General features: G+C 42.2%; 6 protein-coding genes and 1 long non-coding RNA gene across 18 annotated transcripts; 1 reads left to right on the top strand and 6 right to left on the bottom strand.

The window, feature by feature from the left end:
- Nucleotides 1–45700: 45700 nt before the first annotated feature.
- On the bottom strand, nt 45701–127253 carry TAFA4 (TAFA chemokine like family member 4). 6 transcript variants are annotated; one of them, XM_032699493.1, is made up of 9 exons: nt 127003–127253; nt 125811–126772; nt 125564–125627; nt 124857–125046; nt 93117–93252; nt 90041–90156; nt 55623–55778; nt 51456–51539; nt 45701–47584 (listed from the first exon to the last, which is right to left on the bottom strand). In XM_032699493.1, the coding sequence occupies exons 5-9, from the start codon at nt 93194–93196 to the stop codon at nt 47487–47489; spliced, it is 534 nt and encodes a 177-aa protein (XP_032555384.1). In that variant the 5' UTR covers nt 93197–93252; nt 124857–125046; nt 125564–125627; nt 125811–126772; nt 127003–127253; the 3' UTR covers nt 45701–47486. The 6 variants fall into 6 exon arrangements, with proteins under 6 accessions (XP_032555384.1, XP_032555383.1, XP_032555386.1 ...); XM_032699492.1 differs by having other exon boundaries at nt 125811–127253; XM_032699496.1 differs by having other exon boundaries at nt 47420–47584; nt 51415–51539; nt 125811–127253.
- Nucleotides 127254–132082: 4829 nt separating this feature from the next.
- On the bottom strand, nt 132083–133421 carry LOC116792353. 3 transcript variants are annotated; one of them, XR_004359091.1, is made up of 4 exons: nt 133348–133421; nt 133053–133242; nt 132408–132597; nt 132083–132323 (listed from the first exon to the last, which is right to left on the bottom strand). It is a non-coding gene; the product is annotated as an uncharacterized LOC116792353 (long non-coding RNA). The 3 variants fall into 3 exon arrangements; XR_004359092.1 differs by lacking the exon at nt 133053–133242 and adding an exon at nt 132975–133027 and having other exon boundaries at nt 133348–133416; XR_004359093.1 differs by lacking the exon at nt 133053–133242 and adding an exon at nt 132975–133027 and having other exon boundaries at nt 133277–133381.
- Nucleotides 133422–142597: 9176 nt separating this feature from the next.
- Nucleotides 142598–158874, bottom strand: EOGT (EGF domain specific O-linked N-acetylglucosamine transferase). Of its 2 annotated transcripts, XM_032699459.1 has the most exons (17): nt 158643–158874; nt 157976–158022; nt 156883–157107; nt 156423–156523; nt 155746–155854; nt 155560–155654; nt 154367–154471; nt 153128–153234; nt 151707–151810; nt 149120–149212; nt 148363–148434; nt 147762–147848; nt 146599–146667; nt 145492–145553; nt 144292–144411; nt 143241–143343; nt 142598–142858 (listed from the first exon to the last, which is right to left on the bottom strand). In XM_032699459.1, the coding sequence occupies exons 3-17, from the start codon at nt 157090–157092 to the stop codon at nt 142712–142714; spliced, it is 1584 nt and encodes a 527-aa protein (XP_032555350.1). In that variant the 5' UTR covers nt 157093–157107; nt 157976–158022; nt 158643–158874; the 3' UTR covers nt 142598–142711. The 2 variants fall into 2 exon arrangements, with proteins under 2 accessions (XP_032555350.1, XP_032555351.1); XM_032699460.1 differs by lacking the exons at nt 157976–158022; nt 158643–158874 and adding an exon at nt 157215–157266.
- A 1386-nt stretch (nt 158875–160260) lies between these two features.
- Nucleotides 160261–178172, bottom strand: TMF1 (TATA element modulatory factor 1). The gene is made up of 17 exons (XM_032699503.1): nt 177878–178172; nt 174279–175516; nt 172678–172781; nt 171676–171802; nt 170657–170762; nt 169881–170023; nt 169007–169173; nt 168692–168848; nt 168125–168217; nt 167351–167507; nt 166466–166658; nt 166153–166222; nt 165977–166069; nt 164815–164925; nt 164232–164378; nt 163724–163849; nt 160261–162920 (listed from the first exon to the last, which is right to left on the bottom strand). The coding sequence occupies exons 1-17, from the start codon at nt 178017–178019 to the stop codon at nt 162777–162779; spliced, it is 3318 nt and encodes a 1105-aa protein (XP_032555394.1). The 5' UTR covers nt 178020–178172; the 3' UTR covers nt 160261–162776.
- Nucleotides 178173–178878: 706 nt separating this feature from the next.
- UBA3 (ubiquitin like modifier activating enzyme 3) lies at nt 178879–190799 on the bottom strand. 4 transcript variants are annotated; one of them, XM_032699504.1, is made up of 18 exons: nt 190506–190799; nt 190347–190388; nt 187516–187636; nt 186518–186598; nt 185670–185752; nt 185028–185108; nt 184350–184393; nt 183996–184060; nt 183035–183190; nt 182811–182913; nt 182213–182326; nt 181684–181737; nt 181211–181247; nt 181050–181131; nt 180450–180550; nt 180266–180329; nt 180106–180160; nt 178879–179659 (listed from the first exon to the last, which is right to left on the bottom strand). In XM_032699504.1, exons 1-18 carry the CDS (start codon nt 190523–190525, stop codon nt 179571–179573), a joined length of 1392 nt encoding a protein of 463 aa, XP_032555395.1. In that variant the 5' UTR covers nt 190526–190799; the 3' UTR covers nt 178879–179570. The 4 variants fall into 4 exon arrangements, with proteins under 4 accessions (XP_032555395.1, XP_032555397.1, XP_032555396.1 ...); XM_032699506.1 differs by having other exon boundaries at nt 190495–190543; XM_032699505.1 differs by lacking the exon at nt 190347–190388 and having other exon boundaries at nt 190506–190540.
- A 1274-nt stretch (nt 190800–192073) lies between these two features.
- Nucleotides 192074–201100, top strand: ARL6IP5 (ADP ribosylation factor like GTPase 6 interacting protein 5). The gene is made up of 3 exons (XM_032699509.1): nt 192074–192595; nt 200178–200395; nt 200689–201100. The coding sequence occupies exons 1-3, from the start codon at nt 192420–192422 to the stop codon at nt 200859–200861; spliced, it is 567 nt and encodes a 188-aa protein (XP_032555400.1). The 5' UTR covers nt 192074–192419; the 3' UTR covers nt 200862–201100.
- Nucleotides 201101–204167: 3067 nt separating this feature from the next.
- Nucleotides 204168–209962, bottom strand: LMOD3 (leiomodin 3). Its single transcript, XM_032699473.1, has 3 exons — nt 209480–209962; nt 206318–207706; nt 204168–204690 (listed from the first exon to the last, which is right to left on the bottom strand). The coding sequence occupies exons 1-3, from the start codon at nt 209774–209776 to the stop codon at nt 204664–204666; spliced, it is 1713 nt and encodes a 570-aa protein (XP_032555364.1). The 5' UTR covers nt 209777–209962; the 3' UTR covers nt 204168–204663.
- Between the last annotated feature and the right edge of the window lie 9134 nt (nt 209963–219096).

Raw genomic sequence — 219096 nt, 5'->3', positions numbered from 1 at the left:
ATGAGGATCTCACAGCCACCCTCACTGATCCCCTGCCACCACTTAATTGAATTATAACACCATAAATAATCTGGAGGCTATCTCAGAGGCACCCCATACAATTTTCAGGGATGCTGCCTGGTGGGTGACCTATTTGGAGAGGTGCAGACAGATTTCTCAGGATTTTCTTCAAGCTGATTATCTCCATATTCCCTGATGAGCCTTTGTTGCAAAAGCATTACCAAAAAAAAAAAAAAAAGGTGCTATTTAATTTATTAACAGCTAGTCCCAAACCAAATTCCCAAGGGGGAGAAATACAGAGCAGATAAAGCTAAACTTCTGGAACTGAGAATGCCGGGACAGCAAATTGTTTTAAGATGGGGATCTGAATTTTGCAGCTAAAGACCATCTTGAGGCAGTGAGTGGATTATGGAGGCTGTGCAGGGATACAAATGCATGAGGCACTTATTGCCAAGTACCTTCTGGCATCCACAGACATAATCTCCCCAAAAAGAAGATTTTCACCACAAAGAGATATTTCACATATAAAGCCAGAAACAAGGTTGCTTATTTAATTAAAACTTCCAAGGGCACTAATGCTTAATCTATTGGCAGCAGTAGGTCTGCACTTCAGGTAGATGGAGTGCTTGTGCTGTGTTGTAGCCCTGCATCCTCTCAGCAGAAGGCATTCAGAGAACTGTTCTTCTCTTTGCTGGTCCAGCTGCTGTGCGGGTGCTGCCACACTTATCAGACAATGGATGTGGCGCCAGAGCCATGTGCAGCCTGGCCCCACACCCACGAGAGCTGCTGTACTGAACAGAGCTCTGCAGAGCAGAGCTACACAACACACAACCCCTTTTGTTATCAGCCTGTGCCAGTCTGCACAGGTGACACCAGGTGAGTGGTGCAGCCGACACACCCGAGGGATGGGACACCATCCACAGGGACCTGGACAACCTCAGAAAGTGGGCCCATGGGAACCTCATGAGGTTCAACAAGGCCAAGAGCAAAGTCCTGCATCTAGGTTGGGGCAACCTCCAGTATCAACACAGGCTGAGGGACAAAGGGATTGGGAGCAACCCTAAGGATAGCCTCCAATAATTTGACTCTTTCCCAGCGTGACCTAAAATAAGACACTCTGTAACCTGAGTGCATTCACGCTAATTCAGATTAACACATCTACTGAGACCTTACACATTTGATATGGTTACACACCATGAGTGGTTACAGGGCAGGTTAGAACAGTTCCAGGATTAGTGCTGCCTCTCAGGGAGACTGTCTAGCACCGCCACAGGGTGCCAGGAATCTGCTTAACCACACAAACTGCTGGGGCAGGTCTGTCACAAACCACCTTCCACTGTGTCCTCCCGCTGCTCCCACTTGCATTACTCCTACCTGTCCTCCACGTCCATGGCTCCAGCAGGAAGGGATTCTCCTTGGCTTGCAGCGACGTGGTGGCTCTTGCTGCCACGATATGTAGCTGAGGGTTTTGGTTTCCTCTCTTCTTTCTCCCTGGCCCTGTGTCTACCTCTCTCAGTGCCCCACATGTGGAAGCAGGAACATGCTGTGTGTGCTTCCAGGGGATCACAGAGGTGTTGAGACTCCATGTTTTTCCCAGCCCCTCTGCTGCTCTGTGTGTGTTTTTGTGTAACCAAAAGCTGTTGAAGCCTGATGTATTAATATATAATCCCTACACTGGGAAGCAGCTAGGTCTCCCTCCCACTGCTCACAAAGTATCTTTACATTTTCCCTGCTTCCTAGGGAGGGGCTGGGGGGAAAAAAGCCAAACCCCAGGCAGGGGTCTACTCTTTCTGCCTTCTCATCAAGCACAACTCCCTGCATGTGTGAGGTCTCACAAGGGGTGTGAGCCAAGCCTTATCCTCTTCCCAACTTTCAATTAAGGAAAGAGTGAGCAGAGAGCCTCAGCAAGCACCAGCACCACACCAAAGCCCAGAGCTGTCAGTGTGGCTGTCTGCAGCAAGTTCCCAGGAGCTCACTACTAATACTAAGAAAACAAGGGCAAAGAAACCCAAAACAAACCCCTGAGCCCGAATTTCTGATTAAATAACACTGAAGTGCCTAATGTAAACTGCTGCATGCCAAGGCACCTGGAAGGTGGGCAGAGTATCTGTGCTGGGAAGCCCCATATGGAAAAGCATCCTCTGCTCTTGGCCAGGAGACAGGAAGAGGACTTCCTGCATCACCAAATTCCCAACAGCAACAGGGTCAGATGCATCTGTCTCATAAAGGAGAATTAAACTAGGTTACCAATTTAAAAAATACAGTCGCCCTGTTAAAGAAAGTAAGTAAACACCCTCCACTGAGTGATTGATGTTCTGGAAGTTACACAGCCTAATGAAGAGCACTATGAGCTGCTGGCATTATTACATTTGCTGTGACCTTAAAAAAGAATAGCTCCAGCTGTCTCCAGAGTACACAGTTGTATGTTCTTGGATTTCTAATACTAACGGGAGCACGAAATCCGGCACTGATTAAAATCATAGAAGCTTTTGCTTCTACACCAAGGAAAGAGTGAGAATGGGTTGTATTACAGACATTTTGACAGAAAAAATATTTGCTTTCTCGGGGGGGAGATATAATGTGTCAGTCATCTAGTCAGAGAGGAGACAGGCTGGCTTCCACTCCAGCTCAGTCTCAGTGAAGTCTGGTTTGATTCTATTACACATCTCACAGTGCATGAGCCCAGGCTCTGGGCAAACACCTCCAAGAGCCCCTTTGGAGACTGGACAGGGGAGAGTGGGCAGGATTGCAATAAGAAAGGGTCTCTGGTAGCAGAGTGGCCCAGGAAGGCCCCATCCATGAGGAGCAGCTCATGAACCATCCACGAGGCTTCCGTGGTGAGGCTGTGGCACTTGTGGAGCTGTGGAACAGCAAAGGCTTCAAAGAATGTCCCTGCAGGTTTTCTCTCCACCTTGGTGCCATCTCCATGCCGTCCCACATGGAAGAAGGAGATTGCCAAGAGCCTCCTGTACCACCAGCCCCTCAAGCATCCCCATATCACAGCCCTCATATCATAAGTAACAACAATTGTTGGGTTTGTGCCTCAGATTACCAGAAACCTGCCTGTGCAGCCGTGCCTGTGTGAACGTGGGTTACACTTGAATCAGGTTATTTAATCTTCCTGGTCTAAGAACATTTAGCAACAGGGTTGCTGTGAAAACAGAACAGATTCAACAAAAACAGCTTCAGAGACAGCAGCAAATTTCAATTGCATTTCCATTTCTGTAAAGAGACTGAGGCTGGGTATTGTGCCTCTAACATCAGTATTCAACAATAAGTGACTAATTATACCAGAAATGAAACATGGTCAATACATTTCCAACTTCATTGGCTTCCAGTTGGGGATTTATTAAACAAAAAAAATTAAAAATAAAGATGAGGTCTGTCTGTTTGAGACTGAACTAGAAGATTTAAATGCACATTTTCAGAATTTATACTATTCTTTCATATTTAATCTTTCTTTTACAAGTGTGGCTATAAGCCTCCAAGTGATCACAATGCCTAACTTTTAAAATACTCATTTGTTTTAGAAGGTATCTGGGAAGATTTCAGGAAAGAGAAAGTTAGGGTTCACCTGCTTGCTCCTAGAGAAGACGAATACAATGTTATAATTAAATGTATTTATAGAATGGTGTCTGGCAAAGCGTATTTCTCCTGTTGTTGAGAAAACAATGGTGGTTTTTCCTCTTTTGTTATATTATCTAGAAAATTAATTATTTCCTTTATCCATTGTTTTTAACAAAATGTTTGTGCTTCTATCAATATGAAATGTCAGACTGAACCACACAGCTATTTGCTTTGAAGTAAGCATAATATTACCCACAGCTCTATTCAGAGCACCAAAGAACATAATAGTGTTAACTATAATTACATTATTTTCCAGAGAGTTAGAAAGATTCATTGTAGAGCAGGGGGTTTCATAAGGAAACAGAAAGACTTACTTTACTGAAACTATCAAATAACTCCACACAAAATAGTTTTGGAGAATTAACTCCCTTTTGTGTCTGGGCTTTAATTATTGTCTTTTTTTCCTTGGTAATGCATGGATTCTAATTATCACATTTTAACAACATAATAGATGACTCAACGGACAAATGTGGTTTCAGACTGCAGTAATAGCTTATCCCCTTGCTGCTCCAAACCTCCTGGGCCCATAGCACATATTACAACTACTCTTGAGGACCACCCGTTACCTTCTGCATGGCCCAGTAGCACTGGAGAAACACTCCCTTCCCATGCCACACACGGCATCCTTGCCAGCACCACTCAGGGGTCAGCATTTCACTCCTCCCCTGGACACAGAGGGTACAACATTCCTGCTAAAACAGTTCTCTCTTAGCTCACTGCTACAGGCTTAAAAACACTTAGTGAGACATTACAAGGCTGCATCTTCCTGATACGAAACAGGCCATCGCAAGAAATCACGTCACCCCTTTTACCACTTATTTCTGAGCAAGCAGGGAATTACGGCTTAAATTCCTTTATTCCAGAAAGTCTCTGTAATTTTTTGTTGTCTTTTCCACACCTGAGGTCTGTCTCCTAATGGAGGTTTCGTGGATGACTCATCTGGGATCTGAATCAGAGACTGAAGTCTCTATTGACCTGTTTGGTAGGAAGTCAGTGCTGATCATCTTTGTATCTGACAAGTTTTAAGAAATCCCAGATAAACAGAAGCTGGTAAACTACTTGCTGTTTTACACCTGGCACTTTTGGATTTACAGGATTTATAGTGGCTGTTTCATCTCCAGTTTCCTGGAAAACAAAAGAAACTCAGGAAATCTTGAAGCACGAGCTTAAACACAATTTCAACACAAACTTGAAGGACTCTGCATGGCTCAGTGGCCATTTTGCTATGGAAGCAATACTGGTTTTTGTGAATTAAAATGATTTCCAGTCATAAAGACCTTTTCATTTCCAAGAATCCCTAAACTAAGGGATAGGCAAGTGCCACCTATGGGAAACCTCATCACTGTGGTTCTGCATAGCTCATTTGGAAAGCAAGAAAATAAGCACATTTCACATCCAGCTGGACATTGTAACTGAATGAAATTCCCCAGTATTGGCCTGGGTCTCCAAATAAATTTCTTTTCAGCTCTGCTGAGCCCCCATATGTTTTAACTCTCCATGAACACTGAAAGGATCAAGCTCACACCTTAAAGGCTTGCAGAAAAGGAATTTTAAGTGAGAAAACACTAGTTATTGAGCCACAGATTTATGCTCCAGCTAGGTGATTCTTGAGGGTAATCATAGTCAAAAAAAAGGGAGAGGAAATTTCAAATTGTTTCATCAAACCAGCAAATAAAACTGTGTCTAAACCAGGAATTAATTTGCGAAACTCATCAATGTGCCATACACTCCTGGCCTCCAGCACAGGTAAGTGTAGTCTTGTAAGGTCTCTGGGGGAAAGGCTGTATCTTCCCATGGGTTAATAAAACATCCCTACTAGGCTGTGAAGTGCTACACCATCAACTACTGAAAGACCTTTGAGTTCTCTCTGTTCAAAGAGCTGCAGAAATTGATAACTAACATGGTTAGCAACGGCCCTTGTTGTGGAAAAGGTGTTCAGAGGTCTCCACTGATGTATTTCATGACATTGCTCAAAGCAGAGGAACCTGCCCTGAGACTTTGGACCAGCACTGAGAGCCACTTTATTGAATTATATGGTTGATTTTACCCATATCACAAGCTATTCTTGGAGGTCTTCCATTCACAGTGGACAAGACCCAAATTAGCTTACCTTGCAGGACTTCTGTCCAAGCTTCTGTGGCTGCAGATACGTGAACATATTTGCCTCAGAGAGAGCTGAGACCAGCAGGAACTGTAATGTTGCTACTGCTGGCAGCAAGCTAAATTTCATGTATCAGCACTGGGACTTCACAGTAGCACTGGCATGGAAATTGGATTAGTAGCTCCAACTAAACAGAGCTTAAGCCATTATAAAGTCAGTGGGAGGTTCTGATTGACCTCGGTGGGCTTTGGATCAACTCCCAGGAAGAATATGACTGAACTAGCCAGTGTTACTGTAAAGTGTTGCTCCTGGAAGACTCCTTTGTCCAAGGCAGCAGTGTTTTTAATGAACAACTTTCTAAGGGAGAGCGTGGGATACTGGGGGGATTGGCTGGCTGGTTTTTGAGGACAGCTTCTTGAGTTGCTGGCTCTTGAAGACAAGTGCCAGACAGGGAGCAGACTGTCTGGTCTAGTCCAATCTTCCCTTTACTATGATCTAGTCAACCCTAGGAGTTATTAACCGCATTTTCTCAGAATTGTTTTCCCACTCTTGAAGTCTCTGGATGGGGCCTCAGGAGAGTGGAGAGCTGGAGGGTATTTCTAAGTACTAGGTAAGTTCTCCTCACTGTTCCTTCTACTCTCTCTGTAAAAGCAGAATCTGATGCACAAATGGAAACTGCCACCTAAACCTTGGGACAGTTACTTCTTTTTGGAAAAAAAGAATAAATATAGTGAACACATTAACTTGGACCTTGACTCTCTTTTTCCAAACCTGTTATTAAACTGGGGTTAAAAAGTGATTTAGGGGCACCAGAAACCCTCACTCCTTGTACTATAAAGAAAAGAAAGAAAGACATGGTCCAAAGCCTGCCATTAAATGTTTCTCATGATTGCTTGTTATTAAAAGGGAGCTGCAGATATGCTAATACAGTGTGCTCACTACAAAAAACCCTGTAATTGGGACAAGGCAGCCACAAAGCTTCCCGCAGCTGGCAGGAATTGTGACTGTTCTCTTTGGCTTTAATCATGGCTTTTAAAGCAGATCAGTAACAGCAACAATTAGCCTTTTAGATTGGTCTCAGAAATTACCATTTTTAAAATATGGTGACTCTGCAGGCACAAACCAAAAAGCTCTGAGCTCTGCATAAAATGAGCAGCCGTACACTCCGACTTGTTTGCCACTTGTTTTGTCACTTGTTTTACCCCTCCTTTGTTTCTGCTGAATTGTAGTTCTGAAAGGCAGACAGGAAACTTGCACAGATTCTCAAAAGGAAATATCCTTAGTCGCCTCCTTTTCCTCAAGCAACCCACCCTTCGAGACAGCTTCTGCTGGGAAGGACTGCCTGGCACTCCAGCTGTGTGCGGGGGAAAGGGAGGCACAGCCACGTGGTGATGCAGACAGATCTCCAATAAGATTGCTGGTTCTTACTTGGCAGAATTACTTTGGTTTCTACCTAGTAGGAAAGGATTGAAGCAAAGCCATTCTGAATGGAGACATGAAAGCACAGTGAAGAGAAAGAAATGGAAAAATTTTTCATCCAACGAAGGACCCAGAAGATCCACATCCCTGGGGAAGACTTCAAAAGCAGTGTAGGAATAATAACAAGCACCCCATAAGAGCAGATGGTGTGTGTAGTTGCTGTTGAGAGGGTCCTTCACTGCATCTCCATGAACAGCAGCAGGGTCTCAGCCTGCCTGCAAGGCTGGCAGGAGCTCATTTTGCTCATACCTATCTTTGCTAAGCCACTCAGAAGTTTTTGCCTGCACAGCAAGGTTACTCAGTGACCCCAACATCTTTTGTGAACTCTCTGTGTTATCTGCACAAGTCCTGGCATACAAAGCTGGGTATCCCTATCTAAAATCTCTCTCCCTGCTCTGTGTGGGATTACAAATGCCTCATACCTTCTAGGAGGGTTTGCTAGCACAGCAACACAAAGGAGCTTTTTCAAGTACAGATCTGGCCTTTGTGCCTCAGGGCTTAATTCTCTGATGCTTGGACTGCTTTGTACCACTCTGGCTTACAGAGTCTTTAAAGTACAAGTGTAAGTGCACTTCGATGTATCTGCGTGTCAGGTGGTAACAGGATGTTTCTTGCCTACCTCAAAGAGCAATGGAGCAGTGTTATCAACCAACACTTCCACGGGGCTTTGATTTCCCTCAAAAAAGCACTGCAACGTTGGCACTCAAGGCTCGGTCTTACTGAAGCCTGCTGCAAATCCCACACGTGATCTTCACAGCATTGCATCCATGTCAGACCAGCGTGCCAGCTGCTGGCCAACTTCTTTAGTCCCAAAACTTCTTTACCTTTCTCAAGCTGCACATGCCCCAGGCAGCAGAGGGCTGGGAAATGAAACACAGCAATGGAGATTCTGTGGCAGAGGTAAATAGAACACAGCCTGGTTATGATATCTTCTTTCTATGAAAACAACAGAAAGGTGATGTTCCCTGAACCAAGTTTTCCAAGCAATACAATTATAAAATGGCCAAATAATAAAATACATGTATGTAAGAAATACTGACAGACCCCAGCCCGCATCCAGCTGATGTAACCGTAAACGATTCTGACATTTCCTTGCTTCATTTCTGTCACAAAATTGTTGGGAAATCTAGAAAAGCATCATTTTTCAACATCATAATTTGCCTTTCTCTATACTCACTATAGGCCTGGGAAGAAAAGAGTACAAGCCTCAATTACAGGAGACTTTCAAAGAAGCAAGGGAAAATCAGCTTTATGGAGCAATCCTGCATGATTAATAACAGGTGGAGCTTAGGCTGAGCCTTTCTTCCCAGTGGGCTCCACGTACATGTGGACAGCAGTGCAAAGTACCTATTTTTTACTTCAAGCCTGTCATTCACCACATACGCTCAATCAAACGGCATTGAAAGGTGGAAGTGCTGATTTTGTCCATGATGGCTGATAATGGGTTTAACACCTCCCTGGGGAAGTGCAGCAGGAATTGGCAGGAATATAAACCTTATATTTCCTGAGGTCATATTTTGCTTTTAAAATGGGATTTTTTTGCTGCTGTAAATAGGGTGAGTGCCGAGCCAGAGCCATCATTAAGGTTTGCATGTTCCACATTTCACATTACTACACTTGTCTACATCAAAATCTGCACATAACAGGCACAGCAGGAATCTGATAAACCAAATGCTTCTGAAGGCAGTTTAACACTGGGCTTTCATTTGTTCCCACCTTATGAAGTTATTCATTGAGGCAACGTGCATTAACAGCAAACCAAAACCTACCTTCACCAATGAGAATGTGGCGAGGAGAAATGCTATTGTAGTAACTGTGAATGATTCCTATTACAAATAGCAAATTTCAAATGCTAAAATTGGAAGTATTTCCACTCCATAGGGGGCCAGGAAGCATCTTCTTTTTTATGTATTTGCAATAATTGACACTAGTATGGAGCACAGGCAAACTACTTGGACCTGGCCCTGCCTCCTCCCTACTCACCACATTTGAGGTAAACATCCTCTTCAATGCTTTGTCTTCACATCTTTCTCCTCTTCCAGTAGCATCTCCTAGAAATGCAAGCACCAAACACAAATGGAAGCGTTTTAACAGCAAATTCAGGAACACTCTCGTGTGACAAGAGCAGAGCCTCATTCAGAGCTGGATGACGCTGATGGATGTGCCGTTGCTGAAAATGTATCAAGTGGTTGCTGCAGCCTTGATGTTCTCCTTTTATGCCATTCAACAAAATGCACTTGTTTTAAATCAGAATTTCTGTCCTTGGGAAAATAACGAGCTTTTCCGCCCTTTCCCATCCCGAAATGGGATGGAAGACATCTCGAAAAGCTGAATTTTTGAGCGTAAAGTTTCAACCTGTTTTCAGGAACATCGTACTGTAGGTTGTACAACTGCCCTTGCTGGCTCAGGAAGGTGAAGTTTTGTGTCTAGTTTAGCCCGTTAGTTCTGTTTCTCTGTGTTGCACACAGGATGTGTGGCTCTCAGAGCACACAGGCTGCAGTTTTTGGTGGGAAATTATCTGTTTTATTGGGAGGTTCTGTAACACCCACACTGTTTTTCCCATGGCTCACCCAGCAAGTCCAACAGGCTGGAGGCTGAGCTGCCACAAATCCAGCTGTTGCACCTGTAGCTCACCTGGGTTTGGATGCACATTTTCTCTTTCAAGAAGTAGCTCTCCAGAAACCACACGTGTCCTAAGATGAAACAGGCATCAAAACATTAAATTAGCAGTTTATATTACACCATCAACTCCTCACTCTTCAAGAAAAAAGAAATAGAGATAGAAATGTTCTTTACACAGAAAAAAGAACGCCAGTACAAAGACATGTAGCTTTGTGGATGTCCTTTAGATCATCGAGATCTCATAAACATGTTTTCTTTATCATGATTCAGGTTCTATAAGCAGTTCCTGTCTAAACTTTGCCAAGTTATTTCCCAGAAAACCTTTTTTCCCCCCCAGAAATAACTGATTAAAAATTTACCATCTTGTAAAAAATTCAAGAAAAACTGTTCCTTGTAATTAAAACTTTAATTGATATCTGCTTGAATACGTTATCCGATTCATTATTGAAATTCTATTCTTGCTAATCTTTTTTATTAAAAAAATCAGGGGTTTCATTAAAAGAAATGTGACAGATCTGAATGTCTTCAAATGAAAATTATTTTGCTTAATGAATTGTGTGGCATTCAAGCCAATCTCATTGTCTGCCCTTGTATCTGATAATGCCATGTGGTACAGACAGCCTCTCACATGTATTCTAATGTAATATTTGGCACACTATTTTTACAATTGCTGTAAGGTGACAGAGTTTCCCAAGGTTTTGGGATGAGGCTTATGGATTTGCCCGGGGCAGTAGTATATATGATACCAACAAATCAATCAACCAACCATGACTAATCTTTGCAGGGAACAATACTTCTTGATAATATCAAGTCTGAAGAAAAATCTAGCAAAATTTTCCTAGTTGGAATGTGGAAGCCACTTAATTAATGGAGAATATTTAACTTGTTGATTGAATGAAAGAAAATGTTTTAGAAAAATAACTTGGAAAAAAAAAAAAAAGACAATTGCCTATTTCTGCTTAAGATGCTCTATAATTTCCAGACAGTGTCCTGCTAATTGCAGAAAACACATCGTATTCAAGTAATAAATCAGCATTTCTCGAGTCAGCCAAAATAGCCTTTAAAATTCATTGGGGCAAGGCTGCTTCACTGCAGTGCTGAAACCACAGTTTCTCAACAGCAGCTCCCTATTCAATGCAAATATCTCTGCCAAGATTTGGTAAGACAAATAGGAAAGCCGGGCCAGAAAAGAAGGAAATGATGAAAGAAAACTTTGCTGCAAATTAGTTACAAAATGTTTTTAAGACACTTCATTTCAAGTGTCTTCTGCCTCTACCACATCTCGCAGTAACTCTTCCAGGCGGGCTGGATTATGCTAATGGATGATCAGCCTGGACACACACACACACCCCCCTTGAAGGAGGAAGCAGGACCTGACCACGGAGCAGTTTGCAGATGATAGCTCCTCCCAGGGATCTGTCTTCCTCCTTACTACGTTTCGCCTCATTCTTTCTGTCCCATCTCTGATTTATGTCCCTTTCTCTTTCCTTAGTCAGTCTCTCCCTCCTGCACGTCATCTCCCCGCAATGTCTTCCCAACTGGGAGGAAAAAGTGATTATTCTGTAGCTGCTGCTGATCCTCACGCTGACACACACGCTCCATCACTTGAAGGGTTTTTCAGGGTGATGATTTCCAGCCCTCCTGAAATTGAGTAAAAATTAACACGTAAAAACCCCAGGATTTGTGGTCGGCTGATCTGACCCCAGGCAAAACATGGCTCTGGCTGAGGCTGTTTTACATCTAATCACAGCAGAAGAGCAGCTCCCACCTGGTCTTATTTGTAGTTTTTTATCTCACTGTCCAGTTGAGTCAATCAATTGCTGCAAACTGTGTTGTGCTGCAGGGGAAAGAATAATACAGAAATATTCAGCCAAACTGTACAAAAAATTCTTCCTACTGCTGTGTATATATGTTGGAACAACAGTCTGGCCAGGTAATGTCACTGGTCCTTGATAAGACTGTCACAGCTCTTCCACTTTTGGAAAAAAAAAAAAAAGTAATAAGAGCCATCACTCACGTCACAAATCATCCATGGAATAATTAACCCCTCCAAAACAATTATATCTGTAAAAAGCTCCTTTTCCTCAGAGGGAAAATCCTTATGGAGACTGTTCCCAATTAAAGTTTAATATATGCCTCTATTTCTTCAGGAAAAGGGTTGTTCTAGTCCCCATTGGAACCGCTCAGAAACTTTAATGGTCTTTGAACCAAGCCCAGTGACAATGTGTCTTCATTAGTGGTAGGAGTGCTCCCTTGTTTCAGGTTTGTTTGAGGTTTGGATGCTTATCCATCACACTGTGGCATGCTGGGGACAAGAAATTGGGCATAAACTTGCACGAAGAACTGAGATTTCCTACGACTTGGCCACTCCTCATGTCTGCTTCAAGGGCTGTGTGGAGGATGGTATGTTTGGAAATGTTTGCTCTGGTGACACTCTTGGGACCAGTCCCTGCCTCCAATTTCAGCAAGTCTGAGAATAGTTTGGGTTGGAAGGGACCTTAAAGTTCCTCCGGTTCCAACCCCTCTGCCATGGGCAGGGGCACCTCCCACTCTGGTCACTCCAAAATGGGCCTGGGCAGCTCAGCACCAGTTCTGGATGTACTCCAGTGTCCCCAGATGCCAGCTGGTATCCTCTGGACCATCAGTGGAGGAGCAGGACATATTCTCCTGAGCCACATGCCCATTCCAGCTCTGCAGTAGTCTCTATTGAGGGGCTGGAAGTGCCAAGGGAGGAGAAGGAAATGAATAATTCTGCAGCCATCTCCCTTGATTTGTACCTCTGCAAAACAGCTTCAGAGTGACTTCCGTGTCAACTGCCCCACAATGACATCTGAGGTTCCTGGGAGGAGTATGGAATTTTTTTTTTAATAGAAATATTGTTTAATTTCTGTGCCATCTTAAGCAAACTACTGCCAAACTGCTATCCTGGGAGCTCTTTGCAGGATCCCTCTTACCAAATGCCTGGAAAAGTTGAAGAGAAATTCCTGCTGATTTCCATGGGCTCTTATATCAGCTCTTCCATGCTTCTGTCATCCCTGCTTACATTTTCCTGTATATCCCTTTATTTTTCTCAACAAACAGGGTGCAGTTGTTGATCACCATTTTTCTTTCTCTCACACACAAACTCACTTCTCTCCCTCTCCCTTTCATCATACAATCTTAAATCTTTTCTCTTATTCTCTTTTAGGTATTATATAAGCTTTTCTTTGTATTATCCCGCTGCTGTTCAGTAAATGACTCTTCTCAATTGCATGTGTGCTACAAAATCTCTGCAATGTGCTGCTTACCTGAAGCTCCCTCTAATTCTTCCAGTGTTGTGCTTTCCAAAGCTTTGTTTTCTTGCCATGGTTGTGTGTGCAGCATTTCACACTGTTCCCTTACAGGATTTCTTTTCTCAGCTCCTCCAGCACTGTAGGGTTTCCTTCCCAAATATCCATGGTTCTTCTTAGCACCCATGTGCCTGTAGCACCTTGAAATGATGAGGGAAACTAAGTCAGTTGTGAGCTGCAGATACATCCAGAATAAAAGGGTTGTGCCAGCTTTTAAATCACCAGAGCATCTAAATGTTTGTTAAAAACAACAATAAACACTCATCAAATGTAGTACTCGAAAAACTATTGGATTTTAATCAAATATGAACAAATGCAGAATGAAATGGCTCCCATTCATCTTGAGGCATGCTAATTCTGGTCCCAAATATTGCTGAAACAGAGATGAATGGGAGCTACTGGCACCACTGGCAGAGGCAGCTCTTGGCAACTGATCACTTTTAAAAGAAGCTCAGACTCTAATGCCCACCCATCAAGGATTTTTAAGGGGAAACCTGTGCCTTGGTGTAATAGAGACATTAACTTCTTAGTATAAATATGCAGAATTGAGCCCCCATCTTCCTCCAATTTTAAAAACTGTCTTGGCCTGTGCTTCTATTCAATATCCCACAATACCTACCTGGCAGGGGAGACACCATAATCAGTCAAGGTTGTTTTACCAGGGCAAGGCTCATCCTCTGCTCTCCAGGTGTACTGGGTTTTGTGCTGGGTTTTCTTGCAGCTGGACTAGATGAATATTGTAGGACCCTTCCAACTGAACTATTTCTATTCCATTCCATTCTATTCCATACTGATAAATAAGGAGAGACATCCATCTCAATGCAAAACATTGCAGCTGACCCTGAACACCCAACCCAGACCTGTCATACACTTCAAGGACATTCTTACCTCCAGATCCACATCTGCTAATTTTATTCCTAACAGCTTTGAGCTTTGGGTCTGCAGCCTGCTCTGAAATATATTTTGGAGATGGAGAGACAGTGGAACACTTGCAGTTTGGGATCCAGCTGAAATAATTTGAAGAGTAATCTGGCAAAAATAACACTGAAGCTGCTTGGACCACACTGTGCAGCAGCACAAGAGGCCCAATCTGAGGGATCCTACTCAGCATCCCACTTGGCTCTACCAGGATGGAATCCCACCCAGCTCTACCAGCTTACACACAGAGGGCTGCAGTCTGAGGAGTCATTTCCAAAGCCACTGTGTTTCTCTTTGCTCAAAGGAAGCAATACTTGTGGACTACAAACCAGCAGTTGGATTTTACGATATCTAAATTGCTTATCAAATTTCTGAACTCTGTGAAAAATATGAGAAACACATGTGAGAGTTCCTTGTGAATATACAATGGAATTGTTCCGTTCTGGGCAGCAGAGCTGCTTATCAAATAAATGAATAAAAAAAGCATTCCTTCTTAACATGGAGCTTACATCTTTAATAAACATTAGTTTCATGTTCTCATGAGAATCCTATTACACAACTTCCTTCACTGATTCATGTATTAATACCATTTTGTATTAAGCTGGTACATAATTGATGATATGGAAGTGTTTTCATATAACAACTCCTTCACTGCATAATATAACCCACTTATCATATTTTCAGCTCAAAATTCAGAAAGTTCATGGATGCATTATACCCTGGAATGAACACATTAACTATATAAAAGTACAGTATATCATTTGCAAATTGCATGAAACCAAAGTAAATATACAGTGCTAAATGCTGACTTTGATACAGATCAGGTTGAAAGGCATAAATCAGCTAATAGAAAAAAAATTTACGTGCTCAGTAGAATGGAAAAAATCCCCTGCAGGAAACAAGACCCAATCTAGTAATTTGGGTGCAATGTGTAGCCTATATGGCTGTGATTAGCACATACATTACCCATTCAGGGACAAAACTCTCCTCCAAAAACACAGCTCTCTCTCACAGTACCACTCAGGAGAAGCAGGTGGATTCCCTGAAGAGATTTATTTGCCTTTTAGGTTTAGGGTGCGTTTTTTGTTTTCTTTTGCCTGCAATTGCATAACAGGATTCAGCAATACTTCAATATCTAATATGGTGAGATTACAAAAGGCTCAGGAGGCTGCTCTGTTTCATAAAATCTATTTAAAACTAAGCCCAGGAAGCCAGAGAAGGAAACCTTCTACCTGGCAAACAGTGCACCAGGGCATGACAACACAAACCAACATTCCCTGTGTTGACTTACAAGGTTTTGTTTTCATCCTTTAGAGCTCATCTTGCAGATGCTCAAGCAAAATGTTCACCGACGAAAAAGGTGATGGTTTGCAAGAGAGACATTTGTGCAACTTCAGCCCTGTGCAAACAGAGGGAGAGTTCATTTCTGTGCTGTTGCTGTAGTCCAGGTGTCTCCCTCAGCCTAGCAAAGGGACCATGTGAGGTGCCACTGCCTGTCATGGACTTGTGCCAGCACAGAATTGGCTCCAAGTTTTCAGATTCTGTTCAATTCCAAGTTTTCTCCACAAGGAGAAATGGCTTTACAATGAAAGAGGGTAGATTTAGATCAGATATAAGGAAGAAATTCTACACTGTGAGGGTGGTGAGGTCCTGGCACAGGTTGCCCAGAAAATCTGTGGATGTCTCATCCCTGGAAGTGTTAAAGATCAGGTGGATGTGGCTTGGAGCAATCCAGTCTAGTGGAAAGTGTTCCTGTCCATGGCAGGGGAGTTGGAACAAGATGATCTTTCGGGTCCCTTCCAACCCAAACCTCTCTGTAACTCTATGTCGAACCATTAAAAATGTATCACTATTGAATCTCCTGGCTTCCCCCTCCACCACAATACTGACTCATCACTTCTGTGCTGTTAGAAATGGTCCTCAAGACTCTGGGTCACCCTCCAGCACCCTTGGGCAAGTGACAAGCCACATACCTGACCTTTTAGCTCCCTGCCCTCAAAATGACCTGTCACTTCCCAACCCCATGGTTCCTCTGGGCAGTAAACAAGCCTTGCTCCAGGGACAGTGTGATCCATTATTAATTCGGCATCACTAATGTCTGGGACTTTCAGTCCAAGGCAGAAATAAAAAGACTGCAGCACAGGCAGACCAGAAGTGCAATCAGAACAACGTTTGTAATTTAATAGAGCTACCTGGAGTAATGCTATAATCTCAAACAGCCTTCATAAGTTGTTCAGAGAGAGATTCCCTAAATCCTCAAATCAGCTACAAATATACAGTTGCATTACTACCATGGATTTAAGTGCCTTTGAAGTCAATAGAGAGATTCTTTTGGATTTTTTACAGGCTTATGTGGTTTTTACATACATATACACACACATATAAATATATATGTATTTAAATCTCCCTAGGGGTTTAATCTGGATTGAGAGTCCCTGAAGCACTCATAGCTGAGACCCTAAGGAAAAGCACCATCTGAAAGCTCTCTGTCTGTAGGATTTTATTATAATGTTTTTTGAACAGAGTTTTTATTCCAACCACCATTTTATTCAACCACCCTTTTTCTTTTCTTCTCCTTTTTGGCAAAACTACAGTTGTCTCTTTTCTGTAATGTAGACATCACTATCTCAGAGCATGTTCCCAAGGAGGCCAATTTAAAGACTGACAAGAAAATCACCCATTCCATCTGGACAGAGAGAAAATTATATTTTTCCAGCTGAAAAGGAAAAAAAAGAATTAAAAAAAGGGAAATCCTGTTGTGTAATCCTAATCAGGTTTGCTGGACAAGTCAGGGAAAGATTAAGGTTTGTCAGCATGAGGATCATGAGTATGGGAAAAGCTTACTGAGCTTTATTTTCTTGTAGAATTGCACTAATTTCCCCAAAACTCTGTTTTTCCCTTGGTACAGAAGCAGGGCCTGACCAAGGCCAGTTGGATGCTTGCAGTGACCTGCACAGATTCACCCACACCCTCACTGCTACCAGTGCCACTGAAGCTGGGTTGGGTCACTCATTTCTGTTTTTATCTTGGCCATCTTGCCCCCTTTCTGCCTTCCTTCTCACAGTCTCCCATCACACAGTCACCTCCTCTTCCACCCTGTGCTGAGCAATGTTCCTCCTCCTGCCTTTTCTCAGCTTCTGCTGCAGGGGGCTCAGGGATGACACCAGGTCAGCACCTCTCCAGCATCACCAATAGCTTTGAAAATGTGGGCTGTGAGGTAACAACAAGCAACAGTCCTGACAGTCAAAAACACCATCAAGCAAGATCAGACCAGATACCAAAAGACAGAGTTTTCAACCCGTTTCTGCTGGAGGGCTCGACAGAGCAGCTCCAAGAAGACAAAGAGAAACGAGGCGAGAGACAGGTTAAAAATAAATAGAGGTATCCTTCAGAGGGCACAGATCAGATCAAAAGCCTCTGACATTTAACTCGACCGACATCTGCGAAAGCATTTCCAAACCAGAGAGCAACTTGCTGTGGGAGGGGGAAGTGCTTCGATGAGGAAAAATCCGTATTTTTTTTGATTCAGTAAATACAAAGGTATTATTCTATATTTTTGTTTCATACTGACTTGGGGATGGGGGATAAAAAATAAATTAATCTGTTTGACAGGCTAAGGGCTGATTCTCACCTCAGTGGTCCTGCCAGTACCTGGCAGCAAACCTTTTCATACAGGTCCAGGATGGGCTTAGCACACCAAGTCCTGCTGCCCGCACTCGGCAATGGCCAAAAATCCCATGGAAAGCCATGGCATCAGCATGGATTTGGCCTGCTCTCAATGAGCTCTGCCTGGGAATCAGACAAGGTTTAGCTCCCAGAACTAGGTGCTGCTTCTGTACAAACACAGGGAAAGGTTAATAGAAAAATTAGCTGAAAACTCAAGCGCGTTTCTGCAACCAAATAATTTACAATTTTGCTCTACGTTTCTTTGTTTCAAAGCAGAAGCAAGAAAAAAAAACAACAGAAACTGCAAATGTAGACCAAAAATGAAAGGCTAACTTAGAGGTGTGTAGTGGATGAGTAAGAAGTAAGGAACCTCAAGCTTCTTTAAATGCCTTTCTGTTGCTAATTAAAATGCTGGGCAGAATTTCCCATGGGAGGAATCATAGAAATTGAGCCTTGTGGCATGATTCTGATAGAGGGGTAGGATGCAAACCCTTCCCTCTGAGATTAAATCCTCTCCCACACTTCCCTGCACCATCCTGCCTCACCTCAGCTTCCCACACCCCTCACTACACTGCTGCCCATCCCAGAGCTGAAACCCAAACAGGGGTTGTCCTGGAACCCCCAGGCTGCACCAAACCAGGGCTGTGAGCTCATGGAGTCCATTAATTCAGGATAAGGCAATTTGGGGACACGTAATGGATCAAATGTGGGTTATTTACTTCTCTCCATGGTGAATTCACCTTGTAGAACCATAGCATCATTAGGGGTGTAAAAGACCTCTAAGATCATTGAGTCAGTGAGCATTAACCCAGCACTGCCACAGTCACGATTAAACCACATGCCCAGGTGCCACACCCAGATGTTTTTTGAACACTTCCAGGCATAGTGATTCCACTCCTGCTCTTGGGCAGCCTGTTCCAATGCCTGCCCCTTTTAGTGACAAAATATTTCCTAATATCCAGTCTAAATCTCTCTGGCACAACTTGAGACCATTTCCTCCTGTCCTATCACTTGTTACCTGGGAGAAGAACCAACACTCACCTTGCTACAGCCTCCTTTCGGAGAGAGAGAAGGTTCCTCCTGCGTCTCCTCTTGTCCAGGCTGAACACACCAAGCTCACTGAGCTGTTTCTCATCAGACTTTGCAGGGCAGTTTGTCCCAGGGGTATGTCATGTGCTGGTTTCTCCAGCTTTGCCACTTCAGCTCAGGTCCAGAGCAGGGGACACCTTTGGGAACACCTTTGCAACCTTCTCTCGGTTCACAAAACCCTGACCCAGTGCAGTCCCTGCCACCACAGCCCCTCTCCCAGCCCAGCTCACCACCAGTTGCAATGCACAAATCCCAACCCCTGCACTTGCTGGAATAATCTTGTGTCATGTTCACAGGGATCAGACAGGATTTATTTCTAGATGAAACCCGGCTGATAATATAAAGCAAGTTATTAATCCACTCAGACCGGCCACCTAACACCCAAAGCCTGTTACTCTTGCTGGCTGGAAGGAGGTATTTGATTGAATCAAGAGGGATTTTGTTTAGCTCTGTCTTCTTGTTTAAGTCAGAAGCTACTTGAAATGTGTAGCTGGGTTGGTGTCCCTGCATCCACCACCTGACTGTTGGCTCTTTGTTAACAGTGACTGAACCTGTGAACTGAGACTTTGAAGTAAGAACAGGAAAAAAAATCAGGATTCATGTTCCCTGTGTTACACTTTCATTTAGTGTCAAGATGCCAGCACTAGAAATAAGGCCAGCCCTGATTATTCGTGTAATTTTTTTGTCTTGAATATTCATTAAATATCTTTTCCTTTCAGGCTTTAAGCTCAGTTTCCCTGCCCCTTCCCTGGTTGTGGTTCACCAGCTCTCAGTCTTCCCCTGTCCCATTGTTAGACTCAAGCTGATACCCACCAGTACCTCTTTCTGTTGCCCCATCTTTCAGCCTCCCCCTCACTGACAGCCGCATTCCTGGGAACAGGACACATCCCCACACCCCTGCCACAAACCCCAGGGAGAGCCCCATGCCCACAGGATGCTCTCTGGCACCCTGCTGGGGATGGGGAGGATGCAAGGCAACAAACTTAAGCGTTTACTGCTGCTCCTGGTCATGAAAAGTCCTGCACATTAAGAAATTCAGAGTGTGCAGGGTGCTTTGAAGATTGGAGGAGTTTTCAGCAGTTGTGTTTTTGTAACTCTGTGCTGAAAAACTCTTGATTTCTCCATAGAAGTGGTTTAGATCTGTCAAAACTCTGTGTTTAGCTGCTGTTTTAACCAGCAGGGACTGGATTTTCTCTCTTTTTCTGTCAGAGGGTTTTGATGAGAGAACTGGTATCAAGAGGATCAGCCAGAGAGTGATGATAATGCTTTTAGCATCTGAGCCAAAGCCCACTGCCTTTAGCAAAAGCCTTTCCATTGACTTCAGCAGGGTTTGATCAGCCCTGTGCCTTACCCAGGACAGGGCAGGCTTTGCTTTGAACACAGCTTCAGTGTTAGACACCAAAGTGTCCAAGGGCCACTGTGTGGTCCAGTCATAGAAGTCTGAGAACAGGCAGAGCAACAAGGGAGAATAAAAGAATTTTTTTTCCCCCCAACACTTCCAGTTGCTCAAACACCTTTCTCACTCTGTTTCCCGTTATATTTCTTTTTCAAGTATTCCTCAACATCCCCTAAAGGATTCAAAAAGAAAAAGACATCAACTCATTTTTAACTGAGAGATGTAAAACCCAAAAGATCTTGTACAAATAAACAAATCAAAATGAGAGGAGCGACGAAAGTAAACACAAAAAGATGATTAAATGTTTTGAGAGGTTGACAGGAAAGCATTAGTTTAACTCCTCTCTCACACAACCTAAAATTGGCTAAATGCAAGGAACACAATTCTCCCTGTCTCTATTTATTGCATTATGCATAAACTCTGCTACCCGGGGAGACGAGCAGATCTTGACATGCTGTGACAAGCTGCCAAAGTTTCTGCAAACAGGAGGTTCCTGAGCAGCCACACCAAATGAGGGCAGCCCACACGTGCTCCTAATGAGGCGAGCGCGGAGCTGTGCAGAGCACCCGCAATCTGCCTCCCTCGGCTCCCCGTGCGAGGCACTCCAGAAATACGGGAACAAATGGTGTATGGAAATGCCTGGCAGTGGGAGCAGCACTGGGGTAACCGATGTGAACTTCCACATCTCCCAACAGCCTTTGTTGCTGCCTTAAATCAGAATTAAATGAGCAGTCGTGAGCCTGCGCCTGTGGCCGTCCAAGGGTTTAAACAAACATACTCATTAAGATGCTGTTTTACTCCGTGTATTTTTTTTGGAGACCATTGTCTCTCATTTCCTTCTTAGATTTTCTGCCTTGTTACATGTTAAACACTGAAAGCTAATTAGCTACTTGCATAAAACGCAGGAGGGATGAGGGAAGGTGTGACAGAGACAGGTGGCTGTCACGGGGGGGATGTCTCTTCCCATAAATGCTGGTGTCCATTCACAGGCTCCAGAAAACCTCGTCCCTGAGAAAATGTATGCCAGCTGCAAAGCACGTGATACACACTCTGCTCCTCTGCAGAGGCTTCCCCTTTGCACCCCCAGTTAATTATAACTTTGAGGAATAGAAGCCTGCAATCACGTACGTGGAAACTCATTTCTCTTTAAATGAAACCTGGCTAACGCTTGCTTTTTACTGGAACAATTTTCAAATAAACAAGCTCTGAAACTTAAAAGGAATCCTAAACTCCATTAAATAATACAGTTCCTTCACAGGAATTTCTCCTGGGAAGGGATGTCTTCAATTCAAGTGCCATGTTATGACAAGCATGACAGACTTGATAGCGATCTGTTCCAACTCATGACATTGCTTAAATTAGGTTGGATAGAATCTGTACAGGCTTTCGAAGGAAAGCTCCTCTGGGTGAAAGCACTATTATTTTTGTTAATGGCTGTGAATTATGATTTTCTTCTCCTAGGAGTCATAAACTATGTTGCTACACAGTAGTACATCATGTAATGTATGTAATACATGATTCCTTAGTAGGGGAGGAAACTATTATATTTGCATACATTAGAGCCAGAGTTGTAATCAAAATGTGTTTTCCCACTTCCTTCATTGAATATTTATGGGTTTCTTTCCCACTTCCCCTTCTGCTGCACGTCTCCTCCTTGACCTGGTGTCTTGCTCTATCTTATTCACACTGTGGAAGGGCACATGCTCGTGGCATGCTCCTGTTGCTCTGCAAACACTCAATGACTGGCTTGCTTTCAGGCTGCTCTCTAAGCCTCATACGTGCTCCCATGCATATGCAATCACAGTCTCAGCCGTGTGAAAAGACAGATGGAGGCAGAAAGCAGCTCCACTGCAGTGCTGTGGGCTCAGGAGCACATCAGGGCACTAGGCAGCTGCTGACAGCACCAAAGACACTTGGAGGCAAATGAGGGGATTTTAAGGTTGTAGCAACACCTGAGCAAGCTTGAAAACACCACAGCCAGTGAGTGACACTTTATACCTTCAAGGGCTGCCAGACCAGGGCTATGAGAGAGGGCAAACCAGCCCATCCTCCTGTTCCAGTCCTCTCATAGCATCATATCTCAGTACTGCCATCAGAGCAAGGTAGAAAGGCAAAGCTTTCAGTGCCGTGCTTCTGTTTCCAGTACATTCCATAGAGTTGTTTCCAAGGGCTCAGATCTTCAAAGGTGCTCTTGGGCTCCTAAGTCACTAAAGTTTTACTCAGAAATTCTGTTCAGTAGCCCACCAAGCAAACCCATGCTTATGTCCTTCCACACCTTTGATAATTCATGTCTTGAATTTAAAAAGAGTCATTCAAGTGCAAAAGCAGATCATTAAATGGTAGACTTAAAGGATTTGTTCTGAGCTGACATGAACATACTTGTTTTCCCAACAGTACAAAGCAAACCGAGAGAAGACTGACACCCATATGCAATTTGCAGAGAGGGGTTGGAGGTGTCCTGAGCAACTTGGACAAAGAGAAGCAGCAAGTGCACTGGTTTTGATGCCACACATGAGCACAGAAACAAAGCAGCAAAGCTGGAAGACTCTCAAAGGGATCAAGAGGCAGAAGAAATTCAAATTGCTTTTGATGCTACAAAGCAACAAGAAGCAGATAAAGTTCTAAAAAACACACTCAGATCTCAAGCACACAAACCCACACTTGGCCCATTTTGCTATATACAGTACCTGCAACCTGTGTAACAGCACATCTCCAGTTTTCCCTCCAGATAACATTTGTACAAGTGTCTGAGGTTAGAGACAAAAAGAGAGGTTGGGTGAGACATCCCCCACCAGCTCCTGAAGCCTTGCTGAAACACTCAGACACCGACAAAAGCAACCGATTAGGGGTGAGCTCCCAAGCACATCAGTGCTGATCAAAACAGAGCAGACCTTCTGGATGTCCATCATGCTGGCAAGGCTCAGCCAGGTTAAGAGAAGGTTTCACATCCATGTGTCAAAGGCTCACAGTAATAACAGGCTGCACATTCAGAACTGAGTTATTGCTAGTGCAGGGAGGTTAGAGAGAAACCAAGAGCATTTCTTACCGACTCAAACCCAATTTAAGCTCAGGTTTCCAGAGTGACACGTTGTTATTTCTTAGCTGAGAGATCATTCAAGGCAAACTTCAACCCCTCAGGCAGCCTGTGGGCAGCCCAGCATCGCAGTGAGGGGCAGGGGCTCATGTTTGCAGGCTGCAGGAGCTGAGCTGCAGGAGCAGGGTTATAGGCCACTGTCACTGAAAGGACACAAAGATCTTTGTGCTGCCTTATAGAAATATTCTCTGTCTCAGAGCAGATTTATTGCTGGGCAGCCAGGGAAGAGCTGCCTTTAATGAAAAGGAGCAGAGAGAGGGTCGTTACAGTGTGAGATTCCCTAGTGTGTGTGGAGGAGGAGAGGGCATTACATGGTACTCCAAGGGTTTTAATACATGACCAAAGATGCAGTTACAGCTAAAAATGTTCAGGTGCCTAAAAATGCAGAGAAACACATGGGCTCAGACCCCTGAGGAAGAAAGCTTTTTCTGGGTAGGACTTAGTGGAATTTCCAAGTCCTCCCAGTCAAGGGAAATGCAATGACAGGAGCACAGCACTTCTCTGCTTCAGTGCTCTCTGCATATTAAGGATGCAGAAATGCCTTTGCAGAACTGGTTTTTGTGCTAAAGAACACTTACAAAACTAAAAGAAAAAAAAAAATTAAATGGGATGTTGCAATTCCTGAGCCACTGGGACAGGTACAAAGCAAAGGGTATCAGGTGGTTTTACTTTCTGCATTCGAATTTGTGACAAGTTCACAGTAACAAAAATATGGAAAGCATCTTGAAATAACTTTGGCCTCTCTCTTCCCACGTGGGACACTAGTCACAATTATCTAATAATTATGTTACAGTCATTTGCAACCTTGAGATGGACAGACACCATCACTTTGTTCCTGCATTCATCCTGGAAAAATCACTGTAATGCAAACAAGGAAGGAACATACTTTAAAACACTATTCAAACTCACAGTCCCTAAAGAAGGAGGAATCACATACTATTGAACAGACATGAGTCCTGGCTTCCCACTCAGTTCAGGCCAGATGCCATTACAATCCCAATGTGTGGGAAAGTTTGTAATTGTTTTGTATCATGATTTTTCAGCTGTTGAACAGCAGACTTCAGCCTGCAGTGCTGTTAATCTTGCATCTTTATGAAGACAATATTCTTTTGAAAGAGAAGTGTATATTTATGGCTGATAAGTGTTATTTGATCATTTTCGTGAAATTAAATATAAGTTCATGCTGCATGCTCTCCAAACTACTCTATAAAATTACACTTAAAGCTAAAATTATATAAATCATAGACAAACTGATACAGTCCTCACTCCTTAAAAGCACTGCATGGGTATTATTTAACCATGATGTATGCAAATAAAATGCAAATTAAACAGCAGTGGGTGTGGTGTGTATGCAAATTAAAACCCCTTCCAGGTCCCAATTTCCCCTTCGTGAACTGCCTACAGCTATAACTCAGAATTTATGAGTTTCACAGCTTCTAATGCAGTCTCTGTCATTGGAATGAGGCAAAAAGAATGGAAAATGATACAAAGACAACTTACTGCCATAGGCCCCATTCCTGTTCAGGGGTTTGGCCTCCCAAGGAGGTGTTTCTTGAAGATGGGCAAGCAAAGCTTAGCAGGGGAAGGTGTGAGACTTGTGAAAAACACCATCTACAGGGGGCACCTGAAGCTTTCTGTGTTCCCAGGCGAGAGAGCTGAGACACTGAGGGCTGGAATTCATGCATGGAAGGCAGCATGAACAAACAGCTGCCCCACTGTTCCTTCCAGCAGCTCATGGGTAGAGCTGACCAAGAAAAAACCCTTCAGCTGCTGTGTACCTTGTACGCACTGCTCCAGCCTACATCTCTCGTTTCCATCACATGTAGCCCACTCTCCTGCAGCACAAATTGCTTTCATCAGCATCTCCCCATGGTTTCAATGCAATCTGTCTCCTTGTTTTCCAGCAATAATGTGAAATGACAAATTCCATGAAGAACTCTATCACACCTCTACCTAGAGGGGATATTTTTATGTTGCCAAGGCCTAAATGCCTAGATTTAATTTTTATAAAAACAGAGCCCAGGTTTTTGGACAGAAAATACTCCCTATTTCAAACTAAATTATCATTTTGGAGAGTCTTCACCGCTAGGGTGAGAATGGCTGTAGAAATGACCTGTGCTTGGGGCACAAGGGTCAGTATTTTTCTGGAGGAAACATGAAAGCCATCTTCCTGACTGACCTACCTGCTACTGACACAAGACATCCAACACGGAAAGAGAAATGCTCACAGCTTGAGCTGAACCCTACAGATGGGTGTTCTTCAAATCCAGCCTCTCCCACACTGCTCCCAGTGGGAACCTTTCCATACACTAGACTGACTAAGCATTACAAGCATTCTTCTCCATCTTCTCCTGACATTTGAAGCCCGCCCCACCTTTGAATCCCTTTAAAATTTTCTTTTGAACCATTTCTTTGAGCCTTCTCTCAAAGGCTGTGGGGACTTCCACCCTATGACAGCCCCACTCTGTTTTTCTCAAGAGCTTTCCAGCGGCTTCATTTCCCTCCAGGGCCCTCACCAGGGAACCAAGGCATCAGATTTAGTTTCAAGAGACTTGATAATAGAGCAACTGTCTCCCAGATCTGGCAGACTCAGACTTAACAGAGGAGGTTTCCTTCATAGGTTCAAAAGCAATAGGATAAAGCAACCCCAGAGTCCCTCCTTCACTTTCCTCCTTTCTAGCTCACATACTATAAAAGAAATTTGGTTATTTTTCACTCCTTCATCGGATTTCTTGTGTTTGTCATCAAGATCTTTCCCTGAGGACAAACCTACAGACACTCTTTTCTGAAAACTCTTCCCATCACCACCACAGCAAATCTGAAGACCAAACACTGGTGGGTACTGAGTAGGAAAAGGAGGGCACCAGACACAAACTCAAAACTCACTTCAGAAACAGCCTTTGGAGAGCAGCCACCCCATGAAGAACAGAGATGACCCCACACAGAGCAGGAGGAGGGGAAAGCACAGAAATGGAGATTTTCCTGATCCTACTGACTGAGGACTTGGGAGATGAAAACACACCAAACAGGTCAGTAAGTCTGTCCAGCTCAGAGGTCTGCCAGGACTCCCAGCTGTAGCTCCCCATCCACAGCCCTGGCAACTGAGTGTATTTGCTGAATGTTACTACATTTTCTACTTCTATTAGGCACTCACAAGCCACACAGCCCATCACAGCCATGTAGAAGGGAAACTTAATATATAGAACAGAGACAGGCTTCAACAAACAGAGGATTAAATAATTAATTTTGGTTCTGAGAAAGCAGCTCCAAGAGGCACAAAGGAGAGCCTGCTTTTTTCTTCAAACCAGAAGAAGGTAAACTTTGTGCTCCTGGAGACTGGGAAAGTTGCCTTTCCCTCTGTGAACACCTTTTGGAGATAGCAGTTTCTCTGAGTCCAGAGTAGCACTAGAAAAAGGTATTTGAAGAGGAAATCAAGGAAAAATGCAGCTTTGAGCACAATGTGTGTGAAGCCCCATCCACTGCAAATAGAACACCCTAATTTGTGACTGCAGACCTTGGAGTAACGGGATGATCAAAGGCAGTGTCTGATAACACAGTACTTGTGACTTGTTCCTGTCTGTTCTGTTCCCACCTAATTATCCCTTCCTGAAGTGAATGGGAAATAGTTTAATCTGTTTTTACAAAGCTCATTCCATCAAATTAGTCAGTGAAGTACACAGCATTTTCACTGCTGGCAAAACCCACACCTAGGAACTACTGAAGTAAAACCATCTCTCAGTGTCTTGTTTTTCTGTTTGACAATCGCAACCAGTTCCTCCCAGGGGAGAGAACAAAATGTGCAGGAAAATGTTCAGCAGACACCACACTCACCTGGCACATGAACCCCTTGGCTTCCACTTTCAGGTGCAAAGGATGGTGGTGAGCATACAGCACAACTCCTTCTTTTTTTCCTACAGATGGCAAGAAACAAACCAAAAAACCCCCTGCACCTTTTCCTCTCCCTAGTCTGCTCTCTGCCCAGGGGAGCACAGGATTTCCAGCACTGATGGTTACAGCTCACCAAGGCTGCTGTTGCACAGGATGCCATCTCTCAGCCTTCCCAACGTTTCATAACAAATGCTCGCTCATACCAGGGATTATTTAGCTCCAGTGAAAAATCACACAGCTTCCCAAGGATGGAGAGAGAATGCAACATTTGGATTAGCAGGGTTATCCACCATTTAGGAATGCCTCAGCCTTGGAGGGTAGCAAAAAGGAACAGCTCCTACCCAAGGAGTGGTCTCCTTGGAGCATTAGCTGTTGTGCACTTTGGGAGCCCTCGTTAGCAGTCAGCACTTAGTTTGTCAGCTGCTGTTAGGCTGCACCTGTGCTTTGGTCTCCTGAGTCTGTCAAAGTAATAATCCACTTGACATCTCCTCAGTCTGCTGTACATTTCATGGTTTTATAGCTTTTTCCTCTATAACATCACTATATACATCCACTTCAGGTGGGCTGACCTGGAGAGGCAAAAGCTGCTGCTGGGTAACTACATCCATAAATTCAGCTGAGTCTTTGTGTCCTGCTGATCCCTTTCCACACTGAGCCTAACCCAGGTCCAGCTGAAACTCCTGGGAAACCTCTGGCACGAGACATATCTCTCTTTATCCTGTCTTCATGCTTCTCTGACCAAGTAAGCTGTAGTGCTACTAAGCTTTTCTTATAAAAACAATCTTTCCTTATTTGGAAATAAATGTGAAGCGATAAATTAGAGAATTACAGAAGACAGACACACAAGGGAGCTGAAAAAGGTTACCCAGTCTGTTCCCCCGGTCCCAACAGAGGACCATATCTACTTAAACTATTCATGAAATGTCTTCTTTAAGCTCTTCTGAGAATTTCCAGTAGTGAATCCTGCTGAACTTTTCTTTAGACATGATTTTTTAATTATTCCCTCAGCTTAGTCCTTGCACACGTTTTCATATAAATCCTAGCTCCATGAAGTGAATCAAATCAGAGATCATTATTATTGGGGGTGGGGAGGGTGTCGAGGGGTGTTGTTTGATTTAAACTAGTGTGTAAAATCCACAAGACCCTGTCAAAACAAGTTGGAGGTCTCTTTGTCTGCACTTCCCAGTCTGAAAAGATTCCAAACTATACAACGCAAAACACATGAAGTTGGAAAGTATCCTACAGGGAGAAATAATGAATAAAACAATTTGATGCCTTTCCAATCTGACAAAACAAAGAAACATTCTGAGCAGTGGTTCTAAGGGATAAAAATCATTGAGCTTTTCACTCTATGTGTTAATTTATGCTTTACATATTTTAAGAAACAGTAAATTTTTAACTTGAAAAGCTGGTATTACATCTCACTACAAGTGACACTCAGGCAATACACAGAGAAGCACTGGTAGACCTAAGCACTGAGTGTGGTGCATTTGCAGTTACTACCAACACTTGATGGTTTAGCAAGGGATGGTGCTTTGCTGAACAGGTTTTTTCCTAACCACAGATAGCCATCTCCTTCCCATCCACAGCTCTGGCCTTGGTGACATCACTGGGAGGAAGGCCTTTGGGCACTTGACTCTGTCACCTTACAAGAACACCCAACTCTTTGAACTATACTTTTGTTTGTTAAACCAGTTGTACCTAATTAAGGAAAAAATGCAAATCTCCTTATATAGAGTCCAAGCCAGACACTCCAGGGCTCAGGAAAGGGAAGAAGTTTCTGAAATAACATTGCCCTAAACCTTCTTATCTCTCACAAGATATTTCTTTCAACTGCACCATTTGTTGAATCAATTCTGAAGGCATTTGCTCATTCTGCAACACCACTAAACAGAAGAGAAGGGGGTAAAAAAAAGCCTAACACTAGCAGCTGACTGAAAGATCAGATCCAATAAAACGAGGCAGACTAGGCAGAATTTCAATTTGGTTGCTGTATTTAGTCCTGATTGCATCACTGAGATGTTACTCAATGATGCTTTTGACTCTTGAAAAGACAGCTCTTTCACCTTTGCTTCCTCTCAGCAGAAAGTCTTAATTCATACTCTAGGATATGTTCTAGTGTGTACCAGACAAATTAAGAGGAGGGGTTAGCAGTTCTTCAGTTTCAGATATAGAAAGCATTCTTACATTGAATAATCGGAAGTAAAAATAAATAAATTTTATAAAACCATACAGCAATCTGGAAAATAAGATGATCGACAGCATGTTCTCCTCCAAATAGAAAGACTTCTGACTCTTTTAAAGAGCTGACAGATTAATTGCCTACCACCATGTGTGAACTTCACACAGAGACATTCAACTTAGAAAACTGCATAAACTTAGTCCTATTTTGAAAATCATGTTATTATTTGGATTTTCTTATGGGGCATCATATTTTCAATAAAATATCAGAAATCTTATATTCTGGAAGCACTAGAAATCCCATACACTGTTAGAATTATTACCAGCTCATGAGAGCAGAGACCAGAGGTTAAACTACACACCAGCATGCTTGAGAACAACTGAAACCAGTTTGCCTCATCCTAGGTGAGCAAACCAGTCAGGAAAAAAATTCATTACCTATTCTCTAGTATTGTTTAGGTACCTTCACCCTATCTGTTCCCTTTATTTCTACTAAGAAGGTGAATTCCTACTACTCCATGAATCTGTAAGCCAGCAAAACAAAAAGTTGTGGAGAAGTGTCAGTTTATTAATCATGTACATATGGCTCTTCCTGGAAAAGAAACTTCCACCTGCAACCGAACTGACGGCTGTGTTTCTCTGCCCATCACAGATGCCAGATCATTACAAGTTCTGAGAAAAAAAGGAAAATAAAAAATCAGAGTCATTATATGTGAAAGAGATTGATGTCTTTCCTGCCTGATAAAAGTCAGAGAAGAATAAAAATCCCTAACATAAAAAGAAGTAAACAATACCCTTTTCAAAAAAAAGGCAGCATTCAAAAAAAACATCCAAAAAAGCAAGCCTTCAAAGCCCTTCTTTCAATGATAAATAATTTCTTCGACCTTTTCAAAAGCTGATCCTCGACCTTGAAGATTCTTGCATGCTTTCTCCTCTTACCATCTCCCTGCTGCCTGCCAGCAGTATCACATTGGCCAACATCCACAGAGCAGAGGGATACAGCCCATGAAACAGGACAGACAGCTCTGCTGACACCCAGGGATGTTCTCGTGGTCACCACCATCCTTACACCCCTGGGTCAGTCTGCAGCCTTTGTATCAAAGACTGAAGAAACCACAAATAACAATGTGCTCCAGAAGTGGACAGTTAATCCTCAACATGCTTGCTGTCACTGTTGTCCAGCAAACCTAAAAGTGGAGGCAGGTTCCGTTCTCCCATCGTTGAACAGCCCATAGACATCCACATAATCCTTCCTTGTCTCCATTAATTAGGCAGGATGACTGGGAGAGAAGGAGAAGGTGCTGCAGGCCTGGTTACCAACAGTCAGTGTCCTCATTCTCCACAGATACAACCACTGACACCAACAGCCGCCAGGACACCTCCAGTGAAACAGCTCTTGGAGAGGAGCAGATGGCTTGAACTGCATCCAAGCAAGGCTGAAGTGAATGAATCCAAGCACAGCCAAAATGCAGGATGAGGAGAAGGATTTCTTTAAACGGCTCATGGAATCATCGCCTCCCCCTCCGTGGAAAAGCACTCTGTTCACGTTTGTCAAAGCTGTGCCTTGGGTCTGACACCTTGCAAAGTCTGGCTGCTTAGGTGGCATCAGTAATCCATGAATTTGTCACCTCTGGGCTGGATTATAATAACTCAGCATGTATTGAAACTCAGTGTGGAAACTGTACACCAGCTCCAGCTGGTTGGGAATGGGGAACAACTGCTTATTCTATGGTTTGCGTTGCCAAGGGCATATCTGGTTTGTGAGTCTTTCCCACAGCTCCCAGCCAGTATCTGATGCCAACTTAAGGCCCTGCTCCTATTTTCAAAGCAATTAGTGTCTCAACTTCCAACCACATCAAAGTCTGAATTTTCATCCATGAACCCCCATGGTAACTGTGTGCCTTTGAGAGGTCTTAAAGCTCAGAACAAAGCACCTAGGAGGGCTGTGACAAAAACAGGCATTTTTTATCAATAGCTGTGGAATATTTTTCTAGTGGAGACCAAGCCAATCCACATTCTGGTACACTTCAGGCATATTTCCTTGAGGTGGATTAACTTCCTAACTTGAATGCACAACTCAGATAACGGTTTCATTCCAAAACTCATTCCAACTTCCACATCACATCAAATGTCATGAGTTTCTACTCCCTTTGTGAAGAATTGGAAGAGGGTCTACAAAGTCCATTAGACATTTAAGGCTGCCACTGGCCTTGCCCACAATATACAGATGTTCCAGCAGTTTAATACCCTTAGAGAAAGAACAGAAAATCAAGAGCAAGAAGAATGTGCTTAATGCAATTTAGTCTGTGTTTTAATCCATCCTTGAGGGTTCTTTTGATGACAGCTTTATCTGAAAGAAAGTTTAAAACTACTTTCATTTGTGACACACCTACCTTCTCATATCTGAAGGTTTTGCAGCTTCCTCAGATGAATTCTTTTGTTCATTCCTCTTAAGAATTGCAATTGGGAAGCCTGTTATTTACTCCTCCTCCAGCTCAAGCACCTGAACAAGCATCCAGGGTGATGTTATCCTACCTAGCACACCAGCATTTAGGAAGACTGCTTTCTCTCCAGTATTGACTAGTGGAATTACCAGATTTATTGTCTTTGAAAGCTCGGGTTTCCAGCTCTTCATAATTTTAAGAATTACAAAGGGGCAGTCTTTTGCACATGGACACAATCTTATACACAGTATGTGCATTAAGCAGACTTCAAAATGCAGTTTCTTCAGGAAGTATATTTTTTCAAAAGGCTGCTTACACCAGCCTCAACCATTCTCCTCCTGTTTTTCCTCCTTCCCAGTACATCCCTCTCCCATTGAACTTTCTCAGCATCAAGGCCTGCTGGTGGTAAATGTGATTGTCTCGCTGTTCCCACCAGTGTCCATGACATCTCTTGTAGAAAACAAACTCAGAGTAGCACAGGCAATCCCTCACATTCATCATGTTCTGCCCTTACACAGACAAGATTAAAGGCCTTTCACTAATTAAAGATGGAAGGATGTCATTGAAAGGCACGAGACAGCTGGGGAAGGTGAGTTATCCAAGTGACATATCTATGATTCTCTTGTCTCTTCTGACCCCTTCTTCCGAAGGCTACTGTTTGTAAATCAAGATTAATGAGAAGAACAGAACTTAAGTGCACCTGATCATAAATCTGGGAGAGTTAGTACACTCTCCGACAAGATTAATATATTTTATATCTGACACTGTCTGTGAAATGCTCTGTCTTCAATTTATTACCATCTCAGACCTGAAAGTGGAGCATGGATTTCCTTGCAGGGCAAATTCCACTTTTTGCAGAGTGCTACATTTGCAACTCTATATCCATTTTCATTCCTCTTGAGGTTATTTTCATTATGAAATAAACTTTTAATATAATTCCAGTATAATTATACATAAACCAACATATTGGCAAAAAGCCACGGAAGAGTGCTGTTGGTTAGATTGTTAAGACAAGTTGGGAAGTTTTTGAGTAAACATCAGAAAATGCCACTTTGCCTCATTCAAAACATATTGTAAATGACATATTGTTCATAAATTTGTTACTTAAGAAAAAAAAATTGTAACCTAAACTACTTTTTAATATGCTTTTTTTTTACTTGAAACAGACTGCATTTCATTTAGACCTGCTTGCTTTCTTTGAAATTTATAACGATCAGCAAATACTTCATTTACATTTTAAAAAGTCTGAACTCAAACTGCAGTAATTGCAATTAACTGAAACAGGTTTTTTCAACTGAGCAAGTTCCTTCCTCTGAAATTCCCCCAGCTGATGAATAAAAATTGTTGAGGTTTTGGTTTCCTGTCTTAACTTGAAACTAAAACATTTTTTGAATCTTGAATTTCTCAGAGATAGGGAAAACAAATTCCACTGAGCCATAACAGTCACAAGAACTCTATGAGAAATTGTAGCAGATCTTCAGATGTCCATAAATTCTTGAACGTGGTCAGTGAGCATGCTAATGAACAGTTCCTCAAGTTGTCTCCTTGGTGGGCTGAGCACCCCTGGGATCAGCATCAGACAGAGAAAATTACTTTGTCCAACAGTTTCACCAGTGACAATGACATTATGGTATAACACACAACTAGCAAAGGTAGTGCCACCCAGCTCATCCCATGTCACTGAAGCACCATGGAGCAAGGAGAAATGGGATTCAGTCCTGCTGAAGGAACTCCCTACCGGTTGCTTCCTGCCCATTTGTTTCCCCTGGAGCTGCTCCTGTCTTGCTCCAGTGAGTGACCCCAGGCGTGATGGGCTGGTGGCACATCTCTTCCTATGACCTGTCTCAGGAGAGGCAGGGCTGCACTTACCCAATCATGTATGCCAGACAAGTAACTCCTGTCCCCTCCTGAATCAAAACCAGAGGTAGAGAGTAATCAGTAGAGACCTCAAGCTTTATTCCTCTGGAGAGCAACATATGGACGTAGATCATCCATCTCTCAAGATTCTCCTCTAGTTCACGTCACAGCTCCAGTGGCCTCCAGGCCAACATATGCCACGAGAAGCACACACATGACAGAAGGCAGTTTCCCTCCCAAGGCTCATCTCTGTTCACAGCTCCTGTCTTTACACTATTTGACCCTCCTTTGCACACACAGCCACACTCTCACCTGTTCCTGCCCTCTGCCACTGAATTTCCTGAAGTTGGCACCCCACCAAAAGTTCACTTCTCATTTTATTTCTTGCTCTTTGGTGCCACTGTCACCTCTTCCCACCACACCATATGTTGCTCATCTCTTCCCCGCTGAGCAGTCTCTGGTCTCTGAAATATGACAGCTGAAATGACCTCCCCTTCCTGGCCCCCAGCTCTGCCTCAGCAGAAGTCAGTGACTGCAGTATGCACCCTGTGCTCTCCTCAGGAATCTGATCCACACCTGAAAATGAGGGGAAAAGCACATCCTCATTCCACCCTTGGTGTACTCCATCTCCTCATGCTGTGGGATTTGGGGGACACAGAAGTCTCCTGTTATTTGGCTGTGGAGCACTTAAGCAGTTCCTCACACCTGACTGAGGTCACTGTGTGCTTCACAACACACAGAGCTGAACCTGCTCCCCATATTACTACAGACTAGCCATTTCTAAGGCCTTTTTGTTGCCTTTTTGTCAACAAAACCACAGAAAAACTTCTGACATAGTATGAACTCTCAAAGAGATTCTCAAGACCCAAGATCAGAATCTCACCCATAAACAAACCAGTTACTCCTGTTCGTGCTCCAGCTCTGCAGCCAGGACTAATATACAGCAAAGTTCTCTAATCTTCCACGGTATAAAACACCCAGCAAAATCAGAAGCTTATTAGCAGATAATGATTTACTTTCTACCCACCAGCTATTTGCAAAGATCATCCACTCTCCCTGTCTGAAGTATCATCAGAGTTTCTCCATAAGTCTACTCCATTTATCATTAGGGGGATTTACACTGTAAACAGGACAGCTGTATTACTAAGTCTAATTATACCCTGAGAAGACAAAGCACCGTGTGCCTACACATTGCACTGGAATTAGAAGTCCAGGTAGAACAGAAGAGAGAGTTTTAATTAAACAAAATCAGTTACCTTTCACAGAAAGCCTATGATTTAATTTAAGCGCACACACAGGAAGAACAGGAGGTCAAGCACCTTCCCCATCTTGTGAACTTCAGGCCTAGTGATTGTCAAACACAACGCAATAATTCCTGTACACCTGCCTCACATTTCAATTTAGGAGTACTTCATTCTTTTCTTGGCTTTCTTTCCTTTAATTAGGAGTAAGGAAAAGGTTGTGGTGACTTCATAGCATGTCACATTTAATCTGCATAAGGCCCCACCACATGTTGGGGGGATGTGTGGCAGGAGTTTTTAATAAAGGATTACAGAATGCACCTGCTGTGGCTGAAATATTGCAAGCTTTTTCTAAGCTCTGGGAGGCCTGCATTAGGTCAGCTTTGACTTGAACATTTATTACTTATCAACCTTTGGCATTGGGATGGAGCACAGCAATGATGCCAGCTGATTTAAATTGCCAAAAAAGCGATCAGGTTGTTTGCACAAAACCAGAGAAGTGTTTGTCTTAATGGCTCTTGCAAAGATGGGCAGAATTCCTCTGCCCCAGACAATATTGGGTTTTTTTGTTCCCAAATGCCATCAGATAATGACTTTGTTGCCAACAAGTTAATTGCAAAAGCAAAGCAATGAAAATATATACTGAACCATAGTCATGCATTTTTTACATTTGCTTCAATTTAATGTACTGAACAGAGAGTTTTGTGAAGGAAGATTGCAGATGCCATGGAAAACAAATGCTGTTTCTGAGCGTAACCATCATCCAGTCAAATGATCTGCCAACTATCCCCTTTGCTTGCACCACTTGCACTGCTCGTTGCTCCCATCTTTCACAGGGTGTGGGACATGAGGGTCAATCGCTTTCTCCCTCTGACAGATTTCAGCTCAGAGCTCACCAGGATACACCACTGCATTTGCTGAAGGTCTGGGACAGACATCCTCACTCCAATCAGCTGAAGCAGCTCCACGTTGCACAGGCAGGTCCAGGATTGCTGGGGCAGATGGAAGCAGCACCTGCACACTCTCCTACGTGTTTGAGGAGCCTCCTGCTCGCACTTCCATTCCATTTCCTGGCTTTGAGGTGATTTTAACTAAGAAAAGCGCACCATAGACCACTGCTGGCATGTGCAGCCACACAGCCTGGCTGAGCAGCTCTGACAAACACGGAGCAGCAGCCAAAAAACGAGCAGTTACACAGACCACTTCACCTGAGTGTGCTCAGCAGCAGGGCTGCGGGGCTGGACCAAGCATGTCGAGGAAACAACCACCTTTGGAGTGTTAGATGTCTCCTTTTGAATAAATCACTTGTCAGTTCACTGCTCACAGCTGCCAGCGTACACCAGACTATTTACTGCATCCAAACCCTTTCTATTCTGATGGTTCACAATAGAAGAGAGAGACCTACTGAAAATACACAGAGCAGTGACAAGTGTTAATGGGGCTGCTCTCCTGCTTTAGAGCAATTCTATTAACACATTATACTGCAGCTGAGGGTAATTATTTCCAAGGGAAATGGTTGACCATGACCCATGGCAGCCTCTCATAATGGCAATTAAACTCGCATGTGACTAATATATATAAGACATTAGCTGAAGTTTGAGGATTTATTAAGATTTGCAGAGGCCACACAAGATAGTCTCTTTGGGCTGCAGAAGCAAAGTAAGAAAAGTTCTCGTTGGCTTATAAATCTGAATAAATTAATGTCAGATTTTTAGCAATACTTTACTTTCAGTTGTAAAGTAGTACCTCTGCAAATCTAACATTTTATTTAGTAAACAAATGAAAATAGAAGGGTCATCACTCTTAATATGTAATTAAATATTACATTTTGCCTTCAGTTAACACTACCTCAGTCTAAAAGACTGAAGAAGATTCAAGAAGTGCACACTCTCAGGCACATTCTTGGAGCTGTCCTGTGTAAGACAAGGAGTTGGACTTTGATGATCCTTGTGAGTCCCTTCCAATACAGGTTATCCTATGATTCTGCCACTGAAGATCAAGCTAATTTAGAAACATGAGAGAGTGGTATAAAAAATGTATTTAAATTCCACTGCTTCTCATCTGGCATTGTCTGTCTCTCCCTTACTGCAACCTGATGGCAGCACAACATTGTTAGTTCAGTCCTTCCCTGCTACGCAAATAAGAAAAGTATTGGTAAATGGGATACTCCTTGTTCCTTTGCAGTTTCCAACTGGCTAAGCCAGTGCTGGAGACTGATGAAAGCCAGCAGCTGATTACTCTGCTGTTGGAAAATCTCCACCCATCTCCCTCCTGACACTGGGCTCTCCGTTATATGCCAGTCATGCATTCATTTCCCACAGATCCAAATCCATCCCAGCAGGGGCTAAAAACAGGGCTAACAGCAAAAGTGACAATGCAGGTTCTGCTGTGCCACACACGCTGCAGCATTAGAATGTAACAGCCTTTCCAGCTGCACGAAAGGATGAGTTTCCACAGGTTTTCACAGTGGCTTGATGTGATCTCTACCATCACAGAGAACTGATACAAGTACCAGAGACCTACCAGGCTCCCAGACCTCTCAGGATGGCTCTGCTGTGTCAGGATGGCAGCTGGTTGCAGCTGCAGAGCAGTTGTAAAGCCTTTAGCCCTTTGTGGAAAACCATTCTGCAGCACCTGTCTGTAAGAACCGAACACTGTTATGAAGAGTTTCCCCCGCTGCATAATACTGCAAATGTTCCTGAAGAACAAAATATGCTGTTTTGAAGGGAAAAACTGCTCTCATCTATTCCTGTCCATGCAACAGCAGTGCCGGAGGCTTTAATGAATATCTCTCCACTGCCTTTTGAACGTGTGTTTACACACAGTTTGGGTAAAAGGAGGGGAAGGGAGAGGAGAACAGAAGTGAGGAAAATTTAGATCTACATCTTGGGTTGAATGAGTGTAAATGTAGCTTTTACCATGCAGCCAAATTTTCCACTGCCTGTGAAGCCTCACAGTAGCTGCACACAGTCAATATTTGATAGACAAGTTGGCAAAGCCTCTTACATCTTCCATTACCTGCTTACAACACAGCAGACTGAGTTGTAGGCAGGCAGGCTACAGGAATCCACAGCAGGGAAACACTGCTGTCTGGCTTCTCCCTTGGACCTGTGCCTTGGGGACAGAACGGGAACAGCCTCGGCTCTTTAGCTCTCACTGTCAGAAGCAATAAAGAAGAAAGAGATACAATTGCTTTCAAACATTGATGGAAAACCTTTGGGCTCCATCATTCATGCAGAATTTCTATTGATAAAGATGCACAGTAGGATATCCACTGCATTTAAAAGCCTACCTGCATTTATTCAACCAGCTTGGCATCGTTTGTGTGTCACGGCCTGCAACTGGATCTCAAATACAATTTCCACAGCAAGACTCTGATCAACAGCAGAACCAAATCCAGCATTCCTCTCAAACAGAGGACCCTCTCTCCTAGTCTCCTGCTTGGCCACTTCCAGAAATCAACTGAAAGCTGAATCCCATAGATGCAGAATAGGACATTTATAAACTTGACAGAGAAAAAAAATTGTACTGACTTTGTTATTCATCAAATAGTAATTTGTCCTAGATTTGTGGATATAAGGAATCACACCCCAGAACACACTGTGTGGTGATAGAAAGCATTAAGAAAGGCAATAATTTAGTTTATAATTTCAGAGGCTACTTATTTATATATATATATCAGCTATAAATATAACTACATATAGAGTAGGGAGAACACCTTTGGCAGGCTATGTAATGTCATTCCTTCATTTAAAGCATCTCTAGAGTCTTGAAAGCAATCCTGAACTGAGACACTTGTAAGGAAATAAAAACTATTATTGAAGAGTACAGGAAACATTCCTGCTTCTTTCAGTTTGTCTGACAGAATGTAATTCTACTTACCTATGGATCAGCAGATCAATGACCCAGGAACATAACTCTGTTGAAATATTCTTGACATGGTGAACATTAATGGATCAGAATAGGCCTATAGGGTCTCACCCATCAGTGCACCTGCAGCAATTCAGCAGACTGTAGCATCTCTAAAATTGCCATCAGTCCATTTAACCACAGGTCTACCAATGTACCTCTCTCTAAAGGAGGAGCACAGTCTGATTTGATTTGGCAGACTGAAATAGCCTCATCAGATCTATTAACTAAAACATCATCAAAAGGTGCTTGTGGGGGCTTTAGATGATATTGAAAATCCCACACCTTTCACACGCCATGAATGGAGAACTCCAATGGGATGCCTGAATGGATAGAACAAGATTTCAGTCATTACTTAATTTCAACACAACACAAACTCCCCACACAGCCCAGCCAGCCTTCCCAATCCAAGACTTGTGCCCTGCTGATCCACAGATCTTTGTTCCTCCTCACTGCTTGTCAGGAAAGGAACACAGGGTGAAGAGCTTCATGGATGTCTTCATGACCTTCACGGTGAGGAATTTAACCTGGTGGGTGAATAAGTGGAGCAAGAGCAAGGGCACAAGGGGGAAAAGGCAACAATCAAAGCTCTACACAACTCACACTTTGAGGGTTTCTCTGCAAAAAATATTTACAGATTTTGGATAAAACCTTGCTAAATTAGAAACGAAAATATTGACACATTAATCATAGATAAACCTGTTGTACCACAAATGCAGCTCTGTGAGCTAAGTCATGAAAGATATTATAAACAGCTCAAAAAATTTCTTTTTGTGTATTTCAGCACTCCAGATCTGTTTTGTTGCTAGGCTTAACTTTCAATCATGAAGAAAAAGAAAAGCTTTTGCTAAAAGAATGCAAATGTCCCCGTTATTCATAAAAGAAAGTCCTTTTTCTGACATTATTACCCTAATCTAATTAAAAACTGTGCTTGTCACATCTTGGAAAATTAACTGTCTTCACACAAGGCAAATGCTATCATTTGGAGAGGTCACAATAAATTACTTATAAACAAGAAAAAAAAAATTAGTTCCTTCTCTAAGTACCCAACTCTTTACAGACCTAATTAAAGAACAAAAATCAGCATCCTGAAGTGATTCTGAAATGCCTCCCATTTGCAGAATAGAAGTCTGTGTGTTTAAGGGAGCAACACAACACATTTGGGAAAGAAATGGAAATCATCAAATGAATAATATAAAAGATGGGAGATGGGATTTTATGCAAATGCATTATTAATATCAATGCACCCCAACACTAGAACAGAGAGTGCATCATTATTGTGGAAACTGGGGGATTGGCTTTGTTGTCATTCAATGCCAAAAATCAATGCTCAGTATCCTTTTCTCCTGACACTGTTACAATTCATAAATTATTAACCTGAGTCTTTTGTAAAAAGTTCCTGTTTACAAGGTTACTCTGTAAGTTAAAATGTTTGTTTGCCCTCAGATCTCTACTGTAAAGCATCTGTGGGTAGATTTACATGATGAAGTTGATAGATTTGTATTTTGACAGTACATCTGTCATCTTCGCTTCATGTGTCAAGAGGTCAGGTGTGCACTTGGTGTTATCAGGTGGCTCATTAGTGTCCTGTGGGATATGCTACCTTGTCTGCTTTACTTTAAGTGACAAAAAGTGTTCTTTTTAGCCCTTGCTGCAGGAATTCACATCCCCTTTGCAGTTGTTTGTGTTTTCCTACTGTCGGAAGATTGGACAGGATTCATGGCACATGTAAAGAGAGAATGTCTGGAGACACAGAACCATGTGGAGAGAAAGATCAGTCCTTTCACACACACCCCGATCAATCTGGGCTGCTAAGGGTGCACCCCCATGGCCTCTTCTTTACAGGACCAAAAATACATATTTAGACACTCAGCACAGTCACGTTACAACTTGCATGGTCCCTGTCAAAAAACATGCATTAACCAGAGCCAACAAGCCCTCAGTTCACTGCTAACCACTGACAGACACCCGTGCTCTCTGTGGGGCAGGGCCTAATCCTTAGGCTGTGAAAGCCGCAGGATACTGTAGAATGAAGTAGTTTTCCTATTACTTTCCAAAGACTCTGTAAAAGTTGTTGAAAGTACGATTCCTCTACTTTCCCGCAATATTCCTCACGGATTTGCTAATGCCTCCTGCTGACTGCAGGCACATCTTCAAAAGACAGAGAGAGAACATCATTGTGCATTCATCTGGGCCCGTGTGAACTCACCAGCTCCAGGAGTTTCATAGGAATCCAAAACAGTGACAGCACAGTTTAGTCCTGTGAATACCAGAGCTGTTTTACAAAGCACCGATGCTATTTTGTTGGGAGTTAGAGTAATGCATTTTACATTGATTTTACCACTGTAGTAGATTACTTGGTGAGCTACTTAATTTAAAGAGTAAGCAAACACCTGACAATTTTGCTTTCAAATCACTTGTTGTAGTAAATCTTAAGCAATGGGCATATTTGTCAAAAAACGTGGTAAATAAAAAAATTGTCGTGTTCCTGTAACCTGGAAAATAATTCAGTGCATGATCTTGGGTGGATCTGCATAGTACTGGGCTGCAAACAGGTTATGTATCTAATTTTGTGTTACCTTTTGGCTACTTTCCCACTGCTGCAATGTTCATCTCTTTCTCACAGTGGCTGATGGATGGCACTATAGATGTTCCATTAAGGTGTATGAAAATTATTTTTCAATTTATTGTGGCTCTCTGAGGTCTCAGCTGTATGAAGGCCACAGGTCAATTGTCCTTGAAATGCCTCTTGAGTATCCCTTTGTATCAATAACATGAAGTATCCTGAGGTAAAGTTATCCTACCTACATTACCTTGTCACTCTTCTGGGTCACTGTAGAGACCATTTGTGGGATTGGATGAACCTTGTCCCTCTTATGTTTCTTTTTATGTCTGAACCAAACATTCCCTCTGCTCAGAAGACCCAGCAAGAAGTTTCCTGGCTGAAAGGCATTTCTGTGAGAAACTTTCCTGATGCAAATCAGGGGGAAAAAAAAAAAGAAAGTGCATCCACCCACAGCCTTGAATTGCAGAGAACACAAACGAGGATTCTATAGCCAAGACCTAGAATCCCCAAACCTTCACCCAGTGCAAACATTAAAGAGAAGAAAGGACACTGGATTTCTACAACTTATACATTTTTGTGTAAATTCCCTTACCAACCTCTGGAACCTCATGCCAGCAGATTGTCATCAAGCGAAACGCAACTTCAGTGAGTGAACAAAACATTTTTGATCCTATTTCTCTTCTGGGAAGTCTTCAATGCCTAAGTACCAAGGGTGGAAGTTGAGTCAGTTTGCAAAATTTCACATACGAACATAAAAACCTTTTATACCCCAAAATGAAGAAGTCGCTGCTAGTGCTGGATTATCCATTGTCCCTAAATAACCACTGTGTGGCAGATACAATGCAGGTTGTGGCTGAGACAGACAATATATGACAGACTATACATGAGAGAGTTAAGAGAGCTTTAAAAGCTGCAACTTTCATAGTAGTTTGAGCTACCCCACTTTACTCCATGTATCCACAGACCACAAGGAATGATGGTTCCTTCATTTCAGCTAAAGACCAGCATTTTGTTAAGATTACTGCTTAATCACTTGTGATCTGACCATGCCCTTAAATACCTCCCCAAAATGGAAAATATTGGCCAGAAGACATTTATAAGTCTCTGAACTTAAGTCCCAGAAAGGTGTCCAAAGACTGAAGGTACAATCATTTTCTTCACAATATGGAATGGGTGAGAAGAGTGAAGCCAGAGCTGATTTCCCATTTAACTCTCCCTCCTGTCTGCACCTTTTACAAGTCATTACACCTCAAAGGGACCTGAAATACATATTCATTTCCAGACCCATCCTGGGCTGGTAAAATGCAACACTGGCTTTTCACAGGCTTAAGCCTCTGCATTCAGTGTAACCTGAAGTGATTTTTCTGGCAAAATTTCATCCACTATCATTTTGTATAAATGATTGTAATAACACTATGCTGCCAATAAAATATGCTACCAAAACTGTTCTTAAACTTTTGAGTTCATGTAGTTTCTATGTATTAATGAGAATGTTACACACACACACACAGCAGGGTAGAGTAGCCCCTGAAGTGTTCTAACTCAATATTAATTTCTCCTGGTGGGTGACTTTGTCCTCATAACAATAATAAAGCTGTGGTACTTTATAAAATGCAAAAGGTCTCTTGAAGGTTGGTACAGGCTGTTGTTCTAACCCAGTACCTTTGTGAAATTCCATCCAAATTAGAAAGATCTGGTAATTGAGACGTACTCATAAAAGGTTCTAGACTTTAAAGTACAAACTGTAAACTCTGCCCAGGCACTTTTTTGTCTGGTTGGTTTTTTAAGTAGCTTTCTGCTGCTAATTCATCAAGGCAAAGGCATCATTTGGAATAAAACCTCCAGTTGTTATCATTGTTTAGTTAATTCTGTTCTTGCACCTTGCATTCTAGTTTCTCAGCTAAACACTAAGGGGAAAACAGGTACATACTTCATGTTTTCATGCAGTGAGAATTCCTGCAGCCATAACCTTCCAAAAACTGTCCTCCTGAACTGAACATAACCAATATATTCCAAATTCCAAGGTGGGCAGATCCATTCTGAATCTGCCCAGAATTATTACCACAACACGTTGCTGGGGGACACTGGGCTGCAAAAAGCAGTCCTTTAAATGACATTACTACAGTTTAGAGGCATTAATTTATCCTAAATAGCTAAAAGTTTGTTACAGGATCATCTCTATTTCAATAGATACAGAAGTGCCTGTTGTTATGACAGAACTCTTAACTTCTACCTCAGGGTCTTTTCCGTCTGCCAGCAAATTGTGAGTCTTCAAAGGCATTTTCTGTTGTTGTAGTTTTGTTATAAACTAACCCTTGAGAAAATTTACAGCAAATGTAAGAAATTTATTCACTCTCTTTAGATCCAAATTCCAACAAAAATCCTTGAAGATAATGGACTTGGAGGTAAATGGCAAATGGAATAAAATCTGTCATGGGTTTTACAGAGTTGCAGGATACAAGAGAAACCTTGCAGGGATTTCTATTAAGATAATTTAATTTCTAGATAAATAAAATTCCACGTATCTAGTTTAATCTGTATATCAAAGCATTTATTTTGATACCACAGATATTTCCTTACCTAATTGGAGAAGATAAGGATGGTGGTCTGGAAATGGCTGAAGAGGGAACAGTGGCACTTTCTGCTCAAAGCGAGACAGGATAGAGATCCTCACCAGTCAGTCCTGGAAAAGTTCAACCACAGCCTTGCAAAGAGGCATATGGAAAACCTCAGCACAGGGAACAGGCTGCACCTCATGCCCTCAGCCTGGGAGTGTAACAGCGGTTGACATTCAGCAGCACGAACTTCAAGGCCACTTTTGAGTTGGGATCAGTAGGAACATGCGTTATCAGCAAGGAGCATGAGCTGAGAAAAGCCAGCCCAGGATATAAGTCAAACCCTCGCTGACTGAGAATTGCTGGCATGATGCAGCTATGAAAGGCAAAAACTACATAGGCTGTGGAAAGTGAAGTATTTGCAGGAGAGACAGGGAAGTGATGATGACACTCTAGAAAACCAGCAATGGCAGATATCAAAGTGCATAATTCTGGCAATCCGTGCTCAAAAAAAATATTCACTTAAATTGCAAGGATGCAAAGAGGGCTACAAAGACAGGCAGAGGGGGAGGAAAAAAGTGATGAAGAATCTGTGGTTATGTTATGCCTGCTGAAAAGTCATCTGGGTAAAAGGAAATACGTCAGGGTCATCCTAATGAGGGATGAAAAGAACACAGTTAAGAAGACAGAAGTATAATCAGGATATGAATCAGTTCAGCTTGGTTATTAAGATTATATATCATCAGAGAAGTGAGTGTCTGCAATAATCTCTGTTTGAAATTGTATGGCAAAACCTTGTCACTTTTGGAACAAGAGGATTACTCTGAACCAGAATAGGACAGTGTCTGTCCAAACAAAAGCCTGGACATGATGACCCACAGGATTTAGCCCCATAGAAGCTTAACAGTGAGATGCAAACTGAGGCTTCTGAGAGATGGCAAATATGCTGCTTACAAAAAACTGCTCTTCTAGAACGAGTAGGTAAACATAAAGTAGGTAAACATAAACCAAGTCATTTCCAGAGAGAACACACCAAGAATCTGGGACACTGATCTCTTCCACCAATAGAGCTGCTGGCAAAGACTTTGATTTTGCTGTCGCTCAGCAGAAGGGCAGTGATGGTGTCAGATACCAGACAACAGCATCAGAAGCAGCAGCAATCCTCCAAAAAGAGACAGGCACACGTTACGGCATTTGTGCAATGAGTCAGAAAAAGCTGTAAATCAAGCCAAGATCCTCTGGAACAAAGCTGCTTTAGGAATATAAAATCTCCGTCACGGACTGAGGATCTAGGAAGGCAAGTCATTCATTTGGGCTGAATTTCCCATGCTACCAAATTTATGTTGTAATTTCCCCCCTTCCTCAGTGGCAGCTAAAGCACCTTCCAGGTGGCTATTACAAGGCACGTAACATACTGTACCCCTTTGGGGTAAGACTTAATTACACATAAGTAGTTTTGGTTCTACTCTCAGTTCTGCCACAAATTCAGTGTATGACCACTGGAAAGTAACTTATTTTATTTGTATTTACCTTTAAAAAGAAAAAAAAAGACAATTTTTCTCTAAAACTCTTGTTTGTCCAATTAGAACATCTCAGCAATGGTTTTTTAGAGGCTTTGTAGAGCACATACGGAAATAAATAAATAAATGGCAGTTATGGGTCAACATTGTACAAATGGCAAATGAAAATGATCTTCTCTAATGACACCATGAATATATATGCACAGAAACTATAGGAATAGTAAAGGTAACTCTAAAATTTAATCAGAAAATCAAAACAATAAAAAAATATTAGGAATGTAGAGCTCATCAGGGCAAGCAGAGTCAATTAACTGTTCAGCTGTCCAAGCATAGAGCAGAAAATCTCTTCTTCGCTTATCACCGAGTACAATGACCACTACAATCCTAGCTGTAATCAAATACATAACTGAAAGAGAACTAAACCAGAGAAATCAAAACCAAAAAATACAGGGCCAGATCTGACTGACACACCACTGACTCCAGTGGAATTAACTGGTTGGATGCTCCCACTCACTCCAGCAATCAGAAGTTAACAATTATTACCCTGAACAGCTTCCCACTGCTGATGGGACCTTTCCCATACACTAGAAAACTTACACACAATGACTTACGTTAGTACAACACACCTTTTTTTTTTTTGCTTTTATGTCTATATAAAAATTAGATGTGTATTGTTACCCTAATATTTACATAAAGCATAACAATGAATTCAGTTGCTGGGTCACCAGCAGTTCATCTGCACAAGAGCCATCTGCATCACTGCATTTCAGGCTGTTGCAATGCACAAAATGATGTCACAGGGAACAGACTGGCTACAGCTTCACCTCTACTCACTGTTCTATTTATGAAGACTCATGACAAAAAACTGTAACAGGCAAATAAGGAAAACAGCATGAAATGCATCTACAATAATAGGGAACAATTATCTGTCTTGAAATGTAACCACTTGGAAATTCAGTCTGTCAAGGAACTGGACATTTAATTATTATAATCATTCTAAACAAGAACTAATTGAAACCGAAGATTCACTTTTATCTAGACTTCTGCTTATGAATTTTAAGTATGTTACCTATTAGGATATAACCAAATCTATGAAAATCCAAACAAATTACTCCCCTTACAGTAAGCCTTCCTTATGCAGTACAAGCCTGCTTTCCTTTTTTTTTTGAGGCATCTGAATGAATATTTCTAGCTAATGGCTAAATTCTTTTCCATATCTAGATTCAAAGAGGCAAGGAATATGTATACTTTGCTATTCCCCTAGAGAACAGATTTATTTTAGGACAAGAAAAACTATGCCTGCTTTCAAATTTTATCTCTTCCTCATGCTTTCCTGCCACCACTTATGAATGTAAAAGTTAAACTACCTAGAACTATCTAAGGAAATAAATCTAATTTCACAGCTATAACCGAAGTATACCCTACAATAATTGCTACTGATTCTGTAAGTTCCATCTTTTCACCTTCATACAACCTTGACAGTTACTAAATTACAGTTGAAAATACACTGACATAATTCATTAACATGGTCCCATCAACTGACTTAGCATTGGGATCAGATTTGTATTTTTATGTTTTACTGTATGTGAGAAATGCCTCAGACAAATCCATAGAATCATTTAGGTTGAAAAGACCTTTAAGATCATCTGTACCAGTTCTAACATCAGCATCTTCTTTCTATGGTCCCCTAGGTTACATTCATGACCTAAACTCATTTGGAACAATTTTACATATCTTAGTGTCATTAAGAAGTGTCCTTGATGCACCACAGAAGTTCAAGTGTGTGCTTCCATTAATTCCAGTAGGTCTCAGATCTTTGGGAATTCAAGATGCATGTCAGGTAGAACCAAATATCCTTGATTTTCTTCTTGTGAAATTATAATGTACCACTGTATAGTAAAATCCAGGTTTAGGAACTACTGTGGCTTTAGCCACAGTTGCAGGGAGAAGCACTGTCCTTTTTGCTGACTCATTTTGCAAGTTCAAAGAATAAAGTCAGGAACATCATGACAAAAAGGGTCTCTGTGCAACAGCCAAGGAACAGTTCCATGTGCCGTAGTTCTGGTAGTGACCCACAGGTTTAGCCTTTGCTACCGTGTTACCTGTGAAAGAAGATGAAAGAGTTACCTACACAAAATGGACCAAACAAGGACGACAGCACGTGCTTTGTTGCTGCAAAGGAACTGTGCACATGAACACATCATGAATGAATGTGACCCAGCCAACATTTACACCGTGTAGAGAAGCAGAATATCCACACAAATGTTAATTACACCGATATTCAATAGCACAAGGGAGATCTATAGATAAAAAAGTGGCCATTCACTATTAAATTTGGCACTGGCATCTCATGGAAATCTCCTGTTTTCCTTTGCTTCATGTCATTTTCAACACCAATGCCTACAGCACGAGTGTACATCCCAAAAGACCATTCATGCAAACCACTACCCATTCCCAGTGGTCCACCTTGTGGATGGGAGGGAGCCAGGGAACAGGCAGCACATGGTCTGCAGAGGGGAAAAATTGTTCTTGCAGAAGAAATCTCTCCCAGACAGCACTTCTCCCATGGGACCCCACAGCCTTTCCCCCTTCAAACCAAATGCCAGGGGCTGCAGGGACCTGTGTTTAAGCCTTAATGCACACACAGGCAGAAACCCAGCGGGGTTTGGGTACAGAGTGAGGAGGGTTCCTGTTGGATTTCCCACCCTGGAAATGGATGAGGACAGGCAGCCTGCAAGGAGGAAAGCTTTGTCAGCTCTGTTCTGTAGTGTCTAGACGTGTCACAAAACTGAAGAGACACTCAGCGTAGAGAAGTTTTTATTTCCTTCCCTGAGGGAACTGATGGAAGATACGAGCTCCTCAGCTTTTCACATTTTAACTGTCCCACTCAGCCAGTAACTATTCATCCAAATACTGAGCAGCATCAGCAGTCTCCCATGCTTCAAATGCTTCAAGTTCCACAATTTTTACTTATTTTCATGGAACGAAAAGATAGAGGACTTAAAATTGATTAAATGGCATTTCCTCTTTCAGCGTATAATTAACCTGTGGAAGCCATTGTCCCAAATAGCACTGATCCCAGGGTCTTAGAAAGCTTTAAAAATTGATTACAAATTTAAATGGTAATGAGATCATCTCTGGTGCTTAACAGAAAAAAAAATAGCATGGAATGGATCTCAACTCTTTTGTTTTAGACATAAGGCAACTATTACACTGGAAGAACTTCGTGTACGTGTACATTTTCTGTAATTGTCCCAGAGGGTTTTGCTGTGTCTGATTTAAGCATCCCAGTTCTGAGACTCACAGGTGTCTGCAGGGTTTGGGCTACTGGTCTGACAGTTCATATAGTCCTCTTTGCATAAAATTTTAATAATACACTTAATAAATATTTCGTTGGTTGATCTGAGACAAATCTTTGGTTCATTTTCAAAATAAAAAACTAAGTTATATCATACTTTCCTTTTCTCTGTTAATAAGGGAAATTTTCTTTCCATTCTATTTCCCTTCCAATTGAAAAATAGTGAACTTGAGTGCCACAAGCTTCTGTTCTGAATCTGAGGTTACCATTGCTCATTTTATTCGTGCAACAACTATATCTTGGTTGACAGAGAAAACCACCTACAAGACAGGCAAAATACCTGCAGGGGAAATATGGGTGCCAGGACAGATTCTGTAGCACAGCTTTTGCTGTCTAGCAAGCAGATATCTACAAGTGAGCTTGTCATCCAGGGTTTCCTTGGTACAGGAGACAGAAAGAAATACTCATGGGAACATTCTTGTGGATGGGCACAGCCATGCTGTGAGATCACCCATTTCTCCCCATGTGACTCGGGAGAATCCTAAAAACTCAGCTTGGCTGGAAATATTCCTGCAGCTGGGAACAACGAATCCCAATGAATCCCCTTAGATTCACACCTCAGCTCAAGTGCCAGTTGTTTACTCACCCTTGTCCTCAGAGAAATCTCCTGTGGTGATAAAAACCAAAGCAAAATGTAGCCCACATCCCAGCAAAATAGAGGAAGAGTTTAGTGAAACAACATTTGCCCTCATATTGCTACACCCTGCCCTCTCTTAGCCCCACACAAACTCACTGGAGTTGATGAATTTGCACAGGCCTAATTGCAGGCAGGATGATTTGTCCCACTCCAGCTTTATAAAGACATCCCTAAGCTCATCAGAATGCAATGCCACAGTCTGTACTTCACTGGTTGCAGTCCTTGTCATGGGTAATAAAATAAACGATCCATGCCAAATTCACCCTTCTATCAGTAAACTCCCACTGACTCAGGCTGCCTCTTTTCCCTGAGTAAGAGCAAAAGTCATGAACACATTGTGTGACTCATGTGGTCAGTTGATCTCAGTGAACTAAAAGGCAAATTTTCCCAGGAAGGAAGAGGCAGCTGCATGAATGAAGACTTGACACCTCAGGCCTTCAGTCATCAGTGACAACATAAAGCTCCTTGTTCTGCCCCTCATCCTTCTGGTATCTACTGAGGGTGTTAAGGATATTTAACACTGGCTCACTCTTATCCAGTAAGGTCCTTTAGGTATAAGTTGCCAGGTCTCTTCTGGTATGTCCAGAGATTTTCTTATTCAATATCTAAAACTCCTACTCTGCCAGCCTGACCCTTCAGTGTGATGCTACAACACTACCCCTTATTTATACATGAGTAGTTAAAAGTCAGTGCCTGAGAAAAACTTTAAAGGCTGAGGGTAATCTTTATCTTGCAATAACTGACTGCCAGTTACCCACACTGATTCTAGAGCATGCAGGCCAACTCTCAGGTGTATTATCCACCACAGGAGAACACCAGGCACACTATGGACTACACCTTTGGTACCTGATAAATAAAATTGATCACAGAGCGGTTTGGGTTCAAAGGGACCTCAGAGACCACCTAATTCCAACCCCTCTGTCATGGGCAGGAATACCACTCCCTCTGATCTTCAAAACAGAAACAGGTTTTTTCAGACTGGTTGGCTTGGTCAGATTTTTCCAGCAAGCCTGACACTGTGCAATGTCAGTAACTGGGCTTCAGATCGCTGGTATCACACCACCGCTGCCCAAACCTTCTAACGTTCCCTCTTTCATCCAGAAATTAGTGCAGTTTACATTCCTTAGAACAACCATTATTAAACAACATTTGGTGACAGTATTTGCTTATTAACTCAGACTGTAACCTGATCAACAACATTCATTCCCAGCTAGAAGAGGCTGTAAAGGGAAAAACTGAGCATATGTCTCTCCTTGATATTGCCTGCTAAAGACTCCTGGTTTATGATATATTTAGACATGCAGTTTGTGACTTGTAGAACTTCGATGCACTGAACTCATTTTAAATTGTTAAGCAGACAGAGGAACATGGTATTTACTCTCTGCTAGTCATTAATTAAGAAATAAGATAGCATAGCAAAGGGTTGTTTGGGGTTTTGTTAAAAAACAGGCCATCTACAGGATGGTCTGTAATTAGAAATGGTCTGAACCAACCTGATTTCCAGTAGTGCTCAGCGTCACACAGTTCCTACTGCTATCAGTGCAGGTTCTCAACAACTCCCAAGCCATGCTGGTACTTTCAAAAGCCAAAAGGGCTTTCCAGTAGCACAGGAATGTACCAGTGTCACCTAAACTTCAAGACCGTGGAGCCATGTACTCCATCTGCAAACTGAAGGATTGATCCTGGAATGTGATCATCCCTCTAGCACTGGTCACAACGGAATAGTTTCTCTGCCCACTAGAGACTGAAGCAGGGCCTTTTCCAGTTTGATTCCAGGAGTAAAGAGGCTGTTCTGACGCAGTGTTTCCCTCTCTGAGAGCAATTACATTAATCATTGCTTTCCAAAACACTGTAGAGGCCAGTACCGGTGCTCACACCCACAGATGCAATGCCATAAGCAAGAGCCACCTTTAAATATAGGCAATCTCTGTACTTGCCTTTGTGGTTTTGACTTTATTTCCACTGCTGCAAGACCAACCTGAATAGTCTGGTAGTACTTTACAGTCTTCTCCATCCAAACAGGGGTTCATATGACACCACCACTTCTGTAGGACAATGGAAGCTGGAAACAGCAAAGAGAAACAGGATAGAATATCTTTTATTACTATGGGGTTTAGCAGGGAGGTTTGTCTGTGCCATCTTCAACTGCTTGGTTTCAAAAGGTAGCACCAACAATTACTGTTCTAATAGTGTATCATACAGAGTGCTTTTGAGCTAAAAACCTCCTCCGGCCCTCAGAAGGGTAAATGCCATATGCAAGTGGTGAAGACAGGCAAGCACCACCAGAAACTGACTCCAGCATTTGAACTGACCTCTGGAAATGCCTTTCCATCTCCACTGACTACAAAAATGACTTGCCTCCTTCATTTACATGCTTCAGTCAAGTAGCTGCTGCAAGGTGGAATGAAGCTGAGGTTTCTTATTTAATCCAGATATGCATATGCAAGACTGGACGTAGAAATGCCAGTTTCTCCCTTCACTAGGTGAGAAAATAGAATTGCACAGAGATATAACCACATGAGGTCTGTCAGCAAACAGTGCAGGTAAGAATGTGGAAACCACTGGCAAGCATTAGATTATCAACTAAAAATCTACCTGCAGTTACACTGCCAGTTTTCAATATGTTTTGGAAGACTACAGTAGCAGACGTTAACTGTGCAAATTTATTAATTTTCTACCCTTAAGCCAATTTTTATTAATAAGACCATGTTTATTATTTTTACAAATGTAGTCATGACTTTATGAAACTGCTAGTAAAAAGATATATACTTTCCCACAAACAGTTGCAAGCATCTGCATGCACTTCTCAGTTTTACATTGTTCATGGGACTTACCAAATCCCTGAAAATTATCATGAAATATGTCAGTTAACCATCCTACATAATCTAGATTGAATTTCAAAATAAAATATGGCTTAAAACGCTGATTTAGCTAGTCTGCATTATTCTATTATGTGCACAAACTGCTGAAATGCCTGCTTGAAAGGACAACACACTCAAAAGAGATGAACAAAAATAACAGTCTAGTTCAAGTAAAGCACTTCTTTCCTTTTAATTTTAAGGCATATTTGTACTTCTGCAACCTTTAAATTAGGGCGACAAGCAGGCAAGCTGACATCAGGACATTGCTGAAATGTTCATTCAATTACTTTTGTTTTGCACTTTCACTCAAAGCCTATGTGAAAAGCACTGTGAAAAAATATTCTTTTGGAACAGTAGTTTGGCTTTCATAAACTAATTTTTCAGTCTTATAACATTATAAAATAAGTGTGAATTTTCACCAGACATTTGGGTCTCAGATCATTTGCATTAGTGCTGATTGATGTTGACAAAGGGGGTGAAACTTGACTGTGCTTCCAAGGAGGTGAGGGATCATTCCCACTCCAGGAGTATGGTCCACTCATCTATTTTATCCATTTTATCTCTGCTACTTTCTAAATTTATTCCAATTTCTATACCACGTTTATTTTAGGTAAATGCAGAAGCCTGAGGGCACATGCAGAGGCCTCTGAGGAGGCAGGAGATCCTGGCAGCAAACCAGCTGTGATTTCAGAGCTCTGCCTCAAAGCCAGCGAGTCCCAGAGGGCCTGGCTCCATCACCACAGCTCTGCACAGGAATGCTGGGAGAAGGGATGCAGTGACACACTGAGGCTTTGCCTGCACTCTGACATGGGAATGTGCTTTCATATACCTGAAAACATAAGTTAAAATTCAGATCTGGAAGCCACCTGTTCCCTGTAGGTATCTAGAATCCCTTGTGCCTCAGTTACTCCAACAGCTCCTTTAGTTCCATGGATTCTCATTGGATTCCTGAGGATCAGGCTGGCAAAACTCTAGTTACTGGCTGTCCAAAGGTGTTTTTCGGAGAATGATTTCTCCTTGGAATGCCCACCAGCCCCACAGAGCCAAGAACATGCTATCACTGCCCCACTGGGCAGCAGCACGATTTTTGTCAGCTTGTTTGGCAGTTTTTGTGGGGCTCTGTTTTTTAAAGAAAAAACAAACAAACAAAAAAACCCCCCACACACAAACAACAAACCAAAATAAACACCTGTGACACAATCCAAAATAAAAGCCGGGAAATTTTCCTCCCTTTCTGCTTTCCTTCCTCTCACAAGCAGCCAAACTGGTGCAGCTCAGAGGCAGGTAACCTTCACTGGAGGAACAAGGGGGGTGAGATGGGGCAGAGAGGCTGAAGGAAAACTTCCTCAGAGAGCCCTGCTTTTGGCATCTTAGGATTTTCTTTCCCAGGCAGAAAGAGGGGTGAGGACAAGGTCACAAAGAATGGAGTGAAAAAAGCTGGTGTGCTGGGGTAGGCAGGGCTGGGTGATTCAAGGTAGGAACTACACATACCAACCCCCATGTGTGTGATCAGCAGCAGAGGGACAGTTGCTGACCTGGTGTAAATCATCAATACTACTGGATAACACCTGAAGTTCAAAGAAAATAAAATACTACCACGAGCCAATTGCTCTATAAAATCTTTTCTTTTGGTTAGAAAAGTAACACTACGCTTTGGGTATATCCTTCCCTTTAAACTCAGGGCAAAATATAGGCAAATTCAGCAGGCCTGCATTCAGGAAAAATGTGCTGAAAAAGAAAACTGAGTGTCTGTATCAGACTGTAATATGCAAATTCAAGACACAAACTGTTTCTGGCTTTCACAGTGTAGAAGCCTACTGAAGGATACGTATAGAGTGGGAGAAAACACATCTAATCCTGGGGCTAAGGAAAGATGGTGAGTTCTGTAGCTCAGAAACTATAACTGTAGTCCCACATGCCTGTAAAAATAAGCGAAGTCTGCTAAAACATTACCCTAAGGGGTGAGGGGGCAATCAAAGGCTTCTACTGGAAAAATCAAAATCTTACATTCGTAATATTTTGTTGCATTTAATTTCAACTATATTTTAAGAAAAAACAGCTACCAAATTCCTTCAGCAATTATTGATCGAATCAAGCTTCTACAATATTTATAGATTTCTGCCACAGAATGAGTGTCACCTTTGCCATCCTTAAATTAGTTTAAAATAATGCCTGACTTCTATTACCTGTTACATGTAAAAGCATTTCTGCTATTTGATGTGTCACCTAAAAAATACGGAAGATATTTCTGATGTAACAAGAAAACCCCCTAACAAATTGCACAGTTAAAGTTGATTGTATTCCTGAATTACAAGGCATGAAAAGACTAAGCATCTAAAAAATAGAAAATAAAAATCTACTTTCTTTAGTATCTGTTTTGAGAACCTCATAACAAGTTTAAAAAAAAAAGAACAGATTCACATGTACTTAGAGTTTTATGTTTGAAGTCAAATATTTCTGAATGCTAGATTAAAATTGGACTTTGAAGCTTTTGTTTTATACCTAACTGAAATGGTTGCAATTTTATGTGCAAGAGAATGAAAATAGAAAGGTCTTGCTTACAAAATGGAGGATTCTGGTAACTTTGAGATTAAAAAAGAAAATAAATCTGTCTTGGAGTAGCTTTACCATGTTAAAAAAAGAGCAGCATTCTGTCCTTGGAATAGACTAAGGCAACTGGGCCCCATTTTTCATTGCCCAGGGAGGTGTCCTACCTCAGACAGTGTCCTGTGCAGCCCTGTGCTTGCTTCACTCTCCAAACTCTGAAATATTCAGGATCGCCACACATGGAACTGAATTAACTCGGGGCATCGTTGTAGCACTGGTGTCCAGTGTAAGAGCCCATTAGGCACATTAAATGGTGAAAAGAGCACAGCTCTCAATATCAGCTGTCCAAGCACTATCTGCATGCCCAGCCTTAGGGTTGCATTTATTATCTGTTGAGTTTTAACCAAGCTACTCTCTCTTAAGACACCTGGAAGAGTTAATACCATAAGCTCGAATTTCTGGGCTTATGCAGTTTTCAGACTAGTTTTAAAGGAGAATTCTTGTGTGAAAAAATTAAGGAGCTTTATTGGCACACACACAGAATGGACTAGTACATATATTAAGAGGATTAATTACACCAAGATTTATGCACAGACTCATTATCATCAATGCACAGAGATGTTTCCAAAATTAACAAAAGGAAGGATTACGCTTTAGAGGCAATGGGGGGGAAGTCAAACATCAAGGAGACTAAACTCCTCAAACAATGAACCACGAGTGAGCAGGAGGCTGCTTACCTTCCACACACGAGGGCTGGGCCCGTGTTGTCCCAGCCACCTGCCCCGGGAAGCAGGAACACTTCACTGTCTGGGATCGCTCCTCGATCCGGTTCTTATTGCAGCAACGGTGCACGGCCACAACCTCACATGTCCCTTGCTTGACCTGGTGCTGGCCTAATAAATGCAGAGACAAGTGATGGAGAGCAAAACAAAACATCAGCACGTAAAGGAAGAGACACTTCATACAGTCCTGCGAGGTACTCAATCTCCCCAGTGTCAGCTTAAAGCCCAGAAAGACAAAGAGGCAAAGCACCTTGTAGGATCTGGCTTGTTCCCTGAGTTTATCCTATTCTTACTAACAAAGATTAGTTCATCATAATCTTCCCTGGCCTTTACAGAGCCACAGGGAGAAAAGGAAGTTGGAGTAGTCAATTAGATAGGAATAAAAGACACGCAGACAGAAGGAACTCTTCCTTCCTTTGGCTTCCTGTCTTCCATTAGGTTTGATACTCAATTCTTTCACTTCATAAATGGACACAATGGACAGGATAATGTTTAATGCAGGAGAGAGTTATCTTAAATAGTAGGGAAACTTTCCAACACAACATGTGAGTCCTGCCTGTTGCTTGCAGACAACAAGAACGAGGTAGGCTGAAAAGCTGCCATGAGCAGTCAAGTTTTGTCAAAAAAGAAAAGAAAAAAACCACACCCAAACTATATGGATTTCCCAAATTCCCTCCTAGATCATTCTGAATAAACCTGTGATAAATGTTCTATAAATATTCTAAATATTCTATGCTCTTGAGTGCATTTCCTCACAATTCACTGTCCTTTGTTTCTCTGAGGTTATTTTCCCCTTCCTCTCTTTTCCTTGCTCTTGCCTTCACATCTGACCTCACTGCTCCTTGCACCTGACCCTTTTCCTCCACTGCCAAACTTACTCTCTGTCCTGCCTAAAACCCTTCCTCAGAAACTCCACAAACCCTTCTCCTCTTTGCATAAGTCATTTCCACATCCTCAGTTCCCTGAACAGCCTTCAAGTGCTTCATCTTGCATTTGTCTTGTCTTATTTAGAGCAGAGCCTTGGAAGGCTCTTATCTGTGTTTGTAAAGCACCTTGTAAATTAACAGCACTACAGAACAGGGGGAGTTATTTCATAAGTGAGCTAGACAGAGAGACAAGGCTGAGAATAATAAAAATAGTCACCATCAAAGCAGTACAGGCTCCTGATATGAGAAGAGACAACAGCACAGTTATTGGTGTAGGTGTGGCTGATATCAAAGGCACAGAGTCTGAGGAAAGGCAAGGGAAAGGGAGAGCACTCTTCAGGAACAGACAATCCTCCAAGTGGCAAATAGGGGATTATCCTGTTTCCTATACACTCCAGGCTTGCTCTGTTTTGGGTTTGTTGCTTGGGGTGGGGCGTTTTTTTGGTTTCTGGATTTTTTTTTTTCTTTTTTACAAAATCTGTTACTAACTAATATCAGACGCAGTTTATTGGCAGACTGAATTTTCATGCAGGTACCCAATATCAATATCATAATAAACATGGAAAAAAATGAAAAAAAGCTACTAGTCCCTTGGAGAGCAGCTTCTCTGTAAGTCAATATGGAAAACAAACACACAGAAGGCAGGGTAAATTGGCCACTTCATTCCAAATTATGGTTCCACAAAACACCTCACATGACAATGCTTGGAGTTAATAAGGTGGTATGGGGTTCTGATAGAAAAGATTTTGTAAAATGAGGTTGTTAATTTAAGAGAGTATATTTATTTAATTATCTGTGTATTAGATCTACAGCCTGAGTCAAAACTCTTTGGAGTAAACAGAAAAAACTTCCATTGGTTTCCTACAGTGGTGGTCCCTGCATGCACTGGAGTCAACAACAAAATTTCTATTGACTTCAGGAGAGCAAGGTCATTTTGGACTGTCTCTTGAGAACCAGATTTTATAAGAGAGGGGAAAAAAAGCAAACATTTTTAAGTGCCCAGGCCACATATTTGCATTTGCCATGTATCTCATCTGAAAGACCAAGTGGTCAGGTCTTCATTTTAACTGAAGTCATTAGTCACCAGATATCAGATGCCAAGATAAAAGCCTTTTTTCCAGAAGGTACATCATAAGGATGGACTAGATCCAGCTCCAACACTCAGCATGTAGCTCCAAGAATGTCTATTTTCAAGCTCAAATCCTGCTTCCCACAGGTGAAGAGTCCTGTTAAGCCAATACCAAAAGAAATCAAACAGGTTGGCCCTGAGCATACAGCCCCAAAAACCTGGGGCTCTCTTTCAATCATGTTGTTTGAATTTTAAAGCAGTGACAGCTCTGCCCTGAAGTAACAGGAGCCAACAGACACACTGCTGTTTGCAGAAGGCAAGATTAAGTTCCCTCATGAATGCACCCTTTGGTTTAGTAGCTGTTTTGCTGTCACTTATTCACGCTTTGCAGCTACACAGGCAGGTGAGGGGAGGTGTCCCCTCTTCATCTGCTGGCAGAGGTGGGGTGCTAAGGTTTGAAAGCACCCACAGGAAGACAGAGCTCTCCTCCCTTGTCCCTAGTGCACAGCTCTTAAGGAGTAGAACACTAAAGGAACTAAAAAGCCACAGACATCTGCATGCATCATTTGCATTAATTGGATTGCCCTTGTAATAGTCTTTCCCCTCCTACATGTTCTCATCAATATTTCCTCCTGCTTGTTCACACATATCTTAACACTTTTTATTCTGCTGAACACCACACACATTTCTTAATATTCAGACACATCTGTGAACAGGTGCTGAACAAGTGCTGAGGGTTAATGTGGTGGCTTCTGGTCCTGTTTTTGTCAGTGTTCAGCAACCTTGAGGATAAGCACTCCCATTTGCAGAGTGGCTTCTACATTTAAGAAAACTCACAGAATATCTTAACCAACCATCAGCTCAGTTCTATTCCTGCCCACATCCACTGAAACCTGTTGTATCTGCATTCAGGTGCCCAAAGGCAGCAAAAAGAAGGTATATAAGAATAGTCTCCTGCATGTTTTAATATTCATCTTGCACTAAATAAACCTTCATCTCAGGTTTAAAGTACATTTAATGTACAGCTGAGAGTGTATTGACAGAAACACTCAAGAACAGCCTTACAGTGTGTTATAACTCAGGGAGTCCCTGGAAGCCAAGTCATTTGAGGAGCAGGGACTGAAGAGTTTTTAAAATATGATGATCACAGTAAGTGAATTCTACACCAGACACATCAAGAAAGCCATTTCAGGGAGAACTGCAGTGAGAGAACAGGACAAAGCCAGGCTGTGGAGAGCAAAGCCCGTAAATTCATAGCTCATCACCTGTAAACTTATTCAGATCTGCAACTTTAGGGCTGTCAATATTTGCAGTTGAAATTCAGTTACACCATCATATTTAAATAAGAAAACTCTCCAAAGAGAGCTACATTCTATCAGCAACACTACCAGAGAAAGGTTCCTGTCATGAAACGCCTCCCAGATATCAAGGACAGAACATCTGCCAGCTGAGCACTGCAGAGGATGGAGAATGTGTTGGAAACTGTGGGGCTCTGGGTTACCTCTGACCAGGAGTTTGGCACATGTGTTGTTATCCATATCCCAATTTCTGTACAGCTCAGTTTCCCTAGAAATACCAGTGTTATTCAAGTTCACTAAGGACACTTTCCTTCTCTCTCCATAAAGGGCACAGACATAATGGAACAGGACTTCCTAATGGAAGCAACCTCCAGGACACTCCCTGCTATGGATTTTCCTGCCTTCCATCATGAGATATCTACAGATAACAACAGGCCTCAGGTGCCCAAGTCCAGAATGCCTCTTAGTGACCTCAAGGAGTGGCCAAATGAAGGTTCTGTGACCAATTCTTTGTTATCTGTAGGGTTTTCAGCCCAGAAGGATGTACCATGCAGAGCTGTGAGACAACCCCCAGAGTGCTCAGAGCACACAGCCATCATCTCTGAAGAATAAGAGAGTAGAAGCCGGGAGGTTATTAGGCTTTCACATTACAAGCCAGCACAAGTGTTGTGAGTAGAGTTGACTCAATAATCACCACTGAACTGTTTATTCTCAGTTTAATACTTTTTTTCAACTAACATACTAGACAAGACAGTATTTTCACTTTCTTCCTACAAGTCAGAGGGTAGACACTCAATTAAAGGTTCTAAAACTCTTTGAAACGCTCAAATGAAAAGAGGGAAATACAATTATTGTTAATAAAATATCAAACATCATAGTGTCGTGCTTCAAAACTACAAGGAACTTATCAAAGAAAGAGGAAGGCTTTCAGAAGGTTGTTAACTAGTTCTGTCCACATCCATTTCATCTCTGTGACTAACCCTAATCACTCCCAAGGAGTGCTGCTTCAATGCAATATACATGCAGGCAGCATGCCTCAATCAGAAATTCTGAACAACCTCCTCTTTTTCTACTTTCTTGGTTAAGAAACATAAGGAAAAGACAGATTTAAAGGGAATTTTTATCTCTGTTTCATAAGCTGCCACCTCTGATGAAGATGGCAACTGTACTGTGGAGAGCAGCACATCTAGGGAGTAGGACCATACTAGCCCAGCTCAGCACATTCCTCAGAAAGCCTCAAAACCAACAAGATTGGTCTGCACAAAATCAACTGCATCATTTATTTAAAGGCTAAGAGGATGGCTGTCAATAGGAAGATGAACAGCTTTGGAACCAAACATTGCAGACAACATTAAGAGAAACACTGATGCTGTTTGGAAGAGGAAGGCACTCTGAAATGTTGGTGCCAGTTCATCATCTGTTCTGCCTTCATTTCATGCTGGCTTTTGCTTACAAATACGTGAACTTGCAGAAGCACACATCAAAAGGCAAATATTGTTAGAAAAACACATATATTAACGGAAATAACATTTGCTTTTTTTCATATTATTTACCAAACATATTTACAAGACCCTCTCCAGCTCACGGGGTGCTTTGGGGTTTTTTTTTTGGGGGGGGGGAACAGAGAAGGGGTGTTTCTAAAAACAAAAACTCTTCTCAAGAGAAGAAGCTAGAAGTTACTGAGAGGTAAAATTAACAAACCATCTCTAGGCTGAGGATTTCAGTAGAGCTTTTCTCTACTACCATTCCATCAGGCACTGGATTTTTTTCACAGTTTCACATTCATGTCACAAGGTTCTGACTTAGATAGTCTTCCTCCTCCAGGACATAGAGTAGATTTAGATAGATATATATATATACATACACTTTCTCATAAATTGCCTCTGCATATAGAAATCAGTCCAGTGTCACTTTTAAAGTTTAACCTTTCAACTTGTTGGCACTAAGAGACTGCTCATAGCCCAGAACTGCCATGAAAGCCCAGTTCAACTGCTCTAGAAATAAACAGACAAGAAATATCTTCCCATAACCACCTGCCCATGATTGAAGGCAAAGTCAGATGTAACACACACACCAAAATAAAAGAAAAAAAGGGGAGCAAGGAATCCAGTTCACTATTCATTACTCTCACAATCACCAAATACACAGCAGTATTGTGATTTGTAGAGCCAGTATCTGTAGCAAAAAAAGCAAGCAAAGATACAACGATCTTCCAGATGAAGGAACAGAGGTTGATGCTTCCACAACATGCAGGTTTTAAACCAGATTTTCTTTCTCATAGCCCATAAAGTTGCAGCTTTTGTTCCAGTCAAGACAGTTGGGCTTCATCTCTTGCAGAAAGCAGGAGTGTGGTATGTGCAAAATCACAGTCAGCATTTGAACTGAGGAACCTGGGAACCAGTCTGAACCACTTTAACTTGTGCAGGGTGAGAAGTGACACCCAAGGTAAACAACACCTCTCAAAACAAGCAACTAATTAGGGAGGAACCCTGGGGGTACAGTAGATATAGCTGTATATTTGAAAAAAGGTGAATGACCCCAAACACTGATAATGAGACCCGAAGAGTTAATAAAATCAAAAGCATAACCCTTCAGAGCAGGTGGAAGAACCTGCTGACACAGCTGCAGAGAACCATGTAACAGTGAATTCTTTGGTGAGTGTCAGAGGTCACATCCATATGGAGATTAAAATCCCCTGGAATAAGTAGCATAGGTGACCTTAGATCAGGCACAAGCACTGAGACTTCTCCAAGGGATGAAGCATTAAATCTAAGCAGTCAATAAATCAAAACAGCTGAGAAGGTGCTGTAAATAGGAAAGGGAGGAGGAAAAAGCTGCTGCAAATGGAAAGGTGGATGAAGGGTGACCTGGAAGCAAAAACAAATTAAAACATGAGAGTCTCTACCCGCCAGAGTGCTACACTGAAGTCAATCAATAAGGACTGCCTTTCAGCTGGGCAGCAATATTCATCCTGCTTCAAGCACACATATCACTTGTACAAATGAAATCTGAGAGCCTGAAACTTCATAACACACCTCAGACTAAAGCAGAGCTAATCATTTTCGGGGGGGAACTTTCCACTGTGTGGCTGTTTTAGGTGAGGCAGAGAAGAAAATACCAAGGAAAGATTTGGTTTTCAATCATAACTTGTAGCAAATGAGCCACACTGTGCTCTGTAATATAGAAGTATTTCCCATGTGTCCCATTAACATTCACTCTCGCTATTACATGCGGACCACTCTTTTTCTCTCATTTATTCCTTCCTCCACAAATTTATCATGAGAGAAAGGGAAAAAGAATGAAACTATTCTCTAGAGAGATTTCTGCTTGCCTGAAGAAAGCAGGTACACACACATCTGTACAGGCCAGGCTTACAGCTACTCACCAGTTTGTAAGCAAAAATTAAATTTTCTGCCTCAATTGTGAGAGCTGTTGGCCTCTAAAAACAGGGCTGTTCTTGCCATAGGAAAGCAAAAATAGCATACTTGGGACCACAAACTGGGAAAGACTGTCCCATCCACATCAGTAATGAAGCCATCCTGACCAAAATGTCACTAATGCAGCCCTTGAAGGCACCAGGATTTCACTGTCCCTGGAGCCTGCTGCCACTGGCAGCTGCTCTCTACACCCAAGATCAGAACTGTGCTTGTACAGCTTATTACTGCTCGTCTAAGGCATGTCAGAAGTTCATTTAATAGTACAATAATCTTCAGAAAATTAAAGAAAAAAAAAAAGGAGACATAAAAACTTTTAAGTCTGTCTCTGGCATGCAACAAAATATATTTTGAAGATTAGGAGTGCCTTTCCAAGCATTCCTCCATCACCTGAAATACCTAATGATCATTCTGGGCTTAATTGTGTAAAACAAACATTTGTAATCTACTAAATACCAGAGGTACTTTTAACCCACTTCAAGGTCATTCATCAGACTAGAATGGTATTTGTTTAGAGAATATGAAACACTAATTGTCATCTAAGCCATTAGGCTCTGCAGATTAAGTAAATGGAAGATGCCAGAAAACAAAGTAGATGTTTGAGAAAGAAGCATTCTCTTAATTTCAAGTGAAAATTGAATCTGTATTCTCATGTCCAAGTAGAATCAGTAAAACTGGGGAGTGCAACCAAGGAAATGTTCCATTTCAGTGCTCAAAACAGCTCACATTTACAAGGTACAAAGAACTTCTGCTTTTCTGGGTTTGATTTTTTAATACAAAGGTGTTGCCCTCCTTAAATTAAATTAATGTTGTTGGACTGTAAAGTAATAGGACTGCACCTGAATTTGGCAGTTGGAGGTAGGCAAATAAATTCATTAGTTAACCCTCATTTGAGAATCTGCTCCAGAAAGATATAGACATAACCACTGTCATTAAATGCTGTGGTTTATGAAAGTTCTTCTGGTTGTCCTGTTTGAGCCTTAATTTAAAAGATTGACTTTGGCAGTCAATCTCTTTACACTAATTGCTCTGTGTTTATTAAAATCATGCAGCACCATTTGCTGCTACTGGTCTTTTGCAAAAACCAGAACCAGCAGATAAGGCTGTGAATTTGGATTTTAGATTTCACTGCCAAAGTGAGATGAAATTTTCATGCAATAGGCAAATCAGGCAAAGGAAATTTTGAAGACCATTATATGCAATCAGATCAGCTGATGCACTTGGCACCAGGCCATCAGCTCCTCTGCTGGTCTTTAATCCCTGGAAAAAGCCCTATGTCTTGATCACCACTGATTAATTGTTTTCAAACTTTGTCTCATTTTACATCAGGTTTTATGCACCTATAATGATTATCTTGGGTTTATCTAATGGAAAACTCAAGGAAAGCATCACAGCAGTGCAAGCATAAGATCCAGCTGCCAGTTAAGCAATAACAGGTCATAAAACTAAATTGCACAAATGCATTTTTAATTTTGAGTGGCATGAGGACTTTTAAGTGGTTTCAGCATGTGCAGACTGTATCCAACCTGGCTGAACAGTTAACTGAACTTAAGATATTTTAACTACTGTAGCCATAAGTGCAAAACATAAGTGAGGTTTCCAGAATGTCAGATATTTTTTTAGTCAGCATTGTTGAATGATGATGATATACAGAAAAAAAGAACACTGCAGAGTGCCACCACTTTATGTTACGCTGGAACAGTAAAAGAGACCATAAATATATATAAAATATAGTCACAATGAAATAAAGTGAGAATCAGAACCTACTAACAGTTTCCCATAGGCCCACATTTAGACTCATGACCCTGACTTACACTGGTAATGACAGAATAATGATTTAAAAGGTCAGAATTAAGAAGTTGGGAGGGTCTGCATGTTTCCTGTTTCATACTGATGGCTCTCTGTCAAAGCTTCACCATTAGTACTTCTTTTTCTCTTCAAGATTCTGCAGATCTCTTGAGCCTCTCAACTTTCGATTTTTAATCTTCTTTACCTAAGAATAAAGGTTCAAGTCTAAAATTTTAACATTTCAGTTGCAAAGAAAAATCCCAGAGAGGTGCAGTTCAAAGAGCCAAATCTGGACATCTGTGCTCAATAACTGGGTGCAAGCATAGTGGGTGCTGCCAGAACACACATACTACACTGGTCCTTCATCATATTTCCTCCATGTTATGTGTATTATTAACCATATGGTCCTATGAGCAAAAGCTGTTTTTATGATCAGTATATGGCTTGTTCTACCCAAATTTACCTTTTTTCATTTGGTGACTAGCAACAGTAAAGATATTTCACCCAAGCTTACAATGTGAGTTGCTATGAAAAAGCTGTATGAAGCAGTAAAAGCAGAGTGGTAACAGGCCCTTCTCAGAAAGGGAAGAACTATATGTTAAAACATTCCTTTCCTGTTCCACACATCCCCTTCCAAGCATGCAGGAACCCAACTCTTCTTCCATTCTTATTAAAATTTGCAGTCCTTAACTGTGATTAGGTAGATTTTCCATCTTAATTCAGCTCGAAGTGAAAAGTTATATTTTAACTTTAAAACGGTACAGAAGCCACTGTATCCTGTAATTTGTACAGGAGGAACAAACTGGAGAGTAACATCAAAAGCCTCCCTCCACACCATGGTATAGCTTTGACAGAAAGAGACTACAACTCTGGGAGAAAGTCTGACAGTCTGAGCCTCAAATCTTATTCAATCCTTACTGTCATCACCCCGAGGACAAAGGCTCTTGACTCTTGTAGATTATTGTATTTGGAAGGGGGTTTTCTACCATGAGATGGAAATGTGCTCCCCGATATCTGAGCACATTTATTTTGTAATGTAGCAGCTGCAATAATAGCATTTCTTTACACCTGTACATAACCAGACAGACACTGGCTTTGCTCCAGGACACTTGACAAAGCATATTTAGAGTGGAGGTTCAAAGGAGGTAGAATTGAAGGGGAAATCTCAAATTCCCAAGGGCTTTTAAATGTCCATCCAGTTCTTATGTTGGCAATGAAATCTACTTTAAATCAATGGAAATAAGATGTTTAAATAGCAGGAAGAGTCTTGGATACCTTTCTAGGTGTTGGGGGGGCGGAAAGTCAGGCAGAAAAGAGGACACACTTCATTCACCACAGAAGAGAGGGATTGCTCTTTTATCAGGAAGACTTGTCACAACTGCAGAAATGGTGTAGAAAAATTGTCCCTCGAATGTACCTCAGCCAGCTTGTCAGATTTGACAAACTTTTATTCTTACTAGAAAGCAACAGGCTTCCTCACCTGGTGAATTTTCCCTTGGCCCTAATGAGACCATCAGCAAATGCAGAGATGAATTAGAATAGTCATTAAGGAGCCAGAGCATAAAAAACGAGCCACAGGAAAGGTCAGAGCAATGAGGGTGAATGAAGAAGAGCACGTGCCCTGTCACAACCACTGCAGATGTGAAGGAAACAACCAGGGGAGAGAAGCAGATGTTCCTGTTAAAGCTGTGCAAATTTGATGGCTGCTTTCAAGGATAATGGAGCAGCCATAGGTGGTAGGAGAGGGCATGCCATTAACTTACACAGTGCTGGTTAGGCTCCCCCAAGAGCCATTGACTTTAACAGCAATGTTCCACCATCTCCCCTGTCTGAGAAAGTTTAAAGGTGACCTGGTACAGTTGTCATTAGTTCCACTCTTTCCACAAAGATGGCATTCTAATTTAAACAGTTGGATTCTCTCTCTTGGAGTCCTTACATTACAAAGCAGAACTTCTAATGGGTTTCTTCTGATCCTATTCTCAAAAAAAATTTCAAATCAACATTTCATGCTGGTTTGTTTTTTTTTTTTTTTTACTTTTAAAAACTGTGCTGACTTTAACTCCTTGAAAAACAGTTTCTGCTAGTGTGGTTGGCTTCTCTTGATCTCAAAACACACACTGCCTCTTTTGCAAGATAAACTGTCAGAATGGTAACTGTTTTTGAAAATCCATGGACATCATGAGATTATACATAGTGTCCTTTTGGTACTTTCTTCAGCTCAATGTCTCACCAAGGACCTGGCAGGGAGAACCAACAGGCATTGTTTGTGATAGCTGTCCTACAGAGCAGCAGCTTCGTAAAGGCACATTCCTCTGCAGGACTCCTTGCTTAGAGGTCCTGAAAACCCAAGAAAAGGTCAGTTTAATCTGTAGTGAACCACAGCAGTGGGAATCAGTGACAACTGCTTCGGTGCCGCTGTCGACGAGCTGTGAGGTCCTTCAGTCTGTACAAGACACTCACTGGACAGGCCATGGCAAAAGACTTCTCTTCCACCCATGCCTGTTCAACTCAGGCTATTTTCAGAGCTTCTTAGGACACTGTGTGTGGTTGGACTGCCTCCCTCACACTGTCCTTCCAGCCTGTAAACATCAACTCCCACCAGCCTCTCCTTTAAACGTGAACTGCTGCACTGCCTCCCTCTGCTGCCCTCCCTGCAGCGCCCACAGCAGGCAGAGGACTCGTGTCTGACAGCACCATCAGTGCCCAGCAGGCACCTCTCAGCAGCAGAGAAACTGGCCAGAGTCACATTAATCTCACTCAGTCAGCACAATACAAGGAACAGCAGAAATTGTCTCCTATCTAGATAGGAGAGAAGGAGACAGCTAGAGAGAAAATCACACCCACAGCAATTTTTCTTTGGTGGATATGTACTTACTAACAACTCTGAGATCTCCAGCTAATTTCAAACTAAGCACCTGTCTGATGGCACTTCCAAACACCTCCAGGCAGATCTGGATTAGGAACAATGACCTTGAGGTAAAAGGCTCTGTATCTCATTACTAATCCATCGAGGCTTCCTGATCTTTTGTGATTGCATCTTGTAATTACCTACGAGTGCCTCTTTTGAGCACAAGATATTACAAGACTTTCTTTATAGTGACTATCCACCTTCTGAGCATGCAAACCTGACCATTTGAGATCAAACAACATCATTAATGAGTTGCTTTCTGCACTACCACTTCCACAAAGAGAACTCAATTGTCAGCACACTGACAGTCCTGGCGAGACCAGTTTAATTCTACCTTGGCAAACAGGACTTTTGAGGAAAATAATTCACCCACTTGAACTGTCATGCCTTAACTTCTGTAATGAAATAGTCTGAGTCTTGTAATGAAAAAATATCTACATTTCTACATTAATAAAAATATGAGTTTTGCTTAAAAAATTATTATAAAATTCTATTGTTAGGGAACAGGCATGGTGGTATTCAGCATGAAAACACTGAAAAACAATGGCTTTTCCAAAGTCTTTTGTCACTTTATATATGATTTATTGCATGCAAGCTTTCTGTTGAAATAATTCTAACAAAATCATTTACTTTTTACTTCTATATTACATGCGAAATTTGTAATAGTTTTAATTGCAGTCTCCAACAAGTTGCTTTTGAGAATGCAAAAATAGCAATATAGAAGGTAAAGGAAAATTTCCCTTTATTTTTGGGCAAAGGTTAAGGGAGAGACAAAAAGGGTGGAAGACTTAAAAGATTCTAAAATTAGTAAAAAAGTTATTTGGTTTAAAAGAAGAAAATACAGTAAAAGATACATTCTGCTGTGAATCACTGGCCGTGATACGGCAAGATGTATCCAGGATGAATATTTTAATTCATTCTGAAATTGGTGGCAGATGGCCTGAGGTTATCATAAATATGTACACTTTGGAAATAGCCTTAGCTGAGAAGGTATCCAGCTTCAGCAACATAACCCCAGAGGAGTTCACTTACAAACATGAAAGCAGGTTTCTCAATATCGTATTCCAAGCATTCTGTGCTCTGAGAAGCTGCAAAATAATGATCTATCTTTAATCACAACTCAAAACTACACAGCAACTAGACCAGTTTGCTGATAGTCACCATGTTCATAATTTGATCTGGCCATGCAGAGAGTATTCCTAACTCCAAGTTATACAAAGCACTGGTTTACAAGGCTTAGCACCAGAGAGAATTAGACCTTCAGATATTAAAAACATCCAACACCTCACATAAGATATCCTGCTTTTACTGAAGGAAATTTGACAGGCAAGTTTCCTAAAAAAGCAGGGAAGTACCAGAACACACATCCATTCCTGGCACCTACAGTTCCACATGGAGTGACTAAATGACACATTTCAGCATCACCTTTTCCTCAGGGACTATTTTAACTTTAACACATCCTAGAGGCAAGAGCTGAACAACTAAACCATCACAAGGATGCAATTCCCCCAGGTACCATGACAACTCCAACGAAGGTAAAATCTGTGTGAGAGTCCCTGAGCCACATATTCTGCATTGGCTGTGGATGGGATAGTTGAAGAAAAGTGTGATAGTCATAGAAACTTCAAATCATAGAACAGTTTGGATTGGAAGTGCCCTAAAGATTATCTCGTTCCAACCCACCTATCATGGGCAGGGACAGCTTCCACTATCCCAGGTTGCTCCAAGCCCCATCCAACCTGGCCTTGAACACTTCCAGGGATGGAGCAACCACAGCTTCTCTGGCCAACCTTTCCCAGTGCCTCACCTCCTTCACAGAAAAGAATTTCATCCTAATATCCAATCCAAACCTACTCTCTGTCAATTTGAAGCCATTTCCCCTCATCCTGTCACTACATGCCCTTGTAAATAGACTCTCTCCATATTTCTCACAGGCTCCCTTCAAGTCCTCATGAGGATTTCTCTGCTGCCTCTCCACAAAGCCCACTCAGGCCACAGCACACAGTGTTTTGATGGACCCAGTTGGCAAATGATTCCCAGCAGAAAAACCTGGAGAAGCTTTCAAGTATGGCTTCCAACCTGCAACAGTGCTGCAACAATTCAACACCTGAAGGATTTAACCACTGTATTAAATATAAATTTCACTCCCTTCCTGAGCTTTAGATGTAAGTGCCTTAAATGTCAAGTACCTCAGATATCAATGGTGAAAATCTCAGCCCACCAACACCGTCCTGTTAGCTCCAAAGGCTGCCCTTTTTCCCTCCTCTTGAAACCTATTCAGCCTGGGAGGTGGGGTGGATTTGTTCCCAAGATGCCCTGGCTCCACATTCATTCTTTCACACAGGCAAGGCATTGAGAGCTCTGAATTGCCACCTGTGGGTATCTTTTACAATCGAATGAACAGCAGGGTGTGTCGAAAGAAGAACTCAGCTCCCTTCCTACTGAGAACTATTTCCTTTTTCACCTTGTGCTCATTAAATTTCACTAACTATTAGACATGAAATCAGACGTGTTATTTGGCAACATGCAACGAACGGCCTAGAAAAAACAGCGTCATTTATCTCCTTCAGGAATGCATTTCTCACTCTGAGATTAAAAGGTGCAGCCTCTGGAAAATCATAACTTGTTTTTCCTTTTTTTATTTATTTTAAATAATTGACATTATATTAGGAACTTTAGTAATATATATTGTTATTTAAAGCACTGAAATTGGGTAAGAGAGAATAGATTTCTAATGTTTCTAATGTTCCTGTCAGTTCAAACCAGAGGATTTTTTTTTTAATTAACTTTTTACATGTCCACCAAATTTCAGGAAAAGTTCCAGTAGAGAAGAGGGGAAATCTGTTAATCTAGACACTCTAAAGCCTTATAATACCACAATGAAAAAACCAGACATATTTGTGCATGAACCATCTTGTCAAAATTGGGAGTACCTTCTTTAAAAGAATTTCTCACCTAGTATTTCTCCTTCCTAGTATTATGAGGACAGTGTTATGACTGATCATGATTCCCTGCTTAAAGCACAGATGAGTTTCAGATGAGAGGTGGATGGCAATTACTGTGATGAATAGATTCTATATTAGAGATTAAACATGCTGCCAGTCTAACACATTATCCTTTGTCAGATTTTAAGTAATTTTAAGCATTTGGATAGAGGTGGATTATTAGGTAGTTTATGTCTTAAGGCACACAGGCCATTTATGGGGACTCATTGTTAGATGTAGAAAACAGCTTTGTTTGCAGGATTCTGTGAATGGCTCGCCCAGATACCTTCACACTACAAAGCTGATGCTTTTACTGGAGCTGAACAGGGTCTCTTTTTCTCAGTTGCCACCTCAGACCATGCAACAACACAGAGAGTGATGAATTAAAATCTTGAAAGAAGAGCCTGTAGCAGGAGATGACCAGTTTCCAGCTACAGGCACAGAAAACACAGAACCCGATTTCTTTTCATAAGCAATCAGGCCTTGGGTGTAAAAGTAAACACAACATGGTTTATGTCTTGTCTTCACCAGTTCTGAACTGAGACAAGCAATTAGGTAAAATGAGAATGGACTCAGTGAAACAATTTGTTATTTGTTTATTTTTACACTAACATCTGATAGAGACTCCACAGAAACAAAATCCCTTCCTGGAGGTCTTTGCCTTTCCTTATAACTCATCACCCTAGAGACTACAGATAGCACTGATGCTATTTTAATCCACTAAGCTGCCTTTGCTCAGCTATGTGGCAAGTCTTATGAAACTCTGCTCTGTACAAGGCAAAAATCTTCTCTCTCCTGGCAAAAAGTCCTTGAACTTGAAGATTTGAATCTATAGCAAGCCAGACTTTGGCAAAATGACTAGTCATAATAATAGTGCAGGATAATGCCTTCTATTTCCAAATTTTAGGTTTTGCTGTACTGTACTAGTGCACATCCAGCAGCTCTTGTCACCAATAATTACTATCCCACAGCAACTACACAAAAGTACTCACCAATTAACTAATTTCATTTTGACGGTTTTAGAAGCAGAAGAGGAGAAATATTGATGTCTCCGAAGCACAGTCAGCAGCTGACACACGTCTTCTTTCTATCCAAAGGAGCTGCTGTCAAATGAATTGCTTAAAAAGGTGTTTGAGGTGGTTCTATGGAACACAGCAAAGATGCACTGCAGAGCCTTCTGCAAGTATTAATTCTTGTGGCGCTATTAGGATTGGCACAAATGAAAAATACTCCTTGGTGGCAAGAAATGACAACTTGAGAAAAGTACTATTTATAGGTGGCCAGTATTTGAAAGGCTGCATAAATTTTGAGAATAGAAATTGCCTCTAAAAAATAAAGCAAATCTTGACTTTTTCAGCAATATGCACTAAATATTTAATAAGGGATCCTGGAGCTCAGGAAGGTTTAAGACACTGTGTTAGAATATTGAACTAATAAGCTCCTCCAGTAAGCCTCTAAATACGTATAGTTAAACACTACCTAGTTTATTTTAATTATTTAACACAGAGACTGAAGGAGGTTAATGCGACCCAGCGGACTTGTTTATGTTGAAAACTATTGCCTCTCCTTACTCAAAAATCTGCATGCTGAGCTGCATCATAGCACAGAGCTACCAGGGAGCAATAAAGAATAGAGGTTTACAGCTGCTTGCAAATGTCCAGATGATAGTGTTTGCACCAGGGCCGTGACTGCATGGAGGCACAGCACCTAAAGTCAGGCCCACTGATTTTATTTACATCACTTGGAAAACCAACACATTGAAGTTAGAGGTATAGCTGAGAACACCCTTGATGATGGGGGATATTGTGGGTTTTCCAAAACTTAGTTTCAGAAATATAAAAGTCCCCGTTATTTACCATTCAGCTCACAAGTCCTAACTGCTATTGGCCCTTTTCTCCCTTCAGACCATGGATGACATGTCACTTGGATCTTTGGCCTTGTCCTCCAGCTAAGACAGCAGAAAAATCAGCCTTCACTAAGCCACTGAAAACAAAGAAATAACCCAAACCACTCCGAAAAACCCAAAGGACAGAGGATAGTTTCCAAATAATAAGGAGATAAAACCAGTTTTGCAGTGTTCCTCATCAGCTCAAAAAGAGAGAGGTGAGGGAAAGGTGTAACCATTCATGGCCCCACCAAGGCAGGAAGGAATAATCCAGTTTTAAGCAATGCCAGCTAAGACCAAATGTATTTACCTGGACACCTCTTCTTTAAAAAGCCCGAAAGCTAGACTTGCATAAGTAAAAAAGGATGTGAGTGTCATTTTAACTGGGTACCTTGTTTATCAAAAGACATCTTATTCAAAACCATTTGTTCTTCTCTGTCCTCAGGAACGCCAGCACAAGATGAGGCCTAGATTCCTTCTCAAACTGCACAGCATAATGTGCCAATGAACAATATGGGTTAGCTCTGCAACATCTCCATTTCAGAGCAATGCTCAGAGACATCATTTTGATCCTACAGTCTGGTATTTTTTGATCCTACAGTCTGGTATTTATACAACAAAGGTTGGTAAAGACTAAGAAGAAAATCCACTGAGAGCAGAAGTCATGGGACCCGGAGGATAAGCTGGTAGAAGGAATGTTGTGGGGTTCACTGTGCTAATGGAGTTATATGCACTCAGAAGGGAACAAATAATGGAAATTTTATATGTGTGTTTCCTAGAAACAAAGAATCTGCTCTGCTAGAGCAATCCTATCAGCAGATCCGTGCACCAACACTGCTCTGCCAATGGAGATCTGCTGGCTTAAGACTGCAGAATCCTGCCCAAAGAAATGATCAGCACCTACTTCAGCTTCTCAAGAGACCAGCCCTGGCACCTCCATCCTTTGCCATTCAGTCTCTCTTGCCACCACCATCACCTTCTTTGAGGTTATAAACATGAAGGATCATGTTTATTATGCTCTTTGTTTCTAACTCAGTGCTCTGCCCGAGTGAAAGGTGTGATATTTCTAAACCTTTCTGAGATCCAGGTGCCTAAATTCCACAGCCGTTCAATTTCCAGCATTTAAATGAAGTTGGGTTTTGTGCTTCAGAGCTTTGCCTTCTAGAAAAACAAAACTTCATGAAAATTACTGGTTTCACAGTAAAAACCTGATTTTCAAACAGAGCCGAGGTAAAACGATTCCAAAACCTCCGAGTGAGATCAACATCACCTTCAATCACCTAAAATCTCAATACTGGGGAAATCAGCAGGGCAGAAACAAAGATGGAAGCTCATCCACACAAAAAGAACATTTAAAAATAATTAGTGATTCAAATGTTTTATCTGAGAATGAACCCAGGGGGCACCAGAGCCTTTTTTACCCTCAGTCCTGAATAAAAATAGCACACTTAAGTCTTAATTTTGTTGGCTTATTTTTCCTTTTCTGCAAGATTTTCATTAGTGCTTTCCTTTAAAGGTCTCCCAAGACTCAGTTATGTGCCTGGAGAGCTTTTAAAGAGAAAGAGCTTACTCGCTTGGCATCTCTTTCCAGCCCCTCTTAGCTCTAATTACAAGGTACAGATTAAAAAGACAAATTAGTTTTATCATTGCCTCCTTGGCCTTTTGGAAAGGAAAAAAAAAACCCAAAACATAAACAAAACCCAAAAGAAAAAAAAAAAAAAAAAAAATCAGTGGAGCTTCCAACCTCAGGTAAAATGTTGAAGTCAGCATCTTGTACTGGGAGGGGGAAGAAAAGATAAAATCCAATTTACAAAAAAATTTCGGTACAAAGCTCACATGCCTTGTGGCAGCTTTGCTTGAGTACAAAGTTGTGCAGCATCCAGGTGACATAATTAGGTCACTGGGGGCAAGGCTTCTTAGAACTATTACATAAAGAAATCCATAAAATTTCTCAAATTAGACTTCCTCCAGCTTTCAAGGAGGTTCAGAACAGCAACTCTGCAAGCAACATGGAGTAAGTCCTTCTTAGCAACACAAAGCATTGCAGTTGTATGATCTGGCTAACTAGTTACTATTCTGTTCTCAGTTTCCAATTATTTTTGGGACCCTGATAAATGTACTTTATAACTTTGGCACTGACCATAATAAAAAATTAAAGAGATGCAATAAGTGAACTACTATTGGTGTTTCCCTGTCATTTCAGGATGAGGAGTGGCATTGCTCATAAAATGAAAGTGGCTAAAAAGAGTTGGACTTTGCAGATAGGATTTTCACAAGTGTCTAAAAGAGGACACAGAAGCACTGAAAACAATGGCTTTTCCTGCTTGGCATTTGTTGATGATGTTTAATGGATGATATTTCAAATGGATGATACCTAATAACGAAAATTAAATGGAATTGAAACCAAATGGGCACTCACACATGAGAATAGCAAGGGTTGTGCTGGGAGGGACAGACTCCAGTTTTGGGATCACGGTTCACACTGACAAGAGCTTCTGCTGGCCCAGAAGTCTCAAAAAGTTATTAGGTAGTCAGTTAGAGGGACTATAAAATAATGTCTGTCCTGCTCCTTCAGAACTTTAAGTCCTTCAGGGTTAAGAAGTGTTTGAAGTGCAAGATGTGCACATGGTTCCCTTTTTGGAAAGAACTGGAATTAATGAGTCTCAGTAAGGACAGTAATCCTCAGCCATCTCCCATTCTCTGCAACAGTCCCAGTTCCACTTACTCTGAAGTATTTCAGAATTAATTCAGAACATGCTGGACTATTGGATTGACAAGTATCATGATATACAAGAGCAAACTGAAATGGAACTGGCTAACTAAAGAGGAAGGAAGGAACAGCTTGCTTCAGACAAAAACCAAAACATGGTTATCACCTGCAGTTAATCCCAGTACTTGGAACAAGACATCAGCATAGGGATATACTTAACAGGAGCCTTTCTACACAACAATTACAATGACATAAATCATTTCTTCGTTACACTGTATCGTTTCATAATGAATGTACAGGACCAAATCCCAGTACACTTCTGTGCTGTGCCCTTAAAACTTCCAAACTCCCCTAAAACTCCCCAATTTCATACAGATTATTTCATGTGCCTGCCAGCTGGAGATGTGCTGTCCTCTCCATGGATCTTCCATCATCTGCCACCTGGAGCATACACAGCACACTCTCCCACAGGGCCAGTCACAGACCTAGATTAATAATGCTAATGAGCTACCTTTCCTGAATGGCACAGTTCACTCTAACTAGAGGATCTCTTTATTTAAAAAAAAAAATTTCCTTCAAAGCAATTTTTTCTTTAGGCTTTTAAGACAACCAGATAAATACAACAGCTGGGACAGTCCTGTAAATCAAATAGCCCCAGTTCCCTGCATCAGATAATACATTCAGCCCATGCACATGGCTGGTGTTGATAAGTTCAAAACAGGTTTGTGTCACTGTATCTGCAATCAAGTTCAGAAAGGGTGAACAAGTTGCCAAAATCTTGTTTTAGTCCAAGATTAAGGGCTGTAACAGAGGTCAAGCCTGTACCAGCTCCAAGCTTGTATTTTTCCTCCATATAGAAATTTTCTTTATTATCTCCACATCCTTGCCTAGCACCATCAATAAGACCTGTGGCTGGGATTAAGTCTCTTCTATGTATCCAAAAGGAACTACTGTGGAATTACTGTTAATAATCCAGTGACAGGGTGTCACTGCTACAGAATTTATAGGTCCTGCTGCTCTGTTGTTGTCTCTTATTTCCTGCTTGCAATAAACAGTGCCATCTTGATTGTACCTACTTAATGCTGTATTCACTCCCTAGTAAATACAAGTATTTCCTCTTAAACTTAGAGCCACCTCCAAAGAAAGGAGGTGTGATATTTCCTAAAATACATCTTGCTGTCATTTCAGCTACAGTATTTACTAATAGCCAAGAACAACCAAAAAGAATGCACTGACTCTCAACATTTAGTTGCAAGAGACCAGATGTTAAAAAATGAAAAAGCTCTGTTCTGTTGATTGAAGTTCAGGCTCTACCTAGACATCCAAAAAAGTTACCATCACTAGAATTTTAATTTTCATAGGACTTCCATGCTGCAGAGCCCTGTAACTGTACAGATCTCTTTTCTCTTACTGTACAGACTCCACACACAAACAGCTGAAAAATACGGCACTGACACTGGGGTGAACTGCCCACACTTTCATCCTAATGGATTGTTAGCCTTGGAGGTGAGCTGGATCCCACTTAAATGCTGGCACACATATAAACTATTGCAGGTCTGAGCACTCAGCATAAAATCATGACATTTAGTTATGAAACATTTGCTTATTATGTACCTCTATGTTGTAAAGGTAGAACACTACACAAGATGTTGTTAAAAATTTCAAGCAACATAATTTACATTTTAAACAGACTCAAAAATTCAGATACTGCTTCAAGTAACATGAGGAATGCAAGACTGCTCAAGGTCAAACCTAATTACAAGTCCTGCTAAGATGAGGATCATTTTTTAGGCAGTAGGAAATTAAATTATTTGTCCATGCTATCCAGCAGTAAATACCTGCCTGTTTTAATTGCTGTTGATAGAGCCTAATAAAACTTGGAAAGCAAATGCTCATGCCCAGTTTCATTTCCCTTTCCAGGTAAAGTTCTGCCTGAAATCAGCGAGCTGAGCTGGTCATATCTGCAGTGTGACCTACACCAGGTTCATGAGCACATCACCTACTCACTGCCTGACCTCACCCTCGGTCTTTGAAGATGTGGAACAGCAACACGTGTTCTTGGACACTGAGAAAAGGAAACTGGAGACCAAGCTGCGCCTCTCCTGGAAACACAGAGGTAAATAACAGAAGATTAAGCAGAGAGAAAGTCACGTAAAAAGCTGGGAGAATATGTTCTAACTTGGACAGTCCCACTACTCAGGCAGAAAAGGAATCCGTGGCTGTGTTCTGCTGCTGCCATCCAGTGGGGCGGCTGAGCAGAGAGCACTTGAGCAGAGATCGATGGCTAACGAGGGCTGAGGTGAGGCACTGTCAGACTGATGCTCATTCTGCACCTTGCCGTCAATGCCACCTGAGACAAAAGTTTTCAGAGAAAGTAAAATAAAGCAGGTGCTGAACAAGAAGTCGTTGTAACAGTCTGCTCCTTCTGGGCGAGGACAAAAGAGGCACCTGCACTCCAGCTTTTTCCTGGTGCTGACTGTGAAATCCCTCTATGGACTTGATCTGCTTCGATCCCTGCAGCTGTTTAGCTGTTTTAAGATGCTGGAGCTGACAGAGGAGTGGTTACACAGAGCCCTGTAACATGCAGGATCTCAGCTTGTACCAGCACAGATTTAAAGTCTTCAAATCTAGAAATTTCATTGCAGTTAAAATGAAAGTTCAGCAACCACCTTGAATACACACATTTGAAAAATCCTACTGGCTGCTAATCTGCCACGATAGGTATCTAAATATCCTGTTAAATCTGGCTTTAAAAGCCTGTATCTGCTTTGTTTCAGTACTTGGGAGCTCAGAATATAAATGTGTAGAGCAAAATGAGACTGATACTCTATCTACTTAGCATTCCCTCACAGATAACAGAGGGGCTCAGAATTTGTAAATGATAGCATAACATTTTCATTATCAACATCATTACTTGGCGGATGATGAAGCAGAGGCAGTGACAACAATTTAAAGCCAACTCAGATTGTCAAGGTGCAGTTTACAGGGCAATTTATGAAGAAGATAAATTTCTGATGCTAATAGGATTCTACAGCAAGACATCAATAGGCAAGAACTCCTCCAAATCAAGGAGAATGGGAGGGAAGCAGGGGGAAGTGGGTTGACTTGGGACTAGGAGATGGGAAAAGACAAAGCTTTCCTCAGCAGTTTAGCTGCACAATCAGCACTCTGCTTTGTGAGACTGTGAGATGCTGATGAGAACGACTCTTGTTTCTCTATGTATTTTTCATACCTTCATATTTTCTGTAAAATTACTACAAGCAACATAAAATGATCATTTAATCCAATTTTAAGTTAATCCATTTTTAATCTATCTTTAAATCCCACTACACAGAATTCTCCCACGGAGCAGCAGTGGTGCAACAGTCAACAAAGAAGGGGATGATGCTTTTCTTTGGTGTATGGGAGACTCCAAAGAACTGTGAACTGTGGCCCAACAGACATCACTTACCAATACTTGACACTCAAGTACATCATCGACAGAATGGAAAAATCATAATTCATGTTTCATCTGGTTTGACTACTGAGCATAATTTTGCTTATCTTGGGATTTGTGTGGCACTTGGAAAGCCTGACATGCTGGGTCTTCCTTGCACAGTTAACCTTCCTGAAAAGCAGGATCAGAATCCTTGCACCCTATAGCAAGGCCTGGATTGTATGAATAATATTCTCCTGGAATTATAGGTAAAACTTGGAGCTGCCCTGTGATTACACAGTATACATTGTCCCAGGTACCAAGCCAGCTTCTACCGAGAATCTGCAAGTGTACCTGCCTTTATTTTCTACTTCAGCTCTGTCTGAGCAAAAGACCAAGCCCAGGACACTCTGAGCTTAATTTCAGAAGAACTAATTTAGGATAATTACGTTTCCTGGGTAAACAGATGTCCCAGATTTGCCCCTATACCAAAGCACAAAAAGCCCATTTACCTGTTAAAAAAGTTAAGTGCTGCACTAAAGCTTTAGTAATTTGCACACAAATACAAACATTGCATAGACAAGACTTGCATAGCACCTAACATGAAGAATAATCTGAGCCTTTGCACGTTTCTACCAGGTTACTGCTAAACTGCATTTTAAGCTTTAACACTTGTTTGATTACAGGAGAGAAGACTTGACTGAAAACGTACAGTATATTATTTAATCTCTGATTCTAATCAAGAGGTTACGTAATCATTAGCACAGACCTATTTATCTTCCTCTCATTTCAGCATTCAGTAATTTAAATGTTATTTTTGCATTTCAATTGGCTTATCAAGTGCTCAGTGACATCATAAGAAATTGTCTCCACTGAAAGTGATTTCTGCCTTTCTTCTTCCTTGAAGATTGTCATGTCCTGTTCACTCTATCAATCAGCCCTATGTTATCTTCCTTTCACAAAGCAGATAGCTGAAGTCATCAGATTTATGCAAAAAACAGTCAGTAGCTCTCATTAACCTAGAGAGAACTTTGCAATTGGATGCTCTTCTTGACACACTCTCTTACTGAAGCACAGCGTTCATCCTTTTGTGTTTTGTGCTGGTTTATTTTTATATTCATCAATTCTTTGTTTAATGCTTTATTTGAAGTATCTTATAACATCAGTGACTCCTCCTTTGCTGGAGGTCAGTACATGCTGCCCCTCCACTCCACATACCTTGGTGTTACCTGGCTTTTCATGAAATGAGGATCAGCTGATTCATACACAATGACTGTACTATCACATCACTCACCTGAGACAGAAGGATCCCACAGGCAAGTGGCAAACCAGTTCTTAGTGGACACACTGATATAAGAGCAGTGGCAATTAGAAATATCCATTGTCTCAGTACGAATCTCTGCTGATGCTGTCACAAACCAGACCTCTTTCCATTGCTTGTCCACTGACCACATTTATCATTACACTTCTTGCGCTTTTCCCTTGATCAAGGAATGACCTTGTTAATACTATTTATTACCTAACAGATCTCAGAATGAAAGCTCATGTCATAGCCCATTAAAAAAAAAAAATACAGTGAGCAAAAGCTGATAACTGTAAGAATAAATGCCATCCCTTTGCATTGCTTTTTGACCAACTCAGCTGACAGACTCTGGACCAAGAAACACTTGAAATAATTTTGGGAAGGAGCTTACCAGTCACTTGTCAGCTCTGACAGGTGTGTACCTTCGCTGTAGCTGCCAGCACGGTGCAATGATGGTATTTAAGTACTGCTCTGTGTTGTCTGCATAAATAGTAGCCCAGCCAACAAGTCCCAGGTAAGGCAATCTAAATATGACCTCTGACTCTGTTCTGCAACAGAGTCCAATTTGCTCCCAAGACACGGAGACATTCACCACGCACACGTGTTTCAGCCCCTGTCTGTTAAATGAGAACAATCACACTTCTCTTGTAAAGCAGCTCATGTTGCTGAAAAAACACCTTGTATTGCTTTGGTTTCAGCGAGTCTGGCTGCCAAAGGAGTTACTCCAGCATATATCACATTTAGACTGCCCAATCTGGGGGCAAAGACCCTTTTGGTTTTTTTTGAGAGGCAATACAGAGAGAATGCTGAATCACCTGATAAACTGGTCATTCTGCAGCCATAGTTCTTTTAATGTCATTTTGATGCAGTTCTTGTTTCAGCAGAAAGAAAAATGGAAACGATTTTGCAAAAACCCCTACTCAGGTCTTGGTTTTGATCCAGAATTCAGTTAATCCAAATCCCTTGATACTGGGGAAGGGTCAGGAAAATGCTTTGCATAGTCACTGCTGGATTGGATTTGTTCCCCCAGAAGAGGACATGTTTTCAGAGTAAACTCTCGTTTCTCTCTAGCTTGGCACAAACTACCATGTGATACAGTCTGATAAAAGGATGTCTCACTACATTAGCATAGCAGACTTATTTTTCAGTTGTAGACTAATTATCTTGGCTCCTTGTTTGGGGACTGTGGCATCCCTTGCAGTAAATTACATTTTGCTGAGGGCAGCAATTTTTTTTTTGTATTTCCAGTAATAATAATGTCTGGTGCAGGGAGAAATATAAAACATCTGTTACAGTATTCCCAACTGAAATGTCAAAATAGGGCTTTTCCCTATACAGTTCAAACAACACAAAAATCCAAGCATAGTTCTGATAGTAGATTTTACTGTGTTCCCTCCTCGTTTCTGAAACTTTGGAAGAAGAACAAAATCTGAAAAATTAACTCAATGCAAGTAAATTATTAAACTCTATTATCAGCAGGCACTCCCAGAACCAGACAACTCATCTGAACACGCAGTCAAGCAAGTGACAATCCCAAAGGACAACTTCCAGAGCAATCAGGCTTCTTTTTTAAGCAAGATGCACTTAGATACTCTGAAAATAAAATTATCAGTTACATTTTTTTCCTTGGTGATCCAACAGTACCAACTCCAACAGGGTGCATGAAGAGAACAGAGGGGATCTCTTTCTATATTCAAACTCTTTTAGATGAGAAATTTCAGTTGATTGAGTTTGAAGGAGTGGGGTTTTTTGTTTTGGTTTATTTTTTTTAATTGGAGGAATACCAACATCTGCTGAAAGGACTCAATAGACAGAAATCTTTAGCATATTCACAGTTTGTGCCAGATATTCATGCTGCTGGGGTGAGTTATGCCAACTGACATAATTTTCACTTTTTTTAAATTACATTTTGACTCAGTTTTAATATTTTCATTAAATTACATTTTCTAAAGACAATCTAAGTAAGTAACAAATGTCAGTGATGACATACAGTTTTAAGACCTTACCCCCTCTCAAGAGGGCACCTTCTCAACATGGCAAGCCAGAGGAAAACAGGCATCATTCCTTTGGACAAGTTATTTATTGTGCCTCATTCAAAAATGAGGCAGGGAGAACGTTTGCACAACTATTGCTTATTCATGAAGTGCAATAATCTGGTTCCATAACTTTCAGTCCCTCAATATACTTTTTAATATATCACCAGACAGTGCAACATATCAGTGGGATGGGGGGAAACGTGACAGAAAGCCTTGATACTTTGAAATTGTGTGTGGCATGTAGCATAGATAAAAGACATGTAAATACATATTTATAAGGAAAATAGGTATTTCCATGCACTTTTTTAAGAGGTTTTGTCTTTCATTGTGCTGGACATTGAAGTAGGAAAAGCTCTGGATCCATTCTGGTGCCTTACAAAGGTGATAGCTATGAGTGAGGGACTGTCGCACTGTTCCTCTCTCCCCTTCTGTGCTGTTAGTTGCTCAAAGATACTCACTCTCTAACCAAGTGGGCTAATGCCACCTTAGAGTCCTTGAACCCCCTCATCTTTGTGTCCCATCCAGGGACAATCCAGGGACAGCATGAAGCAGGAAGGACAGTGTGCTCCCTGTCAACTTTATTTCCTGCTATATAGAAGGAAATCTCCCAAGGGAAAAGGGAGCTACAGAAGAAGGGATATAAGAGAGCACAAGAAGTGCTCTAAGCTTTTTCACCCAACCTGAAAATGAGATGCACACAAAAGACTACCTTGATACATTCAGATTTTGGGTTACAATCACTCACTTTGCTATCAGGCAAGAATATCCAACATGATGCAACACCCTACAAATAGCTGCTAACACAATCCTCATCTGCTACACAGAGATCCTGCCATTCCACACGAGCTAATTTGCAACAATTTGTCTCTGTGCCAAAAAGAAAAAAAAGACAGTAAAAGAATTCTGCTTATTCCAAAATATTCACTGCTTCTTAAGATGCTACTTTAAGGAAACACAGATATAAACCAGAACTGATATCAGGAAGATGCAAACAGTAAATAACATTAAGAGAAACCCTGCCTCAGACTTATGTGTTCATTATGTGTTAAAGTAACAACACAAATCAAAAGACTACTTATCATCACTGGACTGCAAGGCATATGGATGATGTCCATCAGGGAGAAAAAAAAAAGTGGAAATAAAAAAAGGAAATAATTAAATAAAGATTGGTCACACACTAGGCAATAGAACTGTTGATCCTAGAATTCTCCACTCATAACTTCTGTCATTTCTGGAGGTATTGTTAGAGATTGCCACGCTGGAAGATAATGAATGTCAGGTGCAGCTTCCATCTCCAGTCTGATGAGGAGAGATTACCTTGCTGAACCCTACAAGACATCTTTAATCTCCTTATTTAGAATCCATTGTCCACTATCAGTTGTCACTCTCCTGAAGGAATGCAAGAATGCTGCCAAGCACTGAAAAACAGGCAGCAAAGGGGCTACCAGCAGCAACCCAGAGGTACTCCGCCAACAAAACACTTAAATGTTAGTAAAAAATAAAAAAATTCCATCTCCAGGTTCTTCCATTATTAATTAAACATTTTCTGGTTTCCAAGAAGAAATGCTTGATCCAACATGTCCTTGAAACCAGACAGATCAACACCATAAAGGTCAAGTCAAAGGGCAGCTTCTCTGGCAGGGGAAAACACTGTGCTTGGCAGGAGAGCAGAGCCGAGCACTTCTTCATGGGGTCTGAGTGGACTGGGCACAGGTGGGGCATGTTGGATGCTACAGCCAAGGATGGCACCTAATTTCCTGCTCTTAAATAAAGAGTAAATGTTTTGTACCCACTTACAGCCAGGCAAAGGAAAACCAACACCAAGGGTCAGCATGTCCTAGTCTGCCTCTGAGCCACGCTTCCCCTGGCAGCACAGACAAAACCAGACACAGAGTTGAAGTCACCAAGTCGACAGAAACTGCTACCCATTTCCATGGGCTTTTATTCAAGCCTGTGCAGCCACTCATTTGGGATGAAAGGCCTTAAAATTCCACTGAAATGGGACTGTAAGTTTGGGACAGGCCCTGTGCTGCCATCACAATTGATGTTATTGTAGGGCTGTGGCAGTGCAGCCCAGGCACTGAGCACAGACGAGCCAATCAATAGCAGAACAGGCCCTAAAGCACTTTCCATCCCTCAAAATGGCAGTGATTTGCAAAGCACTGAATGATGAATTCTGTAAGAATAACTGGCTTAAGCGTTAATAAAGTCATAACTATGAAGTCTAACTTTTCTGCTGGGACCAAAAACCATATGACATATCCGGAGTAGGCTGGAAACTAAATCACAGAAGAATCACAACCTCCTGCTTCAGTGGGGTCAGGACTTCATCTTAGGCAGGTCTTTTAATCATTTCAGAGCAAAGAATTCAATGCAAGTCCTTTATATTTTAATCTATTGCCTTCATCACTCAAGTATCCATCCTCCCAAGGACTCTGCGTGTTGACCTCCATGTAAACCCAGAACAAAGCATGTTCCACTTTTTGTTGCATCACTTCACCCAAATGAACACTGAGGACAAGATATTTTCCATTTTATTTGTGGATTTACACCTATCTGACCGTTTCTTTCTCCACATATTAACACAAGCCTAACCATTTTCAAATTTTTTTCTATAATCAATTCTAACTTTGGGAAAGGTACATTTAGAAGAAAAGAGTAAAGAAAGCTTTCCTGGTTATAATTTTGGTCAATGGAATATAAAGATTATAATTTACTGCAGATGGCAGCTATATAAAAAAATTATGCTGTCGATGTAAAATAAATAAAATAAAGGCTGCATTTTCACATTCTTTTCCCCAATAGCTTTAAAATAAAGTCATTTTGATACTGCAGGAAAGAGCTTGGTTTCAGCCTCCTGCTCTACAGGTTGATACACTGGGCTTCAGTATTTGCATTAAATGAGATTCCATCTTATTTTAGTCACAGAACTTGTCCCCCCCACTTTTGAAACAGTGAAATCTGACACAAAACCTGCTCATTCACCGGTTTGCCTGTAATCTTCCTCCACCCCATCTCCCTGGAATATACACATCTTTTCATATACAATCACATTCCACTCACAGTGTACATTCACGAAAAATGACACCAAAAGCTACATTTTACCCTATAAAAGATTAAATCAACACTGACTTGGTGTCATATATATTGAGAGTTCCAACTGTTATTTAAGAAAAATAAAAAGAGAAAATAATAAGAATTTCTTATGTGTTTGTTTGGGTTTTTTTCTCCTCAAAAGCAAACTTCACAGAGAGAATTCTGCTCCTTTTGACTTAAAGGGAACCTATTTCTCAACTGAATTGCTTTCCCTACCTTATTACTTGAAGAGATTACAGTCAGGGCTGTATATTGTAGCAGCCCTATATTTAGAAGCTGGATAATAAACCACATAAATAGCACACTGAATAAAACATTAAGACATAAAAGGAGTTAAATAGAACAAAGGGCTAAAGCTTATTGTGCAGTAACCATGTCTGACCCGTTGAGATACAAAGGACTCATAATTTTAGTTAGCAAAATGCAGAGTTGGTGTTTAAATCAGTGCAGTGGCTTTGTGCTGGAGCCCCTTCCACGGCCTTGCAGGGCCCTCTGGTGGAACTGGGAATCCAGCCCGTGGCTGCCAAACAGCACTGCTAGGAAGAATGACGTTCCAAACCAAAAATAAGGGGAGAACAAGAAGACTGAGTTTTCTGGTTTCCTTGTTTCCTTGAAAGCAGCAATGTTTCTAACACTAAACTTCGTTTTTCAGACCCACAGTTTTCCCTTAAACAGATTAAATACTGGAGCTTGTGTAAATAAGGAATTTTTCCTCTGACTCCAGTGGGGACAGAATCTGTCCCTAAAGTTCTGAAAGGAGAGGAAAAAAAGCCCTTAAAGCTGTGAAAAACTGCAATCGATGGGGAACAATCCAGTCTGCTACAGGACCACCTGAAACCAAAAGCATGATCAAGAGGTCTGAATTCCAGCTGATGATGACAGTTCATACTCAGAGTTAAAAATATAAGCATCTTTGGAGGGTACTGCAGACCAAACCAGTGTCTGATACATTCCTCAGCATGAGCTGCTATTTTGTGCATAAAGGAACAACCTTCTGCTGGATGTTCCCATAATCACACGCCCAGCTGCCACTCAGCCCCTAAGCCCAGTCCAACAGCACCACTGAACTCCTTATTCATCCTTCAGGGGAAGTGTGGTGTTCATTTCTTCATCACCTGATGCTTGATTGACTGATAACACACCCCACACTGACACCTCATCAAGCTTTTATCTATTCTGGGCTGCTGTTCCTTCCTCATTCCCTACCAGAGGCCATGAGGTGTGTACGCCCCAGGGTGTTAGAAGGGTCACTAGGTTTGGTGGGGTCATGTATATTTGCTTGCCACTGTCATTTTTAGACTTCTCCCTTTTAACCTCTGATAAGCCCATAAATAAAACTGTCTGCGACGCAACAAGGGGAAAACTCCAGGAAACAAAGTTGCTACTCATTCTTCCAGATGGCTAAAAGACCAAGGTGTCCCAGTGCACCCACACACCGTGATTTATCCCTGTGATCTGCATCATCCTGCAGCTGCAGTGAGCAAGCAAACCATTCTGGCTATCACTGAACTCTTCACTTGAAATCACAAAGAAAAGGGAAATGTGAACCAATTTGGCTCCGCTTTAAGCTACAGATGTTCATTAAATATATGGATTCCAGGCATATTAATAATACTAATAATAATGGACTTCTCAAAAATCTAGACCTTTCAACAAGCAGCAGGCAGCTGGAAGCACTTCAGGTGAGCATCATCATGTAAAACAAGCAGCCTCAAAAAAGCCAAGCTGCACTGGTAATTCATGGCAGAAACTGCTCAGCTCGCTGTACCAACTGATGTTCTGCAAGTCCAGCCTCCACGTGAGCTGACCTGACCTGACAAAGTGTCTTTTCAATGCTTCTTCATTTGTGGATTTTGACTTACAGCAGTGAGGCAGAAACAAATGTTTTCTGCTACTAAATGTATGTTGCTTCATCCAGCACAGCATAGAATTGATCATTATATTGGTACTAGGTAGTCCAGGAGCCTGAAATACTGCCCAAAAGCTATAGTAAGGTTGGTGCTTATGCTTCCCTTGGCTATTGTTAGTGCAGAAGAAAAACTCTTCAGAAAAGCAATTCAGAGCAACAAAGTCAGACGAACATTCTGACTTGTCTTCTCCACACAGATGTACAGGGTGGGTGCTGGAATAATCTGCATAAGCAGCATCTTCAACGATCCAATGGTAATGAGAAGGAACATTTCTTCCCTACCTTTTGCCTGGTTAACTCTGCCAGTCAAAGCAATTACAGCGTTCCAATTAAAAATAGGCTGCGTCCTCCAAGCTGGGCTTGAGATCCAAACTTCTGCAAAGCAATGGCAGGATTGCCTTGGCAGCATTGAACAGTCTCTTTCTCCCCTACCAGCCATTTGATGGTGGTGAATATTTCACAGAACAAAAGAAAGAACCAGGTCTGCCTTACCCTTTATTACAGTGAAGAGGCCCCCTTTGTCAAAGGGATTGCTCAGTGGTGTTCTCTCCCACTTCTCAGAAACAAGATGGTTATTGGGTCCTTAAGATCTAGTCTCTATTCCTGCCTGAATATTGCAGAGACAGCTGTAGAATGTTATTCTTTCAGGCACCATCTAACATGACCCAAGTCAATAATTGTCTTTTATCGGATTAGGCTCCTTAAAAATGGTAGTATTTTGAAAAGAAAAAGTCAATCCCTATTTTCATCTAAATTCTATTGTCTGCTCTTAGTTAATACAGTTTCTTGGCCGTAGTGATTATGCATTTGATTCTAAGGCACTGATGGTGTCAAGCACATCACTTGAGACACACTGATTGCCAGGAGCAGGCACAACATGTTCTTAAAAACCAGCTCCCCCTAAAGTATCCCAGGCTCAGCACCTCCTGCCTCCTAAGCAGCATCCCACCTCAGCATGTACCTGTCAGGTTACAGCTGCTTGATCCAAGGGACACCAGACAAAGCATTTGTCAAACATAAAGCTTGAATTCATCCCTCTTATGTGCTTCAGGACCTTTTACTTTGAAAAGTGTTAATGTTGCCTGTTGACTGCAAAAATTTTATCTCAATTGCCATCCAAGAACATGCTAATTTTATTAAACAAATGAGGCTAATTATTTGCTTTCCACAAAACAGGCTGTGCTGAAAGCTCTGAATTATTTGTTTTCCTGACGAACAAGGACATGTCTTGCTCAAACAACAGATTCCAGCACAGATTTGATCATATGTTAGAAGGTCTGTCTAGGTGTTGTTTCAAACAGCAAAGATAAGGTGAGGCTGGGAAACACTGGCCCCTTGAGGAGAGCTCCTCAAGCCCTCTAAATGTTCTATGGTACCACGTGTCAGACAGAGAGCTGGGGAATCAAAAATGGGATGACTGTTTCATCTACCACATGGAACCCTAAAGTGGGATGGGATGAGGGAAACTCACATCTGGGGAAGAACAAGACACCATAGTCTAAAAAGGCGCATGAAGGCTCCAGTTTCAAGGGTGCCCATTTGAAAAATAACTCCACAATCAGACCAAATTAGTCATGAAGAGCAGAACCTTTCTTTAGCCTCCCAGAGAAATCACAGTGCACAAATCTGCTCAACAGTCAAGCAGCCTGACTGTGTTTTATGGAACCTCTTTGATACGGTGGAAAGAATTCCTGGTGTCAACTATAGGTAGGCAGTCAAGCATTCTGAAACGTTATGTAAAAAATAGTCATAATTTACATATTATATAATAAGTGTTCATCATATGAGCCCACAACACAAAATCACTACTGCCCTATTACAGGTATTTCCTTTTGTTACAAATGCAAAGTGCATCTTGAAAAGACAAAAATATCATTCCCTCTGACAAGACTCTTCCCTAAATGACAAAAGCTGCAGAAGGCTGTTCTCCAGGTTTTTCTGTGTAGTCAGCTCTGAAATGCTTTGCTAAGCAGCAGTTGTTTACAGGAAAGGTCAAGAGGGCCTAATTAACTTGTCACTGTGCATAAACCCCCTTCCTCATTGAAGTGATTGAACTAGTTTCCATAAAATATCCCTGCAAAACAGTAGTACAGATCCTCCTCCAACACTGTGTTCGCTGGAATCACTCTTTGGGCTTTTGCTACAACATTCCAGTTATTCTCCATAGTCTGTGATTGCATTTTATGGCAAACACATGAGAGTGCTGCACAGCACCTGGGAGCACAGAGCTGGTGATGGGGTAAGGCAGGGAGGTGATTTTGGTAGCTCTCAGAGACACCCACTGCTGATGTGCTCTGAGCACACAGATACAGACACAGCATCTCTGTGCAGGACAGTCAGTCCTGCTTACCAGGACTGAAGACATTTTGGAGAGCACATGAGGAGCCTTCAGCTCCCACCTAGACGACCACTCGAAGCAGCCAGGAAAGAGATCAATAGTTTGTCTCATCTGGAGGATGGAGCCTTAAGAAATGCATCCCCACTTCCTAGTGCTGAGCTGGAGTGGATGCTAACATTAGACCTGGAACCACAAGAGTCTGGCTCAGAGCTAAGAACATTACATATGGACTCTAGGACTAATTTAAGAATAAAACTACATCACAAACAGCAACACTTGCTGAAGTCCCCAAGCCACCATGAAGGTGACTGTGGTGCTGAGAATTCAGGCATCATCATGGTGTTGCAGCCAGGCTTTTGGCCTCTCCTGAGAAGTGGTGCTCAAAGAGGTATTTTGTTAATTTATCTCTCTCCTGGGATCAAAGGTGACACAATCTTAGCCCAGCTACCCCATTTTATTTAGGACTTCCACTTTTCACCGGCACAGGTACATCTCTCTCTCTCTCTCTCTGCTTTCAAGCTGACATGTCTGCATGATCCTAACAGAGGTGCTGCTCCAGAGATTCAGTCTGATATCTCTCCATAAAGCCAACCCAGCTTATTCTGAGCTATTTCAGTCACTTGTAATGTGATAACACATTGTGCCTCATAGATAATTCCCTACTATAATAGTACATATTCTTAAATGCAAGATCTTTCTGGTTGCCTCACTATGCAAGTTAGGAAAAGAAGGAGCACGTCACAAGCTGGTCTAAAGCACTGTTCAGAATTTGTGTTACTCAGTGAAAGAACTGACTAAGATAAGTCTGAAGGCTTTGATCTATTGCCCACCAAAGCCAATGACACCACTGTAAAGTCAGTTGATAACGACAGGATTAAGAGGGAGAAGATAAAGATACATTTCAAAATGTCTTTGGATACGGATAAAGCAAAATGACACAAACAAATCCCAATACAGATAAAGCAAAATGACACAAACAAATCCCAATACAGATAAAGCAAAATGACACAAACAAATCCCAAAGTCCTAGCGGTCACGAAGTCACTCAAAAAAACCTGTCTGGTGAGCTTCAGTACATAAAATTACTAGAGAAAAACCTTGAAAATTTACAGTAACTCATTTTTTTCTTGGTGTTATATTTTTAACCTATCTCACTGATTATAACATGCTGTCAACAGCCTCATCAGTTATCCATTGCTAAAAAGTGGGCTCTAACATGCTGCAAGTGGTATTAATTGGTCTCAGTAGCACATAATGAGTTTAAAAGCTCCTACCTGTGTGCCCCCGGGGATGGTGGCTAGAGGCGGACAACAATTTACAGCAGACCATTAACACATAGACCAGAAAGAGCCACTCAGAGAGAAGCATTGATTTGGCACAGAATCTCATCCTGGAGGCAGAAAAGGAAGCAGTTGAGTGAAAGAACAATGTATGTAGGGAATAACATAAAAATGATGTGGGGAAGGAAAGCTGAGACGATGCTGAAGAATAACCAATATGGCTTATTACAAGACAACAGTGACAAAATCATATTCATGATTTAGTTGGCATCAGTTATTTGTTAATAACGTTAATAATTAGAAGCAAAACAATGTCTATCACACATCACATTACCCACAAACACATATTTATAATAACACACTATGAGTGCAATACATTTCTATGAATCTGAGATAAAGGGTGGGTTGTTTTTTATTAAGATCCCTCCACACTCAAATGTAAATATAAGCTGTACTACTATTTTTAAACTGCACTTGCCCCAATCATAGAAAAAAAAATGTCATTTTTACTTAACACTTCTCAGGACACATTTGCTAAAGGTACCAGCTCCCATGTAGCCATGTGCAGGAACTGGTTGGGCCTCCCAGTCACACAACATCTGTGAGCTTTCCTTTCCAGTAGGTTTGTTGAGGGTTAAACACTCATGAAACCAGCACCTCAGTCAAATATGCAAGGACTCACTTCTCTGCCAGGGTGTTAAAAACTGCATTTCAGAAAACACTTGTTCTAAAGGAAGTGCATATTGTTAGTCAGCGTTAGACCTAAGATCAGAAATCCTCAGTAATTTTTCAGCTAATATCTACAATTAAATCCCTCAATAGCTTATGTTTTGCCATTCATCATATAGAAAGGGAATCTAATCATCTTCTTAAACTCAGTTATGATGATTTATTACTTGTGTGATACATAAACAGGCATTATGTAGTTGAACCCTTAGATACCACGTTTCACACTTTCAGCAAATTCTGTAAGCAGGAATACATCAAATTAATTAAAGGCAATTTATAGATTTGCATAAATTGAACTAAATACTGCTTTCATAGCAGTGATGTTAGTCTGCAGTGAATCAACATACTGGGATTTGGACAAGCCTATCACAAGCATATTTATTTGCACCAAAAAGTCCTTTGGGAACTTCTTCCCCCTGTGGATTCCAGTTCTGATTCTTCCAAGTATGTTCCAAATAATTTATCTGTTTATCTTTAAAAATGTCTGAGACTATTCAGTTAACCCAATATTCAAGTGTTGAATATAGGAATAGTAAAAAAAAAAAAAAAAAGGAAAAAAAGAAACAATTCATGCCTTAGACAGCTTTACTGTCACAGCCAGGTGAAGCACTTGGATATTAAGTTTGATAAACATCTACAAAAAAACCAAAGCAGAGGCCACATTTCCTCATTTAGTAGTGCTTGCGTAAGTTTAACTTTCACACTTCATAAAACAATATTATTCCCTTACTGAGAATCTTAATAAAGCCCAAACAAGTCACAAAAGCACTTACTAATATCAAAAATCAAGAGACAAAAAGTCTGCTGCATGTAAACATATCTTAGCAACAAATACTGTTTTACACATTGGTGCAAACCCCAGAATCTTCAGCTGTCCTTATAGACTTTACTCCAGCCTACAAACTTTTTTTTAAAAATTACACAACTAGCATTAATAAAGAGTTCACCATGTCTACAAACCTCAGAAAGCAAAGATTACATGTAAAGAATCTACATTTTAAAGATTGATTTGACAATGTGGTACCTTTTTTGGCTTTAAGAAGGTGCTCTATCTCAAGCCCAGTGTTGCCACCCTGAATGCAAATGAACCAGTACAGGAAGGAACACACTGAGGGTCTTTTACAGCTCAGAAAATAAAGACATCACTAGTCCTTGCCTACCCTGTGAGTGCCCTCTTATGGAGCACTTCCAGGCTAATTCAGAGCAGCTGAACCTAATTCACCTCTTGCATCCAGCTGAACCACATAATGCCACTGCAGCTAATGGGATTGAGTCACTGTGAAACCAGCATAAATGTTATTATTACTGGTGATCCAATATTAGCCTAAGAAAACTGCCTAGTAAGTTCTGAAATCAATGTACCATTTCTTTCCCAGGTAACTGAACCTCATTTTCCTGAGGAGAGAGATGAATTTAATCTCAGTTTTCTTACTCTCTCCATGAGAAACATACATGAGCTTACAGCTCATGCACCAGTTATCACTAAATAGGATGTCATCATCTGCTCATCCTGCAATCCCATCTGTCTGTTGCTCTAAATGCAAACACTGGAATCTGATCCAAATAGCAGAGACCTCAGCTCTGGTTTCACTCTGTGGTATCATAACAAAGGCGGGAACTTTCCTACAGATTTCCTGAGGTGTGACTGAAAGCAGGATTTAACCCATGGAATTAAATACCACAGATCAGGTATTTTGAACATGCCATTACTGGTAGGAGTTAATGGAAGGGACAGGTATTTAGTCTCAAATCATGCACTGTGTGCTTATCAGCTGCTATTTCAGCAATTAAGTGAACCCAGGTGTTCCCACTGCTCCCAGTGCAGGAGCAAAACTGGTCTCAGTAGAAATGGTTGTGTGCTGAAATAATTTCAAAAGCTTTCCCAGATTATGAAGCCATGCTGTGATGTTAGACAGGGAATGTGAAACCAGGGTTCATCAGAGTAACAGGGTAACCTTACCCCGTTGCAAGAATATTCAAGTCCAGGAATAAGTGTATCACTACCAAGCATCAACTTAGTTATATCCAAACTGAAAGGCTGCTAAAAGCAGACAGTACCATTGAAATGATACATTTTCAGATTTTGGTCTGCCTTGCAGGTAGGCAGGACTCAAGTTCTCAGCCTGCTAATGTAAAGAAATACAAGAGGATCTTTGAAAAGGTAGGAGAAAAATGAAATTTGGCAGACAGATGCAGCAAGGGGTGCTGAGCCCTTCAGCGTCAGTGGGCTGCTGCTTCCAGAAATGTCAAGCCTTCATTCTCTATTGGATTCAAGTGGATATTGTTGCTCACCAGAACAGCAAATCTTCAGTGTCATTTGAAAGATAAAAAGTGCTCTTACCTTGGGGACTTTGTAAGAATTTTGTTCCAGTCAAACACAATTATTTCAGTGTGTTTTTCATAGTTATTCCAGATTCCCATTTGCAGTAGCAAATAAGACTTTCTGCATCTCAGAATTTTTCCTTCACTTTGGGGACCTAGAAAGAAAGCCATATTACACTGCAATTAACGTCTGGAAAGGTGCTGTAAAATACATCTCTGTAACCAAAATCATTGTTTCACAGTGCCATCTACAGTGCAATCCAGGGCAGAAGACAGCAGTTGTATTGCTCTGTTCTTTCCAAGAACACAGAGAAATTGTGGTAAGGCAGCTCTGAATTATCACTGCATTACCTAAAGGCAGAGTTCACTGTACTAGGAATCACAAACAGAACATGCAGCTTGCTGGGGCTTTATAACCATGTGCCCTCTCGCCACCCAAATGCTGTGAAAGCTGTAAGGTCTAAGGCTCCACCATAGTGCAAACACATTTCCACATGATTACATGAAGCTTCTAACAGTATGAACCAGAGATTATTAGAGAAAGGGGAAAAAAAATCTTTCATTGTCTTCATAAAGGTTTGGCCAAGGCCCTGGAGAGTGGCTGCCTCAGGAGCAGAGGGTCACATCCGCAGGAGCGTGTCTGTGATCAGTGCACTGCTGCACCCTCTGACACTTCTGTCTCCCCTTGCTTCCAGCATCACCTCTCACACCCAGCCCACCTGTACCCAGAAGTTACCCTTTGAAATCATTACATGGAGACCCTTGTGCAGCAGTACTGACACACATTCCACAGAATAACCAGCTCAAACACTCCCTTTTATAGACATTTGAGTCTCTTTGCTTTTGTTGTTTATATTTGTTCTCTCACTTCTATCCCTGGGCGCAGCTTGACCTTCTGCTATAGAAAGCACGACACAGTGCAATTTATGAGAGTAATAATAATGTGGTCTTCACTACGGAGAGGTGACAATAACCTTTTCTCATCTTCACCACCACTCTTTTAATTTCACTCTTCTTTTGATCAATTAGAAATTTGCTTTTAAGAAACACAAAATTACACCACCACATCGGAGGGCAAAGCATCTCTAGGGTCATAAAAGAATGTAGGCAGACACCTGTCAGAAGCCCGTGGCTCAACATAATAATAGAATCACAGGATGCTTTGGGATGGAAGGGACTTTAAAGATCACCTCATTCCAACCCCTTGCCATGGGCAGGGACACCATCCACTAGACCAGGTTGCTCAAAGCCCCATCCAGCCTGGCCTTAACAGCTCCTTTTTGTTCAGAATGCCATGAGAAAATAGAGTAATTGCTGGAATTAAAGAGGTGCCAGGACAACAAACTATAATTAATCACATTTTACTCTCTCTTTGCTTTCCAATGTGGAGTTGCAGAGTGAGCCAAAATCACAACACAATAGTTGTAATTAAAACAAAATGTGGACAAAGAGATGTCTTAAGACAGAGCACTACCATCCTGTATTAATCCTTTCTTCCACAAATACACATAAAATAAAAAATAAAAATAAAAAAAGTGTGTCTCAAAAGGCCTATTGAGAAGAACAAACAAAGAGGCTTTTCAATATAGCATTGACTGACTGAAATGGTTATGTGGTACATTTTTACCCATTTCATAATAGGACAGGTAGATAAATATATTCTTACAATGCTCTTGCAGAAATCAATACTGCAATACACTAACCTGGGTTTTAGTGCTTATCTGTTCCATAATTTTTATTAGAGAGGAAAATAAAACCCTGTGTAGATGCACCTACAGGTAAATACTAACATTGCTGTAACCTGTTCTGTAAACACATGTTAAACACTTGTAAAAGACAAGGAAATATTGATTATTCCAACTCATTCTAATTAAATGGAAGCAGCAAAAGTGACAGATGATACAGCCACCAGCATATCTTGGGGCTTTCTGATGCCTTCCAGGCAGAGATATTTCTTTTAAAAACAGGGTTGTTTGAGGGGAGATTATGGCAAACTCCTGAAACCAACGTCAGGTGGTTTATGTCAATAAAGGAGACAGGTCAGAACAGAAGCAAGAGGCTCACTTGGTTAATAAGGGTAAAAGAAATTCCAGGTTTTTCATGGCAAAGCCATGTTTGCTGTGTGTTTTGTGAACAGTGGGTTTGCTGCTGGTCTCTATCTCCTCTTAGGGCATTGCACTACTTTGAAAAGTAGAGCTGTTCATTTGATTTTATACAATGACTAGTCAGTGGGCAACTGAATCCCACTTCCATCTCCAGTAAATATATAGAAAAGAAGGAAGAGGGAATTGGAGAGGGGAAAGGCTCTCAGTATTTACCCCTGGGCTGGCCATGAACAGCTCCTGCTTTGCATATGAGTCACCCCGGAGGCTACACGACTCCCCTGTGTCAGTATTTAGGGCATCCACATGCCCAAAACAAAGACTATGGCTTCTGGGATCTGAAAGGAATTGCCATGGTCAGATCTGATGTGCCTCAGACTCAGCACAGTCTGTTCTCTGTGCCTCTGCACTTCAGTAAAATCAGTATAAACAGCATTTCCCTATGCCAGAGAAGTGTTTCAAGAACAGAAACAATAAAGGTTTAAAGTTATTTGAAAACTGTATGGGCACTGTATAATTCCTTTGACAGTAGGAATAAGATAGGGTTTTAAATTAGGTGCATTTCCTACCAATATTTACATGTTGTAAAATGCTTCTTAAGGCTACTTTCTGTAAAGAATAAATTACCAAACCATTTTATGCAATCTTTCATAATAAGCTATTAAATAATTTAGAAAACCTTCTTCCATTAAATATTTAAAAGGCTTTAATTTCTCCATCCTCAGTAATTCCTCACTTATAATACAGCAGTGCATCCCTCAAAAGACTCCTCTGTAAAGCAATGGGTGAGAGAGGAAAGCAGTTTGGGGGCCATGTACTGTACAAGGGGATTTGCCTGCCTGAGCTTAACCCCACTGTCAGCCTGGTTAAAATCTTACCTCCTATTGAATAAGAGAACAAGAGAAAACAGACCAACATCTGCATTTCATAGAAGAGGTGGGGGGGGAATCTAGTCTGGTCACTGTATGTATTTGAAAAGTGCTGCTATTTGAGTTTAAGGGGAACTACAGACAAAAAAAAAAAAATCAAAAAAAGAGCAAGAGTGAACACCTTCTCGGCCATATCCCCCCCTACAAACTGGCCAACCCAGAGCTACATTTCAGGGCTAAACCTCTATAAACAGGTCAGGTATTCAGCAACAGAACTTGAAGGGGGCTTGTAAGAAAGAGGGAGAGCAATTTTTTACACAGCCAGACAGTGATAGGACAAGGAGGGATGGTTTCAAACTAAAAAAGGAGAGATTTAGACTAGGTGTTACGTAGATGTGACTGCCCTGTCCCTGGAGCTGTTCAAGGCCAGCTTGAACAGGGCTTGGAACAGCCCGGTCTAGCGGGAGGTGCCCCTGCCCATGGCAGAGGGGTGGAACTGATGATCTCTCAAGTCCCTTCCATCCCTAAGCGTTCTGTGATTCTGTGATGATGTTACCCCTCGGCCCACGGCCGCTTTTGGGCCGTGAGCGGGTGACTCATTTTGCTGGAATAGAGGATCGTTATCCTGGGATGGAGGATCGTTATCCGGGGAGGGAGGCGGATGGAGGATGGTTATCCCGGGATGGAAGGTGCTTATTTCAGGATGGAGGGTGGTTATTCCAGGATGGAGGGTCTCTATCCCGGGATGCAGGATTGCTATCCTGGGATGCAGGATCGCTATCCCGGTTCCAGGATCGCTATCCCGGGATACAGGACCGTTATCCCGGTTCCAGGATGGTTATCCCTGTTCCAGGATCGCTATCCCGGTTCCAGGATGGTTATCCCTGTTCCAGGATCGCTATCCCGGTTCCAGGATGGTTATCCCTGTTCCAGGATGGTTATCCCTGTTCCAGGATGGTTATCCCTGTTCCACGATGGTTATCCCTGTTCCACGATGGTTATCCCGGTTCCAGGATGGTTATCCCGGTTCCAGGATCGCTATCCCGGTTCCAGGATGGTTATCCCGGGATGCAGGATCGCTATCCCGGTTCCAGGATGGTTATCCCGGGATGCAGGATCGCTATCCCGGTTCCAGGATGGTTATCCCGGGATGCAGGATCGCTATCCCTGTTCCAGGATGGTTATCCCGGGATGCAGGATCGCTATCCCTGTTCCAGGATGGTTATCCCGGGATGCAGGATCGCTATCCCGGTTCCAGGATGGTTATCCCGGGATGCAGGATCGCTATCCCTGTTCCAGGATGGTTATCCCGGGATGCAGGATCGCTATCCCTGTTCCAGGATGGTTATCCCGGGATGCAGGATCGCTATCACGGTTCCAGGATGGTTATCCCTGTTCCAGGATCGCTATCCCGGTTCCAGGATGGTTATCCCTGTTCCAGGATGGTTATCCCGGTTCCAGGATGGTTATCCCGGGATGCAGGATCGCTATCCCTGTTCCAGGATGGTTATCCCTGTTCCAGGATCGCTATCCCGGTTCCAGGATCGCTATCCCGGTTCCAGGATCGCTATCCCGGTTCCAGGATCGCTATCCCTGTTCCAGGATGGTTATCCCGGTTCCAGGATGGTTATCCCGGTTCCAGGATGGTTATCCCTGTTCCAGGATCGCTATCCCGGTTCCAGGATCGCTATCCCGGTTCCAGGATGGTTATCCCGGTTCCAGGATGGTTATCCCTGTTCCAGGATCGCTATCCCTGTTCCAGGATGATTATCCCTGTTCCAGGATCGCTATCCCTGTTCCAGGATCGCTATCCCGGTTCCAGGATGGTTATCCCTGTTCCAGGATCGCTATCCCTGTTCCAGGATCATTATCCCGGTTCCATCCAAAGGGATTCTCGCCACCGGCAGGGCGATGCTGCCCCCTGGCGGCCGCGCGCCGCCCCAGCGGCTCCCCCCCAGCCCCGTCCCGGCCATGAATAATTTAAATCGGAGCTATTAAACACTTCCAGCTCTTGTCAGTACTCGGAAATCTCATTAAATCCCGTCCGCACAGCCGCTCCGCCGAACCCCGCTCATTGTTCCCCGCCGGAGCCGCCCCGGTCCCCAGGGATGCTCTCCCCGCTCGGCAGCGCTTCCCTGCGCCGGCACGGGCTGTCCGTGACAATTAGGGCTCCTCATTAATCACATTAACACGTCGCTGTCACAGGTTCCCTCCGCTCAGTCTCCCCTCGGGGTCTGGGCACCGCAGGGACGTGCTCACGGGCACGGGCTCCTCGCAGGTCTCCTCTGGGAGCCCCGTCAGCCCCCAGGAATGGGCTGATACAGGGAAATGATGCGTCTGGGACTCCAAATTTAGTCACTCGACCCTCGCCCAGAAAGCTCTGCATCAGGCCACATAAACTCAGCTTGATCCGATGGCTTCAAGTGTCAGTAAATCCACTCGGCCAAGTTATTCCAAGAGTTAATTAACCTCGCTTTAAACACTGCACCTTCCAGCTTGTACCTCCTGATACATTCCTGTTGTTTTCCCAGCTGGCACATCCCACAGGGACATGTCAGGTCTTTAAAGGCCTCAGTTCTGCCAATCCTTACTCACACCAAATAAGGGTAGGAAGGCACTGTGCAAACTGAGGAAGGACACAAAGTTATCCATGTAGTAGGATCACAGGATCATAGAATGGTTTCGATTGGAAGAGACCTTAAAGCTTATCTTGTTCCAACCCCCTACCATGGGCAGGGACACCTTCCACTAGCCCAGGTTGCTCTAAGCCCTGTGCAACCTGGCCTTGGACACTTCCAGAGATGGGGCAGCCACAGCTTCTCTGGGCAACCTGTGCCAGGCCCTCCCCACCCTCACAGGGAAGAGCTTTTTCCTAATATCTAATCTAAATCTACTTTCTTTTACTTTTAATCCATTCCCCCTTGTCCTGTCACTACATGCCCTTGTAAAAAGTCCCTCTCCATCTTTCTTGTTAGCTCCCTTCAAGTACTGGAAGGCAGCACAAGACCAATCTCACAGTGCAAGAAAGTGAAACTCTTTGGGCCCAGTTCCTCTGCCTGTTTACTCCCAGAGTCAACATCTACTTTTCTGCTTCTCTGCAGGTATCTCTGAGGGAGGGAGGCCCTGTCACATCGAGCTCCACACAGCAAACTGAAGTGAGAATGCTCTTCAGACAGCATGAAAATCAGCTAAGCAAGCTGGTAGCAAGCTACAAGTGTACGTCCTTGCTTTTGAGAAAGCCAGGCAGGTATCCTAAAAACCAGGGGGGAACTGCAGCAGTGCCCAGTACCTCTCAGACCCCAGCACACTGTCAACACACTTCATGTGCAACTTTTGAACATCACATTCCATTTAGACATCACTTTCTGCTGGTGGCAGCTCAGTCTGTCACCACTAGTTGGTCTTTTCCACAGGATTATTTCAAAATCTCACTTAACAGCAAGTGGGGGAGATGGGGAGGAAAAGAAAACAATACCAAATGAGAGCTAAAGGAAATAAAACCCACAGCCTCCTAAGAAGGACAAACTGAACTGCTATTATATCTACATAGCATGAGGTATCGACCACACCAGCAGCCAGACCATCCACACACAGACAGACATCCTGTGTGCCACATGTTTGGGGGGAACTGAGTCCGTCTTCAGCAGCATTTGGAGTTCTCTAGGCTGTATCTGTCCTCACCACCTCCTTTAAAGATGAGAACAAACCTTCTGTCTGTAGTGGGCATGTTAAGATGATGTCCTGGGAGAAATATGCCTGAGTCACCCTAATTCTCTGCTCCAGACACCACAGCCCTCCTTAGCTAATAGCTCCAGTCACAATAGGGACGTGAGTGGATGATCTCTAGAAAGGTTTTTCGGTTGGACTCATTTTAAGTGAGAGTCTGTGGACTCTAAATTTGATTCAGTAGAGCTCAGGTCACACAGAAGCAGCAACAGCAGAATCAGAAAACAAATTCAAGTGAGGGACTGGAGGTGAGACCTAGAGGACTGCCACAAAACCACAAGTCCACACAGTGTAAGGAGGAGTTTGAAATGAGGCTAGTTCAGGGCCTTTCCAGGTAAGGAAACAGTAACTTCTTAATATACACCAGCTCCAGTGTACATTCTAGGGACCTGTGGTCACCAGAACTCACAGCTTGCAAGTGTATTTGCACAGCAAGAATTAGAGTTGAAAATGAAGCACATGAGTCATGCTGGCACAAATAACTGATCACTTGCAGTCCAAAAGAATAATCTCTGAGTATGAGATGATCATCTGAATGAAACAGAATCTCATTTAGAAAATTAATTTTTGGGAAGACGTTTTAGAATCTCAACTCAAAGTGAGTTCTCATCTTTCCTCCAGCAAAAAGTTCACCAAGACCAACAGGACTGCTCAGAGAGTAAAGTACAGCTATTCTGCCTGTAGAACAGAGGCAGAATAGACCCTTTTCTCCATTCAGCATTATTTATTATGCATGACCATCCCACAAAAAACCATTCTGCCAAAGTAAATTCCTGAAGAGGGAGGTATCACCATCAAGATTTCATTTTTAAGGTTGCACAGAGTTACCAACGTCTACAGCCAACACAGGAGATCTCATTACAGCTCAGCATTTCAACTCTTTTCAACTATCTTTATCAGAAAGAATTTTTCCTTGTGATTATCCAGCTACTTTCAGTCCTTCACAGCAGCTCAAAATCTTCACCCCCCCCCCCAGAGCAAGGCCTGCTTAAGAGACGGGCAGGCTTCAGGCACTGTGTTCAAAGGAGAGCAGGAATTGCTTCAACCCTGTTCAAAGAGGAGGCAGAGCAGAGACAGTGCCCTGCTCCACTCCCAGCTGACCTCCCAGAAGCAGAGCAGTACTCATCTAAAGCAGAGAGCACACCAAAAAAATGTGGAGAGAAACGTCTTTGAAGGAAGTCTCTTCAGCAGGATGTTCCAGGCACAGCAAATACACCTTTTCCCCTACTGTAAACTTTGCCTGCCAGGTAGCAAAGCACTGAAGTTGTTGTACAGACTATCCTGAGCCATAAAACACTGTTTTCTATACCCTGAATTGATGGAGGAATTTAATTTCTCCCCTGGAGTGAAAAGATACCTGACCTGCTATAGAACAGGTCACTCAACTTTCTTCCCACTCACCAGGGACCCAGGTGAGCTGGTTGGTTATTTTGCAGAGATCTCTCAGAGGAGGGACGAATGGATGGGAGGGCTGAAGGAGCAAAATTCATGTCTGTCTGTGCCTGTGGATGATGATGCATTGGGAGGTCCCAGACCTGTTCTGAGTGCAAGAAGCAGATCATCCCTGACTAAGGGTGGCCATTCAAACTAAGAACAAGTAGCAATCCCAGGGAAATAACATGAAAATTAAGAGAGTCAGCAAGTGCAAGTGGTAAAGAAAGACTGGAGTAGCTGTGTTTGTTTAGTCAAAAAAAGACCTAACTGTCTCCTTGAAGAGGTTTATTTTAAAGAAGGGCATGATTTAAAGAAGTGGCTCTCTATAGCTACTGCAAATAGCATGAAAGTAAATTCAGTGTCCTGGAAAGATTAATTGGTGTATATGAGGAGAAATTTTCTGTGTCTAAGGGTGGAAAAGCAGTGGTACGAGCCAAACAAAATCTCTTGAAGCCTGGTTTGTGAAGTTTTCTTTAAATTGGATGAACATGTGGGGTGGTCAAGGCTCCCTTCTTCCTCCCCGGGGTTGGATGACATGTTTGCTCAGGGAATGTAACAGGAATCCATCTCCTTTATGCCTTGGAGCAAAAAAAACCCGCTGGAATATGTGAGGTAGATAGTCACTGTTCAATGTCATCTCCAGTACCCTGAATGCAGACACTCATCAAATCAGAGGTTACTGGAGGAAAATTGTAGCAGAAAGAAACCTCAAACACACGTTGGTATTTTTCATGCAGGTGGGTCAGTGTGTGCTGTATTTAGATATCTTTCTAGTGGTTCTCAGGGTCCTTGTACAACCAAATTTGGTTCTTTCTGGTTCTACTGCATTAGAATATTATATTCTCTTGTTATTCCCAAAAACACCTCATTCACAGTAAATAGCTACAGCACGTCCACTCATGCTTCCCTAAGCTGTATCAGGCCCTGACTGCAACAGTGTCTGTCCATTCCTGTGTCATCCATGTAACCCGGTCTCTGCCTTTGTTTCAATACCTGAAATGCTCCAAGAGGAAAACACAGGATAGCCAGTTTTGCTTTTAGAACACAAACATGCTTGATGAGCAGTGGATGCACACTGGCTGATGAAGAATCCCAACTGTCTGGGTATATGAGATAATTGTTCCACTTGGGACTCATTATCTAATTATTAAAAGATTCTAAGGAAAAGCATTTCATAAATACAGCACTAAATTTCCAGAAGTGCAATTATGGGCTGAACACACATTTTTTAACACCTGTGTTATCCACTACATAAGCCAATAGCAAAGTACCTTGTGCTGTGCTCTCTCTGCCAGGCTCAGGGCAGTATGTAGAGGAACTACTAGAAAATTGAAAGGTAACATTTTTTGTATTCCCATTTTGGTACCGAAATAACACAGTCAGCTTGGGATTGGTTTAAAATTCTGCCCCGTGCAGAATCTTTTGTGGCAATAATGAAGAATTAAACTGGTACAGGAGGGGAGAGTCACAGGCCAAAGAGCTTTAACCCAGTTTTGATGCTATTTACTCAGTGTTTACTCAGAGCTTTTTACTCAGTGTTAAAAACCATTCTTTGCTTATCAGAGTTATTTTAGTAAACCACTGCTCTATTGAATAGGAGAATTCCAGAACTGAGTTCCTGACCCACCAGTTCAGGAATTGCTAATCAAAAGAATAAAGTGTTACATCACTGAATGACAGAGGCAAAATACTGCTCACAAGTAAAAAGCTAATTGTGTGGCATAAAGACTTGGAGCTGGGTCAATAAAGAACTGCACTTTAAAGGAGATCCCAATCTTATTCACTCTGGATTCAGGTTAAATGAACAAAAGCATATTCAGAGCCAATCTCAGAGTTGTGTTCACTTTTCTATGGTTGGGAACATCATGCTGGATGGAAGCACAGACCATCACACAGAGTGAACCTGCATTGTGCACAGTCTGTACATGGACCGACTCCATCTCCCTCCAGCAGGACCCCATCTTTCTCCTTTGTAACCAGAAAAACTCCAAATTCCAATATGAATATATAAGGTAACGCTCTCAACAATTTGCATTTCCAGCAGCACCAGGGACTTAATTCCCTGGGGCAAGAGAATTTCACAAGTCACATAAATCACATTTTGCTCCTCACCTCCAGAACGAATTTCCTTCATCCTTCCCTATTCCAGCCCAATCCTTCACAATTCTTCCCCTGTCCCTTCTCAGCCCTCTCTGTTTCTTGCTTGCATAGCATCTTTCCTGACTCCTCTGGGAAGCTGACCTGCTTGGCAGCAGCCTGTCTATGAGCATCAAGAGAACAGCTGGGAGGCAGGGAAAGAGACCCCACCTGAGTTTCATATTGATCAACAGGGGGAAAAGGTCTCCCTGTTTAGAGCAGGTTGATCATCTGCTGGATGCTGTTTTCATCCTTTCACAGGCACAAGGAAGCCAGGTAGAGCTCTGGCTACTGTTGCAATGAACAAGGAGCAAACCTCAAAAGGTGCTGAAGGACTGGTAAGAACAGTCCCAGCACTTTTCTTGTCACTGTACTACCAGGACAGGAGAGCAGCAGCCACAGCAAGCTGGTAACTGCTCTTCAGAAACAGTCAGAGGTGTTGCTAGGGTGGTACTTCCCCCTCAAGCACCTGAATCGTCAGAGGTTCCTCCTTCCAGCACCGGTCACAGCTGATCCAACAGCACGTTTCCATACAGGAGGCTCAGCCAGTTTCTCTGGCTGAAGTATGACCACAGCCAGGCTTTGAATGAGCAACAGCCTCCTCATGGCTAAAGCTAGAAACTTTCTTCTTTGCTTTTTAAAAAAAAAAAAAAAAGAAAAAAAATAGTAATCTTCCTTTTCACAAAGCTCAGAGAAGGCTGAAATTCAGGCTTTCATTTCCCAGTCTTCCTAGAACCGATTTTTGCTTTTATCTTGCCCCTCCATTCATGCAAAGGCCTCTTCGTGATCGTGTGCGTGACTGATGGGAGGGGCAGGGGGAAGGGTAAGTGGTATAATTTTGATTATGCTTTGAAATGCTCAGGGTTGGAAACGTAGTATGAGATTCCCCCCACTTTCTGTGCCTCACTTGAAGGCAATTATGAGTGCCTTAAAGACATGAGATCTGTGAAAATAACAAACTGTTGATAGTTTATTTTCAGGGTAGACAACAATCAGCTTTTAATCAGCTTCTCATCACTGCTACAGGTGAGCTATCAACTCTCTTAAAAAATGATTAGAAAACAGAAAAGAAAAATCTTCTCCAATTATTTTCATCCAGGAAACTGAGATTTTATGAAAAAAAAAAAGTCTCAAGATTCACAGAGAAAAAAAATTAACTTGGTGACATGTTTAGTTCAATCTTTTAGCAATGAGATATTGTTTGCCAGAGATTGGATTGTGCTTCCTGAGCTTGTATGATATTACGGATATTGGCATCAGATTAAAAACCAGCATTTTCAGCCACCTTGGTGGACACTCAGATATTTCTGCCAAATCTTTTTTTTCAGGGAATGGATTGCAGAAGTCTTCCGTTTCTCTGATTTCTGACTATTCACAGAACCTGGCTTTCAGATCCCCACAATACACATTTTTTCCTGCTTTTGAGCAAATGATCTGTGAATTTCTGTCCTGGGGGAAACGGTACTCAAACTTAACTACAATAAAGAGAGCAACCTCCAAATTTCAATTATATTAGAATTAGCAATGGCTATGAAATGCCTCAGACAGGCAACTGAATAGTCACTTCATCTTACACACAACTTTACAGAAGTTTTCCTAACCAATAATCCCATTAAATATACCTTGAACATGCCTTATTTACTATTGCCATGTGTACCCTTACTAGTACACTGGTTCTAACTCAAATGTAACTCAAACAAGAGCAATCAAGAGCACTTAGCAAGGTCCTGAGACAGCTGCTGCTGTCCTGCTGTGCTGCTGTTGAGCTGCAGACCAACGGGCATTTGCCCTTCCCTGGTGACCAGGCCGTGTCCTCTGTGTGTCCCTGAGGTGCAGTTACATAGTAAGGAGCCTTCAGTGAGAGACTGGGGGACAGACATGGCTGGTTGTTGTCACATTGTGGGGAACTGTCCTCCAAGCCAAGCAGGGATGCCCTTCTTGATGGCAGGCACTATTCAGAGACAAGTTCTCAGACCCAGTAAGAGCTCACCGAACAAAAACATAATGGGCTGCAAAAACCCAAAAAACCTGCTGGGTTATTGGTTCCAAGGGATGACTCAATAAAGAGCATGTGAGGGCTGAGCTAATTAAGTTCTCCCCCACCAGGACCCCAGTGGCTGCATCTTTTTATTTAATTTCTCAATTGCCCATTGGAGATGAATTGTGATTACTTTAAAAAGGGATTCTTCTTGTACATCGATCAGTGTTAGACCCGTTTGACCTGCTCGTGTCTCTTTAAAGATTGATGAACTGGAACGCAAAAGTGAAACTCTCTCTCTTTAACTGTTCCCACCTGAGTTTCCTGCACTGTGAGATACATCTTTTAAGAGGCCTATGGAGTGGTTGCATCATTGATTCAAATTCTAGGGTTATTGCACACAGCATTTCCACAGCCTGGCACAAGGCAAGGCAGTCACACAGGCTGGAGGAAGGCCATTAGCAAAGACAGTCACAGGACTGGTTTAGATTAAAAACTGCTGTCATTAAAAATGTGCTACATCTCAGGGACCAGAGCAGGAATTTAGGTCTTCTACTTTAATGGAAACCTTAATTAAAAAAAAAAAATGGAAAAAAATCATTCAGTGGCAAGTGTTTTGGCCAAGATTAGCAAGAGAAGCTGCAGATAACTGAACCTTCACTCACCAGAGGGTACCACCACATCCAAAAAGAAAGGTACAGACTTTTAATTTAGAGCTGTTCCATTCACTAGGCAAACCCTATTCATTTTCACGTAGCTATCTACTGTCAGTTTAGTCTAATACTTCATTTTTTAACCATGGATGAAGTTCTGTCCATCTCTATCCTCCCCGAAATGGCCAAAATTCATCCTCTCTTCACAGAAAGTGTTTGGTGAGCCAAACCCAAAGGACATTTTCTAGAGAGTGCAACCACCCTAATTTTACTCTCAGGGTCCTTTTTCTAAACTGAGGGCTTTGGGTAAATAGAATAAATACTTTGGTACTTATAGGTACTTATTTGTTCAGCTTCATTCAGATTGTGTGATTTTGAGGAGATACTTGTGAGTATGAAGTGTCTTACAGCAGCTTCTGTACCTCAGAAAGACAGAAGAACCCACTTGGAATACTGACAGTGCTGTGTAAAACAGAATAAATGGCCAGTGGAGGGTGTGGTTTATCATTTTAAATTATTTTTGCTCTCCAGCCAAAGACAGTTGGATTCTTAAACCATTATTTTGTCCTTTTAAATTTGACTGCTCAATTGTACCAGAATTCTTAATTATTTCTCTGCTTGCAACAGCACCATCCAATTTATTACCTGACAATAGCAGTACAGCATAAATAATCTATCGCCTTTTTAACCTGAAGGTCTCAGCATCTGGTCTTCAAGAATATGAAAAATTTCTCATTTAATAATGGAATATTCCTACGACAGTCATCCTAACTGGAAAGTATTGCTTTCTGAAGCTTCCTGTTCTCCACTCAGGAGAAGTTAGCAGAGCTCTCTGACTGCAGCACTCAAGCCTGGCTTAAGTTCCATTGCAACAGTCTGGACACAGGTTATCTGAGATTCCTTGGAGGTTTTATCCACCAGAGACCTCTGGCCCACTGGTCTCCCGAGATGCATGTCCCAAAATACAGAACCACAACCATATCCTGTCTGTGTGTTGTACAGTGTGGAGCAAAAATGATGAATTAAAGGGAGAATCCAGAGGTTGTTCCCTTAGCACAGAGGACCAGTAACAGTACCTCTGCTGTGCCTGGGTAAATTTCAGCTGGATTTGCACAAGGAACAGGATTTTTAAAAAAAAAAGTCTCCCAGAAAGATCTTTTGGACACTGTGTAATAAAAATACAGACAGACTAGGCTTGAAAGGTTTGAAATTAATTTTCCTTGGCTCTTATTTACATCTTGGATTCTGACAGTCCTGTTCTGGACAAGAAAAACTCCCATTCATTACTCCTAATGGAGCAAAATCCACAGCAAGTGTTTGCTACTCATTCAGTGACAGAAGTAATGTATTTAATCAAAAGCTATAGCAAGACAAAGTGAATAAAACAAGGTAAAACAAAGTAAAGCCTGAAGCTTGGAGGATACCAATGTCTCCTCAACGCTTCACAGCTTGCCAGGGCATTACTGGATAGAGTAGGAAGAGTAAAATTTTCCTGCCCAAATCACACACTGTATTGTCAAACCATCCCAGGGAAGCTCTACAGAAACATCCTAACGCACTGCTCAGCTCATGTCTTATCTACCAAGCAATGCCTTACTCAGAGATTTTATAAAATCTCTCCCCAATCCCTTCCTATAACAGATATGCCCTACCTACAACGTGCCCCTTTTCTCATCACTCAGCTGAATCATTTCAAACAGAACAGCCTTGAGTCTAGTGAGGAGAAGGTGAAAAATCTGAAAATCTTTGTGAACCAGCTTTGTCTTTCCCTGGATAGCTAACAGAGAAGTCTAGAAAAAGCAGCCTTTTTAAAAAAAAAAACCTTCTAACCAGCCGTTGGACAATGCATTTGCAACAGAAAGGCAGTGACCCAAGGACCTGAAGCAGAAGCTCAGCCGTGCTTGTCAAATCATGTATTTGTAGCTGCACTGAGATTGGAGATTCAAGCTTGAAAACCAGCACGACTTGGGAGTCACTTAGAATTTAAGCATGAGGATTGTGAAAGTCTTATTCAAGGCACAGCACTATACACATAATTATTCCCACCAGAGAATCCATCAGTGGAAAGGGTATGGGTGCCTGCTCCGTTAATGTGAGACCAAAAACAACCCCACGGTGTGCGACACAGAGGAGCCCTTCCAGCACAGGGCTGTTTATCTCCTCCTTTAAATAAGATCAACCACCACATCTTAATAGAGCAGCTCCTCCTAACAGCTCCTCCCCTACACTGTGCACCCTGATGATGTCTACTCGATATTAAAAGCAACACTGGGGGAAAGACGGAGGCCAGGAGACGTCCCTTTTTCCATCATGTATAATTTGTAAAGCTAGTCAAAAAATAGCAAGCAATTTAGCCTGGAATTTTGCCAGCTCGGATATTCATAGCACATGTGATCAAAGAGCAGAATTTGCCAGTCACTGGGAAAACAATCAGGCTCGTAACGTGACTTCCACCGCTGGAGACAGAGCCTGTAAACATCACTATTGATCAGAGCAGAACTATTTTCATCAGGCTGCACCGCTCCGGACACTGAACATCTGCAGACTCAATGCCTACATAAGCTGAAGTTGGGGCAGATAGTTCCAAGAATTTAACATTCCCTATATATGAGCGATTTTCAAAAGAATAAGCAATTGAAGACACTATGAAATTATACAGAAAAAATGAAGAAAAAGATATCATAAATGGGTTTTGGGTAAAACTCCGGGTTATGTTGCAGCATATTGACATATACAACAAATTAAAACAGCTAATTCATCTTACTACCTTCCACTGATAATTTTTTAATTAAGTTACTTATCTTTATCTACATATTTAAGAATATAGATCTTTCATTATTCATCTCTTAAAGAAAATCAATGTTGTCCTGATTTGCTACAGCTCAAACAAGGGAACAGTATTATCTATGATAAGACTGACTAATAGAAAAATATTTCATTAACTTTATTAGCAAGCCCTAAGAAAATGCTATTGAGCACATTTTCATACTCCTAGAAGTCTGAATTATGAACCAAAAGCTTGACAGTGTTCAGTATGACTAAAATATACATCATGATAATTTTTCAAAATGCTTATAAATAGAAAAAGGAAAAAGTAGAAAACTATTATGACAGCCCAATTAAATGCTTTAGAAAGTTCAGACCTAATGCTGGGTTATATTATAAATGTCGCTATCAAAAAAGCTTCATATTCTGTTTTTTATTCTTTATTATTTATTATTCTGTATCTTATTTATTAGTATGAGACTGGAAGCTAATCTGTAGCACTGGTTAGATGCAAGTGTCTAAATGGCTATCCACTACACAGTTTTGAAATATTTGCACATCAAAACTAACTCTGGTTTTACACTTGGGATTCTAAAGCTTTATAAAAGACACCGTGAAAAGAGTAAACTTGAATCTCAATTTCTGGAGGAAACAGACTTTTTCTAGTCATCTTAAGTGTCCTTTTCTTCTCAAGGTGACCTTAACTTTCAGATTTGTAAAATGGTTTCCTCTTGCGTTCAATCCTACTGTGTAATAAGTTTTAAAAATGACTATTTATCTTCTTTAATATATTAGTCATATACAGCAGGAGAAGCCTCTGTGGGAATTTTTGCTATCGAGTTTGCTCAAGCTTAAGTCAATGCTGATTTACAAGATATAACTTACGCTTAGTAACAAACAATCATGGATATATTTATTGGAATAACATCATTCCATTCTCCTTCAGCAGCGTGTTTCGTTTATCAGTTGCAATACTATAGATTGGTGGATATTTACAGTGACCGAGGCAATTTGAAAGTAATGCTTTTATGTCGCCCATCTTATTGTACTTTTACAAGCCTGCATCGCTGGCATTTGGGAAATAACTAAATCTGATGGTTCTGAAAAATGTAAATGAAATGCAAATGAACTGGGCAGGTGTATGTTATATTTATTTCTGAGAAGGGAGAATCAGTGCATTGCTCAGAAACTGCCCATTGCAGAAGTTGTATTTAAGAGAGTTTAAAATTTTTTAGATCTTGCCTTACTAATCATGACCTCAGCTGCTTGCACCGTGTAATGACAATAATGAATAAACATGCTGTGCTTATGAAGAACTAGAACCTAACAAGCTGATCAATTGTTAATTCTATAAAGTGACTAAAACGTGTCTCCACTATCAATAAGTAAATCAGCTTCTATTTGCAGTACTGATGCACCTTGTACACACCCTCCAGCTATCCTGCCCTTCTCTGTAATAATGTAATTATCAGTTTGGTCATATTTAAGTATAACCTGAAGGAGATTTGATATTATTTTGGTCTTGAGGGTGGAAATAAAGAAGGAAAAATTGTTTGGGTATTTAAAGAGACATTGCATTTGTCTGGAGGATGCGGATTTTCCTTTTGCCCTCCAATTAGTTATACAAAATTATTCCTTTGAAAACCAATTATTTTACAGCATTATTTTTAAATCATACAGGCCATTATCAGATAGACATTCCAGAGAAGAAGGCCTTTTTATTATTAATGCCCTTTTGCTCTAAGCATCTGTAACAAAGAATTTAAACAAAAGACAATAATACTCATTAACTGTAACTGAAGATGTTTCTGCTGTAGAAAAAAAAAAAGAAAGGCGTTTAAAATAAAGCCAGTTTGGCTTTACTCAGTATTTTTCCTCTTATGGGAGGAAAACACAGAAGGTATATCAGATTTTTAGCCATAATACAATTAAGCATATTCCATATATGCAAATTATAAATAGCTGCCTGTCTCCACTGTATTTCCAAGCAAGATTTAGGAGTAATAGTTTATTCACTGCTGAAGAACATGTTCAAGAAAAAGAATGCCTAATACTTACAAAACCCAAGAATTTTGCTTAAATGACACGTTTTCCTTCTCATTCTTACAAATATCTGCAAAGACACTGGGTGAATGCAGCTACCTGTTCATCCACCCAAAAACACAACCCATCTGGGGTGCAACCTGCGAGCAAACTGCACCTGGAGCATTCCATAGCTGAATGATACACACTGGCAGGATGAGTAATTGTATTTAAAGTGCTGAACCCTTTTCAGAGCTATAAACAGTAATTATTCTTAAAGGTTTCAGGTTTCTGTGACTATTCTTCTATTGTTAAACTGACATATATACCATAAAAATACATTAGAAACATCTACAGGAAGGAAATGTTCTGGAGGGAAATGCTCTTAAGTATGTGGATAAGCTCAGTACCAATTAATTTCTAACACTTAATGAACTAAATGAACCTATTAATTTCTCAGGTGGAAGGTTACACTAATTCTGCCAGAAATTGTCCTGCTTCACCTCAGATCCATCCCTCCATTTCAATTTGGTGTAGAAAAGGAGGGATAGTCCTTTTTACATACTATTCTCCTAATATAAGACAGTTAGTGCAGGTTTTTTAAAGCAATTTTTTCTACAAAAATTATGTCCTTTTAATGGTCCATGAACAGAAACAGATCTATTACTAAACAAAAGCAGAATGAATCATTTCACCAGCACACCAAAAATATGGGGATAATTTAGTGCTAAAATAATTTTTTTTCTTTTTCCCCCTTCAGCCCGAGCTAAGCCCAAACACCCATAACTGGTAAGTATTTCCACAGTCAAACTATTACTCCTGTAGTACCTTTCAGCTAAACAAGCCAATGTCAAATACTCTCCCATGTACCTCCAAATAATGGGTATTAACTCAAAGGTTCAGAGACGCTGTTCAACGGAGTAACGTAACAGGAATACACACGTATGACAATCTTTCTGTATTCCACAAAATGACTAATCCTTTGTTTAGATTCAATAACCTATTTTATGTGCAGGTCCACTCACTGCTGTAGATCTGTGTTTGGGGAAAATTTTATAACACTTGACTTCTAACCATGGTGCTTCACAGTCATTAAACTGACAGTGCTCAGCACAAATAGTAATGCAGTGAACACGAGCCTGCCAGACAGTCAGGATCAGGCTTTCACAGCTGCCTGTATTCATGCTGGGACAACTCCAGTGAAACCAGTAAAATGCTCTTGGAGTGAGGCACAGCTGCACATATACAGAGACAAAAAGGTTTAGCTTCATAACATCAATGCCACCTGACCAATGTTAAATTCACTGGCTTGTTGCATCCTGGTTTTCCTCAGGGAGGAAGCAGTACTGTGGCCCCAGAGCAGAGCAGCCACGACAGCCTTCTCTCATGAAGGTCTCCTTGCCTTTTCTAGGAACAGGGCAAATGGACATCCTGAGTACAGCCCTGGCATTGCCACAGCCCCTGGCAAGGCCAGAGGAGGAGGTAACAGCAAAGGACAAGACATGACCACTCCTTCCTTCCTAGTAACCCTGTCTGCTGAGCATTTGCCAGTAAACTGGAATTTAACAAGCAAGGAACATGAGCTGCCTGAATGCCCAGTGAAGGGACCATCACCAGCACCCAGAGCTTCTCTATTTTCTTTTCAGAATTATCATAGAATGATATGGGCTGAAAGGGACTGGAAAGTTTCAGCTGCCTTGCCATGGGCAGGGACACCTTCCACTAGCCCAGGTTGCTCCAAGCCCCATCCAGCCTGGCCTTGAACACTTCCAGGGATGGGGCAGCCACAGCTTCTCTGCCTAACCTGTGCCAGGGCCTCACCACCTCCATCATGAAACATTTCTTCCTAATATCTAAATTTCTAACACCCTGTAAACCTGCTCTCTTTCAGTTTAAAGCCATTCCCCCTTGTCCTATCACTACATGCCCTCGTAAATTATAGGGAACGGAGTCCCAAAAACTGAATTAAGCAGGGCATAATAACCCCAGTACTTGTGTCATAGAATCGTACCTCCATTAAAGAACTCAACCACACCTGTTTAATAGTTCAAACATAACAAGAACTTTCATTTAGGAGCCCAAGCTGAGTTAATTTTGCCAGGAAATTATAATACAGATTTTATTAATTTCTGAAATACGGCATTTCTCTTCCTGTCTCCAACATTATTAGCATCTTACGGTGGCTTGAATTAAAAAAGAAACATTTATTTTATCACCCTGGTATCAACTCACTGCAATATAACATTTTTGAAACAGGAAAATATCACAGCTTGGCATCATAAATTCAACACAGCAACAAGATAAATCCTTCCCATTAATGTAAACCGCTGTACTTCACAATATATCTGCATCTGCAATGCACTTCTGTTTGCTGATCCGACTATCATAAACACACATAATTCTCATTGAATAATGGAAGCAGCAAAGAAATCCGAGGGTAACTGCTCTCTAGACTAAACCAGCCACAGCCTGGTCCTTCAAACAGATTCACTCATGCAGGGATGTTCCTGCTTTTATATGACAGCATAAAATACCATCATCCCCACAACTGGAATCTACATAACACAGCAAATAACACCGAGGGGCAGTCACTCCTTAATTACACACGCACAGAATGTGTGGTGGAAGTTTTATTAACTTGCAATATATATAAATCCCAGAGATGCATATAGAAGAGACGAGGTACCTTATCAATTAAGAGTTTCTGAATTTCTCACTGAATACCTGAGCTGACACCGAAACGACTCAGAAAAGAGAGGAACTCGTTTAATTTTGTCGAAAAGAAAAATCACTAACCCTTCAGTGCTTCCTACAACAACTCAATTTCCACCTTTTCCCCTTTACACTGAGATTAACACTCAAACTCGCGCCAAATGGGAATCTGGCACACAGTTTAGGAAATGCAAACACATGAATTAATAACCTGAATTATGCAAATATGAACCCGAAATTCGCAATTTGTTTTAAAAAGCTGAAAGGACTCCTGTTAATTGGTTTATCCACGTCTAGGCATTGCTCAAATGCTTCTGGTTTAGTTAGTAGCTTCTTGCAGGTCAGAAAAAAAAAGCCTACAAAGAGGAGCTAAAGCAGAGTTTTTCTCCCTCCTTTATATGGACAAGGTTTATTGCTTCCAGAACCAGAAACAGGCTGTTTGCAGTTAGACCATGTCCTTCAGCTCAGAAGGATGCAGCACATGGCTGAGCTGTGCTTGGCAAGCGGCTGGAGAACAGAAAGGGGAAAGAGCTCTGCATCGAGGGTCAAGGACTAAGTTCTTTAACCATCTTCTACCATTACGTAACACCAAGGATGGGATTGCTGCCCCTCAATATATTTATCCTTGGTACATCTCACAGCACACCTAACACAACTGTTACTTTAAAAGTGGGAGGGAGAAAACTCGTACTGAGGCTGTGCAGAGGGAAATATCCTTCTAGCAGAAAGGCCTGACCCCACCAGAGTTTTCATTCCATAGATGTTCCCTGTAAAGTGTAACTGAAATTGTAACACAACAGAAGGGGCAATAAAAACAACAGGTCACCTTTGGAGTCACGGAGATACCCAATACCACTTTCCTCGTTTGAGCTTTACTCTGGCATAGTTGTACCAAGTCCGAGAAAATCAGCCTTTCAGCTCACAGCCTTTCCAAAATAACTGCTGGAAAATACAAAATAGAGGAAAACTGGCGAAATCCACAGTGCTTTGTTCCTCCTTACAAGCCTCTTCAGAATAGCAAAGAGGCTTGAGTGGCACAGTCCGACAGAAATCCCCACTGCTTGCAAGTATTCAGGATGCTTTGCCACTGCAAAGCAGCCCAGCTCGAGCTGCCTGACCTCAGGTGAAAGTGTGCTGTGATCTTCTGATCTGCAGGGCTGGCACCCGCTTCAAAGCAACCGCTTGCATGATGGTTATCACATTTTTCAAAGGGAAAAAGAGATGCTGAAGGAGTTCTACTAGACCTCGAGAAGGGGCAAGGAGTCCCAGGGCCATAAACTGTGAGAGTGAGACAAGGAAAAATCCAATACCTTGGATGAAAAGTATTTATATAGGAAAGATCTTTATTCTGAATGTGCTTCCAAAATCCAGGAAAAAATAGGATGCTCGAGGCTCTCCTCAGGAGACTGCAATGAGGCTTAGCACTCCAAGGTACCTTGTTGATCCATATTCATATTGATAGTGAGTTTAAAACAATAAAAGATTGGTCTTAGGGTGTTATTAAAGATTGACATTCCAAACAAAAACAATTTTTGCATCCACCAATTCAAGCTTAGTTCTAGACTGAGCTTATTTTTTCCAATGGCCAACATAGGTGGCAATAAACATAATAATTTTAAGATTTCATAAGAAATTTTATTTTGCTTGAACCTGAGAATTAACTGATTTTCATCAAATATTTTTCCATCAAATGTACATACAAAATATGTACTCTTTTTTTTATAACACTTGAGGAGTACTGGCCAAATTCTGCTCTTTTCACTCACAGCCCCCTCCTTAATTGGGCAGCTTTGCCTGAGAGAGGACAGCAGGTGCTGGCCTTCAATTAATAGAAAACTGGCATGGGGAGATCAGGAGCTGCTCACACGTACCAGCAACCAGTTGCCAGTTCATATCTAATCCAGAGCAGTCACATCTGGAAAGCAATACCAGGTAACACCTGAGCTGTATGACCAGGAGAACTGGTAGATTTAATCTAGTTCTTAAGGGTCTCAGTAAAGTCAATGTGAAACTTTTTATGCAGTTAGAATAATATCCCAGAATTACCAGAGCTGGAGCAGCCTTCTAGGCAGCTGAGGAAAAGGGCCACAGAATAAGTGGCATGAACCCAGACAATCTCTGCACCCTGGCAAGGCAGAGGGCTCTTCAGTGTTGGACTAAAATCTATCACCAAGGCTCTTGTTTCATTTTGCCTGTGTTTTTCTTCAATAATTAGGAGCTTTTTAGCCATCAGAGTACATCAAACCTGTACCTTCCACAAGCATTGAAGTCACTCAGACAAATATATCAAACATCAATATGAAACTAGAAGGGGAGGGGAAGAAATCTGCTACAGCATCATCTAAAACATAAGACACTAAGTAATAGCATTAAAAAAAATCTATTTCACACAGATGAAAATCATTACAGTTCTCTAGAGACCCTCTCTCTCTCTCTGCAGCAACCCGTGTCATTTCCTAGCTGGTAAAAATGTGCCACAGGATATCAAAAGACTGTAACGTTCTTCTAATTTTAATATTCCTCTAATCCAATAATGGCTTGTTTACTGCTTTCTAATTTAAAGGTAATTCATTAGATGTATCCTGTCACGTCTTATTGGCAACGAAGGCGTAAGGATCACACACAACTCTGAGGCATGTCAGTCATGTTGCTAACACTCTGTGTGGGTCCCTCAGTGTAGAGGGCTGTCGATGCAATGGCACTGGCAGGGGAACGTGTGTGTGTACCTACATATAAATTACAACCAAAAATGTTAAAAGACTTGAGGGATGAAGTCTGTACGCAAAAAATTTACTCTCAGCATTAATAATTCTGGCAAACGGGAAATATTTAAGGCAATATAAGTGATTTGTCTGCAAATATTTGTGATAGTGGCACAAAGAGTCTTGCACAGCCTGTGGGGAAGCCCCTGGCTGACCTGCAGGGGACTTGGATGAGTCTGCTGTGACGGTTAAGGAAACATTAGGCAGAAGAGGTAGCCTGAACTCCGAATTGCACATTTCAGGAGCCAGACCACACCAGGCAACATCTGTTGCAATTCTGCAAAAGCCACCCAAGACAGCTGAGTTTTTGAGCAACCCTAGAGCAAAGGAATAGGAACTGAGGCCGAGGGCTTCAGACCTGCTAGACCTTGGCAGCAGGGAAACATCGAGGTCCCGGGGTGAAGCACAGCAGGAGCCACAGCAGGGAACACGTGCTCTCCTGCCTCACCAGCCACGGCAGCATCCACCTGGCTGCACGGCTTCCCTCCTCACTCCCCTGGCACGGGGGCTGTGCCAACCTCCACGTGAGCAGCTCTACTCCAAGCAATAAGGCAAAGGAGGCAATTTACTACAGGTGAAACCACTGTACGCTCAAACATGCTGTTCAGGTAGTTCTTCTGCCACAAGGGCTTAGAACTCTGGCTGTTTATACTGTCAGAAACCAGCTCAGTCACATTACCTCTCTCTGTGCCAGGGAACTAATATGTCCATATTCAACAGCCTCTTCCCAAAGAGTGAAACCTTTAACCAACCAGACTAACTACAGACATGAGGCTGTTTATTGAACGGTGACTGTCTCAGAAGAGGACACAAGACTGGGAAATACAGTCACACTATGCTAGGAAACCACCAAACTTGCATTACTCCTTAGGAGCATGGCAGGATCACCACATCAGTTTGGAAGACAGTTTGGGTCAGTATATGTGCAAACCCATGCCCTCATTGGCTGTCGGTGATGTCATGCCCGTGCATTAATCCCCGGTGACTGCAGGTTTAACATCACACGTATCACCACATCATCTACTAACGACAATGACCGCCCGCCTTGGAGGAAATTACGCGAGCAGAGAATAAAGCAACTTGTTGAAACAGGGAAAGTCGCATCTCTTAAGTGCTTATTTCCAGCTTTTCTTTTGTCAAAGTGAAGTTGCTGGGGTCAGGATATAACACATGCCTCGCTGAAAGGAGAGGGTATTGTTGGAGCCCTCTTTAAAAGAAAGTAAATCCTCGAGATCTCCCACTCAGAAAGATGAAACTGCCAGTGGTGAGAAACCAACTGATCTGGGAAATGAAAGTATTTCAGGAGCCATAAAATCGGTTGCTGAAACTATAAACATTTTTATAAAGGGGGGGGGGGAAAAAAGAGTGGTATTTGCAGATCAAGCTTGTCCCTTTTCTAGCGACACCTCCATCACTAAAATAACGGTGGCAGTAAATGAATTGAGTGCAGACACACTAGTAGGGAGGTATATTTAACTCTAACATCAGTACTTGAGTGTTTCGGACTGCCACTCACACAGCCACTCTTCCAGCGCCGGAGCCTGCCCAACCCGCGGGGTTCTCTCCACACCTGAGAAGAGCAAACACCCCCGACACCTGCGGCACGGGGGGTACCCGGAGCAGGGGATCCCGCTGCCCCCGGCCGGGCAGCCCGCCAGCCACGCAGGGCTTCTTGGGGAACAGATAAGCCACTGTTAAGCCACCGCACTCCCGGTAATTGCGCTCCGAGACACAAGTTACACGGCAGACGAAGCGATGTTTCTCCCGGCTGCCTCCCCCCGGCGCGGATCACACACACGCCGCCCGGGACGCGCAGAACCGACCACCAGCCCCGGCAGCGGTGGGGACACAGCACAGCCCAGCCCAGCCCCTCCTGGACGGGAGCCCCAGCTCCGGCTCTGCCCCGGATCGAGCCCCAGCCCCGCACCTCCCGGCCCCCGGCTCCGCTCCCCGGTACCACTCACCTGGCCGCCGTCTCGTCCAGGAGCGGCTGCGGAGGCAGGAGAGAGGTGCGGGCAAGGGGGAATCACCCACCAGGGAGCGGGGAGCGCACCCGGCGTTCAGGCTACCGGGAGGATTCTCCACACAGACTCCCGCACGTAGCGGCGCATCGCCCAAAGTGGCTTTGGAACTCCCCTCCCACTCCTCCTCCTCCTCCTCAGAGACGGGGTTGGAAGCGCAGTGTCACGGCTTCGCTGCCTCTCCCACCTCCGCTCCCCCCGTACCTGACCCCGCCGCGCACGGCGAGCGCAGAGCCAGCGCTGCTCGGGCGAGGTGCCCTCTCCTCCCTCCCTCTCTTCCTCCTTCCTTCTCTCCCTCCCTTTCTCGGCTCCGGGCAGCGGGATGCTGCCGGGGAAGATCGCGCTGCCTTCCAGAGGCAGAGCCCTCCCTCAGCCCGGGTTTTTAGCCGCCTGACGGAGCCCTGACCTTATTTCAGCATCCGAGTGGTCGCTGCTCAGCCGAGGGAAGAGACAGGAGATGTTTTCTCGCTCGCAGCCGGACCGGAGTTCGCAGCATCTTTGGGAGGCAGCTGCAACTTGAGAAGGGTGCGGGGGGTCAGGGCCACAACCTCCCCCCGCCTCTTACCGCATGTCTGATCGCTGCTGCCCCTACCCCACAGTCCTGCGGGTTATCAATAACTCATCGCCTTCACAAATTTAGTTTAAATAGGAAAAATGAAAGATGGTGTTTCCCTGGCTACAAAGCCGGGGTCACTTCAACAGCTTTTCCAGCAGCCACTGGGAAACGGATTCTGCTTCTTGCTCTGCCGCTGTGCAACCTTTATCACCTCACTTTACACCCTCAGTTTCTCCCGTAGCTCTGGTGCTTGCCTAAACAGTGATGTCCAAATACGTGTTTCTGTGGGAGTCGTGAATTTAAATATGTATAGAGTCCCATTTCTGTGAGAGAGGGCAGTGTCTCACCGTTGGTGACCGTAGGGCTCAGTGCAACAGTAGGTTCACCTCGGCTATATTACCTAAATCCTGGTGTGATACAAATCATCATCCTCCTGGACAAACATTCCTTAAATTGGAAGAACCACTGAAAAAATGCCTTGTGGAACAGGGCAGGCTACTTTCATCACAGGAAATCACTCGTTGGCTGCTGCTGTGGAATTGCATATTGCCTTTCGAGTTGTCTTTGTGCAACTTCTCTAGTGCACATGTGAAAAACAGTAAAAATCTCAGCAGCTTTCACACCACCATTCATTGTAAATTAATAATACAGGAGCAGACTCTCACATCCTGGATAAATGCATTTAGCCTGAAAGAAAGGGTCCATATCCCCTTAGCTCTCCCTCATCTCATATTAGCACAACTCAGCTATGCTCTTTCAATCAACAAGAGTTATGATACAGTCAAATATCCATCTCATTCCTTACATAAGGAGCTGTCACCTTCTTGCCTACTGCTCCTGGCATTTAACACCCCTCCAGACCTCTAGTGAGCCTAGAAAAGGGGACACAGAAAAGGCAGAGAGAGGAGGGAGCTCCAAGGTTGCATAAAGAAATGTGAGAAGTAGATCTGGGGGAAAGGGAGAGAACTGGATATACGGATGGGAAAGGGAATGATTTAGAGGACAGGAGACAGAAATCAGCAGAAAAAAGGTCTGGTCTTTCTACCTGGAGTACAATTTGTTGAAAGTAGACTGGTTAGGACATCAGACAGGGATTACATAGGATCAGCACCCCCTGGTATGTGGAGATAGAGCAGTTTACCAGCTGTGGGTGCTCTTACAAGTGGGCTGCTGAGCCACAGAGGACAGGAGTTCACAGCTCTCCCTGGTCTGGTGCTGTCCTGTGCTCACATTTCCTTCCACAGCCGCCATCCCTTAGTCTCAGTTTTCCCATCCAGACAATAGAGGCAGCCACATTTCTTGTGCAGCATTGCTGTCAAAATGAATTAAGAGGTCCAAAGAGTACTTTGAAATGCAGATATTATGCTCACTGGTTTTAATGCCTCCAAAGCGGTCTCCAGATATCTCTAAATCCTCAGGATATCCCTGATCAATTCCTGTTTTACAGATGAGGAAGCCAAGCAGAGGGACGGATGCTTTAGTCCATCTCTTTTATGTCAGGTTCTGAGGGTCCCTCTGACCTTGCCATGGCTCAGGTTCCCAGTTGTTGGCCCACAGTGTCCAAGCCCCATCCAAAGCCACGTTTTGCTGATGACACAGAACAAGCATCACAGATGCAGAGCCTTCACACCTGGTTACTAACCCCCTATAAAGCTATTTCCTTCGAGAGGTCAACACCCAGGCTTGAGCTCCCATCCCCTCCACCTGGTGTGACTCACATATTTATGGCATCCACTATGCTCTGCAGGCCCCCCTTCTCAGAAAGCTCGGGCACTGTGGGGCTGAACTGTATTCTCCTTGCCTTTGCAGGTGTACTGGGAAGGAGCAGGACACGGGAGCTTCTAGTCCCCAGGCCTGTGATCAAATTATCTCTCCCTCTGTCACACATCCTAATCATCACAGCTGGCAGTCATGCCAACAATATTAACGCTGCTGAGTAGCTTTCAGTTTTGCAATTAGCAGGGTTTTCTGCTTCCCTCAAATAAAAAATAGGCTTGTACTTCTTAACACTGCATGAACGATACAGATACGTTCAAGGCCCGTGTTAGTGCCTTGTTGAGATGAACCAACATTAGAAGTGCTGGAGAGATTTTAAATCTTTTGGAGATTAAAACGGTTACAAAGCTTATTATTTCTAAACATGTTTATCCTGCCTCTCTTTTTTGTTTGCAAAATTAGGCAAAGCACAGTTTAAATAAACAACTATTGTACTATTAAACATTGATTAAAGAAAAGGATTCCATTTAAATTATTAAGTGGTAAGATAAAAAGCATCCCTTCTCTTTTGTACGCTACTTTATTCAGAAGTCAAACTTCTGTAGTCTCACTGAATGCTAATGAGCAGCATAATAATGCACAAGGGCAAGAGGGGGCTGAGTAATTAAAAACAGAGGCCAGAAATCAAAGGGCTTGAAATACACTTACCAAAATAATTCAATTATACATTAGAAACCTGGAATAATCAAGACACATCCCACAGTTTCATTCATCATTATGCCCCAATTTAATATCTCTACTGGTTTGGTGAACACAGGAAGCAGCAATTGGAACTTTCATGTGCGAGGCCTCAGCTGAAGAGACAAAGGCAACGTGCACTCAGGTCCCATCCTCATCACTCTGCACCTTGCAAATGGCTTTACTTGACTGAGTATATTCTCAATTATCTGAGTTAGGGAAATATTTTTGGTCACCAGCTATTTCTGTACTTGTTGAATATTCCTATTTTCTCTGGGTTTGCAATTAATTAATACAAATCTCCACACCCACCATTTTATCTTCCCTATAAGTCCACCTCCCACCTCTCTCCTGGGCTTCACCTTTTCTTGTGGCTTCAGGCTTTCCTGGTGGTCCACAAAAACCTCTGCCAAGCAAAGCAGTGGGCAGGTTTGTTCAGCAAACTGTGTATTTAGCTGGGATGGCATCGTGGGACTTTGAGGTTTCCACGCAACACAAGCTGGGTCAAAAAATCCTGATGTAGCTTTGCAATGTCAGCACTTTTATGAGCCAAGGAGTCCCAGAACAGCTTCTAGTCTCCAGGATAGCAAAGGGGACTGTAACATTTTTAGGAAATTCCAGCGGCACATTATAAAACAAGGAAAAAAGAAACTGTTTGATCTCGTTCGGTGACTTTGGAGATCAACAGAGGATTTATGTTATTTTGCCTTGATGCAATAAGCAATGATCAAACTTAGTCCCATTGCACTGGCAACAGCTTAACGGGGGGACCTGTAAGTGATGCATTGTCAAGAACCAAGGAAAAACCAGAAAAACTCAACAGGAGGTTCCAGCTGACAAAGGAGAGTACTTTGTTCAAAAAGTTTGCAGATGCACAAATTGTTACCTCAGTTCTGGTACATAATTAAGGCAAAAACAGGTGAAAAATGTTGGAAACAACCCATTTCAGAAAAAAAAATAAATAAATCAGAAATTTCAGCAAACCCAACACTCAATTGCACTCAGCTTCCTGAGGAATTAGTCTCATTGTCTTATTATAATTTTTAAAGATTTAAGCACAGAGACTACTAGTTGTCTCTAATGAGCAATGAAGTCAAACTAAACACTGCTGTGCTCCATGAGGTGAGAGGAGACCATAGGCCAGCACAGGTCACAATATTAAATGGTGACAAAGGGAAACAAGAATCTCAGGTCAGGTTTTCCAAAACTAGGGGTCTTAATTAAAACAAAGGTTATGACTTCAGCAGTTGGGTGCTCTTTAGCACAGTCCCAGCTATTACTGAGCTTTGTTGCATCTTCCACTCAGAACAAAACAAAGGGCTGCATGCGAAGAGCGAGGGAGCTTCAGCCAGTGCATGACAGCAGCTAATGTGGATATCTCCAACTTTCCCCAGGCCTATCAGCCACATCTTCCTCAATCAGAAATAAAACTCTCTTTGAGATGATTTGGCTTCCCCCAGAAAAAAAAAAATACACATTCCCTTGTTAAAAGGAGGATCATTAAAACAAACAAATCAGCCCATAATGTGAGTGGAGTAGTGTTTGCCAAAGGAGGAGAGGGAAATGTGCAAGACAGATATAATTTCAACATACAGTGAGTTAGAGAGCTCATTTTTTCCCATTTTCCCAGTGATGAATTCATTTTTAGAAGAGAAGACACTAACCTGCACATTTCTTGATTTTGCAGAGGGAGTGACTGACAGGGGGGAGCTGTAAATGGGGGCAGAGCCTGAGCTACACCGGAGCCCCACTGCTCAATATTCATTTCTCAAGTTTGTGGCTGAAATACTCTAATAGATATCTTAGTGACATCCTCTTCCGAGAAACAGTCCAGGGCAGTAATTCTGACAGGACAAGTCAGCTGTAATGAATCTCTTTCCTCAGCACAGATGGGGCCTCGCTTTACTCACATGCATGGCTCCTTCCACTTCCTAAGACTACATGGAGACAAGAGAAAGTAGCTCTGGCCTCTTATCTTACCTGCCTTAAACAATATAGTGGAAATCAATACATGAACTTCATTTTCTTTAAATATGCAATTACATGGAATAGATTACAGAAGTGACAAAACCCAGAACAACTCCACAAACACAGAGCTGGTCTCTGATTTCTATCAATACAAGATGAAAGTTGTGTAGTTGTTCATTTACAGCTCAAAGCTGCGTTATTTTCCCTAACTCAGGCTATATTGGTAGCCATCTGAACTCTGTAAAACAGAAATATCAAGCCATCTTGATATTCCTTCCCCAGTAAATAACGATTTAGAAAGGAGGGGAGGAAATCTCCCTTCCCCTCCCTCTTTCAATTCATTAAGTTCAACTGTGATAACCAGTGAGGCATACAGGAAAGGGTTAGGTATCTCGGCCTCTGAATATTTAATTCAGGACTAAATGTAATGCACAGCATCCTCACTCCCTTGGGAGTTCAGCAGCCAATATGCCAATGAATATATCCTGACAATAGTGATTTTTTCTGCACTTTGGAGGCATGAGTGACATTTGCTCACCACATATGTTGCATCGGATGCTGAGGTCTACACTTGTGAGAAATTAATCAGAATCCATCTGTTTCCTTCTCATCCTGGACAATTTCATTACAACTTAACCAAAGATTATAGGATTCCCATGTCTGTGTCCCCAGCCCCCAGCCCAGTCTTGGTGTTTCCACACTGAACGATTAAAGCTGCTTAGTTTAAGTAAGGTCAGAATCAATCTTCCTTCCTGCTGGGAAAAGCATAATGCTCATGAGCAGGGTCCAAAATCTGCTCTAAATTACATGTAGGTAAATCCAGAACATCCCTACTGAACCATGGGGGTTTAGATTTATCATGGAGAAGGATGTGGACCTTGATCTTTCAATGCATGTTTCTGGTGGCTGGTTTTGAACGACTTCAGGCTCAAAATGACATAAAGTCAATCACTGCAGGTCCTCTGTTATGTTTTCATTTACCTGCCCAGGTGGTGAGCAGAGGGATGACTCAACCCTTCTGTGGGGCTGGGAGATACTGTACCACTGTTGGGAAAAGTGTTCTGTCTTAAAATACTCCCTGTACTTACATAGACAAGTTCCTTGCTTACTTCTTATTTACCAGTACTTCCTTAATTCAGTGTAATAGCAAGGGAGAACTGGACATAAAAATTGCTTGGACTCTGGTTTATAATGCCAAATTTTGCACAGTGATGGATGAATATCTTAAAAAGTGGGGTTTTCTGAGAGTTCTTTGGACAAGGCACAAATGGCACAGAAAACTCCAAAAGCACAGACATCCATGGGAATCTGTTTCCCGATTGCTTGGTGACAGTTGCAGCCAAGCCTGTAAATGTGAGGTTTCTTGAACAACAGAAAAGCCAAAAACAGGAACCCAGAAGTGAGGTTTTTGTTACAGAAACCACAGACAGAGAGATATGGACTGGGATGGCTGGGAAAGCCCAGCAAAGAGGGAAATGAACTCCAGTGATAAGGAGCAGCTGTAGCAACCGGGGTCTGCATGTCCGGGAGGCAAAACCTGATACAGGGGATCCAGACTGCACACAGGGATGGCAGGGACCAAAAACTTTCTGCCACTTACCTGTGAGTGCTTTGGCTGCTCGGCCTGTGTGCTTTGAGGGTACTTGGAGACATGAGATTTTCCACCAGCTTCAGCAGCTCCTCCTTGGAACACCTCTTCCAGTCGTGGCTGGTCCCACGGTGCCACTCGAGGTCCAGATCCTGTGCTGAGAGGTGGCAGAGAGCAGGTGCTGGTCCTTCTGAGCACTGAGCTGCTGGGCAGGAGCAGCAGGACTCCAACAGGGTTAATGTGGTTGCCCTAAACTAGGCAAACACCCTCCAGCACTGCAGCTTCATGGGGACCAACCCCAAAACCTGAGCGTGCTGGCAGCGGGAGAGGAAGGAGACAAGCAGGCAAAGCTGTGCAGGGCCGGCCAGAAAAAGCAGCTTTGAAAAACAGCTTGTGGCAATGAGACCTCGAGCAAAGAAATTCATCCAGCTGTGGGGAGGTGGAAGCTGAAGGCAGACGAGATGTGCAAAGCAAAACACCACTCAGCAGCCTGAGATAGGAACCACACGAAGCTCCCTGACCCCGCTCGGAGCCGCGCTGCCTTCCCCACTTCTCACAGCCATTATTCCAGCTGACTTGCAGGTACCCGAAAGTTATTTTTGAAATGAAGGTGCATTCAGATCGGCCTGTCACAGCCTGTCTTTTCAATCAGGAGCTACTTGATCAGATGCTTTTTTTGCTGTAACATAATCACATGATAGCAGGGCTTTAAACAGGACCCATATTCCAACTCCAGTGCTGGATACTTCCTTGCCAGAAAGATATCAACACATTGGGAGATAGCTATAAAAGAAAAGAGAGATCTTGCATAAATTATCTTACGCTATTTATAGACATGGATAGCAGTCTATCCATGGGACCATCTGCTAATCTGTGTCCCATGGCAATTAAAGTCAACATTTCACCATATCTTCTCCATCAAGGGCTGAGATTATACACTGAACTCTTTTTTTGTGCAACACCAACCTTACAGCTGTGCTGTTTAGCATCTCTTTCCAACTTTCCATACCACTTCCCATATCCACTCTGTGAGTGCCTGCTACAAGAAAGGAAAAACTCAAATGGATTATTCGTATTAATATGTAGTAAAAGGGCCAGTAGGTGACAAAGGCTATATTTAATTTTTTGGTTCTCAAGAATTTCTCTGTTTCAATAAAAAGAAAACAGACATTATGCACTAAATTAATGAATTTGTATATTTGGTACAAAGTGATCTTCATACAGTTTAGTCTTTTCAGTGCTCCTTGTTCTAAACAAACCACGTAGATTTTCAGAAGTGACTTATGATTATAGACACTATATTTTTAATCATCCAATCCAGGATGCTTCCAAAAATTATCCAAAACCTGTGAGAAGACCTCTCACAATCTCATTTTCTTCAAGGAAAGCTGGAAACCTAAAATAAATGGCATCCAAACATTTTGCTTTAGAAAACACATAAAGACAAAACCCAACTGTGCTTAATGTATAGTTTATCCATATTATAGATATAGGGAATTTTCTGAAGTAACTTAAAAGCTTGAGTCCTACTGCCTTGTTCTGCATCTTTTTATACACAACACATTTTTATTACTCCATGTAATTTTAATAATTTATACTGGCACCATCACTTTAGCAATTGCATTCACTACATTTAGCAACAGGAGTTACTACAAAAGCAAGAAAGAAAATACAGAAGATTCGATTAGTAGGAAGATTTGCAGAAAGGCAATTGTACAGCAGGGCTCTTGCTCAGGCAAAAGATATTATTTTACAGAAAGAATTACAGAAATACACGTTTCATGGACACCAATACATTTGGTTAATTTAAAAAAAAAAATAAATAAAGGTTTTCTTGGCTAGTGAGTTGACCAGTTATACAAATAAGAACTCAAGCAATTCTTCACCTCTGTCATAGCTGATACTACAAAAAGCTTCTTTTCTTCCAGCTGTGTTGGGATGTGTGTGTGAGAGAAAGAAATGGAGACGTTAAGCAGTGATACAACCAAACATTATCCCATTGTTGGTCTGAAACTTACTGCAGTCACAAGACAATTAAAAGTTATGTGAGCACAGAGCTTTCCACAATTTATGCTGCCTGAGCTGCTCTGTGTGGGAATGATCACGTCCCAGATCTCCCACTCCCCTCCCTCTGGTTTTCCTTTCCATCAAAGGATACAAAAACTCTGAGAATGAAGAGGCTTCACATCCATGACTGTCTTCCCACAGGTCCAAACTCTCTGCTCAAAACCTAAAGGTTATTATTCAAAGTCCTAGAGGAGAAAAATGGTGTAATGCCTTCCCTCAGCATCTAAAAAGACATAACAGACCATTACTGACTACGGATATAAGATACACAGAGTATACCGGGGCATAGATGTAAGTATTTGTGGAGAGGTTTTAAAGCCATTGTTGTCCATTTTTGCACATTAAAACCCACAAAGAGTTTTATTTAGAGCACTAAATCCTTTCATTTCTCTCTGGCTGGATTTTTGACTATTAAAATATTCATCATGCACTCCAAGAATCTTGATGCCAAGTATTTATTTTATTTTTTATAACCTTTTCAATAGTTTCTTTAAAATACCTTCAGGTGTACATATTGCTCTTGAAAAAACACCGAAAGGAAGATTTTATTTTAAAACAGTGAGAAATGAAGCATCAGGCACTGCTGAGACCTCAGTACAACAAAGGGGTGGATTCCACGGAAATCAGTGCTAAGGGGAGACAGAAGGGGCATTTTTTCAAAGTTGAAAGTTTCCAATGTGAAAATTCTTCAGGTTTCACATCAGAAGATGTAACTTTTCTGTTGCCAAATAGCGGGAGGGGTGGGGGGAAGGCTTCTACAAAAGGGATATTTACGTCAAAACCTCCCGTTTGGATTTCCTTTCAGATGGGCAATATTTTTTGTGAGGCGGGTGGCTGGCACTGAGAGAAATCACTATTTTCTGTTTGAAAATTTCCCTCTCTTTTGCCTAACAGGAAACCCCTGGCCCTGAAATGATGCTTGCAGGCAGGGGGCTGACACGGCAGTGGTGCTGCTGCTCTCCCTGCAATACCAGATCCGTGCCTCCCACTTCCTAACACAGCCAAATGGGGAGCTGCTCCCAGCTCCTGCTCCAGGCAGCCTGGGGATGTCAGTGTGGAGCAGCCCAGGCTGTGCTTGTCAGAGACAATGACAGAGCTGGCCTTCCCGAGGTGAATGTTGAGTCTTGTTACCCAAAAAAGCTGTGGATGCCCTATCCCTTGAGGTTCAAGGCCAGGCTGGAGGAGGCTCTGAGCAGCCTGGTCTAGTGGAAGGTGATCCTGCCCATGGCAGGGTGGGTTGGAACAAGATGGAACAACCCAAACCATTCAGTGATTCTACAATTCATTCTCTGATTCTATGACTGTCATGCAGTGATGCACAGGGTGTGCCCCTGCAGCCTGCTGGCCCTGCACACTTGGCACAGGGGCAGGAGGGGTCACGTGCCAGCAACGGGGATCTCCTGTCCACAGTGATGGGATCTCCTACCCACAAAGGTGGGATGAAGGGCACAGATGCTGCAGCACCATCAGTGGTACCAGCTGAGCCTGTAGCTCACAAGCTCATCCCAGCACTGGTTTCCTGGCCAAAAGATCAGCAGCGCCACAGAGGCTCAGCCCACCTTGTCCTGTAGCTTTTGGGATGGTGGCAAATCAGGCACATTCTGCCTGGGAAGGTGCCTTGGATGGAGCCTCTGACAGAGACCACAGCCAGGGCTGGCTCAGACGCCTTCACACCCCGTGACGTGCTGCTCCTCACCCTGCAGCCTCCTCAGCTAGAGATGCTGAATGTGATCAAATGCAATTTGGCAGCTGTGAAGCTCAGTTACAAACTGCCTGGGAAGAGATTACCTTCGGCTTCCAGAACATTTCTTTTAATCTGAAGAGAAGCAGACACCTCCCCTCTCCTCCCCATGAAGCCTCCGCTTTATGCATGGAGTCAACCTCATTCTCAACACCACATTTTGAACCATTATGTTCCCCTCTATATTCCCACATGGGATTTAATTTCTTCCATGTGGGGAAAAAAAGATACTTTAAATGTCCTTCCTTCTGTTTCTTCTCACAGAGGAAGGAGTCAAAGGGTGAGATGCAAACCTGAAAAATTATACCACACTTTCACCGACTGCTTCGGTATCTCCTCCAACACCACTGTGTCCACCAGGGCTCCTCAGAGGACATGGGTATGTTGCATCCTCAGGTGATTTCTTACAGAATTTGTGCCATTGCTTCTCTGTCCAAAGGGCTTTCATTCTGCATCTATATAAATATAGAAAGCAGAAGATAATGTTTACCACCTGTATTCTCCAAGGAGCAAGGGATGTGCTCGTACATAGTTATTCCACCTGTCTTGTTTTCTCTCCCAGACACCAAGATTAATGAAAAAAGGCAAGTAAGACTGCATTTGTAGACACTGACTACATGATTACTGAACACAGAGCTTAACACTGAACGTCTGGGTCATTTAAAAGGTGACATGCATTTGTGAGGAAACACATTTAGTTTATTTATGGACGAGAAAGGGACACAGTGGATCCACTACATCATAGGCTTCCCAAGCAAAACGCTCCAGTCAAGGCAGAGTAAGTGAAGACATCCCTCAACTGAGGAGGAAGCTTATTCTTTTTGAACAAATTGCTGGTCCTCTGGTATATTAGCTATCATTAATGGATTAAATAACTTTTACTCCAACATGACCTGCTATTTCCACAAACAAGTCTCTTACCTTTACCACATTTATTTCCCACAAACTCTTTGATTTTCATTTAATGTCTACCTAAAAGGCTAAGGACCCAGGCACTCCACTCAGTTGCACTGACATTATCTTTTAATTAGCAGAGGTCACTTAATGCTTTTAGTACAATCAACAGTTGCTTTCTTTCCTTGATCAACTACAAGAGCATCATGGTTAATGCAGACTGATTAAAACCTGAAAATCCTTTAGCGTAGAAGTATCTCAGGACAAGTATAATCAAGCTATTGCACATAGATCATTTTCCTTGACAGCTTTGATTGCAGCACCACCAGGAAGAACAATCCAGCACCTGTGGGTTTCTCTTACACTGTGGGTCTCACCAGAGACCTGCAAAAGCCATGGGTGAAATTAATCCCCAGGACCACCTCCAGCTGCATGTGTTTGACATCCGTGGAGTGTTTCCAAAACCTTGCCTCAGAAGAGGGAAAACTAAAATTAGGTCTCACATGCAATTGATAAGTGATAAGTAAAGTTCACCCTGGAGAGATTTACACAGCTCCCTGCTCGGCATTGCAGCTGAAAGCACATATAAAAAAATGGGACCCATCATTTAAAGTCTTGCAAGTATAAATCAGTCTCCTCACACTTAGATGAAGCTGAGATCCTTCCTCAGTTTCAGCAGAGAAAGACCTATTGGGTGTTTGGTAGGGAGAGACTTGTCTGAAGTGAACAAGTTTTTTGGGGATAGGGACTATGTTCAGTTCAAGACAATGGCAAGTCTTATGCTTCAGAGTCACCTGCCCTGTTAAGAGACAGATTTAAAAGCTAGAGGCAAACAGAACGGGCTACTGTCTCCAACGCCTAATAGTATTGTTAATCCTTATCCTTTTGACCCATGCACAAAGAAAATTATTCCAGGAAACCAGTGGGTAACTACTCCTTTATAATCCCCATATTATATCTGCTACAGAGGTTGCAAAGGCAGTAAAATGAGAAGAGCTCTTACCATGCCTGTTATAAATTAACAAAGGCTTTTAATCTTGGTAACTTCTTATTGCTAGACAAGGGGCATATGACAGAAAACATACAACAAACAACAAAACCAGGATGAACCAGACCAAAAAAAATAAAAATAAAAATAGAGCAAGCATGTCCTTTTAAAAAACAATTATCTAGAGCTCCCTTGGAATGGCCATATACATCCCCAGCCCAGCTGCTTTCATCTCCTCCGCTGCATTTAGGTTATGAAAGGATTTAGTTTCCCAAGAAAAGAATTTGAGACACAAGGAAGGCAGGGCAATTTTGAATTAAACAGCATGACTATGGTAACATCTGCAATAGATTGGATGCCCTAAACACAGTGCAGGAGAGATCTGTTGCCTTATCTACGGTTTGGTAAATAATTTCTCCTACCTCAAGGGTCATTACATCTTCAGCTCTTTCTGTCATTTGTGATTCCACTGAGAGGCTGAAGAATAAAGTCTCTACAGGTGCTTATGGTGCAAGTGAGCAGCTATAAATAACATCCCGGCGTTCGGCTGCGCGGGATATAAAAACCTCATTCGCTTCCTGACGTCCCTTCATTAGACACCAACTTTCAGCCCTACAGATCTCAGCATCTCCTGACATCAAATTTGGCAGGTGGTCACTAAGCAGAAATATGAGCCATTAGGGAAAAGGTTTTCTTTCACCCCACGTCCCCAAAGCTCCACAGTGATCTCCTGAGAGAAATGGGATCTGGGATAGGGGGAAATCCTGCCAAGTGGCACATTCCCAAACTGGTGATTCAGCACAAAAACCTTCCTCTTCAGTCCTAGAGTCTGAACCCGTTAGGTGGGGGATAACATCCCACGAGGAGGGAGCAGATCCCCAGTGTGGGGATGCACTCACATCTCTCCCCAGCTGCTGCCAGCTGCTGCCAGCACAAAATTCCCTCAGAACCACCGTGAGCTGCCCTGGGAGCCGCAGCTACAGCTCCATTGCAGGCTGAGGTGTGTGAAAATAACCCCCTCAGTCTGTGGCTGGAGACTGTTTCTATTACTGGGGATGAGATTTAAGACTGGGGCTGGTGCAGCAGCATCTCCCTGCTGGTCCCTGGGGAGACACGGGCTCAGCACTGCCTGTGGAAGGTACCGGCACAAAAAGGAGCTCAAGCACAAGGGCTGTGAGGGAAGCTCATTGTATGGGTGCTGGTTTTTGGATAGTGTCAAAAATTCTCTTAATTAAAGAGAAGAGGGAAAATCAAAATTTCATACACAAGGTATTAAAACTAAAAGAGCTGAGGAGAAGGTGAAGGGGCACTTAGATCAGGCAGGCAGAGCTAGACACGTAAGCGATGCACAGAGGACCTCATGGGACAAGGTTAGGACAGAAGTGACAGCTGGTCTGAAGAAATAGCATTTTAAGATCCAAAACCCTGTCAGGAAAACCCAACCGCGCGGCCGATAGAGAAGTTCAATAAAAAATGGGCAGGCAGGAAGAGGACACAAGGTACATAAATACATGCTTATTCAATAAAGCAAGAAATGGAACAGCAAAATTGAGCAAACAAGGCTGCCCGGTGGCAGGAGACAGCCTGATTTATTTGCCTTGCTGAAACACGGCAGCGTGGAAAACATAGCGGGGAAACTGTGTTGTCTCGGTAGGAATTATTCAGCAAAGGAGGGTTTAGGTCATGGCTGGAGCACCACAAAGAGCCTCTGGAAGCCAAGTTTCCACAGGAAGAAAAATCACACCGGCGATGCATAATTGATGCAGACGTACCAGGAGCGTTGAACGCTCTGGGGACGGAGAGGAAAATTATTTAAAAGAAAAAGAAAAATCAACAAACAGTTAATAATAAAGCAGTAGTGACTACTAATTACCTGTACACAACTGATTACAGCCCATGCCACAGTGACAAGCTGTTTCTTAGCAACTCAGAGGCGGCTTTTGGAAGGGCTCCTTCCAGGGAGGGAAGCTCCCATCTCCAGAGGAGCAAAGTCCAGCAGTAAACTCTGCCTGGACCATCTGGTTTTAGGGGCTGTGGGGCATTGTAGTGAAGTATTTTATCTCCTATAGGAAGAGAGCACACACCAAAAAAAAAAGCCCACAACCATTTGGGAACATGGACAGGAATCAAGCAGTCCTGTAAAGGAGGCTATTCAAACCCCGGACTTGGCATGGGGGACACCCAGGAGTTTCTGGCAGAAGGGAGGTGCAGAATCTCCTGAGTCAGCAGCACGGGGGAAAGTGCAAATTCTCAGGGCCAGATGGCTTCACCCAAAAGCTCTGCAACGGGAGAGCAACTGAGCCTCTAGCACGGAGATCCCTTCCCATTCACATCAGGTGTCCCCCTTCTTTAGGAAATGCTCAAGACAAATCCATTTCCCTGTCACGATTTTTTTTAACTCGCTGAGGAAGTCGATTATTTTGAAAAATCAGTAAGTTACCTTGGTGAACAACGTATTTCTGTAGAGAAAACTGGACCTTTCCACATGCAAATCTGAAAAATAATAAGGAAAACTCACATATAAATCATATGAAATTTGAAAACTTCTCAGGAAAAGGTGCTGGCAAGGGTTTGTTGATTAGCTGAAATGTCCAGGAGAGAGGGAATATTTCCATGGCTCAAGAACTGGTTAAGATACAGGCGTAGGTGGTTAATTTTTAAGAGGATCAAAGAACTGCATCACCGTTGATGTTTAATAAATTAATGAGCTGGAAAAGCACACAAAGAATAAATGTCAAATACCAGAGAGAAGCTAGGAAAACTCCAGGGACTCAGAAATCTGCATGAACAGACACACAGAAAAATAAACACACCCAGAGCACGATGCAGCCCTACTGCATAGACATGAGGATTTAAATTCACTGGAAATTGTTTCCAATAATAATTATTAGTGAAAAAGAACAAAATTAACTGGAGCTGCCTACAACAGCCCTGCCAAAACTTTTCTCTGTGGAGTGCTGGCTGGGAGAGTGGCTGGAAGGAGCAGTGTTCCCATGTTCAGTGACATCAGACCCCACCTCTGACACAACCCCAGTGCCACTGAAATCCCAGGAGGGGCAAGTTGTGGATTTCAGTGAGGGCCCCATCTGAGTCCTATATCTCAGACTGATGGCAAAAATTCAAAGCATAACCAAAAAAAAACCACCAAAAAGAAGCAGTCTGGGCCTGATTAACTCCCAGAGTAACTGAATATACTGGATGTAAATTGACACTTTCCTCCAGGGAGAGAAACTTGAGATGTCTTCTTCATAAAGAGGAAAAGGAAACAAAATTTTTAAAATGAAGAATGTAGATGGCCAGAATTTAAAAAGTGATGGAAAGATAAGCTGGGGGACAAAAAAAGCTGCATGAAACGTGCTGTAATTGCCTCACAACAAGTCAATGTCCAGTAAGACTTTACCCATGGTGGGATTTGCACGAGGATCTACACAGGATCCACAGTCACATTCCTTTTTACCCTTCCTCATCTAAATGTTCCAAGCATAAAATTTGATAAGCAGGTCACTGTACTGCTGCATTCAGGAGTAACCTTTCTCACACAGCAGTGCTCTGACGTGCATTGCAATGCAAATATTCTCATGAAAGATGCTTTAATAAACCGCTCTATTAAAAATAATCTGCCAGCAGAGGAGTATCGACTGTGCAAATATGATATTGGAGAGCTGGGAGAAAGTAAATATGAGAACAAGTAAACGTTATTTGGTCAGGAGGGGGCAAACCCCAAAAGCCCTAGAAATAAGTAAAATGTTTATTTGTTTAAAACATAAGGCAAAAATATTTAGCCACGTGCTGAGTCAGTGGGATCTGGGATGTCCTCAGCCAAGTCCCTTCTGCTGAGAAGAAGCTCCTGCCAGGCAAACAGGGATTGTGCTTCCTCCTGTTGTTCCCAAAGTGACAACAACGTCCTCAACTGATGTCATTGCACAAAGCTAATATTAAATGCTCTCAAATATGATTAACAAAATACAACTTACATTAAATGACCAGAAAGCTGTCAGTTTTGGTTTTCAGTCCTAGGCTTTCTCATGAGTTCCTAACTCAAAACGAAAACATTGTGGCCATTAAGTAAGCAAAGATTGATTTATTACACAACATTCAGAAATGTTTTCTTTGAAGCATTAACAGGTTATTTGAATGCATTAACAGGTCAAATAGTTCCGACTTTTTCTTTGGTTGGAATGTTAAAAACACTCAATTGACAATATCCAGGGCAGTTTTGCAACCAAGGGCATAAGCAGGAGGTTTGGAGCAGTTGTGCTCCTCTTAATTTACTTAACCTTTTTTTGTTGTTGTTAAATTAAGGGATTTTAGTATTCTGCACTGAACCAACTATCCCGTTTTCTTTTGTTAGGGAAAAGCAGGGCTACGACCATGACGCCTTCCGGACTCCCCGTTCCCGGATGCAGACCCGCCTCGCAGACACTGCACATGGAATCTGGGGGGGTGGAATGGCACATCTGGCAGAGGTCCAAGCACCATACCCAGGGAGCAAACAGATTGCTGCAAGAATTCCAATCAAAGCATCGCTCAGGCTTCGCAATGTGCAGACACGTTTCTCAGCCGCAAATGCTCCTGTTGACAGTTACCCAACTTTGTAATTAATGACGAGACAGGGAATACTTTGTGCTCCAGGTGCAATTCCACCAAAGGGATCCCCTGCATCTCACCCACGCTAACTCAGCTGCTGCTGCAGGAGGGGCTGTGACGGTGAAATGGATTTTCATGGAGTCCCGGGAGTGGGACTCCAGGTCCCAGCAGGAGCGGGGGTTCCACCCAGCCGTCTGGGTGCTGAGAGCTGCAGTGTCCCGTTCTCTAAAGTGCCACTGAGCCACGTTCTCTCTCAGAAGAGCTGCCAGGCTTCAAAGCAACACACATTCAAGCATCACTTCAGCACATATTCGAGTGCTTTGCTGGAGCTGTAGCGCTCGAGCTCTGGCTGCCCAATTCCTTTTGCTGCCAAGCCCTCTGCTCCTCACCAAGCAGGAGAGCTGGCGTGGGCACAGGAGGCGAGGGCTGGAGGATCAGCATCCCACCCACCCTGCCCCTTCCCTGCTGGATAGCCACTGACACGGATACACAAATAACTGGTAACATTAAGGCACTGGGGAGGAGGGTATTTTGTAAAGCAGAACGCAGACTGCTTAAATAATGAATTAAGAGGCATCAAAAATGCGTATGTAAAAGGACAGAGGGGGAAGGTTTGATATTTTAGACTATGCTAGACCACAATGAATAAATTATAAGAAAGGCTGAATACTTTACTAAGTATAAAGACGTCTAGCAAAAGAAAAGTTCTTACTCTTCTCATCCCCCACTGGGTCCCACATGATGACAGAGCTGAGAGGGCTCAGCTGGTCTGTGAGGGTTTTTTTCCATGTACATTTTCATCTGGACCGAGGCATTTTTATTTAACAGCATCCACCCCATCTTTAAGCCTTTCACACCAGAGACAGCCTCGCTTATTTTTCTGACGCCGCTGAAGTTCTCCCAGTCATAACAAACTAAGAACACCCAGTCAGTTTGACAAAGATGAAGTGATAGGTAGGAGGCACATTTCATTACGCTATCAAGGCTCTGGCGCGGTAATTGGTGAGGAAACAATTCGGAGCTGTCAGCTCGGCACACACGCCTTTGTGCTGATGGATGCTCAGAGCCCTTGATGGGGTAATGAATGATGTCCAGTGTGGTCACCACTGCCCTCTTACTGGTGCCAGGATCCTCACAGAGCCCTGACCAGAGTGATCATCCCTCCCCACCCCGGGCACAGCCGCCTCCTGCACGGCCCAAGCACCAGGGCAGGTTACCACACCTGACACATCACCGTGATGAGCATTTTAATTACCTCCAAGATGCAAAAAAATCAAATGCCAAACAGGGATAACACCTGCTGCAGTCTCCACCAGAGCTGCCCACACTTCACTGAGTGTTCAGGATCTGTCCAAGTTCCTCACCTGACACAGATCTGTGGAAAATGGCAGAGAGAGGCCAAGTTGTACCACTTGGTTATTGACCTTCACTGTCCTCACCCTGCACCACTGAAAGCAAAATGATAGTTTTGAGGTTTCTTCACACATGGGGACACCAAAGAGCCCCGATTCAACCCAATTCAACCATCAAAGCTGAGGATGGATGTATTGCTCTTGCATCACATCTGCCCTCCTTCAGTGCTTCCATCATATTGCAAAACTCACCTGCTTTCCACCCTTCTTGCACGACAGTTCAAACAATTACTACCCTATATTAACATTTAAAGCTTCTTTTTAGTTTGCTCAGCTGTTGAAAGCTGTGGATCAGATGTGTGGCAGGGAAATCATCTGCACTGGCTTTAACCAATGTGCAGGAACAAGGCCAGACACCACAGCCCTCCCTGAGTCTGCCCAAAGCTTCCCAAACCTGCAAAGAGAAGTCAGTAAACTCCCTTTTTAAAGACCAACTATGGAATTGGAAAGTTTGGAAGGGGGGAAATCTACAAAACCAACATATCTTTCTTTAAAAAACAAATGTCTTCATGGTAATTGCTTTTTTTTTATAAACAGAATAACAACTCCACCATTTTCCAGTATTTTCTAACTGTTTTCCAAGTGTCAGTGGTTTATATTTTCACGACACCAGGTGCATATGCACACACACACCCCCACAGTGCACTACACGGGACAAGTAATTAGGTAGAGGAAGGTGCAGGATATATGGCATGACTGGGTAATGTGCTGCCTAAGTGGAAATGAAGATTTTGCAGCAAAACAGGAATTTCATTAACTACTAAACAGTGACAATTCACTAAAAAGTGTTTTTAGAACAAAATGAGAAGCAACTTTTTGCAACAAAAGATTAACTGAAAATTTTTACTGAACTGAAAAATAAACTGAAATTATTTTCCAACACCAACTAAGTTGCTTAAAGAAAACCTGGAGAAAAATATACCAATATTACAGCATCTGAATCATCCTGGGCTAAAAGCTAAAATCTCCCTGGATTAATTTCTTTTACAGGTATTTCCTTCTGCAAACAGGAAGGTGGAAAACAAAATCGTGACTGCAGGAGCAGTTGCTTTGTTGTGCTCCTCTGTGAGCGGCTTCTGCATCTGAAATGAGGTTCCCCTCGAACGTTGGAAAGGGCTCTAGTGACACCTACTGCACTCTGCCACAATAGGTAGGGAATGCTCGCCTGCCTTACCTGGAAATCGGGTGTCCCTCCGAGGCAAAAGGCATTTCCAGTCTGCAGAGACCCCTGGACCAGCAGGACACCGGGCTGTCACCCCCCAGCAGGGCACTGGGGGCCAGCGGGCTCTCCCGAAGGATTCGCTGGAACAGCCACGGCACTGCCAGGGAGCACGTGAGCACAGAAAGCAGATTTCAAGTGCTGAGCTGGCGTTAACCAGCATGGAAAAAGAGAATCATTTAGGTTAGAGAAGGCCTTTTAGGTCACTGAGTCCAACCATTAACCCAGCACTGCCAAGGCCACCACTAAAACGTCTCCAAGTGCCACATCTACGCATCTTTTAAATACCCCCAGGGATGGTGACTCCACCTCTTCCCTGGGCAGGTTGTGCCAGTGCTTGACAACTATTTATGTGAAGAAATTTTCCCTAATCCCCAATATAAACCTCTTCTGCTGCAACTTGAGGCCATTTCCTCTCATCCTGGAAGCAGAGCCTGACTCCCACCTGGCTCCCCTCTCCCGTCGGGGAGTTGCTGAGAGCCAGAAGGTCCCCCCCGAGTCCCCTTTTCCCCAGGCTGTACCAGTGATCTCTGGTTTGGTAAGAGTTCATTTTTTCCCATATGTTGTCTTTACTGAGAGCATTTTGTATTCAACAGCAACATTATTATCAGGACAAAGCGGAAAATAACAGATGCATGCTGAACTTTTGCTTTTCAAATCACGATTGAACATCATCTTTTCTTCAGTTTTCAACAAATCCGACACTCAAAGACCTGGCAACCAGAATTAATATTCCTGACACTGCTTTGTTCCCAAGTGATGGGGGAGCTGAGCTCCAGACAATTGATTTGTCACCCACTACTCAAAAGCTTTATAGACTTTATGTACCACATTAATAAACACTTCTCTAAGGGCCCAAACCAGATCTGATTTTAAAAAAATACCCAAGGTAAAGAACAATGCCATTGTAGAAGTTATACATATTCAAAATAAATTTATTCTCTGTAACAGTGTCATTTTTCCTTTTTTGCTACTCCCCCTTTTTGATTTGCCATGGAATGATTGGAAGGGGAAGGGAAACCAAGAAAACATAAATGAAATTAAGATACAATTTGCAATTTGAGTTTTATTCACTTATCCAGAAGACAATGGTAATAACTGAAATAGTTAATATTATGTATATTTATATATTACTGTATTTTATTTATATATAAAGGTTATTTTGTATTTATATTATATTTTTATATTATAAAAATACTTCACTTTTCTAAGAGAGGACAACAGCCAATTAAACTATACATCTGTGAATGTGCTATCAGCTCTATCCAACTGTGGCAACCACCCCTGGCCAGAACAAGAATTCATGAATGAACACCAAAAAGACCAGCTTCTGTGACCATTTCAGGGCCAAAGCTGGAGAGTATTTAATAGCAGTTCATTTATTTCAGACAAAAAGCCCAATCCGTGAGAAACGTGTGTTCAGAGAAAGTAAGAGCGCAACTTAAGCAAACACTGCAAATTGAAACAATTACTCAGTGTTGAAATCAAACATTTTACCCTTCTGAGGACACAAAAAGCTCTCAAGGAGAATGTTTCCTTCCGTTTTTCTCCTTAAAAAAATACAAGATTAAGAAACATTCTAAACCCTGAGTTATCTCATTAATGGTACCAGTAATATTAACAGCAAAAATTAAATAATTCTATTATTATTTAACTGCTTTTAAAAATATATTACTTTAATCTTTATAATTGTACTCTTAAGATTAATAATCCTGATTTGCCACCTTCCCACGACAAACCATTTCTCACACTTACCCAACTTCTGCAGAACTTCCAAAGAAAAAACCTGAAATTACACCTTGAAGCCTTCTGAAGTAAAAAGGAAAGACACCACGTGCATCCATAAATTATTTTTTATTTCAAATCCAGCCCCCAGTTTACACTGTACATGAGACACAGGCAATCCCATAAGTGTTTGGGATTGGTAACATTATGTGAAGTCCCAAAATGAAATTCATCACACCAATGTGCCAGCTAAAAACAGACTCTAAACTTGGGTAAACTGGAGAGAGCAAAACAAACAAAAATCAGAAATAGCAAGGAACAAGATTTCCATAGTCTGTTAGGAAAACATAATCCAGAACTATATCCTGCCTAAAGAACAAGAGGCCCAAAAGCCTCATGGATTCCTTCAAATTCCAGCTTCCAGACAGACAGAGATGGCCCAGACCCTCTGGAAGAAAGCCACAAGCCCAGATCTTTGCTGTTGTCCAAACTCTCTCAGGATTTATTGGCAAAACCCCATTAATCCAACCAAGCCTGTTCTGCTGCCAAGATAATTTTGTGACTATTTGTAAAGTTAATCAACAAAACCAGTATTTTCATCCCAGCAATATTAAGCCATAAAGGCTGAATAATGTCCTGGCCATCAACTGTTGATGCTGCACTCAAATTTGCTGAAACTGGTGAACGTTGGCAGGATATTATGCCCTTGGATTAAGTCCCTGCAGCCTCTCCTCCATGCATATGTTCAACCATTTGTTTTAGTGATCACTTGAAAGAGCAGCTCCTCATTAGCTGCTTCTGCAGAGACTCAAGCACATGCCTGCACTCACACACTGCCTTCAGCAGCATCACCTGCACCATTAAACATATACAAATACTTTCACAAACCAGTCTTCAAATGCCTGGCACCAAAGCCATCAGTGCAGGATGGCAGCATTACCTCTAAATGATCCCCAGATGAAGAGATCCGAGTATCACTTTGGATCTCAGAATATCAGGCTGTCATGGAGGGGAAAGCAGAGACACATGACTCCAGGCAATTAATAATATTTAAAACATTTGCCTCTAAAACCTGGCAAACTATGACAACAATTTTTTTTTTAATTAAAAAGCTTTTTATTAAAAAACTCGCATGTGCATTTCATAATTAAATGTCTTCTTTGACTTGGTTTCATTCAAACCCAAGCATTTTACCGACTTAAGTTTCATGCATTTTTTTCCTTTAAAAATCCCACAAGGTAAAAAACCCACACAGACACAAATACAGGAAATTGTATTTCTCGAGGGCTTTTTTCTTTTTTTCCTTATGTCAAAAAGTGCAATTTTGCTTCTATGGTTCTTTAAAGTGAAACAGTTTTCTCCCTCAGTAAAACAACACACTACAGGAAGAATTGCACCAGATACACAAGATATACAAAGGTCTCAGCTCTATCCAGCTTTCCCTATGCACTGCTTAAGGTCATGAGAGATCTATATGGAAATTGTGCTTACAGGAACTCATCCCTCCCAGTACAGCCAGGTCAGTAAATGCACCTACACTCTGTGGAATTGCCTACGACTGCTGGAGAAGGGAAGTCAATAACATCTACAATTAGACCAGTGAAATGTTTACATTCACTGGAACTCTCCTGCTTTTCCATACAAATGTGTGCTCTGCCTCGTGCCACCGGCACTGCATGGCTGAACTGCAAGTCTAGCACGGGAACACATTCCCCAAAAAAATCTATAATTTAACACAGAACTCTGTTTTTTATCTCACTGGACTTGATTCTTTCACACATCCTTCTGGCCCCACTTAAGAGAACACGACTACTCCCTTTTTTTTTCCCCACCAGCACAAACATGTCAGCCCTGGTCAGGAGGGGGGGCAATTTCATAAAGAACTCAGCTTTGGCTTAGTATTTCCTTCACTGGAAACAATGAACTGTGCTACTGGCTTTAGGAAGGTTTTAAGAAGTTTTCTAGATTGACTCTTCAACATTTTGAGGAAACAAGAATATTAACAATTAGGCTTTTAATGACTCCAAGGTTCCTCATGAATTCCTTTCCTTTCAGCTGCAGCTGAAAGACACTGTACACATCATTTGTCATAAAAAAATAGAAGTCCGTTCCCTTTATCATCCTCAAAAAGACTCAAGTTTTATTCCAATTTGCTCAAGTTTTCCAATGCAACATGCTGGTTTATGTGAAAAAGTAGGAAACACCCAGTTTACCTGAAGCTTTAAGTATTCACTTAGGAAAAGACTGCCCTGCTCTGAGACAGAAGTCTGACTGAACCTACTGACCCGTTATATTTGAGCACTTAAAACTAAAGTGAGAGGAATCAAAGCTTATATTTAAATGTAAAAAAAAAAAACTGTGCTCTCTAATGTGAAAATGTTTCTAAACTTAAAATAGGGAGTTGCCAGAGTCTCTTGACACTGTATCTACCCCAGAAAACCTTACATGAAATGGATGGACATATCTTTGTATAAAGATGAGTATTTCAGAATTTGGAATGCAAAAATACAGTGCAAAAACCAAGAGAGTCCTGAAAAATAGAGGTATGATGCTAAGGAGTGGTCTGACAAATTAAAGATGGGTTATTTCCCTCGTAGAAGTTTACACATTTCACAACAGCACTTTGCTTCCTGTTGTTACAGTATTTTTACAGAGCATTATGAGGATGGATAAGGAATTGGCTGTGTGGCTGCACTCAAGAGTTGTGCTCAATGGCTTGATGTCCAGAAGGAGATCAGTGACCTGCTGGAGCGAGTCCAGAGGAGGGACACACAGATGATCTGAGGGCTGGAGCCCCCCTGCTCTGGAGACAGGCTGGGAGAGCTGGGGACGTCCAGCCTGGAGAAGAAAAGGCTCTGGGGAGAGCTTAGAGCTCCTTCCAGTGCCTAAAGGGGCTATAAAAAAGCTGGAGAGGGACTTTGGACAAGGGTGTGGAGTGACAGGACAAGAGGGAATGGCTTTGAAATGAAAGAGAGCAGGTTTAGACTAAATACAAGGAAAAAATTCTTCCCTGTGAGGGTGGTGAGGCCCTGGCACAGGTTACCCAGAGAAGCTGTGGCTGCCCCATCCCTGGAAGTGTTCAAGGCCAGGTTGGATGGGGCTCTGAGCAACTTGGTCTAGTGGAAGGTATCCCTGCCCATGGGAGGGGATTGGAACTGGATGATCTTTAAGGTCCCTTCCAACCTAGGCCATTCCGTGTTTATTTAAAAACAGTATTTCAGTCAGAAATCTAATTTAGAATTCATCATGTTTTACCCTAAACGGCCACTTGGAATGCTGTGAAACATGATTTGCAGCCAGAAGGACCAAGTACATAAATTCTTCCACATCAAAGGAGTAGTTTGTAAATTTTGGATGTTCTCCCAGTGTTGGGTGGTGTCCCTAGAAAAACGAGATAAGGAATTTTAGACAGAGAAAAAAAAATCAATGCATCTTTATTCAAAAAAGCAAAAAAAAAAATTGAAAATATGCCATTTTAATTTATTCTTTCTGATCCACTGATCTGCTCTGAGGCAAAAGAATCAGCAAAGTAACTGCAGAACAGCCGTGCTATGGATGGCTTGGATTAATGGCAAATTAATTTAATTTCTCTTCTTCCCTCAGCCATTAACATGAAATAATTTTGTTATCACATCAGGGGAGTTAATTTGGTCTAAAGAATGATAATTGTCTTTCAAATACCAGAACACAGATAGGTAAAGCAAGATAACCCCAAAATGCTTCAGTTAGAGCACTTCACCCTCCCAGCAGTGACCATCATTACCCGATCCTGAGGGAATACTTTATTCCTTTTCCTCCAAGTGATGTAATGAATCCCTCTCAGCCTTGCCAAATCCAGGTAACAACGCTCATCTTCACAATTGTATCTAAGGACAGGCATAAAAAAACGTATTTTACCTACACAGACTGTGCTGAAGTTTACCAGGATGAAACAGGAAGAAACTCTGCGAGCTGCAATGTCTGTTGTTCAGTTCTAAGGCACCAAAACCATGGACAAATTCTGCTCAACTGAAAACAACTGGCCTAGGAGGCAGTTTGAGGAACATCTGCATGTCAGACATGTCCCTGTCCAGCTGCAGCAGCTCTTGGACATATGAAAAAAACCTCTGGGTTTCTGAACTTTACCTGGAGACTGGACAAAATACTCTCAAGCCAAGACTAGGCTGCCAAACACCAGCTCTGCAGCCTTTCCACAGCAAAATTTCCCAGGATGGAGAATTCAGTACTCTTCTGACAAGTATTCTGCATTTTTGTTCAGTTCTGTAGAACTGGAGTGTCTGTCAATACCCGTACTTCGTGACAAAATACGTTTAAAAGGAAGGTACAAGAGGAATCTCAGCAAAACAGAATGACAAAGGGCTGACCTTGGCCAGCACACTGGTGCTCATGTCCTGAGCACAAAAAGGATAAAAAAACCTTCAGAGGATCTCTAGCACCCTTGGACATGCATCTGATGTAATCAATTCACCTGGGTCACCAAAACACCCTTAGATCTCAGACACACCTGCAGGATCTGAGCAGTGAAGTTTTCCCATTGTTTGCCATTTCCCCCAAGAAATTTCTGCATTTTATTTCTACCATGGTATATTAGGAAATCACAGACTAAACCTGTATGATATAATTACACTATATTTTATAATGAAGGCTTCCTCTCTTTCAATCCCCAGAAGAAGAGGCTGCCAAAAATGAAGTGTAAACAAGGATGCAAGACAAACATTCATGGTCAAATACTAGAAAGGGAGAGGAACATAGGAACACATAGGAACAGACATGAGCAGTTGTGTACAACAGAGGGGAAAGACAGACAGACTTACAGCTCAAAAACAACAGCCCAGTCTGGTAGAAAGAGCAAATGGGTCAGTCCAGCTCCGTGCATCCCAATGAATATATCAGAGTTGTGGGTAATTCTCAATTGCTCTGAAAATTCAAGTTCCCTGCAGACAACACAACACAACTGGTCATGTGGCAGGTCTATCCACAGCAGTAAGGATCCCACACATGGAGAAAGCACAAAATTAGTTTAAGGGAATACTGAAAGAGAGAACTGATTTTTCAGGGAAGAATACTAAGAATCACAAATGCTGCAGCCAGCAATAACTCAGCATGGAACTAAAAGAAATGCAGGCAGGTTTCAAAACTTGACAAGGATCTCTTTCAAAAACATTTTCTTTCAAGTTAAAGTTTTTGTAAGTTTGAGGTTTTCTTTTTACTTGCCTTTAAAATAAATTGCATCACTTCCTTAAAAAAAGAAAACCAAACCAGAAAAAAAAAAACAAACCACCTGAAAATCCAACATTAAAGACTTAAAACTGTTTCTGAACTGTATTCAATGTGATGCTGAAGTACACAAATAAACTTCCTCACATTGTCTCTGTTTTAGTCAGAACACTGATCTCTCACTATTGTTTCAGTATCCCACTCTTCCTGCATGATCCATGGAAGCACCAGTGAGTAGATGGAGCTGCTGCCATTTGGCACAGCATGCACTATTTGGGAACCTTTCCTTCAATCCATTTCTTACTGGCACAGTGCCTGCTACACCTGGCACCCCAAACTGACCTCAAGTGGTGTCTCCAGGGGCCACCAGAGCGTTAAATAAGGAGAGTTATTATTCCTTACTAAGCTAAGGGTCACATAAAATAAGACACTGGCATCATACAAGAGAAATCCCCGTTGACCCACAGTTTCTGCAGAGCATTAGCAAAGGTAAAAGGGTGATGGGAACACAGCTGGTTTGGGGAGAAGGGATGAAACAGAAAGAAAACTGATTTCAAAAATTGTTCATTGTGTAATAGCTTTAATCTGAACCTACTGCTCTAGAGATTCAATCCTAAGCAGAGCATCATAGGATGGGAGGGCTTGACTAGCTCACCCACCACTCCCTCAGTAACACTCTTCCTTCCCAGTCCTTGGATTTTGCACAGGTTGGACAGGGGGACAGACACAGCCCTGCCTGCAAACAGCTTCCCCAGCCACAGGCAGCACACACCAGATTCATCCACCAACTTACGTACTTGTATTTGTAGTCCACCACTTTGACCTCCAACGTTGATACTGTTTTCAAAGCATTCACGAGCTGAGGAGGAGAATAAAAAGACAATGATTTGGTGTTCTCCTTCAATTAATTGCTCCCCTGCACTCCTGAACACTTCACACACTTCTCCTCCCCACCAGGGAATTGGTAACTAGAAGGATTTTCAAAAATCCATTAGAAGGTCAGACTCTTACTGACATGAGAAGTGAAAACAGGTTAGACCTGGGCTTCGGAACTAAAGGGCTTTTGGAGAGCCTCCAATCCATAGCCAGCAGTAGAGGGAGAAAGAGCCAAGCATTTTCTTTTACAGAAGTATGGTAAAAATAAAACTAACTTCTCCCTTTGTCATGTGCACTTGACCAGAACTCACACTACATGCAGCAGGGAGTCACGAACTGAGGACAGCCCAGCAGATAAAGCACAAATCCTTTGTTCTGTCTGTTCTGTCACTGAGCTACTGCATCACACAAACCTCAGTTTCTCCCTAAATAAGGTGGGGATGATAATCCCAATTCATTTTTGTCAGGCACTAAACAGCAGGAATGAAAACAGGTATGAAAATATTAAATATGACCATTCGACCACAAAAGAAGCCACACTGTAAGTCCTGTAAGATGCAAGATTCGAAAACAGGAATCAATATGAGAATTCATTAAGTTTTGAGTGCACATACTCAAGTACAATGGCTTATGCATTTCAATCTGCAGACATTACAAAGGGTTTTGTTAGACTTCAGCACTGGGGATGCTGTAAATAAAAGAAATAATCTGAAAGCGAAGCAATTTAATTTTATTAGAAGCTCTGCAGTGTCTGTTTGCTGAGAGGAAATACTTCTAGTATTACATTTGTAGTCTCCCATTCAATATTTAGAAAGGGCAGCAAGGTCCAGTGTCTGGTGTACAGAAATGGAGACTGGCTACAAGACATATTAGAAGAAATTAATATAAGCATTGGACATATTTGTCCAAGATTTGTCAGCAAATAGATGTCTTGGCTCTATCCAAAAAAAAAAAAAAAAAAAAAATCAATCCAACGAGCAAAACTTAACTTCTAATAAATCTGTTTTTAAAAATAAAAAGGACCACACCTCATTCTGGTTTAATATTTTCCTGTAATCTGTACTGCGTGCAAGTATCGTGACTCGAATTTTCCCATCCTGAGAAGAAAGAAGGAGCAGTGTGTTAGCTGAGAGGCAGACCTCACAAAAACAATCCCAGACACTTCCATATTTACTTTTGGCAAATATTTGAGCAACCAAATATGTTCCTTCCACATGTAATAAACAGATGATGTAACCATCTTAAAATTCACATCCCATTTCCCAACAGACTCAAAGTGTCAAAAACTTTGTGAAAGTCTGATTATTAACCAAGAATGAAATATTTTCTGAAAGGTTTATTTTATTCAGTACAAAAGAGCCTTTGTATTACACATTATATGGCAGTTTTTGAAAGCAGGAAAGCAGCTTTCAGGATGGCTTGTGCACAAGATCCTTGGGAAAAAAATATTTTACTTCTCTAACAGTTCCTCCCTTTGCCTCTTTTAATTAATTGGACTCACAGGGGTAAGCATTCCAAGTGAAATAAAGAGATTTAACTGCATGACTCCCATTAGTGTCAGCAGGAGAAGCATAACTAAATGCCTGTGCAGAGCTCTGAATGGTGCCCCTCAGCCTCAATACACAGGCTACCCTCTGGAAAATCCTTCAGCGGGCCCTGAACTGCTGTGCCCATCAATGCCACGTGCAAAAACCACCAGTGGGTACAACAGTTCCCTGCCCAGGGCCACACAGATGGTGCTGGGCAAGGATGGAAGGACCAGATTCCATCGTTTCCTCCTCTGATCCGAGCTCAGCAGTACCTATGAGGGTTGATAAAGGGCACTGCTCCAAGGGATCCCTTCTGCTGGACCCAAGGGCAGCACCTTCTCAGAACATGTAACACACGTATTACTTAACCAGGAAGGACACCAAGGCCTTTGGCAGAGAGAACGGATACAGGGATGAGACCCTTAGAATGTTCTAAAGTCTGTCCTATGGAAAAAGAGACAAAAGGGCATATATACAAATGTTTGCTGAAGGCCTTTACAGAACAGGCTGACTTACTGGGCAAAAAAATCCCAGGCATCACAGGAAAAGACAAAAAATGCACAATACACCCTCATTCCCCACTGGCTCCTATTTCCTAATGCTGTTTCCCTGTTAAGAGCCATCAGCTCCATATTAAAATTGCCATTATTCAGTTATCATACCTTGGGTCCTTCTTGTGTAATATTTAACCTGTGTAACACATGCTGAGAAAACGCTCTGAACAGCCCTGTACCGTGACAGCCAGAGATCTGAAATTAAAAAAGCAATTGTTAACATACAGAGTTATTTTGCTCAGAAAACTGCGCTTTGTGATCAGTTTTTTTACCATTCTTGTGGAACAAAAGCCCAGTATCATGCACTGCGCTAAACATGTCACTATTCACTGCAACACAAGTGGCACTTTCATTTAAAAAGAAATATAACTCTCTCTAGTGTTAGAGCCTGAATGCATGAGCTAATACCATTGGGAAAGTCTGACTGTGTTCAAGGTCTTGTGCTCTGCAAAATACCAGTAAGTTCAGAGTGCCCACCCATAAAAGAAGAACAATATGCATCTCCTGAGCTGTGACAGAGGGGACTGCACACAACAGCTAAAGAACTCCAAAATCCTAATCTTCAGGGGAGATCATTCCATTTGGAGTTGGACCTTCCCTGTGGTACATTCCACGATAGCTCAGCTGGATATTGGAGGGATTCATCAGCTCAGATTTCACACTGTCACACACACCTCCAGTTAACAGTGGATGGCTAAATGGGACTCACCAGTGGAGTGTTGTAGAACAAACCGTATCGCATCCGAGGCAGCAACGAGAACACTGCTTCCTTAAAGCACACCTGCAAAGGAGATCACAGGGAGTTACACCCCACTGCCACCTTCCACTGCCTCCTTCACTGGGATCCCTGCTTCTAATGAGCCAGCAATTACTGCTCCCATCAAGAGCACCCCCACTTCCTTGACTGTGCAAATGAACAGAACAAAGACAATCCTGATCCCAAAAGAGCTCTCACTTGGGACCCTATGGATGCAAGTGTGTGGAGAGGTGAAAAAAACACCCTGAAACAGAACAAACATGAACTAAATAGAAGTAAGCCAGTTAATGAGTTTAAGACTGGATTTAAGAGACTAAAATGAGCTGTGAATGAATGAATTTTTTGAATGATAAGCAGCAGGTATGCCAGAAGTTACAGGGGAAAAGAAACACCTCGAGAGGAATCAGAAGACTTAGAAAGAACCCTTAACTTCAGTAATGGGTCCCTGTAGAAGGAAACCCCATATATGAATACCACCTCTCAGGACACAAAACTGAGGTCCATCTACATAAAGGACAGACACACCACAGAATTAGGTTACAGCTCTGACTCTCATTTCTAAGGTAGAATACTCATATTACACAAATTAAACATGCATAGGAGGTATTAATGCTTTCATCTGAAACACCCATAACCACAAGCAGCTTGAGAATTTGTCACATTTGCTCCCTAGTGACTATGTATTCAAACAATATATAAAATTCCATACCCTTTTAGAGTCAAAGGTTTTCAAGTGTATTATTTCGTAGTCAGTAAATGCCTTCCATGTCTCACTGAACAGGTCACCGTAGCCATACGAGCTCTGGGAGGAAAGCAAAAAACACAAGGGCATAATGATTACATAAATGCATATTAGAACCTCTCTTCATGATTCAAGCTCTGTATACAAGTTCTAATACACAAATAATATGTGCAACACCATCACGGTACCCAAAACAGCCTAGCACAGAACACAGACATGACACAACACCAAACTCTCTCTTTACAGTGACAGGTAACTCAAATTACCTGTCAGGTAGTTAATTTTTAATAAAAACTTCTATAAATTAGCAATCTAGATGAGTACTTCGGTAGCAGATTAAAATTTCTGAGTCAGAGAGAGAAGTACCAACTACTTTTCCCAGAGACAACAGAAGACAAGTTAAATTTGAAGTAAAAGAAACACAGAGATGGTAGAGGGTGCAAACCTCAATTCCTGAGACTAAAAACCACCTGGGAATTCAAGTGCAGCAGTAAGGTTTGAGGTAAAAAGTCACAACAAGCTTGTTTTGCCTTTGCCTCTCTTTTGGAATTGTCACTTGCCTATTGCGCATGTATCACAAACCGAAGGCAACGATGTGATTTGATGGGAGAAACAGCTCAGAAGTTTCTATACAGGGCAGTAAAAACCTTTTCCCTTTGCAGCAACACTCTGTGGAACCTTTAAAGAGCCATCTACTCCCTACAACATCAGCCTGTCCCCAGGGGCTCTTGCCTTTCAATCTGTCACATCCCAGGGCTGAGTCACCACCTCTTGCTCTTTTAAACGTGCCCTCAGTAGCCCTGGTGCAGATTCCTCACTTAAAGCTTCCTTTCAGCTCTGGGGCTGGTTCAGGCTGATGGGAAAGTTACGTGGGAATATTCTCAACGAGAAATTTGAAAATCAGACTACAAATGATCACAGAAAAAAACATATATCTACTGAGATGTAAAAATCTAAAGGGCACCAGATTTCCTTCAGCTGACAAGGCATTTTCCTTCTCCTTCCTCTGCCATTAGGTTTTAATGGATTTTACAGTCCAAACTACTTTCTGGCCATCTGTATTACAAGAACTGCTCTTCTGGGTTAAAAGTAGAGAACTGATGAAAGTACCACTTTCTAACCCTCTCTGCTCTCCTTAAAAGTGCTTCATAAACATTTCTTCCCTGCATTTGCAGAGACGGTCTCCAAACCAATCCCCCCTCATTTTCTGCTTTGTTTAACCTACATCTAAGGGCACTACTGTTTAATAAGAACAGTAGCCAGGAAGCATGGTCAAATCTAATTGCATCAAGCTAAAATAAAGAAAAAAAAGAGAATGAATAATAAGCTCAAGTCCACCTTTTGATCAGCACAGACAGTTGACTGGTGCCATCACCTGGCTGTACACAGCAATGAACTCAGCCTGAGCAGGTAAAGCTCATTTAAAATGATAGTACTGTGACAGTACTTTGAATGGGACATTTGAACGAGTTATTCGATTCAACAATGAGATATAAGACAAAGAGTTGCTTTTCAAAGTAACTTACAATGCTGTCTGACATCTGATCTTTTCAAAAAGTCATAAAATCTGGATTAACAGGTCCCTGTATAACATCTAGAGAGCTCACTTATCTAGCAGATGGCATTTTATCTTTAAAAATGTAATAGAACAAAAAAAAAAAAAGGTCTCTTCTAGTCAAAGAGGTTTCTCATTAAATACCAAGCAGTTCTCTATTGAATTTTAGTTGTCCTAGCAGTAAATACTCAGAAAGAAAACACAGCACTTCACAAACACAAAACAGACATGTGACAATACCATACTGAAGAACTGTGTTATTTCTGGATCTGATTATACACATTATCTGGCACGTTACAAATTCCTCAGTTGTTCGTTATTTAGTCTAACAGTCTCCTACACCACCTAAATACTGGGCAGTAAAATTAATATTACTCTTAAATACAGTCATGGTTTCAACTCAGCAGTACAACAGAAACAGCCCCACTCAAAAACTTGTTTTATATGTCATAAAGGTATTCTGAGAGGTGATGGAGAGAAGTAACTGCAAGAAGGCTACTTAAAGAAATTAAATATTAGACCCTGTTTTGATACATACACAAGGATTTAATCTAGTTGTTTTCTTTATTACAGGCTGCACATTACTGATTTAGAGAAATGCAAGACTGCACTCTTTTTAAATATAAAAGAAACAGTTGAGTAAATCTACTTCAATATTCTGAGAGAAAAAAAAGTCTACAGAAAACAGCATGAAATGTTCAAATGCTACAAATTAGAAAAAGTGATCATATTATTTTTGAGGTCACACCAAAAAAAGCCATAACTACACACTAGCAAAAGCTGAGCTACAGAGTAGTGTTCCAACAGCACATGGTTTATCAGGGAAAATCTGTTCCCCAGCTCTTGTTCATGCACCTGTATTAAAAGGGTCCAAAAATTTATCAGTTCCACATGGTTAAGCCCACAGGAAAGCCAAGAATTGGCTACTAAAGCCTTCAGAGTCTCTACAAAGCAGAAATACAACTCATTACAAATATGTCAAAAGCACAGCAGACTTACAGTGTCCCACATGACTATGTTGACATCAGTACTGAAGGAATTATTGATATGCTGGGTAATGTAAAGATTGACGAAATCACAGAAGTGATGGTACATGTTGACACCTGAGAAAGACAGAATTGTTAGCAAAGCATGGCATCACTCCTTCCACCTTTTTTGGTTCATGCATTTTTCCTTAGCAGTATCCTGTATTTTATGTTAGTTTTCCCCTACTTCTGACTGAATGCTTTTAATATATCCTTAAAAAAGCAAACTTTTAAAGGGAAGGAATCATAGTAAAAAATCTGAAGTAAAACACATTTTTACAAAGTACAGAGAAGTTAGTAGACTGGCCAAAAGAAAGCATAAGAAACAGATAAGTTTCATGTGCTATTTCTCATTACAGTCTGCAGCTGCTTTCTGAAGGATATGAAAGGAACTCCTGCTTTAACACAAACCAGTCTGACACACAGGAAACATGAAAGTTGGCCCTGGGCACTGATCTTGGTTCTGCTTTAGTGGGGCTAAGGAAGCTCTGTCTGCAGAGCTGCAAGACACAACTTGTACTTGCACACAAGCCAAAGCCCAAGTAATTCCTCAGGTTCTCTCAGAGCATTCTTGTTCATTCTTGGTTTCTTAAGCTTAATACCTGGGTGCATAAAAAACTACCACGAAACAAAGGAGGCAACACAGTCCAGTTCCTTACAACAGCTTTGCTTAAAAGGGAAGACACTGGCACGAGAGGAAGATGAATTCAGGTTACAGTTGCCATGTGTCACAGGGACAGAACACAGCACACAACCATCCTGTTCAAACCACAGCTCACCACTGCAGCTGCTTTGTCTGAACACATCCTGAGCACCCTCTGCCATTGACAGCTGTCTGCAAACTGTGCTGTACCAACAAAAAGGCTGGTGAAGCTCAAAAAATGTAAGATACCACTGGCTGATTCCCAGAGGTGCCTGAGTGCTGCCCCTCCTGAAATACCACTTCTCTTCCATATCATCCAATACACTCAGAATCCTGTTACTGAGCACATACTACAAGACACAGACACCCACAGGTTGTGTTTCACAGTATGAAACCTGTCATAAAGAAACACAGCCAAAGACTCTGTAGAGAACAGACTCTGGCACAAAGACAAACACTCTCAAACCACAGTCAAGAAAACCACTGTGCAAGGCAGCAGGAAATTATTTTGATTTTTTTAAAATCATCTGTGGGAAAAAATAAGATTTTCAAACTTAAGTTTCCGAGTTCATCACTGGAACTAGAAGGGGAAAAAAAGGAAGGAAAAATCACATCATTTTTCAAAAAAATAAAAATATATTACAAGTGAACTTAACAATCGCAAAGGTATAATGTAGATGGGCAAGTTGAATATGGGCTTTTTATACTGCAGTACTGCAGGATAAAAAAAATAAACTAAAGATACCGATTACCTGCATCTAACTTCATGAAGTACGTTGGCTTTTCAATAACAATGTCACACTTTTCATCTTCTAGAGGCCTGAAGTCTAATGCAGTAAATGTCTGGAGTTCTGCAAACCTAGAAAGATTCAATCACACAGAACATGGTTTGACATTAACACACTTATACAAATGTAGTTCATATGCCTAAGGTTTAGTAACTGTCCATCCAGTCCATTTGATTTAACAGGACTGCTGAAAACTGATAGAGTCTGACAATTAAAATGATTTGAAATTATAATGGAGGGTTCCTCAGTTTATGAGCTTCTGGAGGTTAAACACTGCCTTTGATCTCAAGAGTGAACAGCATCTTTGATCTACAAATCAAGGCAGCAGAGATGTAACAAAGAGCCTTAGAGCCTGGGTCTGTGGGTCCATCCAACTTGATCTGCACTGACAAAGACACTCAAGCAAAATCTCCATGCTTTGGTCAGAATAATGAATGTAGATGTAGTATTTATTATTCCTGGATCTAAACAAGGATGAGCAGTTGCAATGACAACAGCAGGTAGAGAAGAAAAGTCCTTTCCTCCTCTGCAGCTGTTCTCGACTGAAATTAGCCATCGATGCAAAATGAGGGGGGGAAAAATCCAAACATGAGAAAAGCACAAAATGAATTATAATATGGACCTTAATGGCTCCAATTCCTTCATCTCTCCTCAATTAACTGGCAATGCAGCTTTGAAGTGCTAACACGCAAACTGTGATACTCTGCACTTCCTACTCAGCCTCAGTGTGTTGCCCATCTCACATTCCAAGCACAGGCTCCCTGGGAACACTGTGTGAACACATCCAGCTCAGGCGCTGCATTGGCCCCATCATCACCACGGACTGTGTGAACTAACACACAGGCGCCAATTCCAAGGCATTTCGCAACAAAACAATTATCTCCTCCTACGGGCAGGTTAGGCTGAGAGCCAGCATCTTGCCCAGAAAACACTTGAAAGTTAGAACTCCCGATTACAAGACATTTTCAGATCTTTTGCTGCAGTAAATCAGGCAGGACACAATTACCCACAGCATAGTTCAGACATTCTGCTCAGATGCAATTACCAGAGGTATCTAATACGAACTCTCAAACTGACCCTAAAAGGAGCAACTCTTTCCTCAGCATGAAATCCCCTACACACAGCTGCTAATGCCAATGCCAAAAAACCAAAAATAATTAGTGAGTGAACTTGGAAGCAGAATCCTTGACAAGAGATTCTTACCAGGACTGCAGAGGGCTCTTGCGCTGACCTTCAGCCAAAAATGCTTTAACGTCGAGGGTGCAATGACCTCCAATCTCTCCCTTCTGGAAAAAGTCTTCTTTGAATCTAATGCAAATTAGGAAAAGTCGATCAGCTTTGGTGCAACAGAGCTAACCAGTGCCCTGCAATCTCAGTTACATACTCAAGGCAGTGCTAGTTAGTGTCAGTTCTGCAAGGCACTTCACACATATTTCAAACCTGAGTGTTTTCTTAAATAAAGGATTTCCCACAATTCCCAAATAAAGACAGTGGTGTCCTTGAAGTTCTAGAAAACCATAGAAAACAGCACTAATCCACCCAGACTGTTACTAGGAATCATTTTCACGTACCTGAATGAGTAACTTAATTAGATTTTGCTACATGATTACTCACAGCAGCACCATTAGTTGGAGTTTTTGTTTGTTTTTAACCACTGAAATTCACCTCAGATTTCACAACCCAGTTTGCTACGCAAGGATTTTATACAACATATGAAGAGTGAGGTGCAAGAACAAATTTCACGAAAACAAATTGCCAACTAAAAGCACTGTCTCAATTAGCTTTCAGGACAGGCTGAGAAGAGACAAAACCCATTCTGAGGGGTATTGTCAGTCATGAAACACCTCCTTTGCAGTCATGTGCCCCAAGACACTGACTTCAGAAATAAGACAGGAGGTGATGGCAGCATCAGCAGTATGATTTTTACCCAGTTTTCTAATGTGTACCATTTTAAATTGGGATATGGAAGATCCAGGCTCAGATCTCTCTTCAGTCACACTGTATCTAAAAATGCAGTTCCTAGATCTGGTATAAAGGTACCCAGTACAGGAAAGGTCTTGGTGGCTCAGATGGAAACTTTCTGTTTTGCACATCATCTGATCAAGAAAGGACATGACTGAAGACACAGAAAGTCTTCCTCTCTTTTATCATAAGGGACTATTTCAATCACCCATCATTACTCCATAAAACTGACCACTTAGGTTTTTAAACAACTTGTACTGCTGACAGCAGCAGCAGACAGCAGTGAAGAGGTGTAACCCTCAACAAGGCTTCATCAACAAGTCTCTGACCAGCAGAAAACCCCACGGCAACAAGCACACCAGCTTTGTTAAGCAAAGTCTCAAATCCTTTTCCCTGCCACCCTGTTCTCACTATAACACAAGCAAACCAGACACCTGTCATGGTTTCTCTTCACAGTCCTTAAATCAATGTACAAGTTTGTTGCTCTGCAGTGCTGAAGGTACTGGGAACAGGTCAGAGATGAATCCCCCTGTTAAGAAAAGAACAAGCAGAATTCTGTCAATAACAAAAATTATGTCTAAAAACAAGTGCAAAGCATCACATCTACCAGAAACACCTACTGTTGCTGCAGGCTTACAGTGGGTCTTCATTTCATTGAGCCTCTCTCGAACATAACCAAAATCAGCTTGTTTCCAGAATATCTGCTGGGCTGTCTCAATGTCACTTGCCCTGATGTGTGAAGGACAGAGGAAAAAAAATCAAGGTCTATTGCTTATTTCTAGTAATAACTTTTAACATTTAACATAATAACATTTTTTTTCACTGAAAGTGGAAGAGAAGAACCAGCCAGTTACTTTATTGGCATTTAAGATGCAAAACAGGAAGTACTTATCAGCTCCATGTAAATGAAAACATCAATGACAATTTAAAGCTATTCTCCCGTAAAAGGGTATAAAATTTTTTTTAACATTTTTTCCCCTCTGTTTTTAAAGCTAAGAAAGGAAATACACAGTTATTTTAGGAATCTGAAATCAAGGCTAAATCAGAATAACGAAAACATTCTGACAGGAAGCATTTCCAACAGTATTTTCTTCATTAAAAAGTTAAATTTTTAAAATCATGTTGAAAGGTATGTTATGTATAAATACACACATTATACATACACACAAGTCTCTACAAAGAATCATCCTTTAAATCCTAAATATCACAATAACGTTGACTTCACAGCTAATATCAAAGTGAGCACTACACTTTTTTTTTACCATAATGGACAGCATATTTTTAAAATTAAACTTACCATCCAGTTTCAACATAATCACATACTGGGTAATTGAACCTGTTATCTGGTCTGCAAGATTTCTCATAACCCCAGCAGGATTTTAGTTTCTTCAAGTGTTTCTGTAACAAAGAATAACTGAATTAGTTTTGCAACAGCAAAATAGGAAATGACTTAAGTTAGTTGTTAGATTTTAAACGACCCCTTGCTCATAAATCTTGCATAAAAGGCTTTTGATCTGGTTTGTTTTCAAACAATTTCAGAAAGAACATCCAGATTCTTCATCCACAACAGAGGCTCCAAAGGGGAGACACACATCCACAGCAACTTTATTCTTGTCTAAAACGTGCCTGTTCTAGGCCAAACCCTTTTCCTGATTAATTGGCAAGGAGACCAATTAATCACCATCTTTAACTGCTACGACTCCAAGAACAAACCACCTCAATATAACATTTAAACAAACAAACAAAAGTAAACTTACTTTATATGGGCAAAGAGCATCTCGCTTACAGATGTCAGCAATGTGCTGGTTATTGTGCAGAAAGTATGGAATATGCTCATCTGGCAAGTTGATAGTTTTGTAGCTATACAATGGCTCCTCTGGAATGTTTGTGAATTCAGTAGGATTTTCAGCTTGGGAATTAGCCAGAATTTCTTGCAGTAGCAATGCAAACACAAGCAACATAAACATGGCAACCCGTGAGTTCTGTCTTTATTAAAAAACAAAAAAGACAAAAAAAAAAAAAAAAAAGATGTTTAACTTATCTGCAGCATTTCAAGCATAAAAGACAAATTTCAGTCAAAGTCACATACTCAAAGAATTTGTACTTGCATTTCTGGAGTGGTTTCTTTTTCCTGTGAAGAGCAAACTTTCACTGAGAGACCAGACTGTACAACCTCAGGATTATCTTTGAATCATTAGTCATCGAGGGTTATTACGCACCACCAACTCCCAGTCAAACTAAAAGGGGTGTGTTTACTTTAGCTAATTCCCAAGGGATCCTGAGAGTTCAGCATGGAAACTAAGTATAGAGCATGTAATATCCAGTCAGAAGGGAGAAAAACGTAGAACTACTGGGGGGAAGGGTGAGAAAAGAAGGATTTTTAGTTTTAAAATAAGTATAAAAATATTTTCTCCACTTTGAAGTAATCATTAGCTGAAGGAAATCTACACAGTCACAAATAAATGGTCACAGATAGGTTCTATTACAGGATGCCTGGTTTTAGTGCTTAACATCATGTTAAAGAAACTTGACTGCTGAGTTATGTACTTTACATATAAAAGTTATATATATAATCATATATATAAAGAGTATATATATATATCTTTATACACACATACTTTAACTACAGGCCCACACATATCTGTATACTCTAAAGCTAACTGCATACCTTTCTGGTAATACAACCTTCTCATCAAACACCCCTGCTCTGAACCATTAAACTTCCTGGGGTAAAAAATGTATGGCCTGTATCTAAACCCCACCTTTTCTGGCATTACAATTTGCTAAAATTTGCATGCTTGCTTTCAACCGAAGCCTTTAGCAAAATTCCTACGATACAAGTAGTTTTACCTGTTTGGTTTGAGGAGAACCGTTTCAGATTTCCCAAGTGCAGAAACCTAATGCAGGAGGAGGAAAACTGGAGTTAGGTATGTCCTGTAAAAGGAGTTTTCCTTGGAACACTGTCCTGCTTCTTGAAATACATTTCCAGCAACGAGAGCAGCCTTCCACAGCCTGGGAACGCTGCTGACCCGTTGGGTGGCTGCAAGAAACTATTTCCCTTGCCCTGTGGGGCGGGAGGGGGGTCTCAGGAGGATCACACCGTGCCCATCACAGCTCAAAGCCATCAGTACCCTGCGGTGTCCCCAGGACTGAGTGGCCCCTGGATGCCGGCTGAAGGTCTGTCACTTCGGGAAGGCGCCCAGCACCCAGTGCCGGGCCGTGCTGGTGCCATGGTGGACCCAGAACTGGACCTAGAACTGGACCCAGCCTCCGGCCCGGCTGGACCCGGGTCTGACCCACGCTGGTCATGCCCCTGCTGGACCCGGTGCCGCGTCCACAGCGAGCCCCGTGCGGCATCCCCGCCCCGTCCCGTCCCACCCAGCGCACCGCGTGTCACCGCACCGCGTGTCACCGCACATCCCACCCCATCACCGCACCGCGTGTCACCGCACATCACACCCCATCACCGCACCGCGTGTCACCGCTCCGCACATCACATCACACCCCATCACCGCACCTCAGCCCCGCCGGCCCCGGGCAGCCCCGCGGCCCATGGGACCGGCCGCTCCTCCCGGTACGCGCTCGCCGATGGCCTCAATCCTCATGTCCGGGGGGGAGCGCCCGGCCCGGCCCCGCGGGGGCAGCGCCCGTGTGCGAGGACTGCGCTCCCCGCGGGTGTGAGGGAGGGGAAGGAGGGAGGGGAAGGAGGGAGGGCCGGGCGGCACCGCCGCCCCCGCCCCGGGAACAGCCGCGGCCGGAGCGCTGCGGCCGCCGGGACCGCCCCGCCCGGGGGCGGCGGGAGCCGGGGAAGGAGGGAGGGAAGGAGGAGCCCGGCGCAGCTCCCGGGAAGCGGGCGGGGTCGCGGGTCGGGCTCCGGCGGCGCTCAGGTGGGTCCGGGGCGGGGGGCACCTGCCCGCGGGGGATCAGCGGCGCGTCTTCCTTCTGCTGCCGGAAATCAAGCGCTGCCGCCCCGGGAGCGGCGATGGCAGGATGCGGAGGAAAAGGGCCTTTTCCTGCCGCCGCTCGGCAGGAAGCGGAGCTTCCCGGCACCCCATTGTTCCAGGGGCTCCCCCTGAGTCCGAGAAGCGGGGCCGGTCCGGCGGCAGCGCCGCGCTCAGACACTGCCCCGCTCCAGGGGCGGAGGTGGATGAACGCCCTGCCCCCGCTGGGATGCGGGGCAGGCACATGACAGCGCTCCTGCTGGGATTGGGAACCCGCAATCTCCTCCGGTTTGACCCAATTCCTGCCGCGCCGAGCGCCGGAGGGGGCACAGGCGACAACACTCAAGGGCTTTGAATCCTCCAGCCAGCACAGAGCTCTTCTCCCCTCGTTCGCAGGTGGGGAATGAGGAACAAACGCCCAGCCTGCCACAGGAAACCTGCGGGAGAACACGGGACAGAAGGCGCCCGGCAGATGGGCTGACACCGCTTACCTGAATAAAGGAGTTTAGCCTGAATTTCACATTATCCATAATCCCATCACTGCAGTGCATTTATAAATAAACCACCCTCTTCTACCTAAATACCCGCAGCAGCACAAGACTTGAACTGGCATCTGTAATTCCAGCTAGATCTGGTATCTCTTGGCTTGAGCGGTATTTTCGTTTCACCAGGTTCATACCCATCCACCCACCACGGAACTGTTTTGAGTCTTTTCTCAAAGAGAACCAGAGCACACTCTTAGCACAAAATTTTATTTTACCCTGACCCGTGCTTTTTACACATTTATACACATTTTACAACTAGAAACCAAGGGGTTTAATTTTACCGTGCAATAACCATTTCGCCTCATTTTCAGGATCATTATAGCCCTTAGTGAAACATAAGCATGTAAGTTAAAACAAACCTTTAGGGAAAGAAAAATAAGTAGAACTAACCCTTCTCTCATGGGATTCTGAACATGTGTTCTTAAAGGAAGCAAGTACCGAGGAGTCTATTCCTCATCCACACCCACCCACATCCACAGAGCCCTTTCCATTACCTAGGCTGGGAATTCAGCCCCCTCTGAACACTGTACTTTGAGTAAACCTTTAAATAGCATTTCTTCATACTTGCATATGCACTGAAAAATGAGATCTAAATTAGTTGCATTCAGAAGGAACGTCCTAAAATAATAAATTTGAACAGACATGGATATTAGAATTCTGACCTAAGACCTTTAATTTTGCATGTTACTCTTCTAGGCAAACTCAGTAAGAGCGATGAACAAAAATGTGTCCACGCAGACATTAATGTTTCTTCAAAACAAGCATACAAGAATTATGCCAAAGATGACCAAACCAGAATACTTTAAAGTCTATGTTACCTTCCAACAGCCACCTTGTTTTCTAAGGCTTTGATGATTAAGACACAGAAGGCCATCTGATTCTCAGGTGATAGTAAAGGTTGCACTAAATGGGAATAAAGAATCCAAAAATAGTCAATAAAAATATTTACATCTACTTTTGTAAAATTTAAAAATCTAATACCTGTCAAATGTTTTTACATTGAAAACAGTTAATGCTGACTGCATATTAAAATTTCCCATTTACAAAGCTCTTCCTGAAAATCCAAGATAGCCCAAGATATTCTCAGAACTGCCTGTGTCAGCCCTTCAGGAGCACAAATTACACAGGAAATGTTACCTTCAAAAGCACTGGCAGCAACAGATCCCAATAAAAGTTCAAAGGATGATTTTTTTTTGGTTTTAGAGTACTGCATTTGTCTACCAAGATTGTAAAAAAGTGCTGAAAACAAGCAATTTATTGATTTCCTGTAGTAGATAAAAGCTGAACAGAATTTCTAATCTTTGACCATCATAAGAGTTGTTTTCTTAAGAGAAGGCTGAACTAACCTTTGCACATCATAATTCTAATACACAATAAATCAGTAAAGCTCCAGAAAGTGCTTTTATAAGGAGTGGTTTTTGTTTGGGGTTGGTTGGTTTGGGGCTTTTTTGAAACTTAGAGCAACCAACTGTGCTTCAATATGAAGGAAAAGTGTTAAATTCTGAGGTTTTCAGGAAAAATACGGAATCACCATGGTTTCCAAATCTGAAATGAAAACAGTAAGAGGATAGTTCCCTCCCACCTCCAAATTAAAAAAAAAAAAAAAAAAGGGAAAGAAAAAAGTATTTAATATTAAAAGCAGTTGAAGTTTCTATGACAGATGGGGAGTTATAACAAATTTTAGTGGTTTTGCTCCATGGCATTATTGAAATGTTCAGAGTAACTGCCTGAATCTCAAACTGGACTAGGATTTTACAGGAACATACCCTTGCCTGTGCACCTTCAGTGAATTAACTGTTCTCCCAGTGAGGAATAAATCCTTAACACCAATAGGAAAACCATGTTACTGAGAGACTTTTCTCCAGAAGCAATTTCTCATCCTTTACATCCTTTGTCTCTCTCAGGCCACCGAATACCCAAGCAGGAAGAGAGTTCCCAAATTACAACGTGCACAGATCTGGGAAAAAAAAACCCCTTTCCCAACAAGAGGCACTGGTATGATAAGCAAAGAATTTCGACTGCCGAATATTTCACACGAGTAGGTTCCGAAATGCAGCAAAATATTTGGCCTGTGGAATGCAGAGAGGAAGGCGAAAACTCCTTCCCGCGATTCTCAGCATTCCCAAGGGTCCAATTCAAACGTTTCCTCTGACATTACCAAAAATGCAGCTCAACTCCAAGTCACATGGATGCTGTTTGACCAATACCTTGCTTAAGGAATGGCATGAGAAATACTTTGAAGCCACTGGAGACTTGCTTGAAAAGTGTATTAAGTCACAGTACAATTTTACAGAAAGTCTAAACCCTGCTACTTGTATACAAGGGACCATGAGAGCTGCAGCAACTTATTTTAAAAAAAGAACGAGTTTTCTGCATTCTTCTGAACTGTTTTAGCTACTGTTATAAAATCAGCAACTAAATCTAGAATAAATATTTAGTAGCTCAGATTTCTGGTGTTAAAATTAGACACACTTACAATTACAAGCAGAGCTGTTGTCTCTACACTGTTCATAAGAACATGAGCAATATACAAGATGAAGTTGTAATTTAAAGTGTCATCTGAGTCTCACACTCTGCTTTAGAGGACTTAGTGTAAAATAGTCAGACTAATCTGATTTAAGAATAATCACCCTAACATGTTCGGATGTTGCAAGCACAAATGTAAGATTCTGCTGTCATAAAAATATCCACCAATTATGCTTCAGACAGCAAGTCACTGCTATTTTGTTATTAAAAATTCACTGATGAGGTTTTAGAAAAACTCATATGAAGAACACTTAGGAAAGACTTCTAATGTGATTTTCATAGGTTTACAGGAATTATGAATCAAGGGCTGTTTCAGTACAACTCATGCCTTCCAGTGCTGTCTCATGAGGTAACAACCGTCATTTCTGCTACTGTTTACAAATAAAATGACCCACCATTTAGCAAAGACTTAAATAAAGGGATGACTGGAAAAAAAAATTAAATATTGCACAAATAATTTAACTGCAGACAGAATGGGACACTTAAAGCACTGATTTTTCTGTCAACATAGGAACTCTATGATATAGTCACATTTTCTATGATACAGTTATTTTTTTACAAGACATTTAAATTCAGCATTTACATAAACAGTTATCTTTACAGTCTGTTAACATATAATGTTAAGAGTTCCAGCAGGAATTAATTTTGTCTTTGTCTTAAAAGTTCATCTATCTGAGTCTTGTACATGTTTTTCACATCTTCCAGATCCAGTCGGAGTTCCTCAGCTTCCTCTGCCTTCTCTCCATACATCTGGAGAATTGTGTTGTATCTTTGATCCAAATCCTGCAAGGACAAGTTTGTTATCTGACTGGTTTTCAACATTAAAAAAGTTGCTCCTGGGACAGTGTTTTACACTACTCAGGGAAGTAAGTGTAGCATTGCTTTATCAAAATATAACGACAATGAAGCACGCCATAAACTCTTCAAAAATACTTTGTGTTTGAATATGGCTAGGTTTATACTCTAGATATTAAAAGGAAGATATTCCAAAGATCCTACAAAGAATTAGTGCTGGCTTCAGAGACTGTACTAAAGCACCTTTAGTGCTATAAGCACTAAAAACAGTTAGAAAACTACACAGTTTTACTACAGGAATTACCAGTTTGTGAAATATTTCAGCAGAAAACGGAACATTCTGTATGTATAGAATAATGATAATTCCCAAAATATTTCAATTTAAATTCTTAAACATGAGGATTAAAATATTTGTCCTCTTTCCTGTATTTCTACTGGACACTCATTCAGCTTCTGCATCAACCTCTCAAATCCATGCTATTTATCAAAACACTCCCTCTAATAAAAAGTCCAGTTCCAGCCAAGTGTCTTAAATGACAGAAACAAGAATGTTCCCTCCCTGATTTAGCACACAATCTTCTGCACAGCACACATTTCCAACAACTGTGTTTTGAGGTCACTACCCAGCTACAGAGTGGGCATTTTCAGATTTTACTCTATAAAAATCCCAAATCCTCAGTCGTTTATGATTAGGGAGAGACTTGAATATAATCCTAAACTGATAGGGGCATTCCTAATAAAAGCTCCAGTTACATAAATTTGACATGGATTTACAACAGAAATACATTTACCTTTAACTGTGTGCGTAATTTTGGTATTTCCTTCACTTTTTCTTCCAGTTCATCATTTTGATTTGTTAATTTAACCAGTTCTTCTGCCATTATTGATCGAGTTTTCTCAAGGTTTCCAATTTCCAGCTGAGGTAAACACAAACAACAATAAGGAGAAGGAAAGAATTTACTGTATTTATAAAAAAAAATACTTTGATGCAGTAATTAAGGCTTTTTCTTGTGTCAGACTCTGAGACAGCACACCTTGGAAGCACTCTCACTTTCTTCTCGAATCTGATCAGTGCTTTGGGGTTTTTCCCTTTTTTGTTTATCTGACAAGTTTTCTGGATAGGTCCTTGCCCAAACAAAGGTGCTCATCCCTACAACATACCTCCAGCAGCTACTCTGGTTCACAGAACTGCCATAAAAGTGACCAAGCTTTCTGAATAAAAACCCACAATATAACATCAATTGCATTAGTAATTACACTTGTAAACGCTGTTTGGGTATGCAACAGTAACTACAGTACCTGGAGATGTGAAATCTCTCCTTCTCTTAGCTTTAGCTGTGACTGAAGGTTTTCAATTATACTTGAACCTGCTCCCATCCTTATGGCATCATAGAGGTTGCTCCCACTAGTAGCTATTGGTCCAAATGAGTGATCATGAGGATCATCCTACAAACATAAGGTTAGAGAAGCTGAAAATTAAATTAAAACATGCACACTTTGAAATCCTCCTTCTCCTAAGTGTTGCATCCTTTGAGATTTACAATTATACTGTGCTAGGCAAGCATTTTGTTGCTTAAAGTTTGTTTTTAAAACAAAAGCTTAAGGTAAATAGGCACAGTTTGGGATAGCTCCTTACATGTGAACTCAGCACCAACACATGTATATATTACTCTGCAATTGTAGTTTCCCCTGCCTTTCACATGTGTTTTACAACCACAGACATCTTGTAAGCAGGTTTTAGGTATTTGTGCACAGGAAGTTACCTTGTCTAAGGCCAATACACTCTTAAAGAGTCATTTTCTACATTAATAAAACTTCTTGAGGAGCAAAATAAATAGTCTGTCAAAAAAAAATAAAAGGCAATATAGGTGATATATCCTACCTGTGAGAGGAAAGAGGTTTGAAGACCTGCCATTTCCACCCCACTTATGGAACTAGAGCGTGACATTGAGGGAGTACTTGAAACAGTTTCAACTGTAAATGACTTTCGATCCTTAAACACAAACAACAACAGACAACATCACCAGTTAGACAAAGAAAAAAGTTCACAACATTGCAAAAGACAGATTCTGTAAAAAGACTGCCTTTTTTCACCACTAACTATAGGACACTATGTGACAGATAAACTTTCTATTTCCTTTATCCCTAAAACATATGGAAGTTCAACAATGAAGAATGTCTGTGCTATAACACTTATAGTCCATGACCAAGTTCTCAGACTTTTCTGGAAATGAAGACAGAAGCTGCAAATTACACCAAAAGAGTTCCTCTCAAGTAGTCAAGGGAGATTCAGAGGCAATTTTGTATGCCCAAATGGAAGAGTATCTCACACCCAGAAGGAAGTCTCTTTTTACAATGAATGTTAATTTTTTTTTTCCAAATAAAGTGTATTAATTAAATTCTGAGATTTCTCATATACTAATACCTTACTGATATACCTTCCCAATAGACTGGCCTGTTTTTCCAGAGAATCTGGAAAAAGATCTACAAGAATGCTGGCCTCTGAAGGATAAAGAACTTAGGTTTTAGAACTGGAGAAGGTAAGAAACTAACAATACAAACAGTTCTACTTGAATACCAACTGCTAATTAGCAGTAGCAAAGTTAATGACTACTGAGGACTGCTCTGAGACTTGTGACTTCAGCTGGAAAGCAGGTGGTAATTACACACAATCATGTGAAACAAAACAGGAATTGAGTGGAAGCAATGCTAGTAGTCTAAGCAAAGAAAACAAGTAACTTCAGAAGAGAGAGAATACAAGAGCACTCAAAAACCCCAGATGATTAAAACAATCATTATCCATATTTTATCTCTTCTCAGGTTAAATAGTCAAAAATGTATTTCAGTGAGTCTAACACAACATTTATTTCACTGGGAATAAAAGGCAGTCACAATAAAGAGAGAGCCAAGTCCCCAGTGCCCAAGCTGACAGCATGTGCTGTATATACTGCCAGGTATAGATATCTACTCTAAGTTTCAGGTTATAGATATCTACTAAAATAATGATAATATCAATAAGACTTCGAGATGTTAGGCTTTGGTACCTTCTCCTTTGCTGCTTCTTGCACGAGAATTGCTTTCTTTCTTTCCTGTTCAACTTTCATCCTCTCCATTTCTAACTGAGTAGCCAGCAGTGTCTGCACAAATAAATACAGGCTGTTAACATCCTGCTAGCTCAGACTTCAATGACAACACAGATTAAAGATGCACTAGGCAATACCTTTTCTTTCTTTGCATCTTCCAAGGTTTTTGCATACTCATCTTTGAGCCCTTCTAGTTCAACCTCATACCTACATTGAGGAAGGAAACAGGTAGAGAAAGTCACTAAGTATTCTCTGTTTACTTTAGATTCCTATGTTTTTAAAACAAACATAGCTTCAGGGCTATAAAACATTATGAATGTAACACCCTCCAATCTTTAGCATGAAACACAGTATCCTTAACAAGTTGGACAACATCAACAGCTGCCAACATTTTGCATAGTCATATCAGCACTCGATTTCACTTCAATTTTAACCAAAAATGCAACTCACCTACTGTTTTCATTTTCCATTTTCTTCAATTTGGTTCTCTCCACTTCCAGCTGAGCCTGAAGGCGTGTATTTTCTTGCCTTAAAAGACTATTCTGAGATTCAGAAGAAGACATCTGAATTTTATTAGCAAGAAGTTCTTCTGTAGCAGCCCGTTCTCTCTCAGTAGCTGCTGCTAGAAGAGTTTGAGACTCACCTAATATTAGGAAAAACATGGAATTTAACATTTTTTCATCAAACATCTATAACAGGGGCCACTTATTTATGCATCAAAACTGAATTTGAGGGTTTTTTTAAAATATATCTTGTTTTCTTTTGTAAAGGAAATTAGGTATTTTCCACCACAGTCAGAGGATCAGAGCAACACAGGAGAGAGATTTCATACTCTTTCAGAATGAAATATACAACTACAGACTGTCTCCAGAAAGGAAATAACTTCTCTGGGTCCACCTATGGTCTTTTTATGTATTTTTCATTTAAAGCTATAGGTTACTACTGTATCAACAAATATATGTATCATCACCTATGCAGTTAGGTAAGTAAATGATTCCAAACTTTACAATTTGGAATCTAAACATCAGCCTCCATGCTGGGATACTTTCATTGTCTCAGTGCCCATCCTTCTGTTAGATGCTGTAAGGACATGAACACCTTAACACCTCCATCTCATATTACATTGTGTTTTAAAGAGAAACAGTGGATTACCTGGCCAAGAACCTTGGCATAATTCCCTCCTCACCATTTCCTTACAGGAAAGCATTTTGTGTTCATCTTTTCTGATCCACCAGCTACGCACCGGGGAAGTGTCAAGTCCTTTACTTTTACCTTCAGGCATCTCACATTTTCATCAAGAGCCTCATAGCTCAGTAAAAGCTAAAAATATCTTACCCAGTCTGTCAGAAAGGTTCTTTTCCAGTTTTTCCCATGCAGAGGTCTGTGCTCCCAGCGTGGCCTGAAGATTTTCTATCTGCCGGAGCAGGGGCCGTGTAGCGGATGTGACACTTTGGCTCAGTTCTTGGTTCCTGCTCTCTGCTTCTTGGAGTCTCTGAAATCACAAATCAAATATAACTAAGCTTTGAAATCATATGATGGATTCAAAGATTAATAGAGAATTCAGCTAAATACACAGCAGCTGCTTAACATTCTAAGATTATTGTTTTACAGCTAACGTTTATGGGTTCCAACTCCTAGGTGTCATATTCCAAGAGAGAAGTTTAACATTTTTACATAAATCACAGAGCAAGGGTCCAGAAATGTCCAGCCCTCTGGAACATCATTTGAAACATTTTGGCAACAATCTATCTCCTGGACCTTAAAACCATAAAAATATTTTTAAGAAGCAGCTAAAGAGTCATTCAAAACATATTTGTCAGCAGTTTTAGATGACTACCACAAACTTCATGTCTGTACTTTGTCTTATATTAAAAGGACAGCATTACATTTAAGAGGCATCATAAAAAAATACTATTTTTTTCACCATGTGATTTAAAAAAACATTTCCTTTAATATTTTTATTTTTCCTCTACACAGGACAAATCATGCAGGTAACAAGGAAAACAAATGTTCTCTTTCAGACTATTAATGCCATGGTAGCATTTTACTTTCAGTTTTTAGAAACCCTCCTTGCAGATACAAGTTGGCATCACCTCTTTGTTACAGTACCTGTTGTAGTTCACCAATTTCCTGGCGTAAATAATCTTCCTTTCTTGCTGCCTGCTGCTCTGCACGTTGCAGTGCCAGCCTCAGGTCTGCCACCTAAGTAAGCAAGTAATTGTTACTAAACTCTTGCTGAAAGTTATAGTATCATCTCTTCAGTGCCACAGTCCTACAGCATTTTTAAACACTGTTAGAGAGGGTATGTCTGTTTACAAGCAAAGGCTTTGTTTTTGCGTGCAAACAGTTACACTGATTCACACTAAAAAATTCCATACATTTCTTGAATTTTGCACCATGGTAAGGCTTTTACAACCTTAACACAGAGCCTGTCAAAGTAATTTCATTTATACAATTATAAGTATTTTTAAATAAAATTAGTATTTTAAAGCTTAGTACAACTACTGCTCAAGACTGAACAAATTCAACTGGAAAGAAATCCACTGGGTATTTGCCAAGTAAACAAAAATGAGTTCCACTTCATACTGCAGCTGGTTCATGACATCAGGTGCACACTCCACCTCAGCACAGTCATTTGTTCAGTTAAAAAGTTTATTGACTGTACTTAAGACTCACCTGAATTGCCAAAGCTTCTTGTTGCTGCCGAGCCTCCTCCTGGGCCTTTTCCAGAGCTAACCCAAGCTCTTCCTTTGCCTTCATTTCCCTACTTAAGGCTGCTTCCTGAGCCTCGCTGTCCTTTGTAGCATTAGCTTTATGAAGATCTGCAAGTTCCCTGGGGAGAAAAAACAAACAAACAAACAAAAAAAACCTCAACCCATTTACAGTTTATACAATGGCAACAGTGACTTTGCAAATAACTTTTTTATATATAAACATTTCACAAGCATTGCACAAGAAAGAGACACAGAATCTGCAGATGTGATTGCTTACTTGTATGCACTGTCAAGTGCTGCCTGGACACTCCTGTTCCTTTCTTCAAGGTCTTCCACCTCTGCCTGAAGTTTAGCAAGATCCTTTTCTTGTCGCTCTACAACACTGTTCAGTTGTTTAATGCTGTCTCTATGCTGCTTCTCGAGGTCCTCCTTGCCATCAAGCACCTGGCAGAGTGCAAACAAGAAACATGAGACAGTCCCCAGGACCTGGGGCAGGCGGTGCTGTCTGAGCACAGCAACAACTGTGGCAACCAATTCGGGATGAAGTTACACAAAATGACACTTGGCTAAAAGGGAAAGGTTTTGCTCCCCCGCCTTCCTCAGAGGAGGGGGCTGCTCCTCACCGGTTTCACATACTTACTCATACTGAGTCTGCTGCTTGTAAGATCTTGATTAAATCACAGCCCAAATTTTGCTGGTGCACGTTTTCCAACCAATATTCAGTGTACTGAATTTGGGCGGCTCACCTGGCAACAGCAGTGCAAGTGCAAACAAGCAGCTGGAAAGACACCTGACTGCAGTTTTAATGAGAATATACACATAAATCACAACTCAGTGTTCCAATAATGTGAAATGGTGAGGCCCTGGCACAAGTTGCCCAGAGAAGTTGTGGCTGGAAGTGTTCAAGGCCAGGTTGGATGAAGCTCTGAGCAACCTGGTCTAGTGGAAGGTGTCCCTGCCCGTGGCAGGAGGGTTGGAACAAGATGATCTTTAAGGTCCCTTCCATCCCAAACCATTCTATGATTCTATGAAATAGGGAAGTCTCCCAGAAATGAAAAGAATATTCAGTCTGTCAAGAGCCCCCCTGAAAGGCAACTCTGCAGTTAATATAAAAAGCTGTGAAAAAAAATAAAAATCAACAGATATCTCACCTGTTTTAAATGCTGCAACTCCTCTTCCAATTCCTTAATCTTTTTGCTCTGTTTTGTGTTAATATTTTCTCTCTCTTTCTCTTTGGCTCTTAATTTCTTAATAATGTTGGAATTGTGCAGCTGCTGTTTGGAAAGCTTTTCTCCTGTGAAGAAAATCAATATAAAGCTAATGCATATTGCTGATATTCTATGCATTCTCTCTATTCACACCTGCCTTGCTCCTCAGCCCCATGAAAATAATAACCAAATAAGTATGGAAATGCTTATTCTTGCACTTTTTCATGAAAGTTCTTAAGTTTTAAATCTACCTTAGCCTGGGATGACCTTGTTACACTCAGCTACAGTGAGACAGGATGTGAATTGCTTTGAAAGTAAAGCAAATGAGCTCATCATATCAGGAAAAAAATAAAATGGTCTGTTCATTTAGAAACTATATTTTACTTTCAAAATTAAACAGCATTAAAGGAGACAGTGTAGAAATGCCTTAACAATGCCCTAATCAGATTTCTGCTGAATGGAACACGGTGTGCTGTACTGCACACACTGGTTTTATCTCACAGCCCCTTTAATGCTCCCTGCAGGAAGCACCTCTCCAGCCACCTGTTACCTGCCTGACCCCTCCTGTTGCTCTTTGCTGTTCAATGAATGCTTCAAATGTTTGAAGCAACAAGCTTCAAATTTTGCATTTTTTACATAAAGAAGACTCGTGTGCAAGAACAGTACATTTCAAACTATTCTCCACATTTTTACTATTTAAAAAAAAAATTAATTCTCACCTTCCTCCATTAATCCTTTGATTTGCTCCTCTTTTTCTTTCAGTAATTCAGCAGTTTCGTTGGTATTAAGTCTAGTAGCCAATTCTTCTTTAACAGTCTTTACTTCCTAAATAGTAGGATAAAATACTTAGAACCATTTATTACAATACATTTAGGAAAAAACGTGCAGTGAGCTCCAATGATCACATTTTTATTCTCACCCCTTCCTCTCAAAAAAGGAGGAAATTTTCATGGAAAACAATTTAGGTTGGAAGGGAACTCTGGAGATTATCTGATCAAAACAGATTGCTCAGAGCCTTATTCCATCAAGTTTTAAAAACCTCCAAGGATTGAGAGTCCGTAAATCCTCTGTACAATTTGTTCCAACTCCTCCATCCATTTAATTTTCTATTCTTGAAACTTCTGCAATGTTGCAAAAACAACTTGTCCTATTCATACACAGGTATTGGGTAATTTTTCTATTTCAGCTCACTACTGTGTCAACACAGGGACACCTACAGTGACAAACAACTGAAAAATATTTGTATTCCAGTCACAGATTTGAGTTTCCTTTTTTGCATTAAGCTACGAAATGTAATGCTGTGATATCAGGTCAGGAACGTTTAAACTCCATAAACTTTGTTGCTGCAGATTTCTTTGCTCATTCCAAATCAATCTGTCATCAGCCCTTAATTTTCCTACCAGTTAATCCTCTAAAGAAGCCGTTCCCATTCTTCCTCACTTCCTCACATCCCCAGGCCATTCTCCCTCACACCAATGCAAATGCATATATGGGTACAAGGTGAATGAGAACAGACCTTAAACCCTTTTTCTTCCCCAAACCAGACTAACTTAAAACCACCAAGGAAATACCAAGCAGCCTGGATGGTTAAAACCAGCTTATGCTGGTTTCTAACAGCATCAGACAGCACCTGTCAGACTCAGGCTTTTCCCTAGCTTAATTTTTAGCAATTAAACCTCAAGAAATTTAACTGTGTCCTAAAATAATAAGTATTAATTTCACTAAAAAGCCAGATTACCTTTTTAGCTGCATCTCTCTCCTTGCAGGCTAGTTGGAGCTTCTTCTCAGCATCTGCAATTCGCTGAGCAAACTCCTCTTTAAGAGATGAAAGGCTACTGCTCTCTTCTTTCATTCGAAACATTTCACTACATTTAAAATTAACAGTTCAGAACAGTTGCATTATTATGTCACATTCCAAACAGTTTGCAACAGGTTGTCTTAAATGCTTTTCAAAAGTGTTTTGTTTATTTATTTTACACACGTTAAGCAGAGGTCAAAAAAACCCCACATCCATATTAGAAATACTAATCAAAGATCTTTATTAATTCTGTAATTTACCCATGAAAACAATTAAATAGTTGATTTATCTTACATGTTTTGCCCCTTAATAAAGTACTTTCTAATTAACCATAGTCTGCACCGTATATAGGGCAAATTATTTAATGTGTTTTTTAAGTTTAAGATCCATTTAGTCATTAAACAGTAGCTTCACAGATCATCTTCAAATTTTTAAACTTGGTATTTGATCAGTGAACTGGTAAATACAACTTTCCATTTTTTCCCCTTTTAATTTTAACCAAATTAAATAATGAATTCAGTTTTTTCCTAAAACCAGCCCTTCTACCAGACTTTCACTGCCTACATTTTAGTCAGCAAAGTACTTAGTAAATTGGGTTTATACCTCTGTATCAGAAAAGTCAGTCTCCCTTAACAGTTGAATCCAGTCACATAATAAAGATCTTTATTAATAACCAAGCCTGACTCTACATGTTTGTCATTCCTGCTGCTTGCTCACTGAAAAATCTTTCACCAGCCTCTTCCCAAAAGAGATTTTGGCCCCAAGAAACAACATTATCTTTAAAAAAAGTCCCATCACAGCACATGCAATTGTTATTTCCACCTTTCCCAAACAGTGCAACCTTTGCTCTAGACATGAAGCTACTTGGTTTATGTATTGTCTAAGACTGTATTACAGCAAAGTCACAGTTACACCCACTACTGTGTGGATTTTCATACTTACTCTTTTAGGTTATCATAAGCTTCTTCCAGACGTGCCTTTTCTTTACTAGCACTTAATAGCTGTATTTCCCTCTTCTCCAGTTTCTCAGTTAATGAATCAATCATCTGGACAATGTTTTTACAGATAAAGATCAGATGAATGGGACAATTAAAACACAAGAAGGGCAGGCTTCCCCTTTCCCCTCCACCATTCCCTCCCAAGACCATTTAAAGCTCAACTTGTCAAAGCTTTTAAGAATTTGAGGTAAAAGTCAGTGAGGATTACCATGTTTCTGCCACATTCATTCAGAACTAAGCAATATCTAAACACAAAGATAACTGTTTTCTACAGCTGTAAGAAATCCTACTAAATCAGCACATGTGGCTCAGTTAAGTTCCTCAACAAAATCATCAACAGATATATTTAATTACAAATGAAGTTTTTCAGCAGAGTTGACAGCCTATAAATCTATAGCTTACATTAAGCATTAAGACTTCCAGGGCTCCTTATACCATTCTTTACAGAATCACAGAATAACTTATATGGGAAAGTCTCTTCTGTGAAACATTAGCACAAAGCATCAGAATAGCATCAGGTGGGGGAAGAAAACTTTCAAGCAGGGTCAAGAGCTCTTAGATCACATCATCAAAGTAATTTCTTAATACTAGAGTTTTGGAAAGCTGAATATAGAGAAATAACAAATATACAAGTAAATGTACAAATATGAACAAATGGAACAGATTCTGTACGTGTAGCTCAATATGGCCAACGAAAGACAAAATTTGCTGGGGTCCACTATCACTGTTCCCCACAAAATATAAAAAAAATGGTTATAGAAAATGGGAAAAAATAGTCCCTCACTAAACTGGCAGAATGGGACAAAACACACTGCTTCAAACTCCAGTTTAGCCTCCACACACTTGAGTATTTTATTTTGTCACACTTCTAGTCATTCCATCTATCTAAACTAGCCATGCACATTTCATTGAATCAGTTCACTATCCACAGCTATGCTCATCTTCTTTAAAAAGTCTGCTCTGCCTCATTTTTAAAAGTAAATATTATCTTTGCTCAAAACAAACATTAATTTATCTAGTAAAAAGGACTTATTTACACTAACTACTGTTATTCTCAGAAAACATGCAGCATACTCCTGGAATGTAATCCAATTTTGATAGTTGTCTGTGGAAAAAAAAAATGCTTGCAAAAAATTTTCTTGATTATTATTTAAATACTAAAGGCTTGTAGTTTTGCAATTCAAATCAAAATATTCCGAGGAATCTTTTCCACCTTTCACAGAAAAAAAATATTGCACTAAAAAATTAAAATAACACATTTGACTTATCAAGCTCTGACCTACTGAAGTGCTGTTTGCCAGCACTACTCACACTTCACAGTTATGTTAAACAGGTGGGTCGGGTGAAACCCAAAACTATCTGACCAGAAATTTCACCAGTATTGTTCTTCTGCAGGACATCAAGGACAGTTTTCTACAGGGTGAGATAATTCATTCAAATATGGTGAAGCTGATATTGGAGACATAGAACAAGCTAATGTAAGGAGATGTCAGGAGTTTCACTTGAAATTAAAGGGTGTGTTTGCAATACATGTTTCACAGTTACCTTTTTAAACTCTTGCTTTTCAGTGTCCTCTTCTACCACTTGCTCCACAGCATCCTGCTGCACCTCGGCCTCCTCCTTCACCACCTGTTCTTCGGGAGTTTGCACAGCAGCAACCAGAACATCTGGCTGTTCAGAATTCACAGGGGTTGCACTCCTCCCACTCTCTTCCATCTCAGCTTCCTCAGCGTGTAACACAGGAGCATCACTCAAGATTTCAGGTTTATTTTTCAGGGCATCGACCGCTTCTGTCTTTGGCACAGCAGGACTGACAGCGGCAGGCGCTGAGGCAGAAGCCCTGCCCGATAACTCATCATCTGAGTTTATTTCACTCACACTTCTGCTGTCTAAGGACTGGACACTGAACGAGTCAATCCTTTCAAAAGCATCAGAGGAGCCACAGCTCTCCGTCATTTTTTGGAAGTCATCTAAACGATTATAATCCGCACAGGCAGAGGTGGATAAAAGCTGGAATGACGTTTGCATGAGGTGAAGGCTGGATTTGGAATCTGCAGCTTCTTGTCTTGAACTCACGGAGCTCTCGCTTATCACACTTTCATGGTCCAGCACTTCAATGTCACTGGTTGTGGAAGTGCCAGAGGAGAAAGTGCTAATGGGAGGTGATGGGGTATTGCTTTGTCTGTCCTCAGTCTTTCTCTCCTTTCCTTCCAAACCCATGTCTTTTGTGCCTGCACCAAGAGGCTGTGAAGTGCCCTCCGGTGCACCCACTGCTCCTTCCCCTCCCACGCTGGATTTTTCGCTAGGAGCATCCTCAGGTTCTTCCAAGTTTAGAGCAGATGCCTTTTTGTCAGTAATTTCATCTGTGCTTGCTTCATGCTTGGTGTCAGATTTCAGCCCAGAATTCTCTTCTGATTTCTCCTTGGGAATATCGAGGCTTTTTAAGTCCAGGCCAGCTACAGAGGAATCCTTCACTTCTGCCTCTGTCGTCACCGGCACTTCCAGCTGACTGGGGTGCTGAGACTCCTTCAAAGTGCTTTTCACCTCCTCTTTGGGTCGCTGTGATTTGGCTGGGGGTTTGGACACCACTGGGTTTTTCTGCACACTCTGAACGTCCGTTGGGGAGAGAAAGGCACTGAAGAAGTTTTCGGATTCATCCACTACCGTCCTCCTCACAGGCTTGGTGATTGCTGTGGGCGACACCGGCTGATTCTGGGGTTCTGTAGTCGAACTCAAGCCCCAGGAAGATGTATCCCATCCTCCACTTATGAGAGAATTTGTTCCTGAAACAAGAAATTAAAAAAAAAAAAAGGAGAAATAGGCAAAAAAAAATTAAAATGTATTCTTTTTCAATATTTATCTCTTTAGATGTAACAGTTCAAAAAAGAACGTATTCAACATCATACAACTTAAAAGTGAATATTATACACAAACAGCATCGTTTTTGTTACTACTTCCTTACAAAGCTTGGAACCAATTTTTAAACAAAGCAAAAGAAAATTACTTCATGTCTCCCTTAAGTTTAAGACTTAAGCCGGACACAGACACCTCTACAAAGCAGGAGTACCTGAACAGAACCAACTTGCTCCCTCACGGTTAAACAGTAACTTTAAGGCAGAAAGAACCCAAACACAAACTGCACCGGTAAATCCATGAGTGACAATTCCAGAAAGCAGATGGAGAGAAGTGTCAGGGAAGGGGAAACAAGCCCACAGAGCATTCTGAGAGCTGTAAAGGCAGGGCTGTGCTATTTGGGCAGCGTGAGGAGGCCAGGCAAAACAACCTGAAAATCTGTACTGAGGAGAACATACAGATTACAGAAGAGAAAACAATTACTAGGTCTTAAAAGTTATCTGCCAGTAGCACACAAACACTTCACACACCACAGCAGAAAACAGAGAGGAAAAGGTTTAAATATTTGCAGAATTTACACCAAGAGAAGGGTTCTTGCTCTTTCAGTTTGTGACAGGCTTCGTATTTTCCCTCACACACCAAGCACCAGCATGGAGCTGACAATACACATCGTCAGCAGCCCAGCTGAGAGGTTTTTTCTCCTCCTGTGGAGAAATACTGAATTGTTTAGTTCTGAGGCTGCTCTAAAACAACATCCTATTATTGTACTTCTTGCAGGTTTTCCAGGACTCGTCAACAGCAAAGATAATGAGAATTTCAGCATCAAATTTCAGTGGCATCCCAGGTAAGAAAGATAAATCAAAAAATGATACCCAATTTGATTTTGTACCTGCAAATACAATCTGGTTAATGCAACTATTTCAGGCTACTTAAAAACAAGCTCACTTTATACAGAAGCATCTATGAAAAACACCAAGTTACAGTATTTAAAGCTGTCTTCCACTTTCAGGAACTGTTGATAGCTGTTGGCCTCAAGTCTCAAATTCAGATAACTACTGCTCTCACTGCCCAAAATACTACACGTGTGATTTATTACCACAAACATCTGGTTTCTTACTACCTTGTCCATGATTCATTTGCTGCAGAAAAAGCTCTGAGTGAACTGTTAACACTCAGAACGTATTTTGACATCTTTTAAAAACAAGTATGTTTTTCCTGAAACCAGATGCATGCTGATCTTTGCTGCTTTATATAGTAGTTCTTTACAGGACTACTATAAATACTCAGATATAAATTAAAATTAAAAAATGTTTGGACAAATCTAAAATTTTAATAAATTAAGCAAGACACTGTTTTCTACAAACAATTCCAGTGATTTAAGATGACACTGGACTACTTGACTGACTGCCAAGCCCACAAAGGGACAAAGACATGCCAAACTGACCTTTGCTGAGCAACCAGCTTGGAAAACACTTTCAATTGCTACAGCTTTCAGTTTTCAGAAATCTCACCCTGATGCGGGTTCACCTGGAAATAATCTCCTCCTACAAATACATACACATCTTCTACATATAGCTGAAATAAGGACAGTGATTTCAGATGATTTAGTTTCCCATCCTTTTGTTTATTTATTCTTATCTGTAAGATATTATTTATGGAGCGGAAAAGAAGTTTCTAATGAGAGAGCTCCTTTTTGCTCTTTCATTTCCAAACAGCAACTTAGGACTGACCATTCCTTCAGGTTCCACATTAGCACACATAAAAGAGAGAAACACTCTCAGGGCCACGACAACTTTTCCACCAACACATTCCTTTCAACACATATTGGAGGATTATGAACTTGATGCCAGGGAAATTGGAACCTTCACTTGGTTTATGTGGACCAGCCTTTCAGCTCCTATTCTGCTGCCGCAAAGAGCAAATCCACGAATGCCTCTGGAAGGGCACGGTTTCTCCTTTTTTATTACTGAGCAGGTTTTATCACTTCTTAGCCCCTCAGCCAAAATAAATAACGCCTTAAGGAACACGGATGTGAAGCTCAGGGCAATAAAGGCAGGACACAGGTGACAGCAGCGGGGCACTGAGCTGAGCCTGCCCCAGCTCTGTGCGGGTGTCACCCTGCAGGGGGGCACCAGAGGACCAGGGGGTGGGTTATATAAACCAGAGGGGGCTTGGGACGGAGGGGGCGAGTTAAACCTCCCCAGTTCAGGGGTTAAACGGGAGACAGCGGAGGGGGAGAGCCAGGGAAGGGGCAGTGAGGGAGGTGAGGGGGGTCGGCCGGCCGCCCTTACCGTCACCGTAGTCGGGGATGACGGCGTCGGGCCAGGGGCTCTCCTCGGCCTGGATGTCCAGCACCCGGTCGATGGACTTCTGCGCCTGCGACAGCGCCTGCTTGGCGAAGCTGGACAGCTGCGAGGCGTTGAACCAGCTCATCCTCGGCGGCTCCGGGGGGACCCCCGCCCACAGCTCAGAGCCCTCCGGCGCTGCCCGGCGGGGCCGCGGGCTCGGCTCGGCGCTGAGGGAAGCGAAGGGAAGCGAAGGGCGGCCCCGCGCAGGCGCCGCCGGATCCACGTCGCACTCGGGCCCGGGCGCAGCCGCGCTCCGGCCCCGGCCCGGCCCGGGAGGAGGAGCCGGAGCCGCGCCGGGAACCGCCGGGAAGGGGCGGAGGGTCCTGCCCTGGGTCCTGCCCTGCCGGGGGCTGTTCGGCCTTGGTTCCCGCCCTCCTGGCTTCCTGCCCGCGCCTCCAGACCCGCCGATAAACACGGCCTTAGTTCCTGCTTCCCAACGCGCCCTTCGGCTGCTCAACGAAAGGCACTCGCCGGGATGTGGCAGAATCGTAATCACAGAATGGTTTTGTTGGAAAGGGGCCTTAAAGCCCATCTCATCCCAGCCTCCGCCATGGGCAGGGACACCTTCCACTAGACCAGTTGTTCCAACCTGGCCTTGGACACTTCCAGGGATGGGGCAGCCACAGCTCCTCTGGGCAACCTGTGCCAGGGCCTCCGCACCCTCACAGCCAAAAATTCCCTCCTAATATCTAGCCTGAATTTCCCCTGTTTCAATTTGTACTCATTACTCCTTGTCCCATCACTACTAAGCTGGAAAGCTGACCCACAGTTCATATTTTAACAGATGTAAAATTTAAACACTGTTAACACGTAAAACCAGAATTCAGACTGAGGTACCCCGAGCTGCTTAGAGAGATGTCTCTGACCAAAGCAGCCAAGTGATGACCTAGAATTTTTAACTGAGGCTATAAACACTCTTGAGTGTCCACAGATTAGTCACAAACTCAGGTGTCTTTATGATTTTTATTAATAAATACCTTAACAGCACCAATGATATTTGAACATAATCTTGCAATGCTGTGCATGGCGGCTGCCTGGGGACAGTGAGGAGACACGTCTGTATTTTCATGTACAGCTGATCATTTTGTCCTTTTGTGTTTCTTGTAAACAAAGTAATCTCTCCCATACTTAAAACCTTTCATAAAATTGATCAAATCAATATCTAATAAAAGGAAAAAGCTCATTTTAATTTACTGCCTCTTCTGGTTTAAGGTGACTCAGCAAGTCCAAAGGAGTGCTACAACTAAAAACCAGATTGCTGTGGTTCCTTTTAAAAGGTCCTTTCTTTGCATATACGTGTGCAGATGTGTTAAAAACAAGACTTTTAACCACCTTAAGTTCCATGTGTCCGAAAGTACATTAACATGAACATTTTGACCAAAAAAAAACGGGAAAAAATGTATTTCTATACATCAGAGATCTGTACATGAATAAGCGTTTATACAAATATAATCCACCAAATATTGGCTTCTACGTACAATTCTGAAATATGGTGATTTGTTTGGATTTCCTAACCTTCAACCATGCTAGCACTTACAGGAACATTTCAGGCTGCTTTAACACCCACAGAGTATATTTGTTTTACAAGGTGGGCATAGATTTCTCTTGCTGTATTTGCACTTTACTTATGAATAAATTAAGTGGTAAAGTGAAGCTTGAACAACATAGTCTGTGGTGTTGTAACGTCAGCAACTGCAAGTTCTTGGCCATCCACAAGCCCCAGTTCTGAAACAGAAAGAAAAGTTTAATCAATTTAATTAAACCCATGAGGTTTGCTGATTTTTTGTTAATTTTAAAAACCCCAAAAAGTTATGAATGCTATTTCCACGTACCATAAATATGATGAAATAAAGCTGCAAACAGCTCACTGGCTAAATAAATATTAATCTAATTTAATCGGGAAACTAAGAAACCTTGTCAAGAAATACATATAAAACTCTACTGAGTATGTTAATTTACAGCACTTATCTGCTTGCTTCATTGCAATCTGCTCTGCACCTGCCTGCACTTCACCTTTAAACAATTCATATACCTGAGAAAGGTGTATTGCATGTAAAAGGACAATGAACCACATTTTACTGCACAGTGCAAAATAAAACTAAACATCCATAAAGAGGGATGGAACTGACTTTCTGTAACTTGAAAATCTACATGTGACAACTCCACGATACCTTTTAGTGTCTTGGAAAGATTTGGCCTTGTTCGTTCTTCAATTGAAGCTACTGTCTGCAAATTAAAAACAAAAAAAAGCCAAAGATTTCCTTTCAAGTTCTGAAAAATAAATTTAAATACATTAAGATTATTAAAGATAACTATTTATGTTCAGATTACCTGTAAATAAAGTGTTTTATTTCCCCCGAACATAGTTGCTGTGATTGCAGGAGATTTCATTTGCCTATACATAAAACATTTAAAAAAAAAAAGAACAAAACAGACAATAAGGTAAAAATACATTTACAAATTATCTTTTTGAAACACTAAACTACCAAAAAAGTTGGCATAGTTGCACACTTACAATGAAGCATTATTTGTCAAGTAATCCAAGATCTCCTGCAATTTAGCTGATGGGGAAATCTCTATGTTTTGGGGAAGCTGGCTGCAGGCTGGACAGTTCTCCTATAACAAAGAATACAAGTTATGACAAATACCATTTTAGAAATGCTGCCAATAAGGTCTCAACAGTGTTTGTGTTGTGGGTTTTTTTTAAAGTTTTAGCTCTAGAAATATTAATACTGTTGCAAATACTAATGACAAAACCCAATTCCTCATGAAGTTTGTCACTGTTTGACTGACTCCCAACAGCAGCCAAGTATTTATGAATGACAAATTTCAACTGACAAAAAATCTAACACTACAAGCCTTGAAATCAATTGTTGTCAGAACCTCTTTTTGAGAAGATCTGCCTATAAGTCATCTTAAATTTGCATATCATTTTGTATTTCTACTCTGTAGAAGTAACAGACTGGTAACATTGTAGATTCCACTTTTTAAACGTCAGAAATATTATTATTCAGTGCTAGGGGCCAAGAGATTCAATATTGGGGTTCAGAAATACACACGAACTGCATAAATAAAAATCATGGAAACAACCCTTCAAGCCTTTAATGGCACTAACCTTCCTTTCAGCTTCAAAGGTGTATGTATATAATCCATCCACATCATTAAACACCAAGTAGTTGTTAAGAGGAATATATGCACTGCAATGGCAAACAGGTTAGTGTTGATACATGGCATTATGCTGGAAATCATGTCTGTTATTAATAAGAAATTAAATACCTTGTGGCTATTTTGAAAACTTCAGTGGCGCAAACAGCTGAAATGAGAAAAAAAATCAAATCAATGTCTTCACTTTCTAGCTTTATCAGACATTAGTGCACACAGCTGTACCAAAGAAGTGACAAAAAACCCCCAACTTTAATATGTCATAAGTAAAAGAAGTATCTGAAGGCAGCTGGTAGTTCTATGCATTAGATTTGGCACTAATCTGACACTATGTTGAGACTATGTACTGCGTTTCCCCATTTTTTTTCCCAGTCTCAAATGCTTTGCTCACTCCCACAGTCAAACACGAGCTTAATGTTTATACAGTCACATCCAGTTTCTCAATAGGAAAAACAAATGAGACTGTAAGAATAAATCAGACCATTTAAAAATCACTATTATCCTTACCAAGTTCTCAATTACAAATTTTTGTTCTACAAAACTCTCAAGTCAGTCAAGCAGAAGTGAAATGAGCTCTTCCACCATACCTGCAATTACTGCATTTGTAGAAGCTACTGCTGGAATAATTCGTTTAACCACCCCTGTAAAAACAAAACATACAGGTCTGTTATGATTAAATGACTGTCAGCATTCTGCACTTGCCTGTGAACAGAGGCATGGACAGCAGTGAGGAACAGATGCCAGTCTTAACCAGCCTAAACTGGCATAAATGTTGCCATTGCTAAAATCACATTCTTTTGCTGCTACTCTTTGACCCAGCAAAAGTGGTCACAGTGTAATGTAAACTGTGGAGCTGCTCCAGGTTAAAAATGGCAAAAAGAATGTTCAGTTTTGTCCCAGATAAGTTCCCCTGATTTATGATAAATGCCTCAACATCTGATTCATTATAAAAATATTTGTGCTGGCACAGGAAATGAGCTGCTTATTTCTGTTTTAAGGCAGAAAAGAACTATTTCTTTCTCAGCAGAGCTGCCAGCTTAGTCGTAACAAATACAAAGAATGCCAATCCAGCCTAAGTGCAAATGTCACAAACCTGGTGAAATGCCATCCCCTTACCTTGGGTGAGTCTGTAGGTAACACCTTTAATATTAAATTGTGATGCTCTTTCTAAAGACTTCTGGTAAATCCACTGTATGTGTTCAGGGTCATCTCCATCCAATGCAACACCTTCTACAGTAAAGTTAAGAATTTACAGGTAAGTTGCAATTACAAAAGTTCTTCAGAAATACAGCATTCTTACAGTCTAAAAAGAGTCCCTTTGTTTTCACTGGAGTTAAAACAAATACTCCATGAAGCTTTTAAAACTTGACACTTTAAATAACCAAAGTACATTTCTACAAACATCTTTAGTTTTAACACATCCTATACACAAACTATCTTAACTGCACAGATTTATAGAGCTGTTACGGGTTACATTTTAAGTCAGGTAAGAAATTGTGCAGTGTGAGAAACACATGAGCAAATATGGAACTGGACAGCAAGTTCAAGGAGTGAAAATCCACCTCCAGCTCAGAGGAGGCTTAGATTCAATATGACAATGAGTCACATGACATTGAGAGGTAGGATTGTTTTATTAGAAGTAGCTGTATATTCCCAGCTCAAGTTAGTTAAAAGGAGAAATGGCAATTTAGCACCAGTGTAATACACTAATTACCTCCAAAAGGTTGCTCCTTTGGCCACTGCAGTATCCTGGCATACTCAATACAATGCTCTGGCAATCTGGGCATGGATGCAATAGTGCACATGGGAAAATTGACCTGGTCGGGCAGGGGAAGAAAACCATAAGAAACCAGGTAATACACTATATATAGTATTAGGAAAAGAAACCAGCAAATCAGAAGAATATATAAAAAATGGAAATATCACTGGTTGAATTACCTGTGGGGGATAAAGCTCAAGTGTGCACTCAACACATGCTGTCATACCAGGAATGATCACACGAGCGTTTCCTTTGAAACCTTCCGTCCCTCCATCTATTAAAGGTATGATGGAACTTTGATCCAGCACCTTATCTTCATAATTTAAAAAGGACATCTAATGAATAAAGGTAGGGGGGTTGTTGGTTTTTGTTTGGCTGGATTTTTTAAACAAGTTGCAAGAAGAAAACATATTCTAAAAATTTTATTCTTAATGCTACACCGTAAGACTGAAGGCCTAACACACAGTTTATTTTAAGGGTGCACAGTATATAAAACATTACTTATTTGTCAGTGCATAAAACTTTTATCTACCACCTTCACCCTCCACCTCCTCCCCTGATAAATGCTGTTACTTCCTTACAGCATATCAGAACAAATGGTTGGTTGGTTTGAAGGATTTGGGGTTTTGATGCTTGGTTTGCTGTTTTGGTTTTTTTAAATACAGGTACATACTCCAGATCCTTGTTTTGTAAACAAATTCACAACGATAAAACTACCTAGTTCGATGACCAGCTTTCTGGTCACTGAATTCTGTAACACTGCAGCTCCAAAAGATGGCATTTACAAAAAGCACTGTTTGGGTAACGAAGACAAAGTTCCCAATGGGAGCATCCAGAGAAGAACTCTCCTTCATATGACTTTCAAAAGCTGACTGCACAAGGCCACAAACAATGCAATCTAACTTTGAAATTACCCCTGCAGGGCACTGCACAAATGCTGGCTAACACTCCTCGAGAAAAGGGCAGGTAAGAGAGCATGCATTTCACCCTGTTCACAGAAAGGAAACAGAAATAGATACAGAAAGCTGTGAGCTTCAACAGCCCTCATTCATTTTAATGACACGTTCTACACCGACATGTTTAATTTTAGTTATCTATACCCAAGCAATAATCAGGCCTTAAAAAGATTGAAGAGTTTACCAGCATGCCATTTATCCATCTTCTTGCAATTATAGAGTCCAGCCCACAAACAATAATATGGAACTCTAGAGGGAAAGAACCATTATTTAAATATATACTAAAGCACATTTCTGAAAACAAGCAAATATTCTGTCCATAACAGTCCAGAGACAGTGACTGTGGTTTAACTATGTCCCCTAGATTACCTGTATCACAGATGTATTTAAATTTTATTTGTTACTTCTATTTCCAGTATATTGTAGAAGACTAAAATAATTAGCAATCTAACTCCCAGGAAAAGCAGTGAGCAGCAACAACTGCAAGGTTCCCCTAAAGCACTGGTGGGTGTTTGGCAGGCACACAAATTCCACTTACGTCGATAGAAGCTTTCATCCATGTCCTGGATCTTTTTAAAATACCTGAATGTAAGCCCAGTAAAGGAATTTATTTATAGTTAAGTTTACTGTTTCCTATTTGCTAACCTAAGGCCAAAATATTATCTGATTTATTGCTATAGTTTTATACAAGACTTTTTAAAAAAAAATTATGGGATTTGAGATTCAAAATTCCCACAGCTGCAGCTGTAATATCTGACAAAACAAGTAAGAGACACAATGTAATAGTCACAAACAGGAGAAAGTTCAGTAGGCAAAATATTTAGGAAGCTCAAAACATGGGCTCTCACAAAGTCCCCTATCAGCAAGTGCTGCTCTAAGTTTATAAACTAATGTCTCCTACCAGTTAGTACTCAAAACACTCTGGTGAAAAAACCTGTAACTCCAGTATCTCAGTGAAAATTACAATATTGCATTTGAATAAAAACACTCAGTGGAAAAATACAAAGCAGTTTCTTAAAGCTGAGCCTTTCCCGTGCATATTCCCTGGATGCTAATGTCGCTGAGAAAGAATTCTCAATCACCAGCTGAATGAATCCGTTCTTTATTGTATGAAAAAGAGAGGATGGCAGCAAAATACTTTAGATACTCTTACCACCTACAGAGTTTTCTAGGATTTTGAAGCCTTCAGGGCCACTACTTCTCTACAAAAGGATACGGTACAACAGCACAGCTGGGAATGCGGCTGTTCAGGAATTCTGCTGCAACTTCAGCTTTTGGTCGCCCCACATCCTTCGGTCTGGGAAAACCCAAGCAATTCCAAATGCATTATTTTAGCAGATTCTATCTCTCCAGTCTCTATGCATTGCAATACCAAATTAAGTGACTAACTGTTACTTTAGGACAATTTATTGACGTGATAATATTAAAGCATCTAACCCAAAGCATTCTGTGATCCCTGTAAAGCGTCAGATATGAGATATTCAGAGTTACCTGAATATGTGCATGTAACAACAGTTATCAGCACCAAAAAAAAATCCAACAATTTTTCATTGTGCTTAGAAGAAAATGGCATAAGAAAATCTGAGATTTCAGTTTGTGTACATTATTCTTTGGTGTGACTTTTTCCATTAGCCCTACTGCAATGGCAAGGAACAAGAATTTTCTTCACGCTCAAACTATGACACCACAGATCCCCAAAGAAGTTTAGCAACATTGAGTTTATTCTGAGTGCTACTGTGATATGAAGGTTCAGTAATCTTTAACAACATCTTGTCCAACCAAAATAATGATCACAGTCACGTGTTTTCTTTAGGTGCATTTAAAAATCCAGAAGCTGAACTGTGAAAACACCACTTACCGAAAGAGAAACTGCCGGTTAAGGTTAGAGACATCTATAGTGTCCATGTCAATAACATGGATCTGTCTGAAGCCAGACAGTGCCTGAGAGAAGAGAAGAGGAAACAAAAAGCTTACAGAGCCCCGGATTTCATTCCATGTGCCAAAAAAAGCAAGTTTTAGAGGAACAAAGGTATTTGCTCCTCATTGCGTGTGCAGACAGGTACCTGGTCATTCTTTGTGGGGCTGTTAGTGCTGGTACTTACAGAGGGAATTACTAACACTTCAGCAGCCAAAGACAATGTTCTACTGAAGGCAGTATTGCTTTATCCTACCTAATCCTAACACAGGGAAGCCAAAATAACTACAGAACACCTCCTGGTATTCTGTACATCAGGGAAACCCTGTGTTAAGGTTGTGGTTGGGCTCAGTGATCTTAAAGGTCTTCTCCAACCTAAACGATTCTATGAGTCTGTGATTTTCACTACTGTGCTCCAAACAGTCCTTTCTTGTACCATTATGAGCATGATTTGTTCTTAGTTCACTTTGTTTAAGTGGATCAGGTAATTAGGGAGAATCACCAGCATCAGACTCTCTCTAAAGCTGCACATGAACTTTTGGCTACACTCCATAAACAGCAGTATGTTGTCCCTTAGGACAAACTTCGAGACAGCTGAATAAATAACATGCAACATATTAGACCGCCACCTTTCAAGCTTATTAACAACATTCTTCAAGTTTACTGTCTGAATCATCATCTATTTTACACATGATTAGAACTTTGAAATCTAGTAGCTATATATAATAAAATATTATATAAATTCTCTAGTTAAAAAGAGAAGATTCTAAGAGGCAAAGGGTGAAAATTACCAGATTTTTCAGGAGTTCACATCCTAATCCTCCTGCTCCAATAACTAGTACTTTACATGTGCTTAGCAAAAAATCAAGGGCCTGCAGAAAACATAAAACAAAAAATTAATACGATTTGTCCTTTGTTTCATAACCCTTATAAACATGTTACCATAAATTTTTAGTGCCTAGTGAGTTACAGATAAAGCAACTTTGTGTTTCCAGGAGTAATTATATATTGGACTTTAATCAGCAGTTCCTATATTCCAATTTAGAGTAAAGCAAGACCTTTATTGATATCAGTATTATCTTTATATTAATTTTGACCATGAAAAAAGCAAGCTCCACTTTTATTATTATTTGGCTTAAGGAGGTAATGTTTTCCTCCTTCAAATATTTCACCGATATACATATATATACACATTACTAAATAAATCTAAACAGACAGGTAACACTGCTGGCCAAAAAGAACTGAAATGTTTAACTACATAACTGCTTTCTGTGAACTGTTCCACTACACCCCAGCCTCCAACTAGTAAATAATGGAACAGTACATTAAAAAGATAATAGTGAAATACTTTCAACTGTAAGCTCTAAAACAAAATGTACAAAAAAGGAAAGCAGAAGAAATAATTAAAACAGCCTAAATTTTGCTTTTCCTTACTAAACATCTTTCCCAGTTCTCCAAGTACTCATATTAACAGTAATTTCTTCAAGTACAATGAATTTCTCACTGTATCAAATTACTTAAAAATGGAAGATAAATGCTGCTATTTTTTATGTAAACTCAAAGACATAGTATAATTCATATGTTGCTATATAATTATATATGATAACAGCAAGCTTATAAAAAGAGCATAGTATGTTCTTCTGGGATCACAATGTTCAGTTGATTAAAATACAAGTTCTTCATGCAGTTTTAGTACTCACACATTGCTGGTGGGTCAATTAATGAACCTGTTTACATTATTTTGCAACACACACTATAGATTTTTTTATTGAAAGTAAGTGTTTCTCACTTGAGTGCCTGGCTCGAAATCGGGATGGGTGAATGGTCCAGATCGCTCGAGGAACTTCTTTACATGGTTCCAGCGACCTTTCCAGTCTCCAGTGTCCCCACACCCACCATCAACAGCCATTCTGCACAGAACACAGTAAATTCAGCTGCAAAATCATAGAGAAAAAGCCATACCTCCAACTCTTCTATATTAAAAAAACACCTAAATTATTGACCATTCATACAAATGCATCTGCACGTTCTGCGTGTGTTACGCACGTGAGCATTTGCATGAGTGGGTTTCATTTGTGCAACTAGAAAGCAACAATACAAATATGCATAGAGGGGGAAAAAACCTCAGGCATTTCAATAAACCCATTGATTTAACTGCTACTAGTAAAAGTTGACCTGAAGTGAAAAAGGGGTCTAGTCTGATTCCTTTTATTTCCCTCATATTTAAAGAAGACACAGAAAAAGAGCTTGTCCCTTTAGATTTTGAGGGTGGTTTTTTCATCTGTAAAAGTCTTGTATCCTTTTCTTGACAGATTTTTTAAGTTCATAAATTTAGAATTACCAGGATGTAACAGCAATTGTGAGGCACTGAATAAATAACAGTAACATGCCCCAACATTGTCCTCTGAATCTTCAGAGTAGTTAATTTGAACAAGTGTTAAAAAAGACATAAATCTTGAATGCTCTTCACCCTCAGATGGTACTATGTAATTTAGAACACGTCCATTTTTCAGTCATCCCTGAGCCTGTCAGCAGTAACAGTCTCACTTGCAAAAAGGAAAGTTTGTGGTTACCTTCCTTTGAATTTTCAAGGCAGAATTTTACACAAAATACCCCAGTACCCTTTTTCTGCTTTTGCAGGTCACTTTTAGTAGTACATGAGTATAAATTTAAACTGCAGAGACTTATTGGAATAGTTTAAAATCATCTCACAAGTAATTTTCTAGTGCAAGATCATCAGCTACTCCCCTTTTTAAATAGGAGCTCCGCTCAATAGATGTGATTGTTCTACATTAACACAAAACTAAACTCCTTATAAAAGAGCTTTCCCAATCCTGAGTATAAAAGGTTGTGCCACCGTTGATAAGGACTGTTATTTGCTTCCTTCTATGAAGCCCTATGAAAAGCACTTGGCTAACAACTGTTGGGTAATATTTAGAATTTATTACAACTTCCTGGTGACTCGAAAATGTAGTGAAAACATCTAGAGTGAATTCCTTTATTTTCACAGCATTCAGAACATGGACAACACAGCATGTCCACAGTAACTTCAAGTTACAGACAACTGATTTTACAAAAGATTTTCAGTAACAGAGAAAAAGTCTAAACTGCAGGAATAAATAAATCATAATTCACCTGTTTTGGGCAGCTGCCCCTGGCCAGGGACTGGAATGAGATGATCTTTAAGGTCCCTTCCAACCCAAACTATTCTAGGATTCTATGATATTTTGAATGCAGACTGAACTCCTTCCTGATTAACTGATGAGATCAGTTAGTTACTCTATGAGCAATTAAATAAGAGCTATAAAAATTATTTGAATTCATAAGGGGATTTTGACCTGTTCTGCACTTTTGTACCTTCTCCAGTTTTCACAATAATGTGAAAATACACATATTTCACACAATGGGAAATGGTGTAAATAAACACAACACTCCCTCTACAGAACCCCTCACCTCTTGTACACCAGGTTTCAGGTTATGCACTAAGCACTGACTTAAGCAAATAGAACAGGTCAGTAGACATCACAAAACCTGCTTCTGTGGATATTATAATTTTTAGCTTTTCCGTAAATGAGTGTAGAAGCTGTGTTTGGTGGCACTGAGAACAACTTTTTTTCATCCTTTTATATAGCCCCTATAAACAGCCATTAAGCAGCACCATTTGTGTTTAAACATCTATATCCCTTTCTAAGTAAGGCAAAATAGTAAGATCTAGTTTCACTTTTGCAATTGTACCACAGTTTGGTTTTTGCAGGGTTGGACATTGTGGAGATCTGAAAAACATCAATAATTCAACCTGAGATTTTATACTTCAGAGACTTTTTTAAAAAGTGTTTATTTTCTGTGCTGTTACAGCATTACCAAGTATCATGAGAGTTTAACAAAACTCTTAATTATTTCACCGAGTTGCTATCATTTTAAATTTCGTTTAAGATCTCAGAGCACCACAGTCCTTATATTGCTTTAAGCTCAGACTTTTCCCTGCCACTTTCACATCTCCAAAGCTCCATGCTTTTGAGGGACTTGGCATGCACCCCTCCCATCCAACATGCCCAGGGATTTTCGTGACCCTCACCCCGACACACACATGCACTGCCTGCGAGCCCGGTGCTCGGGCAGGCCGGCTTTGTGATCCCTGGGAAGAGGGGCACAGGAGGCAGATGGAAGGGAGCAGCTAAAGGACGGAAGCAGATGATGCTGAAGATTTCCCAGCATTAGTTTTTAAGGCAGGTGCATAGAATTTAGAGCTTTTAATAAGCTAGAGGCCAACCGTTCCGCGGCCTGAATTTTTTTTAAATTTTCAGCCAAAAAATTTAGCCACCTGCTTCTAGCCTGGAGGCCCTCCCCGCTCCCTGGCCGGCAAGGCAGCTCCCCCCGTGTCGTCCCCAAGCTCTTCAGCGCACCATGCCAAGCTGCGAGCCCCTCGGCCGGGCTCCTCTCCCCCAGCCCCTGCCGTCCAAGCCCTGCCCCGCCTCTGACATCCTTCCTGGGGCTCCCTCCTCCCTGCCCGCGCCTCCCCCGTCCCTCATCCCCCGCGGGGCTGCGGCTCTGCCTGCCCTGCCCTGCCCTGCCCCGCCAAGCGCTGCCCCTGCCCCCGCTGGCCCGCAGCCCCGCACTAACCCATCCGCCAGCAGCTCCTCTAGCCTCCTTCTTTTCTTCTCCCTAAAAGAGAGAGAATAAAAGAAGGGTCAGTATCGCGCTACAGAGACCGGGGAGGAGGGAGGGGGTTCCCCGGGCGCGGGGCGGGGGCAGCCGAGCACACACATACAGGGCACTTACGGTTCCTCACCATCCGCCATAGCTCCCTCTGCTTCCCACAGTGCCCCGCGCGGGGCGGGGCCGGGCCCAAGGGCTTGTTTCCCGCGCGGGGGGGGGCGATAATCGCGATAATCGCCCTGGTGACACGGCGGGGGGACCCCCGCGGAACCCCTGATGCGTGAGCCAGAGGCTCTCGCCTTCCCTGGCCGTACCCCGGCAGCTGAGGGGTCTCCCTGGGCCCACCTCCCTGATGATCACAGAGCCAGGGAATGGTTCGGGTTGGAAGGGACCTCAGAGATCATCCCGTTCCAACCTGCCATGGGCGGGGACACCTTCCACTATCCCAGCTTGCTCCAAGCCTTGTCCAACCTGGCCTTGAACACTTCCTGGGATGGGGCAGCCGCAGCTTCTCTGGGCAACCTGCGCCAGGGCCTCACCACCCTCATAATAAAGAGTTTTTTCCTAATATCTAATCTAAACCTGCCCTCTCTCAGTTTGAAGCCAATCCATCTTATTCTGTCAGTCCAGGCCCTTGTAAAAAGTCCCTTTCTTGTAGGTTCCCATCAGGTACTGGAAGGCAGCAACTGGGTCACCCATAAGCCTTCTCTTTTCCAGGCTGAATAATCCCAGTTCTCTCAGCCTTTCCTCATAGCAGAGATGCTCCATCCCTCTAATTGTCTTGGTGGCCTCTTCTGAACTCAGAGTTACCCAGGAGGGCATTCTCAGGGCACGTTAGAGCCTACAGGATGACTAGAGACCAAACGTGGGTGTGGGAGCAGCCTGGGGCTGGTCACTGCCCACCACAGTGGCTTTTGCCTTGTCAGCACTCCCTGGACAGAGGCCGGACAGGTTGTGCCCATGGCTCTCCTGGGATCGAATATAAACCAGAACTAGGGAATGGCGTCTGAGCACAGGACGGGAAGCAGACGAGCAGGACTCACGAGGGTTGCTCTCAAGCCTTGGACTCCCAAACTTTAGAAGCAGCTGCCAGCCTCCTGGCTTACCAGTCTGCATTTTGAGAAGGACTTTGATGCCTGCAGCAAACCCGGGGTGTTGTGTGGTACGCACATGGTGGGTGAAGTGTGAAAGCCTGAAACCACAAGTGCTCCAACACGGACTGCTGGGATTGAACCACCATAGCTGCTGCCACCAACTTTTCCCTCCACAATCATCCTGTTGCCGATTTTAGGAGCTCTCTAAACACAGACACGGAGTCGAGTTTAGGAAGGAGTCGTTGTTTATTTTGTGCAGGGTCCAAGGTGTAGGTTTCCACAAATCAAGCATCCCAAGGGGTTATATGTTTTATAAGTAGAATTTACATAAACCCGCCTGTCTAATACATATTCCCCGCCCACCTAATGCATATTTATTTGGGTGATCTAATCTTACGCAATGCTTGAAAACACAACGTTCTTTTCTTCATTAAACAACTTGTATTGTTGAAGTTATCTGACATCAATTACGTTTAAAAAAGGCGAGAAAATTCAGCCTGAAGACAGAAAATTCACCTTGAAGACAGCACCCCCACTAGCAGAGCCAGTCTGCAATGGGACACCCCCCAGGGCCCCCGTGGCTGGGGCTGACACTCCCCCTGTCTCACAGATGATGCGGAGCGGGTTCGGCACGTGAATATTAAGCGTGCATCACCATTTGCTGAGGGAACAATGAATTTGCAGCGGTTATTGACAGCAGCCCGTGTCAGCTGCCATCCCTGGGCGTGTGGCGGGCGGTGACACAGACCGTCGCTTGTGCTGCTGCTGCCGCTCGTTCGCTCGCGGTCTCAGTAGCGAGGAGCGGGGCCGGTGCCAGTGCGCGTATCGCTGTCGGTGCGTCTGTCGGTGCCGGTGTCCGTCTGTCGGTGCGGGTGCGGCGGTGCCGGAGCCGCCCCGGGGCGGTGCCCGCCTCTCCCGAGCCTGCGCGGCGGCGGCGGCGGCCATGGAGGTGCAGGTGGCCCCGCTGCGGGCCTGGGACGATTTCTTCCCCGGCTCGGACCGCTTCGCCCTGCCCGACCTCAAGGACATCTCGAAATGGAACAACCGCGTGGTCAGCAACCTGCTCTACTACCAGACCAACTACCTGATGGTGGCCGCCGCGCTCATCTCCATCGTGGGGTCAGTGCGCGGCCTCGCAGCGCGGCCGGGCCGGGGGCGGCGGGATGGGGGGCCCTGGTCCCTGGGCCGGGAGCGCTGAGACCCAGCCCGGTGCCACGGGAAGGGGCCCGGCCCGGCCCTGGGCGGGATGTCGGGCTGCAGGGCCGGGGGAGCTGCTTTCCCCTCCCTTTCTTTTCTCCCCTATTCTCTTTTCCCACCATTCTCCTAACCCCCATTCTCCTTCCCCACCCCCGCCTTTCCCCCTTCCTCCACTCCCCTTTCCCCTCTATCCCCTTTTGCCCCCACTTCCGCTTTCCCTCCCATTCCCTCCCCCTTTTTCTCCACTTTACCCTCCCTATTTCCCCCTTTCCCCTCCTGCCTTCCCTTAAAGCTGTGATGTCTCTTAAAAATGCAGGAGGGGCTTGAGAGGAGTCGGGTTTATGACAGTTAATTGGTGCGGTCTCACTGATGTTGCTGTTACCTCCCTGTTTCACGGGCTGCTCCTCAAGCCCTTTGCCCGAGGGAGAGGCAGCGGGCACCCAGCCTGGCAGAAGGCAGCGATGATTTTTATGTGCAATGTGCAGGATGTCGCTGCTCGCAGAAAACGGAGCTGCATCCTGTGCAGCGACTTGTGCTTCCTCCTGAACCTGTCCAGTGGGGCTGTGCAAGCTCAGACATGCTCTGCTGTGAATTTAAAAAAAATACATAGATAAATTCTGCCTTCTTCAAGACAGGACCATCTGCCGGTATGATGTTGTCTCAGGGCCAACTTTCCTGAAGAGAATTAGGGAATAACCTTATAATCATCTTCTGAATCAAAGCCTATGTGATTCTTGAGGTATTGCTTCGGCATCTTTGGTCAGAAAGCTCTTAAGCAAGACATGCAGCAGAAGCTGATGATTAAGCTTTTAATATGGAAACTGGAATACTCCACTCTTCTCAACAAAGAGTGTGCAAATGCTTAAATTGGAGGATTGCCCAGCCACTAGGCCAGAGTGGTTTTGGCTGAAGTACATCTTTTATGTTGCAGAGTCTTAAAATTATTCCTCTAAATCCATTTTTTTTTTGGTGTAAGCATTCTGCATCCTGTTAGGGCTTCTGAAGCTATTGACCCAGCATCTCAAGTTGGTGAACATTCTGTGGCTCACAGGAAGCTTTGGCCTGTGCTCTGTGGAAGGATAGGCTCAGAATCCTGCTTTTTCTTCTGGTTGCATATGATGGTTAAGGGTTTGGCATAGTGGCATAGGCTTTCTTCTGCTTTTTAATTTGTTAGGGATATGCTGCAGTGAGCATTACAGACTACGAGGCTGGTAAAATGACACTTCCATGGCCTTGCCTTTTTTATACCACCTTGCTCTAAACTTCTGTGTGCATTTACGCCTATTTAGCAGCATGATGCTGTAGCCACCTCTCAATGAATCACAGGTGAATCGCAGTGTCCCTGGAAGGCAAAGGGACAAACTCTTCTGCCCAAGAAGGTTGGGAAAAAAATGTAAACAATTTTAATATTTCTGGTCAGAAAACAAGGATAGCAGAAGCTTTTACTCACTCTTCTAAATTCCTCCTTTTGAACTCTGATTTCAGATCAAGGGAGATTCATCTCCCACTTGTTTCCCACTAATGTGCTGAGTTGGGAGATGGAAGAGGAAGAGAGCCACAGGAGATGCAAACTAATATCAGAACTGCAATTCCAATACCTTAATATTGAGTGATAACCCTCTAAGTTGAAAACTTACAGATGAACAATACCTGGAATGGAATCTTGATCTCAAATATTTTTTATAGCATGTCTTAGAGCTTTTGGTGTATGATGAACCTGATTCTTCTAACACTGAAGTAAAATCAAATGGGAGAAGAACTCTAAAGGAAATGGGATAATACCTCAATAGAGAAAAAGTGTCCATTTCTTTGAATAAAAATATTTTTCATTTGGCCAGACTGTAGCTTTGGGAGAAAGGTAAAGAAAGTTCTCCTGATAAATTTAAATAGATGTTGCACTTAACTCTGTACTGGGCAGGAACCTCTGAGTGATAAATGATGAATCATGGCTTTTTAGGAACTCCAGGGCTGTATACAGGCCTAAGGGCAGGATTATTGAAACCACTAATGTAGTGGTCTTCCCGTGATCAAAACTAAACTTAGCCCATAACCAACTCTACCTGTTCTTAAACCATCTAACTATATAGACAGACTTGTAATGTGAAGATAATATTTTCAGCTGTTGCAATACTTGGCAACTGTGGTTATGTTGGGCTGACTCAGAAATTGTAGCCCAGGGCTTTCTTGATACTGGACATACAGTGCTCATTGCCACAGCTTTAGTTTACTGCCTCTCCTACAGCACAGGTGACCTCTCCAGCCTTTTACCCTCTCTCTTCAAAGTGTGGAAGAACCTTACCATGAACGTAGTGGAATTGCAATGATCTCTACTGCATCATGTCCCTGCCTTTCTCCTTCCATGTGTCTTCTCCCAAAGCTACTGTTACATGTAAATCAAGTTCTGGGCTTTGCAGTAACGTAGATTTTACTTTCAGCCTGCAGGACTGGGTAGAAAATAATAAATCAGTGAACAAAAAACTAAAACTCCTAAATTAGTGCCACTCCACAAATACAGGCTGGTGGTAGCAGCCTTGTCTCTTCCACGCTTCTCCCCTGCAAATTCCTTTAAGAATGACTCTGGACTTGGGTGCTTTTTCTTTTCCCCCCTCTACAACTCAGTTGCAGTAGATCACTGATAAAAACAAGATCTTTACAAAATTGTGCCCTTTCACTCAGTTATAGAGGAATTGGACTCCCCATTCTTACCCTGAACCAGAGCCCTGTCATTGTGAGTCCTGTTGGGATTTTTATTAAAATTGGTGCCTTCAGTGCCTCCCACAACAGCTTGTAACTCCCCTCAAACAGTCAATTTGGTTAATAAGTGGAATTTGTCTCTTCTTCCACCTACTCCAACAAGGCTTCTCTGTCATGTAGTTCAAACTTAACTGCTTAAATTAATATAATTTCATCTAGGCTTTTGTTGCCATGTACTTGCTAAAAATTAGCTTCTAAATCTGACAGTTTTAAAAAGCATACTGGATTTCAGAGTGCTGTATCTATGTGAACACCAGAGTGCTCATTCTCTTCTGGAATAATGTTCTTCTCCCAGCCTGAGGTTTGATGTCTCTTTTCTTTGCCACTTTTTAAAAACATCTACTGTCCATCTGCACAGACCCAGCAATTGACGACTGCCTGTCTTTTTCTGTTCTTTTTTTTTCCTTCCTCAGCCTGAGATGCCTGTAGTGATTCCCTCTGCTGAAACAAAAACTCCAGAGCAGCAAAATCTTTAGTTTCTCTCATGCCTCATGAAAGATTAAGAATGAGCGAGCAAAACACATCATTTTAAAACATATGTTGCATAATAATATTAGTATATAACTTCCTAAAGGTCTGGCAGTTCTGCAAGAAGGAATCGGTCTCCTGTTCTCGAAACAATGCAAGTAAACAACAGTAGGTACAGAAGCATTGCTAAATCCATGGATGCTGAGGGCTATCACCTGGAATAACATGCTATTTATGTGCTACATCTCATTACAGCTGTATAACCTCAGTGGAGCTCAAATTATGGGGAGAGAAGAGGCAGAACTTCATCTTTCAAGTTATTTAATTTAATACAAATGAGGGAGGAAGCATTTTAGTGCTCTGACCTTCCCACTGCTTGGGCCGTGGTAGAGCAAAAGGCCTTCTAAAAGGGAATTTTCATGCTTATTTGGTGTAACAGCCTAACTGAGCTGCTGTAAGTAAAAAAACGTGGTTCACGATGACTGCCAGTCTCCTACTCAGTGCCTTTGTTCAGACTTGCCTGGTCACAGGCAAAAGAAACAGATGTGACAGCAACTGCTGAATAATCACCCCAATACAGTCATCTAAAATGGAGCTGATTTGAGGATGGAGCTTTTGCTTTTTATGTGCCCTGTCCTATTTCTGGGCTTGTGCTGCTGGAGGCTTCTTGTCTTCCACAAAGGATGTGTCTTGCCAAGCTCTTTTCCCCTACACTACACCTCTGTGTCCTCCCTCTCTCCTGCTGTAAGGCTGTACAAGTGTGCAGGTGTGAAACAGCCTGGCAAGGAGAGGTGATGTGGTAACTCACTGAAAGCAGAACTTTTCGGGCTTTCCTGAACCTGTGTGAGAGTTCTAACCTGTGATGCAGAGCCTAGAAATATGAATCTAGTTTAAAAAAAGAAAGTATTTCATCTTCATCTGTCTCTGCTGGCCCGGGGTAGCTGCCAGTACTTCCTCCCACACAACTGCACCTCCAGCATTTCATCTCCCCTGAGGCTCCTTCCAGAATACAAAGTGTCCTGCGGCCCAACTTGGCACAGGACAATGCCTGTGTCTCTGCAGCCAGGCAGGGTGTGTATTTTGTTTTATTTATTTTCCCTGTCTCTTTACTTTATATTGAGGCAGGTGCTCAAGGAAGCCTGGTCTTTGCAGGGCAGCAGGGGGGCAATGGCAAGTCCCACTGTGACACTGTTGAAGCTGAATCCGGGTGATGGCTTTTCCTTATCAGTTTGTCCTGGCTGTACTGGAGGTCACAGCATCCTACCAGGGCTGTACCTTGTCCACCACAGAGAACAAGTGAGGAGATCATCCTCACAAGATGCTCTAGGCCATTAACACACCCAAATGCCATTAGTCCTGCTGTTCTAGCTTCTTTCAGGGTCATAGAAGTTGGTGGTTTTCATGTCCAACACTAAAAGAGTTTTTCCTCCCCTAAGTCATCTGAGCAGTATAAACTCAAGCCAACCACACCCCTGCCGTGCTGATAGTTATGTGCATTACATTTTTAGGTATTTGAGAGGTCTCATAAATCCCTGCTAAAGGGAATTATATTTAGAAAGTATCTTGTAACATACTTAATGGCTGGTCACTTACCTTGTCTCTGCAGCATTGAAAGACTTCCAGCCTCCTTGCCTGAGCACAAAGTTGTCATATTGTGTGTATAAATAAGGCCAATACCAATGTTGGTGGTTCAGCTGTAAGGTGACTTCTAGGGCTGTTACATAGCTTGCTTTTTCCCCACACCCTGGTGTTCTAAAATAACGTGTCCATGTTTTTTCCTTTCCAGTCTTTAGCTATTGTGTTATTGAGAGCAGCCTGCCAACAGATCTGAGTGAAACGATAATGGAGGTCTGCCTTCCTGAAAAATGCCATTGCTGGAGAAGTATTTTCTATATATGAATTTCTAGGGTAATCTTAGTGCTGAAAGTTACACTGTGGGCGAGTCAAGCAATAAAGGGGAGCTTGGCATATGACATCCTATCCAGTACTGCAGTCACCAGCAGTGAAGTCTGTGGACACATGGCTGATTACTTGAATACCAGTTTTTAGTGGCAACTGCAATCCCCATCTGTGTTCATGTGGCTCTGAATGCCTTCACTTGATACTTCTGTTCACTGTTCCCTTGTACGCGTTGGAATGCAGCCCACTTCAGAAAACATGTAATTCAAATCACTTTCTTTAGGAAAGTGGGATCTTCTGAATGCATTGTGCCTCCCCCCCACTCCTGTTTATATCCCTTACAGCCAGTCAGTTATACAGAACCTGTTTAATACCAGAAAAAAGTGTAGACCAGAGAATTATTTGGTCTCTTCCTTATAAATATGGAGGGATAGCTCTTCACCACAAGTTTCTGAAGTTGTAATAAGAGTAGAGGGAAGGGCAGGGAAGATAAGGCTTTGAGAGCATTTAGCAGGCATGTGGAAAATGTAGAGTGGAGCTCTGCCTAGCTCTTTGTTGCTTCTAGAATTATCTTGTCTGGGGATTTTTTTGGCAACAAAAAATTATTTGCTGTGAGTTGTCTGAGTAAGTTTGGCCATTTCTGCTCCACGATAGTTGTGATGTGGAGGTGACTTCTCCTTTAGGAATCTCATATGTCCAGTAGTATGTGTATAAGCCAGGCACCAGTGTGGTCCAGTCATGAGTCACCCTCCTTCTCCTGCTGCAAAGGAGCACAGATGAAACCGATTTCCTTCCAGAGCAATGCTGTTCACTTTTTCCAGCCTGGAAACTTTAGATTGACAATTCAAAGCTAAATATAAACTGGCTGGCTACAGGGAGTGACTCAGATGCAACAACCAAGTCTGCCCTATCACCACTTCCAAAAAGCCCTGTTGGCTTTTCAGCATGAGGAGCAGAAGCAGGTGGGGAACTAGTCTGAATTTTAATCTTTTTCTGTCCAGTTGTCCTGTCTCCTGTTGGCACAACTGATTTAAAGAATCAAGAGCCAGTCCTTGCTCTGAAATAATTCCTGAGGATTCTTCCTTCTCTGGGGAACTGTTCCCTGGCACTGCAGGTGGAGTGTTGACATACCAGCACATTTCTTGTGCCTGTGCCGGATATGAAGCACAGACCACAAACCAAACTTCCTCCTCAGCAGTGGGGAGGAGTGGTGAATCACTGTGCCTGTTAGCTTTGGAACAGCAAGATGTGCTGCAAAGTCTACGAGGGGAAATCTTGAGTATGTCTGGCTTTGCCAGGGCGGTGTTGTCCTGCTGCCATAGTTGTAATAGCTCAGAGCCCTCAGCTGCTGTGTAACCAGAGCAGAGCATGTGCAGGCCAATATATCAGAATGCACATGAAATCACGTAACTTTTTACTCTGTGAGTGAAATATCATAGAGCCTTGACTTTGTGTGAGTACAGAAACAAGCTCAGCAAAGCAATTGCTGAAAGCTTGACTCTGAACAAGCTCTAAATACTTGAGAAAGTGGTTTGAGCAGGTGATGTTCTCACACTGGTCCAAAAAAAGGGACTTGCTGTTTATAGTCCAAAGCTGATCCACTTGGTGGCTTGGTTTGCTTGGAAACTCTGATAACAATAATAGAACACAAACCTCAGCAGTGACTCTCTTGCCAGGCCTGGCTCTTCTTCCTATAAAACCTTTATCCCGTACTCCAGTTCCTTCTGACTCTCAGGTATGCTTGCTTGAGACTGGGCTTCCATCTCTTGTGCTGATGGTGGCGAGCTCCTTCTGCAAGTTCATACAATTCTTTTGTTTGGTTGTAAAACAGTAAGAAGGTTTATTCAGAAATGAGAAAGAGTAACTTCCTTTAGTGTTCTCCTACCTTTCCCATTTTGCAAACCTCGACAAGATACTATGAAAAGCTAGTTCATCTGAAGGCCTAGGCTGATCCTGGTTTTGCCACGTGGAGGGAAAAGATCAGTCCCTTGGGCAAATGTTGGCTCCATCTGCTCTCTGGATGTGCTAACTCTGGGTGTGATATCAAATGAGTTGATTGCAGAGGTAGGAGGGGTCCTGGTGGGAAGTGCCTCTGTTATGAGGTGCTGCAGAAACTCATTATCCTGAGCTAAGCTCAAGAAGAGACCATAAAGACAAAGATTATCTAAATTCATTGCTAAGAGTTGCTTGTTCAAGTTGCACTTGTTGCTTTATTCAGCTTCTGCTAAAGACCTTGGTAAAGGTCTTGACAGCAGCAACTGCCTTCTCAATGACTTACCTCCCTGGTAACATTACTACTGAGCGAGCTGTTCCTTTATGGACACAAGTCATGAGGGCTCTGAAATTGAACACTTTCTTTTTTGTTGTTCCTTCTTCTCTGCAGATTTCTGAGTCCCCTGAACATGGTCATTGGTGGTACCGTGGTGGTGCTGGTGTTCCTGGGGTTTGTGTGGATGTCTCACAACAAGGATATTCTCCGCAAGCTGAAGAAGCAGTATCCAACCACGTTTGTGGTGGCCATCATGCTGTCTAGCTACTTCTTGATCTCCTACCTGGGAGATGTCATGGTGTTCATGTTTGGGATCACACTTCCTCTCCTCTGTAAGTAATTTTTCTCTTCTCTGCGGGTCTGGAAGGGTCTGACTTAAGTCTGCAGATTCTAAATTGGCTGTTTAAATGATCCCAAAGCAGAATTGTGGGGGAGTGGACATAAAACAGCACAAGCCATCTTTAATGTCATTATTAAATGGATACCTGTGGTTACTTAAACAGTCATTGATACGTCATCATCTTCCACTGATGTCATGGTGCTGAAATGTGTCTTAAGATGAGTGCTGCAAGAACTATGCATTCCCTGAGCATTAAGAATTAATGAGTGTGTTTGTGTCCTGCAGTGATGTTTGTCCATGCTTCTCTGAGGCTCCGGAACATACAGAACAAGCTACAGAACAAGATGGAGGGAATAGGCTTGAAGAAGACCCCAATGGGCATCATCCTGGATGCTCTAGAACAGCAGGAGGATAGCATCAACAAAATCGCTGACTACATATCTAAAGTGAAGGAGTAAGCAGCTGCAACATGGCATTTTCGCCTGTTGCAGGAGTGTAGTTGCTATTTACTATTGTTCAAGCTTGCTTTCAGTTTGTGTACAAAAACAGGAAATGCATGTGGTACAGGTTAATAGTTGCAGGATACAGGTATTCCAAGGTCTTCAGGGCTCCTCTAAGAACATAAGAGCAGCAACTTTTTTCTATTGTATAGCAAAATGTTCTGGTGTTTACACAAGTACATACTAACTTAGTCATGTTTGCTTGTCTCTTCTTCTGGGGGTAGAGGAGGAAGAGATGGAAACTTAGGGAATGCAGTCTCTCAAACTGTCTTGTAACAAATTTGTCTATTAAAGTAACATCCCCTTCATCTCAGTTCTAAAAGATTGCAGTTTAGCCAGGTTATGCTGGGTAGCACCTTCAGCCTGGTGATGATCAAGGTGAGCTGGAATGTATCAAAATTAGGTATCTCTTGCATCCTCCAAATCCCTCCCTTGAATGGTATTTACAGAGATCACATTGCCAGCTTAACTGGCAAGGGGTAAAATTGTGCAGTACTTGTAACGAGTCTGGATTCTGTCCTCACCTCACACTCCTCCTTCAGCAGCCATGAAAGAGTCTAAATAGATGTAAGCATGAAGGGTACACGTAGCACTGTGCCTGCCAGCTCCAGTAAAATGTACCTTTGCTCTCTCCAAAATCCTGATCTGTAGAAACTGCTCCTTTCTGCAGGAGAGTCAAACTTCCCTGTGTGCCAGCTAAACTGTGGCCAAGCACAGGAGAAGAAGAAATGTGCAGATAGGTTGGATAAGCTGGGTTTCTACCCCATTGATGTTTTTAAATACTTCTGCTTAAGGACTTACCTTGTTCTGCTTTAGTCTGTATAGGCTGTTTGTAGATGGAGGTGTATGTGTGTTTTCGAGCGTGGGTCATCTTTTTCTTTCCTCTTAACCAGAATGCAAAGATATAAGTCAAACATGCATCCTTTGACTCTGTAACTTCTGGTACTCAAAGGAATAAACTGGGTTTCAGGTTTACAAGTAAAAGCAATAAATGTCAAGATACAGTTTTTGAAAACCCATTCCAAATTCATGAAGATATTTGCCTGTTAGAACTCTTGAAGCTGAGAACAGTGTGGGGGATTCTTTTGCATATATAGATTTTAACTGCCAGCTCTGATGGAATCATCTTGATAACAGGAGCTTGCCAACAACGTGGGGGGAAGTTGTCCAGGTGACACTCCATTTCAAATAATCTTGCATTTCTCTTTTCTAACCAAGTAATTAATTTAATAAAAAAGGAAGGATCCTTGAAGTTGAAGCTTTTATGTAACTTGCCATGCTGTTTTCATAGTGAACTGCGTAGAAATCTGAACATGTCATTCCATTTAAGTGTTAAAGTGATCAGTATTTATCAAAAATGTCTGTATATTCCAGCAGAAGAGTCAATGGCCTGTTCCTCACTTGTAGCGCATGGTCTTTGTTTTTTGAAAGCTATTTCCACACTTAAGAACATAGTAGCCTATGACTTCATCATTACTGTAGAATTTTAAAAACTGCACAGTTATGACGAAAAATAAATTCTAAGGATTTGAAACTGAAGCTTGTGGCTGTTTCTGTGTTTGATGGAACTCCAGGAGGGGAGGTGGGAGATCTGCTGTCACCCTGCAGCTCGTGCTGCAAGCCCATGAAGGGGATTAAGCTGCTGGCTTTGACTGCTCCGTGTCTGTATTAGCTTTGCTGGGGCACAAGGGACCTCTGAACTGAAATGTTATAGCCTTGCTCTTGCATCCTTAAAAAGGCTGCTCTACAGAGGTGGAATACTTAAGGTATTTGTTCATGCTGTTCCAGTCTCTTACATAACTCTACTTAACTGGGATTTCACTTTTCTTTTAATTACCTGAGAGGGATTTCTGCACCTCGGAGTGCTGGGAGCTGTGCCTTGAGCAGTACTAGGAAGCCAGCTCTGCTGCAGTTGAACTGATGGTGTGATCTCTGTATCTGGCTGCCTGGCTCCTCCTGGGATCACTGGAGAGGCTGGTCAGTGGGAGAACACGGATCAGAGCAGGGCTCCACAGGTCCTGCTCTGTACACCCTGGTAAGACGTGTTTGGCAGCTTCTGGGTGTAGCAGTAATTTGTGCCTGGCAGCTCGAGCTGGAGACTGTAAAGCACTATATTATATTTTCCTTTGTGCTTCCCTGTCCCAACTGCTGAAGTCTGGCCCTGAAACCAGTCTGGAGAGCAGCTACTCCAAGAGCTTTCTGGGGGAGTTGCTTTTTGCATTTGCTGCTGTGCTCCATGCAAGGGCTTGGTTAGAAGTACCAAGCTCCTTCCCTTTCCTACTCTTACCCACTACAAAAAGTAGGGGCTGCAATGAAAATTACTTCAATTTTTTTTTTACGTCTCTGTCATGCAGACATGGCTCTTCCTTTCCCTTTACATGATACTTAAAAGCTACTTGCTCTGTCTTAGACAATAAACCAAGAGGGTTTCCCAAGTCTGAGGCATTACAGTTGCAAACAGAAGCTGAGCTGAGAAGGAGCTTTACAAGTTTGAAAGAAAGAGCTTGGAAAGAGACCATTTCCATAGACCATCTCTATCTAGGTGATAGATATAGAGAGGACAAGTGAAAATTTAAACTAATGATAGTAGAGACTACCTTGGATTCAATGAGGTCCTGGACATTGCTGATACTTCAGGACTATTATAATAAACATGGGAAGGGGGAGCAGGGTGGGACTGGGATTTAGGTGCCAGAGGAAAGTTGTTAAGAGACTAACTCACCTGAAGGAAATCCTGCCAGGAGCTGCAAAGCTGTACCTTTGGATCAAATATCAGCCACAGGAAGGCAGGGGAGCTGCATTTTGGCCTTTGTTCTTTCCCTAAGCCTTACAGCTTTAAAAAACAAACAAAAAACTCCCAAACTGGTATCTCATGGATGTACTTTACAAGAGTGTGACTTACCTCCAGTTGCTTTACAAAAAATGCAACAGAAAAATCTAATGTGCTAGTAAAGCACGAGGAAGAAAACATGCCCATCCTCCTGCCACAAGAGCAACGTGGAAAGAAACCTGAAATGGCATTTCAGTGCACTCCAAGGTGGCTGCAATTAAGGAATACATTAAGACAGAGGTGAATCATGGGGAATGAAGATCACAGCTCTCAAAGCAGAACACAGCAGCATCTTTTATATGCTGATCAGGTACAATACCCACTAGACTATGTTCTGAAATAGAGCTTGAAACCATCCAGGCGAGGTGTTTGTTGTACCAGAGCATTCCTTCTGTCTGTGAGCATCTGGTTAGTTGATGGAAGTGCTGCACACATCTTACAGAGAGAGCTTTATTTCATTTCTGTTTCCTTAGCCTAAAAAATGAAGCTGTATACACAGAACCCAAATAGGTTTCTCACAGACAAGAGAATAATAAAGCAGCATGTGTGTGAAAAGAAAGATAAAGCACAGCGTGTTCCTGCAGAATCTGGCAGCAGAAGGACAACGTGGAAGCAAAGTAGTTTGCTGACAAACTAGAAAGACAAGGTTATTGATGCCTCTGAGAAAATACTCCCACAACAAACTGAAGCCTCAAATCCACTTGGCAGACAGATGGCAGCGGGATTGTTTGATACCTGGTGGAAATGCTTAGCACTGGGTTTTCCCATGCCAGCCGTTTCCACCACACTTATAAAAGTGTGTATCGCAAGCTTTGTTCCCAAAGAGTTGAATATACCACCTGGGTTCTGCAGAAAACATCTGCTGAAACTGTTGTAAGCAAAACTTGAACAGTCCTTATTCCAAGTTGTTTTCTTCAGGTCAGTCTGGTCTCACTCCAGCTGCTTTGGCAACGGCACCTGGACAAGGACAGTAAGTATGAGGAGGAGGAAATGCCTCAGTCTTATTTCCCAGACCAGTTTAGTCTAATACAAACCTTCAGAAAACGTAAAATGGTCAAAAATATAACAACTGGGAGCTCCAGGGAGCTCTGGTTGGGAATTTCTTTTGTTTGTAATTTTCCACTTGCTGTTTGTGATGCTTTATGCCCAGGAAATCAGTTTGAAGGCATTGAGTCCCTTCATGGAGCAAACAAGCACCCAGCTTGGCTCAAGCAGTAAAACCCTATTTTAGAGATGAAGCTGACGGTATTGAGGCAAAAAAGGATCACACAGGATGGGGACAATAACAGCCTAATGCTCCCAAATCCAAGCCACGTAGCCCAATGAGAGAGAACTAGGAAAAAAAAAAGAAAACCCACCAAAAAAAAACCCACCCCAAACCCCCAACACATGTATCCACTGCGAGGGACTTGCTGAGGGAATAATTATTTCTGTGTAGGTATAAATGAAAGCAAAATGAGGCCCACTATATTAAAATGCCAATATTAAAAGAAAAATTAATTACAAAATACTACTTGACCATTTTTAATTACAAAGGATTTTCTGTCCTCTTCCTCAAGCCTTAGCGACACTAAGAGGCATCAACATCACTAGCTACAAATACATCAGTCATCTTTTAAGATTTCTTGAATAATGGTACAACACAAGGAAACATAACAGGTCAGGAGAACAAAAGGTTAAATCTGGTGGTCAACATTTTCAGAAGTGGCCCTTGAATTTGGTACCCAAGTAACAGCATCACCAAGAGGCAGTTTTCACAGTTTTGGACTTGGATTCTCACACTGAGCTCACATGAGTCGTGACCACTGAGCACTTTTCAGTGGCAAAGATTTACTTGGAAACAAATATAAAAACTCCTGTGGTATCACTACTTTCTTCCTTTAACCTTGCTCCATCTTCACTGCTGGTGCTTCTAATTTCTTTTTTTTCCTAACAGCACTAGAGTTTTGCAACTGATTTAAATAAGGGCAAAAAAAAATCAAGTGGCAAAGGATCACTAAAATAGTACACTCCTTGCTACTGGGTGAGGCAGGCAGGAGCAGGGCTGCAGGCTGTGAGTCTAGGCTGGATTTCGGTGTGGGCCAAGTAATGGTGCTTTCTTGTGTAAAGTGAGAGCTAAGATAAAACACAGCTATTGAAGAGAGAAACAAGGTTTTCATAGGGGACTGAGGCCAGGCTAATGTGAAAAATAATACCTCTTGCTCTCCTGAAACAAGCATCTTATAATAGCATGTGCCTATCACAACTAATATGCTATTAGTAGTATGCTAAGGTTGAGTTTCTGTGGGTTTATTAATCTCCTGACTGAATTTCCATTCTTTTACCTTACAGATGCAGACAGGGATGCAGGAGGCTGCAGCCTCGGCGCTTGTTGCCATTTCTCTGTGCAAGCCAGACCTTAGTGCTGCTGGAAAACAGCCACCTGCATCCCAGGAACAGCAGCCTGACACAGTGATGCAGCACTGATGATGCAGCATGCAGGTGCACTGCCAGCCCCACGAATGCCCAGATGTTTCCAACCCCAGCTCGGAGCACGGCGGGTGGATGTGATTCCCTCCCCTCCCCACCACAGCCCGGCACTCACCGGTCTAAGGTAAGCGACGTTGCTCTGGCGGATGTCGTTGAGGAGCTGATCCCTCGGGGTTATCTCCATGAGGGGAGGAGGTCTTCTCCTGGGAACCGGTTTAAGCGTTTTGATGACGTCTTTGAGGTTGGTTTTCTCGGCGGGTTCCACGTATTCCGGCACGGCGGGTTTGCGCTGAATCTTCTTCAGCTTGACCACTTTGAAGCTGACGGGTTTCTCTCTGCAGGGCTGCTCCGGGGCCGGCTGCCTCGTGCTCTCCTGCCTTTTGCTCAGGGACACAGCTGCAGGGACGGGTGGTTTCGGGGCTTGTGGGGGCTCGTGCATCCTCACCTGTGGCAGAGGTCCCCCCAGCATTTCCCACATCCCGGGAGGCAACCCAAGTCCATTCTCCAGCATCGCTATCAACTCTTTCTGCTCTTTCATTTGCTGCTGCCTTTGCCCCTCTTGCCTCTTCTGCCTCTGCTTGTCCAGGTTTCTGCTGAGCAGGTTGGTCACCACCATCCTGGGCCCCGGCAGTTCGAAGTGGTAGCCCATTTTCAAGAGGGTGGTGTTGGCTTTCAGCAGCCTGGCGATCTCCATCTCTGCCTGGTGGCCCAGCATGCCCCGCTGGTTGTGAAAGCGCAGCTCCGTCAGCGTCTCGTTGTACTGGAGGCACCGCATGATGGCCACGATCCCCTTGCCAGAGATGAAGTTGGAGTCGATGTTCAGCGTGGTGATGCTCCTGTTCTCCCGCAGCATGTTGGCCAGGGCGAACGCCACGTTGTCATCGGCCCCCACGTTGGCCAAGCTGAACGTTTTTATGTTCTTATTCTTTTTCATGGCATTGACAAAGTCTATCAGCATTTCCTTGGGGACATTTTCAATGTTGTTCAGGTTGAGTTCTTTCACATCTGGGTTGTTTTTTCGGACCTTCTCCAAACTGTCTTCTAAATTGGTTTGATTCCCTGAAGGCCTGGCACTGAGCTTCATGAAGCTGGTATCCAGAGCTAACTTTTGGGGGATGTTCAATTTTGATATTTTCTTTTCATTTTCATTTGGCTTTTCTTTGATTTCTCCCGGTTCTGTACTTGGTTTCTTATTTATCTGATCATTGTGACAGTTCTCATTGGTGTAATTCTCCTTTGTTTGCAATTCAGTCTCATCTTCCTCTTCTTCTTCTTCCTCCTCTTCATCATCTTCCTCTTCCTCCTCTGCTTCTTCTTTCTCATCCTCCTCCTCCCCTCTCTCTTTATCGTTTCCATCTTTCTTTGTCTCCCCAAATTGTGTTCCTGAGTTGGACACATGCTCATTTTGGTAATGTCTCTCTTTTCCCTCTGCTCCTGGCATCCTCCCGCCGGCTGCTTCGCCGCTGCCACTGGCCTTTCCTTCCATCTCCTCTGCAGTGCTTCTCTGAGGAAGACAAAACCTCAGGCTGAAATAACTGAACACAGCTTGTTACAGTAACTTTCTATGCAAATAAACATGTAGCAGTTGGACTTAGATCTCTCTATGTCCATACCTTAGAGAATAATCCTTCAAAGTGTCACTGCCTGGAAGTCCAGGCTGTGCTGGCGGACACAGGAACATCTTGTTCTTAAAGAGGCTGCAAACCAGGTTCTCTTCTTTGCTTACAAAATTAAATCCTGACAATTAAATCCTGAACATATTTAATGATATGTTAAGATGGTCCTTGAACTCTTCTGGGGGCTGAGTCTCTGATCCAAAGTCTCTTTCTGGATTTTGTGTCATTTGTATCTTTTCTTTGACAAGAGACAAAATTTCTTTCATATGCCACAAACCATTGGCAATCAGTGTGAACCACTCATGGTTTGCTCAGCCCAAGGGGGATTAAAGAGAGCACAGTGGAATCACCCAGCACATGGGACAACAAGGCCGCCTGTTGTGGTACTGCCAGAGCATCACAGCCAAGGAAGCACCTCACTGAAGATAAAGCAAAATATTAGCTCAGTTTTGAGTCCAGAGACAGGAAACCAGATCTTACACAACGCTGTTGCAAGGCCGTGGGGCTTCTAGCAACCAAACAAAATTAGTTGCAGATTTCTACCATCTCCAGGGACATCCTCCTGGCTGAGATTTTTTTTCAAGCATCTTTTTGCAAGAGTATCCTCCATCACTGAGAAATGCTAATAAAATCAAGCTGTTTTGCAAAGATTGGCACTATTTCAGGCAGGGCTTGTGGCACACCCAAAGTCTGACAAAATGGTCACAGTCACCTCTACCCTTGGGGCTGTGGCTCCTGTCTGCTGTGGTAGTGGATGGGTTTAGTGTGGGGATCGCTTGACCAGTTGTCAGCAGCCAGCTCCACACCCAAACTCCAGATTTAATCTCAGAAACATTAAAAAAAATTGTTTCATTGAGGGTGAGAGTGTTACAGGAAGGGAAAACACCACAAATTTCACCAAGAAACCTGCCCAGGGAAGTCTGCAATGTACCTTGTTGGTCTGTATTAGCAGAACCACTGGTATTTAAAACAAAAATAAAATTAATCAGTTACCTCAAATTCACTTAGGTTTGGGTATGGGTGTGTTTCATCTGGCCAAGTTTCAATTCTATTAACCTATTTTTAAGTGTGGCCCTCATCCTGAAAGATATCTAAGTATGACCTTAACTTTATTTCAAAGTCGTAGGGACAGTCAAATAAATTTAAGGACTGTATTGAATAGGGTTGGACTAGTTCCTGGAGTTTGTATGCTTGGTCATTAGTGAATGTTTCACCCTGTTAAAATACGGTGATTTGGGGGTTTTTTCCAGTAGATCATTAAATTCTGTCAATTAATTAATTTAAGAAATACAATTAATGCAGTATTTTATGGAAAAGCAACATAGTGTTGTTTCATATGCAAAGTCAAACACATTTTAGTTACATCCCCCAAACTAATCTTGTGACAATTTCTCAGTGATTTGCTTTACTGAAACAGAATTAGGATTTTCTTAAATTAAAAAGCTTAAGTAAATATTTGGGAAAAGCAATTAAAAAATTACTAACCCTGACATAAATCCAAGCTGGATTCTGTCACTGCTGAGGCTTTTAGGATTAATCTAAATTTGTTTGTACTATGCGTTACGTAAGGGACAGAAGCAGAGGCAAGTTAAGGTATTAAAGCTATAAAACAGATCCCACAGCAGATGCATAATAAATATTTGTGATTTTTTGCTTGTTACCTCAGAGGGCAAGAGGGTGACGGGAACTCTCTCATCCTCGAGCATGCGTCTGGATGCCTTCTGCCAGTACAGGTAGTCAACCAGGGACCTGTGGTCAAAGCTCCCCGTGGGGGGTTTCTCCGTCTGATCCTTCTGTATCATCCCAGTTGGGACTTCAGGGTCTGGGGCCATGACTTCCATCTCACTCTGCAGCTCCTTGAGCTCCTCAGGGGACAGGTTTGCCAGGATTTCATCTTCATCGATGTCCTCTGGACACACGTCTTCATCGGAGTTCTGGCCGAGTTCAGACATGTTCATTCTTCTCTCCTTCCTCTATGACTTCTTAAACCTACAGAGAAAGCTAAATTTCAGAGGATTTTACGTTCTTTCCCCCTTCACTAGCAGTAGTTCATCCTGTTAAATTGACAACTTCGTGTTTTGGTCATGAGCTGTGGCAGCTCTCGGTCTCAGTGCGGGGGACAGCCCGTGCAGCTAAGACTATATTAAGCTGCACTTGGCTGGATAAGGAGAATTTATGGCGATGCTCCATTTTCAGCAACCTGTCAGCTGTGCAAACCCTTCTGACATTTCAGTGCAGCTGGTGTGTCCCCCATTGAGTGAGGCAGGGGACGGCCATTTTCCAGAGGATTCCCGGGACACTGCGCCATTCAGCGCTTCACCCCATGCTGGAATTGCTGTAGGTGGGCAGAGCAACATTAATGGTACCTGTGAGGTGCCCGTGGGAAGAATCAGCACAAGGTCTCTGAATCCATAGTGTCTCTGATCTATCACAAAAGGAACAGGGACTGCAGGCTCTGCACTGCCTTTAGCCAGGTCTAAACCCTGGCTGGACAGAGCAGGTGGTTTTGGTGAGAGAGCAGCCATCCACAGTTGATGACCTCTCCCAAACACCACATCCTGGTTAAGGTGAAATCCTCCAAGATGGAAAAAAGCAGGTGAACAGTTGGTAGAACACACACCTTCTGCCTGGGAACAGAGGTCCATGCAAGGACCAGCTCCAGTCCTTTGAACCAGTCTGGGCAGTCCCAACAGGAGCGTTTCCCACAGCACATCCATGCCCTACTCCCATCTAGTCTGCCCAGGGACAGTCCCAATGCCCTGGTTCTCGACTGGCCTGTCTCCATCATGAACATTACTTGAACTATCAATGCATCCTGGCTGAGACCTCACCTCAGTTTCATCCTGTTCCTACTTTCTACCATTTTTTCCAGAATTAAGTAGAAACTACAGAGATTTACTTTGCTATAGTCGTAGACCTGATGTAACTATCCAAAATCCTTTCTTTCATAAGGTGCCCCTTCCATCCTCCTTCTTTGTTCAGAATATTTTATAGGCTTCTAAATTCACATGGCAAACCAGAAAGCCACACCTCCAACACCACTGTGCTCATGGCTGCTTTGTAACAGCAGAGTAGGGTGCAATGAACAGTTTGGGCTGTTCATTGGATTAGCAAGATTTCCTCTCGTAATTTCAAATTTTCTTTGCAGGGGTGTCAAATCAAATCCTCACCTTGCAACTGCAAATGCAACTTCCATAGGAACGAAACCATAGAGGAGAGGCTGTGAAACCAAGGCTCTCCAATTTTTAAGCCATATTTCTCATTGCAGTCTCAACCACGCTCTGCTGGAGTCTGCCAGCAGCAAAATAGGCTCCGCATGACGATGGTCTCTCTTTGCTGTGTTCTGTAACATGAAACATGGTGTTCAAAGCCCTGTTAACCTCTATTAAAAGGCCGTTATCCAAAGGTCCTCATTTGATTCATGCTGTTACACAGCAGGGAAGAGGGCAAAAATTTAAGAACTAAGTAAGTAGTAAAGGAAAAGATAATAACAACCCGAGCCAAGAATGTAATGGCTCCATCTGCCCCTTTGGTATTTTGGAGGGCATCCCTATCCTTGTTTTATATTATGCAGTAGCAAGCACAACAGCAGACCCACACATCAATCTATCAGCTCTAGCAGCTTTAACCCCCAGGTTTGCTGTCCATAATAGAGTCCATAAACAGTTTCCTGATGTTATCAAATAAATCAGTGCTCCATGGTAGCTGGTATGTTACTCTCCCAAACGATGCAGTTTGGGTCACAGAAGTTGTGTATTCAGTGCTTACTTACCGCTTGCTAATTTCTTGACTGGAAATAAAGCCCCATGCCACCTTCTTGGATTTCCATGCTCTTCAGCCAGGCCATCCTGGGCCATGGTCTTGTCAGATCATCTAAGTTAAGCAGGGTCAAACCCATGAAGTCCTCTTGAGAAGGAAAACAGGGATACTGAGAACCCACTACCAGGTATTTAAAAAGCAACTTTTCTTCTGAACAGAAATATATCACTCGTCAATACCACGATTAGGAAACATTACACTGGGAGTGATGCCTTCCCCATCAGATGCAGAGTGAGGAGCTGCCTGGTGACACCTCTCCTGGTGACATGGGCGCTAATCCCACAGCTTTCCAAGGTGGGTATCACATTTTGCCTACTTTAGGTCTCTCCTCCATAAATTACATGTTCAGGACGTACTTCCTTTCCTAACACACTGCTTAGTGTTTTGGTGTTCTGGAAACAGCACATTAGAGCAACAAACAACACCCTCCAGGCTGGGGACACGTTCAGGGCAGATCTAGAAGTCTTTTTCAAGACAAAAGTCCCATCTTCTTCCCAATAACAATTGTTGGTATCCCCCTCAGAGCTTTCCAAAATAATCACATGTTCCTCAACGTTCATTAAGACAGGAAAGGCACTTCCATCGGTGGCACTTGCTATTTTCACAGCAGTTTGACACTTGCTTAGATATCCCTGGACTAATAAGCTGCTGCATGAGCTGCCCTGTTACCAGAGGGCAGAGCTGTGCTGTGCCAGCAGCTGCACTCAAAGCCCCAGCAGAAGAGGTACCTGCAGCAATCACAAGCAGTTCCTACAGGTAGCAGCTCAAAATTCATGCTGAGTAGGTACCCAACAAGTGTTAAACAGAAGCACTTTAGGAGCAAACTGGTAGGAGAAGAGGTCTGCCCTTGGTAATGAACAATTCCCGCTCACTACTCGCTGTTTGGATGAGCCATAAGGCTCATATGGATGAGCTCCGGAATGAAACTCAGCAGGCTCTCCTGGCAGGATTGCTTCACTCCATTGATTTTTCTCATTTGCACATTTTCTTCAAAAATTCCAGCCTATCTCTCTTGGAAGCAAGAAGGTTGACAAGTTCTTAACTCAAATACCAAGAGTTCCTGACCCCTGTGCCACCATTTGATATGTGGCAGCCCATCATCCCATGCTTTAAGTGCCTAAAAGGGTTCTATTTTTAAGGTAATTGATGAGGCACATGCTGGTGCCAAATATTTGAGAGCAATTTCTGTAATGTTGTCTTTCACTTTTTTTTGTTTATAAACCCCCCACATTTATTCCCTTCTATTACCAACCCAAGTGCCACGGAAAGAGTCAGAGTGTGCCCGTGTAACATAACCTTGTGTTACTTTTAAGAAACTCGCAGCCTGATGGGAGAATCTAAAATTGACAAACAGTAGCATACACCAAGCATGTCCAGCAATGCAGTGTAATGCAATACAGGGATTATAAAGGGTCAGATGATGGGATCTTAACAATAACAACCACTAAGTAACAGGAGCAATCATAGAGAGACACCCTGTGGGAAAAACACCAGGGGAAGAAAAACACCCACCATACCTCCAAACCCTTACAGATATAAATATATCGGATTAAGTTTGTTGTTTAAATAGAGTAAGGACATCTGACTTTTGAAGTACTTGCCCAAGTAGTTTGACAGGGAGCTGCAAAGGCAACCCCCCTTGTGTGAAGCAGCAGGCACAGCAGTAGCTGGCACCAGGGCAAGATGGAGCAGCAGGGAAAGGGGTATAAGCCCCTCACACCTTCCCCAGGTCAAGGAATCTCCACATCTGTGTTGAGGTCTGATGATTTCCTTCAGCTCTGGAAAAGCAAGTGGAGTTTCACCTCCTGTTTCAGTGGAACCTGGATGTCTCTAATTTAATTTGGCCCCCAAAAAGAAGTTAGTGATTTTTTAAAAATTTTTTTTTTTTTTTTTTTTTTACTTTCCATTTTTAGAGAAGTCAGAGCAGCTACAGTGGGTCCTTCCTATGCAGTAGAAAACCACCTGTGTCATCATCCAATTTCCTTATTACAGGGAAGAGAAAATGTTAATAATATGTGTAGAGAGAGAAGGGGAGAATGGAGACACTGGTCATGTCAAAAACTAAGGAAATAACATTTCAGCCTGGGGCAGGGCACTGACCTCCCACACTGGTGTGTCCAAAACAATCCAATGGGGAAAACCAGGGGCAGGTCAGATGTGTATGTCTTGCTTTGCATCAAAAAGGGTTAAATAGTTAGCAGATGGATTTCTACACAATTTCAACTGTTTCAAACCATTTAAGAAATATTATCAAAACCTCCAGGATTTTGTGGCAGGAATCAGCCCCACATATGAACATTGGGACTGACATTTTGCTGATGGGGGTCTGGGGGTGACACAACAGGCAGCTGAGCTGGTCCTGAGGGTTTGGGCTGACCCAGGGCAAACCTTTGCCCCATTCAGAGCCAAAACATGTTCCCAATTTCACCTTCAAAGTCTGAGTTTCTGTGCTGATTTACCACTGAACAACACTGTGCCTTCCCCACCATCCCCCTGCCAGTACAGATATGCTCTTTTTTTACTGACCATGTTTTAAAGTGGCTGGAGCAGCACCCCCAGCACAGCCAGAGGGGACAGGCTGCTGTTCTCCACCATGCTCAGTTACAGAAGCAGGGCTGTGGCTACAGGAGAGGGTTTCTACTCCCACATATCATTTATAGCACAACCATGGGCAAAACACTGAAATACTCAACACTAGCTACTGCTAACTCGGTATTTTACTTTCCCAGCTTGTGTTATTTATGTGACATTGGTAAAGCACTTCCAAATACCTGAATGTTTTCATCCCTGGGTGGTGGTTCATTACCTCTTCTTCCCAAAGCATGGCACTAACAGCTGCCAGAAAAAGAGAAAACCAGCCTGTGGTGAATCAAACAGAGGCTGTGACAGACCATGAGCAATTTTGTTATTTTATGGGGAGCAGGTGATTCATGATGTTGATTGTCTGACCACAACTTCAGGGACTGAGCTATGGCTCTGCCTGGGACTTTTCACCAATGGGCAAAACCAAAATGTGCCCTGAGCTGCCTCCATGTGTCTTCCCATGGTGTGGGACAGAGCTGATGCTGGTTATGGCCATCAAAGGGGGACACCAATCCCCTGTGCCAGGGATCACCTGGGGACAGAGTCCCTGGGGCAGCACTGGCTCCTGCCTGAGGCCAGAGCTCACAGAGCACAAGGCAAACATGGTGCCGAACTTGACACCACCCATGGGCATTACACAGGACATTTACCTACCTATTTACTGTTAACTGAGGGCTTATTATTCCAAGTCTGTGTGCAAGACAAGCTCAGAGATTCAATACTTTCCATCAGAAATGCAAGTTCAGACCCTTGGAGAAGACATTCATCTCCCTGAAAACTGCATAAGAACCTGCCTGTGGCAGCATGTGCAATTCAGCAATTATTTACTGCTAACTCTACCTTTATTCCTATGATTTATCTATGCTCTGGGTTTGCATGGCAGAGCCTCAGGAGTGATAAAAGCCTCATACTAAAACCAGTAGCTAGAATTAAATTTTAAAATGTTCCCTCCGTTTTTAAGCCAAATCCATAGTTTCCCTTCCAACGTTGCATGGCAGGACTGTTAAATCAGAACTGCAATAACAACACCAAGGACTCTTCGAGGAGCACCACCACCTTCATAACCTTTGGAAGGAGCAATCACCTCCACATTTATATGAAACCTGAATTCAGCACAAGCCAGAACAGATAAGAAACAGAGTCGTTTGAGGGAACTGTGTCACCTTTCACATTAAACTAAGGCATATCTTTCTTCTATAGCATCTAAAGCCATCACAGCCCCATACCTCATGTCATCCTAACACCAAAATGTGCCCATGGGCAGTGATGCTGAAAAGGCCCTGTGGCCAGCTCGTTCTGTACACACAGGCCACGTCCTTCCCTGACCTCAGCCCCACAACAGGTGGAAGGATTTCTTCTAGAGTTACTCCAGCTGAACCCAGGCTGGCTGCAAACTCTTCTCCATCTGCAGCTCTTCGATGACACTCTAATGATTAAATATAAATTGACACTCATGCCTGCTGTGTGTGAGTCGGGCAGGAGATGTCCTGGGACATGGAGCACATCCCTCTGCAGTCAAGGACTTGCTGAAGGATTTATGGTGATTCCCTTTGTGAAGGACAGGCAGGGATAATGAAGTTGGATGGATGGCAAGAAGGTGCTTCTTGGTTAAAGGTCTTGCTACTGTCACTAAGGCCCTGACATCTGTGTCACGTGTCCTTCTGGGCTGCCAGCACTGATCACAACTCACACTATCCCTTCTTCCAAGGAGGAAATGTCACCTCAGATTTGACTTGCTCAGTCAGAACGCAGGATAATTATTTTTGATGATAAATCCTGACCCGGGAAATAATCCACGTGGTCTAACACCTTGGAGGGGAAGGGGAAGGTCCTGACAGACAGTGTAAAGGGTTGAGCATGAGACAGGGGTCTTCTTTGGAAAGCTGAGGATACACTGTCCTGGCACACAAGGGCACCTGGCCAGTTAATGATGGGACAGTGCAGGTGGAGGACAGAGCTGAACAGGAGGGAAAAGAGGTGGATGCCAAGACAGCAAACATTGCCTCTGCTTCCTCTGTTCAGGTCTGGGGGGGGATCAACTCTGTGGTCCCACCCAGTAGGTCACAATGCTGAGGTCAGGCTTAGAGAGCTACAAAAGTGTCCCAACCACACATCACTGTGGGCAATGACTGTCACCAGAACCACCAGCCACAACAAAATCCATTGTACAAAGTTTACACCTAAAACCAGAAACAGATGCCATGTGCAGCCCTTCCCCTGGCAACTCCATCTATGCCAGGATGAAGATCCATTTTCACACTGCTTGGGTGAACAGCAGACACCCACATTTGCAGTTACCCAAATTACAGAAATCCAAGTGCTAATTGATTCTGATGAAGGAATATGTGGCTGTCCCCGAATTAGAGCTGTAGGTCTCCTTCCCTGGCTCTACCCAAATACCACGTTCATTGCCTCCCTTGATAACCAGTCAGATTATCCCTGACTGATCCGAGGATGGATGCTGGGCTCTCCAAGCAGTCGGTGCCAACAGCCTGGTGCCTTCGGAACAAGAACAAGGGATAAGTCAGGGAGAGACACAATTCCCAGCAAGGCACAGTTAGAAGCAGCAAATAAAGCTCTACCTCTTCACACGTTTGCAAAATAAAATATGTTTTCCCTCCCTGCTATATTTATCTCTAACAGCTTCAAAAAGTGACAGAAGTAATCTGAAAACCACTGCAGGAAGCTTCTGTTACCAACAAGACAGAACATTCCTAAGGACGTGGAATTTTTTCCTTAGCACAAGATCCCTAGGAAAAAAAGAAATGCAAGGAAAACAGATAACTAAACTTAAATTAATAACCAATAAATAAACATAATTAAAAGTTTGCGTGAGGCTTTGCTATAGCTGAAACTCTCACCTTTCTACCTCAGAAGTTTATTAAATATGACAGAAAAGCACAAAGGAGAAGGAAGAATAGTGTAGAAAGCAGGAATCTTCCTGGCAGTGGTGTTAGCTTATCCAGACAGTGCCAGCAAGCACAGCGATGGGAGCTTTTCCCCAGGCTCCCTGCACTGATCCCAATGCCCAGGAGATGGAGCAAACCTTCAGTCTTTATAGGGTTTCCTACAAACGTTCTGGGATGGGATGGGCCATGGTGGAGGCTTCTCACCCACCCAGGAGCTGTAAACATTGCTGCTGCATTGCTCACACTTATGCTGAACAAGTTTTAAGATCACAAATGAAAAGCCAACAGAAACCTGCAAGAGTCACATCACATATTGAGTCACTTTGGTCAACAAGTTTTACCTAAATATACTGGGTTGAATTTTAAAGGTTTGTGATCTTTAAAGGTTTGCCTGAGCTCAGGGATGGGGATCCTGGCCTGAGCCTTGTCCCTTTCCTGGTCCCTGCACTGCAGGAATGTCCTCCCACATCTCAGAGTATTTCTGTTCAAAACAGCAGAGAAAAACCAGACAGCAATTAAAAACATGAGGCATGGCTTATTTTAGCTTAGTGCCCTAATGCCTTTTTAAGGATTCCTGGCAAGAACTGGGTTTTTTTCTTCTTCATCCATCAACTAAAAGCACTTGGAAATGCTCCATTACATACAGATTTAAGTGGGGTTTTATTTCTCCTTCATACTCCCATCAGCAGCATCTGCCTTCTGAACAGAGAGATGTTTGTAAATTGAACCTTGTGGGTCTGGTGTTTCACCTTGTTCACCTCTTGGCTTTGCTCTGATCATACCCAATAAGAATTTTTAGATATTTCTTCACACTGGAAGAGGCAGGAATGATTCCAGAGGAGCACCAGAGGCAGGGAGGCTCTTCTCTTCAATGCTGCGGGTCAGGCACTAGATGTCCTCAGTTATCCTGCTGAGGAAGGCTGTGGTCACACGGCAAAACACACAGATGAGGTAGGAATTCAAACAAAGCACAGGCAATTTGTATGTCAGCTGTGAACAAATAAGATAATGATTACAAGTATGTCTTTATTACCTCTTTAGCTGCATTACACAGATCTGGTCTCTGGGAACACCGGTACATGTGCATCAAAACATCGCTCCAGAAATGCAACAAAGCAAACCGGAGGTCTGCAAAAGGCAAAGTTAAGGGTCCTGGGGAACAACTGGCACAAGTCAGGTATCACCAGCATCACCAGATCCCTTGCTGGCAATGGGCATGAGGTGCCAGGGGGATGTCGTGCCTTCCCTCTCCTTCCCAATGCCACCCAAGACTGACTCTATGTGACATCTGAGAAAGAGAAGTTGGAACTTCTTATTTATTCCTCATCTGGGCCCCCTTCACTCTGTTCTTCCACCCTTCATAAAAGTTCCTAAGAACACAACTCTTGCAGGGCCAAGCATGCAGAGAATGACAAAAGGGGTTCAAGTGCTGCAGCTGCCACCACTCCACTTCCATTTCCAGCTCCTCTGCAGCTCAGCTCCTGCTTACTGGAAATTGCAATCAGGCTCTGAACTCTGGCCATAGAGGTTTTATATCCAATATCCCCAAATATAGCAAACCATCCTCAACACTCTAACCCACCTCAAACTCCCATCTTCTCAACAATATAATCCAAAATCATCCTGGTCCTGTCTCAGCAAGCAGGGAGGCCAGGCCAAGTGCCAGAGTTGTGCCAACACAGATATGTCGAGCTGAGCTAAATCCTGACCCCTGATGGAAAAGGCAACACAAAATTCAATGGCTACACCACTAAAATAAAAGAATGGAAACAATACTTTAAACGAGGCACAGACTTCTTTACACACCTCATTTCTTTTTTAAATGAAAAGATTTCAAAGCAAGCTGATAAATAATTGCCAGTCTGCACTGATGCCGTGAGCTTCAGGTAGGGAACTGGACTTTGGACCACTCAGCTTCTTGCTCAAAGTTCCAACAGTTTATAGCAGCCAGGAGCATGAGTCAATAA

The sequence above is a fragment of the Chiroxiphia lanceolata genome, chromosome 11 (genome assembly GCF_009829145.1).
Source record: "Chiroxiphia lanceolata isolate bChiLan1 chromosome 11, bChiLan1.pri, whole genome shotgun sequence".
NCBI lineage: Eukaryota > Metazoa > Chordata > Aves > Passeriformes > Pipridae > Chiroxiphia > Chiroxiphia lanceolata.
This window is presented reverse-complemented; position numbering and strand designations above follow the sequence as displayed.

What these genes read in the sequence shown, in the direction of transcription:
- UBA3 (XM_032699504.1), bottom strand. Translation starts at nt 190,525, where the DNA reads ATGGCGGATGGTGAGGAACC. An exon ending in CCCAGCTGTGCTGTTGTACC is followed by an intron (nt 184,394 to 185,027) that starts GTATCCTTTTGT and finishes GCTTACATTCAG; the next exon opens with GTATTTTAAAAAGATCCAGG. An exon ending in GTTTTCAAAATAGCCACAAG is followed by an intron (nt 181,132 to 181,210) that starts GTATTTAATTTC and finishes TTGCCATTGCAG; the next exon opens with TGCATATATTCCTCTTAACA.
- LMOD3 (XM_032699473.1), bottom strand. Translation starts at nt 209,776, where the DNA reads ATGAACATGTCTGAACTCGGCCAGAACTCCGATGAAGACGTGTGTCCA. An exon ending in TCACCCTCTTGCCCTCTGAG is followed by an intron (nt 207,707 to 209,479) that starts GTAACAAGCAAA and finishes TGTCTTCCTCAG; the next exon opens with AGAAGCACTGCAGAGGAGAT. An exon ending in ACGTCGCTTACCTTAGACCG is followed by an intron (nt 204,691 to 206,317) that starts GTGAGTGCCGGG and finishes GTCCTTGTCCAG; the next exon opens with GTGCCGTTGCCAAAGCAGCT.
- TMF1 (XM_032699503.1), bottom strand. Translation starts at nt 178,019, where the DNA reads ATGAGCTGGTTCAACGCCTCGCAGCTGTCCAGCTTCGCCAAGCAGGCG. An exon ending in CATCCCCGACTACGGTGACG is followed by an intron (nt 175,517 to 177,877) that starts GTAAGGGCGGCC and finishes TTCTTGTTTCAG; the next exon opens with GAACAAATTCTCTCATAAGT. An exon ending in AAGAAGCAGCAAAGGAGAAG is followed by an intron (nt 164,926 to 165,976) that starts GTACCAAAGCCT and finishes TTTGTGTTTAAG; the next exon opens with GATCGAAAGTCATTTACAGT.
- EOGT (XM_032699459.1), bottom strand. Translation starts at nt 157,092, where the DNA reads ATGTTTATGTTGCTTGTGTTTGCATTGCTACTGCAAGAAATTCTGGCT. An exon ending in GATTATGTTGAAACTGGATG is followed by an intron (nt 155,855 to 156,422) that starts GTAAGTTTAATT and finishes TTCACACATCAG; the next exon opens with GGCAAGTGACATTGAGACAG. An exon ending in GTGGTGGACTACAAATACAA is followed by an intron (nt 144,412 to 145,491) that starts GTACGTAAGTTG and finishes TGTTGTCTGCAG; the next exon opens with GGAACTTGAATTTTCAGAGC.
- TAFA4 (XM_032699492.1), bottom strand. Translation starts at nt 93,196, where the DNA reads ATGGGAATCTGGAATAACTATGAAAAACACACTGAAATAATTGTGTTT. An exon ending in ATTCTTACAAAGTCCCCAAG is followed by an intron (nt 90,157 to 93,116) that starts GTAAGAGCACTT and finishes TTCTGCCTCCAG; the next exon opens with GATGAGATTCTGTGCCAAAT. An exon ending in AGTACTACCAGACTATTCAG is followed by an intron (nt 47,585 to 51,455) that starts GTTGGTCTTGCA and finishes CTTCTTTCACAG; the next exon opens with GTAACACGGTAGCAAAGGCT.
- ARL6IP5 (XM_032699509.1), top strand. Translation starts at nt 192,420, where the DNA reads ATGGAGGTGCAGGTGGCCCCGCTGCGGGCCTGGGACGATTTCTTCCCC. An exon ending in GCGCTCATCTCCATCGTGGG is followed by an intron (nt 192,596 to 200,177) that starts GTCAGTGCGCGG and finishes TCTTCTCTGCAG; the next exon opens with ATTTCTGAGTCCCCTGAACA. An exon ending in GATCACACTTCCTCTCCTCT is followed by an intron (nt 200,396 to 200,688) that starts GTAAGTAATTTT and finishes TGTGTCCTGCAG; the next exon opens with TGATGTTTGTCCATGCTTCT.